Source organism: Lissotriton helveticus, chromosome 1_1 (genome assembly GCF_964261635.1).
Source record: "Lissotriton helveticus chromosome 1_1, aLisHel1.1, whole genome shotgun sequence".
NCBI classification, from domain to species: domain Eukaryota; kingdom Metazoa; phylum Chordata; class Amphibia; order Caudata; family Salamandridae; genus Lissotriton; species Lissotriton helveticus.
In genome coordinates, this window is record NC_136057.1 from 1,149,302,513 (window position 1) to 1,149,590,870 (window position 288,358).

Sequence of the window (288,358 nt, forward strand, 5' to 3'; positions counted from 1 at the left end):
GGCCTGGATCCTGGAAACCGCAGAAACTGATAGAGAAGCTTTACACAAAACCCTTACAGGGCAAAGTCAAACCCAAGAATCCACCATTGGTAAACTGGCCGAGGCACTGGGACAACCCAGAGGTTACACAGCTCCTCCCTCAGTAGTCGTACAAAAATATATTCCAGGAGAGGATCCTGATTTTTTCTTATCCAACTTTGAGAGACTTGCTTGTGCTGCCCTTTGGCCTGAAGATAGGTGGGGCAATACCTGGGACCACTTCTCTTGGGGGATCTCCAGGCCACCAACACCCTTGGAACCACTCATTCAGGCATAAAGAGGTGTATCTTAGAACGTATGGGCATCGATGATGAGACCTATCGGATGCGGCTACGTCAGATAAAAGAGGGCCCCCAAGAAAACCCCAGGGCCTTATGCTATCGTATCAAAGATACCGCTGACCGGTGGCTAAAACCCTTAACTTCCACTAAGGAGAACTTATTAGAAAAAATCTACCTCGAGCAATTCTTGGCTCTTTGCATCCACTCATCCAAAAATGGGTACGTCAGCATACAGATCTAACTTTAGAAAAGGCAGTTGAGGTAGTAGTCGCCTATTTTCGGGCCCAAGAAGTACAAAAAGGAAAAGAAAAAAGTGCCTGGAAACATCCAGTCAGTCATTCCCTTAGGCATCCCAGACCAATACATATCTCCCGAAAGCCCGAGACTATAACAGTAGTCCCCAATCCTGCATCACCGGTGCCTCGCCCTTCCCCTCCTGTAGGACCCCAGTGTTTCCATTGGGGTACCTTTGGCCACATAGCTAGGGTGTGCCCGCAAAAAGAGGAACCTATGGAGATTGGATATGTAAGAACCCTATATTGTCAGACAGAAGGAGACCCCTATTCCTTTCAGAGACAGATAGCTATCAATGGAGAACCCAGAACGGCCCTAATTGATACGGGTAGCAGACAAACCCTAATGAGACCCCAAATAATACCAGGAGGAACCCCTCTGACCACAGGGATTGTGAATATACAATGCATTCATGGAGACTGTAAAACTTATCCCATGACTAACGCAGAGGTACAACATACACCCACCAAAAGTCCAGTGAAAATGAAAGTAGGACTTCTCCCCCATCTTCTGGAACCAGTACTCTTAGGTACAGACTATCCTCCCATTCACAGTTTACTTCCCAACCAAAACACAGAAAAGATAGACTGGAGGGAAGAGGCCCCGCTCTTCCATGAAATAGAGCCCGGGTGGGTACAGGGGAAAGACAGGAGGAGTAGGCAATAAAGGAGGAAGGAAAAAAGGAATGGGAAACCTGTCCTTGCAACCCAATCAGATGTACCTCTATGGGACCGTGACCAAAATTTCCATACAGCCCAGAGGGAAGACAACACCCTACAAGAATCCTGGAGACAAGCAGCCGAACAAGAAGACCCACTACAAGTAGGTCTCCAGTTCTTTACAAAAGAGAGGGTTGTTGTACAGAAAAGGGGGTAGGTCCATGCCTATTGAATTGCTAGTACCTCTTCCTTACCGAGAAAATGTACTGTTTCTAGCTCACAGCCATCTTCTAGGTGGTTATTTCGGGCATGACAAAACAGAGAAGGTTATTTTGGAGAGATTCTATTGGCCAGGAATATACCGATACATCAGGAAATATTGTTGTGTATGCGTGGTCTGCCAAAAAACTAGCCATTATGTTCCACCCAAAGTCCCTTTGCATCCCCTGCCTGTTATAGATGTACCCTTTTCCAGAGTGGGAATGGATATCATAGGTCCCCTCTTACCCTCACGTAGTGGTAGTCGCTACGCTCTAGTTCTAAACGACTACGCTACCAGGTCCCCAGAAGCCATAGCCTTTAGACAACCCAATACGACGAAGATAAATAAAGCCATGATTAACATTTTTTCCCGTGTCGGGTTCCCTGAAGAAATAATGACCGATCAGGGCACCCCTTTCACTTCCAAATTGATGAAACAGGAGTGTCAACAGCTAAATATCAAACAGATCTGTACTACTGCATTTCATCCGCAAACAGACAGATTAGAACGCTATAATGCAACACTAAAAACGACCCGCCGCAAATTGCTAAATCTAGAAGCACGCAAATGGGAGGATATGTTTCCGGTTGCCTTGTTTGCCATACGATGTGGACAGCAAAAGAGTCTAGGGTACTCCCCACTTGAATTGTTATATTGTAGGCCACCGAGTACCCTTTTAGATATGGCCCAAGAAGAGTGGGAAGAAGAGGCTGACACCTCTAAACCCTTATTAGAATATGTCACAAACCTCAAAACAGACCTGAATCAAGTACGCAAAATAGTAAGAACCAAGCACAAAATGCCCAAAAGAAACAGTACGATAAGTCCTCCAAGGTAAGGTCCCTCCAAATAGGAGACCAGGTTCTATTGCTGCACCCCACCTCAGAACACAAACTGTTAAGCCAATGGCAGGGACCCTTTAAAGTGATAGATAAGGTAACACCTGTCACTTATAAATTAGACATGGATCGTTCCGGTAACTCCATTCAAATCTACCATATCAATCTTTTTTAAAAATGGGAAGGTCCCAAACCTGTCTTAATCGCTGAAACACCGTCGTCCTTAGTGGAACAAAGCATAGACACTGAACTAGATAACAACCTCAAACAAGAGTTCAGAGAAGCCTTACAACCTGTACAAGGGGTATTTTCCATATTCCCAGGTAGAACTGATTTCGTAGAACATCAGATCCATACTATACCAGGTAAAACAGTTTGCCTACGTCCATACAGGATCCCAGAGGCCAGAAGAGAAGCCATAGAGCAAGACGTATTGCAAATGTTAAAACTGGACATCATTGAATCCTCCAAAAGCGAGTGGAGCTCGCCTATAATGCTTGTGCCTAAGCCCGATGGGTCTATTCGCTTTTGCATTGACTTTAGGGAGGTAAACAAGGTATCGCAGTTTGATGCTTACCCCATCCCTTGAGTCGATGAAATGATAGAAAGGCTGGGAAAGGTCCAATATATCAGCAACCTGGACCTCTGTAAGGGTTTTTGGCAGGTCCCTCTAAAGCCTCAAGATAGGGAAAAGACAGCCTTTTGTACACCTTCAGGCCTATACCACGTTAAAGTATTACCTTTTGGACTGCATGGGGCCCCTGCAATGTTTCAGAGGCTTATGAATGAGATGTTGCAGAATCATAGCCAATATGCCGCAGCTTACTTGGATGACATAATCATCCATAGTAAGTCATGGGAGGAGGACCTCCAACACCTAACAGCGGTAGTCGAGACCTTGGGAAATGGGGGCATGACCATCAATCCTGCTAAACGCAGGTTAGCCGCCAAGTCAGTGAAATACTTAGGCTTTCTGTTGGGAGAAGGTTGTATAAGACCGCAAGAAGAGAAAGTTACAGCCATCTCCCAGGTTCCCCTCCCAAAAACCAAGAAGGACCTAAGAGCTTTCCTGGGTCTTCTTGGTTATTATAGGAGGTTCATACCCCATTTTTCACAGCTTGCCAGTCCTTTGACAGATCTGCTGAAAAAAGATATACCTACCGAGAGACATCTGAAGAACCCCTCTCCCACAGAACAGGAGTCATTCCAGCAACTAAAACGACTCATCACCTCCCGGCCTCATCTGTGGAATCATAATTTAGAGAAACCCCTTTATTTTGCAAATAGGTGCTTCGGGCCATGGGAAAGGGCAGTACTCTCCCAAACAGATGACCAACAACAGGAGAGGCCCATTCTTTATATCAGCCGTAAACTCTATCCCCGAGAGAACCGATATGCGGTAATCGAAAAAGAAGCACTGGCCATTAAATGGGCGGTAGAAGCACTCCGCTATTATCTTGATGGGAGGCCATTCTTCCTTTATACAGATCACGCTCCTCTTGAATGGCTATCCCAGAACAAAGGACATAACCCTAGAATCTTAGGCTGGTTTCTCGCCCTACAACCTTTCCAGCATACTGTTCACCATAGAAAAGGAAAGGATCAAGCCAATTACTGACTTCCTCTCTAGATACCCTCAGGATCCATTTCTTGTAAACAAGAAAGATATGGTGGCAGGATGTGAGGAAGATCAAGGTCGCAAAGTCTCACCCGATATCACCACCACCCGCTGGACTCCTTACCGTCTCTATGATGATGAAGATGGCACCGAAGGTACAGAATACCCGATAATGAAGGCTCTTTTCCCCGCCCCACAGTACCAAGAACTCAACCCGGAAGTCGTTCCTCCCGGAAACGGTGGGACTACGTGGCCGGACCAATGGGTCCTTGACAACAAAGGTCGAAAGGAGCAGAAAAAGCCGGAAGTGAAGATCATTGGTGCGCCCGCTGAGATGGAGACCATGGAGAGAGGAGCAGACGCCGACGAATCCAAGGATACCACAGCGCAGCGAGGAGACAACGAAGAAACTCCAACCAAAGACCGAGAAGAGCCCGAAACCTGGTCCGAGCAGTGGTGGAGCCCAGAGGACACGCACGAGCCGCCACAACTCAGGAGAGTTGTGGCAGACAGCGGTACGTAGCGCATGCCACTGGAGCATTAAGGGAGTGGGCTGGGATAATCAGAGAGCAGGAGGTAGTGCGTTTATCTCCCTCGTGTTGTAGATACCCCAGCGCTCTACTTTACCCGCTGTTATTCTTCTACCTATAAGGCTGCACCTTAGCAATGCAACTGCCCTAAACTTCTAACTGAATGCCCTGATTCATGCTCCAGTACTTCTTCACCCAGCTTCAAACCCCTTCACATATTCGCCGCCCCACACATCTTGAGAACCCAACCTCACACGTGGTGTGGTGACAGACTTATTTAAGACCTCTACGCCAGATAGGGTCAGTGACCGCTGTTTTCTTGTCTATATTTGAGTGCTTTCTGTACTCCGAGGGAAGCTCTACCCAAAGGAAGTGACAAAGACCACTGGTTCCACCTGAGCTGCTTATATCCGACCACCTGACAAACAACCCCAAGAGAGAATGCTGGAAGATCACCCCAGGAACATTCTGTGACATACCAACAGGACTGTTTCTTTTCTGTAGAACTTCTTTACAAAGTAAACCCTTATAATACTATGGGTTATTGAACACAACCAATAAAAAGCCCTACAATATTCAACCCCTACGGTCACCTCGCTTCTGTTTCCAACCTTCCCTCCGACAATGCTGGTATTAAGGTTGATCGGCCCACGCTCTAGACACAACACACACACAGCTGCAACCAACGGAAATTCTAGTGCCTTTACTATTGTGCTGCATGCATGATTAGGGCACTTGGAGAAAAACCCTTTCCAGTGACAGAGAGCTTTGCTGATCCTGAGATGTGATTCACCTCTGCTGATCTTGGAGATATGGGGCTCCCCATTTAAGCCTAAGAGACCTTCTATTATTATAAAACCTAGTTCCTAGCAGGGGAGGGTGGTTTACAAGGCACTATAGGACCTGTTTCCACTATCATTGTAATATGATTTCTCCCTTTGTGTTTTATGGAATTGTAACAATGCTGATGTATGAGAATAAAAACGAAAGAGTGTTCTCGATTCTCACCATTCCTGAGAGTACCCTAAGTCGCATGTTCCGGGTTGTCTAATCATTGGTAACTTTGCTATAGGATGGAGAGCTAATGAGACTTTGATGCTAGTCGGATAGGGATTCTTGGTACTGAGGTGAGGTTTTTGGTACACCACAATTCACTGAGGTCCTGGTTTCCTGTGCATAGTTCTGTGCATGAGCAGAATCCCCGCAACAATAACTTGCCAGAATTATACTGGATCTCAACTACCTACCATACTACAGTATGAGGGAGCTGAAGGAATTCTGGAAGGAGAGGGTACTGGTTGTGAAGAAGAGGTCCACCAAGCAGGACCTTCTGGCAGCCCTGTATGCTTTTGATGAAGCATGCTGGTTGGATGTTTCAAAATAAAGAGGGTGATGGCCCTAAGAAGGATTTAGGGAGGAGGAGTGAAATGACTTAGCACTGTCTCAAGGGGAGACAGAAGGGCCAACAGAGTTGGAGCCCCCTGCTGGCTGCAAAGTAGTAAGCAGTGTATCCTCCCACACCCTGTGTCCGAAGGAGTTGAAGGACAGACCAGCTGAGGAGGACCTGAAGCTACAGCCAGCCAAAGGAGAGAAGGGCTAAGGCTGAAAAAGCCTTATCGGAGGAGAGAAAAGTTGAGGCAGAGAGAGCCTTGGAGGAGAGAAAGGTATTGCAGACAGAGTCCAGCAGAAATTGTGGCAGTGATAAGGCAGTGTACAAAGAGGATCAAGGAGTCCACATGCCCAAAAACCTAGTGCCCAGCTCTGAGGTGGGGGGGGGGTGTTGATAGGTGGTTTGCAGGCCGTGGGGTAGCCCTTAGAATACATATAGTTTCCGGTGAGTTTTGGGGGTCAGTCTGTTGAGACACATGCCAGCTGGAGGGAGCCTTTCGGCTTTAGAGGTAACAGGCCAGATGCCCTAAACCCCCATGAAAGCATTCCATATCACTAAGTTTAGGCTCACCCCAGTGGGATAACGATTAAGGTTTAGGGACGGTTGCAGGCTGATAGGCCAGTCTTGGGCATTATGGGCTGTATAAACGTAATATTGACAGAGCCATGCTCAGTAACTTTACAAAGAGTTGAACCAACTCATGATTGACTGCAAGCTCACTGACCCCAGGAAGCCTACACTGGAGGCACATCTCTGGGTTAGTAGTGTCTGGGAAGATACTTTCGAGTGATCCCAAGGAAAGTGGCTCCGTTTTCCCCAACAGAATGAGGGGGGTGTACACAGTGACCCTTTTTAAGAATAGGAGAGGAGGTTCTGGTGGATGGAGATCCAGGGTGCCCCCTTTCCAACCCCAGTGCTTTGATTGCTCTCAGTTGGGGTACAAGCAAAGGAACCTGGTCTGTACCAAGAAACCTTCCACTAGAGGGTGCTCCATGGTGTTCAGAGAGTTAGGAGAAGTAGCAGCCCAGGGCACTCTGACAGTTCAGTTTTCTGGGGGCACCATTCCCAAGTGGAGAGTACAGGGGCCCAGAAATTGGATTTTTGGTAGGCTAGGGCATGCACCAAAGCCAGGCAGAAACCACCACTGTAGTCAGGATAAGGGGATTACACTCCTAGAATAAACCCTGCTCATCCCCTTGGTAGCTTGGCATGAGCAGTCAGGCTTATCTTAGAGGCAGTGTGTAACACATTTGAACATAACCACCAGTAATAGAGTGTAAGCACTACAAAAGAACACAACACAGTTTAGAAAAATATCCAATATTTTTCTATACTTAAGACAAGACCAAAAACTATAAAAATCCACAATACAGTACTTTAGAAATCTTCAGTTATCAAAATATGTTTGAAAAACAGTTCCTTGATGTCCATAGCTCCGTCCGTGGCTATCACAGCTTCGTGAACAAACCAATCCAAACAGTTCTGGCTGGCAGCGGCATCGCGGGTCAGCTACGGTGACAGGAAGACCTGCAAACAATACCTTTAGAGAAGCAGGGCGGAAATCTCTTGTTGAGCTTCCAAAAGCACGGCGTCCGCAGGCATCGGTTACGGAGGTCAGTGCTGGAATCGTCGGGCCCTCGAAGTCACATGCGTTGCAGATCGAACTCCTCTCTGTTGAAGTCAGGAGAGCTGGCGTCGGCAGGCTTCAGGTGCTGTGGTGTGAGTGCAGTTCGGGCTGGACTGTTCCCATGAAGCACAGGGTCAGACTGATTTGCATATGCCATGTCTGAACTGTGGTGGTGGAGTGAGCTACATAATGATGATGGATTAAACCAATTTGGTTTAATTGACTTTTTTAAATAAATTTAATAAAAAAGTGGTTATTAAATTAAATCAACTCATGATTGACTGCAAGCTCACTGACCCCAGGAAGCCTGCACTGGAGGTACATCTCTGGGTTAGCAGTATCTGGGAAGATACTTTTGAGTGATCCCAAGGAAAGTGGCTCAGTTTTTCCCAACAGAATGAGGGGGGTGTACACAGTAACCCTTTTTAAGAATAGGAGAGGTGGTGCTGGTGGATGGAGATCCAGGGTGCCCCCTTTCCAACCCCAGTGCTTTGATTGCTCCCAGTTGGGGTACAAGCAAAGGGATTTTTATTTTATTTATTATATAAATATTAAAAATAATAATTTTTTTAATAACCAATTGACTTGGGGTGAGTGTTTGATTTGCTCAAGCGCTCCGTCCATCATCCCCTTAGGTATCGCCGTGGTGCGAAGTGCAGCGGTGCAGTGCAGTGCCCTCAGGTCGCGGTGCCAGCGGCAGCTCGGTAGCGGCATCAGATGGCATCGACAGTGAGACCAGGGTCGCTGTGCAAGGTGAATGTGGTGCTCATCGCGGTGCTGGCAGGACGCGGTGCACGCAGCAGCGTTGTCGTTGCTGAAGTGCTGTCGTCGGCTGACGAACTGGAGTCGATGGTGCCGGCATCGGTAGGCCAAGGCTGCGGTGCGGGATGAGGGCGGTGCATCGGGTAACTTTATGAGGGGTGCCCTCGAACAGACAGATTAGAACGCTATAATGCAACACTAAAAATGACCCGTCGTAAATTGCTAAATCTAGAAGCACGCAAATGAGAGGACATGCTTCCGGTTGCCTTGTTTGCCATACGATGTGGACAGTAAAAGAGTCTTGGGTACTCCCCACTTGAATAGTTAGATGGAAGGCCACCGCGTACCCTTTTAGATATGGCCCAAGAAGAGTGGGAAGAAGAGGCTGACACCTCTAAACCCTTATTAGCATATGTCACAAACCTCAAAACACACCTGAATCAAGTACGCGAAATAGTAAGAACCAATCTAGAACAAGCCCAAAATGCCCAAAAGAAACAGTACGATAAGTCCACCAAGGTAAGGTCCCTCCAAATAGGAGACCAGGTTCTATTGTTGCACCCTACCTCAGAACACAAACTGTTAAGCCAATGGCAGGGACCCTTTAAAGTGATAGATAAGGTAACACCTGTCACTTATAAATTAGACATGGATCCTTCCGGTAACTCCACTCAAATCTACCATATAAATCTTTTTTTAAAATGGGATGGTCCCAAACCTGTCTTAATCGCTGAAACACCGTCGTCCTTAGTGGAACAAAGCATAGACACTGAACTAGATAACAACCTCAAACAAGAGTTAAGAGAAGCCTTACGACCTGTACAAGGGGTATTTTCCATAGTCCCAGGTAGAACTGATTTGGTAGAACATCAGATCCATACTATACCTGGTAAAACAGTTTGCCTACGTCCATACAGGATCCCAGAGGCCAGAAGAGAAGCCATAGAGCAAGAAGTATTGCAAATGTTAAAACTGGACATCATTGAACCTTCCAAAAGCGAGTGGAGCTCGCCTATAATGCTTGTGCCTAAGCCCGATGGGTCTATTCACTTTTGCATTGACTTTAGGGAGGTAAACAAGGTATCGCAGTTTGATGCTTACCCCCTCCCTTGAGTCGATGAAATGATAGAAAGGCTGGGAAAGGTCCAATATATCAGCAACCATCAATCCTGCTAAAAGAAGGTTAGCCGCAAAGTCAGTGAAATACTTAGGCTTTCCTTGGAATACATATAGTTTCCGGTGAGTTTTGAGGGTCAGTCTGTTGAGACACATGCCAGCTCTCCATCCTATAGCAAAGTTACAAATGATTAGACAACCCAGAACATGCAACTTAGGGTACTCTCAGGAATGGTGAGAATCGAGAACACTCTTTCGTTTTTATTCTCATACCATCAGCATTGTTACAATTCCATAAAACACAAAGGGAGAAATCATGTTACAATGATAGTGGAAACAGGTCCTATAGTGCCTTGTAAACCACACTCGCCAGGTAGGAATTAGGTTTTATAATAATAGAAGGTCTCTTAGGCTTAAATGGGGAGCCCCATATCTCCGAGATCAGCAGAGGTGAATCACATCTCAGGATCCGCAAAGCTCTCTGTCACTGGAAAGGGTTTTTCTCCAAGTGCCCTAATCATGCATGCAGCGCAATAGTAAAGGCACTAGAATTTCCGTTGGTTGCATCTGTGTGTGTGTTGTGTCTAGAGCATGGGCCGATCAACCTTAATAACAGCATTGTCGGAGGGAAGGTTGGAAACAGAAGCGAGGTGACCGTAGGGGTTAAATATTGTAGGGCTTTTTATTGGTTGTGTTCAATAACCCATAGTATTATAAGGGTTTACTTTGTAAAGAAGTTCAACAGAAAAGAAACAGTCCTGTTGGTATGTCACAGAATGTTCCTGGGGCGATCTTCCAGCATTCTCTCTTGGGGTTGTTTGTCAGGTGGTCGGATATAAGCAGCTCAGGTGGAACCAGTGGTCTTTGTCACTTCCTTTGGGTAGAGCTTCCCCCGGGGGACAGAAAGCACTCAAATAAAGACAAGAAAACAGCTGTCACTGACCCTATCTGGCGTAGAGGTCTTAAATAAGTCTGTCACCACACCACGTGTGAGGTTGGGTTCTCAAGATGGGAGGGGGGGCGAATACGTGAAGGGGTTTGAAGCTGGGTGCAGAAGTACTGGAGCATGAATCAGGGCATTCAGTTAGAAGTTTAGGGCAGTTGCATAGCTAAGGTGCAGCCTTATAGGTAGAAGAATAACAGCGGGTAAGGTAGAGTGCTGAGGTATCTACAACACAAGGGAGATAAACGCACTACTTCCTCCTCCCTGATTATCCCAGCCCACTCCCTTCATGCTCCCGTGGCATGCGCTACATACCGCTGTCTGCCACAACTCTCCTGAGTTGTGGCAGCTTGTGCGTGTCCTCTGGGCTCCACCACTGCTCGGACCAGGTTTCGGGCTATTCCGGGTCTTTGGTTGGAGTTCCCTTGTTGTCTCCTCGTCGCGCTGTGGTATCCTTGGTTTCGTCGGCGTCTGCTCCTCTCTCCGTGGTCTCCTTCTCAAGGGGCGCAATGATGATCTTCACTTCCGGCTTTTTCTGCTCCTTTCGACCTTTGTTGTCAAGGTCCCATTGGTTTGGCCACGTAGTCCCACCGTTTCCGGGAGGAACGACTTAAGGGTCGAGTTCTTGGTACTGTGGGGCGGGGAAAAGAGCCTTCATTATCGGGTAGTCTGTACCTTCGGTGCCATCTTCATCATCATAGAGATGATAAGGAGTCCAACGGGAGGTGAGGTGGTGATATCGGGTGAGACTTTGCGACCCTGATCTTCCTCACATCCTGCCACCATATCTTTCTTGTTTACAAGAAATGGATCCTGAGGGTATCTAGAGAGGAAGTCAGTAATTGGCTTGATCCTTTCCTTTTCTATGGTGAACAGTATGCTGAAAAGGTTGTAAGACGAGAAACCACCTTAAGATTCTAGGGTTATGTCCTTTGTTCTGGGACAGCCATTAAAGAGGAGCGTGATCTGTATAAAGGAAGAATGCGGAGTGCTTCTACCGCCCATTTAATGGCCAGTGCTTCTTTTTCGATTACCGCATATTGGGTCTCTCGGGGGTAGGGTTTACGGCTGAGATAAAGAATGGGCCTCTCCTGTTGTTGGTCATCTGTTTGGGAGAGTACTGCCCCTATACCATGGTCCGAAGAATCTATTTGCAAAATAAAGGGTTTCTCTAAATTAGGATTCAACAGAAGAGGACGGGAGGTGATGAGTCGTTTTAGTTGCTGGACTGACTCCTGTTCTGTGGGAGAGGGGTTCTTCAGATGTCTCTCGGTAAGTATATCTTTTTTCAGCAGATCTGTCAAAGGACTGGCGAGCTGTGAAAAATGGGGTAGAAACTTCCTATAATAACCAAGAAGACCCAGGAAAGCTCTTAGGTCCTTCTTGGTTTTTGGGAAGGGAACCTGGGAGATGGGTTTAACTATCTCTTCTTGCGGTCTTATATAACCTTCTCCTAACAGAAAGCCTAAGTATTTCACTGACTTGGCGGCTAACCTGCTTTTATCAGGATTGATGGTCATGCCCCCATTTCCCAAGGTCTGGACTACCGCTGTTAGGTGTTGGAGGTGCTCCTCCCATGACTTACTATGGATGATTATGTCATCCAAGTAAGCTGCGGCATATTGGCTAGGATTCTGCAACATCTCATTCATAAGCCTCTGAAACATTGCAGGGGCCCCAAGCAGTCCAAAAGGTAATACTTTAAAGTGGTATAGGCCTGAAGGTGTACAAAAGGCTGTCTTTTCCCTATCTTGAGGCTTTAGAGGGACCTGCCAAAAACCCTTACAGAGGTCCAGGTTGCTGATATATTGGACCTTTCCCAGCCTTTCTATCATTTCATCGACTCAAGGGAGGGGGTAAGCATCAAACTGCGATACCTTATTTACCTCCCTAAAGTCAATGCAAAAGCGAAAAGACCCATCGGGCTTAGGCACAAGCATTATAGGTGAGCTCCACTCGCTTTTTACATATAGTTTCCGGTGAGCTCCACTTGCTTTTTACATATAGTTTCTGGTGAGTTTTGGGGGTCAGTCTGTTGAGACACATGCCAGCTGGAGGGAGGGATACCCTGTTGGCTTTAGAGGTGACAGGCCAGATGCCCTAAACCCGCATGAAAGCATTCCATATCACTAAGTTTATTTTTATTTATTTATTTATTTAGAAGTTTTCTATAGCGCTAACAAGACCCGAAGGTAGCAGAGCGCTTTACAGTAAAAGGCGTGACAGGGTGAACAAAAAGACATTTAACAAGTAGAAGCAGTCCTCGAAAGACAATATTGGGGGAGGGAAAGTTCGTAACAGTGGGACTTTTGGTATAAGGATACATAGATAACACATAGTTCAGTGGGAGATCCTAGTTATCTGGGACCTAGGGAGCGGATGAGGAACAAGGATTTGAGGTGGTTCTTGAATTCCGCATAGTTTAGGCTCACCCCAGAGGGATAACGATTAAGGTTTAGGGACGGTTGCAGGCTGATAGGCCAGTCTTAGGCATTAAGGGCTGTATAAACGTAATATCGACAGAGTCATGCTCAGTAACTTTACAAAGAGTTGAACCAACTCATGATTGACTGCAAGCTCACTGACCCCAGGAAGCCTGCACTGGAGGCACATCTCTGGGTTAGTAGTGTCTGGGAACATACTTTTGAGTGATCCCAAGGAAGGTGGCTCAGTTTTCCCCAACAGAATGAGGGGGTGTACACAGTGACCCTTTCTAAGAATAGGAGAGGAGGTTCTGGTGGATGGAGATCCAGGGGGCCCCATGTCCAACCCCAGTGCTTTGATTGCTCCCTGTTGGGGTACAGGCAAAGGGACCTGGTTTGTACCAAGAAATCTTCCACTAGAGGGTGGTCCATGGTGTCCAGAGAGTTAGGAGAAGTAGCAGCCCAGGGCACCCTGACAGTTCAGTTTTCTGGGGGCACCATTCCCAAGTGGAGAGTACAGGGGCCCAGAAATGGGATTTTTGGTAGGCTAGGGCATGCACCAAAACCAGGCAGAAACCACCACTCTAGTCAGGATAAGGGAATTACGCTCCTAAAATAACCCCTGCTCACCCCCTTGGTAGCTTGGCATGAGCAGTCAGGCTTATCTTAGAGGCAGTGTGTAACGCATTTGAACATAACCACCAGTAATAACTGCACTACAAAAGATCACCACACAGTTTAGAAAAATATCCAATATTTTTATATACTTAAGACAAGACCAAAAACTATAAAAATCCACAATACAGTACTTTAGAAATCTTCAGTTATCAAAATATTTTTGAAAAACAGTTCCTTGATGTCCATAGCTCTGTCCGTGGCTATCACGGCTTCGTGAACAAACCAGTCCAAACAGTTCTGGCTGACCGCGGCATCGCGGGTCAGCTACGGTGACAGGAAGACCTGCAAACAATACCTTTAGAGAAGCTCTCGTTGAGCTTCCGAAAGCACGGCATCCGCAGGCATCGGTTCCGTCGTAGAGTGCTGGAATCGTCGGGGCCTCGAAGTCACACGCGTTGCAGATCGAACTCCTCTCTGTTGAACCCAGGAGAGCTGGCTTCGGCAGGCTTCGGGTGCTGTGGTGCGAGTGCAGTTCGGGCTGGACTGTTCCCATGAGGCACAGGGTCAGACTGATTTGCATATGGCCATATCTGAACTGTGGTGGTGGAGTGAGCTACATAATGATGATGGTTTAAGCCAATATCAGTTGACTTGGGGTGAGTGTTTGATTTGCTCAAGCGCTCCGTCCATCATCCTCTTTGGTATCACCGTGGTGCGAAGTGCAGCGGTGTGGAGCCATCAGGTCGCGGTGCCAGCGGCAGCTCGTTAGCGGCATCAGAGGGCATCGACAGTGAGACCAGGGTCGCGGTGCAAGGTGAATGTGGTGCTCATCGCGGTGCTGGCAGGACGCGGTGCACGCAGCAGCGTTGTCGTTGCTGAAGTGCTGCCGTCGACTGACGAACTGGAGTCGATGGAGCCGGCATCGGTAGGCCAAGGCTGCGGTGCGGGATGACGGCGGTGCATTGGGTAACTTTATGAGCGGTGCCTCCGAACCACGGTGCAAGCAGCTGCCTAGATTTTGGCATGGATCGGCGTCATCGGGGATACCAAGGCGTTGTTATGAGGTGAGGCGGTGTGGTGCCCACAGGTCACGGTGCGAGCAGCGGCTCTTTGGCGACGTAAACAGGCATCATCAGTGAGACCAGGGTCACGGTGCGGGGTTGCGGTGGTGCCCTCTGCGGTGCTGTCAGGACACGGAGTCGGCAGCGTCGTCGACAATGTCGTCGGTTTGCTTTTTCTTCTGTTGCAACACAAAACACACAGTTCCCAGTGCTGAAGGAAAAAGAGCTTGAAGTCTTTGCTGTTCCTGAGACTTCTTGAACAGGGGGCGTGCTCTACCTCACGTCTTTGGAGAAACTCACAAAAGTAGATTGCAGAAAGTTCAGTACAGTCCTTTCACAGCCCAAGACAGAATCAGCCACTGCAGGCCAACACAGCAAACCACACGGCAATGTGGTAGTTCTGCCTCAACGTTTTTCCATCTCTTCTTCTTGGCAGTCTTATTGGTCCAAAAGAGTTCTACAGTTCAGGGGTCTGTGCCCAGCCAAAACCAGTTCTGCCTTCTCTGGTGTGACTTCCTGGCAGGAGGTGGAGAGGGCATTGTCAGAGGCAGACCAGGTCCATTTCAGTGCAAGGAAATCTCCTCCCCCTACCATAAATGCAGTCCAGGTCTATTCAGCCCTTTCCTGACCCACCTAGTCTATCCAGAGCCACTCCTGCCCCCCAGCCTCTGTCATCCAAAACCCAGACAGTCAATCCACAAACCAAGCAGAGGCACACTGGATGGTTAGGCAAGAAAATACCTACTTTCTAAAAGTAGTATTTTCAAACTGAGAATGTAAAAATGACCTTCACTAAAAGATGCGTCTTTAGATTCTGAGTTCTGGCATATTAAACTTAATTTTCCTACCTAGTTACCAGGGCCAGTTATATTTATATGATGTTATAAAGAAACTCTCCATTCTGCCCTATGGAGAACAGCTCGCCTTGCAATAGTGAAAAACAAAATTGGCAGTAATTCACTAGCAGGATATACCACACACACCAGGGCATGTCCTACTTTTCACAAACACTGCACTCTGCCCCCAGGGGTCCCTTGGCCCAACCTTAGGGGTGGCTGATATGTAAGAAAAGAGATGGTTAGGGCCTGGCAAGTGGGTGTACTTGCCAAGTTGACATGGCAGTACCAGACTGATGAACACAGGTTCTGCAATGGCAGGCCAGAGTCACATTTACGGGCTGTTTGTGTGGGTGGCACAATCCAGTGCTGTTGCCCACCAACAGCATATGATTTATAGGCCCTGGCACACCCAGTGCACTTTACTAGGGACTGACACATAAATGAGATAGGCCAATCATGGAAACCCCAATCCATAACACATTTTACAGAGAGCATATGCACTGAGTCCTAAATCCAATACAAACAGGTCAGGAAAAAAAAGGAGGAAGAAGCTAAATGTTTGGGGATAACCCTGCAAAAAGGGCCATTTCCAACAGAGGGTACCACCCTGAGACTGGTGGGAGGTAGAGTGGAAGTAGGGTGCCTAACACATGGGGATGTTGCCCCCCTAGTCTGAGAAACCGCAGAGGTTAAGGAACCCCCCAGGAGCCCATAGGAAACTCCTTGCCATCCCGAAGGCTGGAAGAGAGGCCTTCTCAATGTCCCTGCTTAGAGCTTCTACCTGACTGTGGATTGTTCAGGGTCAGGCTCTTCACACTGGCAGCTGTCATTGGCATCTATGGGCGACTGTATTTATGGGCAGAGTTTTCCTTGGGGTAAGGACAGGAATCTGATTCAAGGGACGGAATGGGCTGCATCACTTTGTTTTCCATGATGATGCTGTCTGCATACTGGGATGCAGCTGTAAGCAAATTAAGGTTAAGTGCTTCACAGATGGAGTCAACAAGTGAGGAGAAGGGTTCCCCATTGGTTTGTTCAGTACCTCAGGAGAGTGTAGACGGAGGGATCCAACAATTCAGAGAGGTGTAAAATTGGCAAGTGCCCCTGCATAACAGGGCTTTCGTCCATGTTCTATCGTCAAAGTAGGGAAGCTCATCAAGGTACTGATTAGTGTAATCTGGCTTTTGGTTGGATGGGGGTTATGCTGGACTTGGCCCTTTCTGTAAGCTCATCCCAATCAGGGTTCTGAACCTGTTTTCATTGGCCTGCGTGTGCTCCCACCTTTAAGCATGGTAAAAATGGCTTACACCCATTTTGCACATTTAATTTAATTTCAAGTCCCAAGTAAAGTGGTACACAGGACCTGTAAATTAAATGCTACCAGTGGACCTGCCACACTGACTGTTCTACCCACATAAGTAGCCTTTTAAACATGTCTCAGGCCTGCCATTGTAGCCTGTGTTTGCAGTTTTAAACTGCCTTTTCGACCTGGTAAAACGAACCTTTTGCCAGGCCTCAACCTTCCTTTAAAAGAAATATAAGTCAATCCTAGAGTAGCCCCTAAATAGCCCATAGGGCAGGTTGTAGTGTATTTAAAATATCAGTCATGTACTTTTAATTTTTACGTGTCCTGGTAGTGAAAAACTCTTACATTTGCTTTTCATTACAGTGAGGCCTACCTCTCCCATAGGATAACATTAGGTTGTCCTATTACATTTAATAAGTGATAACCTTCGTTTGGGAGCATGGAAAAATTTGAAGTTTGGTGCCTAGGGAATTGTAATTTAAAGCCCTCTTGAATGGTAAAGTTGGATTTTAAATCACAATTCTGAAAAAGCCACTTTTAGAATGTTGCCATTGTCTTATCCTAACAGCTTGGTGCCTGCAGCCTGTTCCTTGGTCACATGACTTGGTGTTGTTGACAGTTGTCACAGACATCCACACTATTTCAGGATTGGGGTGGAGCTGGCCATAGCTCCACTTGTATCCGAATATGACCTGCCTTCGCAGAAAGGACTTGTCACCACGGCATTGTTCATGCAGCCAGCTTGGAGCTAAGGCAGGGAAGGAATGAAACTTCAAGGACGTCAAAGGGAATTCCTTAAAAACTTAATTTGCTTCAAAGCTGGCACCAAGTATAAATATTGGACTCCCAGACCCAACTCTTCAGTAGAACTCTGAATTTGTGGATACTATAGAAGAAAGACTGTTCTGCTGCTCTGCTGCTGGAAAGCTGCTAAACTGCTGTAATGCTGCTCTGCTTGCTGAGTAAGAAGACTGAACCTGCACGCTTCATCCCAGGCTGAAGTGACTCCAAGGGTCAGCTGACTATCCTCCTGTCCTGAGCAACAGGGACATAACAAGCTCCAAAGGTTCCCTGCAACTGCCCAGCTGGCCTGCTGCCTTGTCCTGCAATTGGACTGAACTGAGCCCTGCTGGCCTCAGCTGGAATGAGTTCTTGACCCCCAAGAGGTGCCCCGCAGGTCCAGGACCCTTTGTGTAACATCAGTTGAGCTCTCTCCTCAAGAAAAGGAGAAATTCTTTAGTTATGGGCTCCTCACGAACACAAACAGACCCATTTGTGCCAAGATCTTGGTGCCCACCAAAACGAAGTTCTGGTGAACACGACTCTTCGTACCATGAAAACTGCCATTGATGCACCATGAGTGCCTCTACCATGCAGCCCGAACCAAAAACTCATCTTAACCAAGCGTTCCTTTACCACGCGTGCTTTTACCCTGCAATTTCGTTGTAAAGGCATATTTGATAAGGGAATATGCATTGTTAAGATTGTCACTACTCTGACCCCCTCTCCCTGCCCTGAGCCTTTAAATTCTACCCCCTACCATGCTCTACCACCTTGAGGCTTAAAACCTACCTCTTCCTGCCCTTAAAACTACTTCTTCCCCTCCCCCTGACCTGAGGCCTAAAACCCTGACCCCATTAAAAAAACTACATGACCCTGCCCTGCCCCATTAAACTCACCCCCTCCCGCCGCCCTGAGCCCTAAATCCCTGCCCCCTTAAAAAAAATTGCCCTGAACCCCACCGTAGCCTTGACCCCTGAATCCACCCCAACCTTTAAAAAAGTACCTCCCCCAAACCCAGCCCCAGCTCCACTTATCTGTCCAAATCCAGAGCTTCCTGTTTTGATACTTTCTCTTCCTCTACTCACCCATCTGGGCATTGGACCACGCTATCTGCACATGTGTAGGAACAGCACGCGTGGCTCTGCCTGCATTGTTTGGACTGTTTCCCAAGATCTGCACTTCACGCTACAACATCAACAGCTTGCACTGACCTCCAACATGAAGCTTTAGCAACAACGTCTGTGAAGCCCAACAGAATCTTTGCACTAAAGCAACAGCCACCCATGATTCTCAGCCTACTTTTGGCGCTACATCGACGACCATCCGCAACGCTCTCCATGCTCCTCACAGTCCCTTCCCCCATGAACAGTGCTCTTCAAAATGGCCTTTAAAAGGTAGCTCTTACAGCAGGACTAACCTGGTCCTTGTATTCAGCACCCACTCCAGCGTGGTCCACCAGAACATTGGACTTTCATCCAGTCTTGAATGATCAGAAAACTGTCAGTAGTGTTTTGTGCTTTTTGGCGCTATACTCACCAAATCTTTAAAATTGCATATCTCCAGTTCTACTGATTGGACTTTTGTCATCTTGATGTAAAATAATTTATAAAATGTTGCTCTATTCTTCCAAATTGGTGTGTGATACTTCTTGTATCGTGTTTTCACTTTATTACTGCTTGAAGTGCTGCATAAAAATTCACACATTGCCTATAAGTTAAGCCTATTGCACTAGAAAAAGGTTGCAACCAAGTAACCCAGGGACCTGGGCTGGACAATTATTAAACAATAAAGTGGTCCATATGAGGTAAGTGTAGCACTTGACTTCCATGGCAATAGTGTTATACTAGGAATAGAAGAAAACCTCTCAAATCAGTTATGCATTTAGTGGATTTATTTATACATACCTCATGTATGGATATATAAATCAAAATAAGCAGTGTAGCATCATTCTTGTACAAGGTGCTTCTAAAGGGTGACGGCACAGTGAGAATGATATATGGTGAGTAAAAAGTTCATTTGTGCTATGTCCAAAAATGTATACATGTAGGTGATAGGGACAATCGAATGTTTGAACTCATTACCAGTAAAACAAGTGTTGATATCCACCATCAAATTCTTAAAAAAACACAGTCCACAAATGTTATTTGTCAATGTTTCAACCCCTGAGTAAGGTCATCCTCAGTCTATTGTAAATTATCAATCTTTTTGTCACTTAAGAAATGCATGTGTCAGGATATCAGGCGTGCATACATTTCCTCTTTGTTGACATTGTCTTAGAGCCTAGAGTGCTTTGACCACTAGGCAGCTAGTGACCTACCTTGTGGACAATATAACTTTTCGTCTTCAGTCCCATTCTCCTCTGCAGGTTTTAACGTCACTTTACTGCTACTCTGGAGGACAACCCATTTGAGAATACTGAACACTGCAGTATGTCTGAAATCATCTGCAATGAAAATGACAGCAGTAAGCTCAAATATCTCTTTGCATTCACAGGTCAGCAGTAACATGCTGGTACATTAAGGTATTCTGTGTTTAGAAACTATAAATATATTTATTGGAACAATAGTTGTTTACTATGAAACAAGAATGTATGTATACTCCTAATATCGAAGACCTTGAATAGAGAATTTGAAATTCCAGTTGTCTAAAACTATTGGGTCATATTATTGACTGCTGAGACAATCTGGAGCACCAATTATTTATTCGACCAGGACCAGGGCTAGTACCGAAGGTAAGGGCACACAAGGACGCTACGTGATAAAATTACTAATATTTTGTTACAAGGATCAATATTACTACTAGCACATGAATATTTATACACTTTTATCACATCTCATTCCTTCGTATAGCTTCCTGTCAGTTCTCAATCTCCGTTGGTTCCTCTTGTTCCCAACATCACCCCATGTCTGAAAATTGGCTAAGCTTCAATCAAGTAAGGTGTGTGCTCAGAGTCTGATACCAAAGAATTCCATTCCATCCACAGAGAGCGGATTGTTTGTATTATTGGCCCGAGAAACTAAATTGTCTTCAATGGGCATTCTATTCCTCTAACATAAAATTGGTGGTCCTCCGTCCCGCCACTGTCTTTGACAGAGCTCCCAGCATTGATTTTCCCCCGGCTTCCTGCATTTTTTATTCTAGTACCCAATTCATTTTCTGATTAGGCTATTATTTTATTGACAAAACAAAAACTTGCATAAGCATCTTAATGAGCAAGTGGTGTTGCAAGTAATATAGAAGGAAACACTTTTTGATAGTTACCAAAGCCATTTCATATTATGACATCAAGTGCAGAGTTGTGAAAGTTTTCCTTTTGTGAAGAACAATAACAGAAGTACTTTACCTACTAGTAATGAAAATGTTACTTGCTTGTAAAAATGGCTTTGCATAATACAGCAATTCTTTATATGCTGTGCGTAACTGTTAGGATGCTGCACTCATGCATTTATCCGCTTTGTCCCTCCAAGTCCCCACCCTCCCTCGAGTCCAGGCTTGCCCGACTCTGCAGAACGCTCTCCTAAATGGTATAACGGATGACTGCGTGGATAGTTGTACTGGCAGTGGCTATAATGAGTTGTGCAAAACCATTGGGCTGGGTATGCTAGAACCTTTTGTTTGGTGAGTCATGTTTGGGCCATTTTCTTTGGGCTCTGCTAACTGCATGTTTATGGTAGTCCAGTCTTTGCTGTGGACAAGAACACTATTGTGGGATCCATTGAATTGGTCTACTTCCTTGCACCACCCTATCTTATTGACATTGCCACAGGGAAATAGAATCCCAGAGACATCAACATACTCCTCTGGTAGTTAACAGAGAATCTGGCATACTAGCCTAGATACCTAACCTAAGGGGAAAATGGGGTGTGGTTTCGGCGCCGGTCCAAGATGGCGGGACACTGCTGAGCTCTGATGGACTGGGGTGCCTTTCCGCTGCCTGAAACCACTCCATTGCTCGTCGAGGTAAGAGACTTCACAGCGTCTCTCACTCATTTTATGTGGAGAGTCGCTGGACTTTTGTATAACTCCTGCTTCGGTGCTTCTTCTGGCCATAACGGCCACGGGGTATTTCTCCTCATGAATGAGTTTGCGCTCACCATTTTGAATGGCAAGCCCGTTCCTTTTCTTTATGGGGCGGCTTAATTAGACCACGCACATGTATTTAGAGGCAATTTAAACAGCACTATGAATCAAGCCTCATGACTACATATTTTTTCTGTACTTTTGGACATGGCCCCGTGAAAAAGAAGCCATACTCTTTGTGTCTTAGGAGCCGTTTCTACTCAGTAACTTGTATCTGCTGAGTATTTTTCTGCAGTGAATAACTGATACGTCAATGGCATCCAATATATAGATACCAGACACCGTTTTTGAACCCTCATGTTTACTATTTGAGAGGGAGGTCAACCCTGCTTTTTTTAATATATTCCTATGTGCTTCAGTTGGTCAGAGCAATGGTTACTACTCCTCACTGCGTGACTGAAACTGCCTTGCATCATTGAAGGTTCTACTTTTGCTTTGCAATGTATGTAGTGCTCTACATAACCTCCTTTTCTCTTATATGGGGAGATTAAGGAATCCTAAGCTTTCAGTTTCCTCCAAACAAACTACAAACTCAGAATTAGATTCTATTTACAACGACATGGAGGACAACTCTACTCCCAAATCAGAATCTTTACCAGGCGCCATTCCAAAATCGCAGCTCTCCAGCAAGATGCCTGTGTGATCCTCTAAACAACAACAAAAATCACTTGTCTCCAGTGCACTCCTCTTCAGCTTCCATGGATATGATTCTTGATAAAATGTGGCCATTAAAACCATTCATGGAGGAAACTAATAAGACATTGCAATACCCTGATGACAAATGGTCTTCTTTGGAATTACACGTTCTCATTGTGGAACAAAAAACAGAATCCTTTCAGTCTGCATGCTCTCGTATTTCTTTTCTGGAGCCAGAAATAACTCTTCTGAAGAAGCACACTGAGGATTGGAAAATCAAAACCACAGCAATAACCTCTGCATTTACGGACTTCCTGAAAACACAAAATGTTCATGCCCAAGAGTTTATTTTCAAACTTTTTTGCATACATTCTGGATATGTCTACTACTACCCCACTTAGCATACAACGGGCTGACAGACTTGGTCTCAACAAAACCATGTGGTGACATCTTGTTTTTCTTGCCATATACTGATCTGCTACAAGTCATGTTGGCTGTCAAATCAAAAAAACAAATCTATTTGGAGGGTCATCGATTGTTCTTTTCTCAGGATTTAGCTAAGGCCCCTGCAGATCGCCAGAAACAATTTCGTGATTTCACTCCTCAACTAAGAACTATAAATGCCAGGTACAACCTAATTCACCCGTGACTTTTTAAGGTTACTTACAAAGAGATAATAACCACATATGAGAAGCCAGCTGCATTACAGGATTTTCTTCAACAACATGGAGCATATGTCATGGATACTTCGAAGTCTACTTGATTGATATTTTGTTGTTTTCTGGCTGCTTTCCTTTCTGTATAATTCACTGAATGTTTGTTTCACTCTTGTTTAATTTTTAAGTTGCTTTTTCTATTGTCTTTAAAAATATATATATTCATATTGTCTCTCTTTTTTCTGATACAGGTGTATTTCTCACTTCCCGTTTCCCTCATGGTCTCCTCTATATGTTGATGTCCTTATTCAATTCAAGGCTGCCCTGAAGTTTGGTGGAGCTCGAGTGTTGTTGTCGCTATCTTCTGGTGTCGCCGCTACATTTTTGTCTTTGTGTTTTGTAGGTATGTTCTTCAGTCGTCATTTGTATGAGTAGTACTGTCTTTTTGTTTCAATATTACTGTAGGCATATTGAGTGTTCATAATATTATTTTCATCTTACATTCCAGGTTACTACTTGAAATATTAAAGGGTTAGGTAACCCTATTAAAAGGCAGCAATTGATATCTCATTTAGCTAAATTAAAAACTGGTATTGCATTGCTTCAGGAATCGCATCTTTCTGAGCTTGAGGCTTCCAAGCTGAAGAAATGTTGGGTAGGTAATGTGATTACTTCTGCTTTAGGAAAGAAAAATTGGGCCCTGATTCTCTGCCATAAAAAACGGAATATTTCAGTTGTTCATCAGGAATCTGACTCTGACGGAGTTAGGGTTATTGTTAAACACCTTATTTTAGTATGAATGGTCCAGTCTCTGTTGATAAGTTTTTCTGGACAAAAATCACTGACAAACTGCTTTTATATGATGATGATTACATTATATTTGGTGGTGATTGCAATCAAATTCATTATCCCATATTAGACAGGCACTTGACAGTTAAGTTTGTTCATACTTAAATGCACTCACAATTTACTTCCACAATACAGCGTAAATCGTTAATTGATATTTGTCGTCTCTGTCACCCAGACCTCTGGGAGTATCATTTTTATTCAACTCCACAGCACTCACAATCCCGTATTGACTACCTTTTTCTGAGTAAATCTTTAGCTCAACATGTTCTTCATTCTGAAATAGGATCAATTATAATATCAGATCACCCTCCAGTCCATGTTGATCTTGACCTTATACCCTTCTTACTGCACGCAGGTAGATGGCGCTTTAATAATTCCTTACTCTTCCACCCTAAATTTACCAACCAATTCAGTTCCTTTGCTTCAGAATTTTTTGGTATCAACTCAACGCCAGACTCCTCTTTCGCAATGATGTGGGACTCCTTTAAGGCAGCCGCTAAGGGGGTTTATTTTGTTTTGTGAAAGAAAAAAATCTATAGATGCCCAATCTGCTCAACTACTTAATAAAATTAAACTGCTAGAATATACTTATTATCACTCCAATAATGAGTCTTCCTTGAAAAATCTTATTGACGTGAAACTCCCTTTTAACAGAATATTTACATATGCTGCTTCCTCTTATTTACTGAAAAGAAGCACTCCCTATTATTGCGGTCAAAATAAAATGGGGAAATTGTTGGCTAGTTATTTAAAAATAAGAAGGGATGAAACTAGAATAGAATCCTTAAAAGGTCATGCTGGGATTCCTCTTTTTAAAGACAATGATATTTTAAATGTATTCATTTCTTTTTATAAACATGTATATTCTCCAGAAACACAAGCAGTGCAGTTAGATGTATCCACTTATTTCTATTCCATTGCTTCTCCTCCCTCCCATCATATGGATTTTGATTTTGACTCATTGGGAACCCATACTTCCTTAGCGGAAACCACTCATGTAGTCTCAGTGTTACGGTGAGGGAAGGCTCATGGGCCTGATGGTTTTACTGTCAAATTTTAATTTGCAAACCTCCTCCTTCCCAATCTTTTACTTTTATTTATTTCTTTTTATCAAAGGTACATCTCAGGGCACTTTCCAAGAAGTCATGATCTGCTTAATTCCAAAAGATAATAAGGATCTTTCCCTATGTAATAATTACTATCCCATCTCCTTAGTTAATACTGACTACAAGATCTTTGCCAAGATGTTGGCTTTACGCAGTTACACAGTCTTGCCTGATCCTATAGGCCCTGACAATCCGGCTTTGTTAAGGGACGACTAGCCTCTGACAACTCTTGAGTCTTTTATAATGTCCTCAGTAAGGCCTCATCTTTAGATCATCCTATTGCTGCTATTGCTTTGGACTCAGGAAAAGCTTTTGATAGGCTTGGATTGGATTTTATGTTTCATGCATTAAGATGTGTTGGTTTTCCATCTAAATTGATTGCTTTAATTTCCCTATTATGTTTAGGTCCCAAAGCCTCAATTTTTGTTAATTGGAAAATCTTAGATTACTTTCCTTTGCTTAGAGGGGTATGGCAAGGGTGTCCTTTATGACCTCTATTGTTGATCATTGCGTTGGAACCTTTTTTAACTAAAATCAGACAGGATGCTCGTATTCCAGGTTTCCAATATGGTCCTCATCAGGTTAAAATGTCTGTTTACGCTGAAGACATTCACTTATATGGCTCTAACCCTGTAACCTCTCTCCCTCCTTTCCTTCAACAAGTTGCTACATGTTCTCAGTTATCAGGATATCTGCTTAATATCAATAACTGTGAAATTTTACCTTCAAATTTTTTGTGTCATACGCATCTTTCTGTTCAAACAGGTTTTTCATGGCAACCCTCTAAACTAAAGTATCTGGGCTTGTGGTTCTCGCCAACAATCCCTGAGACATTACAATTAGATTTTGATCACATTATCAAAACATTAAATGTTACTATAGCACGCTGGCATCCACTATTGTTCTCTTGATGGGGTCAAATTGATTTGATTAAAATGTTGCTCACCCCCCTGATAATATATATTATTTCCATGGTTCCTGTTGAAATTCCTGGGTACTATTTTAAGAAAATTGATTCTCTCTTAACAAAATTTCTCTGGAAAGACAAACCCCTCGCATAGCTTTGTACTCTTCAAAAAAGGATAAACATAACGGAAGTCTTAGGTTTCCGGATTTCAAAACTAATCTTTCTGCATTTTCCCTAAAACAGGCTGCCCATTGGCCGCCTTTGAGATCCCTGTACATCCTCCATTGTGGATAAAAATAGAGAAATTTCTTATTTCCCCTTTGATTTTCAAGAATCTTGCTTTCACTAATACAATCTCATTATTAAGTTCACCCATCATCTCCCACTCATGTAATCATTTGTTTCTTCTCTTAACATCATCATATCCCTCAATCACTTCCTATCACCAGCAACCCATTTGGCATGATAAATCGCTATAAATTAAGAATCGTACCATATATTGCAAGACTTGGCGATATAAGGGCTTGCGTTGGATATCTCAACTTCTAGCTGCTGCTCAACCTCTATCATTTACTGATCTCCAAACAAAATGTTCATTTCCAGCTACCTTTAGTTCGAAATATGATCTTTTACGTCCCTACCTCAACCAATATCTCCTTGCACTACCAAGCACTTCCAATCTTCTGCAAAGTGCACTACACTTTCTCAATTTTTAGGCACTTTCCCTTCTGCATCCACTATATACAAATCCTTACAATTGCCCTCAAACAGACTCAAATTGAAGACTGAATTGGCCTGGGAAAAAGACTTATTACAATGTTGGCCAACTAGTACATGGATAAGGTAATGCTTAAGCTTCACAAAACCTCATGAGCTGCAAACGCCACACAGACCCTTTATTTTGTTTCTCAGCGTTTGTTATTTTCTCCAGTGGTTTTAGCATCTTTTTCATCCAATATGTCTTCTATATGTTGTTGGTCCTGTTCCTGTTCTGCTGCCAATTTATAACACATGTCATTTGAGTACCCCTATTCACCAGTTTTGGCAGTTGGTTTGGACCCAAATCAAGAAGATTTTCAGAGTTAGTGTTCCTTTTTTTTAATCAATATATTCTTAGGCACTCTGTTACCCCAATGGCATCAGTCACCATCGAATTTGAAGTTGTTATATCTATTGTTAGCGGTTTCTTTTCACTAATAACCTCAAACTGTAAACAAGTAGATAAAGTTACTTTAAGATCCTGGTGGAATTCTGTGTGTTTTCATCTTAGATTAGACTGCAATTAGGTTTCTCCTATATCTTTGGTCATTAAGAGGGATCTCTTATGGCTCCCATTATCTACGTATTTATCTTTGTCTGCCTACTCTGCTGCTAAAGGTATTACTGTATCAAATACCTTGATTTTACCCTGTTGTCTTTGCTTTAGATTATTAGAAGATATTTACTCTTTTATATTTATACTGTTATTTAATTTTTCTTACTTATATACTTACAGTGTTTAATCATGACCCATCTTTTTTACTCGTAATATTATAAAGTAATTGTATATTGTTCCCTACCCCCTACCCCTTTTATTGTTTATATTGTGTATATTTTACTTTGCACACAGCATGATAGTTATAACCTTCATATATTCCTTTTCCCCTACAATCTTTATGTTAAATAGGACATATTCAATGTATTGCTGTTCTTTTTCTTATTGCTCTTAATAAGCTCAAACTTAAAAAAGAAAAAGGGAAAATGGGAAACTAGAGCTATGAATATTTCTATACTGACTCTTTGCTTGTCATTTCCACAGCTTCCCTCATGTCTGAAGTTGCCTGTGTATCTATCACTGTGGGATTGCAGGGTACTTGCTCTCTGTCCACATATGTGGTAGAGAGGCACCTCTTTATGTTGCTTCAGAGGCTATCCTGTCAGCCGCTCTGACTAAGCCTGACAATAACCATTTTCTTGTAGAGAATTATTGTATTTAGATAACAAACGCTTTTGGGCACTAAACACATTCAGAGTCTGTACATAGGAGACAGGATATATAAGCCATTAGCAAGAGAGGCCATGGTCGCCTGAGCTTCTACAACTCAAAAGCAACTACATTTCTATCGGGCAAACACGTTTTCTATCAGGAATCCTTGCACACATGCTGCAAGGCGTTCCTCAGAGGAAATGGTGCTACAATATGCAGCATAGCCTAAATAACATCACAATTAAGAAATAAATAATTTACACATCTCGAACCAAAATAATGACAAGTTATAAAATGAACAAAATTGGTGTAGTTAATAAAAATGTAATGTTTCAATTGATTTGGATATTCTTCTTCAGCCACATGCTGCATAGTTCACATTTGTATCACTTTTCTAAAAAAATAAAGAGCACACTATAGAAAATAATGTACTTTAAAGCAGGTGTAAGCGGGAAATATATCTTCACACTTACATTTCAGATAAACTGCGGCAGCTGGCTTTTACAGCTAGCTTAATTGCATATACTTTTCTTCCCTTTAAACTTGGCTTCAAGTGAGGAAGGGTCCTCCTGTCAGATCACGAAGTTATTAAACCTACCAGGCCCATAATTACGTCCTTAACTTTATAGCCAGTAACACATCAGGTAATCCATGTCAGTAACGTATTCACTGTTTCCATTTCACATATTGTACTTCAACCTATATGTCCTTTGATTATTTGCATTTTCCAGATGTTGTATATAAGTTTTTCATACAACATATAACTCTTGTATATATAGTGCCTACTCAGAACCGAGTATCATCTAGGTGAGCTCAGGTTGTAGATGGGTATTCATAACAAAGCACAAATGAGAGCTTTAGATTTGAGGCCAAAGGCGGCGTGAGTTTCTCCCTTTAACTGCTCCTGGGTCAAAAGGTGTTGAGCCTACACACCCATGCAAACCCTGGCCTCTGCACAGAGCTGCAATCGTAGATGTGCCAATTTAAAACGCATGAGGGAGGTATACACAGGTGTTGAAATATCGACTGTGCCAAAACAAGAAAATACTGTGTTTACAATTGAAAGTAGGTGTATGTTTGTGTCTGTGTGAGAGCGATAGAAGGCATGCTTAGGGGGAGGTGATGTAGGGAAGTCTAAGCTGAATGACGGCGTGAAAGCATAGTAATGAAGAGTAAGGAGAAATATGAGACAGGTGGATGAAGGGTTTAAAAAGTGTCGGGAGAAAAACGGCACAAGATACTTTCGTTTTTGATTGCCCAACAAACATTTTGTAAAGTGTCTGCCTTTTGGGCATTTTTGTAAAGCACGTTTTATGACCATTCAAAGGTTTTGTCATTTTGTGTTATGCACAAAAAATAGTATTGTGTTTATTCTTTTGTTTTTTGGTTTCATACCTTGGTCCAAGAAAGTGACAAAGTTGGTATGGGACCAGGGAAGTGGTTTGTGCGTTGAGTGAGTGTGGTGTGCAACTAGTAATGAATGATGCTCGAGGATGTTTGAATATTTGTGAGTGAGAGTGGCGAGGTGCGCCCAAATTGTGGCTATTTTTCGATGTGAGTTCACTTAAGAGCTATGGTTGTGTTTTTGTAATATTGTACATATTGATTGAAGTGTGATTTATAAAAAAGAAAACGATAGAAATGAAATCATTTTTATAAATTAAAAACTATTGACTAGTTCCGGCTGTCATTGATGAGTGTTCATGCGCCGTGCGATTCTATTTGAAAGGATCATCAGTGTTCACAAGTATTGGCAAATTCAATCAGTTGCGCTTGCTTTAGGAGTATGTTTGCTGTTGTGTAATGTCTGGAGAACATACCAGAAAACTCACAGAGATTCACCCAAATACTGGTCAGTTCTGGTGCTTCCTGTGTGGAGCACAGGATTGTAGGTTACTTATTTTAAGCAATACCCCTTAAGGAAATAATTTATAGTTCTGCCTTTTTTAGGCTACACCCATGTTTGTGACACCCACACCTATTTCACACCACTTAAAGGACTGAGGCTACCGAGTAAGACATTGGGTTTCTGGTTAGCTTGGGTATACACCTAAGCCAGGCAGAACCCACATTCTAGTCAGGGTAGCTCTGGTAGCTTGGCAGAGCAGTCAGGCTTATACCAGAGGCAATGTATAAAGCATTTGAGCAACAAACACATACACCAGTGACACAATAAATATACCACAAAAGAGACTTCACGCCAGGGTATTTATAGAAATATCACTTATATTGTATATAAACACATAAACCACAATCACATAAATCACAATTACTTTGCACACTAGGCAATTGTTTTCACAGTACAAATAGTGCAAATAGGTAAATACTTATAAGTTGTGCACATCATATAAACATCTTCACTGTGCCCACTATGCAGGTCCTAAAATGGTATTCATTATTTTCTCATTGCAAGGTAAAACAACATTTATCACAATATTAACGAATGAAGTGCAGCAGTTAGGTCTCACATAAATCACCAATTTTCACTGTACATGAATCCCCAAATATCACCATGAACCTATAAGGTGCAGCTTCCCTGCGCTACTACAACACTTTATATGGTAATCCCACATGGACCCATAGGGCACCAGAACTCATGCGTGCCTTTAAGGGGGATTAAAACATGTTGTGCTTAGAAATAACTCATGTACTCATATGCGTGCTAATTATGGCCCATCAGGACAGGAAAGGCAGTGACAAGTGCGGACACTTGGCCCCCCCATGGTATATACCTTGGGGGATACACACTGCAGAATCAAGCAGGAGGCCCCATTCGGCCTTTCTGGCGCTAGGGTCAGCCAAGGTCGCTGCCTACATTCGTGCGGTGGAGCCACAGGGCGACACAGTTACATAAATGCCCCAGAACGGGATGTTGGCACACCCACACCGTAAAGTGGGAAGAACTCACTTGGTCTCCCATATATAAGCTGAGCAATGTGCAGCTGCCCACAATCACATGCAGCAGCAGTGGAATCAAGGTGGCCATTTGGATGACTGCAGGCAAGTTTCCAGCCGATTAGGAACCCTCTGGGGCCTCACTGACCGCTGTGAAGTGAGGACAAAGCCCCCCAGAGCCTCAGAGAACTGAACATGTTGTCCCCCTGGGGCTGCGCTCTTCTCTCCTGCCTTCCCCGGCAGCTGGACTCTGCCCCCTTGGTAGCATTGGCATTGCTCGCCAATGCGAAAACTCTGGCCAGGGTTACTTTCGTTGTCCTTTCATCGCCTGGAGCACGGACACACACACCAGCTGCCAGGGAGAGGGAGAGCACTTCTTCCACCTATGAGCTTCCCCCTCCCTCTGCTCAACACACATGGGTGAGTGCAGCTCTCACATGCGCTGTGCTAAACACACACAGGGACCCTTAAACAGCACTATTCACACACTGGGATGCAAAATAAAGCACTCCTCCCACGCATTTACGTTAGAACAAAGGTGAAGAACAGTCAGTCCTTCCCCTGCAGGAGCAGCAACTGCAGGCCAACCCACCCATCACACAGCAGTGGCAGCGCGCCTCACAAAGCTCTTTAGCTCTCCTTTGAGGCAGGTTTACTTTGGGATCCAGCAAGGATCTAGTGAAGTCCTTTAACTCCCTAAGACTTCCAAAAGGAGGCAGTCACACACAAGTCTTTGGAGACCTTCTCATGCAGGCTACCACAGCAGGGCAAAAAGAGTCAATAATGTTCCTCTGCCACAGATAGAAGTAGCAACTGCAGGCCAATGGCCCCCAATACAGAGAAGGCAGTGCTGCTCAGAGAACTCTTCAGCTCTTCATCTTGGCAGGGTCCTCTTGTTTCCAGAAGTGATCTAAAGTCCTGGGGATTAAGGTTTCAGACTTATACCCCATTTTCCCATTGTTCTCTTTGCTTCAGAGTCTCTGAGCTCAGTCCAAAAAAGTTCTGTCCTCCCTGGTTGTGCACACAACATTGTGGAAAGGAGTTACAGCCTATACAGGTGCTAGTGAAAACTCATCCCGCCACTCTAAATGCAGACAAGGTCGATTCAGTCTAGCAATGAGTCACCCAGGCAAGGCATGACACACCTCAAAGCCCCTAGTGACTATCTAGACTGAATGCACATCACCAGCTCCTGTCACTCCAAAATCAGAGGGTGAATACACAAACAGTCAGAGGCACACAGAATGATAAACCAAGAAAATGCCCACTTTCTAAAAATGGAATTTTCAAACACACAATTTAAAAACACCTTTACTAAAATGTGTGTTATTCAATTCCAAAATCAGAGAGCCTGTACTCCTTTTCTCTATTTTGTCCTAATGGAAAGTTACACTTGTAAGATGTTACAAGACAGCACCCATGTTAGCCTATGGGACAGACAGCCCATCAATAGTGAAAAACGAAATATACAGTGTTTCACTATCAGGACAAGTAATACACTCTAGTATATGTCCTACCTTTCACACATATTGCACCCTGCCCATGGGGGTACCTTGTGCCTGCCTAAGGAGAGCCTTATATGTAAGAAAAGGGAAGGTTAGGGCCTGGCAATTGGGTGCACTTGCAAGGTTAATATGGCAGTTACAAACTGTGCACGCAGACACTGCTATGTCAGGTTTGAGACACATTTACAAAGCTACTTATGTGGGTGGCACAACCAGTGCTGCAAGCCCACTAGTAACGTTTGATTTACAGGCCGGCCCTGGCACACTCAAAGCACTTTACTAGGAACTTACCTGTAAATCAAATATGCCAATCATGGATAATGCATCATAATCACAATTTATCAGCAGTGGTAAGGTGCCAAAAGTCCTATAACCAACAGAAATAGGGTCAGAAAAATAGGTGGCAAAAGGCAAAAAGTTTGGAGATAAACCTGCAAAAAGGGCCAGGTCTAACATACAGTATTTTACATGTTTTCTAGAGTAAAATAGGAAAAACATCTTCTGACAACTTTCATCTGAAATTCAAAAACTGGGCACCTGAGTCTACTGCTTGAGCACAACATGGCTGACTTATCAGAGTGTCAAATAAGGCAATGTAGGCACTTTTCACTTTTAGGGCGGACAATCTTCAATTAGAAGCCAATTAGCACGTCCCATCTCTCTACATATCCTACAACGAGGTTGACCTGAAGTCTACAATGTCCCAAATGGGAGATAGGGTTTTCCACTGAGAGTCTTTTAAGTACTTTGTATTCTGAAGTTTCATATAATAGTCAGTCTATGATATGATTATAATATATGCACTTATATTTGGCACCAATGGCAATCATGCTGTTGGACCTAGCTCTCTCTTCAGGGTCAACCCAGATTTTCACCTTCCTTTGCTTTACACGTTTTTATTGCCTCTTATGACTCTGCACACTTTACCCCTTCTAACCAGTGGTAACGTGCTTGTTCTCTCTCTTCTAAACATGGCAAAATTCCATATACAGCTGATTGGTACATTAAATGCATTTAAAAATCCCTAGTATCAGTACTAAATGTACACAGGGCCCGTCAAATTAAACGATACATGTGGGTTGCAGCACTCATTATGCCACCTTCTAAAGTAACACTGTAAACATGTCTCAGGCTTGCCACCGCAGACTGTAATGCAGTTTTAAACTGCCATTTCCACTTGGCAAAATAAATCTTTTAGCACATCTAAATCATAATTTTATAATACTTATAAGTTACCCCAATGTTAAGCCCTAACAGTTCAAGAGTTGGGGTACACATTCTTTAAGAAGTAGGATGTGTTCTTAAATTTTACATGTCCTGACAGTCAAAAATCCCTAAACTCGTTATTCACTGTAGCATGGCTACCGATTCGATATTAGCACTAGGTTACCTTTTTAAATAATATAATATATATATAATATAATATAATATAATCCACATTTGTAAAGCGCACAATCACCCGTAAGGGTCTCTTGGCGCTGGGGGCCGTTGGGAAGAGTAAGCAAGCTATTGCCCAGAGTCACATGGTGCTAGGCTAATCTGCCGCCGGTGCCGGGGATCGAACGTGGTCCCCAGATTTCGGAGTCAGTCACCCTAGCCGCGGTGCCACACCTCTTCCAGTTTGAACTTAAGGAATGATACCATTCGATTGGGAGCACATAGAGAAATACTTCTTCCAATAATTTGAATTGTAATGTAAAATATTTTTTCATGGTAAACTAACTAAGATTTTAAGTTACTATTCTAAAAATGGTACTTTTAAAAAGTTGTGAAGTTAGAAGCATTTTAGGGAGTACAGAAAATGCTAAAAATATTAAATTCTCAAAATATGCAGATATTCCATCTACAAATTAGATTCCCTGACTCATTTAGACACAAGGAATGTAGAGACCAAAGGCAGTGACCCACCAGCAAGTCTACTCTTGCAAAAACAAGACCATTTGTCTTATTTAGGGCACGCCTTCTGAATCCAAGGCCGCAGGCATTGTTTCTCCTGCCATAGACTGCCATGCATCGTATATCTATCCTTGATATGAGAATAACTATTAACGTCGCACACACACTGGGGAAAAAACTCCCAGCACATCAGGGGCATTGACTTTTTGATTTTTGTAGTCTAGCATTGTAGCTAAATTAATCTAACCAATGATAGTCTATTGCATAGACAATTTTTTTCTAATAATTCTTTTAATTAGGCATGTAACAAACACAAAACCAAGACACCATTGTGAACAACAATATAACTGAGTGATTTCTGTTGATTATAAGCATCACATTTAGACAACTCTACTATCATCACAATTAGCACATTCAATACAACATTATTATATATATGTAATGCAGAAGAGCATCTGAAAGCAGCAATCCCATCTAGATGTTTTAGGATATTACACATTTCTGAAATAAAGTAATACTTCTATAATGAGCCCATTCACCCTATATTCAGCTATGTTTTTAGGGACACCCTTTAGCTTCATAGATTGGCATCTCATGTGGGCAGCTCCTGCCCACAATACCTCTCCATCAACCCATTAATAGAGGTTTATATGCTCTCCAGTGTCATACAATGTCTCTCTTGCTGAGGAAAAGTCCCAGTCTTATAAGTTTTTTTTTCTCTGAGAGAAGCCCTCATCGTCCGCGGACCCGACAGACCTTAAGAACTTCAGGATCATCTCCCTGCTCCCCTTCCCAGACAAAGTCATCGAAAAAGCCGTCAACAACCAACTAGCCGACTTCATCTACAAAAACAACATCCTTTACATCTCCCAATCCAGTTTCCGAAACAATCACAGCACCAAGACCGCCCTCCTGGCCGCCAACAACAACATCTGCTACCACCTCAACCGCGGGCCTCATCCTCCTAGACCTCTCGGCAGCATTCAACAGCATCTCCCACCACACCCTAACCACTAGATTCCACGAAGCCGGCATCCACAACAAGACCCTCAACTAGATCCGATCCTTCCTCACAGGCAGAACACAATGGGTCATACTTTCATCATACCACTCGGAACCAACAGAGACAACTGCGAAGTGCACCAGGGCTCCGCTCTCAGCCCCACCCTCTTCAACCTCTAGATGACCCCCCTCACAACCATCGTCCGGAACCATGGACTCAACATTGCCTCCTACGCTGACAACACACAACTGATCCTCTCCCTCACCAATGAGCTCAACGTCACCAGGCACAAATTCCAAGAAGGGATAAAAGTCATTGCCACCTGGATGAAGAACAGTTCCCTACCCCGGCGGACCAGGAACAAAACCTTTGCATCATACTAGAGCCATAGCTCACTATGGACCACCAGATCAACTCAGTATATTCAGCCTGTTTCAATACCCTCCGCCTGCTGAGAAAGACCCTCAGATGGAACCCCACAGAATCCAGAAAGACCATCAGATACACACTCATAAGCAGCAGACTTGGCTAAGGCAAGGCACTCTATGCCAGCATTACCCAGAAAGATCCCCCCAAGCTCCAAAATTTCCAGAACGCCACAGCCAGACTGGTCTGTGATCTCCCCCGGCACACCCACATCACTCAACACCTACACGAACTCCACTGGCTCCCGGCAGACAGAAGAATAACCTTCAAACTCCTGACCCACGCTTACAAGGCCCTCCACAATCACTGTACCAGCATACCTGAACAGCCGCCTCTTCTTCCACGCACCCAAAAGATACCTCGGCTCCGCCCTACGCGCCCTGGCCACCGTCCAAAGGATCTGCAAGACCAGAACCTGAGGAAAGTCCTTCTCCTTCCTCGCTGCCAAGACATGGAACACCCTAATCCTCCACCTCAGACTATCTCCCATGCTAACCCAGTTCAGGAAGGACCTCAAGACCAGGCTCTTAGAAGGATCTGCTCCCCACCTCCCCCCAGCGCCTTGAGACCCTCACGGGTGAGTAGCTGCGCTTTACCAACCCTTGATCGATTGCTTGATTGAGTGATTGATTGACTGTCATTTACAGACAGCACATTTTGCATTGAAATGTGCACAGGCATACAATTTTACTATAGATAGCGCACAAACGAGAATGTGTTGAAATCGGATTTCAGAGAATATTTGTCATTTGTGCATCTCCAAGTAAATTGTTGATTTGTTATGAAAGTTCATTTACTTTCAGATATTTGTATAGTTCATATATGGGCAACGTAATTTTGTTGTATATTAAAAGAAAATTGGCTCTTGAAGGCTTTCCTTGCACACCAGCAAGATTTTCACATAATTCACTTTACAAAACCCTCACACTTTGCAAATGAGGCAAAATAAAAACAAAATTTAAAGAAATCTCTTATGCTGGTTTACCATCAGAACTCGAGCATGGTTATTTAGGGGACCGCTCAGGGATGAAGGTGCTGTTGCAATTGCCCCCTCCAATCTCTCGACCCTGGCGCATTGCACCGGCTGCACCACTGGGAGCAATAGCCCCGATCAGCTGCTATGCATAAAAGGTAGAGCCTAGTTTTTCACTAATTTATCTTGAAATCAGAAAAGTGTCAGAGTCTGTAAGCATCTGAATGATATGTTGGCCCCCCACAGCTTGTTTCTTGAACATGGCCCTATCTGATAAATCAGTAATGTATCCATGTACAACAGCAGAGAGTGGAATGGAGAATACATCAACATTGTCAGTTAAGGTATGAAACATACATTAGTTTCTTGATTGTAGTAATGTAGGGCCAGATGTACGACTGTTTTTGCTTGCGCAAATGGGTATGCGAGCCCGTTTGCGCATGCAAAAAAAGCATGGGCCACGTTCAAAGGATATTTAGCGAGTCATATGAGTAGCCCTAAAATTGTATCTCAGGCTTGCCACCGCAGTGCCTGTGTGCAGTCTGTGAACTGCCATGTCCTTCTGGTCAGTGTCCCCACTGGCCAGGCTTAACCCTTCCCTTTCTGTACACATTGGTGACCCCTATGGAAGGCCCAAGGTACCCCCTTGGGCAGGGTGCAGTGTATGTGAAAGGTAGTGCATGTACTGGTGCAGGTGACATGCTCTGCTAGTGAAAGGCAGCCATTTTCGTTTTTCGCTATTGTAAGGCTACCTTGCCCATAGGCTATCATGGGGAATGCTGGCTGCAGTGGCTACCAGCATATCTTCCCATAGGAGCAAGGTAAGACATAAAAGCCTGGTGTCCCTGAACTCAGAATTTAATAACACATCTTTTAGGGGAGGTGGTTTGTAAATCCTGTGTTTGAGAACAGCACTTTTAGAAAGTTGTTGTTCTCTTGTCTGACCTTCCTGTGTGCCTTGGCCTGTTTGTGAATTGACTGTCTGGTTTGTGAGAGGCAGAGGCTGGGTGGCTCCCAGAGTCTGAGGAGGCCATCCCTGGGCTGAATAGCTCCATCTGCATCCAGAGTGGTCAAGGGGATAGCACCTGGGCCTGAATAGGACTGTGCCCTCCCCCAACAGTGCTGGATCCATCCCCTGTGGTGTGTCTGATGTCTCTGCCCTGCACTGTGAAAGAAGAGAAGGAATCATGTCAACAAAGTGCTCCAGGGCTGTGCTTTCCCTGCACAATGCTGGCTCCACCTCCTGCTGGGGACGGCTGACGACCCTGCCCCTCTCTCTGAAAGAAAAGGAGAAGCCAGGAAAACAGAGTGCTCAAGGAACACCCAGAACTGGTTCAGACCGGGCTTTTAGGGGTATAAGTACAGGACCCCTGACAACAGAAAATTAGATCATCCTGGAATCAAGAAGGAACCTCTGCCAAGGAGAAAGCTGAATCTGAAGAAGGAAGACTGTCCTGCTGTTGCTCTGCTGGACTGACCTGCTGTTGTTTTGCTGCAAAGGAGAGGGGAAGGACTTTGCTTTGTGCTGAGTCCCCTTGCTTGAAGGAATCTCCAAGGGCCTGAGAAGAGCAGGCTCCCTGTTTTTGAAGTCCCATGAACAAAAGGACTTCACCCCCAGCTTCCCTGAACTCTGCTGAGAGAGTTCTGTCCTTCCTACAGTGCTTGGACAGTTGTGGTGCCTCTGGAAGTTGTACCTGTGTTGGGAAGCTGGAAACTAAGATTTGAGAAACTTGCTACAGAAAAGTTATCGCATTACTCGCATCCCCGACAGCGTGAAGAAATTCCCGCCGCTACGGAGGTCGAGATCGTCGCAGCGCCTGTAGCTGCTGCCAGAGACGTTGCACCCTTCGTTTGCGGGATGCACCAGACCGGTACGGAAAGATTACTATCGCTGCGAGTGTCGTCGCAGAGCCTGTCGTCGCTGGGTGAGCTCATCGCACCGCTTGCTTGCGGACCGCATCACGTCGGTGCGAGTGTCGTCGCAGAAGCCATCGCATCGAGGAGCTGCGAGAGAGAGATCACCGCTGGTCCACGCATCGTCGCCCCGGAGATCGTCTCAACTCCAAAGATCATCACATCGTGCCTTTGCAAGAGAAAACTTCCCACGGAACCTTCGCACCAGAATCCATACAAGTCAGCCTTCCTCCCTATACAGACTGGATTCGTCGCAACACGCCCGCTGCTGCAGAGGGGTTGTCGCATTGCCTCCCCAGGGTCTCAGGAGCAACGCATCGCTTGTTTTCCACTGCACCAGCTTCTGCTTTGGAACTTTGTCGCTTTTAAAAGGTACTGTGGGCAAACGTGACGCAACTGTGAACTTTTCACGCAACTGTGGATTCTTTTATCACAACCTTAAGAACTCTTTTGCAACCATATTCTTGAACTGTGTATGTTGGATTTTTGTCGTTTTGGTCTTGTGTAGTTTAGATTAAATACCTTTATTTTTCTAAACTGTTGTGGAGTCAGTTTGTGGTGTTTTCACTGTGTTACTGTGAGTGTTGGTACAAATACTTTACACATTGCTTTTGGATAGGCCTGACTGCTTGTGCCAAGCTACCAAGGGGGTGAGCAGAGGTTATCTAAGGAGTGTTTCCTCTTTACCCTGACTAGAAGCAAGGGTCCCTATTTGGACAGTGGTACCTACCTCTGCCAACTAGAGACCCCCAGTTCGAACAGTTTTCTTTTAAACAAAACCCCTTTCAAGATGGCAGCCATTACGTGTTCAGGTGTCTTTATGCATCCATGAGGATGCCACTATCAACATACATTGGCTAGGCCAATAGCTCAGAATAAAAAAGGCAGGGCTTATTGGCTATGCCAATGCCTGTTTCTTATTCTACATAACGTATTCTAAGCAGAATATCTATGGGCCTGTTTTACTGAGCTGCTCCTCTGTCTTAGGACCCTCTAATGGAAAGTCAGAAAGGCCTTCATTAGAAAGGTTTTTATATTAGGTTTGTCAGGTCTTGAAAGTCTTAAGAGTGCTGTTGGACCTGGCCCTTTTGGCAGGTTCACCCCGAGACTTTTTGCTTTTTCCTAGCCTGTTTCTGTGACCTGGTGTTGGTGATTTTAGGCCTCTGCGCACTTTTTCACTGTGGTACAGTGTAAAGTGCGTGAGCTCTCTGTGTATGTGTGGTGAGTGACCTGCCCTCCCATAGGAATGAATGGGGAATACGTATGCCCATGGTGGAGAAGTGTGGCTCACTGGTTAGAGGAGGCAGACCCTGAAGAAAAGGTCAGACCCGGGACCAGGGTTCAATTCCCGACGCGGCAGGGTCTTGAGCCCAAATATCCACGGACTTGATAATTTTCGCTTCGGTGCCTGCTCGAATCATGGGTTCACACTCTGCAGCTCTGGGCATTAGCCTGCTTAATCTCCACTACGGCCCCCCCCGCGGCGGAATGCCTGGCTTTCACCTTGGGGAAGTCAGGATGGGTTCCCAAGGCAAGCGCCGAGATGCCTACGGGTAATCGAGCGCTATATAAGAACGCATAATAATAATAATAATAATAAATAAAAGTTCCTGATGTGTGGGGAGTGCAGGGTCGAGTTTGGTATGTACGAACTCGTGAGATTGAGTGCTGCGCAATGGTATATGTGGCATGATTGTGTCTAGTGGAGAAGTGCCACTTCTAGAGGTTGGCATATTTGTGTAATTTGTGCCTGGCGTGTGATTGGCTGGTGAGCCTGGCTCCAGGAGTGCCTGGGCCTGCTTGTGGATTGACTGTCTGGTTTGAGGGTGGCAGGGGCTGGGGGAGCCCAGGAGGTTGTCTGAGTCAGCCCGTGGATGAAAGGCTGCATCTGCTGCCAGGGAAATGGGAGGAGATGGCACCTAGGAGTGAATAGGGCTGTGCCTGCCTGCCACAATGCTGGCTCCACCTCCTGCTGGGCGACTGTCGCCTATGCCCCTCACCATGAAAGGAGTTCCCTATAACCAGTTCTAGCTGGTTCTCACACTGCCTGCACCCTTTAGACAAAGGATTTTATAGCATAAAAAGGGGCTGTGTCACCTTCCAAAATGTTCTTGTTTCTGACTTGAAGGACAGGGGGACTTTGCTTTGTCTGGGATCCTTTGGACCTTCTTCCTATCCCCTGAAGGACTTTGCTGGCCATTAGCGCTTGGGAGCGCTGATTTATGGCCCTTCTAGCGCTTTGGAGCACTTTATTTCCCCCTAGCGCTGAGGAACGCTTTAATTTTGGTATCTTTGCCTACGCGCCTGGAAGCGCTTCATTTGCCACTTGCAGCGCTTGGGGTGCTTTTGTTGGTGGCCCGATTGAGTGCCCACCTCGATTTAATATTTTAGAGAAGCCGGTGCCCACCCAGCATTTGCGTCCAATTCACCGCCGCTGCCCGGGGCTTGAAGTCGCCAGAGGAATCCCCACCGGAGCTGCGGAAGTACCGAAGGCGCCGCGCTTTCATTGGCGGGCTGCGGGAGGCTCGTTCTGTATACCCCGCTCTGATTGGGCCACTGTTGGGGGCTCGCACCGTGAGGCCGTGCTGGGATTGGCCCAGCCGGGAGCAGTGCCGTGTCAGAGGGGGCTCGTCTGAGAGACGCGCTCGGATTGGCCAAGCGCTGGTGGAAGCCCCGCGTGATGGAGGAAGAATGATGGCGGCCGGTCGACAGGGCTCCCGTGAGCTGAGGGAGCCCTGCCGAGAGGAGAGGAAGCCGCGAGTGAAGCGGAGCCCCCCGACCAGCCCGGTGAGTGTCGAAGGGCTGGGGTTAGGCGGGGAGCTCCGCGGGTGGCAGTGCCGATCAAGGCAGTGTTCGAGCGGCCCCGTGGCAGCGGGCCACTCCTCCGCGATGCGGTTGAGAGCCCCGAGAGGCTCAAAGAGCACATTATTGATTTAAGAGCCTGCGAGGCTCAGAGGGGCCTTACTTGTCTTTGAGCCTAGTGAAAGGCTCCGGGGGCATTTTTGCTATTTCGAGCCCCCCTGCGAGGGACCCCCACGAGGCCCCAGAGTTACGTGTCGAGCCTAGAGAGGCTCAGGGGGGGCATTTTTATTTGGTTAAAGCCCAGAGAGGCCCCGCAGTGCCACAGTTGATTTACGAGCCCAGCGAGGCTCGAGGTGCCATTGTTTGCAGAGCCTGAGGGCTCCATGGGCCATAATTGTTTAAGAGCCTGTGTGGCTCCAACGTTTGGGGCACGTGACATGCCCAGAGCCTGTGTGGCTCCAGCAGTGGGCGCAGTTTGCGCCTAAGGGTCAGTGAGGGCTTTGTCCCAGTTTTTGATGATTCCCAGCTGCCCAGCAATTAGTGGGCAGCTGCACCGTTTAGGTCTTGGGATTGTTCTCAGGTGCCAAGCAAGTAGTGGGCACCTGCACCGTTTAAGTTTTGCGCCCGTGGCGCACCCCTGACTGGCGCTGCATTGGCAGCACGCCCTGACATTCTGGACACAGGGCTCTTTAGTCCCTTTATTAGATGGGGGCTGGTATGTGATTTTATTTAGGCGCAATGTGATTATCTATGTGATGGTAATTGCCTAATGTGAGTTTTGTGCAATGTGATGTGGTGCTAGGAAATGTAATGCATTTAATATGATTACGCACCTTGATCTTACACCTCTGAATGTTTTTAGGCATCATGTGACTTCCTTGATTTTACACCTCTGAATGTGTTGGTTTATGCATCATGTGTTTTTCCTTCCCTGCACCTCTGAATGTATTTTTGATGCATCATGTGTAATGTGTTCTTGCTTATACCCCTAAATGTAGTTTATTCTTAGGTGGTTGTTCTTTCCAGTACAGGTGGTCCTAGTGAGGTCCTGGTCCCCTGCGTGACATTCTCCTAAGGTGGTTAGGGTTGCGTAGGTGGTACTTACCTACTACCAGTAGTTACTGGTTGTGATTTATAACTGTTATGTTGTGCTATACTTATTCTAAGTTCTAGAAGTGCTATTACTAAAAGTGTTGATTCTGACAGTGGCCCATGTGGCCCTGTCCTGTACATAATCCCTTGTGAATATTGCCCGTGCCAGTTGGCACAATGTACATGTGTGATTTCTATCTGATGTGTTTTGACAATACAAAAGTTATTTTAATATAACCTTGTGTGGAGTTCCTTTTGTGGTGTGCCTAGGATGTTGTTGCTGTTGTATGCTGGCGCAAATGCTTTACACATTGCCTCCGAGTTTAGCCTTACTGCTCGTGCCAAGCTACCAAGGGGGTGAGCAGGGGTTATCTTGGCGTGTGACTCCCTTGCCCTGACTAGAATGGTGGTTTCTGCCTGGCTTTGGCATCAGCCTTAGCCTACCAGAAATAGCCAGTTCTAACATTGTTGGTCAGCGGTGCGGATTTGGACTTGTGTTTGCGCAGTGCCACAGCGACAGCTGGCTACATTACAAAACTCTGCATTTTTCAGATAGTCACATGTCTTGGGATTATTGTTTTTGATTTTGTTTTTCCTCAAGAATGTCATTTTCAGGTGGTGTTCCTGCGCTTTATGTTTAGTGGCAGATGAGAGAAAATGACAGGGCGGGACGCCAGTAGAGGGGGAGGTTCCCATAGATTAGGAATCCCTTGCTGGGTCCAGTGGCCAATCCCTGTTTCTGTTCCTGTGTGGGTAGATGGAAGAGAGGGAGTGTGGAGGGGAAATGGCTTGCTTGGGAGGGTGGTTATCCCCTGAGTGTCGTGTGTGTGTTTGAATTCCCCAGTATGGTAGGATCCAGTGGTGGCAGCTAAAATATGTCCAGTGCGTGAAGTCCCATTCCCAGTTCCCAGAGTATGGTGCCTGGTGCTCAGTAAGAGGGGAACAGGTTGAGAGTCAGGGGCAGTGAGGAACTGTCTCACCAGTCTGGAGGGGGAGTGTGTGGATGAGTGGTGTCTTGAACTGGAGGAGTTGGTGTGAGTTTTTTTTAAGGAGCTTGCACGTGAGGTGTACCTCTGGTGGTGTGCAGGAGGTCCTGCAGAGGCACTGGACAAGAATTTGGATGTCTGGCGGTGTGCTAGATGTCTTGCAGAGGCATTAGGGAGTGATTCTAAAAGTAGTGGCTTGTGTATCTGATGATCCTGTGTAGGTGAAGAGGTTCATGTGTAGCCCAGCTAGGTCCCATTAGGATGGTAGGGGTGTAGGGGCTCACGTCCTGTCTCAGTGGAGGCGGAGTGAGTGTGGGACGGTGTGTCCCACGTTGGCCCGAAACCCTATCTCAGGGCATGGAGGGTTCCCTAAGGGAGCGCCAGGTCAGGGGCCTAGGCTGTACTTACAGGTCATTTGAGGAGGATCTTCCTGTGTCTAGAGGATGGGGAGTGTCTGTAACCAGAACTCCGGCGGTCCTGGTGTTGGGTAGTACCGCTCCTAAGTGGAGAGTGCAGAACTCTGGAAGGGGGTGCAGAGGGACGGTGTACTTCTGACCCCGGTGCAACCTAAGGGTTTAGATCCTAGGTTGGGAGATTAGGAAACTTCCAGGTCAAGAGGAATCTCTACCAAGGTAGATCAGCTGAAGAGACTGAGGGGGCTGCCCTTGCTGTGTGTTCTGGGGCCCACCTGCAGTTTGTTGTTTCCACTGAGGTAGAGGAAAGGGGACTTTGCTGTGTGCTTTGTACCTCAGAAGTGAAATAGTTTCTAGATCCCAGGTGGTAGATCAGTTGATGGAAAGATCAGTGGTAGTTGTAGCTACACTGAGAGGGAGAGTGGAGAATGGCTAGTGTGTGCCAGGGGTTACTGCCCCCACTCTGTGGATTGGTTAGGACCTGTGATATTTGGATGGCCTAGGGCCTGGTCCTGGCTGTGGATGACCAGTGTGTACCAGTGGGGTATCCTAGTTGGGTCAGAGAGTTCTTGTTTGGAGGAAACCATGTAGGTTCAGAGTGGCGAAAAACCGGAGGGTGTCCCTGCCGTGCGGGCCCGTGTCCGTGTTTTGTCACCCAAAGCAGGGAAGCCCATCAGTGGAGTGATTGGTCTACCCTGCGTTTTGGCTGGAAGGGGGTTGTGTTGGACCTGGCCCTTTTGGCAGGTTCACCCCGAGACTTTTTGCTTTTTCCTAGCCTGTTTCTGTGACCTGGTGTTGGTGATTTTAGGCCTCTGCGCACTTTTTCACTGTGGTACAGTGTAAAGTGCGTGTGCTCTCTGTGTATGTGTGGTGAGTGACCTGCCCTCCCATAGGAATGAATGGGGAATATGTATGCCCATTGTAGTTCCTGATGTGTGGGGAGTGCAGGGTCGAGTTTGGTATGTACGAACTCGTGAGATTGAATGCTGCGCAATGGTATATGCGGCATGATTGTGTCTAGTGGAGAAGTGCCACTTGTAGAAGTTGGCATATTTGTGTAATTTGTGCCTGGCGTGTGATTGGCTGGTGAGCCTGGCTCTAGGAGTGCCTGGGCCTGCTTGTGGATTGACTGTCTGGTTTGAGGGTGGCAGGGGCTGGGGAGCCCCAGGAGGTTGTCTGAGTCAGCCCGTGGATGAAAGGCTGCATCTGCTGCCAGGGAAGTGGGAGGAGATGGCACCTAGGAGTGAATAGGGCTGTGCCTGCCTGCCACAATGCTGGCTCCACCTCCTGCTGGGCGACTGTCGCCTATGCCCCTCACCACGAAAGGAGTTCCCTATAACCAGTTCTAGCTGGTTCTCACACTGCCTGCACCCTTTAGACAAAGGATTTTATAGTATAAAAAGGGGCTGTGTCCCCTTCCAAAATGTTCTTGTTTCTGACTTGAATCCTGCCAGGGGCGTGCTGCTGCTTGGGCTCAGGGGAAGGCTTGCCTCCCTGAGCCCTGCCCAGCCCCTGGATACCTGATGGATGCCTGGAGGACTTCTGGGGGACTTTGCTTTGCCTGGGATCCTTTGGACCTTCTTCCTATCCCCTGAAGGACTTTGCTGGCCATTAGCGCTTGGGAGCGCTGATTTATGGCCCTTCTAGTGCTTTGGAGCGCTTTATTTCCCCCTAGCGCTGAGGAGCGCTTTAATTGTGGTATCTTTGCCTACGCGCCTGGAAGCGCTTCATTTGCCACTTGCAACGCTTGGGGGCGCTTTTGTTGGTGGCCCGATCGAGTGCCCACCTCGATTTATTATTTTAGAGAAGCCGGTGCCCACCCAGCATTTGCGTCCAATTCACCGCCGCTGCCCGGGGCTTGAAGTCGCCAGAGGAATCCCCACCAGAGCTGCGGAAGAACCGAAGGCGCCGCTCTGTCATTGGCGGGCTGCGGGAGGCTCGTTCTGTATACCCCGCTCTGATTGGGCCGCTGTTGGGGGCTCGCCCCGTGAGGCCGCGCTGGGATTGGCCCAGCCGGGAGCAGTGCCGTGTCAGAGGGGGCTCGTCTGAGAGACGCGCTGGGATTGGCCGAGCGCTGGTGGAAGCCCCGCGTGATGGTGGAAGAATGATGCAGCCGGTCGACAGGGCTCCCGTGAGCTGAAGGAGCCCTGCCGCGAGAGGAGAGGAAGCTGTGGGTGAAGCGGAGCCCCCCGACCAGCCCGGTGAGTGTCGAAGGGCTGGGGTTAGGCGGGGAGCTCCGCGGGTGGCAGTGCCGATCAAGGCAGTGTTCGAGCGGCCCCGTGGCAGCGGGCCGCTCCTCCGCGATGCGGTTGAGAGCCGCAAGAGGCTCAAAGAGCACATTATTGATTTAAGAGCCTGCGAGGCTCAGAGGGGCCTTACTTGTCTTTGAGCCTAGTGAAAGGCTCCGGGGGCATTTTTGCTAATTCGAGCCCCCCCTGCGATGGACTCCTACGAGGCCCCAGAGTTACGTGTCGAGCCTAGAGAGGCTCAGGGGGCCATTTTTGTTTGGTTAAAGCCCAGAGAGGCTCCGCAGTGCCACAGTTGATTTACGAGCCCAGTGAGGCTCGAGGTGCCATTGTTTGCAGAGCCTGAGGGCTCCATGGGCCATAATTGTTTAAGAGCCTGTGTGGCTCCAACGTTTGGGGCACCTGACATGCCCAGAGCCTGTGTGGCTCCGGCAGTGGGCGCAGTAAGTAAGTTAGTAAGTAAAAGATTTTATTGCACAACACAAAAAAAATGACTGTTTAAGTAAAAAAGAATTCAAATCTGTAAAAATAGGCTGTCGGATTGGTAGGTAGGAAAAAAAGAAGGAAAAACAGGAAAACCAAAGAAATATCACTTAACAGGGCTTAAAATTCAAGCTTAATCGAATGGTTGAGTCCAGGAATTAATTTCTCTACAAGAATGACTGTTTAAATAAAGAAAGAGTTCCAAACTATTAAAAAAAAGCTATAGGATAAATGGGTAGGGAAAAAAGAAGGGAGGGCAGAGAGGCCACAGGAATGTCATTTAGGGAGGATTAAAATTCAAGCTTGATCAGATGGTAGAGTCAAGGAGTTGATTTCTATGATGAATTTTACAAAGCGAGTCGCCATCTGTGGCGAATCCCCCCTCATACAGGCCTCGAGTGCTTCTTGACATGTCCTGACGCCTAGAAGAAGCCAAATTGGTCTCAGCCAGAATATTCTTTGTACTCGAAGGCGATGACAAATACACAAAACGTGGATCAGGCTTTCCTTTCCCTGATTACAGAAACGGCACTGACAAGAAGCTTCTTTCATATATCCTTGGCCAAACTTGTATGCCTTCAGCGGAATTAAGCCGAAACGAAATCTCATTAATTGATGCTTAATATACGGCTTCATTGCTGATGCGAGGTAAGATGGTAAGGTTTTCGGGGCATACAGTTTGGCAGCCCAAGTGCCATGAGAGAGCTGAAGTACACGTTGCGTATCCGATTCATTTGATAGAATTTTAGCTTGCTTAGTTAGAAGCTTTGATTTCATTTCGTTGGACAAAGAAGAGGACCAAATATCCTCCGCTTCGAGGGATTTGAGGCAGAATGTCAGATATTTATTCCATGATGTAGTTGGATTACTGAGCATGAGCCATATGCAGTTCTTTAGCGTATGAGGTTCAGCTTGTTTCGCTTTTAGGCAATATGAGACGTATCTTGCGCCCATAATCCAGTGCATGGAGGATAAAGAAAACTCTTTCCGGATCTGGGCGTGGGAAGTCGAGTTTGGCAATCGAAATACTCTACGATAGCACGATGATTGTGCTCTATCTAGCCAGTTATTCATTTTATCTTTGAAGATGATTGCTCCAAAGGAAATTGTAGGGAGAAATTTTGCGTTGATCAATTTTATCACTGGGACAAAGTCCTGGGAATGCAGAGCGCTCTTCGATCGCATGAAGGCCCCCTCTAGGCTACGAGCCACTGCCTGCATCTCAGTTGTATGCACCGAGCATCTCCCTTTGTGATCAATCCAGACGCCTAGATACTTATATGCTGCGACAGTCTCCAGTGGTTTCCCTTCTATGAACCACGTGATCTTTTTTGTTTTCGCGGATGAGATTGCCATCGCTTTCGTTTTACTAACGTTTATCTCAAGCATATTGTTGTTACAGTACTGGGCAAGGGAATTGAGCAGTCTTTGCAGCCCCACCTGAGTTTGATCTAAAAGAATGGTATCATCTGCGTATTGCAGGATTTGGATTTTTCTTTGACCGATTCCTGGGGAAAAGCTCTGGATCGGCACAACCATTCTGGTAGGTCTGCGTGGTATAGGTTAAACAGTAGTGGTGCAAGAATGCACCCTTGCTTTAGGCCTCTATTTGTATAGATTTTATTGGAGGTAGACCATTTCGATGTTACTCTGACTTTAACCCAGGTGTCCGTGTGTAGGGCTATTAGTGCATTTAGTAGCACCCGTGAAATACCCCATATAGCCAGTTTTTCCCACAATTTTGGCCGGCTGGCGCTGTCGAAGGCTTTACGAAAATCGATGAATCCCATGTACATTGACTTGCCTTTTGCAGCAAGGGTTGTTTCCATCAGGTGGACTATGGAAATCAAGTTGTCCTCGATGTGGCAGCCTTTTTGAAAACCAGTTTGGGTGGAGGGGATTAAGAGAGTTTTCCGCTTCCACCCATTTTATATGTTCTTTTAAAAGTATACTTGCGTAAGCCTTCCCATCCACATCAAGTAGGGCTATCATCCGATAATTATCGGGGTTGGAACGCGAGCCTTTTTTGTGGAAAGGGACAAGGAGGGAACCTTGCCAGGAGGTCGGGATGGAGTGTCCCAGTATTGCATCCTCAAAAAGAGGGGTCAGTATCAAAGCCCATTTTTGTACGCAGGCTTTGAGCACCTGCGTGGCGATACCATTGGGTCCAGGAGCACCACCAGAGCGCATTTTCTTTATGACTCCTACTATTTCTTCTGGTGTTATCTTGATGGTGGAGATTTGGTCATCCTCAGTGGTTAGCTGGTCAAATGTAAGTCGGGAGCTGCTGCTACTATTTAATGTATACGATGCTGTGTAGAGTGTTTTAACATAGTTCTCCCAGGCAGCGGGGGAGATATTAGTTGCGGTAGGTGGTTTAATGGCTTTGGTTGCCTCATTTATCCACTTCCAAAATTTCCTTTGGTCCTTAGTTTTGATTATCTCAAAGACTGACGCCCAACGGCGCTCTTCTTCCTGTCTTTTTAAGGTGAATCTGGCCTTCCTGTAGTCTTTAGCAGTGGGCGCAGTTTGCGCCTAAGGGTCAGTGAGGGCCCTGTCGCAGTTTTTGATGATTCCCAGCTGCCCAGCAATTAGTGGGCAGCTGCACCGTTTAGGTCTTTTGATTGTTCTCAGGTGCCCAGCAAGTAGTGGGCACCTGCACCGTTTAGGTTTTGCACCCGTGGCGCACCCCTGACTGGCGCTGCATTGGCAGCGCGCCCTGACATTCTGGACACAGGGCTCTTTAGTCCCTTTATTAGATGGGGGCTGGTATGTGATTTTATTTAGGCGCAATGTGATTATCTATGTGATGGTAATTGCCTAATGTGAGTTTTGTGCAATGTGACGTGGTGCTAGGAAATGTAATGCATTTAATATGATTACGCACCTTGATCTTACACCTCTGAATGTTTTTAGGCATCATGTGTTTTTGCGCTATTGAGTTATGTTCTGGCACCTCTGAATGTTTTTGTGCATCATGTGACTTCCTTGATTTTACACCTCTGAATGTGTTGGTTTATGCATCATGTGTTTTTCCTTCCCTGCACCTCTGAATGTATTTTTGATGCATCATGTGTAATGTGTTCTTGCTTATACCCCTAAATGTAGTTTATTCTTAGGTGGTTGTTCTTTCCAGTACAGTTGGTCCTAGTGAGGTCCTGGTCCCCTGCGTGACATTCTCCTAAGGTGGTTAGGGTTGCGTAGGTGGTACTTACCTGCTACCAGTAGTTACTGGTTGTGATTTATAACTGTTATTTTGTGCTATACTTATTCTAAGTTCTAGAAGTGCTATTTCTAAAAGTGTTGATTCTGACAGTGGCCCATGTGGCCCTGTCCTGTACATAATCCCTTGTGAATATTGCCTGTGCCAGTTGGCACAATGTACATGTGTGATTTCTATCTGATGTGTTTTGACAATACAAAAGTTATTTTAATATAACCTTGTGTGGAGTTCCTTTTGTGGTGTGCCTAGGATGTTGTTGCTGTTGTGTGCTGGCGCAAATGCTTTACACATTGCCTCCGAGTTTAGCCTTACTGCTCATGCCAAGCTACCAAGGGGGTGAGCAGGGGTTATCTTGGCGTGTGACTCCCTTGCCCTGACTAGAATTGTGGTTTCTGCCTGGCTTTGGCGTCAGCCTTAGCCTACCAGAAATAGCCAGTTCTAACAAGTGCCTTTTCTCTATTATGGGCTATGTATTTGGCCAAGGAATGCCTTAAAGGTAAGATTTTAAAGTTCTCTGTTCAGTATCTCATACTCGAATTTAAGTTTAACAAATGTCACTATAACATCTGTTTCAGAACGTCTACCAATTTGTAAATATTCGAGCGCAGTAAAATATATATAAATAATACAGACCTGCATGAAACTATTTAGACAGTATTTATATTGTATCAACTCACCAATAAAAACAGCTTTCTCATCGTCTGAACAAAGGTTGTAACACCTTGGGAAGAAGGTGTCTGGATTTGCTTCTACGTACCATGGCAGATTTCTCAAATTCAGGCATAATCCAATCTTTAGTTAGAAAAAAATGGTCTCGTCAATAATAAAATAATGTTTCCTGTAAGCAAACATCATTATTTTCAGAGCTGTAGAATTGCATTTATTTTTGTCCTAAACATAAGGTGGTTGACAGATACTTGGCAAGACACATTTCAGACTCCTCAAACTGAGCTGGTGCAAATGTACCGAACATTAATTGAAATAAAACTAGCGTTTTTGCTGACTGACTTTTTGGGGAGAAGGAGGCCTTTGACTGCCCCGTGGAAGATAAAATTAAATCATGGTTAGCACTACAATACAGTAAATAGGCCACATCAATTAAGGTGTTCTGACAGCAACACAAATGTTACAGAGAGGCTAAACTGAGAACATAAAGTGCCTGGAAAAGCAAGAAATAAAAACATATTGAATTAGTATCAAATAGAGAAAAAAAGATTAATTGGCACACGACAAAACCTGCAGCTCTCATTTTGTTAATTTAGATGTACTACTGCCAAAGATAAAGCGTAACGAGAAAACCAGTCCAAGTGGTTCTCTTCTAGGCGCTGGTGTGCACAGTGGCATAGCTAGAGAAACATGGGCCCTAGTGTGAGTCAGGAACTGGACACCCTGTCCGCTGCTTGAACTGTGAAATACAGCAGTGATCACGGTTCACTGGGCCCCTCGGTCCTCTGTGCTCCAGTGTCATGGCAACTGCAGCACCAATGGGAGCTACACCCTGGGGTGTGCAAAAGGTGAGCCCTGACAGGTGTCAGGTGAGCGACAGTGCTGGCATCTGACTTCGTTGTACATCATATTTGTGTGATCCTATACGGATTAACTGGACTCAGAATGTGATCACGTATACAAAAGGTGTGACGTCACGCAACGGCCAAAGCGCTGACTCCAAATCGCGCGCAGGGTTGGGGGGGGCACGTATCGATCTCGGGCAAGAGCTCAGCATCATGTGACTCAGGCTCGCAACGCCCATCGGGCTCAAAGGGATTTAGCCCCCAATCCCCCGTCGTGTGTCAGTCAGGGCTGACTTAAGGCTTCCCGGGCTAACGCACACACAGTTTTTGAGCTTATCCCAGCTGCACCCGAGTACTTCACAGGTCTTTTAGTTTTAAAGACAAATTACGTGTTAACAAGGCTTTGTTGTGAGGCTTTGTTATTTTTTCACCCCTTTATCTCTACTCTGCCTTTTGCTGGAAGAATTTTGGATTCAACGGAAAAGGAAAAGAGCAATCGATCTTCACAGGGATGTTTCGAATCAGTTTTAGTGTCACTCGTCAAATCAAGATTGCTACATTTCAACATTCCTTGACGTACTTCCCCAAAAATCGATAAGAGCACCAACATTTGAAGGGCGGTAGAGTAAGGTAAATCTGTACAACATCGGAACAGTGATCTGTGTTCCTCTGTTCTCAGAAGTAGATATGTGTTAGAAAGTAAATAGATTCCGTGGCCAATGTCTAGATGGGTAGAAGTGCCAGAAGAGGGTAGAAGTGCCAGAAGAGGGCAGGAGTGTCAAAGCACACTCCCACAAGCCAGACAGTAACAGGCTACACACGGCTTCTACTTCTTTGCATCAATCAAGGAGAACCTAGGATAGTCTCTCCACAGCCACCATACTCCAAATTTACAGTGTGGTTTGTGGCCGGGGGCCGCACCGGTGTGAGCGGGGTTAATGGGGGTGTGGGTGGGGCTGGAGCAAAAAAAAAACTGTGACCATGAGTTTGAACACAGGTCCCTGCAGCGGACGCCTTCGTCCACTGAGACCAGACTCGGCAAACACACACATCTATCTTTCTCTCTCTCTCTCTCTCTCTCCCTCTCTCCCCCTCCCTCTCTCCCCCTCCCTCTCCCTCTCTCTCTCTCTCTCTCCCTCCGTCCCTCTCTCTCTGTATCCCTCCCTCTCTCTCTCTCTCCCTCTCTCTCTCCCTCCCTCTCTCCCTCTCCCTGTCTCACTCTGTCTCACTCACTCTGTCTGTCTCCGTTTCTCTTTGTCTCTCTCCCTTTTTCTATCTCGCTCTGTCTCCCTCCCTCTGTCACCGTCTGTCTCCCTCTGTCTGTCTACCTCGCTCTGTCTCCCTCTATCTGTCTCGCTCCCTCTGTCTCTCCCTCTGTCTGTCTCCCTCTGTCTCCGTCCCTCTGTCTCCCTCTCTGTCTCCCTCCCCTGTCTCCCTCTCTGTCTCCCTCTCTCTCTGTCCCCCTCTCTCTCTGTCTCCCTCTCTTTCAGTCCCCCTCTGTCTGTCTTTGTCTCCCTCCCTCTATCTCCCTCCCTGTCTTCCTTCCTCCGTCTCCCTCTGTCTGTATCCCTCTGTCTGTCACCCTCTGTCGCCTCACCCCAGCTTCCCCCGCACACACACAGCTGCACCTGAGTACTTCACAGGTCTTTAAAGTACCAATTACTTGTTAATGAGGCTTTGTTGTGAATCGCCCAGCCCGATAGAGCAGAGTGTCTCGGAGTCCGTGCTGCTGCAGCGGTGTTTGCTGACACTCTAAAACATTTTTTTAAAAACACAGGTACAATGTCCGCAAGGTCCGCGGGCCGCCAAGGAAGGCTTGCCGGGCCGCTTGCGGCCTGCGGGCCTTACTATGAGGACCCATGCTTCAGAGTCTTAAGCACTAATGAGAAAGTGATAGAGAGATTTCCCTCTATAACAGTGATGTGATTGCTACAGTCTCTAAAGCACAGCTCACTACTAGGTGAATAAAATAGGTGCAATGTTGTTGGGTAATTTAAAGCCATGTTATAATGTGCTTCTTTCCCCATGATGCCAGCAGATCCTTTTGTCAGGTCCTGCCATAGGCATTTCCAGTGTTCTTCCCCGCTTCGCTACATGTCATTACTTTTTTATTGACACACAAACAAGTGTACTCTCTGGATGTGCTAAATTGGGCCTTCGGCTTTTGCAAGCTCATACTGACGAAGAGACAGCACATATCCTATGACCTGGTCTGCAGCCACTAAGCTAATGTTGCACGCTCTATTTATAAGGATCAATCAATGGTGACGATCGGGATACGTCTTGTGTCCCTAGGGATGAAAGGTTCTTCATGCAGTACCAGTTCTGGTTTAGATACTGTGTAGTTTATACTTGTTGGGGCGTGCACTCATTCATGGAGCCTCAATTCACTCTGTGACAGACTAAAAGTAATGCTATGTGTGTAGATCAGCATTGAAGAGATCTACAACATAAAACAACATAGTATATTGTGGGCCTCTTCTTTGTGCAACTGGGCAGACAAAAGTGCGCATTAAACGCTAAAAGAGCAAGGAAAGATAGATAAGGATGGATGGGTGAAAAGAAGGAAAGGTGAAAGTAAGGAAGGTTGAAGAAAGGTGATAAAAAGGATGGATGGATGAGTAGGTGAAAGGATGAGTGAATGGATAGCTGGATGGACAGGTGAAAGGATAGCCGAGTGAAGGGAAATCTGAGAGTGCAGATGGATGGATGACTGGATCTTCTAATGATTTGGCAAGTTAAATGATGAATGTATGGAAGGATACATGCATGGATGGATGCATGCATATGATAGATGTGTGATCAGGTGGATGAGTGGAATGGCCAATAGACGGATGGAATGGTGAAAGACGAAATGATGGGTGAAAGAATGAATGGGAGATGGTGAGATTGTGTATATCAAAAGGTGGGGGTAAGGGTAAAAGGATAAATGGAGAGATGCTTGAATGTAAGAGACAATGGATCTCCACTAGGGATGGGTGGGCGCACTTGCTTCTCTTCGTTGGTACCTTCAGAGCTTTGGCTTAAAGTGGAGGGTATTTTAATTTTCTGCTGCTCCTTGTTCTGGAATGAATCTTCTCCTGCCTTTAGAGAAAACAATACTAATCTGGATCTTCAAAAAAGTCACCTAGTTGCTCATACAGACTGAACACCCTATTGTTGGCACTGTCTTTGATCCAAACTAACATTGCAGCCTATGAAAGGATTTGTAGGCAGCCAATGACCTTGCTTCAACTCTACTGGTGAGCAAAACTATCATCTACTATCAAAAAAGATTGTTTTAAGAAGACACAATAAACACAGTGCTGAGACAAGAAACCAAGTGCCGAAAAATGAAGCCTGGGTCACAAAGCTTTTTTTGAGACTTAGCAGTGATAACATTTAGAGTGTCTATGAGCTAGTGACACTATCTCTTGGTAAAATGTGTGGTGACTCAGACTATACGTTTTTGAAGCTGGTTATATCAGAACTGGCAAATACATATTGCACAACAATGTTTCACAACGGGGGTTGTTTTCCATGTAATGCACTGTAAATTATTTTTTATCACTCAATACAGAAAAAAGTTCACATTTATCATATGCATAAAATGAAAATAAAAATAGTGTTCTTACTTTTGTTGTAAAGCAACCCGTTCTTCCATAATGATTCAGCATCTGATCTTTAGTGAGATGATGGTAATCAATGACATCTCTTCTTACTGTCCAAATAAAGTAGGGCATTTCATTTCGCATCAACCTAGACTGACCGAAAATAAAAATGGGCATGTTTGGTAATTACATAAATGAAATCTTTAGATAATATTCAATATCAGTAATTGCTGGATTTGTTTACTTTCCCCGATATTTTAACACGTCATTAAGGTTACCTGCATGAGCTTTAGGTTCTATGTACAATTGTTGTCTTCTCAAAGTAGTTGTTCGTTTGTCCATTAGTCAATGAAGAGACTAGAACGTTAGCCCTTGGTTTTGATCTTTTTATTGATGTATTAAATAGGCAAACACAAGTACATTCTTCAAATGTGCAACACGTGTCTTTTAGTGAGTTATTCCCAAAAAATGTGGGACGTCACTAAATACAGAAGAATCACATCATCCTCTTATTACAAAATTATACAATTATACATCATATTTATATTTTTGCAGCATGTTGTATACCCTATTGACTAATAAACCTCATAAAATGTTTTTGAAGTTTAAAATACAGCAGTGCAGATTGTTTCATTAAACTTTCAAAGCTTAACTATCTTACAAAGTCTAGATATTACTGGATGTTGTAAAATGAAAATTTCCTAGCACATGATCTCTTGATTGCAGTGCTGCTGGACTCACGGATATTATTCAGTGAGGGTTCAAGCACTAACATCATTGTTGCTGAATGAATTACATTACTTGACATTTGCAGGAGGAATTCTAGTGTTCACCACTCCGCAGCTTTGTCCAGTGTTTAATTTGCGAAAGAATAAGTGCCAGTGCCCAAAGCTCTGCTCCAGAAGCCTGCGATTGGCACGTGCGCGCCAAATACCAAAGCTGCATAGTCTGGAATCCACCTCATGTGTAATTATTCGATTACCAGGCACTTCCTGCCCATTTATATCAATCGAGCAGGTTCCTGCCTTCTCCCTTTGTGACGGTTGTTTGTCCTTGTCTTTCTCCTTCTTTCCCCTTTGTGCGTTTTCCCGCTCTCTGAAAATATCTGATGAGGTAAATTAAGTGCTGGTCCCCAAAAATGAGGGGCGGTGGGCCCCGACAACAGACACCGTCCAAATGAAGCACTTGCTTTGTGTCTTACAAGATGAGTAGAACCTTTTCAGAAAAACCTTAAAACCTAAACATGAATCATTTCTTGCAGCCTGGGTGGTTCAGTGGTAGTATCCTGAGATTTCATTGTGCAGTAATTTCTGGTATATGAATTCCAATTTCCTGATTTCTCCCTCGTATTTGTTCATTCTTCATTTGCCGGTCTGAATCTTCCGGCCATGACAAAAAAACTTACAAGCAGGCTCTATGCTGCATTATGCACTGTAAATTATTCCTCACACAGTATATATCATACCGTTACATACCTAAAAAAAACACTGCATTGTCTTTTATACCGTGTGACATTTGAAAGCAACGAGAGGAGGAATGACAACCAATGAAAATAAATTCTCTACAACAGAAGATGCTTATTATCTTCAACAACTGCACAATTAAAGAAATTAGTGAAATAACCTACACACGTGCCTGAGCATGCATGTGTGAGCACACACAAATACACAAACAGACGCAGGGACAAACACAAACACACAGTCAAACAGGTTTTTAAGTTATCAGGCATAAAAACCCTCATTCTCTGTTAAATAACAAAACAGTTCAAACAGGGTTAGGTATTGTTTTTTCTACCATTTGTATTGAGTTGTTAATGCAAGAACAGGTAGAGTGACATCCACTACCCACAAATGGGTGTGTGAGGCATGCCAGTCTAATTACATTAACAACAGTATGATATTAAACCATATTCCAATGACTCTGATTGGCAGCATTTGTACCTCCCTATTTGCATATTATGCATAGAAATACCCATATTTTCCTTAAGGTGGCCCCGTGCTTCCACCCTCTCGTCCCACAACCCACTGGTGGCAATTAGAAGGCTACATCTTCAGCATTTGTCCAGGGACCCCATATTTTCTCCAACCTGCTTGTGCAACCTCGTGACTGATATAACAATATTCTGCTTTCATGCACCAGTCTAGGTTGGATTCCCACACTTGTATAATCGAACTGTGTCCTGCCCTCAGTTTCTAATAACCACAATCAGAGCAATGTTACAAAATAAAAGTATATAACGGTCCAGTGTTTTTATCCCCCATAGGTCCAGGGCTTTCAGCAGCAGGGTAAGTTTGAGTGAAAAGTCTACGACTGTTGATATCCTGCGGCCCACCTTTCCCCAGTCTTGAATCCTGGGGCAAGCCCAGAATGTGTGCACCAAAGAACCACTTTGCTGGCATCCCCTTAAGACAGTAATCAGTGTCAATTCTTCCATGGGAAACCAGGATCTCCTGAAGTGCACCCTGTGGAGCAATTTCAGCTGGATTAGTTGAACTCCCTCCCATATGGCCACCTCCTGTAGGTAGCGGTATGCCGAACCCCAGTTGTCATCTTCTAGTCTGCTGAGTTCCCGTTCCGACTTGACCCTAAGACTATCTAGCGGGGTAGACTATTATGTAGGAGATTGGAATATAATTGAGAAAGGGCGTGGCTGGTTTAGGGGTCTCCTAACACCCTGATTTCTAGAGGTATCTCTATTGAAGCCTCTCCCAGTAGGTCTATGTGTCTTTGCAATAGATATCGTATTTCCCAATACAAGAGGTATTGGCTTCATATCAGCTCACACTGTTCCTGTAGTTCAGAGAAGGTTATTATCATGTTTCCTCACCAAATGTCGCCCATCTTGGATATATACCTATATTTAAGATAGATCACATTTTTTATGTTGCTCTGTGTCATGTAGTCCCTTTAGTATGTCTGAGTCTCACAATGGGGTCTCTATTGTCAGTTTACCTTCCCAGCCCAAGGCCCAAGGCGCTCTGTGCCACATTTTGACTAACAGTGGTAGGGTCAAGAAATGGTGTTATCCCCCCTTTCACAATAGAGTTCATGGACATAACCCTCTGGGTCCACAGCCTTTCTAGCTGCCATCAACGTGCGTTCCTGCTGGGTGTAGAAGGCTCAGTCATTAATTACTTGTAGTTGCAAAGCCCAGTAGTAAGTCTGGGAGGGCTATTCCGCGCTTCATGGGCTTTCTGGTGAGAGATGTCTGGGGAATCCTGTGCATCCTCCTGTCCCACAGCAGGTCTCTTGTCACTTCAGCCACGGATCTAAAAAACCTGTCTGGGACCTCAAATAGAGTATTCTGCAGCACATAGAGGAATTTTGGTAAATAGATTATTTTATAAATGGCAGCCCTGCCCATTAAGGACAATGGAAGTCTCCTCCAGTTCCCCGCATCTACCCTATATGACTGAAGCATTTTGGTAAAGTTTTCCCTAAAGAATAATCTGCAGTCTTTCATTATACAGATCAATTCAGGAGCCACTCTGCATTGCCATCTGATAGTAGAAATGCTACTGAGTTATGCCAGTTTCTACAACTCCCCTAATACAGCGCAAACACATCTAGGATTTCCAGCAATCTGGGAGCGGAGCGCACTGGGAGGAGTGTGTCATCTGTGTACAAGGAAAGTACATCTTCCCACTTCGGGTCCCACTGTGTGCCCCTATTAATGCATCCATTCACATCCAGCTAGCCAGTCTTGCAATTGCTATTGCGAAGAGCAAAGGGGATTGTGAGCAACCCTAGTCCGAATTCCCTTGAGAATACACCATTCTCTTTGACTCTAACTTTTGGGTCTTTGTACCAGCTCTCCAGATCTGATGTGTCTACCTCCCTCTTTGCCTGCTAGAGGTAGGTCAGGTGTGTAGCGAGAGCCTGAGCTATAGTGGAATTTCCTTTACAAAGATCTAACTGCCTGTTTCCAAAGAATCCTGTATAGTTTATATCATAACTCGCCTGATTGTAGTTCTCCGTTGGGACAGAAGATACCAGTGGATCCAGAAGATACTAGTCCATAAGCAGTGAAAACATCCACCTTCCCAATATGCTGCCATGGGTTCTCAGGATACACCGGTTTTCACCAATTACGGACTGGTATTTCCAGATTCACCATAAATATCATGGAGGCCTTGCCTCCCATCACCATTGAGAGGAACCAGGGGCCAGTTGTATGAAAGGGTTTTAACCAATCTGTGTCTATGGGGAAATGTGTTGAAACATATGGCCCTAATACTCCAAAAACAGCTCCATGCTTGGGCCTTCTGATTTTTCAGCGACCACCCAGCCCCACATTATTACGCCGTTTCAAGTGGATACTCATTTTTCTGCATTGAACAAATCTTCTTGTCGCTGTCCAATACTGTAGGTCCTAGCGAGTCACCGCAGATTTGGTTTCCCCAACTATTTCTGCCAATTTATTGTGATCAGCCCACTGGAGCCCCAGGTCTAGGGCCACTGCATCTGTTTTTATACCCAGTGCTGTTTTGGTGTTACGTATAGCTGCCAGGATTGTTGCTGTGTGGAGATGTGATAGTTATAATGATGTGAAGGTGAGTCACGAATTGTAAATCTTAAGGTATAAGTTCAAATTTAAAATTTCTAATGTTTGGGTACTTTAAGATTGGTTTGTATAGAAAGAATAAATAAAGTTTCCCTAACTATAGCGAAGATTTAATATATATATAGGGATATAGGGAGTGAAATAGATAGATAGATATAATATAGATATAGGTAGAAATATATGTATCTAGTCACTAAAAATACTATACAGGCAGATAGATAGATAGATAGATAGATAGATAGATAGATAGATAGATAGATAGACAGACAGACAGACAGACAGACAGACAGACAGACAGACAGACAGACAGACAGACAGACAGACAGACAGACAGACAGACAGACAGACAGATAGATAGATAGATAGATAGATAGATAGATAGATAGATAGATAGATAGATAGATAGATAGATAGATAGATAGATAGATAGATAGATAGATAGATAGATAGATAGATAGATAGATATGGTCCCCTAGGGTAACTAGAACTTGCACTCCTGCAATGCACAGTTTTAACATCAATATTTTAATTGCAAATGTTACAAGTATAATATTGGTGATCTCATAGAAGATGTCACGAGTGATGTAATATATGGGGTAATAAGCAGTGCATGGAGTTACGGTAACCTTCTCGCTGAAATTCTCTCCTAACTATAACATTACTTTAACCTTTGGTTTATTCAGTGAATTTCTATGTTTTTAACGTAAAGTAATACTTTATAACTATAGGTAAAGAAACTACCCTGTGGCCCAACCCCTCCCCCCTCTCACCTCCTCCTTCCTTCTACCCCTCCCGCCCTTACCCCAGCACTCAACCCCTATAAATAAAGCAGATTTATCATCTTTTTCCAAAAATCTCCAATAGTTTTAATGAAATGTATTTTTCAATAAAACACACAATGTTTATTAATATTGATTGCTTAAAATCTTTAATACAGTTTTTGTGAACTACTTGTCTGTGACTCTTTTGCATAGTTTTAATAATACATTGTGTGCATGTAAAATGTGCAAATAAATAGTTAGAGACATATTGTTTTGTTTTTATTATATGCATATATATGTCTCTCAGTTTTCATTTTTACATTTTTCAGTTAAAAAAAATACAATCAGAAAAACAACCACAAGAGACCCTTATACATAAAAGGCAACCATAGTGCCAGTATTAGGCACTATGGTAGGAGGAGCTGCACTCCCAGCTGTAGAAAGCTCTAGCTTCAGGAATGCTTTAAAAAATGGTCCCTGCCTCTCCCCCTCCCACAACAAAAAAAAATGTGGTGGTGCACCTGCCCCTTCTAGGGAAATCACCCCCAAAAAATATATATATGTAAAAGCCCTCACAGGGCATTATGGGGTGCTCCTTGAAGAAGCAGTGAATAATAAATGAGAGGTCATATTTTTGCTTTTCCTCAAAAACAAATTTCTGGGTGTCCTGGTCCCACCAGGGACACCTACAATTTTCTTTTGATAGAGAGTGCCTGGGGACAAAAGACCCCTGCGGCCTCACTGGCTACTTGCAAGAGGCCCCATTTCTCTGGAGCCTGCATTTTGTTTTCATGTAAGTGGTACCCCAGTGCCCACACAGGACTCCTTCATCAATACTGATCTTGGGCCTCATGCCGCAGGTCCATTAGCTTCCCTGTTTGCACCCATGCCATCACTACTCCCAACCTGCGGGAGAACTTATCTTCATGGGGTGGGAGCTATTCACTTTGTTTTCCTGCCAAAGTGGCGGCAAGGAAACGTTTTGTGCTAACTCTTGCTCGGAGAACATTGTACTTTCCTGTCCCAAGCCCCTCAGGCAAGGAAACAGACGATGCCTCTTAGGTTGGGGACCCTGAGACACCTTACATGAGCTTTCTCCAGCGAATGGGGACCTTGGGGCAACTGTATGGCTCAGGGAGGTGGGCAGCACGGGCCCTCTCACCATTTACCAATGTGCTGCTATGGGGATGAGGGCAATGCACCCTCTCCCTTTAAATTGTTTTATGGCCTTGTGGGATGGGATCCTCAGGGCAGTAGCCAATCAGACTTCGGACCTGTCAGCTACTCAGATCCTCCACAGCGTGAAATATACAAAGTCTTTCAGCATTAATTTCTCAAATACTATCAAACAGATTTACCCAAAATTAAAAAAAGTACTCTTTCTAGAACAAGATTTAGCTTTCTGACACTTTAGTATAAATCAATTCAGTTATTTAGGATGTAGCTGTGTCTAAAGTTCCTATAGAAAAATGAATCAGGAAAATGGGTTTTGGGATACCCCTGTTCCTCAGCCCTCCTTTGGCAGAACATCATGAAACTTTCCAAAAGCAAACTCGTCAAAAAGTAACACTTTTTTGGAAGGTTTTGTGGTGATTCATCAAACGATGCCAAAGTTATGAGCAACACAAAAAGGGCATTTCCAATGGAAACACGATCCTAACTATACCAAGCTAGTCATAGTTGTATATATTTATTTGGTGAATATGGAGAAATGAAATAATTTAAATTATTTTGAGAATTCAACCAGTGGAATGTGCTGAATTAATGCACTGATGTACGGACTGCTCTGTAGAGCAAACACATTGGACAATAAAGTTAAATCTTTAAAAACGAATTCAGCTCAGATTGATCCACCTACGAGACTGATATTAATCAATCAATCAATCATATCACTTGTATAGCGCGCTACTCACCCGGAAGGGTCTCAAGGCGCTTGGGGGAAGGGGGCCGCTACTGCTCGAACAGCCAGGTCTTGAGTTGTCTTCTGAAGGCGAGGTGGTCCTGGGTCAGCCGAAGGTGGATGGGGAGGGAGTTCCATGTCTTGGCCGCTAGGTAGGAGAAGGATCCGCCTCCGGCGGTGGCTCTTCGGATGTGTGGTACGGCGGCGAGGGCGAGGCTAGCGGACCGTAGCTGGCGGGTGGGCGTGTGGAAGGTCAGGCGGTCGTTGATGTACTTGGGGCTCAGGTCATGGAGAGACTTGTGTGCGTGGGTGAGGAGCCTGAACGTGATCCGCTTGTTGACAGGGAGCCAGTGCAGGTTCCTCAGGTGGCCGGAGATGTGGCTGCGTCGAGGGATGTCTAGGATGAGTCGGGCGGAGGCGTTCTGGATGCGTTGTAGTCTTTTTTGTAGCTTGGCTGTGGTTCCGGCGTAGAGGGTGTTTCCGTAGTCCAGCCGGCTGGTGACGAGGGCCTGGGTGACCGTCTTCCTGGTTTCTATCGGGATCCATCGGAAGATCTTGCGGAGCATGCGGAGGGTGTGAAAGCATGAAGAGGAGACGGCGTTGACTTGTCTGGTCATGGAGAGGGAGGAGTCCAGGATGAAGCCCAGGTTGCGTGCGTGGTCTGTTGGCTTGGGAGCGGTGCCCAGGGCGGGAGGCCACCAGGAGTCGTTCCAGGCGGAGGGTGATGGTCTTAGGATGAGGACTTCCGTCTTGTCTGAGTTCAATTTCAAGCGGCTGTTCTTCATCCACTCGGCGACGTCTTTCATCCCTTCGTGGAGGCTGGTTCTGGTGTTGTCAGGGTCTCTGGTGAGGAAGAGGATCAGCTGGGTGTCGTCGGCGTAGGAGATGATGTTGAGGTTGTGTCGGCGTGCGATGGCTGCGAGGGGTCTCATGTAGACGTTGAAGAGGGTGGGGCTGAGTGATGATCCTTGCGGGACGCCGCAGATGACTTCGGTGGCCTCGGAACGAAACGGGGGGAGGCGGACTCTCTGTGTTCTTCCAGCTAGGAACAAGATGATCCACTTCAGTGCCTTCTCTTGGATGCCGGTGTTGCTGAGGCGCTGGACTAGGGTGCGGTGGCAGACAGTGTCGAACGCTGCAGAGAGGTCCAGGAGGATGAGTGCAGCTGTTTCCCCGTTGTCGAGAAGGGCTCGGATGTTGTCGGTGGCTGCGATGAGGGCGGTCTCGGTGCTGTGGTTGGCTCTGAAACCGGATTGCGAGGGGTCGAGGGATCCATTCGTCTCGAGGAAGGCGGCCAATCGACGGCGGCCGCCAATCGTCAGCATCAGTCTCTATGTAGGATATTTAAGAAGAATTAGTCACTACCACCAGGATTCCCTTATCTCAAGTATCCCCTACGTGGGAATTCTTGAGGATCAGACAAATTTGCAGTGAAGAAACTGAATGGATGAAACATGGGGCGCAGACAGCGAAACGTTTAACCCCTTCAGGGCTGATGACGAGCTGGGCTCGTCATGGTGCACACCGGTCGTGCGCTGATGACGAGCCCTGCTCGTCATGAGCCCCACCCTCGGGGGAAGCGCTGGCGCTCCCCCCCGAGGGTCTTCGATTTTTGTTTTGTGTTCGGGGATGGCAGCGGAAGAGTTTCCGCTGCCCCCCCCGCCCCTCCCCATGGGAATCCCTGATGACGTCAGCGCGCACAGCGCGCGCTGAAATCATCAGGGATTCCCAGGCGCTCGGGAAGCCATTTGCTTCCCGAGCGCCGAGGGAAAAGGTGAGTTTCTCGTGGCTGGAGGGGTTTGGGGCCGCAAAGAGGCATCAGGGGAGAGGAAAGAGAATTTCCTCTCCCCTGATGTCTCTTTGCAGGGCATGTCTGCCTCACGATCGCGCACAGCGTCGCGATCGTGCGGCGGAAATGCCCACCACTAGCACCAGGGATTTACATTTTGTTTACAGGAAGCGACCCCTTGGGCAAGGGTTGCTTCCAGGCAGCCTGTAATTATCTTTTCGTTTTTCTGCCCCCCCCTGGGGGCAAATCGGCCCGTTTTTCGGTCGTTTTGCCCCCGGGGGGGAGGCAGAAATTCCCCATTAGCACCAGGGTTGTTTTTTGGGGGCAATGTTTTTATTTTGGAAGCGACCCCTTGGGTAAGGGTCGCTTCCTTGCAGCCATAAAATATGTTCTTGATTTTCTGTCCCCCCTGGGGGCAAATCGGCCCATTTTTTTGGCCGGTTTGCCCCCAGGGGGGGCAGGAAATCCCCACTAGCACCAGGGAATTGCAAATTTAGTTTTTAGGAAGCGATCCCTTGGGCAAGGGTCGCTTCCAGGCGGCCTGGGAATATCTTTCTGTTTTTCTGCCCCCCCTGGGGGCAAATAGGCCGGTTTTTTTGGCCGTTTTGCCCCCAGGGGAGGCAGAAATTACCCACTAGCACCAGGGTTTTTTTTGGGCGCAATGTTTTTATTTTGGAAACGACCCCTTGGGTAAGGGTCGCTTCCTGGTGGCCATAATTTATGTTCTTGATTTTCTGTCCCCCTTGGGGGCAAATCGGCCCGTTTTTTTGGCCGTTTTGCCCCCGGGGGGGGGGGGGGCAGAAAATGCCCACTTTCACCAGGGAATTGGAAATTTAGTTTTTAGGAAGCAACCCCTTTGGCAAGGGTCGCTTCCAGGCGGCCTGTGAATATCTTTACGTTTTTCTGCCCCCCCCCTGGCAAATAGGCCCGTTTTTTTGGCCTTTTCAGCCCCCGGGGGGGGGGGGGGGCAGAAAATGCCACTAGGCACCAGTGAATTGTTTTTTTTTGTAATGGCGGCTACCCCTTGGGCAAGGTTTGCTTCTTAGAGGGAACTTGTTTTAGCTTTGTTTTTCTGCTTCACCCCCACCCCCCTTGGGGCGAATTGGCCCTTTTCTTTTCTGTTTTTTGGCCCACTAGGCCCTAGGAATTGAGTTTTGTAGGGTGTGGAAGAGAGCCCTTGGGCAAGGCTTGCTTCCAATGTTGCTTATATTTTTGGTTGTTTTTTACTGGCCGCCTCCCTTGGTGCTAGTTGGTCTTTTTTTGTTCTTACTGCCCCCGTGTGAGGGGTGTACTGTTAGGACCAAAGACCGACTGACACCAAAGGGGTCAGGCAGTAAAAAACTTTCAAAAAATTAACCAGTGTCTTGATGGAAACCCTCACCTAATACCAATTGGTCTAAGCCCTATTTGATTGTAAATTTGGGGGGCAAATTTGTGTGTTGGGTTTTTTAATTGTTATATTGTTTGTGAAATGTGGTAGTAATTTTTTTTTCTTCTCCATTTTTGTCTTGTTCCAGGCTTTTGCTGTTTGGATTCTTGTAGGTTGCGGTTCTGTTACTGCTGGTTTTGCAGCTTGTGTAGTTGCATGTGCTTGGTAAGTGAATGTATTTTGTACTACTTTCCCTAGATGATTGTCTTTTTGAAAACGGTGTACTTATAGCAGTTTGTGTGGCTCTGTGTTTTTTTTATTCTGCATTAGTGCTTGATGTGCACTTTGTTTTCTAATGTGTAATTTTTTTTTCTCTTTCTAGTGGGATATCATTTCTTTTTGCTGTGTCTCAGCAGAGTAGGTGCTGGTGAGTGTTGCTAGATTTTGTAAGAGTGAAATTGTTTTGGATTGTATAGATCTTTGTGTGAAAGCCTTACCTTGTTTACTTCTTACTTTGCACAGTGTAGGTTGTTGTTCACTTGTGTGTGCAGTCTTCTTGCTTTGTAAGGATAATGGCTAGTCGCAGGATTACTGCTCAGCAGGTTCTTGGTTTGCTTTTTGAGTCTTCCTCTGACCATGGTTCAGAGACTGACTCCGATTCGGACCCAGAGGTAGGGGCAGAAGATTCAGGCAGTGAGTTTTCTCTTCGCATGGAATCATCGGATGAGGAATCTTCTTCTAGTGCTGATGAAGTGCCTATGGTAGAGGAGGACATTGATGTGCCGGTAGTGGGCTGCCTAGGGCCGCAAGGTTTCCTTTCTTTTTACGTCGGCAAGAGGCATGTGGGCTGCAGCCTGCGCCCAAAAGGCTTCATATTGTTGTGGTGCGCCAAGAGGCATCTGGTGCTGTTAGTCTTCCTGTTGGTGTAGTGCAGCAAGAGGCATCTGGGGCTGTTAGGCTTCCCATTGGTGTAGAGCGGCAAGAGGCATCTGGGCCTGCTTGGTTTCCCGGTGGTGTAGTGCAGCAAGAAGCATCTCAGGCTGCTAGGCTTCCCGTTGTGTAGTGCAGGAAGAGCCCTCTTGGGCTGCTATGTTTTCTGTTGGTGTTGTGCAGCCAGAAGTATCTGTGGCTGTTAGGCTTCCCGTTGGTGAACAGCAGCAAGAGGCTTCTGGGCTGCAGGCTGGGGTGGCTGCTCCCCCTGTTGATAGGGATGGCCTATGGGTTACCCCTGGCATGGTGCAGCCAGCATTGCCAGAGTTCACTGGTGTTCCTGGGTGTAGAGTGAATACTGAGAATTTTCTGCCAATACATTTTTTTCAATTGTTTTTTGACGATGTGTTTTTGCAAGAGATTGTTGATCAAACTAATTTGTATGCAGGACAGTTTTTGAGGGACAACAGTGCCAGCCTTAAGCCCCATTCTAGTGCTACCCGGTGGACTCCCACAAATGTTGATGAGATGAAGAAGTTTTTGGGATTCACTTTTTTGATGGGCTTGCTAAGGAAGCCATCACTGTCTTCATATTGGTCCACTAGTCCCCTGATGGCAACAGCTATATTTCCAGCAGTCATAAGTCGAGATCGGTATGTGCTTCTTCTTCGGATGATACATTTTGTAGGTAATGGTTTAGCGTTGCCACGCGATCACCCTGATTGTGACCGTTTGTTTAAAATTCGGCCTGTCCTTGATCACTTTGTTCATCGTTTTTCTGAGATCTTTGCCCCTGGTAAAGAAATTGCAGTAGATGAGTCTTTGCTATTGTTCAAGGGCCGCTTGTTTTTAGGCAATACATTCCTAGTAAGAGGGCACGCTATGGAATCAAACTGTATATGCTGTGTGACAGTGAGACTGGATATGTCTACAATTTCAGGGTGTACACTGGTAAGGAGTCCAGCATTAACACTCCTGGTTGTCCTTCTACTTTTGGAGTGACTGAGAAAATTGTGTGGGAACTAGGTAGAGGATTATTTAACAAAGGCCACCATTTATATGTAGATAACTTCTACACTGGTGTGCGGTTGTTCAAGGAGTTAGCCAAAGTGGGCACTGTTGCTTGTGGCACAATGCGCAGTAACCGTAAAGGTTTCCCAAAGGAACTTGTTTGCAAAAGGCTTGTGCGGGGACAGTCTACTGCATTGCGATGTGGGGAGCTTCTAGCTGTGAAGTTTTCAGACAAGAGAGATGTGTACATGCTGACTACTATCCACGATGAAAGTACTGTACCTGTGCCTGTTTGGAGTCAGGGTGCTGAAGTGCGCAAAACTGTGTGCATTTTAGCTTACAATAAGTTCATGGGTGGTGTTGACAGAGTAGATCAGAGGTTGGAACCTTATGCTGCTCTTCGAAAGGCTTACGTTTGGTACAAGAAGTTGGCTATCCATCTGTTCCACTTGGCATCCTTTAATGCTTTTGTTGTGTGCCAGAAGTCTTGTCCTGAGACGAAGATGCCTTTTGTTAAGTTTCAGGAGTCTATAATAGGCAGCCTTATACTTGTGGAGCAGGCAAGTGTTCCTAGATTTGGAGTAGTGGAGGATGTGGCTAGATTGAAAGATCGCCACTTTCCTGAATACATTCCTCCCACTACCGCAAGAGACTTTCCAACTTGAAGATGCAGAGTCTGTTGGCGAAGAGGCGTGCGGAAGGAGTCTCGTATGTACTGCCCTGACTGTCCTTCTAAGCCTGGATTGTGTCTGTCAGCTTGTTTTAAATCGTACCACACGCAAAAGAAGTTTTGGGAGTTTTAATGAGCTGTAAAGTGAATTGCTTGGTCTGCATTCTGTAAAAATGTTTAGTTTGTTTCAAGGATTGGCATTAGTGCAAAGTGTTTAGTTTTAGAATTTGTGTTAGCTGATTTGTAGGTATTTCCATTTGTTTAGTGTTATTTTGAAAAAAGAATTCTAAATGTGTTTGTGGTGTGTGCAGGCTGGTGCTTGGCTGGCGGTGTGTGTGGAGTGGCGCTTGGCTGGATGTTGTGTGTGGAGTGCTACTTGGCTGTCTGTGCACCGAGTGGTGCTTGGCTGGCGGTGTGTGTGGAGTGGCGCTTGGCTGGATGGTGTGTGTGGAGTGGTACTACTACTTGGCTGTCTGGGCACGGAGTGGTGCTTGGCTGGCGGTGTGTGTGGAGTGGCGCTTGGCTGGTGGTGTGCGTGGAGTGTTACTTGGCTGTCTGTGCACGAAGTGGTGCTTGGCTGGTGGTGTGTGTGGAGTGGTGCTTGGCTGGTGGTGAGTGTGGAGTGGCGCTTGGCTGGCGGTGTGTGTGGAGTGGCGCTTGGCTGGATGGTGTGTGTGGAGTGGTACTTGGCTGTATGTGCACGGGGTGGTGCTTGGCTGGCGGTGTGTGTGGAGTGGCGCTTGGCTGGATGGTGTGTGTGGAGTGGTACTTGGCTGTCTGTGCACAGAGTGGTGCTTGGCTGGTGGTGTGTGTGGAGTGGCGCTTGGCTGGTGGTGTGCATGGAGTGGTACTTGGCTGTCTGTGCACGAAGTGGTGCTTGGCTGGTGGTGTGTGTGGAGTGGTGCTTGGCTGGTGGTGTGTGTGGAGTGGCGCTTGGCTGGCGGTGTGTGTGGAGTGGCGCTTGGCTGGATGGTGTGTGTGGAGTGGTACTTGGCTGTCTGTGCACGGAGTGGTGCTTGGCTGGCGGTGTGTGTGGAGTGGCGCTTGGCTGGTGGTGTGTGTGGAGTGGTACTTGGCTGTCTGTGCACGAAGTGGTGCTTGGCTGGCGGTGTGTGTGGAGTGGCGCTTGGCTGGTGGTGTGCGTGGAGTGGTACTTTGCTGTCTGTGCACGGAGTGGTGCTTGGCTGGCGGTGTATGTTGAGTGGCGCTTGGCTGGTGGTGTGTGTGGAGTGGTACTTGGATGTCTGTGCACAGAGTGGTGCTTGGCTGGCGGTGTGTGTGGAGTGGCGCTTGGCTGGTGGTGTGTGTGGAGTGGTACTTTGCTGTCTGTGCACGGAGTGGTGCTTGGCTGGCGGTGTGTGTTGAGTGGCGCTTGGCTGGTGGTGTTCGTGGAGTGGTACTTGGCTGTCTGTGCACGGAGTGGCGCTTGGCTGGCGGTGTGTGTGGAGTGGCGCTTGGCTGGTGGTGTGTGTGGAGTGGTACTTGGCTGTCTGTGCACGGAGTTGTGCTTGGCTGTCGGTGTGCGCTAAGTGGTGTTTGGCTGGCGGTGTGCATGGTCTGGTGCTTGGATGGTGGTGTGGGTGGACTGGCGCTCGGCTGGCGGTGTGTGAGTAGTTACTTTCTGTTGGTCACTACACACACTGCTAGTTGAGTGACACTCCACGCAGTACATCATTTTGTGTAGTTGCAGTGTCAGAAATGTGGACGTGTGAAAGTGATGGGCCCTTGAATGGCGCTGTTTGCTGGTGTGAGTGTTGAAATGTGATGGGTCCGCGGCTGGCGGTGTGAATGTGTTGTATGTGTCACACGTACGAAAGGTGTATGAATGGCCTGTAAAGAGGTTGGTGCCTTGATGTGGCTTTACAGCTCACGAGTTGCGAGTCATTGGTTCGATTTTTATGCATTTATTTATTGACAGAGCATTTAATTTTTTTGAAATATCATGTTAATAAAATTTTATGTACTGAACCATCACTCGCCCTCGTGCCAAATCCAACCTGTATGTGTGTGTCTTTGAGGAATAGATAGCTGTGCTTGAATCTTTGACTTTTGAGTAACTCTGTTATGGTGTATATTATAGCTATAAGTAACTTTCTAAATTTAGATATTATTGTTAAATCATGGTAGTATATGGTCATGTCTTTCTGGTGAATTCTATTGTTGTTTTTTGTCCACAATCTCCTGCAAACTTGAAATTGTCTGTCACAATTTCCATGCGATATTGTCCCCAGAATCGCACGTTCTCCAATTGAAAACTTAATTCATTCAAAACAATTTGGTTTAGCAAGGGGGTTCCCATGAGTATTTGGTCCAGGGCTTGGTGGGCATTTTTGGAAACTACCAAACCCAAACAGTTCTGAAAACTAGACACCCGGGGGAGTCCAGGGAGGTATGGCATGCGTGGGTCCCCCAATGACAATGATAATGTCAAAACCACCAGCTTTTGCAAGAGGGGTTACCTGGGTTTTTGGCCCCGTGCTAGACGGCCATCAAGGGAAACCTACCAAACCCACACATTTCTGAAAAGTAGACACCCGGGTGCTTTCAAGGAGGTATGGCTTGCGTGGATCCTCCAACGTTCCTTTACCCAGAATCCCTTGCAAACCTCAATTTTAGCAGAAAAAATCAGTTTTTTCACACTTTTTTGTATGGGAAAGCGTGGCATCACTGGGCTCACACAAATTTCCTCCCACCCAGCGTTCCCCAAGGTCTCCCGATAAAAATGGTACCTCACTTGCGTGGGTAGGCATAGTGGCTGCAACAGGAAAAGGTCCAAATCATACGGTGGAGGATTTAAAATACCCTATAGCATAACTACCTTGATTTTTTTGGGGGGGGCACCTGAGTTTTTGACCCGGGGCTCGGCGGCCATCTTTGGAAACTACCAAACCCAAACAGTTCTGAAAACTAGACACCCGGGGGAGTCCAGGGAGGTATGGCATGCGTGGGCTCCCCAATGTATTCCTACCCAGAATTCCTTGCAAACCTTAACATTAGTTTAAAAAACACTTTTCCAAACATTTTTGCGTGGGATCTCCGTGCCGGCAAAAACATCCTACCACCCAGCGTTCCCCTTATTATGCCGAGTAAAATGATACCTCACTTGTGTGGGTGCCCCAAAGCAGAACAGGCTAAAAATGAATTTTTAAAAAATTTAGTTTTTAGGTTTGACAAATTAAGCACCTCACCTTAGTCACAGGCCTTTGGCCCACCCACACAAATGAGGTATCATTTTACTCGGAAGATGCAAGGGTTTCTTGGTATCAAAACCTGGTGGTAGGCAGTCGAGTCACCCCATCCTGAATTCCCCTGGGTGTCTAATTTTCAAAAATGTATAGGTTTGCTAGGTTTCCCTAGGTGCTGGCAGAGCTAGGGCTCAAAAACAAAAGGTGGTCTCTTTGTCCAAAAAGGGCAAGATTTCACTGGGAAATTGAGGTGCGACCACGTTGCATTTTGCGCTGTTTCATGTCGCAGCCACTATGCCTACCCACGCAAGTGAGGTACCATTTTTTTGGAAGACCTGGGGGAACGCTGGGTGGGTGGAAATTTGTTGATCCAGGCAGATTCCAGAACTTTCCACCACAGAAATGTGAGGAAAATGTGTTTTTTTGTCAAATTCTTAGCTTTGCAAGGGATTGTGGGTAACAAAACCTGGTATTAGGCAGTCGAGTCCCCCCATCCTGAATTTCCCTTGGTGTCTAGTTTTCAAAATTGTATAGGTTTGCTAGGTTTCCCTAGGTGCTGGCAGAGCTAGGGCTCATAAACTAAAGGTAGTCTCTTTGTCCAAAAAGGGCACGATTTCACTGGGAAATTGAGGTGCGACCACGTTGCGTTTTGCGCTGTTTCATGTCGCAGCCACTATGCCTACCCACGCAAGTGAGGTACCATTATGTTCGGGAGACCTGGGGGAACGCTGGGTGGGTGGACATTTGTTGATCCACGCAGATTCCAGAACTTTCCACCACAGAAATGTGAGGAAAATGTGTTTTTTTGTCAAATTCTTAGCTTTGCAAGGGATTCTGGGTAACAAAACCTGGTATTAGGCAGTCGAGTCACCACATCCTGAATTCCCCTGGGTGTCTAGTTTTCAAAACCGTATAGGTTTGCTAGGTTTCATTAGGTGCTGGCAGAGCTAGGGCTCAAAAACTAAAGGTAGTCTCTTTGTCCAAAAAGGGCAAGATTTCACTGGGAAATTGAGGTGCGACCACGTTGCGTTTTGCACTGTTTCATGTCGCAGCCACTATGCCTACCCACGCAAGTGAGGTACCATTTTTTCCAGGAGACCTGGGGGAACGCTGGGTGGGTGGAAATTTGTTGATCCACGCAGATTCCAGAACTTTCCACCACAGAAATGTGAGGAAAATGTGTTTTTTGTAAAATTCTTAGCTTTGCAAGGGATTCTGGGTAACAACACCTAGTGGTAGGCAGTCGAGTCACCCCATCCTGAATTCCCCTGGGTGTCTAGTTTTCAAAAATGTATAGGTTTGCTAGGTTTCCCTAGGTGCTGGAGGAGGTGTAGCTCAAAAACAAAAGGTGGTCTCTTTGTCCAAAAAGGGCAAGATTTCACTGGGAAATTGAGGTGCGACCATGTTGCGTTTTGCACTGTTTCATGTCGCAGCCACTATGCCGACCCACGCAAGTGAGGTACCATTTTTTTTGGGAGACCTGGGGGAACGCTGGGTGGGTGGAAATTTGTTGATCTACGCAGATTCCAGAACTTTCCACCACAGAAATGTGAGGAAAATGTGTTTTTTTTGTCAAATTCTTAGCTTTGCAAGGGATTCTGGGTAACAAAACCTGGTGGTAGGCAGTCGAGTCACCCCATCCTAAATTCCCCTGGGTGTCTAGTTTTCAAAAATGTATAGGTTTGCTAGGTTTCCCTAGGTGCTGGAGGAGCTAGGGCTCAAAAACAAAAGGTGGTCTCTTTGTCCAAAAAGGGCAAGATTTCACTGGGAAATTGAGGTGCGACCACGTTGCGTTTTGCGCTGTTTCATGTCGCAGCCACTATGCCGACCCACGCAAGTGAGGTACCATTTTTTTCGGGAGACCTAGGGGAAACTGGGTGGGTGGAAATTTGTTGATCCAGGCAGATTCCAGAACTTTCCACCACAGAAATGTGAGGAAAATGTGTTTTTTTTGTCAGGTTTGCACTCCGCAGGATCCGCTTGCAGCAACAATGCTCCACCTCCGGACCCTCCGAACACCCCGAAGTATGTACACAGGGTGTTCAGACGATACGGTGAGGGAAAAAACCCCAAAAGGGGAAAAACCCGAAAGAAAAGAAAAAAGAAGGGAAGGGCAGCAGGGAAAAAGAAACTGGAAAACAAAAATACAATGGTTAATAACAGGTTAACTGCTACACTCAAATAGTTCTCGCTAACACACCACACATAGAGTCACCTGCAGGAAAAGTGAACAGACCCCATACTGCAGGTTCTTCAGCTTTCCATCCGCCCCCTGTTAAGCACAAGAAAATCTCATAAACACTTGTGATTATAAACACCTTCTACCTGTATTCATTATTCTCGCTAACCACATACCCATTAGCCTTATCAAGAGACCTCGGGAGCGTGTCTTCAAATATATACCAAAAGGGAACTGAAAAGAACTGATGCTCTGTGAAGAGTGAAGAGCAACACAATAGTCTTTCCTGATGGAAAAAAGGAAACTCCACAAGACACTGGAGTAATTGACTCCTTACTCCGTGTTCATAGATATGCCAAAGAAAGTACTTCCAAACACGGTGGGGTGTAGCCGAAACTACTACCCTCCGCTAAGGTACTAAACATCCAGTCCAAAGTAAAGGAAAATGAAACAACCAATAACTATTGGTTCATGTCGGCAGTGCGGAGGTCCTCATCCCCCCCTGCACTCCGCCACTTGAAGTCCCCAAAACGATTCAGTACAAACACGCTACTGTTGGGAATCACAGTGCGTGCATCAAAGGAGATCCAAATAGGTCCAGAAACGTTTCCTCACAAACGCGAGGCAAAGCAATCACCTCGGAGCTGCTCCGCTCCGCATACACAGGACAATACTGAAAACAAAACATACGCGCTAGCCAGCGCGCTATACAATGTGAAAGTTGCCGACTCAAACCTCTCGGCGAAAACCACCAGAACCGGCTAGGAAACCAAGGAAATCTGCAGACGTGAAGAGGAGCAGCCGCTCCGCCTCACTACCAAGAATCACGAGCACCGCTCTCAGATCTCCGCCCACGGATATCCTGGTTTGCCGGGAATTCTGGGAGTTGTAGTTACAACCCCAGTATTGCTGGGAAATGTAGTCAGTTGGGCAGGCGCGCTTGTCACAACCTGACATTTTTTGTCAAATTCTTTGCTTTGCAAGGGATTCTGGGTAACAAAACCTGGTATTAGGCAGTCGAGTCTCCCCATCCTGAATTTCCCTTGGTGTCTAGTTTTCAAAACTGTATAGGTTTGCTAGGTTTCCCTAGGTGCTGGCAGAGCTAGGGCTCAAAAACTAAAGGTAGTCTCTTTGTCCAAAAAGGGCAAGATTTCACTGGGAAATTGAGGTGCGACCACGTTGCATTTTGCACTGTTTCATGTCGCAGCCACTATGCCGACCCACGCAAGTGAGGTACCATTTTTTTGGGGAGACCTGGGGGAACGCTGGGTGGGTGGAAATTTGTTGATCTACGCAGATTCCAGAACTTTCCACCACAGAAATGTGAGGAAATGTGTTTTTTTTGTAAAATTCTTAGCTTTGCAAGGGATTCTGGGTAACAAAACCTGGTGGTAGGCAGTCGAGTCACTCCATCCTAAATTCCCCTGGGTGTCTAGTTTTCAAAAATGTATAGGTTTGCTAGGTTTCCCTAGGTGCTGGAGGAGGTAGAGCTCAAAAACAAAAGGTGGTCTCTTTGTCCAAAAAGGGCAAGATTTCACTGGGAAATTGAGGTGCGACCACGTTGCGTTTTGCGCTGTTTCATGTCGCAGCCACTATGCCGACCCACGCAAGTGAGGTACAATTTTTTTGGGGAGACCTGGGGGAACGCTGGGTGGGTGGAAATTTGTTGATCTACACAGATTCCAGAACTTTCCACCACAGAAATGTGAGGAAAATGTGTTTTTTTTGTCAAATTCTTAGCTTTGTAAGGGATTCTGGGTAACAAAACCTGGTGGTAGGCAGTCGAGTCACCACATCCTAAATTCCCCTGGGTGTCTAGTTTTCAAAAATGTATAGGTTTGCTAGGTTTCCCTAGGTGCTGGAGGAGCTAGGGCTCAAAAACAAAAGGTGGTCTCTTTGTCCAAAAAGGGCAAGATTTCACTGGGAAATTGAGGTGCGACCACGTTGCGTTTTGCGCTGTTTCATGTCGCAGCCACTATGCCGACCCACGCAAGTGAGGTACCATTTTTTTCGGGAGACCTAGGGGAAACTGGGTGGGTGGAAATTTGTTGATCCAGGCATCTCCCTGCCAGCCTTCCATGATTGTTTACGAGACACGGCAAGCTGGTTGCACCGGAACTCACTTCAGTTCAACTCCGCGAAAACCGAGGTGATGTACTGCCCTGCGAGTCGTATACCCCGCCCTCTGCCCGATGAGTTTTGGCCCCTGGAGAACTCCAACAACCCTCCACCAGTCACCACAGTTCGTAACCTGGGCGTCATGCTAAACCATCAACTGAGCATGGAAACTCAGGTCTCTAGAACAGTCGCCACTTGCTCTGGTCTTATGCGCTCACTGCGCAAAGTTTTGCCTCTACTCCCTTCCTCCGCCAGAGCCCTAGTAGTCAGGTGTACTATCCTTAGTCGCCTTGACTACTGCAATGCCCTGCTGCTCGAATCTCCTGCGACACTACTGGACAGACTCCAACGAGTCCAGTCGGCAGCAGCCAAATTGGCTCTCGGATGGACCAGGAGATCCTCGGCCACGGCCGCACTGGCCGAGTTGCATTGGCTGCCTTTGAGGCAACGTATTGCCTTCAAGGCCCTCTGCTTGGTCTTCAAAGCACTACATGGAACAGGACCCAGACCTCTTCAACGTCTGTTCACTTGGTATACCCCCACCAGAACACTTAGGTCCACAACTGCCTGCCTTGTGAGAGTGCCCAGATGTAAGAAGGCCAGGATGGGAGGTAGATCATTTAGAGTAGCTGCAGCCAAGCTATGGAACAGCCTGCCTGCCGACATTCGCCATATCCCCAATCTCCTCTCTTTCAGGAAACGTATAAAAACATGGCTCTTTCCTCTACCCCTATAAAAGAATCGGCCAGCCTTAGTTCACCCTCGTCAATAAACCACAAGAGTAGCTACTAGCGCCAGGATACCTGCCAGGTGACAGCCGCGCTTTATAAATATTTTAAATAAATAAATAAATAATAGATTCCAGAACTTTCCACCACAGAAATGTCAGGAAAATGTTTTTTGTTGTCAAATTCTTAGCTTTGCAAGGGATTGTGGGTAACAAAACCTGGTATTAGGCAGTTGAGTCTCCCCATCCTGAATTTCCCTTGGTGTCTAGTTTTCAAAACTGTATAGGTTTGCTAGGTTTCCCTAGGTGCTGGCAGAGCTAGGGCTCATAAACTAAAGGTAGTCTCTTTGTCCAAAAAGGGCAAGATTTCACTGGGAAATTGAGGTGCGACCACGTTGCGTTTTGCACTGTTTCATGTCGCAGCCACTATGCCTACCCACGCAAGTGAGGTACAATTTTTTCCAGGAGACCTGGGGGAACGCTGGGTGGGTGGAAATTTGTTGATCCACGCAGATTCCAGAACTTTCCACCACAGAAATGTGAGGAAAATGTGTTTTTTGTAAAATTCTTAGCTTTGCAAGGGATTCTGGGTAACAACACCTAGTGGTAGGCAGTCGAGTCACCACATCCTGAATTCCCCTGGGTGTCTAGTTTTCAAAACCGTATAGGTTTGCTAGGTTTCATTAGGTGCTGGCAGAGCTAGGGCTCAAAAACTAAAGGTAGTCTCTTTGTCCAAAAAGGGCAAGATTTCACTGGGAAATTGAGGTGCAACCACGTTGCGTTTTGCACTGTTTCATGTCGCAGCCACTATGCCTACCCACGCAAGTGAGGTACCATTTTTTCCAGGAGACCTGGGGGAACGCTGGGTGGGTGGAAATTTGTTGATCCAGGCAGATTCCAGAACTTTCCACCACAGAAATGTGAGGAAAATGTGTTTTTTTTGTCAGGTTTGCACTCCGCAGGATCCGCTTGCAGCAACAATGCTCCACCTCCGGACCCTCCGAACACCCCGAAGTATGTACACAGGGTGTTCAGACGATACGGTGAGGGAAAAAACCCCAAAAGGGGAAAAACCCGAAAGAAAAGAAAAAAGAAGGGAAGGGCAGCAGGGAAAAAGAAACTGGAAAACAAAAATACAATGGTTAATAACAGGTTAACTGCTACACTCAAATAGTTCTCGCTAACACACCACACATAGAGTCACCTGCAGGAAAAGTGAACAGACCCCATACTGCAGGTTCTTCAGCTTTCCATCCGCCCCCTGTTAAGCACAAGAAAATCTCATAAACACTTGTGATTATAAACACCTTCTACCTGTATTCATTATTCTCGCTAACCACATACCCATTAGCCTTATCAAGAGACCTCGGGAGCGTGTCTTCAAATATATACCAAAAGGGAACTGAAAAGAACTGATGCTCTGTGAAGAGTGAAGAGCAACACAATAGTCTTTCCTGATGGAAAAAAGGAAACTCCACAAGACACTGGAGTAATTGACTCCTTACTCCGTGTTCATAGATATGCCAAAGAAAGTACTTCCAAACACGGTGGGGTGTAGCCGAAACTACTACCCTCCGCTAAGGTACTAAACATCCAGTCCAAAGTAAAGGAAAATGAAACAACCAATAACTATTGGTTCATGTCGGCAGTGCGGAGGTCCTCATCCCCCCCTGCACTCCGCCACTTGAAGTCCCCAAAACGATTCAGTACAAACACGCTACTGTTGGGAATCACAGTGCGTGCATCAAAGGAGATCCAAATAGGTCCAGAAACGTTTCCTCACAAACGCGAGGCAAAGCAATCACCTCGGAGCTGCTCCGCTCCGCATACACAGGACAATACTGAAAACAAAACATACGCGCTAGCCAGCGCGCTATACAATGTGAAAGTTGCCGACTCAAACCTCTCGGCGAAAACCACCAGAACCGGCTAGGAAACCAAGGAAATCTGCAGACGTGAAGAGGAGCAGCCGCTCCGCCTCACTACCAAGAATCACGAGCACCGCTCGCAGATCTCCGCCCACGGATATCCTGGTTTGCCGGGAATTCTGGGAGTTGTAGTTACAACCCCAGTATTGCTGGGAAATGTAGTCAGTTGGGCAGGCGCGCTTGTCACAACCTGACATTTTTTGTCAAATTCTTTGCTTTGCAAGGGATTCTGGGTAACAAAACCTGGTATTAGGCAGTCGAGTCTCCCCATCCTGAATTTCCCTTGGTGTCTAGTTTTCAAAACTGTATAGGTTTGCTAGGTTTCCCTAGGTGCTGGCAGAGCTAGGGCTCAAAAACTAAAGGTAGTCTCTTTGTCCAAAAAGGGCAAGATTTCACTGGGAAATTGAGGTGCGACCACGTTGCATTTTGCACTGTTTCATGTCGCAGCCACTATGCCGACCCACGCAAGTGAGGTACCATTTTTTTGGGGAGACCTGGGGGAACGCTGGGTGGGTGGAAATTTGTTGATCTACGCAGATTCCAGAACTTTCCACCACAGAAATGTGAGGAAATGTGTTTTTTTTGTAAAATTCTTAGCTTTGCAAGGGATTCTGGGTAACAAAACCTGGTGGTAGGCAGTCGAGTCACTCCATCCTAAATTCCCCTGGGTGTCTAGTTTTCAAAAATGTATAGGTTTGCTAGGTTTCCCTAGGTGCTGGAGGAGGTAGAGCTCAAAAACAAAAGGTGGTCTCTTTGTCCAAAAAGGGCAAGATTTCACTGGGAAATTGAGGTGCGACCACGTTGCGTTTTGCGCTGTTTCATGTCGCAGCCACTATGCCGACCCACGCAAGTGAGGTACAATTTTTTTGGGGAGACCTGGGGGAACGCTGGGTGGGTGGAAATTTGTTGATCTACACAGATTCCAGAACTTTCCACCACAGAAATGTGAGGAAAATGTGTTTTTTTTGTCAAATTCTTAGCTTTGTAAGGGATTCTGGGTAACAAAACCTGGTGGTAGGCAGTCGAGTCACCACATCCTAAATTCCCCTGGGTGTCTAGTTTTCAAAAATGTATAGGTTTGCTAGGTTTCCCTAGGTGCTGGAGGAGCTAGGGCTCAAAAACAAAAGGTGGTCTCTTTGTCCAAAAAGGGCAAGATTTCACTGGGAAATTGAGGTGCGACCACGTTGCGTTTTGCGCTGTTTCATGTCGCAGCCACTATGCCGACCCACGCAAGTGAGGTACCATTTTTTTCGGGAGACCTAGGGGAAACTGGGTGGGTGGAAATTTGTTGATCCAGGCAGATTCCAGAACTTTCCACCACAGAAATGTGAGGAAAATGTTTTTTGTTGTCAAATTCTTAGCTTTGCAAGGGATTGTGGGTAACAAAACCTGGTATTAGGCAGTTGAGTCTCCCCATCCTGAATTTCCCTTGGTGTCTAGTTTTCAAAACTGTATAGGTTTGCTAGGTTTCCCTAGGTGCTGGCAGAGCTAGGGCTCATAAACTAAAGGTAGTCTCTTTGTCCAAAAAGGGCAAGATTTCACTGGGAAATTGAGGTGCGACCACGTTGCATTTTGCACTGTTTCATGTCGCAGCCACTATGCCTACCCACGCAAGTGAGGTACCATTTTTTTCGGAAGACCTGGGGGAACGCTGGGTGGGTGGAAATTTGTTGATCTACGCAGATTCCAGAACTTTCCACCACAGAAATGTGAGGAAACTGTGTTTTTTGTAAAATTCTTAGCTTTGCAAGGGATTCTGGGTAACAAAACCTAGTGGTAGGCAGTCGAGTCACCCCATCCTGTATTCCCCTGGGTGTCTAGTTTTAAAAAATACATAGGTTTGCTAGGTTTCCCTAGGTGCTGGAGGAGGTAGGGCTCAAAAACAAAAGGTGGTCTCTTTGTCCAAAAAGGGCAAGATTTCACTGGGAAATTGAGGTGCGACCACGTTGCGTTTTGCGCTGTTTCATGTCACAGCCACTATGCTGACCCACGCAAGTGAGGTACCATTTTTTTGGGGAGACCTGGGGGAACGCTGGGTGGGTGGAAATTTGTTGATCTACGCAGATTCCAGAACTTTCCACCACAGAAATGTGAGGAAAATTTGTTTTTTTTGTCAAATTCTTAGCTTTGCAAGGGATTCTGGGTAACAAAACCTGGTGGTAGGCAGTCGAGTCACCCCATCCTAAATTTCCCTGGGTGTCTAGTTTTCAAAAATGTATAGGTTTGCTAGGTTTCCCAAGGTGCTGGAGGAGGTAGAGCTCAAAAACAAAAGGTGGTCTCTTTGTCCAAAAAGGGCAAGATTTCACTGGGAAATTGAGGTGCGACCACGTTGCGTTTTGCGCTGTTTCATGTCGCAGCCACTATGCCGACACACGCAAGTGAGGTACCATTTTTTTTGGGAGACCTGGGAGAACGCTGGGTGGGTGGAAATTTGTTGATCTACGCAGATTCCAGAACTTTCCACCACAGAAATATGAGGAAAATGTTTTTTTTTTGTCAAATTCTTAGCCTTGCAAGGGATTCTGGGTAACAAACCCTGGTGGTAGGCAGTCGAGTCACCCCATCCTAAATTCCCCTGGGTGTCTAGTTTTTAAAACTGTATAGGTTTGCTAGGTTTCCCTAGGTGCTGGCAGAGCTAGGGCTCATAAACTAAAGGTAGTCTCTTTGTCCAAAAAGGGCAAGATTTCACTGGGAAATTGAGGTGCGACCACGTTGCATTTTGCACTGTTTCATGTCGCAGCCACTATGCCTACCCACGCAAGTGAGGTACCATTTTTTTCGGAAGACCTGGGGTAACGCTGGGTGGGTGGAAATTTGTTGATCTACGCAGATTCCAGAACTTTCCACCACAGAAATGTGAGGAAAATTTGTTTTTTTTGTCAAATTCTTAGCTTTGCAAGGGATTCTGGGTAACAAAACCTGGTGGTAGGCAGTCGAGTCACCCCATCCTAAATTTCCCTGGGTGTCTAGTTTTCAAAAATGTATAGGTTTGCTAGGTTTCCCAAGGTGCTGGAGGAGGTAGAGCTCAAAAACAAAAGGTGGTCTCTTTGTCCAAAAAGGGCAAGATTTCACTGGGAAATTGAGGTGCGACCACGTTGCGTTTTGCGCTGTTTCATGTCGCAGCCACTATGCCGACACACGCAAGTGAGGTACCATTTTTTTTGGGAGACCTGGGAGAACGCTGGGTGGGTGGAAATTTGTTGATCTACGCAGATTCCAGAACTTTCCACCACAGAAATGTGAGGAAAATGTGTTTTTTTTGTCAAATTCTTAGCTTTGCAAGGGATTCTGGGTAACAAACCCTGGTGGTAGGCAGTCGAGTCACCCCATCCTAAATTCCCCTGGGTGTCTAGTTTTCAAAAATGTATAGGTTTGCTAGGTTTCCCTAGGTGCTGAATGAGCTAGGGCTCAAAAACAAAAGGTGGTCTCTTTGTCCAAAAAGGGCAAGATTTCACTGGGAAATTGAGGTGCGACCACGTTGCATTTTGCGCTGTTTCATGTCGCAGCCACTATGCCGACCCACGCAAGTGAGGTACCATTTTTTTCGGGAGACCTTGGGGAAACTGGATGGGTGGAAATTTGTTGATCCAGGCAGATTCCAGAACTTTCCACCACAGAAATGTGAGGAAAATGTGTTTTTTTGTCAAATTCTTAGCTTTGCAAGGGATTGTGGGTAATAAAACCTGGTATTAGGCAGTCGAGTCTCCCCATCCTGAATTTCCGTTGGTGTCTAGTTTTCAAAACTGTATAGGTTTGCTAGGTTTCCCTAGGTGCTGGCAGAGCTAGGGCTCATAAAGTAAAGGTAGTCTCTTTGTCCAAAAAGGGCAAGATTTCACTGGGAAATTGAGGTGCGACCACGTTGCATTTTGCACTGTTTCATGTCGCAGCCACTATGCCTACCCACGCAAGTGAGGTACCATTTTTTTCGGGAGACCTGGGAGAAAGCTGGGTGGGTGGAAATTTGTTGATCCACGCAGATTCCAGAACTTTCCACCACAGAAATGTGAGGAAAATGTGTTTTTTGTAAAATTCTTAGCTTTGCAAGGGATTCTGGGTAACAAAACCTAGTGGTAGGCAGTCGAGTCACCCCATCCTGAATTCCCCTGGGTGTCTAGTTTTCAAAAATATATAGGTTTGCTTGGTTTCCCTAGGTGCTGGAGGAGGTAGGGCTCAAAAACAAAAGGTGGTCTCTTTGTCCAAAAAGGGCAAGATTTCACTGGGAAATTGAGGTGCGACCACGTTGCGTTTTGCGCTGTTTCATGTCACAGCCACTATGCTGACCCACGCAAGTGAGGTACCATTTTTTTGGGGAGACCTGGGGGAAACTGGGTGGGGTGAAATTTGTTGATCCACGCTGATTCCAGAACTTTCCACCACAGAAATGTGAGGAAAATGTGTTTATTTTGTCAAATTCTTAGCTTTGCAAGGGATTCTGGGTAACAAACCCTGGTGGTAGGCAGTCGAGTCACCCCATCCTAAATTCCCCTGGGTGTCTAGTTTTCAAAAATGTATAGGTTTGCTAGGTTTCCCTAGGTGCTGGCAGAGCTAGTGCTCAAAAACAAAAGGTGGTCTCTTTGTCCAAAAAGGGCAAGATTTCACTGGGAAATTGAGGTGCGACCACGTTGCGTTTTGCGCTGTTTCATGTCGCAGCCACTATGCCGACCCACGCAAGTGAGGTACCATTTTTTTCGGGAGACCTAGGGGAAACTGGGTGGGTGGAAATTTGTTGATCCAGGCAGATTCCAGAACTTTCCACCACAGAAATGTGAGGAAAATGTGTTTTTTTGTCAAATTCTTAGCTTTGCAAGGGATTGTGGGTAATAAAACCTGGTATTAGGCAGTCGAGTCTCCCCATCCTGAATTTCCCTTGGTGTCTAGTTTTGAAAACTGTATAGGTTTGCTAGGTTTCCCTAGGTGCTGGCAGAGCTAGGGCTCATAAAGTAAAGGTAGTCTCTTTGTCCAAAAAGGGCAAGATTTCACTGGGAAATTGAGGTGCGACCACGTTGCATTTTGCACTGTTTCATGTCGCAGCCACTATGCCTACCCACGCAAGTGAGGTACCATTTTTATCGGGAGACCTGGGGGAACGCTGGGTGCGTGGAAATTTGTTGATCCACGCAGATTCCAGAACTTTCCACCACAGAAATGTGAGGAAAATTTGTTTTTTGTAAAATTCTTAGCTTTGCAAGGGATTCTGGGTAACAAAACCTAGTGGTAGGCAGTCGAGTCACCCCATCCTGAATTACCCTGGGTGTCTAGTTTTCAAAAATATATAGGTTTGCTAGGTTTCCCTAGGTGCTGGAGGAGGTAGGGCTCAAAAACAAAAGGTGGTCTCTTTGTCCAAAAAGGGCAAGATTTCACTGGGAAATTGAGGTGCGACCACGTTGCAATTTGCGCTGTTTCATGTCACAGCCACTATGCTGACCCACGCAAGTGAGGTACCATTTTTTTGGGGAGACCTGGGGGAAACTGGGTGGGTGGAAATTTGTTGATCCACGCAGATTCCAGAACTTTCCACCACAGAAATGTGAGGAAAATGAGTTTTTTTTGTCAATTTCTTAGCTTTGCAAGGGATTCTGGGTAACAAAACCTGGTGGTAGGCAGTCGAGTCACCCCATCTTGAATTCCCCTGGGTGTCTAATTTTCAAAAATGTATAGGTTTGCTAGGTTTCCCTAGGTGCTGGCAGAGCTAGGGCTCATAAAGTAAAGGTAGTCTCTTTGTCCAAAAAGGGCAAGATTTCACTGGGAAATTGAGGTGCGACCACGTTGCATTTTGCACTGTTTCATGTCGCAGCCACTATGCCTACCCACGCAAGTGAGGTACCATTTTTTTCGGGAGACCTGGGAGAAAGCTGGGTGGGTGGAAATTTGTTGATCCACGCAGATTCCAGAACTTTCCACCACAGAAATGTGACAAAAATGTGTTTTTTGTAAAATTCTTAGCTTTGCAAGGGATTCTGGGTAACAAAACCTAGTGGTAGGCAGTCGAGTCACCCCATCCTGAATTCCCCTGGGTGTCTAGTTTTCAAAAATATATAGGTTTGCTAGGTTTCCCTAGGTGCTGGAGGAGGTAGGGCTCAAAAACAAAAGGTGGTCTCTTTGTCCAAAAAGGGCAAGATTTCACTGGGAAATTGAGGTGCGACCACGTTGCAATTTGCGCTGTTTCATGTCACAGCCACTATGCTGACCCACGCAAGTGAGGTACCATTTTTTTGGTGAGACCTGGGGGAAACTGGGTGGGTGGAAATTTGTTGATCCACGCAGATTCCAGAACTTTCCACCACAGAAATGTGAGGAAAATGAGTTTTTTTGTCAACTTCTTAGCTTTGCAAGGGATTCTGGGTAACAAACCCTGGTGGTAGGCAGTCGAGTCACCCCATCTTGAATTCCCCTGGGTGTCTAATTTTCAAAAATGTATAGGTTTGCTAGGTTTCCCTAGGTGCTGGCAGAGCTAGTGCTCAAAAACAAAAGGTGGTCTCTTTGTCCAAAAAGGGCAAGATTTCACTGGGAAATTGAGGTGCGACCACGTTGCGTTTTGCGCTGTTTCATGTCGCAGCCACTATGCCGACCCACGCAAGTGAGGTACCATTTTTTTCGGGAGACCTAGGGGAAACTGGGTGGGTGGAAATTTGTTGATCCAGGCAGATTCCAGAACTTTCCACCACAGAAATGTGAGGAAAATGTGTTTTTTTGTCAAATTCTTAGCTTTGCTAGGGATTGTGGGTAACAAAACCTGGTATTAGGCAGTCGAGTCTCCCCATCCTGAATTTCCCTTGGTGTCTAGTTTTCAAAACTGTATAGGTTTGCTAGGTTTCCCTAGGTGCTGGCAGAGCTAGGGCTCATAAAGTAAAGGTAGTCTCTTTGTCCAAAAAGGGCAAGATTTCACTGGGAAATTGAGGTGCGACCACGTTGCATTTTGCACTGTTTCATGTCGCAGCCACTATGCCTACCCACGCAAGTGAGGTACCATTTTTATCGGGAGACCTGGGGGAACGCTGGGTGCGTGGAAATTTGTTGATCCACGCAGATTCCAGAACTTTCCACCACAGAAATGTGAGGAAAATGTGTTTTTTGTAAAATTCTTAGCTTTGCAAGGGATTCTGGGTAACAAAACCTAGTGGTAGGCAGTCGAGTCACCCCATCCTGAATTCCCCTGGGTGACTAGTTTTCAAAAATATATAGGTTTGCTAGGTTTCCCTAGGTGCTGGAGGAGGTAGGGCTCAAAAACAAAAGGTGGTCTCTTTGTCCAAAAAGGGCAAGATTTCACTGGGAAATTGAGGTGCGACCACGTTGCAATTTGCGCTGTTTCATGTCACAGCCACTATGCTGACCCACGCAAGTGAGGTACCATTTTTTTGGGGAGACCTGGGGGAAACTGGGTGGGTGGAAATTTGTTGATCCACGCAGATTCCAGAACTTTCCACCACAGAAATGTGAGGAAAATGAGTTTTTTTTGTCAACTTCTTAGCTTTGCAAGGGATTCTGGGTAACAAAACCTGGTGGTAGGCAGTCGAGTCACCCCATCTTGAATTCCCCTGGGTGTCTAATTTTCAAAAATGTATAGGTTTGCTAGGTTTCCCTAGGTGCTGGCAGAGCTAGGGCTCAAAAACAAAAGGTGGTCTCTTTGTCCAAAAAGGGCAAGATTTCACTGGGAAATTGAGGTGCGACCACGTTGCATTTTGCGCTGTTTCATGTCGCAGCCACTATGCCTACCCACGCAAGTGAGGTACCATTTTTTTGGAAGACCTGGAGGAACGCTGGGTGGGTGGAAATTTGTTGATCCACGCAGATTCCAGAACTTTCCACCACAGAAATGTGAGGAAAATGTGGTTTTTTTGTCAAATTCTTAGCTTTGCAAGGGATTCTGGGTAACAAAACCTGGTGGTAGGCAGTCGAGTCACCCCATCCTAAATTCCCCTGGGTGTCTAGTTTTCAAAAATGTATAGGTTTGCTAGGTTTCCCTAGGTGCTGAATGAGCTAGGGCTCAAAAACAAAAGGTGGTCTCTTTGTCCAAAAAGGGCAAGATTTCACTGGGAAATTGAGGTGCGACCACGTTGCGTTTTGCGCTGTTTCATGTCGCAGCCACTATGCCGACCCACGCAAGTGAGGTACCATTTTTTTCGGGAGACCTTGGGGAAACTGGATGGGTGGAAATTTGTTGATCCAGGCAGATTCCAGAACTTTCCACCACAGAAATGTGAGGAAAATGTGTTTTTTTGTCAAATTCTTAGCTTTGCAAGGGATTCTGGGTAACAAAACCTGGTGGTAGGCAGTCGAGTCACCCCATCTTGAATTCCCCTGGGTGTCTAATTTTCAAAAATGTATAGGTTTGCTAGGTTTCCCTAGGTGCTGGCAGAGCTAGGGCTCATAAAGTAAAGGTAGTCTCTTTGTCCAAAAAGGGCAAGATTTCACTGGGAAATTGAGGTGCGACCACGTTGCAATTTGCGCTGTTTCATGTCACAGCCACTATGCTGACCCACGCAAGTGAGGTACCATTTTTTTGGGGAGACCTGGGGGAAACTGGGTGGGGTGAAATTTGTTGATCCACGCAGATTCCAGAACTTTCCACCACAGAAATGTGAGGAAAATGAGTTTTTTTGTCAACTTCTTAGCTTTGCAAGGGATTCTGGGTAACAAACCCTGGTGGTAGGCAGTCGAGTCACCCCATCTTGAATTCCCCTGGGTGTCTAATTTTCAAAAATGTATAGGTTTGCTAGGTTTCCCTAGGTGCTGGCAGAGCTAGTGCTCAAAAACAAAAGGTGGTCTCTTTGTCCAAAAAGGGCAAGATTTCACTGGGAAATTGAGGTGCGACCACGTTGCGTTTTGCGCTGTTTCATGTCGCAGCCACTATGCCGACCCACGCAAGTGAGGTACCATTTTTTTCGGGAGACCTAGGGGAAACTGGGTGGGTGGAAATTTGTTGATCCAGGCAGATTCCAGAACTTTCCACCACAGAAATGTGAGGAAAATGTGTTTTTTTGTCAAATTCTTAGCTTTGCTAGGGATTGTGGGTAACAAAACCTGGTATTAGGCAGTCGAGTCTCCCCATCCTGAATTTCCCTTGGTGTCTAGTTTTCAAAACTGTATAGGTTTGCTAGGTTTCCCTAGGTGCTGGCAGAGCTAGGGCTCATAAAGTAAAGGTAGTCTCTTTGTCCAAAAAGGGCAAGATTTCACTGGGAAATTGAGGTGCGACCACGTTGCATTTTGCACTGTTTCATGTCGCAGCCACTATGCCTACCCACGCAAGTGAGGTACCATTTTTATCGGGAGACCTGGGGGAACGCTGGGTGCGTGGAAATTTGTTGATCCACGCAGATTCCAGAACTTTCCACCACAGAAATGTGAGGAAAATGTGTTTTTTGTAAAATTCTTAGCTTTGCAAGGGATTCTGGGTAACAAAACCTAGTGGTAGGCAGTCGAGTCACCCCATCCTGAATTACCCTGGGTGTCTAGTTTTCAAAAATATATAGGTTTGCTAGGTTTCCCTAGGTGCTGGAGGAGGTAGGGCTCAAAAACAAAAGGTGGTCTCTTTGTCCAAAAAGGGCAAGATTTCACTGGGAAATTGAGGTGCGACCACGTTGCAATTTGCGCTGTTTCATGTCACAGCCACTATGCTGACCCACGCAAGTGAGGTACCATTTTTTTGGGGAGACCTGGGGGAAACTGGGTGGGTGGAAATTTGTTGATCCACGCAGATTCCAGAACTTTCCACCACAGAAATGTGAGGAAAATGAGTTTTTTTTGTCAATTTCTTAGCTTTGCAAGGGATTCTGGGTAACAAAACCTGGTGGTAGGCAGTCGAGTCACCCCATCTTGAATTCCCCTGGGTGTCTAATTTTCAAAAATGTATAGGTTTGCTAGGTTTCCCTAGGTGCTGGCAGAGCTAGGGCTCATAAAGTAAAGGTAGTCTCTTTGTCCAAAAAGGGCAAGATTTCACTGGGAAATTGAGGTGCGACCACGTTGCATTTTGCACTGTTTCATGTCGCAGCCACTATGCCTACCCACGCAAGTGAGGTACCATTTTTTTCGGGAGACCTGGGAGAAAGCTGGGTGGGTGGAAATTTGTTGATCCACGCAGATTCCAGAACTTTCCACCACAGAAATGTGACAAAAATGTGTTTTTTGTAAAATTCTTAGCTTTGCAAGGGATTCTGGGTAACAAAACCTAGTGGTAGGCAGTCGAGTCACCCCATCCTGAATTCCCCTGGGTGTCTAGTTTTCAAAAATATATAGGTTTGCTAGGTTTCCCTAGGTGCTGGAGGAGGTAGGGCTCAAAAACAAAAGGTGGTCTCTTTGTCCAAAAAGGGCAAGATTTCACTGGGAAATTGAGGTGCGACCATGTTGCGTTTTGCGCTGTTTCATGTCACAGCCACTATGCTGACCCACGCAAGTGAGGTACCATTTTTTTGGTGAGACCTGGGGGAAACTGGGTGGGTGGAAATTTGTTGATCCACGCAGATTCCAGAACTTTCCACCACAGAAATGTGAGGAAAATGAGTTTTTTTGGCAACTTCTTAGCTTTGCAAGGGATTCTGGGTAACAAACCCTGGTGGTAGGCAGTCGAGTCACCCCATCTTGAATTCCCCTGGGTGTCTAATTTTCAAAAATGTATAGGTTTGCTAGGTTTCCCTAGGTGCTGGCAGAGCTAGTGCTCAAAAACAAAAGGTGGTCTCTTTGTCCAAAAAGGGCAAGATTTCACTGGGAAATTGAGGTGCGACCACGTTGCGTTTTGCGCTGTTTCATGTCGCAGCCACTATGCCGACCCACGCAAGTGAGGTACCATTTTTTTCGGGAGACCTAGGGGAAACTGGGTGGGTGGAAATTTGTTGATCCAGGCAGATTCCAGAACTTTCCACCACAGAAATGTGAGGAAAATGTGTTTTTTTGTCAAATTCTTAGCTTTGCTAGGGATTGTGGGTAACAAAACCTGGTATTAGGCAGTCGAGTCTCCCCATCCTGAATTTCCCTTGGTGTCTAGTTTTCAAAACTGTATAGGTTTGCTAGGTTTCCCTAGGTGCTGGCAGAGCTAGGGCTCATAAAGTAAAGGTAGTCTCTTTGTCCAAAAAGGGCAAGATTTCACTGGGAAATTGAGGTGCGACCACGTTGCATTTTGCGCTGTTTCATGTCGCAGCCACTATGCCTACCCACGCAAGTGAGGTACCATTTTTTTGGAAGACCTGGAGGAACGCTGGGTGGGTGGAAATTTGTTGATCCACGCAGATTCCAGAACTTTCCACCACAGAAATGTGAGGAAAATGTGTTTTTTTTGTCAAATTCTTAGCTTTGCAAGGGATTCTGGGTAACAAAACCTGGTGGTAGGCAGTCGAGTCACCCCATCCTGAATTCCCCTGGGTGTCTAATTTTCAGAAATGTATAGGTTTGCTAGGTTTCCCTAGGTGCTGGCAGAGCTAGTGCTCAAAAACAAAAGGTGGTCTCTTTGTCCAAAAAGGGCAAGATTTCACTGGGAAATTGAGGTGCGACCACGTTGCGTTTTGCGCTGTTTCATGTCGCAGCCACTATGCCTACCCACACAAGTGAGGTACCATTTTTTTTGAGAGACCTGGGGGAACGCTGGGTGGGTGGAAATTTGTTGATCCACGCAGATTTCAGAACTTTCCACCACAGAAATGTGAGGAAAATGTGTTTTTTTGGTCAAATTCTTAGCATTACAAGGGATTCTGGGTAACAAAACCTGGTGGTAGGCAGTCGAGTCACCCCATCCTAAATTCCCCTGGGTATCTAGTTTTCAAAAATGTATAGGTTTGCTAGGTTTCCCTAGGTGCTGGAGGAGCTAGGGCTCAAAAACAAAAGGTGGTCTCTTTGTCCAAAAAGGGCAAGATTTCACTGGGAAATTGAGGTGCGACCACGTTGCATTTTGCGCTGTTTCATGTCGCAACCACTATGCCTACCCACGCAAGTGAGGTACCATTTTTTTGGAAGACCTGGGGGGAACGCTGGGTGGGTGGAAATGTGTTGATCCACGCAGATTCCAGAACTTTCCACCACAGAAATGTGAGGAAAATTTGTTTTTTTGTCAAATTCTTAGCTTTGCAAGGGATTCTGGGTAACAAAACCTAGTAATAGGCAGTCGAGTCACCCCATCCTGAATTCCCCTGGGTGTCTAATTTTCAGAAATGTATAGGTTTGCTAGGTTTCCCTAGGTGCTGGCAGAGCTAGTGCTCAAAAACAAAAGGTGGTCTCTTTGTCCAAAAAGGGCAAGATTTCACTGGGAAATTGAGGTGCGACCACGTTGCGTTTTGCGCTGTTTCATGTCGCAGCCACTATGCCGACCCACGCAAGTGAAGTACCATTTTTTTCGGGAGACCTAGGGGAAACTGGGTGGGTGGAAATTTGTTGATCCAGGCAGATTCCAGAACTTTCCACCACAGAAATGTGAGGAAAATGTGTTTTTTGTAAAATTCTTAGCTTTTCAAGGGATTCTGGGTAACAAAACCTAGTGGTAGGCAGTCGAGTCACCCCATCCTGAATTCCCCTGGGTGTCTAGTTTTCAAAAATATATAGGTTTGCTAGGTTTCCCTAGGTGCTGGAGGAGGTAGGGCTCAAAAACAAAAGGTGGTCTCTTTGTCCAAAAAGGGCAAGATTTCACTGGGAAATTGAGGTGCGACCACGTTGCGTTTTGCGCTGTTTCATGTCACAGCCACTATGCTGACCCACGCAAGTGAGGTACCATTTTTTTGGGGAGACCTGGGGGAAACTGGGTGGGTGGAAATTTGTTGATCCACGCAGATTCCAGAACTTTCCACCACAGAAATGTGAGGAAAATTAGTTTTTTTTGTCAACTTCTTAGCTTTGCAAGAAATTCTGGGTAACAAAACCTGGTGGTAGGCAGTCGAGTCACCCCACCTTGAATTCCCCTGGGTGTCTTCTTTTCAAAAATGTATAGGTTTGCTAGGTTTCCCTAGGTGCTGGCAGAGCTAGGGCTCAAAAACAAAAGGTGGTCTCTTTGTCCAAAAAGGGCAAGATTTCACTGGGAAATTGAGGTGCGACCACGTTGCATTTTGCGCTGTTTCATGTCGCAGCCACTATGCCTACCCACGCAAGTGAGGTACCATTTTTTTGGAAGACCTGGGGGAACGCTGGGTGGGTGGAAATTTGTTGATCCACGCAGATTCCAGAACTTTCCACCACAGAAATGTGAGGAAAATGTGTTTTTTTGGTCAAATTCTTAGCTTTGCAAGGGATTCTGGGTAACAAAACCTGGTGGTAGGCAGTCGAGTCACCCCATCCTGAATTCCCCTCGGTGTCTAATTTTCAGAAATGTATAGGTTTGCTAGGTTTCCCTAGGTGCTGGAGGAGCTAGTGCTCAAAAACAAAAGGTGGTCTCTTTGTCCAAAAAGGGCAAGATTTCACTGGGAAATTGAGGTGCGACCACGTTGCGTTTTGCGCTGTTTCATGTCGCAGCCACTATGCCTATCCACGCAAGTGAGGTACCATTTTTTTTGAGAGACCTGGGGGAACGCTGGGTGGGTGGGAATTTGTTGATCCACGCAGATTTCAGAACTTTCGACCACAGAAATGTGAGGAAAATGTGTTTTTTTTGTCAAATTCTTAGCATTACAAGGGATTCTGGGTAACAAAACCTGGTGGTAGGAAGTCGAGTCACCCCATCCTAAATTCCCCTGGGTGTCTAGTTTTCACAAATGTATAGGTTTGCTAGGTTTCCCTAGGTGCTGGAGGAGCTAGGGCTCAAAAACAAAAGGTGGTCTCTTTGTCCAAAAAGGGCAAGATTTCACTGGGAAATTGAGGTGCGACTACGTTGCGTTTTGCGCTGTTTCATGTCGCAGCCACTATGCCTACCCACGCAAGTGAGGTACCATTTTTTTTGGGAGACCTGGGGGAACGCTGGGTGTGTGGAAATGCGTTGATCCACGCAGATTTCAGAACTTTCCACCACAGAAATGTGAGGAAAATGTGTTTTTTTTGTCAAATTCTTAGCTTTGCAAGGGATTCTGGGTAACAAAACCTGGTGGTAGGCAGTCGAGTCACCCCATCCTGAATTCCCCTGGGTGTCTAGTTGTCAGAAATGTATAGGTTTGCTAGGTTTCCCTAGGTGCTGGCAGAGCTAGGGCTCAAAAACAAAAGGTAGTCTCTTTGTCGAAAAAGGGCAAGAATTTACTGGGAAATTGAGGTGCGACCATGTTGCGTTTTGCGCTGTTTCATGTCGCAGCCACTATGCCTACCCACGCAAGTGAGGTACCATTTTTTGGGGGAGATGTGGGGGAACGCTGGGTGGGTGGAAATTTGTTGATCCACGCAGATTTCAGAACTTTCCACCACAGAAATGTGATGAAAATGTGTTTTTTTTGTCAAATTCTTAGCTTTGCAAGGGATTCTGGGTAACAAAACCTGGTGGTAGGCAGTCGAGTCACCCCATCCTGAATTCCCCTGGTTGTCTAGTTTTCAAAAATGTATAGGTTTGCTAGGTTTCCCTAGGTACTGGCAGAGCTAGGGCTCAAAAACAAAAGGTAGTCTCTTTGTCCAAAAAGGGCAAGATTTCACTGGGAAATTGAGGTGCGACAACGTTGCGTTTTGCGCTGTTTCATGTCACAGCCACTATGCCTACCCATGCAAGTGGGGTACCATTTTTTTCGGGAGACCTGGGAACGCTGGGTGGGGGGAAATTTGTTGATCCATGCAGATTCCAGACCTTTCCACCACAGAAATGTGAGGAAAATGTTTTTTGTTTGTCAAATTCTTAGCTTTGCAAGGGATTCTGGGTAACAAAACCTGGTGGTAGGCAGTCGAGTCACCCCATCCTGAATTCCCCTGGGTGTCTAGTTTTAAAAAATGTATAGGTTTGCTAGATTTCCCTAGGTGCCGGCAGAGCTAGGGTGCAAAAACTACAGGTAGGCACTTTGCCATAAAAGGGTCAATTTTTAACTGCAAAATTGAGGTGTTGCCACGTTGCATTTTACGCCGTTTCCTGTCGCAGGCACAAGGCCGAACCAAACATGTGAGGTACCGTTTTTATTGGGAGACTTAGGGTAATTAAGATTTGTAAATCAACGGTTATTACCAATTGAGTTTTCATGCATTTCTCCCTTCCCGATGAAAGACATTGTGTAAAAAAAAAATCTTTTAAAAAAATGACCAATAATTCTCATGCTAGTATGAGTATTCCCAATTTTGAAAATGTGCAATTATATACTTTTCTAAACTCTATAATTTGTACCCAATTCAGAAATACATAGGTGTCTTTCATACTGATTTTTCCACATGTACATTTTCCAAGAATAAGTGCTCTATACCCAGTAAATAAAAAAAAATCATTGCAAGTTGCTGCTCAGTTTTTGGATCTGGGTTCGTCGGGTTTTTGGAGAAACTACAAGTCCTATATATCCCCACAACCAGGAAGGTCTAACAAATGTAATGGTACATTGCTTTCCAAGAGCCGTCAAAATTACAAGAAGTTATAGGTGAAAAGGCTGTTTTTTTCAACCAATGTTCAATTATTACAATATTTAACTGTTAGTTTCTATAAAGAAACCTTCATGGATTTAGACAAATGACCCCTTTTTAAATTTAGAATTTTGTCTACTTTTCGAAAATGTATAGCTTTCCAGGATCCCTTATTGCTTTCAAACTCATTTCTACCATTAACTGGAAGGAGGTGAAAAGCTCTAAAAATAGCAAAAATAGGCTATGTCCCAGACAAATGCCAAAACTGTGTGAAAAATGTTGGTTCTCTGACAAAAGACTGTCATTCCCTAAAAGCTGAGAAAATGTAGATTTCAGACCCACAAACCCTTTTTTGATACCATATGCAGGGAAAAACCCAGAGGCTTTCATTTGCAGCCAGTTTTTCCCATGTTTCTGAAAAAAAAACATTTCACTATATTTTGGTTAATTTCTGGGACCCCTCCTAGGGAATCCACAAACCCTGGGCACCTTTAGAATCCACATGATGTTGGAAGAAAAGGACGCAAATTTGGCGTGGATACCTTATGTGGTCAAAATGTTACAGGGGCCTAAGCGGGCACTACCCCAAATCGCCCAAAAAAGGCTTAGCACAGGAGGGGAAAAGGCCTAGCAGCGAAGGGGTTAAAAAAAAAAGCAAACAAATAGTGGGGATTCTCTGAAAAAATTGGAAAATACTTCAATTGGACAACACCATAAGACAAGTAGTAGGTAAACACCAAACGGTAACATATAGGGGGGCAAAGAATCTAAAATACCATCTGATTCACTGTCATTTCAAAACCAAGAAGAAGGAAGGAACATGGCTCAATACAAAGGGATTTGTGAAATGTCATATGTGCAAAGTCTGCCAAATTGGCAAACAAACAAAGGAGATCAAAATGAATGATAACAGAGTTTGGGAAATCCGTCAACTGATAACATGCAAGACCCAATATACAGTGGACATAGTGGAATGTCCTTGCCCACTAAAATATGTGGGTAGTACCATCTTTGAACGAAAAAAATAAATATTGGAACACGTAAGAGCCACGATTCACAAGGATCGAGCAAATGCGGTGGCTAAGCACATGGAGCGTTATCACCAGGGAGACTGGAAACAACTAAGGTTTTATGGTATTGATACAATCCCAAAGAAAGAGCGAGGCGGATACTGAGAGAAACAGTTGCGCCAAAAGGAGTCACGCTACATCCTGAAACTAAGAATACTGCATCATTTTGGCCTCAACCAGTCAGAGGAACTTTACATTCATCTGTAACAGAGGAGCTTTGAAATCATGAAAGCAATAAGTTGCGGAAAAATCAAACTCAGAGGAAATAGAAATAATAAAAAATGGTATGAACAAACAGGGGGAGAAATAACAACGTAAGAAAGCCCAAGAAATACAGGCAGGAAAACATTGTTCAATAAAGTAACAACAACATGGGCCTAACTGTGGAAAAGTAAATTTTGCCATGTTATATGTGCCTACGTGTTCCCCATGTTATGTCATATGTGCATGATCGATATGCATGTATTCCCCTCTGATCGATTAAAGACGCAATTACAGTTGTGTCCATCTCTAGTATGCCAGTTTCCAGTGCTCGTGAATACAACGAATATCAGGCCTATGTAATCCTACGTTGCCACATTTTACAGTGTGCACGTTAATTCATTGAATTATCCCCGTTCCTAGGCCTCAAAAGGGCCCGGACTCAGATTCAGCTCCTGTTTCCTGAACCCTCTCCGAGGAGCGATACAGCCCCCACCTGTATCCCTGACCCTTCACTTACTTTCATGCCACGCAGTGCCCGGCTCGGCCTGGCTCTGCCTCCCAGTCTGCCAAGAGTATGTTATGTTTCTAGTTATCAGTCCAGCCCTCCTTCTCTGCATTCCTAAGCTACTGAATCGCATCAATAGTTTCCGTCATGGTCTAGCCTTTATGTCTCCATGTAAGAGAAATACTGTATTAATATTCATAGAATATTCCTCGCACACACACTACATGTAGAATAATGCATGCCCCAGTCTTAATGTCTGTTAGCCTTTGCCCTGATAACTTTTGGATTCTATCAACATGTACTCTAAACAACAGATACTAGATATGCCTGGGTACATGTCGCTCTGACCCTCCAGACTTTCGTCTCCTCTTCTAGTGCAGAAGTCATAGCCCCCCAGTTCTCCCTGGTAACACGTCATTGTCAGTTTGCGCGCACCACTAGGTTAGAGGTCCCAGCTGCTCAGGTAGCCCCCTCCATGTTTCCGCCCCGTTTATGACATATTCTGTTACGTTTGTATCACATGTCTATGTATACGCCCTGTACACACCTCTTGTTACACCCACTTTATGCCTTATCTTTCGCGACTGCTACAAACTCCGCCTACTGCTACGCCTACTGTATTGACTGTAATGTATTTTGTTTAACTATATATATCGTGCACTGTTATTAAAGTTTGCTAGCCATTCCCAGATCCTGCCCCGGCAGCTGCCGGGCCCTGCCATCCCATTCCCGTACAGGCTGTCCTGTTCCAGTCCTTTATGCTTAATTAAAGCCTGTCAACTCCAGCTACCTCGAATCTTGACTCTTATTTATTGAGCTATCTGTTATATTGTATCCAGTCAAAAATAGAACCGGTAATTAATTATTTATTTACCACATAATGGCGCCAGAATAGGGACTTGCCCTTTCCCCACGCGCCGGAGAAGCCACGCAGGCCCCCTGATCCTCTGCAGCCGTGACGGAACCATACCGTGCACGTGCAGATATTTCTGCTTCAAGTATCCCTCAGGCCCACGGAGGAGACGGAGGTTGCGGTCCAGCATCCAGACGAGGCGGTGGAGGAACGCGGCGAGTCCCGACCAGAGCCCAAGCCGAGAGTCCAAGGTCCGAGGTATCCGGAGGCCCACCTGTAACTGAAGTCCGAAGTTCGTCCGTCCGTCATCGTAGCAGTCCAGTCCAGTCCAAGGCCTTCCGTTCTTGCTGCCCGGTGAGTACCGTTGCTGGGGTAGTATCTAGACAGGGTCAATTAATTTGTCTCTGGTCCGTGGGTTTGGGTACACAGATCCAACACGAAGTGTCCACTTAGGTGGATGCGGGTCCTGACGTGTCTCTTTATGGGACCGGTAAGTTTCGTACTGTTTCAGCAGTACATCTAGTAATTCTAGTCAGTTCTGTTCTCGAGAAATTCATGTGTTCTGTTCTCAGTATTTCAGGTAGTATTCTGTCCGAACTGTTATTTTAAATGTTATTCCATGTGTTTTCAATGTCGTGGGATGAATGATTTGTTTTTCTGAAAGTTATTATTGTGTTTATCGTGTATTGTATTGTGTCCAGATTCCAGTCTTAGTTATGCCTTTGTTCTCTAAGTTACGTCAGTTAAAAACTAGAAAAGGTCTGCTCGAGGAAGCAGTTCCTGTCCCGCCTAGGGACAGTCCAGGTCATTTTATGTATCATAAGCATGGCATAAGTGCCATATTATATCTAGACTTATGGGTCGAGTATACTAAAGATCTAGAAGAGAAATATAGATGGCCTGTATCAGGTACATGGGATGCCGAGTGCATCATGCGAGTAGAAGAAGCATTATGGAAAAAGAAATCCAGACAGTCACAGAAAGATGCCATCGAGTTATGGCGCAAAGAATCTCATAAAAGAACAGAGAAAGAAATCAGAAAGTCAGAGTTAAGTAGAGAATCCTCAGAAAGAGCCCAAGAAAGGGAATTAATCGAAATAGGTGAACGAGTAAAAGCCGAACAGTCAGACAGACAGAGAAATGCCCTCATTAAGGGTATGTATCCTCTTCTTGCCGAGGGCTTGCCAAAAGCAACCCCGGAAGCACCATGTAATTTTCCGCCGCCATTAGTTCCGATTAAGCTACGTCACAAACCGACCGCAGCTGATATTTTTCTCTCGTCCTATTTGGACGATACAGTCCCAGAATATGCAAATCCTGTTCCGCCAGCTCCCGTAAATAATGTAATTCCTGTTCCTCCAGCCACCGGGGCACCCGTTGCAGCACCTGTTACGGTACCCCCGGTCCAGCCCATAGTACAAGTTCCCGCTACATCGGTCACTCTGCCAGCACGAAGAGTATCAGTCGACGATTCCAGTTTAGGGGCCGCGGGGGGAGGTCCTCCTGGTACCCCGCCGCCACACAAACGTGTAACATTAGTCGAGTTACATGAACGTGCGTTACAGCGTACGCCCAAATATCAGTCCGTTGCAGATATCAAGCGAGCTCTTACCGAATGCCGTTATGATCCAGTCCCAGGCGATGATAATATGGTTATATATTCATTGCGTGTAAGACGGGTGACCGAGTTTTTGGACACCCTACCGAATATGAAAGAAGATCTAGACAGAATATATCGTTTCATCCGTACAGGAGACGATCCAGAAAGTATTGGCGAAATCATGTCTCTAAGGAAAGCTGAGACCCAACTCATGCTATTAAAATTTCTAATCAATTGTTTAATAAGGGAACAAGATTGTCCGACTAAAGATCCGACCGAAATGAAAGTCCTGACAAGGTGGAGTGATAATATAGCCGAGGGTAGACACAAGACACTCAGTAGTATAGAGAGTATGTACAAGAAAATTCGTAAGGAAATAATAAGGTTACACGACAATCGTAAAGCAGCACAAGTAAGCGAGAAAGAAAACGACTCTTCTACTGAAGAGGTAGACGACGAGAATCCCACCAGAATAGCGTATGTAGGTAGAACTAGACTTCCCGACCAACATTCACGCCTAGAACACAAGAAAGTTTTCTCCCTTCCAGCACCAGAACAAGGTTCTCTTGAACAAGTATTTCAAGCTACCGATCACATTCTGAAATCACGAATCGGTTATAGTGAACTTAGTACCATGCATGAACAAGAACTAGCCCGATCAGCAGTTCGATGGACTACTGATTCTACCACTTTTCCAGATGAAATAGTGGCACAAATGTTTCTGAAACTGCCCCCAGCCGAGCAGCGACTGGTGGGTATGTATATGATCCAGCACCTCATTACACTGTATGAGGGTCAGCATTCTGATCCAGGTCCATTACATGATGTTCTGAACGAGTTACTCCAGTATAGATGGAGAGGTTTAGGTACCGATTTAATTAGTACCATTCTAGAACAGCGCCACAAATATCGAACGTTTCTGAATCCGCATTTTGTTCACGTCTCACCTCCAGACAGTAAACCATTTTACATAGATAGACAGCATCCGTTACGAGAAGTACACCCAGTTAGGACAGCGGGTGGCGATCTAGAACGAGTATTTGTTTACACCCCGATCACAAAGATGGAACTCTTAGAGATGAAAAAATTAATTCCCTGTCACGACAAAGATCCAGCAGGGTTCCACCGTGAATTAAAAGACATGCTCCGTATGGGAGAATATACGTATCCTGATATTATTAAAATGCTAAAGGTCCTGTTGCCCGCAGGCATATACGAAAAACTCAAGGAAAAAGAATGGGAGGTGGGAGAGAAAAAGATTGATTGGACAGCTCTAGAAGCTGAAGATAATGCACGAGTACCAGGTACCGGTCTTGGGGACAAATGTAAAGAATTGCCAGAGTTATTGATTCAGGTTTTGCCAAGGTTATTAGCCACGAAAAAGGAAGATTGGGATGCCATCTCAGCCTGTAAACAGAAACTAGATGAAGATACTAGTGATTTTTATTCTAGATTCGAGAAATGTTTTATAATTAACAGTGGTCTGAAGACAGGTAGCGAGTCATACCCTCATCTTTTTGTTACTAAACTAGTCGAGAATTCAAGTCCACAAGTTAAAAATCGAGTTTTGAAAGTCGAAAGTACTTGGCAAGCTAATACACCGTCCCAAATGCTCCAAATGCTCCAGTATCACCAGAATAGAATCAGGGAAGAGCAAGAACACGAAAAGAGACGTATGAAAGACACGAAAATGAAAGTATTAGTTGCCCAATCTGTTTCCCAAGACAGTCAGAAGAGGGGTCCGAATCAAGCCAGTCATCCTGCAGCTCCCGTTAAAGGGACATGCAATTATTGTAAACAGCCAGGTCATTTTATAAACGAGTGTGCAGTTCTGAAACACAATATAGCAACTGGTAAGACTAAAGAAAGACCACGTCCGCCTAGACAAGAACAAGTTTCACAGACTTCACCGTCATCACAGAATGCACAACAGACAGTTCCAGTACCGCAGCCTATCGCTGCAACACAGCATGTTACACAGCAGATGTACCAGTATGCCCAGACCGAGTATCCAGAGTATCAACCGTATTCATGAAACAGCCTAGAGAGGGAGGTAGGCTTGCCTCTCATCGAGATACCTGTAGATCAAGAGGGTCCCTATGTACATAGTCAAGTATTAGGGAAAGACAGAAAGTTTTTGATTGATACAGGGGCAAGTAGGACTACTATCAGTCATGACGAGGTTCCAGGGGCTCCGCTCTCAGGCTCTAAAAATGTTTCCCTTGGATTTTCAGGAAAGCCTATTATTAACGAAATTTCAAAGCCAGTTTCCCTAGAAGTTGGTCCATTGTCCCGAACTACTGATTTGTTACTTACGAAATCATGTCCAGAAAATTTGTTAGGCATTAAAACATTGAAAGAATTAGGTGCAGTAATTTGCTGTTCCCCAGAAGGAATACGATTGTTCTTAAGGGACTATAAAGGTCATTATGTATTACGTGATTTTGATCCAAGATTACTGAATGTCCCCCAGCATCTATGGGCACAAGGTCCAACTGATGTTGGTTGTATGCAAATCACACCCCATCGTGTGACTCTGAAACAAGGTGTTGTCCTGCCACGAATCAGACAGTACAAATTGCCACCTGAGGCTGTAGCAGCCCTATCCAAAATTATTGACGAGCTCATTGCTCAAGGAGTGGTTGTAGAAACTGACTCCAATGTATGTAATTCTCCTATCATTCCAGTCATGAAACGTACTGATCCAAATGCACCTCCAGTATATCGATTAGTGATTGACCTTCGAGAACTTAATAAATGTATCATACCCCAGTATCCAGTAGTCCCAGATATTTCATCCCTATTGACAGCCATTGATCCCGAAGCTACATTTTTTACTGTAATAGACCTCAAGAATGCATTTTTCAGTGTTCCCATTCATCCAGACAGCCAGTACCTTTTCGGTTTTTGTTTAAATGGAAGGAGCTATAAATTCACACGAGCTCCGCAAGGTTTCACAGAAAGTCCTAGTATTTACAGTCAAGCACTTAAAAGACAACTAGACAATATTCACATGCCAGCTGACACTGCCCTGCTCCAGTATGTCAATGATCTACTGATCACAGCCCGTTCTGAACGTGATTGCGAGCATGCGTCACTTACAGTTCTGTATTTCCTAGCCGAGATGGGGCACAAGGTGTCCCCTTCGAAGCTCCAGTTCTGTGTCCAGCAAGTGATCTACTTAGGCCACTTACTGTCCAAGTGGGGTAGGCAGTTGACACCAGACCGTATCCAGTTAATAGCGAGTCTTCCACAGCCCAAGACACAGAAGGAGGTACGAGCTTTTATCTGCCTCACTTCCTATTGCAGACAATGGATTCCTCAGTATGCATTTCTAGCCAAGCCACTGATACAGTTAACGACACAGGAGGCAGCCGTATCGACTGTCCTCCCTTGGACATCTGAACATACACTTAGTTTTAATGAATTAAAGAAAGCCTTATGCCAAGCACCTGTTCTAGCTACACCGAACTACAGTAAGCCTTTTACACTTTTTGTCACAGAACGTGATGGTACTGCATTATCTGTTCTCACACAAGATCAAGCAGGACAATACAAACCTTGTGCTTATTTTTCGAGCACATTAGATCCAGTAGCCCAGGCTCTGCCTGCGTGCCTCAAGTCAGTTGCAGCCACAGCTCTAGCTATCAGACAAAGTGATTCCATAGTATTAGGACACTCCCTGACAGTACAAGTTCCACATTCCGTGGAAGTTCTTTTAAACCGAACACAGACTCAGCACTTGACCATTGCACGTTTAACAGGTTACGAACTGACACTGTTCCAGCCACACATAGAAATCAGACGCTGCAACGTTTTAAATCCTGCTACACTGTTACCTTCAGTTACTTCAAATCCTACCACGCATGACTGTGTGGAAGTCATTAACACTATGACCAAGCCAAGACAAGACCTGACAGACATTGCATTACCTAACCCCGACCTGACACTTTATGTGGACGGTTCATGTATGAGAACTAGTACAGGAGAACTAGTAGCCGCGTATGCAGTGACTACTGACACCGACGTTATTGAAACACACCGTATTGACATCCTGTCTGCTCAAGCAGCAGAGCTAGTTGCTCTGACCCAAGCCTGCATACGTGCCAAGAACCTGAAAGTAAACATATATACAGATTCACGTTACGCATTCGGAGTTGTACACGACTTCGGAGTGCTCTGGCAGGAAAGAGGTTTCATGACTTCTCATGGAACCAAGATTCAGCATGGTCTCCTCATTCAAGCTCTGTTAGATGCAATTCATTTACCGACAGCTATCGCTATCATGAAGTGCAAGGCACATACGAAAGTTACTGATATCATCTCCCAAGGTAACGATCTAGCAGATCGAACAGCCAAGCTTACAGCTCAGACACCAGACATTCCAGTTAACAAGACACAGACATCCACTCCAGAACAGACTACTTGTATGATAGTTAAGGACCCTACACAAGATGTCATAGACATACAGTTACATGCTACTCCCGAAGAAATCAAGAAATGGTCCGAACAAGGAGGGGTCCAGACAGATCAGGGATGGGTGACGAAGGGAAAAGCCACATGGTTTCTCCCCGACTCTATGGTTCAAGTCATTATCAATACCGCACATAGTCCAGCACATCTAGGAGAAAAAGCCATGTTAGACAGTATTCAGAACCTTTGGTTCAACAAGCACTTACGAGCTGCAGCCAAGCAGAAAGTCCGTACCTGTATGATATGTTGCCAGTTCAATCCAGGTAAAAGTGTCCCGGTGGAACAAGGTGGATTCCAACCTCCTGACCACCCTTTTGAAGTCCTCCAGATGGATTATATTCAGATGGAGCGATGTCGAGGTTTCAAGTACGTTCTTGTAGTTGTATGCGCTTTGTCCAGGTGGACAGAAGCATATCCAGTTCCAGATTACACAGCAGCGACCACTGCCAAGCAGTTGGTTCGTGAATTCTTCCCCCGTTATGGACTCCCTAGGGTCGTGTATTCTGATAACGGCCAGCCATTCTCATCTGAGTTAATGAAGCATGTTTCCCTTCTGTTAGGGTACCAGTGGAAGTTCCATTGTGTACGCCATCCTGAAGCAGCCGGTCTCGTAGAGAGACATAATCAAACCCTGAAAATCCGTATTGCCAAGACATGTCAAGAGAAAGGGGTAGACTGGCTAGTTGCCCTGCCATTTGCTTTATTCTTTATGCGCATGGTCGCACATTCCAGATCAGGTCTGTCCCCTTATGAGGTCGTATTCGGCCGCCCCCCAAACATGTGGGGTACACCTAAACCCCGCAGTATTACAGATGTTTCCAGTAATATGCTGACAGATTACCTAGCTTCCTTGATGTCTGCCCTACACTCTTGTCGTTCACAGGTTGCCGCTGCATTTCCAGATAATACCGAAGTGAAACCGCATGAGGTCATTCCAGGTGACCTAGTACTGGTCAGGAACTTTGATCGTTCAAGTCCGCTGGAGCCTCGCTGGAAGGAGCCGAGACTAGTCCTTCTGACCACCCGTACGGCCGTGAAGTTGGAAGGCCGCAAGGGTTGGGTCCATCTGTCGCATATCAAGAAATTTCATGGAATCAGACAAAAGACTTTTAATGACAATTCCAAAGACTGTTCCATTTTTAAAGACTGCCTGAAACCAGACTCTAAACCAGACATTAATATAAATCCCGAACTGAAAGTTCCTCTGTTAGAGAAAACTCCGCAGCAGGAGTATAAGTTAAAACTCCGGTCTAGTAAAATAAGTCAGCCAGTTTAATTGTCTAAGTCCCCCTCGGGTGAAACGGTTAGACAGGTATCTGACATGTATGAGATAGACCCCCATAGTGAGAGAGTTAGTCAAAACTCTATAAGATGTATCGTTTTTCTAAGTTTTATATTGTTTCTAAGTTTAATGGTTACCTGCACAAGTTATGCATTGCATTTATGTTTTCCAATTTCTCATGTAAATAAGTTTGCTAATGCTACAGTAGAGCACACATTTAGTGACCTGCCTCCTCACGAGTTATCCTATCGTCTTGCTATGAGAAATAACACATTCATCAGAATGTTACACTATTCACACCAGACCAGCAATGCCACTAATTGTTGGGTGTGTGGTCGACTCCCCCCTTTCCAGACACCGAAGGGAGTTCTGCCACTCTTTCCTTATCCGTTTTCACATAATGGTTCGTGTGGAGCATGGTCCATGTTAACGTCATCTTCAAATGATATGTCCTTTCTGAATAGAACATGTTTTCCAGACAAGCAAGGTCTCCCCCATAGAACAGGGTTAGATCTAGAAAATGAAGTTTATAATTTAGGTAATTATTCTTCGAATTTTATGGTCCTGAATGTTCAGTCTGATACTACTCCAGACTTACCTGCTATTTCAGTACTACCAGTCAAAGGCGAATTATGTGTCAGAAATAATGGTTCCGCACATGTAGGACATAGTGATTGTACTACTACTGTCGAGTATAGTGCCAGTGGGAAATCTATTTTCAAAGCCTCACGTCATTCTTATTTTGTTTGTGGTCAGACCGCATATGTTCGTCTGCCCCACGATTGGGATGGAACATGTTACATTGCCTTCCTACTGCCACCAGTTTTTCTAGCCCCATCTGATTACCACAGAAACACACATCTAGTACACGTCAGACCTAGAAGGGAGATTGAGTCCCCAATTGTCGATCAAACTGAAACTACTCTAGAACAATATCAAGACTTTAATAAAGGTTTCTTCTTCTTTATAGGACCTGTCCAGAATAGTAAGTTAATACGTAGACTAACCAGAACCCTTGAAGCAGTAGTGAATGAGACTACTTCTGCTCTAGGTAATTTAACCGAAGAGCAATCTGCTATGAGATTTGTCGTGCTCCAAAATCGTCTCGTTCTTGACGTCATACTGGCCGATAGAGGAGGAGCATGTAGAGTCATCGGATCTAGTTGCTGCATTTTCATTCCTAATAACGCGCCGTCTGTTTATTCAGCTATAACCAGACTTCATAAAATTGCTCATCAGTTACACCAGAATCCAGGCACCTGGACATGGTCCGGTTGGCTCTGGGGTATCATATCTGCCTGGGGATGGAAAGTATTGTCATTCCTAGGTATTGCAGTAATGATCATATTCAGTTGCTGCCTCTGTATACAATGTGGCCCTGCGATTTGCGGCATTTGTGCTACCTCTTGTATTCCTAGTCCTAAGTCCCGTTCCAAGACAATTCGAGACGAGCAAATGATGCTATATGAAATGATAGATGGTATCATGAATATAGATGTTTCCTGATGGAAACGTAGGGCACAAGGAGGGAATGTGGAAAAGTAAATTTTGCCATGTTATATGTGCCTACGTGTTCCCCATGTTATGTCATATGTGCATGATCGATATGCATGTATTCCCCTCTGATCGATTAAAGACGCAATTACAGTTGTGTCCATCTCTAGTATGCCAGTTTCCAGTGCTCGTGAATACAACGAATATCAGGCCTATGTAATCCTACGTTGCCACATTTTACAGTGTGCACGTTAATTCATTGAATTATCCCCGTTCCTAGGCCTCAAAAGGGCCCGGACTCAGATTCAGCTCCTGTTTCCTGAACCCTCTCCGAGGAGCGATACAGCCCCCACCTGTATCCCTGACCCTTCACTTACTTTCATGCCACGCAGTGCCCGGCTCGGCCTGGCTCTGCCTCCCAGTCTGCCAAGAGTATGTTATGTTTCTAGTTATCAGTCCAGCCCTCCTTCTCTGCATTCCTAAGCTACTGAATCGCATCAATAGTTTCCGTCATGGTCTAGCCTTTATGTCTCCATGTAAGAGAAATACTGTATTAATATTCATAGAATATTCCTCGCACACACACTACATGTAGAATAATGCATGCCCCAGTCTTAATGTCTGTTAGCCTTTGCCCTGATAACTTTTGGATTCTATCAACATGTACTCTAAACAACAGATACTAGATATGCCTGGGTACATGTCGCTCTGACCCTCCAGACTTTCATCTCCTCTTCTAGTGCAGAAGTCATAGCCCCCCAGTTCTCCCTGGTAACACGTCATTGTCAGTTTGCGCGCACCACTAGGTTAGAGGTCCCAGCTGCTCAGGTAGCCCCCTCCATGTTTCCGCCCCGTTTATGACATATTCTGTTACGTTTGTATCACATGTCTATGTATACGCCCTGTACACACCTCTTGTTACACCCACTTTATGCCTTATCTTTCGCGACTGCTACAAACTCCGCCTACTGCTACGCCTACTGTATTGACTGTAATGTATTTTGTTTAACTATATATATCGTGCACTGTTATTAAAGTTTGCTAGCCATTCCCAGATCCTGCCCCGGCAGCTGCCGGGCCCTGCCATCCCATTCCCGTACAGGCTGTCCTGTTCCAGTCCTTTATGCTTAATTAAAGCCTGTCAACTCCAGCTACCTCGAATCTTGACTCTTATTTATTGAGCTATCTGTTATATTGTATCCAGTCAAAAATAGAACCGGTAATTAATTATTTATTTACCACATAACAACAAACTAGAAAGAAAACAATACCCACTAGAGGGTTCAATTTGGGTATTATTAAAAAGAGGGATCCCGTGGAACAAGATTAAACTCCAGTATGACCCTGAAAATGACAGGTGAAATCTGTGTAAATCCACTAGAGGAATAAGAGAGAGGAGGAAAGGTTAAATATGAACTGGGAACAGTGTGAAACTTTATTGACAACAACAACTATCTCCCCCTTTGAGAAAAGCCACTGAGTAAAAGTATTTGCTTGAACAAAAGACACTGAAATGTGTACCGCATGTAAAATAATGACACTGTGATTTTTATTTTATTTGTCACCATTTCACTTTTTTGGTTCGTTTTACTTTATTGAAAGGTAGTAAAACTGTAAAAAAAAAATACATCCTCCAGAAGGCTTAGGGCCATTATGACATCAAACAGGAAATGATGTAATCACTAGTTTGAATATATCTAAGTTGTTGCCCTGTAGCCAGATAGATCGTGAACAAGGATAGGTTATCCTGAAACGCGTAGATCTGAGCCTGCCTTCCTAAAATATCCCATAAACTGAAGGATTGAAAAAAAAAGTGCAAAATAAGGAGCACGTGAGTTTGTCCCATTTTTCTCTCTGCAAATGGAGATTTTGGATGCATTGAATAGCAGCGTGGTTCTGCTGCGGTGATTAACGAGCCGGCATTAGAGTGCTGCATTTCCCGGCAAAAGGAACCAAGGGGAAGTGATATATATATACACTGAAGAAGGGAAAACCCCGAAACGCGTCTGTGAAGCGCTAATAAATTGAGCTGAAATATCTGACTCCCGCGAGTACTGCTACCTTATTCTTCCCGGCTGGGAGATGGGAATCTGGGAACGTGATATTTACACGGAGCATCACCGTGTTTGATCTATGAACTAAATTCCCAAGAGGTTTAAGCAGCGGGGAAGAGCTAGCAGTGCATCTAAGAAAATAGCTGAGTATTCCTCGATAGTTGGTTTCTCATCTGCCATGTACTTTTTTCCTGTGGTGAAATACTGTATGAATTCATAGCACGCATATGTGTATCAACACACACGCTGTAGTCACCGCTATTATTTATTCAAATTGTATTTTATTATTTTCTATTTTCTTATCTTATTGATGATTTGTTTCATTCACTTTGGGTTTCGCATAAAGTTGTGATTGCAGCTTTCTAGTTAGGGACATAAGCTGATCCACGGCGTGATTGTGTGTAATATTCAACACTTTTATGATGTTGCACCCCTCCGCATTACATTAACGTGTGTCCTACTATGCCGATTTATGGCTATATAACAATTCTGTTTATGCTTGCATTTGAAAAAATATTAATTGCTAGTGTGCTTTGTGTATCGCACAGTGCACACTCCAATATGGCGCCCATGAATTGTCTAGGGGTATGTGTCCCTTCTCGTTTGCTGCTGTGTAAAGAAACTTTATTAGCGTGTCACATGGTTGGTGTCATGAACACCGTTGAAGGCTTGCAGCCGAAACGCCTTTGTTCGATCAGTAAATAAAGAAGCCTGCTGAAATGCCCCCAGTGAGTGCGGTTATTCTTCTTGGATATGAGGGATTTGAGTGCTACATAGTGCGGCTATCCACGGCCGCAAACCGGCACCCGCCCGAGAGTGCTTCGGACACAAGGTGGAGACGGAGCATTATATACGTTGGGGACCCAGGGGAGCCGATGAACACTTGAATTACGGGGTTTCCCAAAACATTAACCCCCCTCTTTTGTGTGGCACATCGACGTTCATTTGAACTGTAATCCATCCCACCAGTGATACTTACCACAGAGTTGCATGCTGGTCTAAGAAGTCCACAGCTCAGGACTACAAAGTTAACAACCAGGTGGGGCGAGTCCGATTTTCACCAATTGAAAAGCCGCAGAATATCCAAACGAGGGAGGTGGGCCCAACCCTGTGCTGTCGGCATCTGAGGAAGGCAAACTATGCCGAAATGCATCATGCCTAGCTGCTGAAAATAAATTGGTTTCTCCGTAACTCCCCGTTGTGTCCTCTTGATTGCTTGTTCGTGGAGCGGTCTTGTTTGGGATATATTGCGCGTACTGCCGGCAAACGCGCTAAGAGGACCCGTCCAGCAAAGTGGCCTGGGGACATTGTTGGCATTGTGGCAAAAGGCGTCCAAGGTATTGGAAACCGTAGGCCCGCCTCAAGATCGGGTCAGGCAAGCGGCCGCTGCCAGAAGACAGTCCATGATTACATGGGGAATCGTCATCACTGCATCGGCGATTCATGGCCCTGACTGCATCTGAATTTGGGGCTTGGACGTTGGGGACCCAGGGGAGCCGATTAACACTTGAATTACAGAGTTTCCCAAAACATTAACCCCCCTCTTTTGCGTGGCACACCGACGTTCATTTGAACTGTAATCCGTCCCACCAGTGATACTTACCACAGAGTTGCATGCTGGTCTCGGAAGTCCACAGCTCAGGACTACAAAGTTAACAACCAGGTGGGGCGAGTCCAATTTTCACCAATTGAAAAGCCGCAGAATATCCACAAGAGGGAGGTGGGCCTAACCCCGTGCTGTCGGCATCTGAGGAAGGCAAACTATGCCAAAATGCATCATGCCTAGCAGCTGAAAATAAATTGGTTTCTCTGTAACTCCCCGTTGTGTCCTCTTGATTGCTTGTTCGTGGAGCGGTCTTGTTTGGGATATATATATATATATATATATATATATATATATATATATATATATATATATATATATATATATATTCACTGAAAAAACCACAGGTTTCACTCATGTTATAGTTAGCTGGACATTTCTCTCATACAAAACCATTGAAATTCCCCCATTATAGGTAGTTCAGCTAACTATAACTCGTGCGCCCATAATGCACTGCTGATGACGTCACATATTACATCACTCATCACATGGTCAGTGACATCACTGATGACATCTCAAATGACATCACTGATGACATCATCCACTGAATGTGTGTCTTTCTGAAAAATAAATATTTTATATATGTATATCTAAAGGTCGATGGAAGAATAAATGGGTAAATAAGTATCTAAATTTATGGGTTTTTTGTGTAAATTTCATTATATAACTGACTTAATAAGTGTATCTTAGTGAATACATGTATTAGCAAGTAATGTTGAAATATGTAAATATCTGTATCAGTGTCTCACTTTCTGTATAAGTGGCTGCATGGGTTGGTGAGTAGCTACACAAGTGTCTATTTGGGTTACTAGTTGGTTTTTTGAGTATCAGAATGAGTGTCTGTATGGTTTGGTGGCGGGTATTACTTAGGGCATAGATGCATGAATGACTGACTCACTGTTTGTATGTGTTTTGAAGACAGCATGTGTGCAGGACTGTACGGGTGGATGAATGTGTGTATGGGTGTGTTACTAACTGAATGACTGCCTCAATAGTGTCTTTATGAGAAAGTACATATGTTTTAAACTAGTATATGTGAGTATTGATGTATATAAGTAAGGATATATGACAGTGACAGATTGAAAAAGTTCCTGTATAAATAAGTATGTGTTTCTATAACTGATTGTTTAAGAGAGTAAGTATGTGTACGTTTCTGTAAAACTAAGTGTAGTGGTGTGTGTATAGCTGTATATGCAAACAAATGGATGTTTGATAGTTTATTTGCATGTGTGAGTATGTGTGTGAGTAACTGTATGGATGAGTATCGGTGTGAACAGGATGTATAGGTGTATGAGTACATATGATGAGTGAGTACATGTTTAAGTGACTATATAGAACTGTTAGTGGATGATTGGATGTGTATGTAGATGTTGGAATTACTGAATAGGTTGTTGTAACTGGTATTGGTATCTCCATTTTTTTGAAAATGTTAGTATCTATTTTTGAATGTGTGTATTATAGGTTATATTAGGGTGAGAGGAGGTCTGCCACTCTTTCACATGGATGATTTCATCAGTGATGTCATCAGTGATGTGTACTTTATGCACTAGCTTTCTTCCTTAGTTGTTTTACTAGTTTCTCTTGCTCCCACTGCGGAATCCAATACCCTATCTGTGTAATGACCTGGAAATCCAAAGATCCACTTCACTGACAATGCAGTGGGTAGTTTCCGTCTCTCCAACCTTTCTTATTTTTCATGTGTTTCATCTTCCACTCAATCTACACATAATCAACACATACACACATCTAATTTCTGCATTCCTTAGCTGTGATTATCAACTAATCTTCTTTTTTATATTCATATTCAAAGTGCAAGCCCTTTATCGAGCCTTTTTGTTGTAACGACTGTTCCAGGAATTCTGCTCATACACAGAACTGTACATAAAGACTTAGGACCTCAGTGAATTATGGTGTACCAAAACCCACCTTACCACACAAACCCCCTACCAAACTAGCAACCAGTGACTCATTGGTTCTTCGCCCTAGAGCAAAAACACCAATGACTAATCAATCCAGAACATGCGACTTAGATTACATGAAGTAAAGTGGATAACAAAAACACTCTTTCAATACAGTCTTACACCAGTCCAAAACAAGATGTAAATAAAGACACGTGCAACTTTGAAATATTTATTTCTAACACCATAATCTCATGCACAGTACCTTAGAAAATACAACCAAACATATTATCAGAAACAAGGTTGTCAGCATTGTTACTATTCTATGAAATACAAACGGAAAAAGCATACTATTATGCTAAAGGTAAACAAATTTAAAATATACCTACATTTCACCCTCCCTGCCTAGCAGATTAGTTTATAACTACAGAAAGTCTCATAGGATTACATGGGCAGACCCATACCTCTGGTACTCAGCAGTAGTGGATCACATTCAGTGCTCCACAAACTGTCAAGATACGAATGTTCTCCAACTGTGTGTAACTTTGCCTCCACAATGGATTATGAAACGCGCAAGTATCAGAGGTGGCCACAGCTCCATATGTATTATGGCTCGAACGTGCAAGGATCATTCTGAATAACAGACACAGTATTCAAGATAACCTTGATGTTCCATGCTCTCACTATACACACAAAACTAGCGAGGCAGTTTACAAATCTAGCATACCAAATTATTCTCATATAAAGCAAAATATTCAGCCTTCTCTAAACAATATCACAAGTACGTGTTGTGTGCAAAGCAGAGCAGGAAAGCAAAAATAGCGTGTAAGCTTCTAATAAACCCATGCTAACTTAACAGGGTGTGAGTGCAACGCTCAGCCTCACGGCACCCTTTCTTGATCAAAGCACGTGATATAAACGTGGGCGAATTAGGAACGCAGAGTCCAAGCCTAAAAAGCAGAGTCAAGTTCACATTTCCCAAAAAAAGTTATTCACTCTTTGATAGAAAGCAGTAACTAAATAATAAAGAATACGTAGAAAAATCAAAGAGTCTTAATCCAACAGCGTGTAAGCACAGTATGTAGCAACAGCCTACAACAGGAAGTCATTGTTCTCATCTGAAAACATTTCAGTCATCCAATTCAATAGTGGGAATGAACATACATGTTCCTCAACGACCGGAGACTCTATCACCATCGGAGGAAAACTCGGGTCATCTTCAATGTAACTGCGTGCCAAGAACTCAAGCGCCGCTTCAAAAACATTCCAACGTCCCATTATTCCATGTGTTGCTGCTAAGGCCATAATCCCGCCGCCAGAACAGAGCACGTCATGAACCAGTAAGGGGCTCATCAGCTGGTCATAATCCGCATTGGGAGACACCGTACTGCAAAGACACAAATCGAGGGCCCAGTTGAAATCACAGCTCAGGCAATGGAACACAGGTTGAACGCATGTGAAAAAAGAGAATCGAAACGATAATCCATAAGCTGCACTCAACGTTGCAAGAGGCAGCGCTCCATAGTAACTAAACATTCGGTTGCCAAGCAGCAACAGCCGGGACATATTATCGTCTGCTGCAGGATGTGCATCCATATTTATGTAAACAAATTAATAAAAGCACACCGGCAACTAATGCGCGTATGAAGCGGAATCCACCAAAGATGCTGGAAAAAATCGAATGAAAAAATCCCAAAAAGACACCAAACATACTTTCTACAGAATGCACAAGGCCACTGCTTCTAACTTTAAAAAAGTAAAGTAACGCCGTAGTCAAGGACACATTAAAGATACTCTAAATTAACGCCCCAAAATTCAAGAGCACGTCTGTATTTAATAAATCATGCACTTCTGTGCGGGTGTTTGCTACATGAAGGACAAATGTTTCTGTACCAGATATAAGAGCGACCTCTTTTTGAGACAATAGTGCTCTTATACGACTCATTTGGTTGACTCTGCTTTCAAGGTCGAAATCGACAGCCAGATAGAAACATCCAGCTTCCCATGCAGAGGAGTTAACACAACTTTTTTTTAATCAAACCACACGCTCAGTTACCGTAATCATGTAAGCGATGCCTGCTAACATTGCACAACAATCTCTATTATTTCAAAGTAAATAACTCCCGTTTCCAGTAAACTGAATGTTGTTATGATAGCAGGTGTCGGACTCCCTTTTAAAACTCAGTCCAAATTAGGCGCATTTTGTATACAAGAGCCATGCAATTGTATGTGTCTACAAACTAAGGAGTGATCTGGTACTATTGTGCAATCCTCGCCATTCACATAGACTTATTTTCCCTCCCTCAGACATCTATATGTAAATGGTAATAACCAAGCTTCATGCAGATAACCGCTCCCTAAACATCCATATCTGCGTATAGCATAGTATTTCATGCAAACCTCAAACTTAACCAGGTTAAAAAATAACGTGATGATACTTTGGATAAGCCACACACCTGAATTGGATCTCCAATGAGTGACTACTCCTAACCATTCTCATAGCGCGCCCTGTGCTCTGAATTGACAGTGAGAGAGTGATCACACCATAGTTTGTACTGCTAATCATTCTCAGCATACGCTACGAATACCCTTTGACGTTACACATCGCATCAAAGCTTCCGTGTGAATTCATGTACGGCGCCCCGTACAAAAAAGAAGCAAATGTTTTTAATTGTTTAAAATCATATATTCATGTATTTAATTAACATACTAACAGAAGACTTAATCTAGGATAATTATGGAATATTTTTTTTAAGTTTAAAAAATCCTATATTACTTCTATATTGTTTGAGTGCAGCTGCGTGCCCCTCCGCCTGGTACCCTAGACTCCACCACGCCCAGACCCGGTTCATAAGCACGCGTGATCGTCACCACAAACCCATTAGCACGCATATCGCTTTTCCACACATGCTTTTACAACTAGTATGCATTTATCACACATGATAAATGCATAATCTTAATAATGTTTTTTTGTTGACCAACACGTGTTGTAATGCCTGTGCCTTACGTCCTTCAAATTAGTTTCTAGGTATACGTGTGACCAAGTCTGATAAGATCGGAGGCCAAGGACAAACACCGTGGTATCTGTGGCACGAAATCACATCGATCACAGAGAAAATATGCGCAGGGTAAAATGAAAGTAACAGGTATAATAAAAATAACGGAGGAAAACTACTAAAATGGCAGTTGGACGGAGTATGTAATCAACGTTTGGCGCCTCGACACTACATTTCAAATAAATGTACATACAATATGTTTATTAATATATTACAAAAGTATAGCACCGGATGACACACATGATCCGGGAAAAGAAAGCGGCAAATTCAATACATAAAATCAGGAGAGGTTTGCTTGGCAAACTTGCAGAAAGAGAAAAAAAAGTGCACTTGCAAACAAGGCTGCGCATGCGTAGAGAGTACAACTGATGCAGGAAAAAAAACGGAAAGTTTTACATACTGTCATAGAAATATAGCTCTAAAAATTGCCCCCGTAATTTGCCCCCCCCGGGACCTAATGAACAAAACGGACTTCTAGTTTTTTTCACCTTTTCCACCGCGTACAAGTACTGCACAAGTACCACGCCATTTTTTATTTTTTTCTTAAATAAAAATTGAGCCTAAAGATCCATGTACCACCCCCCTGACCAAGACTATGGGGTCAGAATGTTTCTACCCTGCCCCCTTTCCTTATTTCTCAACTTTGTTTTACTGTTTTCTTGTGACTCGGCTCTCGCGACAAGATATCTGCCAACATTTCCTGTTTTGGAGTATTGACAGACAGTTCAGCATGCAGCTCTTGCTCATAATTGTACGTATTTCCATATGCCCGGGTCCCGGGCTTTCACAGACAGTTTTGAATCATTGTGTATCCATCCAGGATTAATTGACGTGACACGGACCACAAGGCCCAGAGAACCTTGCATATCACACAGCTGGGCAGCCCAAAGGAGGGCGAACAGGAATATTTATGGGCGTGTCACGTACACAATCCTCTTGTCGAAGCCTCTGAAGACGAGCCAGTAGCTCAGAAACGCGTCAGGCTTTTTAATGGTTGACAAGAGAACTGTAATCTTATCGGGAGACTTATCCCCACCTTACCTAACAAACGCCAGTGTGCGAGACGCTGAAGAAGTGCGCTTTCGCCAGGGGGCATTCAGGAGCTTTGATGTTTGTGCGGCAGCCCAGCCGTAAAAAGCGCACTACCCCGAGAAGCACGGGGGTCCTGTGGCTCGAAATCCTTTCCAGCTACGTAAAGGAGTCAGCGCCTTGAGGGATGTTGTGTGGGGACATGCTTCCGAGGCCCATCCCGGGCTTTCACAAACAGTTTTGAATCATTGTGTATCCATCCAGGATTAATTGACGTGACACGGACCACAAGGCCCAGAGAACCTTGCGTATCACACAGCTGGGCAGCCCAAAGGAGGGCGAACAGGAATATTTATGGGCGTGTCACGTACACAATCCTCTTGTCGAAGCCTCTGAAGACGAGCCAGTAGCTCAGAAACGCGTCAGGCTTTTTAATGGTCGACAAGAGAACTGTAATCTTATCGGGAGACTTATCCCCACCTTACCTAACAAACGCCAGTGTGCGAGACGCTGAAGAAGTGCGCTTTCGCCAGGGGGCATTCAGGAGCTTTGATATATATATATATATATATATATATATATAATATATATATATATATATATATATATATATATATATATATATATATATATATATATATATATATATATATATATATACACAACTATGCAAGCATCTACGGCGTACCTCTGAGGAAGTTCGAGGAAAGAACGAAACATGTTAGGATTGCCGTTTGTGAATAAATTCAGGATGCAAACCTCGCTGGTGATGTGCGGCTGATTCTTCTCTTTGGAAGTTGTTTTGGCAATCTTTATCGGTGTGGTCCCACCGCAGCGACGCACTGCCAGCAAGCGCGCCGGAGTCTGCCCGACCTAAGGACCTTGTTTGTTGAACACGAGAGTGACAAGGGCAGGCTGGTGACGCCAAAGACAGACTTTGGCATGGTTCTTGGGAAGCCTAAAAATGGTAATTCTCGGGGCCCAGCGAAGTATGTTTCCTGCAGCAATAAGACAATGACCTTGCAACAAAAATACCCATTGGAGGGTTTAAAATAAATATAAAAGTGAACCACAAGTACCAGAAAGCATCACGAGCCATGAGGGGCGGTCCACCGAGGACAGAACTTAAAAATTACGTACAAAAACACGTGGGTTCACGGACAACTATGCAAGCATCTACGGCGTACCTCTGAGGAAGTTCGAGGAAAGAACGAAACATGTTAGGATTGCCGTTTGTGAATAAATTCAGGATGCAAACCTCGCTGGTGATGTGCGGCTGATTCTTCTCTTTGGAAGTTGTTTTGGCAATCTTTATCGGTGTGGTCCCACCGCAGCGACGCACTGCCAGCAAGCGCGCCGGAGTCTGCCCGACCTAAGGACCTTGTTTGTTGAACACGAGAGTGACAAGGGCAGGCTGGTGACGCCAAAGACAGACTTTGGCATGGTTCTTGGGAAGCCTAAAAATGGTAATTCTCGGGGCCCAGCGAAGTATGTTTCCTGCAGCAATAAGACAATGACCTTGCAACAAAAATACCCATTGGAGGGTTTAAAATAAATATAAAAGTGAACCACAAGTACCAGAAAGCATCACGAGCCATGAGGGGCGGTCCACCGAGGACAGAACTTAAAAATTACGTACAAAAACACGTGGGTTCACGGACAACTATGCAAGCATCTACTGCGTACCTCTGAGGAAGTTCGAGGAAAGAACGAAACATGTTAGGATTGCCGTTTGTGAATAAATTCAGGATGCAAACCTCGCTGGTGATGTGCGGCTGATTCTTCTCTTTGGAAGTTGTTTTGGCAATATTTATATATATATATACATATATATATATAATCTACTGGTGGTCGCAGGAAGGTAGTTATAGTTAGGAGTTAGGACCTAGTTTCCTTAGAAAAAGCATTTTTTGACTTGCCTATAACTTTGGGGTTGTTTCCCCAATCTTCATGTAATTTTGCAAAAAGAGTATTAAAATAGGTTATGTGTGTCATAGGAAATTTGGGGATGATCCGTGCTGTGAGGACTGAAAAATCGGGGTGCAAAAAGGCTGTGTTTGTAATATTAATTCCCTTATGAACACGTTGTCGAACCTACAGCCCAAACAGTTGGACAAAATTACACTAAATTTGGGAGAAGGTAGTATTTTTTATGAAGATTGTGCTTTTTGTCCAGGAGTTCTTGAGAAATTTAAGCCACAAATTCTAGATATATCTCTGGCTGCAAATATTTTGCGGTTGTTCTGTGATAATTTGCGGGTACACGCCAACGGGAATGCTCTGATTGTCTGCACTCAACTGATCAGAAGGTGTCGGACACCATAGGTTGCGGATGCCATTTTAAAATTCAGGAACATTTCCCAGGGCTGGACATTGGTGTGAAAGCTAACATAAGGGGTCAAGGTGGAGATACTCTGACCCCATGTTTGAGAAATGGGTGTGTTAGTGATACAAGTTATGTGTCTAAAATATATTTTTTTGATCACACTCGATATTTGCGATGACGTTGCAATCACCACTGCAGGCCCCTATGTACCATTGTGGGGACATCGCGAATATTGGTGAACATATAAAAATATATTTATTTGTACACACTTACCAGTCACTGTCACACAATCATATATTCACTCACAAACTCACTCAGACACTAATACACCCATACACCCATTCACATACTCAATCCCACACATACATCCAGTCACATACCCAGAAAGACACTCATGCACTCACTTACATACCCATTCAAGTACTTATGCACCCACTTACAGACTCACTTGGTGAGTGATGGACCCATGTACAGACCCACTCAGAGACTCATGCACCTACGTAAAGACTCAGCCACAGACTTGTGTACAGTTTCATACCTACATAGAGACTCTTACATCCACTCACAGAACTACCTGGGCACTCATACCACCACTCACAGACCCACTCAGATACTCATGTACACACTTATAGACTCACTCAGAGAGTAAAAGAGTCACACAACCATATACAGACTCACCCAGAGACTCCCGCACCCACTTACAAACCCACTCACATATGTACTCACAGACCAACTCAGGCTCTCATACACCCACTCGTACACCATACAATTCCTCTCACACTCAGTCACATACTCTCTCAGAGACTTATGGACTCAGTCACTCACTGATACACTTAGAAAGTCACACACCCACTCACAAACCTACTCAGATATTTACACACCTACTCAAGGGCCATGCATCCAATCACACAGACACTCTCCCTCCACAGTCACATACCCACTCAGACACTCATGCAGGCACCCATTCACTCACCTTGCCAGAGACTTATGCTCTTACTCACAGACCCATTCAGACACTCATACATCCACTCACAGAGTCACTCAGAAACTCATAAACACACTCACAGACCCACTCAGACACTCAAACACCCATACACTCACTCACACACCCTCTCACAGACCCACTCAGAGATGTATGCACCCAGTCACTCATACACTCAGAGACTTACACATACACTCACAGTTCCACTCTGAGACCCATGGACCCACTCACAGACCAACGCAGACACTCACACTACCAGTCATAGATCCACTGAGACTCATGTACTTAGTCACAGACCCACTCGGACACTAATGCACCCATTCACTGATCCACTCAGACACCCACTTAGACACTCACATATCCACTCACAGATACAGTCAACCAGTTATGTACTTACTTACAAGTGCACAAAGGCACTCATGCACATACTCACAGATTGACTGAGAGTCATGCAATGAACCATAGACCCATTGAGACACTGATGCACCCACTTATAGATGCACTGAGACAGTCACGCAGTTTGCTACAGAAACATTGATAGACTGATGCACTGTGTTAAAGATTCACTGAAATAGTTATACAGTTAATGAGCGACTTCCTTGTTCAGTGATGCATGCAGTTATAGATTGCACTGAAAAGGCTATATGCACTGTATTATAGAGATATTAAGAGGGTAGTACATACTATTATAAGTTATTTAGATAGCAAGGTGTTTAGGCTGTTGGCTATATTCCATTTTGGAGTTATACGTTTGGAATGTAGTGGTGGCTATTAAATATCTGGATTTGTTTTGTCATTTCGTGTTCTATTTGCCTCCGAATAAGCATTTAAAAATCCTTCGAAATTCACTGAAAGAAACAAAGGTTACAAGGACGATATAGTTATGCTGAAATTTCACTTGTACGAAACAAGAGAAATACAGCAGTTATAGTCAGCTAAGCTAACTATAACTTGTGCCCATGCAATGCCCTGCTTGTTACCTTACATATTACATCACTCATGACATGGTCAGTGACATCACTGATGAGATCACTGATGACATCTCAATTACACCACTGATGCCATCACTGATGGCATTAGCCACAGAATCTCTGATGCACCCACTCACACTCCAATATTACCGTACATACACCCATTCCAACTTCCACACTACCATTCTCAAATATATAGACATTTCATATATTTAATATTGCACACAAATCACCCCCGAAGGAACCATAGACACACTCATACTAGTTCTTACACACTAACTCACTGATTCATAGGTCTACACAAACACATCCACTCAGTTACCCATACAGCCACTCGTAAACCAACTCACTCGCTAATACAGCTACTGATATATCCACTCGCATAGCCATACAACCACTCACACACTGTCAGTCACTCATAGAGCTACTTACATACCTACTCACTCACCTATAGAGTCAATCAGACAGCCATTTACTCACCTACATAGTTATACACAAACCCGCTCAGTTATTCATACAGATACTAACACATACTCACTAAGCCATACAGTCACTAAGCAACCCATACAGCCATTAACACAATTCCTCACTCACATATACAGTCACTCATATAGTCCAACGGTCACCTATACTGCCTTTCACATATCCACTTACTCACCATATTCCACTGACACATCTATTCACTCACCAACACAGCCATACAAACACTCAGTCACTTATACAGCCCTTCTCTTACATACTCAATAACCCATACACCCACTAATTCACCCACTCACTCATCCATGCAGGCACTAACACCCTCTCATCTATCCACACAGACACTCATACACCCGTACAGGTACTCAGACAACCAATCAATCACCCATACACCCACTCACCTAACCACCCAACAACCCATACAGCCACGTAGACACCACCTTACTGATAAAGACATTCAGACAACCTAGTGAGTGACTCATACATTCACGGAGACACCTACTCACTCACTTATACAGTCAGTCATGCACTGACCCAATCATCAATACTGGCACTCATACACCCACTGATTCATCAGTACACCTTGGTATATACATTTAGCACTCAAACATTTTAAAAACACTCACAGTCACTGGATGATGTTATCAGTAATTGCATCAATGATGTCATTTGAGATATACTGACCATATCATGAGTGGTGTAATATGTGAGGGGATAAGCAGTGTGTTACAAGGGAATAAGATATAGTTAGCTAAGGTAACTATAACTGCTGAATTTCTCTGGTTTTGTATGAGTGCAATGTCACTCTAACTAAACATCCCTGTAACTTTGATTTTTTCAGTGAATTTATAAGTTCTTTAAAAATTCTATTCCCTATACCATACCTTTAACCTTTAGTTTGTCAGTGAATTTAAATTTTTCAATGTTATTTCCTAACTGCAACCTCCCTGTTACCTTTGTGTTTTTTAGTAAATTTCTACATAAAAAAAATCCTTACTATAACCTGTCACTTTTGAGAGTGGGTGCGCGAGTGGCTGTATAGGTCAGTGAGTGGGTGAGTTAGTGGCTGTATGGGTCTGTGAGTGAGCGTTTGAGTATTTTGGTGGATATGTGAGTGGCTGTATGGGTCAGCGAGTGGGTGTGTGAGGGGCTGTATGGGTCTGTGGGTGGATGTATATCTGTATGGGTATGTGAGTGAGTATATGAGTAGCTGTATGGGTCTGTGACTGGGTGTGTTAGTGACTATGGGTTTGTGAGTATCTTAGTGGGTGTGTGAGTTTGTCTATGGGTCTGTGACTGGGTGTGTGAGTGCCTGTGTTGGTGCGTGGGTATGTGAGTGCCTCTATGGGTCTGTGCATGCCTGTGTAGGTCTATGATTGGGTGTGTGAGTGCCTGTGTTGGTGTGTGAGTGGGTATATGATTGCCTGTGTGGGTCAGCCTGAACCCTCCCGCCCGCGCAACGGACCCCAACAAAGCAGCCCGCACCTTCACACATTGGCTCACCAACTGCGCCGACGACCTCGCTCCACTGAAGAACCCTCCCAGCAGACCCGGCAGCAAGAAAGCCTCCTGATACACCGACAAACTCAAAACATCCAAGAAAAACTGCCGCAACCTCGAAAAAGCCTGGTGCCACGACCAGACCACAGAAAACATGACTGCCCTCAAGAACGCCACCCGCAAACACCACCAGCTGATCCGCACCACCAAAAGGACAATATTCAAAGAACGACTGGACAACAACACCCACAACAGCAAGGAACTCTTCAGCATCGTCAAAGAGTTCTTCAACCCCAACGCCAGAAACAACGACATCACACCCTCGCAAGACCTCTGCGACGCCACCTTCTTCCACCGCAAGATCGCCGACATACACAACAGCTTCAACGCACAGACCACGCACCCAACCACCGAACCAACGCCCCCACCACCACCCTCTGCAACTGGACCCCGGTCTGCACCGAGACACCACCCGCACTATGAACACCATCCACTCCGGATCACCAACCGACCCCTGCCCCCACCACGTCTTCAACAAGGCCGACTCCATCATCGCACCCCAACTCCGGGACATCATCAACATCTCCTTCAACACCGCCACCTTCCCGGAGAGCTGGAAGCACGCCGAGCTCAGCGCCCTCCTGAAGAAACCAACAGCAGATCCCACCGACCTCAAGAACTTTCACCCCATCTCGCTCCTCCCTTTTCCTGCCAAAGTCATCGAGAAGACCGTCAACAGACAGCTCGCCGCCTTCCTCGAGACAAACGGATCCCTTGACCCTTCGCAGTCTGGCTTCCGAGCCAACCACAGCACCGAGACTGCCCTCATCGCAGCCACCGACATCAGATCCCTGCTCGACAACGGTGAAACAGCGGCCCTCATCCTCTTGGACCTATCTGCGGCGTTCGACACTGTCTGCCACCGCACCCTAGTACAGCGCTTCAGCAACATCGGTATCCAAGGGAAGGCTCTGGAGTGGATCATCTCGTTCCTCGCCGGAAGAACCCAGAGAGTCTGCCTCCCCCCGTTCAGATCCGAGGCCACCGAAGTCATCTGCGGCTCACCACAAGGATCCTCACTCAGCCCCACCCTCTTCAACGTCTACATGAGCCCCCTCGCAACCATCGCACGCCAACACAACCTCAACATCATCTCCTACGCCGACGACACCCAGCTGATCCTCTCCCTCTCCAACGACCCCGCCACCGCCAGAGCCAGCCTACACGAAGGGATAAAAGACGTCGCCGAGTGGATGAAGAACAGCCGCCTAAAACTGAACTCAGACAAGACGGAAGTCCTCATCCTGAGATCATCGTCCTCTGCCTGGGACGACTCCTGGTGGCCCCCTGCCCTGGGCACCACCCCCAAGCCAACGGACCACGCACGAAACCTGGGCTTTATCCTGGACTCCTCCCTCACGATGACCAGACAAGTCAACGCCGTGTCGTCATCGTGCTTCAACACCCTGTGCATGCTCCATAAGATCTTCCGATGGATCCCCACCCAAACCAGGAAGACAGTCACCCAGGTACTCGTCACCAGCCGACTGGACTACGGGAACACCCTCTACGCGGGAACCACTGCCAAACTACAGAAAAGACTCCAGCGCATACAGAACGCCTCCGCACGACTCATTCTGGACATCCCTCGCCACAGCCACATCTCGACCCACCTGAGAGACCTGCACTGGCTCCCCGTCAACAAGAGGATCACATTCAGACTCCTCACCCACGCACACAAGGCTCTCCACAACATGGGCCCGAAGTACCTCAACAGCCGCCTCACTTTCTACACACCCACCCGCCAGCTACGATCCGCCAGCCTCGCCCTCGCCACCGTACCACGCATCCGCAGAGCCACCACGGGAGGAAGATCCTTCTTCTACCTGGTGGCCAAGACATGGAACTCCCGCCCCATCCACCTACGGCTGACCCAGGACCACCTCTCCTTCAGGAAACAACTCAAGACCTGGCTTTTCGAGCAGTAACGGACCCCCCCCTAGCGCCTTGAGACCCACTGGGTGAGTAGCGCGCTATACAAATTGTTGATTGATTGATTGATGGTCTGTGAGTTCTTATGTTAGTGTGTGACTGTGTGTGTGTGAGTACTTGTGTTTGTCTGTGAGTGGGTCTGTGAGTACCTGTATAGGTTGGTGACTTCCTGTAAGGGTCTGTGAGTGCCTATGTGAGTCTGTGGGTACTTGTGTGAGGATGTGAATGGGTGCACAAGTGCCTGTGTGGGTCTCTGAGTGATTGTGTTGGTCTGTGAGTGGGTATGTGTGAGTGCCTCTGTATGTCTGCTAGTGGGTATTTGAGTGGTGCTATGGATTTAGGGCATTTGCATAGTTAGGGTATTTAAAAGGGAGAACCACAGACTCTGCTCTCACCAGGAGATGACAAGAAACCACTCGTCAAAGTCACTACACATCAGATTGTGCTCCAATAGATCAACAATGAATTCATCTCCATTGAGGATTTCACATTGCTTTTCAGCGTGGAATGCGAAAGGAAACACACTTGCTTTGACTTTGCAAAGCTCAAGAAATTAGGATCATTTGTACTTTACAGAAGTGAAGCTTCACCTGGGCACCTTCTGTGTTTATATGTGTAAGGGCATCCCTTTGAGGTTTAATTTCGATGAAATGACCATCGAGGCCACAATGGAACCTCCTTTTTACCAAGCTGATTCCACTGTTTTGTGAAAATATCTATGCAACTGGAGTACTTTCTACTGGTTAATTAGTAAGCGTATTCGTCATTACAGCTGCATAAAGGACAACAAGGTAATGTCTCCAGTGACCTTGTGTCCATGTAATTTCAGCAATGTGATTGTTACTGCAGAGTATTCTTCCACAAATCTGTGATAACATAAATTCTCAAGAGAACACAACAAGTCTACAAAGAGGAGAATCTCCACCAAACATAGGTACTTCCTCTTATCCATCAATATTGGAAAAGGCGGGAAGACCTTTGCATACTGCTAAGAAAAATGGGGTGGGGTTGCCCAACAGGCGGAGCTTGCAGATGATTTGGGGCATTTGCATAATCAGGATAATTAAAAAGGAGACCCATGTTCTCTGCTTTCATATTTTTCTAAGCGGGACTATGCACAGCCCCTCGGGTCGATTTTGGCCCCAGAGACTCCATTCTCCAGGGCCGGGCCTCACTATCCTGGGTGCCCGGGTGCCCTGGAGCCCACCTAGGTCAGCCACTGTGCTTTTATGGGAACCCAAAAAGGAGCTTTAATGCCCCGCCAGTCCCTGCTGGGTTGCTGTCTCCAGCGGAAGCCAGCAATGCTCCCACACCTATGGCGCACTATGAGTTGGAGTCTTTTTTTCATCTGATTTCCTTCCCGATTGACAGCGGGAAGGGAAACAGATGAAAACTCTGCTCCCAGCGAGCGAGAGTAGCTTTCTTGCTCCTACCCACTGGGAGCAGAGTTACAGTTTGCACTCGCTTGGCAGGAGGTGCTAGAGCTTCCTTTAAATGAGACCAAGCATCTATGTACTGGTGTGGGCACCCCCAAACATAGGGAGCTTGCCCTCGGGGGTGGCGGTCCCCAGGGCCATTTATGGCTCCTGGAGGGGGCTGTGCTGCCCCCTCCTTTCTTATTCATAGGCCTGCGCCAAGGAGTTGGTGGTCCTTGAGGATGGCTCAGGAGGAAGCCTGCTCAGCACCCATCCTTCCAAACAAATAAGGAACCCCAATGGGAGGTGGTGATTCCCAGAGCCGTACAAGTCCCAGGAGGAGGGCCACGTGGACCGCCATATAAATATATATGTGGCCCCAGGGAGGTGGTGGTCACCGGGGCTCTTAGGTTTAAAGGAGGGGGTTGCCATAGCCCACTCCTTTTTATTAATAAATGCCTAGGTAGTTTGTGGTCCCAGGGGCTCTTAGAGTCTCTTCAAGCCTCAGGAGGAGGGCTGCACGGTCCTCCTCCACTTTTTTTAAAAATTGGTCTGTCACTGCGAAAATTACAAAAAAACGCTTTTTCACCCAGGCAGGGTACCTGGGAGAACCCAGCACCAGGCCTAGGGAGGCATGGGCTCAGGGTTTTTCTACACTCCCCCATCCATGTTTTTTATGTTTTCGTATGGGACTTGGCTGAGTGTGCTAATTATAAACATTTCATCAAGATTCATCAAACGGCACCAAAGTTATTGGCAAAACAAAAATAAAATCCTATACAAAGGAGGCCCTAACTAGAACTACCTGTAGGCGACCGCCAGTAGGTGTTAAAGAAATAAATAAATAAATAAATATATATATATATATATACCTGAGGAGGTACTGGACAATCAATACAGCACCACCAAGAGCCACACTATCCCTCCGCTTTTGCCAGGTATTTCAGTGTGCACCAAGCAATAACTTCGCCAATGCACTTACCACTCTGGTGCATGATGGGAGTTGTGGTCCACAGCACTCTGACTACAGCTGCCTGTGATTTGGCGTGGTCAGCTGACCGCAGGAAGTCAAAAGGAGGGGTTTGGTAGCGTTTCCTGTTTGCTACAGCGTCTGAAGAAGGCTTGGAATGCCGAAATGCATTACGCTTTGCAACATGTTATTAAAGTTTCCTCCAGCAGTTCCCCGCTGTGGCCTCTGATCTCTTCAAATTAAGCGGTCCATTGGAAGCAAATTTATGCGATTGTCGGCAGCGCAAAGAGGCCCCACTCTCCAAGTGTGCTGCGGCTTTTGCTGACACGAGTGGAAACGCTCTCTACAAAATCCCCGAGGTATCGAATGACCGCAGGACAGCCTTCTTACATCAGCGTGGGCAAGTGGCTACTGCCAGGAGCAGCTCATCATTGAGGGAAGGTGGGATCACTAAAATCCACGCTTTCAGCCCTACCCGACATCGGTGTATCTAGGCAGAGTGTTGGGGACCTGAGAAGGTACTGGGCAATCAATACAGCGCAACCAAGAGCCATACTATCCCCCCGCTTTTGCCAGGTATTTCAGTTTGCACCAAGCAATAACTTCGCCCATGCACTTACCACTCTGGTGCATGATGGGAGTTGTGGTCCACAGCACTCTGACTACAGCTGCCTGTGATTTGGTGTGGTCAGCTGACTTTCCCTTGATTAGGGGAGGACCGCAGGAGGACAAAAGGAGGGGTTTGGTAGCGTTTCCTGTTTGCTACAGCGTCTGAAGAAGGCTTGGAATGCCGAAATGCATTACGCTTTGCAACATGTTATTAAAGTATCCTCCAGCAGTTCCCCGCTGTGACCTCTGATCTCTTCAAATTAAGCGGTCCATTGGAAATATATATATATATATATATATATATATATATATATATGTTATATACTTGGCAATAAAGAAAAGATTTTTTGCCGACAAGAGTGGTCTGTTCTCCTTCTTCGCCGGTTTCATTAGAGCTGGAGGTGGCTTGGAGAGTTGTTGGTGATATATATATATATAAAAAAATAAATTTAAAAAAAATGGCACACACCAGCCAGACTATCTGTGAGCAAGGGCATCCGCCCGAAACGCGTCAGACCGTTGTGCTGTGCTGAAATAAAAACATCTTTTGCCTGAAACTTTGGTACTCACCGTGGTTTCTGTTCGCCAGAGTTGGAGGTGCAGGGCCAGTATTTCTGAATACAATTCACAGAAGGTGGTTGCTTCCGTCGCGAGTCCACTCCTCGTAAGCAGTCCGCCATCATCAACCAGCCTGCTCGCTCCTTCGTGGTAACGAAATTTGATGACGGACCCTGCCTGCAGCACGGAACCAGTCGATAGTGACACACCCACATTTTCAGCAAACTCGCTTTGAACAAACGCCGAAAGTGGAGCCGGAAAGTGAAAACGAACCATTGAGCAGTTTGTTAATCTACGGCGAATATCATTGTGGGTGAGTGTTCCACATACTGCATTATCAAGGCGGTGGGGAGGACAACAGGCAACAGGCGGGTGGCCGGAAAGAACTGAACGGCATCCGTGTAAAAAGAACTCTTTACTAATCATTGAGATTCACACAACGCATTCGCCATGTCTGCTGAAACAGTACGAGGTAGGGAGGCGGCCTCTGTAACACTTTTTTCCAATCTACCAAAGGTATCCGATCGAGGGGGGACACCAGCTGCACAAACAAACATTCTATCTAATGAAGGTAAAATTAAAAATCTAATGAAACAGATGGAAAAGTGCATGCGGAGCGAAGCTACGAAATGGTGGGAACACAAATCTTTATCAATGTACCTAGCAGAAGGTCGAGTCCCACGAGGGCTTTGCATACTTTTAGCCCCCAGCTACGAAAAGCCCAATCCAGAAATGCTCAAGGAGTGGGGGCTCAGCAACTTGGAAGCATCAGGGAATTTGGTCAAGATTTTGATCAAATAATCACTACTGAAGGAAATGGAAGAAATCAATGATGAATTGTTAAAATTGGAACCAAACGATTTAATTGCAATATCCAGAAAGGAAATACAAGAGCGCCTAGTGAAACATGAGGACAAAATTAAGGCGCGTAAGGCGTACAAGTTTGCGCGCGACAAGGAGGACTATGAGCAGGGTCGCATTTATACATTTGCACGCAAATATCAAAAGGCCAAAAAAACAAAAATGAATCAGAAAACAATTGCGCCCATCAGTGCTCCCACAAATACTACAAGAATGCCACAACCTGTGCGTACAGATACCAACCCAGAGCAGAGTGATGAAGAAACATCTAATAGTAGTGTCTACTCTGAGGACAGTACAACAACAGGGGCAATCTCTGGAGAACCAACAATGGTGCTAGATTTAGGAGAGGAGGTTGATTTTTTAGTGAATGCTCGCCTCCAATCACTACGCTCAAGAAGTCAGCAGCAACCACAGCCGCAGCCACAAAAAGGGCAAACCTCAACCAACGAAGGAGGGAACGCCGCAAAAAACACAAACAAAAAAAAGAAACAACATTGGCGGAACAGAAATTAAATGACAGGACAATAGTAAACCTCTCCTCCACGACGCTTACAGAGGCAGAAAAACAAGTACTAAGCCTGCGATTGAGTTTTTGCCCAATAAGTGACTTTAACTATTCAAAGACCAGAATAGATGTCTTTCAATATATACGCAAACTCAAACTGCGCAAGTTCTTCAATATCAAGGATGGTCTTAATGAGATGGACCCTACCAATATTGAAGTGAATCCTACCACGCTGTTGGCTCATGACACTAGAGCATTATTCACTTTGCACCAAGAGCTCAGAGATGCCGAAATCAACCAAATAGGAGCAGGCAGCAGTCCATTCAAACCTGCCTCCAATTTCATACCGACCATGCCCCGAGACGCCATTGACTCATTTCATGAGGTGGTGACAGCAGATCTCAAAAAATTACATTACCAAATCAAACATCGCAAAAGACAAAAAAATAATAGGGAAAAACTTTACTGGGCGCTTACGAATAAATTGAAATCTGACTACAAAAACATTGTCTGTAGTTCAGACAAAGGAGGTAACATCGTGATTTGGCCGCAAAAAGATTACATCAACGAGGCGACCAGACAACTCTCAGACATCACATGTTATCAGAAAGCCAATGCAAAAGAGTACGACAAAGCGAGAGATACCTTTAAAAAATGCTTTACAAATTTAAGAGAGAGGGCTTAATCTCCATGCAGGAGTTCAAGTTCCTAGATGTAGAGCATCCAGTCATGCCCAGATTATATCTAATCCCTAAAATCCACAAGGAAACCCAACCAGTTCCAGGAAGACCGATTATATCGGCAATTGACAGTATGGCGGAACATATTGCTATTTACGTGGATTACTTTTTGCAGAGTTTGGTAAAAGATTTGCCCACCTATGTAAAGGATACGGGAGACTTTCTGCGCAAGATAAAGAACACTCCTTGGACATCTGATTCTGTATTCATTGCCCTGGACATAGAGTCCTTATATACTAGTATTGAACATAGCACAGGACTCAGGGCACTTGAATCCTTTCTAGGGACTCAATCCTTAAATTGTTACAATCACAATAGGATGATTTCAGAACTTGTCACATGGAGTTTATACAGTAACTATTTTGTTTTTGGAAAAGAGATTTATTTGCAGAAAAGGGGTGTGGCCATGGGGGCCTGCTTCTCTCCCAACTATGCGTGCTTGCACGTAGGCTGGTGGGAGAAGCAGGTCCTCATGGGAAAACATCATGACACTTACTCAAAACACATAGTACAGTGGATATGTTTCATTGACGATGTTTTTATGATTTGGAGGGGTGATGAAACCAGTGCCATCGGTTTCATTGAACAACTAAACATCAACCAAGTAAATTTGAAATTTACATACAAAATGAGTAAACAAACTGTAGATTTCTTAGATGTCAAAGTTTTTGTTAGAAATGGAAAAATTGCAACCACCCTATTCAGAAAAAAGACGGCGGGAAACTCTGTTCTCCACACCAATAGCGCACACCCACGCCATGTCGTCGACAACATGCCCTATGGGGAGTTGCTCCGACTCAAAAGGATTTGCAGTACAGAGGAAGAATTAGCAGTATGCACTATTCAAGCTCTCCAAAGATTCAAAGACAGGGGATATAGTGACAGGGTGCTTAAAATGGCTACTGAGAAGCTGACGGAAAGATCTAGGGAATCCCTGTTAAGTCCCTTAGAAGTCCCTATTCATAAAAGTATTAATATCAAAGAGGATTCAAGTCTGAGATTTATGACAACATACAACTGTCAGGAACGACGCATCAGAGCCACTCTAACCAAAAGTTGGCCGATATTAATGACCAATGGTGTCCTAGCACCTCAACTAACATGCGGACCCAACATCACCTTTCGGAAGGGCCCATCTATGCGCCAGCATGCATCTAATCCTTTCCCTGAACTCTTGAAACCGGAATCTTGGTTACAACCCCGGCTGGGGTTTACCAAATGCTCTAGTTGTAGAGCGTGCAAATTTGGAATCAATACTTCCAAGTATGCCACTCTGTTTAGTCCAACTCTGTCACCAATCAAGGGCATCTTTAATTGTTAGACGGAGTATGCTGTTTATGTTCTGACGTGCACCTGCGGCCTGAGGTATGTTGGGAGTACCAGGTTTCAGGTGCATGTCAGAATCTTGCAGCATCTCCGAGCCATAGTCAACAACGACAGCTCCTATCCTGTCGCAAGACACTTTAAGATGATGCATAATAACAACCTTGAGTGTCTTAAGTACTATGTATTAGCTGCTGTCCCCAAACCACGTAGGGGGGGCGACAGATGCTTAGACAATTAGAATCCAAAATGATTCTCGAGTTGGACAGTAAAGTGCCTAATGGCCTTAACACAGTGGAAGATCTATATCATTTTTTATAGATTATGCAGCTTCTCTTCCATCCATACCCCATCTTAGTTTGGTTCCTATTAACATTAGTTTAACGATGGCCACCTCCCACGCTCATTTCATGATTTAATGTTTCTTGGCCATTTTTTTAATTGTACATATTTTTCCATTTAGATGCAGAAATTGATTCATAGTTTTTACTGCACCATGGAACTCACTTGGGGTTTTAGTTTTTCTGACAATACACATTTAATTGCCAACATACTCTTTAATATAGTCTTTTTTGATCAAATGAAGGGCTGCCATCTTCATTGATGTCCCTACTGTCTTTTTCTATTCTTAGTAATCAGATATTTATATTTATTGCTGTAGTCTGTTTTAGTATTTATACCATTTTGCGTATTTTGCACAATCATGATGTCTACATTTTTATATGAACTGTTCAATTTTTAAATATGTTATTTAATTTTGATAATTTTTCTATTACTATTTATTGATATTTAACCAAATCGATATAATGTTATCAAAATGCACATATTTGCACAGTCAATATGTTTACATTTGCGATTTATTTTGCACATTTGGTATATGTTTACATTTGCAATTTTTGCACAAATACTATTCAGACTACCTCGTTAATATTCTGCATTTAGGCAGATATATTTCCTTATGAAATTGACAGTAGATACTATTGTTACCTGAATTTATTCGGTATATGAATTGTTTGATGGGTTAGTATTTTCACCTGTTGCCCTTCCGTTACAAACCAGAGAACTACAGACATTTTAGTAGTATGTTGTCTATATCTATGATCACATGGTGTTTACTATTGCATTTAAAAAAAAAATGGCACACACCAGCCAGACTATCTGTGAGCAAGGGCATCCGCCCGAAACGCGTCAGACCGTTGTGCTGTGCTGAAATAAAAACATCTTTTGCCTGAAACTTTGGGACTCGCCGTGGTTTCTGTTCGCCAGAGTAGGAGGTGCAGGGCCAGTATTTCTGTATATATATATATATATATATATATATATATATAAATATATATATATATATATATATATACACATACATATATATATACACATACATGTATATATATATATATCAAAGTCAAAGTATGAAGATATGATATAAAGTGGATAAACACAGCAGTTTATATTGTAAAATACACTAGGATATGAATGATGTGGAAACCATAGTATTTTTACTATATCTATGTTCAGTTCTACATGTCATTTAATTTGCACCATTCACTGGCACTTTATAAGAACGTATCACGATAAGGAACACTGTCATGTGAACAAGGCTCCTCGGAGCCGAAACGTCATGCGGCGAATTTGCACTGAATAAATGAAAACAGCACCTCAACTGGTCCGTGTCTGCGTTTTTCTGTGGTGTGGAGGATTCCAGGTACATGGAAACAGGACGCTGATGCTTTGATATATAGGTCGGGTAGTTTCCGAACCGACCGTTACACGAGACCCTCTTGATCAATTGGTCGACGCCTCAATCGGAACATCTCTGGGATTTGTTTCCTGGATGCCTCAAACCCCGGAAGGAGTAAGGCGTGTCTGACCCCCAACCACCGCGGAAGTTAATCTAAAGTCGTTTGATGTGCACGAGCTTACGAGCCGGATCAACTGAGTTACGAGCAACCGGCAATTCTCGGCTCAACACATCAGTGAGTAACTATAGCGGTTTTTGTTGGGACAAGAGTAAGGTGCAGTGGCGCATTGCCATCCGACCATCCTAATTGGGGCAATTAAGACGTCAAATAACGAACAATAATTGTGCAAACATGTCGGCTGACAGTGTTCGAGACCGGGAAACATTGGCTTTAACAATGTTTTCCGACAGTTCTCCTCTCCCCAGCAACATCGGGCGAAAACAGACAATATTGCCAGCAGCAGCAGCAGCACTACATTACGCGACCTATACAAGATACTGGAAAAGAAATCCCGTAGTGAGCAATCTAAGTGGTGGGAATCTAAATCACTACAAAGATATGTGGAAGTCAACCGCATTCCACGCGGTTTACGTATATTAACAGCGCCCACATACGATGGCCCTAATCTCGACCTAATGAAGGAGTGGGCTGAATGCAACCTGGAAGCATCTCGCCGACAAGTTCAAATCCTGATAAAATATGCAGACATTGACCGAGCCAAGCTACTGATTGAGATCGATGCGCTGAATGAACAAATAGCTGCGTTGGGCGAAACGGATGAAAGTGAACAACTGGCTAAAGCGATGAATACACGCCTAAAGAAGGAGGAGGCAAAAATCATAGAAAGAAAGACTTATAAATTCCAACGTGATCGCAATGATTATGAATTAGGACAAATGTTCAAATTTTCACGAAAATATGAATCATTGCGGAGTGGAATCAACAAACTTCAAACCAAGCCCAAAACCCACAAACCAGCAAAGAACCAAGCGGATGTGACTAATTCCACGTTAAGTTCAGACATCGACTCGGAATCGGAAACTGAACGCCGAAATCGGACACAAGCAGCAGGCATCCCGAAACCTTCACCGGGACAAGAGATTGTTTTTTTATGCCAGGAAAGACAGCAAACATTAAGATCGAGCACACAGCAAAAACATATAAGAAGCGGGCAAACTTCAGAAGGCGCCAGAGGTGCAGGGGGCCCAAGAGGAGGTTATCAAAGACGCAAGAGAGGTCGGGGGCAGGGATCTGCAGCTCAGTTCAGACATCGACTCGGAATCGGAAACTGAACGCCGAAATCGGACACAAGCAGCAGGCATCCCGAAACCTTCACCGGGACAAGAGATTGTTTTTTTATGCCAGGAAAGACAGCAAACATTAAGATCGAGCACACAGCAAAAACATATAAGAAGCGGGCAAACTTCAGAAGGCGCCAGAGGTGCAGGGGGCCCAAGAGGAGGTTATCAAAGACGCAAGAGAGGTCGGGGGCAGGGATCTGCAGCTCAGTTGAAGTAACCAGAGGTAAGAACCAGACCATCATTAATTTAACCCCCTTAAAATTAACAGCTAAAGAGGAAGAAATATTATAACTGGGGTTGTCTTTTGCTCCGCAATGTGATTTCAATTATCCTGCGGCACGGTGTGACATTTATAAAGCAGTGAGAAAACTGAAATTGCGCAAATTGTATGCCATGAAAACCAAACATAAAGATACATTACCTTCAAGTGGAAATGCTGAAAATGTTAATATCTTATCTCAAGGGACTCGAATTATCACTGAACTATGGGAGACTGAGGGAGCTGGATATGAAGGACACACACAGGGAAAAGATAACTCAGGTGATATAGATGATTCTGGTAATCGTTTATCTATAACCACACCATTCAAACCCCCTTCTACTTTTACCCCAATACTCCCTAGGGATGCCATAGACATCTTCCATGAGAATGTGGTAGGAGAGTTAAAAGAACTGAAATACAATGTATCCAAATCGAAATGGAAATTTGATAGACTAACACAAGGATACAAAGCACTAACGACCCGCCTAGCAAAAGAGAGAGAGATAATTGTCAGAGGAAGTGACAAAGGCGGGAACATAGTGCTAATGACTAAATTCAACTATGACAAAGAGGCATTTTCGCAATTAAACAACAGAGAATGTTATGAGCGCATTAAAGCACAATCAGTGACTATTATGAAAACGGAATTTCACCAAAAACTTGCTCGCTGGAAAACACAAAAATTAATCAGCGAAACAGAATACAAATACCTCAAAGTGGATAATCCTATAACACCGATTATGTACTTTATCCCCAAGGTACACAAGGATCCATTGAACCCCCCTGGTAGGCCAATCATTTCGGCCAGGGGTAGCCTACTTGAACGAGCATCTATTTACATAGATTATTTTTTACAGGGCTATGTGCAATCGCTGGATTCTTATGTGCGGGATACCAGTGACTTTCTTTTGAAAATAAGAAACATTGAGTGGGTACCGGGGACTGGTTGGTAGCGTTAGATGTCACCTCGCTATACACCAGTATTACACATGAACATGGATTAACAGCTGTCAAGCATTATTTGTCTAGACGTTCATCTATATTTGATGCACACAATTTGATGATATTAAACATGTTGGAATTTTGTTTACAAAATAACATTTTCATGTATAGCAATATCTTATATCGACAACTACAAGGAGTGGCGATGGGAGCCAGCTTCTCCCCGAGCTTCGCTTGCTTACACATGGGTGCTTGGGAGGAGCTGGTTCTCAGAACCTCATATCAACAAGTCCTTGACAATAATGTGATTGCCTGGTATCGTTTTATTGATGATTTGTTTATTGTTTGGAGGGGCAGCAAAGAATCTGTTTTAACTTTCATTGATAACATCAACTTCAATGAACTCAATCTCAAGTTCACTGCAACGATTAGTCAAAACTCAGTCACTTTTTTGGACACAGAGGTGTACATAGAGAATAATCAAGTAGAATCCAAAATCTTTCGCAAGTCTACGGCAGGAAATAGTAGTCTACATGCGGCTAGCGTACACCCTAGGCACCTTGTAACAAGTATCCCGTATGGAGAGATGCTCAGGATGAGGCGTGTGTGCAGTAACACAGTTGAACTGAAAAAAGCCCAAGATGAGAGTAAGGAGTGCTTTCTTGAGAGAGGGTACTCAGGTTTGACAATTGAAAAAGCCATTACCAAATCCATGGTGTTAGAACTGGCTATTTCTGGTAGGCTAAGGCTGACGCAAAGCCAGGCAGAAACCACCATTCTAGTCAGGGCAAGGGAGTCACACGCCAAGATAACCCCTGCTCACCCCCTTGGTAGCTTAGCACGAGCAGTAAGGCTAAACTCGGAGGGAATGTGTAAAGCATTTGCGCCAGCACACAACAGCAACAACATCCTAGGCACACCACAAAAGGAACTCCACACAAGGTTATATTAAAATAACTTTTGCATTGTCAAAACAGATCAGATAGAAATCACACATGTAAATTGTGCCAACTGGCACGGGCAATATTCATAAGGGATTATTTACAAGACAGGGCCACATGGGCCACTGTCAGAATCAACACATTTAGAAATAGTATTTTGTAGATCATAGAAAATAAGATATAAAACAAAATAAGTTATAAATCACATCCAGTAACAAAGTACCACCTACGCAACCCTAACCACCTTAGGAGAATGTCACGCAGGGGACCAGGACCTCACTAGGACCACCTGTATTAGAAAGAACAACCACCTAAGAATAAAATACATTTAGGGGTATAAACAAGAACACATTACCCATGATGCATGACACACATTCAGAGGAGTAGTACAGGAAAACACATGATGTCTAAAAACATTCAGAGGTGTACGGACAACCACCTAAGTATCACACAGCGTTTAGGGGTCTAGAAAAGAACACATTACCCATGATGCATAAATATACATTCAGAGGACTGGTAAAGGAAAACACATGATGCATAAACCTACACATTCAGCGGTGTTCAGAACAAAGCACATGATGGATCAAAAACACATTCAGCGGTGCAGGGAAGAAAACACAACTCAATAGCGCAAAGACACATGATGCCTAAACATTCAGAGGTGCAAGGAAAAAACACACAATTGCGCCAAAACCTACATAAGCCACCACCTATGGCAGTCCCTAGGCCAACTGGCCTTGTTGGGGCTAGGACGCCCTGTGTCTCAATGTCAGGGGCCTAAACGTGGCAGATGCCCACTACTTGCTGGGCAGCTGGGAAATAAAAACTGCGACAGGGCCCTCACTGACCCTTAGGCGCAACCTGCACCCACTGCTGGAGCCACACAGGCTCTGGGCATGTCACGTGCCCCAAACGTTGGAGCCACACAGGCTCGGGACATCACACATGTCCTAAACATTGGAGTCCCTCCTGGGGGACTCAAAATGAACCAAATGCCAGGCAAGAGCCTCTCATGGCTCGCTAAAACAAATGTGCTGCGTGGGGCTTCTCAGGGCTCCACCTGAAGCCATGCCCCTGAGCCTCTCGGGGCTCTCAAAGCAAATATGCCCCCGAAACCTCGGGGGTTCTCAGACACTAAAATGCCCTCGCTGAGCCTCGTGGGCTCGGTATCAATGAAAATGCGGGCGGGAGCCTCTCAGGGCTCTACACACGTTGGGGCGACCCACTGCCAACCGGGGCCGCCCTTGAAGCCCTCGTGGCTTCACACTGACGATAAGCACGAGCTCGTGCTACTGGGGGGGGGGGCGGACACCGACAATGTGTCCCGGCTCCCCTCCCTTTCGTCTGCCCCACTCACTGGTTTGCTGGCGATCGGCGGCTCTCCTCACTCGGGGCTCCCTCAGCACACGGGAGCCCCGCAACCGCCCATCCTTCCGCTTCCGGTCTCCCTCGCTCGAGGCTGCATTCCCGGTCTCCCTCTCCACACGGGAGACCGGCCACGAAGCAGGAACAACAGGCTTCCTTGGTGTGGACCAATGAGGTCGCGGCTCCACGGACGAGCCCCTCCTGACGTCACAGCTTCTGCGGGCAATGCGGCCAATCGGAGCGCGGCTCTCGGGGACAAGCCTACTGCAACGGCCAATCAGAGCGCGGCTCCTGTCGGCGAGGGACCAATCAGGTTGCGGCCCCTTCGTTTCTCTCTCCTCGGCTTCTAGTCAATTTCAGGACCCCAGGCCGCGGCGGTGAGGACACGGGGCAATGTCGGGTGGGCACCGGCTTTAAATAATTACTCACATCGAGGTGGGCACTCGATAGGCTCCTCAATCCTGGGCAAATGCCGGGTGGGCACCGGCCACAGCTCTCCCCAGCGCTAGAACCACATAAGGCGCTATGGGCAAGGATAAAGCGCACCTAAGCACTAGGGACAGCATACCAGCGCTTCCAGGCACCAGAACAGCAAAATAAGGCGCTACCAGCACTAAAGGCAGAGATTAAGCGCCACCAGGCGCTAGGGGTGAAAGCAAAGCACTCCCAGCGCTACAGGGGTACAAATAAAGCGCTTCCTGCGCTAGATGCAACCAATAAAGCAACAAAAAGTCCTTTCAGGAGTCCAGGACCTCAGCAATCCAGGACATAAGATGGAGCACAGCAGCTCCCAGTAAAGGGAAAGTCCAACAGGGGTCCAGGGGCTGGGCAGGGCCCAGGGATTCCCCTGGGCCCAAGCAGCAGCACGCCCCTGGCAGATTCAAGTCCAAAAACAAGAACATTTTGGAAGGGGACACAGCCCCTTCTTATACACAGAAAAGTCTTTGAAGTCTTTGTGCAGGCAGTGTGAGAACCAGCTAGAGCTGGTTATAGGGAAGTCCTTTCAGTATCAGGGACAGAGGTGACAGTCGCCCACCGGGGAGGTGGAGCCAGCATTGTGGCTGGCAGGAACAGCCTCATTCACTCCCCGGTGCTATCTCCTCCCACTTCCTTGGCAGCAGATGCTGCCTTTCATCCACGGGCTGACTCAGACAACCGCCTGGGGCTCTGCAGCCCCTGTCATCCTCAAACCAGACAGTCAATCCACAAGCAGGCCCAGGCACTCTGGGCCAGGCTCACCAGCCAATCACACGCCAGCCACAGACTACACAAATATGCCAACTTTTAAAAGTGGCACTTCTAGAGTAGACACAACCATGCTGCATACACGATTACGCAGCATTCAATCTCACGAGTTCGCACATATCAAACTCGACCCTGCACTCCCCACACATCAGGAACTACCCTACATATTCCCCATTCATTCCTATGGGAGGGCAGGTCACGCACCACACATACACAGAGAGCTCACGCACTTTACACTGTACCACAGTGAAAAAGTGCGCCAAGACCTAAAATCACTAACACCAGGTTCCAGAAACAGGCTAGGAAAAAGCAAAAAGTCTCGGGTGAACCGGCCAAAAGGGCCAGGTCCAACACATGGCAAAGACTAGGAATGAACTCCTGGAGGGGGATCCCAACAGTAGTAAACCGATTAGTAGTGGCAATAATGAGTCAGCTAAATTCTGAATCATTACTGGTTTCAGCAGACAGCATCGTGATATCTATAGGATTGTCAACAAACACTGGTGCCTAATCAGAAGTGACCCCATCATTGGAATGGGGTTACCAAAGCGAGTCTCTTTAACGTATAGCAGAGCTCCATCCCTGAACCCATTAACAAAAGTACTTGGTGGCAAACAAACAAAGGTTTCTATAAATGCAAGACATGCAAAGCTTGTAACCATGGAGTTAACACCAAAACATACATGGACGGATTCAGTGGAACGCATCATCTAATTTCTCAGGTGTTGACTTGTAAAACTGAATACGCCATATATGTATTACAATGTCCATGTTCCCTCAAATACGTTGGGAGTACAAAACTCCCAGTACACCAACGTATTTTACAACATTTGAGGGCCATAACGAATGGAGACAACACGTACCCTGTAGCCAGGCATTTTCGTGATCATCACCAAAGCAATAACAACTTACTCACTTATTATGTGATTGACACGATTACTGCAAATAGACGGGGTGGTGATAGGGAGTCCAGACTAAGAAAGTTGGAAACTAAATATATCCTTCTGTTGGACACTAAGGCTCCAACTGGATTAAATGTCACGGAGGACATGTACACTTGTCTACCTTGATTCAATGGATTCTTTAATATTATCCCATGGCCGTTTAACCTATAGACCTGATATTATACCCGGCTGGGATATATCAGTGCAATGGGCCAATGGAAGTGTATGTACATAGGTTGATGTTCTGTTATGACTACTGCTGTCTGATTTGATAAGATGTTTTTAAAGGATAACGACATATGGTATTGTGTTAAACCTTATGGGTCCTAATACCCTAATGGTTGAACTTTTTTTAACATAAAATTATCATCTATGATGAGTTTTATGCACTAAAAAATATATATTTTTTGCACTATCACAAAATCTATGGTCTCTCCACAAAATGCAATATAACTACAATAACTGCTTGATAAGGATAAGTTTTAATTGAAGTAAACTCGTATAGAGGAAAGTAATTAAGATGGAAGTGTATGATTATCATCTTTGAAGAGCAAATGTCTTAAATATTTGTGATGTGATATTTCATTATAATATATTTATATACATGCGATGCTTTGCACTAAATTTGCAATTTGCACAAATGCGATATTTGCACGTTGTATTTAACATAAAGCACTTTAGGCACTTGCACTTTGGTTGTAAATAATATGAAAATGATTTTTAAATATATATTTATTAATTATATTTATAGGTATTTAATTATATCACATCCAAAGATGGACATTTGTGGGCTCAATCTAAAATTATTGACCTATATTAAGTGTGATAAATACGTCCAATAGGTATTTGACCATGATTTTTTCCTTGATTTCAGGTATTTTACTTCAATGAACTTGTGAAAGTATGAAGATATGATATAAAGTGGATAAACACAGCATTTTATATTGTAAAATACACAAGGATATGAATGATGTGGAAACCATAGTATTTTTACTATATCTATGTTCAGTTCTACATGTCATTTAATTTGCACCAATCACTGGCACTTTATAAGAACGTATCACGATAAGGAACACTGTCATGTGAACAAGGCTCCTCGGAGCCGAAACGTCATGCGGCGAATTTGCACTGAATAAATGAAAACAGCACCTCAACTGGTCCGTGTCTGCGTTTTTCTGTGGTGTGGAGGAGTCCAGGTACATGGAAACAGGACGCTGATGCTTTGATATATATATATATATATATAAATATATATATATATATATATATATATATATATATATATATATATATATATATATATATAACGCTCGACTCTCCCAAAGTCCAAAAGAAAGAGGCAGCACTCGCGGATCAAAGTCAAAGCTAGGGTTTAATCAGAGGGAAAAAGAAAAGCACAGACGCGTTTTCGCTTCGGTTCTTCTCCCATTCACCAGGAAAAGAGAAACAGCACCCACGGGATACTTTGCACAGCAGTGTTCTTTATTAAATCGACAGACGCGTTTCGGTAATTCCCTTCTTCTGTGTCTAAGCGTCACACACATCGCGGCGCCATTTGTAACTCTTTGATCATGGAAACAAACATAGGACAGAACGTGACCCACAAAATAGCGCACGCCATCTTGGAACATTGTGCAAGCCTTGATGGCCCTGGGGACCGCCATCCCCCAGGGTTAGCTCCTGCAGTGTCCCGGGGTGTCCACCCCAGGACACTGCCGTTTGCAATGACAGGGCGGGAGCCTCGTGGCTCCCACCCTGCCATTGCAAACTGCTTTGCTATGTGGAAGAGAGAGCAGGAAACCTGCTCTCTCTTCCAAATAGCAAAGCAGATTGCTTTTCCTCATGGGGAGCAGCATGTTAGCTGCTCCCCATGTGGAAAAGCAATGCCGGTTCCCGCAGGATATGGTGAGCCCCCCACAGTCCCCAACGAAGTGGGCCAGCCCTGGGGTATGGGGTCCCCGGGGCCCTCCTCCCCAAAATGATTTTTTTTAAATAAAAAAATAAATAAAAAAGGGTCGGCCCCGGGGAATGGGGTCCCCAGGGCCATAAGTGGCCAGAGGAGGGGGGCAAGGCAGCCCCCTCCAAATAAAAAAAAATGGCCTATGCCCCGGGGGATGGGGTCCCCGGGGCAGATTATGGCCTCAGGAGTGGGGCCACACAGCCACCTTCCCAATGTCTTTTTTTATAAAAAAATAAAAAGAATTGGGGGCAGGCCCTGGGGGATGGGCTCCCCAGGGCCACAAAATTATAAAAAGAAGGGGGGCTACACAGCCCCCTTCTTAAAAAAAAAAGAAAAAAACAGGATCGCGGACGGAGTCCATGCCCCCTCATTGCACCACTCTGCAACCGCGCCCCCTGGCGCGTTTGCAGAGGGGGAACAAATTCCCCATGAATACTGGGGGTCCCTGAGTTAATCCCCCAACTTAAAACGTTCCACGGGGCGCGTTTGAACAGTGGTGAAGGGAGGGGGTGGGGCCTGAATTCACATGTGTGCAAACACGCCCTGTGGCGCGGTTTAAGTTGGGGAATTAATTCCTGAGGGTCCCTGGGGCCCAACTAGCCCACCAAGTACCTCCAATAAGCGCCACAGAGCTGCCTTGCAGAGTGTTGTAAAAAGGGCGTGGCCTCTGAACACCTCTCTGCAACACAGCCTCCTGACACATACTGGAAGTACATGGTGGGCTAGTTGGCCCCCAGGGACCCACAGGATTGAGGAGGAAATAATTCTCTAACTTAAAACGCGCCACAGGGTGTGTTTGCAGACATACCACCTCAGGCCACGACCCCTTCCTTCACCACTGTGCAAGCAAGCCCTATGGCGCGTTTTAAGTTGCGTTGCAGACAGGTGTTCAGAGGCCATGCCCCTTTTTACACCTCTCTGCAACGCAGCTCTGTGGCGCTTACTGGAGGTACCTAGTGGGCTAGTTTGACCCCAGGGACCCTTAGGTTTGAAGGGGACTTAATATCTCAACTTAGAACGGTGACAAGAAGCGTTTACACAATGGTGAAGGGAGGGGACGGGGCCTACGTGATGTGTGTAAACGCGCCCTGTGGCGCGTTTTAATTTGGGGAAAAAATTCCACTTCAAACCTGATGGACCATGGGAGCCAAGTAGCCCACCAGGTGCTTCCAGGAAGCGCCACTGCGCTGCGTTGTAGAGAGGTGGTGCAGGCCATGCCCCTTTTTATATCTCTCTGCTACGCAACTCCGTGGCGCTTACTGGATGTACTACGAATTCCGATTTACTCACCTGTTATCAGGATAGACCTCAGTGCTGCATCTCTGAGCCCAGTACTGATCCTGAAAAGTAATTTTAACCATACTTACCTGTAACTTGAATTTCTTTCCATAGGCTAACACTGACTTGTTTCACTTGGAAATTGTTCTAAGTGAGAAATTTTGGAAGTTTTAAATATTCACCTAAAATCATCCGAACAACGAATTCCGATTTACTCACCTGTTAACAGGAGAGAACCCAGTTTTGCATCTTTTAGCCCAGCACTGACCCTGAAAAGTAATTCTGACCCCATCCCCCGGGGCATAGGCCATTTTTTTTTAGTTGGAGGGGGGCTGCCTCTGGCTCTCGGTCACTCAGCCATACGGAGACACGGAGATCTGCTGCATACCGTCATCCTTTTGTCCCGCGGCTGGTTCCTGGTGGGCGCGCACTAAAGCAGCAGTGGAGTGGCGGCCGCTTTGAGCCCCTGGTCAGCACGTTGGAGTGGCGCTCATGCTGAGCTTGCTTTCGTCGACTGCCTCGCTACTCCCCACGCTTATGTGTCCACCTGGTGCAGTCCAGAATCTAAAGCCTACTGCGGGAACACGGACAGAATCTAAAGCCTACAGCGGGAACACGGACAGCACGAACAGGTGGAAAAGACGACCAAGCCCACACCCCATCTCGAACATAAGCGCAGAGTACCTGTCTGCTGCTGCCTGCTGCTGGACAACCAGGGGGAGGAAAAATCATTGGGGGCTATCAGAAGGCAGGGTAAAGGGGAGATCATTCTCCTGAGACTTCTTTGGCTTTGGTTGCTGAGACTTTTTGAGGGGAAAAAAAAAAGAGGAAAAATAAACGCTAAAATCATAAAGGAAGGTGCATTATAAAAGGGGGCGGTCTTCTGCAACAGAAAAACTCACCGGGGGAATTGATGTACTGGGTGTACAGGGCGCAGTCGGCGCAATCATCTTTACTGGCAGCTGGTCCCCCCCGCCGCCGTGACCGGAGCTACACGCGGCCGCAGAGCGGGGGGACCACAACCCCCACAAACCTCTGCTTACTTTGCCCCGCCCACAGACGTACCCGGAAGGCGCAGAAATAGACTGAGCCCCTTCCGCGTCGCAAGCCCGGGTCAAGGGCGTGACCATCTAAGGCCATCACAGGCCAGAGGAGGCCGGACCGGGGCCCCCCCTCTTGGTTCTGAACCAAGATTGGAAGTATATTGACTAGAGGTGCGGATATCCACTGACAACCCTGGGTTCATTCTACAGGTCCTTCCTAAGGGTCACCATAGCTCGGTAGTCGATACTGACTTAGTTACTATTGTTACAAGCCGTTATACTATGTCTTGCAAGGGGGGCATTAGAAAACTTTCCTCCCAGGGTGATTTGCTTAGGGGAACAATGGACTATTATATTAAGAGTGCTATACTGCCCATTGCTAACGAACTAGAGAGAATAGAACGATCCCCAGTCATCGTTAGTTCGCTCAGAATGGGTTCTCCTCCACAGACTGCTGACACAGCCCCAGCTATATCATTACTGGAAGAACTAAATCAACTGTGTAAATCCTCGTACGCCCCTGTGGAATTAGTAAATGTACAAACTACCGTTCCAATTTCCCCTATAGATACGACTAGTCCTGTGTCCAGTAGTCCTTCCCAACTAACTCAAATTCTACAGGTTACGCCCCTCATAATACAACCAACAGCAAATTCTGTACCCGAAGTCTCTACCCAGGTGCTCTCTGCCAAAAGGAAGAGAGATGAGGCTAAACAAACGTGCAGTCAGGCCAAGCAACAAACATTAAACTCAAATCCTTCACTACCCAATACCCCTCGTACTGTTACATCGAAAGCATCTACACAGGCTTCTCTACTGTCTGCGCTTGAAAATATGATGAAGTCAATTATATCTCCGTTGATCGACAAAATGACTAGCTTAGGAGACAGGCTCACAGGTGTCGAGGAAGCAATAAAGGCTAACTCGCTACGTACAAAAACTATGGGAGGATCCGTACAAACACAGCGTTCAGCCCCCATAGAAACGCCTAATTCCACTATACAAAGCAAGACCACTCATAACCAATTAGCCGCCCCACATATGAAAACCTTAAATATCTCGAAAGCCACTATAACATCACAGAGTTCTTACCCTAGGGCTGGTCTGAACAAAGAAATGTCTTCTCAAAAAAGAATAGCGGCCAGTTATGACACTATACCACACAAAACTATCCATCTACATTTGCCACCAGAGGCAGCTCCGATCGTGTGTGTCCTCTCAGGAATACCAGAACTCCCAAAGGGGAAACACGAAAGACAGCAGGATTTAAGGAATAAGGTAGTGTTCTGGCTAACCAAAAATAGACCTCTGCCCCCCAATTTAGATGGCACTATATTAAGTGTTAGAAGGGTGGGCTGGTTAGGACCTCTTCCAAAAAACATTGTGGGCGATTTGGTACTCGTGAAATTTAGTAATACATATGTCGTCCCATACCTCCAATCTTGGCAACCACAAATAAGTGATGGTCCTATATCTATTTTGAGTCTAAGTGCATTCTACCCCAGAACATTATATGCCCCGCCGCTATGCCAAGCAACACAGAGTAATTTCCGGACGGCTAGAAGTGGTCTTGTACTGAGTGGCCACTTCACCCCCGCTTTTAATTAATCTGTTCACTCTCCCTGCCGCTCATTGATTAGCTGATGTATTCTTATTGATTTAATCTCTTTTTAACAGACGTTAATTTTTATGAAATGAAATGTATTGATGTATTGGTGTATATTTATGTACTGTTGTTGCTTTTATGATTTTTATACTGAAATCGAATAAAGCTAATGAATGAATGAATTCTGACCGTACTTACCAGTAACTTGTATTTCCTTCCATAGGAATCGAATGTCTGGTCTTCACCTCAAAAGTTTCTAAGTGTATATTTTCACAAACTAAAAATATTCCTAAAAAATCACCTGTATGACTTAAATGCATTCTTTCAACTGTTTACAGGAGATGCACCAGTGCTGGATCCAGGATTCACCACTGAGCATGAAAAAGTAACGATAACACTACTTACCTGCTAAGTGAAGTTCCTTCCATAGGGTAACATTGACTGGTTTAACTTGGAAATTCTTTTAAGTGTGGAGTTTTGGAACTTTAAAATATTCCTATAAAATCAGTAGAACTACGAATTCCTATTTACTCACCTGTTATCAGGTGAGACCTCAGTGCTGCATCTTTGAGCCCAGTACTAATCATGAAAAGTAATTCTAACCATACTTACCAGTAACTTGAATTTCCTTCGATAGGCTAACATGGACTGGTTTCACTTGGAAAATCTTCTAAGTGTGGAGTTTTGGAACTTTAAAATATTCACTTAAAATCATCCGAACAACGAATTCCGATTTTCTCACCTGTTATCAGGAGAGAACCCAGTGCTGCATCTTTTAACCCAAAATAATTTCAAAAAGGGGGTGGTGATGGACAGATACTCTGTCCATCACCACCCCCTTTTTGAATCGTTTTGGCCACCACAAGTGTGGAAGGGTATGCTCAGATGTGAGTCCCTTGCTCACTGCACCATCAGGATTCAAGCAAGCCGGGCCGAAGACGGCTGTAATGCCAGAAACCGGTCCCCGAAAGCTTGTTTCCTTTCCAGTAAAGAATTGACTTGGTAGTTTGGTCTGCCCTGTTCCCATGATGCACTGGGCCAGGGACAGACTAATTTGCATGTAGCCAGGTTCTGAACTGGGATGGTGCAGTGAGCTAAAAAACGGTGATGGATCAAGCCCTGATCTTTTGACTGGGTAGGAGTGTTCTCCTTAATTCAGATACTCTGTCCATCACCACCCCCTTTTTTGAATCGTTTTGGCCACCACAAGTGTGGAAGGGTATGTTCAGATGTGAGTCCCTTGCACACTGCACCATCAGGATTCAAGCAAGCCGGGCCGAAGACGGCTGTAATGCCAGAAACGGGTCCCCGGAAGCTTGTTTCCTTTCCAGTAAAGAATTGGCTTGGTAGTTTGGTCTGCCCTGTTTCCATGATGCACTGGGCCAGGGACAGACTAATTTGCATGTAGCCAGGTTCTGAACTGGGATGGTGCAGTGAGCTAAAAAAACGGTGATGGATCAAGCCCTGATCTTTTGACTGGGTAGGAGTTTTCTATTCAGATACTCTGTCCATCACCACCCCCCTTTTTGAATCGTTTTGGCCACCACAAGTGTGGAAGGGTATGCTCAGATGTGAGTCCCTTGCTCACTGCACCATCAGGATTCAAGCAAGCCGGGCCGAAGACGGCTGTAATGCCAGAAACCGGTCCCCGGAAGCTTGTTTCCTTTCCAGTAAAGAATTGGCTTGGTAGTTTGGTCTGCCCTGTTCCCATGATGCACTGGGCCGGGGACAGACTAATTTGCATGTAGCGAGGTTCTGAACTGGGATGGTGCAGTGAGCTAAAAAACGGTGATGGATCAAGCCCTGATCTTTTGACTGGGTAGGAGTGTTCTGCTTAATTCAGATACTCTGTCCATCACCACCCCCCTTTTTGAATCGTTTTGGCCACCACAAGTGTGGAAGGGTATGCTCAGATGTGAGTCCCTTGCTCACTGCACCATCAGGATTCAAGTAAGCCGGGCCGAAGACGGCTGTAATGCCAGAAACCGGTCCCCGGAAGCTTGTTTCCTTTCCAGTAAAGAATTGGCTTGGTAGTTTGGTCTGCCCTGTTCCCATGATGCACTGGGCCAGGGACAGACTAATTTGCATGTAGCCAGGTTCTGAACTGGGATGGATCAAGCCCTGATCTTTTGACTGGGTAGGAGTGTTCTGCTTAATTCAGATACTCTGTCCATCACCACCCCCCTTTTGAATCATTTTGGCCACCACAAGTGTGGAAGGGTATGCTCAGATGTGAGTCCCTTGCTCACTGCACCATCAGGATTCAAGCAAGCCGGGCCGAAGACGGCTGTAATGCCAGAAACCGGTCCCCGGAAGCTTGTTTCCTTTCCAGTAAAGAATTGGCTTGGTAGTTTGGTCTGCCCTGTTCCCATGATGCACTGGGCCAGGGACAGGCTAATTTGCATGTGGCCAGGTTCTGAACTGGGATGGTGCAGTGAGCTAAAAAACGGTGATGGATCAAGCCCTGATCTTTTGACTGGGTAGGAGTGTTCTGCTTAATTCAGATACTCTGTCCATCACCACCCCCCTTTTTGAATCGTTTTGGCCACCACAAGTGTGGAAGGGTATGCTCAGATGTGAGTCCCTTGCTCACTGCACCATCAGGATTCAAGCAAGCCGGGCCGAAGACGGCTGTAATGCCAGAAACCGGTCCCCGGAAGCTTGTTTCCTTTCCAGTAAAGAATTGGCTTGGTAGTTTGGTCTGCCCTGTTCCCATGATGCACTGGGCCAGGGACAGGCTAATTTGCATGTAGCCAGGTTCTGAACTGGGATGGTGCAGTGAGCTAAAAAACGGTGATGGATCAAGCCCTGATCTTTTGACTGGGTAGGAGTGTTCTGCTTAATTCAGATACTCTGTCCATCACCACCCCCCTTTTTGAATCGTTTTGGCCACCACAAGTGTGGAAGGGTATGCTCAGATGTGAGTCCCTTGCTCACTGCACCATCAGGATTCAAGCAAGCCGGGCCGAAGACGGCTGTAATGCCAGAAACCGGTCCCCGGAAGCTTGTTTCCTTTCCAGTAAAGAATTGGCTTGGTAGTTTGGTCTGCCCTGTTCCCATGATGCACTGGGCCAGGGACAGACTAATTTGCATGTAGCCAGGTTCTGAACTGGGATGGTGCAGTGAGCTAAAAAAAACGGTGATGGATCAAGCCCTGATCTTTTGACTGGGTAGGAGTGTTCTGCTTAATTCAGATACTCTGTCCATCACCACCCCCCTTTTTGAATCTATTTGGCCACCACAAGTGTGGAAGGGTATGCTCAGATGTGAGTCCCTTGCTCACTGCACCATCAGGATTCAAGCAAGCCGGGCCGAAGACGGCTGTAATGCCAGAAACCGGTCTCCGGAAGCTTGTTTCCTTTCCAGTAACGAATTGGCTTGGTAGTTTGGTCTGCCCTGTTCCCATGATGCACTGGGCCAGGGACAGACTAATTTGCATGTAGCCAGGTTCTGAACTAGGATGGTGCAGTGAGCTAAAAAACGGTGATGGATCAAGCCCTGATCTTTTGACTGGGTAGGAGAGTTCTGCTTAATTCAGATACTCTGTCCATCACCACCCCCCTTTTTGAATCGTTTTGGCCACCACAAGTGTGGAAGGGTATGCTCAGATGTGAGTCCCTTGCTCACTGCACCATCAGGATTCAAGCAAGCCGGGCCGAAGACGGCTGTAATGCCAGAAACCGGTCCCCGGAAGCTTGTTTCCTTTCCAGTAAAGAATTGGCTTGGTAGTTTGGTCTGCCCTGTTCCCATGATGCACTGGGCCAGGGACAGACTAATTTGCATGTAGCCAGGTTCTGAACTGGGATGGTGCAGTGAGCTAAAAAACGGTGATGGATCAAGCCCTGATCTTTTGACTGGGTAGGAGTGTTCTGCTTAATTCAGATACTCTGTCCATCACCACCCCCCTTTTTGAATCATTTTGGCCACCACTAGTGTGGAAGGGTATGCTCAGATGTGAGTCCCTTGCTCACTGCACCATCAGGATTCAAGCAAGCCGGGCCGAAGACGGCTGTAATGCCAGAAACCGGTCCCCGGAAGCTTGTTTCCTTTCCAGTAAAGAATTGGCTTGGTAGTTTGGTCTGCCCTGTTCCCATGATGCACTGGGCCAGGGACAGACTAATTTGCATGTAGCCAGGTTCTGAACTGGGATGGTGCAGTGAGCTAAAAAACGGTGATGGATCAAGCCCTGATCTTTTGACTGGGTAGGAGTTTTCTATTCAGATACTCTGTCCATCACCACCCCCCTTTTTGAATCGTTTTGGCCACCACAAGTGTGGAAGGGTATGCTCAGATGTGAGTCCCTTGCTCACTGCACCATCAGGATTCAAGCAAGCCGGGCCGAAGACGGCTGTAATGCCAGAAACCGGTCTCCGGAAGCTTGTTTCCTTTCCAGTAAAGAATTGGCTTGGTAGTTTGGTCTGCCCTGTTCCCATGATGCACTGGGCCAGGGACAGACTAATTTGCATGTAGCCAGGTTCTGAACTGGGATGGTGCAGTGAGCTAAAAAACGGTGATGGATCAAGCCCTGATCTTTTGACTGGGTAGGAGAGTTCTGCTTAATTCAGATACTCTGTCCATCACCACCACCCTTTTTGAATCGTTTTGGCCACCACAAGTGTGGAAGGGTATGCTCAGATGTGAGTCCCTTGCTCACTGCACCATCAGGATTCAAGCAAGCCGGGCCGAAGACGGCTGTAATGCCAGAAACCGGTCCCCGGAAGCTTGTTTCCTTTCCAGTAAAGAATTGGCTTGGTAGTTTGGTCTGCCCTGTTCCCATGATGCACTGGGCCAGGGACAGACTAATTTGCATGTAGCCAGGTTCTGAACTGGGATGGTGCAGTGAGCTAAAAAACGGTGATGGATCAAGCCCTGATCTTTTGACTGGGTAGGAGTGTTCTGCTTAATTCAGATACTCTGTCCATCACCACCCCCCTTTTTGAATTGTTTTGGCCACCACAAGTGTGGAAGGGTATGCTCAGATGTGAGTCCCTTGCTCACTGCACCATCAGGATTCAAGCAAGCCGGGCCGAAGACGGCTGTAATGCCAGAAACCGGTCCCCGGAAGCTTGTTTCCTTTCCAGTAAAGAATTGGCTTGGTAGTTTGGTCTGCCCTGTTCCCATGATGCACTGGGCCAGGGACAGACTAATTTGCATGTAGCCAGGTTCTGAACTGGGATGGTGCAGTGAGCTAAAAAACGGTGATGGATCAAGCCCTGATCTTTTGACTGGGTAGGAGTGTTCTGCTTAATTCAGATACTCTGTCCATCACCACCCCCCTTTTTGAATTGTTTTGGCCACCACAAGTGTGGAAGGGTATGCTCAGATGTGAGTCCCTTGCTCACTGCACCATCAGGATTCAAGCAAGCCGGGCCGAAGACGGCTGTAATGCCAGAAACCGGTCCCCGGAAGCTTGTTTCCTTTCCAGTAAAGAATTGGCTTGGTAGTTTGGTCTGCCCTGTTCCCATGATGCACTGGGCCAGGGACAGACTAATTTGCATGTAGCCAGGTTCTGAACTGGGATGGTGCAGTGAGCTAAAAAACGGTGATGGATCAAGCCCTGATCTTTTGACTGGGTAGGAGTTTTCTATTCAGATACTCTGTCCATCACCACCCCCCTTTTTGAATCGTTTTGGCCACCACAAGTGTGGAAGGGTATGCTCAGATGTGAGTCCCTTGCTCACTGCACCATCAGGATTCAAGCAAGCCGGGCCGAAGACGGCTGTAATGCCAGAAACCGGTCCCCGGAAGCTTGTTTCCTTTCCAGTAAAGAATTGGCTTGGTAGTTTGGTCTGCCCTGTTCCCCTGATGCACTGGGCCAGGGACAGACTAATTTGCATGTAGCCAGGTTCTGAACTGGGATGGTGCAGTGAGCTAAAAAACGGTGATGGATCAAGCGCTGATCTTTTGACTGGGTAGGAGTGTTCTGCTTAATTCAGATACTCTGTCCATCACCACCACCCTTTTTGAATCGTTTTGGCCACCACAAGTGTGGAAGGGTATGCTCAGATGTGAGTCCCTTGCTCACTGCACCATCAGGATTCAAGCAAGCCGGGCCGAAGACGGCTGTAATGCCAGAAACCGGTCCCCGGAAGCTTGTTTCCTTTCCAGTAAAGAATTGGCTTGGTAGTTTGGTCTGCCCTGTTCCCATGATGCACTGGGCCAGGGACAGACTAATTTGCATGTAGCCAGGTTCTGAACTGGGATGGTGCAGTGAGCTAAAAAACGGTGATGGATCAAGCCCTGATCTTTTGACTGGGTAGGAGTGTTCTGCTTAATTCAGATACTCTGTCCATCACCACCCCTCTTTTTGAATCGTTTTGGCCACCACAAGTGTGGAAGGGTATGCTCAGATGTGAGTCCCTTGCTCACTGCACCATCAGGATTCAAGCAAGCCGGGCCGAAGACGGCTGTAATGCCAGAAACCGGTCCCCGGAAGCTTGTTTCCTTTCCAGTAAAGAATTGGCTTGGTAGTTTGGTCTGCCCTGTTCCCATGATGCACTGGGCCAGGGACAGACTAATTTGCATGTAGCCAGGTTCTGAACTGGGATGGTGCAGTGAGCTAAAAAACGGTGATGGATCAAGCCCTGATTTTTTGACTGGGTAGGAGTTTTCTATTCAGATACTCTGTCCATCACCACCCCCCTTTTTGAATCGTTTTGGCCACCACAAGTGTGGAAGGGTATGCTCAGATGTGAGTCCCTTGCTCACTGCACCATCAGGATTCAAGCAAGCCGGGCCGAAGACGGCTGTAATGCCAGAAACCGGTCCCCGGAAGCTTGTTTCCTTTCCAGTAAAGAATTGGCTTGGTAGTTTGGTCTGCCCTGTTCCCCTGATGCACTGGGCCAGGGACAGACTAATTTGCATGTAGCCAGGTTCTGAACTGGGATGGTGCAGTGAGCTAAAAAACAGTGATGGATCAAGCCCTGATCTTTTGACTGGGTAGGAGTGTTCTGCTTAATTCAGATACTCTGTCCATCACCACCACCCTTTTTGAATCGTTTTGGCCACCACAAGTGTGGAAGGGTATGCTCAGATGTGAGTCCCTTGCTCACTGCACCATCAGGATTCAAGCAAGCCGGGCCGAAGACGGCTGTAATGCCAGAAACCGGTCCCCGGAAGCTTGTTTCCTTTCCAGTAAAGAATTGGCTTGGTAGTTTGGTCTGCCCTGTTCCCATGATGCACTGGGCCAGGGACAGACTAATTTGCATGTAGCCAGGTTCTGAACTGGGATGGTGCAGTGAGCTAAAAAACGGTGATGGATCAAGCCCTGATCTTTTGACTGGGTAGGAGTGTTCTGCTTAATTCAGATACTCTGTCCATCACCACCCCTCTTTTTGAATCGTTTTGGCCACCACAAGTGTGGAAGGGTATGCTCAGATGTGAGTCCCTTGCTCACTGCACCATCAGGATTCAAGCAAGCCGGGCCGAAGACAGCTGTAATGCCAGAAACCGGTCCCCGGAAGCTTGTTTCCTTTCCAGTAAAGAATTGGCTTGGTAGTTTGGTCTGCCCTGTTCCCATGATGCACTGGGCCAGGGACAGACTAATTTGCATGTAGCCAGGTTCTGAACTGGGATGGTGCAGTGAGCTAAAAAACGGTGATGGATCAAGCCCTGATTTTTTGACTGGGTAGGAGTTTTCTATTCAGATACTCTGTCCATCACCACCCCCCTTTTTGAATCGTTTTGGCCACCACAAGTGTGGAAGGGTATGCTCAGATGTGAGTCCCTTGCTCACTGCACCATCAGGATTCAAGCAAGCCGGGCCGAAGACGGCTGTAATGCCAGAAACCGGTCCCCGGAAGCTTGTTTCCTTTCCAGTAAAGAATTGGCTTGGTAGTTTGGTCTGCCCTGTTCCCCTGATGCACTGGGCCAGGGACAGACTAATTTGCATGTAGCCAGGTTCTGAACTGGGATGGTGCAGTGAGCTAAAAAACGGTGATGGATCAAGCCCTGATCTTTTGACTGGGTAGGAGTGTTCTGCTTAATTCAGATACTCTGTCCATCACCACCACCCTTTTTGAATCGTTTTGGCCACCACAAGTGTGGAAGGGTATGCTCAGATGTGAGTCCCTTGCTCACTGCACCATCAGGATTCAAGCAAGCCGGGCCGAAGACGGCTGTAATGCCAGAAACCGGTCCCCGGAAGCTTGTTTCCTTTCCAGTAAAGAATTGGCTTGGTAGTTTGGTCTGCCCTGTTCCCATGATGCACTGGGCCAGGGACAGACTAATTTGCATGTAGCCAGGTTCTGAACTGGGATGGTGCAGTGAGCTAAAAAACGGTGATGGATCAAGCCCTGATCTTTTGACGGGGTAGGAGTGTTCTGCTTAATTCAGATACTCTGTCCATCACCACCCCTCTTTTTGAATCGTTTTGGCCACCACAAGTGTGGAAGGGTATGCTCAGATGTGAGTCCCTTGCTCACTGCACCATCAGGATTCAAGCAAGCCGGGCCGAAGACGGCTGTAATGCCAGAAACCGGTCCCCGGAAGCTTGTTTCCTTTCCAGTAAAGAATTGGCTTGGTAGTTTGGTCTGCCCTGTTCCCATGATGCACTGGGCCAGGGACAGACTAATTTGCATGTAGCCAGGTTCTGAACTGGGATGGTGCAGTGAGCTAAAAAACGGTGATGGATCAAGCCCTGATTTTTTGACTGGGTAGGAGTGTTCTGCCTAATTCAGATACTCTGTCCATCACCACCCCCCTTTTTGAATCATCTTTTAACCCAGCACTGACCCTGAAAACTAATTCTAAGCATACTTATCAGTAACTTGTATTTCCTTCCATAGGAATCCATTGTCTGGTTTTCACCAGAAAAGTTTCTAAGTGTCTATTTTCACAAACTAAAAATATTCCTAAAAAATTGCCTGTATGACTTAAACGCATTCTTTCAACTGTTTACAGGAGCTGCACCAGTGCTGGATCCAGGATCCATCACTGAGTAAGAAAAAGTGACAATAGCACTACTTACCTGCTAAGTGAATTTCCTCCCATAGGATAACATAGGTGATTCTATGTGAAAAAGTTTCAGTCAACTTTTAAAATAGAATAATATTCCTTAAAAATAACTACTGTAACCAAAATGCGTTTACTCAATCGTTTACAGGAGATGTCACAGGACTGAATCTAGGATCCAGTCCTGTGGTTAGAAAAGTAATCCATAAAGTAACTAATTGCATTTAACTAGAAATCCCCTTTAAGCTCAATGTTGCATTGTTTTTGAAATTGTATTGCCCATTGAAATTACTGTAACTACTGTACTTAAAAGTCTATTGCCTATTTGCAAAGTATTTCAACTAAAGTAATTCATTCTGAGAAAGTATATTTTGTAATGTAATGTATAATGTGATTATAATGTAATTTAAAAAATAAAATATCTAAAAATAAATAGTTAAAAAAATGTAGTAAATCTGTATAAAAAAAATCAGTATAACAATGAATACATAAAAAATTGTCATTTACAAAACCTTTGAAATTAACTGACTAAAACATAGTTTTGAGACATGTTATAGTTAGGAATTAGCATTTTAAAAAACCTTTGAAATTCACCGAAAAAAACCATAGGTTTCAGGCCTGATATAGTTAGGAATTAGCAATTAAAAAACCTTTGAAATTCACTGAAAAAAACCATAGGTTTCAGTCTTGATATATTTAGGAATTAGAATTTAAAAACTTCTGAAATTCAATGAAAAAAACATAGGTTTCAGGCCTGATATAGTTAGGAATTAGCATTTAAAAAACCTTAGAAATTCACTGAAAGAACCATAGGTTTTAGGGGTGTAATAGTTAGTTGGACATTTCACTCATACAAAATCATTGAATTTCCTCAGATATAGTTAGTTGTACTAACTACATCTTGCACGCCCGCAATCCACTGCTGAGGATGTCACATATTACATCATTCATGACATAGTCAGTGACATCACTGATGACATCTCAAATGACATCACTGATGACATAAAGTGTTGTGTCTTAGAGTGTCATGGTGTAAAGTGTTGAGTGGAGTGGCATAAAGTGGGTGGCATGTCGTAGAGTAGATTGGAGTTGTGTGTATAGAGTGGTGTCTCCTAGAGAGTCTGAGAGTGGAAGGCATAGAGTGGAGTAGCATGTTGTAGAGTAGAGTGGCGTATCACAGAGTGGAGGGGCATGTCACAGAGCGGAGTTTCGTAGAGTGGAGTGTCGTAGTGTGGACTAGTTTGTCATAGAGAGGAGTGGCATGTTGTAGAGTGCAGTGGAGTGCAATGGTTTGTCGTGGAGTGGGGTAGAGTGGAGTAGAGTAGGGTAGAGTGGAGGGGCATATAGTGGAGGGGAGTAGAGTGCCATGTTGCTCAATAAAGTGGTGTGTCACAGAGTGGCATGTAGTAGAGTATCTTAAAGTGGATAGGCATTAAGTGGAGAGGTGTCAAGGGGAGTGGCGTGCCCTAAAGTAGATTGTCCTGTTGGGAGTGTCAAAGAGTGGAGGGACATAAAGTGGAGTAGAGTGAGGATGCAGAGTGGAGTAGAGTGTTGTAAAGTGGAGTGGCATAGAGTGCAGAAGAGTGAAGGGGCATAGAGTGGAGTAGAGTGGAGTTTCAAAGAGTGGAGTGGTGTAGAGTGCAGTATCATGGAGTATTGTGTCAAACTTTGGTGGTGTAGAGAGTAGTGGCATAGAGTGAAGTAGCATTGAGTGAAAGACGTAGACTGGTATAGCGTAGGTCGGAATGGCATAGCGTGGAGTGGCATAGACTGGAGTTGCATCAAGTAGAATGGTCTAGACAATATGGCTGCCTTTTCCTTTTGCAGGGGCTTTGATTAACCAATAATATTGTGTTTTGGCATCACCATGTACCATGGTATGCCGCAAAGATACAGTAGTATACCTCTGTTGTGAAGCATTTTAGAATCAAGCGTAATTTACAGATTCATGCCCTTATATAGCTATAATTCACATTGCCCTTATATAGGCATAGAAATCATGCCCATATTTAGACATAACCCATCTAATCCAAATACAGGCATGGCTACTTCCACTAGTTCCAAAAAGCCACAACGATTTCTTGGAAAACTCGGCTTCAGCAGTCAGGGACATCCCCTCACTTGAATATTGATTTGTCCTAGTAATCATGGCGTTTTCAAAGAACTACCATTCCCTTAGGGTTCTTTGATGACGTTATTATGTCTGACTTTACGTCAAACTAGGCACCTTCAAGGTATAAATATGCCTACACTTGCCCTAGCAAACACATGGTGGTTCGACTATCTACTTGCCCGACGCAGCTCGCTACAGCAAGTGCCAAGGAAGCCGACCCTCCAGCTGAGGCACTGACAGAGAGGCTGCCTTTCTCTCGCGGAGCATCCAGCTCCAGTGTTTCCAAGCTCCCCTCGTGGGGTGTTGGGAAATCGAGTCCCGAGACAGAGATACCAGACCTCCTTCATTCTAAAACCAATGTACGGAGCTGATTAGACCCTAAGAGAAATCTTGGTTAGATTCTTGTCAAAGACAAATTAAACCTATGCTACACCTCACTTACTTCTTCCCTCGTACTGGACTTAGGTTAGGTACATTGGGGTAGGTGTATTTTAGAAGCACCAGTTGAGTACTTTTAACCTTTATTATTTATGTATGTATTTATCTATGGTCTAGTAACCATGCAATGCTTTTACAGTATTATTTTATGATACTCTTCTTACTGTACGCATTATACTTTGCAACCAGTATTACAATTGTAGCAGTTCATTTCTTTTGCATGAGAAAGAAGGCTGTTCAATAAATCCTTTTATTGAACATGCCCGTATCTCTATTTCTCTGCCACTCTGATGAAATGAAGCATGCACCATTGACTGAGTAAAATATCTATTTATTGTTTCCACGACTCTGAAGATCAGTTTTATTCTTGGGGAAACAAAGTTGTCATGTTTATGCGGTTGTCAGAAACTAATCCCTTCTTGTGTATTCGAGAAAGTTTCTAGTGATCTCTGAGCTAGCTGGCGTTAAGTCAAATATATTCAATAGAGACCTAGTCGACCTAAGTTCTACGTCAAATTTATAGGATATATTATTCCAATGCGCAGAGCCTATTGGGAATATAGCAACTACACCACACCTCTGACCAATATATCACTAGTTGTTTGTCCCTTTTTAGATTAAAAACTACTGAGCCAATTCACATCAAATACAAAAGGACCCTCTCCACACCATAATCTATATTCATGCCAAATTTCCTGTAAATCTGTCCAACATTTTGTCACTACAACTGTTTTTGAAAACACACTGGTGAAAGAACGTGTTTTGGGACCCACCTTTAATCTTTGCACTCCCTTACCTACCCACCACAAATTTTGCATCATCAGTCAATGTAGAAAAAAGAATAGGTCTGCTAAGTTTGGTGGAGAGTGATCCAACAGTGACAAGGATATTAGCAAGCAAAAAACCTAAGGAATTCTTATATCTCGGAATCCTAACTATAACTACACAGAGTGGATACCGCCAATGTAGTGTGTCTAGTAAGACGACCCTGCCCTGCTGCAAGAGGAGGTAGAATAGGTGGGGCCAAGAATTCTAGAGGAGGAACAAGAGGTGACAACACAGTAAACGCAGATACATGAGTTATAGTCATTTTAGGTTAGGTTTTAATTATAACTTTAGGTTATAAGTATTACGTTTATAACATAAGTATAACTTTTGAATTTTTAAAAATAAAATGTTCCTAACTATGAAATAAACATTTATATATAGTGTATCACACAATTATACATATATATATATATATATATATATATATATATATATATATATATATATATATATATATGTACATATATATCTGTGCCTCAAGTAAATATCGTTTTTAGAACTATGCCACTACACTATATTCGTATGCCTATTTACATATATATCAGTATACATAAATATATTAAATTCTGCAGAGTGGAGTGGCGTGTCGTACGCTAAAGTGGAGTGGCGTGTTGTACAATGGAGGGGCATTGTATGTTTAATAATATATTTATATATTATGTTCTCTTTCAAATGTACCGTAAACATTTTTTATTACTTTATTTTAGTGTTAAATTCAAATTAAGTTTACATTTTTCGGAAATACATTTTTAAATGTGTTATTGTTAATTTCTAAATTGATAAATATTACCTTTCACTTAATTTGAGTTAATTTTAACAATCACATTTCTGAAACTGATCTCTTATTCATATTTCTGAACACATATATGTACATGTAAGTATATTTGTTTAGATACATTTAAAAATGTACTTATTCACTAACCCGAGAAGTAAAAGATTCATATTGTAAAGTCATTAAATCTTGCCATGCAATTTAGTTGCTCCTGATGTAAAAAACGTTATTTAATTACTCAAGTTGTAATCACTGTGAAGTAATAGTAGTACACCAAGGCTGTATCTGAGACTTTGTGTCTGTTCTTGGTACAACGTAGGGCAAACAAGGTTTTCCCTGGGGGTAAAGGCAACAGCTAAACACAAAACATGTGAGGTTGCAACTCTTGTATGTTTCTCAGCATATTACAATGTAGCTAGCATTTGATGGTTCGATATCTGCAGATGGCCTGCAACTGAGCATATGAGATTGTATTGCCGCACATGGTGGCTGCATCGGATCACACAAGACATACTACGGTACTCCTTGAGCACATGATAGTTTAACCTAGAAAATGTTTGGTTGTACATTCTAAATGAGATCACTGACAGAATATCGACAGTCAAAATATCGACTTGTCAAAATATCGAAGTAAAAATATAGAATGCCAGAATATCCACTTCCTATCTACAAACAGGTAAGTACAAAAATATCGACTCCAAAATATCGATAGGAAAAAATATAGACAGTCAAAATATCGATTTTTTTTAAATATCTTAAAAGTAATTTTAAAGTAATAAAATAAGAAATATAATTAATTTAAACATACTTAAAATACTTAAATAAACTTTAAATTAATAAATAATAATGTAACTTAAAAAAAATATAATTATATATATATACATATTATTAACAAAATATACACAATATTGTTTCCATAGGATAGCGAGAGGTTTAAATTTACTATTCACACTCCAAAGAGTGCAACAGTAGGGAAAGCGTTGGATAGCGTAGGGATAAAAATTACTATTCCCACTCCAGAGAGCGCAACAGTAGGGAAAGCGTTGGATAGCGTAAGGTTAAAAATTACTATTCCCACTCCAGTGAGCGCAACAGTAGGGAAAGCGTTGGATAGCGTAGGGGTAAAAATTACTATTCCCACTCCAGTGAGTGCAACAGTAGGGAAAACGTTGGATAGCGTAGGGGTAAACATTACTATTCCAACTCCAGAGAGTGCAACAGTAGGGAAAGCGTTGGATAGTGAGATAGTAAAAATTACTATTACCACTCCAGAGAGAGCAACAGTAGGGAAAGCATTGGATAGCGTAGGAGTAAAAATTACTATTCCCACTCCAGTGAGTGCAACAGTAGAGAAAGCGTTGGATAGCGTAGGGATACAAATTACTATTCCTACTCCAGAGAGTGCAACAGTAGGGAAAGTGTTGGATAGCGTAAGGATAAAAGTTACTATTCCCACTCCAGTGAGTGCAACAGTAGGGAAAATGTTGGATAGCGTAGGGGTAAAAATTACTATTCCCACTCCAGAGAGCGCAACAGTAGGGAAAGCATTGGATAGCGTAGATGTAAAAATAACTATTCCCACTCCAGAGAGTGCAACAGTAGGGAAAGCGTTGGATAGCGTAGGAGTAAAAATTACTATTCCCACTCCAGTGAGTGCAACAGTAGGGAAAGCGTTGGATAGCGTAGGGATAAAAATTACTATTCCTACTCCAAAGAATGCAACAGTAGGGAAAGCGTTGGATAGCGTAGAGATAAAAATTACTATTCCCACTCCAGTGAGTGCAACAGTAGGGAAAGCGTAGGATAGCGTAGGGGTAAAAATTACTATTCCAACTCCAGAGAGTGCAACAGTAGGGAAAGCGTTGGATAGCGTAGGGGTAAAAATTACTATTCCCACTCCAGTGAGTGCAACAGTAGGGAAAGCGTTGGATAGCGTGGGGGTAAAAATTACTATACCAACTCCAGAGAGTGCAACAGTAGGGAAAGCATTGGATAGCGTAGGGGTAAAAATTACTATTCCCACTCCAGTGAGTGCAACAGCAGGGAAAGCGTTGGATAGCGTAGGGGTAAAATTTACTATTCCAAATCCAGAGAGTGCAACAGTAGGGAAAGCGTTGGATAGCGTAGGGGTAAAAATAACTATTCCAACTCCAGAGAGTGCAACAGTAGGGAAAACGTTGGATAGCGTAGGGGTAAAAATTACTATTCCCACTCCAGTGAGTCCAATAGTAGGGAAAGTAAATAATTCATATATAAATATAAATAACATAAATATTAATACCAATTACAAAATAATTAAAATAAATTTAAATTTTAAAAAATATATTAATTCATCAATTAAAATTACAAATAAAAATTAACTAGGAATACAAATTACCTACTAATACTAATTATTTACCAATAAATTAATTTACAATATAAAAATAAATAAAAATTAGACACAAAAAAATATTTAAAAAATATAATTACTTACAATTAAATTACTTCCCAAGCTATTCCCCTATAAACCCACAACCCGCTACAGAAAATAAATTACTATAATTAACATATTTATCAATTAATCATTTAAAATTAATTACCAATTATATTTTAATTAATTACCAATTAATAATTAATTAACAATTACATTTAAATTAATTACCAATTAATTCTAAATAAATATCAATAAATAAAATCACAAATTTTATTAATTATAATTAAATTACTTCCCACCCTATTCCCCTATAAACCCACAAATCGCTACAGAAAATAAATTACTAAAATTAACATATTTATGAATTAATCAATTAAAATGAATTAACAATTGCATTTTAATTAATTACCAATTAATAATTAATTACCAATTAATTCTAAATAAATATCAATAAATAAAATAACATATTTAACCCGCTACAGAATTATATTACACAAAAAATTTAAATGAATATTAACTTACCTTAAATTCGATATTTTTGTTGTCTATATTATGTCTAGTCGATATTATGTCCATTCTATATTTTCGATTCGATATTATGTCCATTCTATATTTTTGATTCGATATTATGTCCATCCTATTCAATATTAAAATTTTATAGTCGATATTTTGGTAGTCTATATTATGTCTAGTCGATATTATTTCCATTCTATATTTTTTACTCGATATTATGTCTAGTCGATATTAAAAACTCGATATTTTGACTCTACACCTTCTAAATGTAATGTGCAACTGGTATGTATTGGCTGCGCTTGGGGATGTAAGATACTGCACTGTACCTGAGTATCTAAAAGAGGGCCTGGCTTTAGAGGTGGGTACATGATGTGCCTGGATGGCTACTCAAGAATATGAGGTTTCCTTAGAAATGCAAACTGGGCTTATATGGCTGTATTCGGGATATAAAGTCTGTATCTGGACTATGACTGCTTAGCAGGATCTATAAGGTATTGGAACATTGGAACGTTGGAAGCTCCATTGAAAACAATGGAGTGCTCCGGGCTTATAATGGCTGGTATAAGCCCGGAGCTCCAACATTCCAATGTTTCTTTGTTCACAGCTCTGGCTGTGCACAAAGGCTTCAGGGAGCCCGAGTGATTTCAATCCCCTTATGCTCCCTGAAAGCTTTGTTTTATTTGTTAGAACATTCTGCCCTCTAGTGGCAGAATGTTCTAATAGCCTTATAGCCCTTCGTAGCAGGGCTATACCGGCTTTTAAAGTCCCTCGCCTTCGGCTTGGGCCTTTAATGCTGCAGCGGGCCTTTAATGGCAGGTATAGCCTGCTACAGCAGGCTATTAGACTATAGTAAATAGTTATGTAAGGCTTTATGTGTGCCTTTAAGGGAGATCATGGGGTACTTTTGCTCTATGCAATGTCTAAAAGAATGTTGCGCCTGTTTGCTGTTCATCCAGGAAAGTAGATGCTGACATTGCTAGTGATATTCTGAAAAGTCTTGTCCAATGCAGGTTTTCATACTGTCCCAAATAGACATGTTTTTCATCCATAGCAGTGTAATAAAACAAGGGGTCATGGCTATGCAGATGGGGGTTTGCTGACAGAATTTCTTAAAGCTAGAGGTACAAGACAGAGTGGTATTATTCCTTGAAGGATTGCAAATGGTAGGTTGGCCACTGCTGTGTTTTTAGTTACATGTAAGGAGAGATGGGGCACTTTCTATTTAAAAAGACAACACATTTCCAATGTTCCTTTGGAGTACAATGTGTATTTTAAGTTTGTTGAATATTATAGGGACTTTTGAAAGAGACATTTTAGGTAGTCCAAGGGCTGACACTGTTTTTTTAGAATCCAATTAGCATCTGGATGTGCCCCTAGTAAGTGTGTTACATCTGGAAGTAGGTGGTGATTCTTGTTCCAGTGTTTCTGTTACGGAATAAGTAAGTAAGTAAGTAAGTAATAGTTTATTGTCCGCTCAATTAAAACATTTACAATTTCTCTTTAAAAGAAAGTGGCAAAAATTACAGCAGCAAGGTTCATGATTTAAAACTTCTCAATAGTGTCAATTCATAAAACATCTGTGCATTGTATTTACATCTTTAGTACAAATGTCCGCAGTTGTGTCAGTTACAGTACATTGATAAGAGATGTAAACATTCTGTTTCTTGGCGGATTTTCAGATTCTAAGCATTTTTATGAGAGAAATAAGACTAAAAGATTAAAATTTATAATAAAACACATCCACAGTTCGATTAGAGGAGTGGTTATATGATATACCAATTGCCTGCTGCCTGTGGTAGAAGTAATTTGCAATTAACAGTCATGCTGGAGCATCTGTTGTCCGGAAGAGGGGCAATCTGAGTGTATCTTGTTTGTTGAGAAAGCAAAACTGAAGAATGATGCAGTAGTGGGTGATACTAGTGATTTATTGGCCGAGTTTCACCCTAGCTGCTTCCATGAATTGTACCAAGCAACACGCCAGCTGGACGTTCCCTCCTCTGAGGCATGCCATTACCGTTTTTCTCACCTCGTTTATGAAGTGCAGCTTCAGAAAATATTGTCGTCTGCTTGTAATTCTCTGCAGATGCCCAAAAGGTGTATTATGCTTTCGTTAGCTTCCGTGAATAAACGGCATGTTGTCTGGCCTGATGGTCTTTTCCAAGGGGGAAGGTGCTGCAATGTTGGTAAAATGCCCATTCGGAGACGAAGATATTTTCTTTGTTCCTCCAGTTAAAGCCTACACCTAGATAGTATTGCGGGGAGGGCGTTATGTAGCTTTGCACAACGAACCATCCATGGGTTCTTTCTGTGAGTGCCGCCTTGTCTTCTAGTAATGATAGTTTTTTCACTGTCTTATTTACAATCTGTTTAAAACAATGATAGGACCCTGATGCTGCCCAAAGTTCCTCCAGTCCTAGACGGTCTTTTGATGCGATCAGACAGCTCATGGCTGCACAGTCCTTCTTTTGTTGTATTTTGGTCCGTAGGTAAGAATTCAATGTTCCTGCTTTCGCTCTTTTGATTTTGTACCAACTCTTGGCTTAGGCTCCTTTCCAGGGTAAATCTTGGCTTTGCAGGCCGAATTCCAGCCTTATTTGTGCCTGTGAAATGTACTTAGGTAGGCTGAAAATCATTCTGGCCGCTCTTGAGACAATATCATCTAATGTGGCTGCGTCTCTTCCCCTCATGCACTTGCCCCCATAAGTGATTGCCGGAATGATCTTTGCTCGCCAAACTTGTATGAGTGGAGTAAGGTTTGGACCAGTTATTGTATGCTTGATGGATTTTATTGCAGCAGAGATAGAGTTGCCTCTTCTTTTGATGACATCTTTTTGTGCGTTGAATGTGCCTTTATTATCTAAAATCACTCCTAAGTATTTGTATTGGTCTACCACAGCGATTGTCAAAATGGCCAGATGCTGCGGAACTCGGAGGAGTCCTTTCTTGGATGAATCCTCATTACCTGTGTTTTATCATAGTTGATAGATAGACCATTCTTTGCTGAATAACTGCTGGTTGTATCTAATAGATGTTGGAGGCCAATGGGAGTCCGGCCGAGCAGCACTAGGTCGTCTGCATGCAGGAGATTGGAAAGTGGCAGCCCGCCTATTTTTGGCGCATGCAAATTACATGTGTCTAGTTCCGACGTTAAATTGGACAAGTACAGGTTAAAAAGTGTTGGTGCCAGTACGCACCCCTGTTTGAGCCCCATAGTCGTTGGTATTTTCCGGGACACAAACCTGCCATCTCCTAGTTTGACTTGAACCCACGTTTTTGTGCGGAGGAGTATTAGCTGGTTTAGGAGAGCAGATGGTATTATTTTCCCCATTAGCTTATGCCAGAGATTACTCCTGTCAATTTTGTCGATTGCTGACGAATAATCGATGAAACATATGAATAGAGGTTGTTTTGCTAATTTCATCCTATCTATCAATAGGGACAGAGCTAGAATGTTTGTGCTTGTGCCCATACCCTTACAAAAGCCTGTTTGATTGATAAGAATGATGGATTTATCCTCTGTCCAGGCAGTAAGGTCTTCCAGAATTAGTCCAGCGTAATATTTCGCTTCAATATCGGTTAGAGCCACCAGCCTGTAGCTGTTTGCTGAGTTCTTATCCCCTTTCTTATATATTGAGGATATGATTGACCCCCTCCAGGAGTCCGGGATGGTTTCCTCCTGAGATATGTGCAAACAGCGGTGACATTTTAAAAGCCCAGTACTCCGGATCTTTTTTAAAAAGACTTGGCAGAATCCCATTGGGACCCGGTGAGCCCTCCTATTTGCCTTTGGCTGTCCTGGCCTTTACCTGGTCGATTGTAAACGAAGAACGCTTGTTTCCTGGGATAACTGTGAGATTGATAGGATTTCCCTCTGAAGATTGGCCTGTGCCCTGATTCTGATCAGAGTTAAAGAGTTGAAGCAAATAGGTGGCCCAAGCATCCTCTGTTACATGCAAGTTGATTCTTAATGCGTTCAGGTTAGCTAGACTGTTTATTGTGCGCCAGAATCTCATGCTGTTGTTTGATTTTGAGTCATGTAACAGTCTAGCCCACAGGTTTTCATCCGAAACCCTTTTTGCCTGCCAGATTATTTTTTTCTTTTTTTTTGTTTTGAGTTTCGCTAACTCCCTCTGTAAACTTTGGTCGTGACCCGTGCGCTTAATCTCCCACAAAGATTTGTTTGTTGCTATTTTTAAGGTTCCACAGTTGTGGAGTTGTTATCGTGTATAGGTGTTTGTCTTGATGGTCTGAGGTCCTGTTTGTCATTGGAGCTGGAGGAGCATAAGCCTCGTGCTTTGCTCCAGGTGTTTTGGCAAATTCTTCCCAGTGCATTATCTCATCTCTGGTGGCCTCCTCCCTTTGTTCCCATATTAACTTCGCTGAGGCCAGTAGATCCTCCAGTTGGTTAGTTTTGAACTTGATTCTTCTAAAATTGTCCATATAAATAGACTTGGGGTCCTCAGTAGGTTGGTCATGTAGTGAACCAGTTATCCTTGTGGAAATGTCTTGCGGTAGGTGGTCGCTTTGATCTTGGATCCCTACCTGGAAGCCTGTGATCCAGCTAAAAAATTATAGGGATAAAAAAGTGTAATCTATTAGCATGCTTGAGGTTGGGGTGTGGAATGTTACCGCCGGGGTTTAATTTCTCGTGGAAAACACCCATTTAGGGCCACAAAGCCTAGATGCTTCAGGTCTTTTACGAAGTTCCTGGCGAGAGCTGATTGTTGCCTCTTGGTGCTCGGCTCCTGGTAAGGGATATTCCAGGCTGAGTGTTGTTCCTCGAGTAGGTCGTCCCTGGACTGTGGCCCCATTGGGTGCATGTTGAAATCACCTGTCAGCAGTAGCTTTGGAGTTGTTTCTTCCAAGAGGAGCCTGATCATTTCTGTCTCCACCATTTTGGAACCTTTTGTTATGTCGCGGGGATGTATATAGGAGTTTAAGAGTGTTATTTGTTGTATGGTGTTCCAATCCTGTATGCTCACTTTAGTGCTTTAGTTGCATTGGTGGAAGAAGTGAAGGTATCGACGTCTTCAGTCGCAGTTTCTGTTTTTATTGATGTGTAGATAGTTAGACCTCCCTTTGGATGTCCAAATTTTGAGCCTTTCACTGCTGGAGTTTGGTGGGTTCTGAAGCCAAACAGATGAAAGGGTTCCTCTAACCAAGTTTCTTGAAGTAGGATAAGATCAAAGCCTTGAAAATATTCTAGGAGGTCTTTATCCAATGTTTTGTTGGCCAAGCCGTTTATATTCCAAGAACAAATTCATAGGAGATGGTTGCTTGTGGGTGTTTTTTTGATCTTGCGTCAAGTGCTCGCCTCTTGACGGTTTATTGTCCTCGCTAGCCATGACCAATCTTCCGATCTGATGGCTCGACACTGATCTTTCCTTCCTGGTGTCAGAGCGTCAATGCTTCGTGCTCCTTTAAGGACCGAGTGTGGTTGCAAACCTGCTGATTAGGTGGCTGAATTTTTGTCTTTACTTTTGTTTAGAGTCAGTGGCTCTGGGAAGCCGGGCCTTTGATAGAGACGTATTTTTATTCCCCATACTTTTAGTTGGGTTCCTCATCCAGGATTCTCTTCACAATTTCTTCTGAAGACCAGATGGTCTTTGTTATTTCTCCATCAGGGGTTTATTTGATGCTTTTGAATGCGATTCTTTCCCGATCGTGTGTTCTTATGCCCTCCAAGGTTCTAATTGCTTGAATTGAATGTAGAATATTCCCTCTGTTGAGGATGTCACCACAACCTCTGGTTTTATATTCAGTAATGAATAGAATCGAGTTGTTTTTAAGTTGGGATTGACTAGCAGTTGGAAGTTTTGCCAGTTTCAGCAGTTCCTCTTTGATTAGAGGGTTCGAGAGATCCATTCGAAGTCTGCGATTTTCACTGGTGGTGGGGATTACTGTCCTTGAGATGCTTTTGGGTTGTGATTTGCTGGCAGTTGGAGGTTTTGCCAGTTTTAGCAGTTCCTCTTTGAGTGGAGGGTTCGAGAGCTCCATTCGAAGTCTGCAATTTTCACTGGTGGTGGTAATTACATTCCTTGAGGTAGTTGGCTCTCCAGGATTTTTCTTGATGGATCCTTCTGGAGCCCTCGTATTTTTTTGTTTGCTAGTTTGATCAGATCTGGTTGTGGATGGCTCTATTGAGTCGTCCTCATTGTTGACCAGTTTAATATTTGAATCCTCTAGTGATGAAGTGATTGAAGGGCTTGGTTCTTTGTCTCCTTCTGTTCTCCCAGAGGTGTCTGCCTCTGCAGATCTTTTTTTCTTGGAAAATGCGGAAGCACTGCTGACTAGGTTTTTTTTGCTTCTGTCTATTGCTTTGTTCAATGGCCTTGATGGTTCGCCCTCTGTCGTATCCTGCTTTGTTTCTGAGTCCCCTAATTCTGAAGTGTTCACGTGGCTCGATTTGTTATCTCTTTCTTGGGGCAATCGTTCCAATAATTTGCTAGTGTCTTGTCCTTTCGTCCCAGATTGAGTACTACCTGATTGGAAGTAATCCACTATGTTCTTTTTCTTCTTTCCACCCTTCCTTTTTTGCTTGTGGATGTGTACTTGGTCCCCTTTACCCCGGCCGGGGGCTTTCCTGAAGTTTCTATTTCGCACTTTGTTTGTGTTGGGTCTGCCAGATGAAAGTCGTGGCTATGTTCTGGGACCCATAAGAGTGCTGGTCTATTGGAATAGTCGAGCTCCTTGTTTCTTTCCTTAGCTGGCTCTACGGATGTACTGAGTGATTTGACGCTTGGGTCCTGAGCTGAACTTGTCTACTTGCTGGTGTCCTTTGGAGAGCCATTTGCCCCTTCGATTTTTGAGGTAGTGTCCTGTCTTCAGGATGGGCCTATTGAGGGCCATATTGTTGGGGCCCTTTTCCAGTAGTGTGCTGTTTTTATTTGGCATTGTCCTGATTTCTGCCAGGATATCCCCCATTGCCTCTGGGAGGGTGGATAATTTGTCAACTATGGAAAAGCAGGTGCAGTGTGTTGGAAGTAACTGCATGTTTGCCTGGGCCCTTTTTATCAAGTTGGTAATGTTGACTAATCTGCTATCGATGTTTGAGATGTGGATGGCTACTGAATTGCGGATCGATAGTTGGATGTCCATCTTGTCCGAGTGATATTGCATTGACTTCACTGAAAGCTACATAGTGTCTAGTAAGAATTCCCATAGCTTGTTTGTGTCCTGTTGGTTGAGTCCTTTGTTGTTAATTTGCTAGAGAGTGGTGGCGTGTGCCTGCCCATCTGGGGAGTAATGGAATATCTCTTGCTCATCTTGGTTGTAAGTTGTTTGGGCTGTATTGCCATCTGTTGTACTTTTTCTGGCCTGTGTGATCCTAGGTTCCCTGTCCCTAAATTGTTCGTCCGAATTACTAAAAGGATTGTTAAGTTGGAAGTTAAACTGGGTGTTGAGCTGGGAGTTGCTGTCAGTACTGCTGCAGTTGGTGACAAATGAGTTGTCCCCTGTTGATGTTCCTTTGCCCTTTCTCCCTGAACTTGTTACTCCGCTGGGGCTGGCCTTGGTGTGCCTTACTTCCCTGCCTATCTTTGGGCGCATATGATTCAAGTCCTTGGGCCCTAGGGGTTTCTGCCGCTGTGGCACTGGAGAGTTAGTGTGGGTGTCTCGATGTTCTTGAGATCGATTTGTGTTGGCATGGAACCACAGGCCGTGCTTTCTATGAACTCTTTAGGTGCCTCATTGTAGGATGAGGCTAATGGGGATTACTTTGGGGCAAATATTGGTGCTATTTCAGTATTTTTTGAGTACTGTCCTCAAAATTTGTTCTCCCCGAGAAGATTTGAATAGTTGGTTCTAGGGGCATGCCCGTACCGGGCTTGATTCCAGCAGAAAGTGATATTGTTCTTGTTGCCTGGTTTGCCTCAAATGACTTTTCAATTATTTGTGGTTGGCCAGATCCTATGCGTTTCCTCTTTGTGGGGACGCTGGTTATTTGAGGGGACGCTAACTCCCCTTGCTGTTCATTCCTATATAGGGTGCTTGTGACAGTGGAGTTCCCCCTTTTCTCTTTTGTACCTTTGCTGCCTTGGTCAGGAGTGGTTGCCTTAGGACATTGATGGTCCATTTTCTCCGGGTACAGGGGTGGGGGAGGCCGTGAGAGCTTTCGTTATTCATGCAGAGGGCGGCCCCCGGGTCTCTCAAAAATAAGAATTTGGTGTACATTTTTGGCTGATAACTTTTTGTTGTTGTGGATTTTCTATTTAGTTCGGAACCTGCAATGTCTACCAGGATCTGGCTAGAGGTTTCCTTCACTAATGAGTTCTTGTTGCTGGATGAGTCAGTTGTTCCTTTATTCTTTTTTTCCGTTTATTCTGTGTGGATGTGGCAGTTCGCTCCCTGCCTGATCTCATCCCATCTGAAACCCTTGAGCCCGTGTTGGTCCCGTAATTTTGTGGTTTCTGTTATTCCATTTTTCCTTGGATCCTCAAAGCTCTTTTTGATAACTCCTCCAAATCTCGAGTTTTTGCTTTTTGCGTTTTGATCCGTTTTTTAAGGTTTTTATTTTTTTTACTGACCTTTCCTGACCTTTTATATCCTTTTCTGATCTTTTTGGAGGTTGGTGTTTAGACTCCCCCCTTTTTTGTTGTGCTTTTTGGTTTGGCAGTTGGTTAATGTTTGCTTGGGTTGTTTTTTGTTGTTGTTGTTTGGTGGTTGTTGTTTGTTGTTTTTTTATTTGCTTTGCTTGTTATATTGTTTGTTATTGTTTGTAATTGGTTGCATTCCCGATGCTCCGGAGGTCTGGGGTTCAGAAGCAGGTTTGGGTGCAATATTTTCAGACACTGAATACAGAAATAGGAGCAGAAGCAAAAACTGGACCCCTGAACCACTGCGTCTCTCTGCGCTGAGGGCCAGGGGGTGGGGGCAGGGCAGGGGCAGGTTTGGGCCCAGAGCACGCACGCAGGGCAGGCAGCAAGGCAGGTCAGGGCGGCAGGCTGGGTAATGGTAGCAAGAGGCTGGAGGCTGGAGCCGGGGCCAGAATTGATGTTGAGTGAAGGAATCGTGCTGCTGAAGCAACTGAGGACGCTTACCCTCTGCCTTCCTCTGGACTCCTCTCTCGTTGCCTTGTGCCATTTGCTGATTACCTCTGCTTCTATGCCTCTGCTTCTCTCCCGCTTCTCTCCCGTAATTCACTGCAGACGCACTGTCCCACTGCCCTTTGCCAATGCTTGTTCACTCGCCTGTGCAACAATGCCCGCTCCCCGCCACCGCCTTCTTTACCTTCTTTACCGGTAAAAAGCGGGGGGAAGCGGGGGGAAAGAGCGGGGGGAAAGAGTTTTAGTTTCAGCGTCCCACGACTGCGGCCACAGCAATCTCTGTAATCCTCTGTCAGTCCTTTGTCAGTTGCTCTGATCTGCTCCTTAGATTCTGTTACGGAATAATGTTTTCCTACATCTAAATTGCTGTTTTGTATTATAGCCTTATAGCCCGCCGTAGAGGGCTATACCGGCTATTAAAGGCCCTCTCCAGCGTTCGGCTCAGGCCTTTAACAAGGGAGAGGGACTTTAATAACCGGTATAGCCCAGCTACGAAGGGCTATAAAGCTGTTAGAACATTCTGCCACTAGAGGGCAGAATGTTCTAACAAAAAAACCAAAGCCTTATGGGAGCGTGAGGGTATTGGAATCCCCTCAGGCTCCCTGAAGCCTTTGTTAACAGCCAGAGCAGTGAACAAAGAAACATTGGAATGTTGGAGCTCCAGGTCTATACCAGCCATTATAAGCCCGGAGCACCCCATTGTTTTCAATGGAGCTTCCAAAGTCCAATGTTCTAATATACCATACATGTCAGTGTTCTGTATGAATTGAGTGTTCTCCTTGATATCTGGTGCCTTTTTCTGAAATCCAGGGCACAGTGGAACCAATGCACCTACGTTGCTCAGTGTGGAGGGGCAGCATAATAATTTCACAACTAGTTCCTCCTCTGCTATCATCCACATAGAAACAGTGAGTTGAGCAACCATTATAGCTAGTTCTGCGTTGCACATCTTAATAACTGCTGTCTGCCAAATGAGAATCATTGGTTGTTTCTGGCTTTCTCTACATATAGGAGAGCACATGTGCCACAGTATACATTTTAATATAGATTCTTGACAAACTAGGAATGGAAGCACTGGAGTTAAGTAGAAAATCTCTTTCTAGCATACTGATACTTAACTTTACTAAATAGTAAATTAAGTCTCATTTTGATTAAGATACTGGACATTCCTCACCTTGTGAGATTACAGCATGGTTGACTGAGCCCTGAGAATTTCATTAAATTCACCCCAGAAAAGTAAACTACAACAATAACACATCAAAATTATTGTATCAGAAATCACTGAACCCTTTAGGCAACACCTTAGTAAAAACAGAGTGTCACAGTTCAGTATAACTAAAGGTCACCAACAGATTAAATTGAGAGACTCAAGGCCGGAAGAAATGCATCAACTTGGCAGTTTGCCAGCTAGCGATAAAGGAAGAGCTGAGATGATATCACCCATCAGGAATACACAATATATGCTTCGATGCTTTCCTTTCCAACCTGCACAGAGATTGTAAAGGCATCAACTTAACAGAAAAACATATAGGGGCCGCTTCCGATCCTGGAAAAAAAACGTCTGTACAATTTGTATCCGGAGCCCTCTTCGTACGAATCGTACCCGTCCGTCGGAGTCGCGTAGCACGATCCGTATTTCGTGAATCCGTCCGAATCATCGCGATCCGTACGTATTGCAAGGCTGAAACCGTGGACCGTATGACACGTACACATGCCCTACGACCCAACGAGTACGATCCGGACCAGGGTATGAGGACGCGATTCGTACCGTCCACGTCAGGTAAGGGCGATTCGTACGGAAAAAGCGTCGTACGGTGCGTACCCCACACAAATCGTACTTGCCGGGTCGGAAAAAGGGTCCTTACGCCAATTCGGAGCGGTTAATGATTGGATTTTCCCCTCTGAGGTGGCATCTCTGTGTAAACAACCTTTTACATAGTAAATGCAGGAGCAGCAACCCAGTACAGTGAATATTGATCCTTTAGGGTGAAAAACCAATCATCTCAGAATACTGCTGTGAAATTAGGAGACTCCACATGGGGCTATTAGCAGGAATAACAATAAGATGACAATCCCTTCACATGGGACTAGTAAAAGGTCTTAATGGCGTAAGTCTTCTTAGCTAAATTGAGATATCAACATAATAAACAGACACTGCATTATTAACGACTTTTAAGCCTTACATTTCATAATGGCAATGATTATGAAGTGCAATATGGCCCTGAATAGGATGTATAACTGTAAGTCTGATGCAACTTTTATGATTTAACATACATTTGAGGTCAAGGTTCCCTTTGTTGTTTTCTTCATAAACTACACTAATATGATACTAAAAGAGCTAGCATACAAATCCCCTGCTGCAGGAGGGGAATTTAGGATAAAAGGAAAATAGGCTTTAGCAGAATTCTTAAGTGGTAGGTGGGTGTCAAAACAAACTTAGAACATGTGCAAACTCATGATGACATAGGTGGCTAAAAATTGGATAGAAGTATTATTTGCATTAACCAGTCAGTGTTTGTGGTTTTCCAAACCAAGATGTCTGTCTTTCAAAGGTAATTCAAATTATTATAATATAGGTGGAGGGGTCAAATAGAGTGGATCCGGACACATCAATCTAATGTATGTTTTGTTTGAGAAAAAAACATCCACACTTTGGTTTTCTGGTAGACAGGGTAAATGAAACATTCACCCAGAACTCAAGAGGATGACATGTAAGGAATGTAGCATGATTGACTCGGAAAGGAACTCAGCCATATATGAAGGAGAAGGGTTCAAAAACATTTAAACAATGGAAATTGGATTAAAGACTGAGCTTTTCAGCTACTACATGTTTTTAGCTATAAAAGTTATTAATATTACGTTATTTTGAGTTCATTCATATTGCAAATCTAGTTACAAAATATGTGTCAGGTGAGGCTACATTAATTAGTGTTGTTCAATTAAGTTGTCCAGCCATAGCCCGCTTCATTTATATTCTAAAGCCTGGGACCAATCACTAAAAGCCTTCTTTCTCGGTTGGATGGATTACGGGATCTCAGATTTTACGTGATTAGATATTTATATATTTATCCTCTCTAGTACACTAATGCTAGGCAAGGCAGGTATTTAGATGTCAAGCAGAGTTTTCGAAAATTCACACTTTTGGACCAAGGAAACCAATGTAGAAAATTAGATTCATTCAGAAATATACTCAAATGTATTGCTCTTTAAAATTTGCAGCCACATTCAGGATATGTTGGAGGCTAGATGTACTTAGGTAGTTACCCAAAGATGGTACAATAAAGGTCAAATTCGCCACCTGGCACTTTGGCACTTTGGGCCCCTGCAAATGAGGTGAAAAATCCATTGTGCTGGACAATGAAAGCTGATTAAGAAAGGCAGTTATGAGTGTCAATATTCATACTTGGTAAATGGATGTGTGAAAGGACATTTATGTCTTATGAAATGGTCCCTATATGGAAGTTGCTAATTAAATTTGCTCTAGGCGGTGCCTAAATCCACTCAGAATTAAAAGGTTCTCAGATATGGATCCGCTAGGGCAGAGGTCTTCAAACGTTTTTACTCTGAGGCCCCCCTAAGCAAAATATTTTGAGCTCTGGCCCCCCCTCTAACACTTTATGGCAAGGATTGGAGAGCAGGAGGGACATGGCTGCGTGTAGGGAGCGGGGCTTATGAGATTATTTCAGGAATACGTTTTCTATAGCTTATGAACTGCGCTAAACATGAGACTTAGAAAACAGCAAATGCATCAAACAAAAACAGATATTATCCCAAATAAACTTCTCCCCATAATTGGGATGTTATGAGCCCCTCACACTCTTTGACCCCAATGCAACTACACCTGCTGCACTAATGATAACTGCAGTCCTGAGTAGCAGGCTATATCATCTGCATCTTTTACCTCTTCCCCACCATGACAGATCCTCACCTCGATCCTAATGCTTGAGAGGAAAATAAGCTCCGATGCCGATTTTCTAAAGGTAGACAGTCATAACTGTGATGCAGTGGGCCCCTCAAATCCCTGGGGCCCAGTCCTGCTGCATCTGCCTCCTTACTGATAACCAGGAGTGGTCACTTACACACTTAGAAGCAGTGTGTAAGTGCTTCACTAATAAATGTCCCTTTGAGAAAAAACATTTATATTGTCCCATTCTTTGGGGTATCTCTCTGAAGAAGCTGTCTATGGCCATTTGTAATCATAAAAATGAGTCCCCATTCAGTGCTCCCTATTCTGGTCTTCTTTCTGATAAAATATCTATGAATCTCGCTCCTTCCCTCTGTCTCCTAGACCATTACTGTGAGGCCCCAGGAATTGAGAGGATTAGGGTTCCGCATCTGAATGCAACCCAGCTGGCCTTCTACCTGCCACCCCATGAACTCAGCTTTCACAAAAAGCTGCCCCTGAATGGTTAATACTGACTTAGATGGGCCTGTGTGTTACATTTGCATTTTCTCACTTTGTTATCATCATTTCCCTTTAATGTTCATGCTTTTTATAATGCACATTCTAATTCATTTTAGAACCTTTGTTGGCTGCTAGGCACTCAGGTCAGTTGCACCTGTTCCTGTTTGCCGAGTGGCTGCACTTTGTTGCTGTGCTGAATCCTATTGAATAAAATACATTAAATCTACTGGATTACTTTATTTATTACAATTTGGCAAAGAGGTAAGGAGAGGAACGCCCACCAACATATCTAGCAGCACAGGAGTACCGTTTGGATTGTTTCACCAACTTCATATGCAAATCAAGTCTGCTGTAAACTGCACAAAAGCTCCGCCGAAAACCAGAAGTTCAAAGGATCAACCCTTGTGAATCTGTGATTTTTCCACATTGTCATCTGTTTCTAGGGTTTTGGAGCTAAAAGAACACAATTATTAATTTCAAAGCAGATGAAAACGGCAGAAAACCTCCATTGGAAACGAAAGTGATCAGCCTCTTTGGATTTGTGTGCTTTTCACAGTTTTTTTAACTTTCATAATTTTGGAGCCAGGACGGCTTCAACACTACGCACCAATAGTGACTTATTTGAAAGTAAACACTCACCTGTTTTCTTTCGCAAAGCAGGTGAGCCCGACCAGTGGCACAGAGAAGTCTGATGCAGATTTCAGACTTCTCCTTCACGCTCTCTGGTTACTGTACCTAAGGAGGCAGGTCATCGAATTACGCATGATGTAACACGCTGTGTGGCGGTCATTTTTGTTTTACTTTGTGTTCCCGACGCATTTGTCGCTGGAAGAAACACTAATTTCAAGTCAGTTTATTCTTTTTTAACGCGCACTTTCTCAGCACTGATGGCAATGTTTGTAACAATGTAGTTTAGGTGTTTTAACCCCTTTACTGCTAGGCCTTCCCCTCCCCCTGTGCTAAGCCTTTTTTGGCTATTTGGGGTAGTTCACGCTTAGGCCCCTGTAACTTTTTGACCACATAAGGTATCCACGCCAAATTTGAGCTCTTTTGTCCTATATCAAGGGGAATCTAAAGGTACCCAGGGTTTGTGGATTTCCCTGGAGGGGACCCAGAAATTAGCCAAAATACAGTTACATTTTGTTTTTATGGGAAAAACGCAAAAAAGTGCTACAGATGAAAGCTTCTGTGTTTTTCCCTGCCAATGGCATCAAAAAAGGGGTTGTGGGGCTGAAATCACCATCTTCCCAGCTTTCAGGGACAAGCAGAGTGTTGTCAGAAAACCACATTTTTTTACACAGTTTTTGCATTTTTGTGGGACATTGACTATTTTTGCTATTTTTTGTGCTTTCAACCTCCTTCCAGTTAATGGTAGCAATGGGTATGAAAACAATAATGGATCCAGGAAAGTTATACATTTTGAAAAAGTAGACACAATTCTGAATTCAGTAAGGGGTCATTTGTGTAGATCCTTCAAGGTTTCCTCATTGAAACTAACAGTTAAATACAGGAAAATTGAAAATTAGTTTAAAAAAACAGCCTTTAGTGTCTACGTTTTCACATGTAACTTCTTCTAATTATGACAATATAGAACTTGTAGGTTCACCAAGAACTCAACGAACCCAGAGCCAAAAACTGAGCAGCAACTTGCAATGTTTTTTTTAATATGTACCGGGTATGTAGCAATTATTCTGGGAAAATGTATACATGGAAAAATCGATATGAAAAACACCTATGTATTTCTGAAATGGGAACAAAATATAGAGTTTAGCAAAAGTAGATATTTGCACATTTCCAAAATTGGGAATACTCATACTAGCATGAAAATTATCGATCATTTTTCAAAATGACTTTAACACATTGTCTTTCATTTGGAAGGCAGAAATACATCGAAAGTCAATAGGTAATAACAGTTGCTTTACAAATCTGAATTACTTCAAGTCTCCCAATGAAAATGGTACCTCACTTGTGTGTGTAGGCTTAGTGCCCACGACAGAAAATGGCTTGCAACGCAACGTGAACACAACACATTTTCATAATGAAAAATTACCCTTTTTTTGCAAAGTGCCTAGCTGTAGTTTTTTAACCCTAGCTCCGCCGGCACCTAGAGAAAACTAGAAAACCTATACATTTTTTAAAACTAGACACCCAGGGGAATCCAGAATGGGGTGACTTGACTGCCTCTTACCAGGTTCTGTTACCCAGAATATCTTGCAAACCTAAAAACCGACAAAAAAACAAATTTTCCTCACATTTCTGTGGTGGAAAGTTCTGGAATCTGTGTGGATCCACAAAGTTTCCACTCACCCCTTCGTTTCCCAAGATCTTACGAGAAAAACAGTACTTCACTTGTGTGGGTAGGCTTAGTGCCCGCAACAGGAAACGGTGCAAATCGCAACGTGGACACACCACAATTTCACAGTGAAAAATTACCCTTTTTTGGCAAAGTGCCTAGCTGTAGTTTTTTAAACCTAGCTCTGCGGGCACCTGGAAAACTCAGCAAATCTATACATTTTTGAAAACTAGACACCCAGGGGAATACAGGATGGGGTGACTTGACTGCCTCGCACCAGGTTCTGTTACCCAGAATCCCTTACAAACCTAAAACATTGTCCAAAAACCCTAATTTTCCTCACATTTATGTGGTGAAAAGTTCTGGAATCTGCGTGGATCCACACATTTCCTCCCACCCAGAGTTCCCCAAGGTCTCCCAATAAAAATGATACCTCACTCACGTGGGTGGGCCAAGTACCCACGACAGGCAAGGGCCCAAAGCCTATTGAGGCGACATCAAAATTACCTATCACAAAACAACCTGGTTTTGCAAGGGGGTCCCTTGAGTTTTTGGCCCCAGGCTCGGTGGCCATCCAGGGACACCTACCAAACCCACACATTTCTGAAAACTAGACACCCAGGGGTGGCAGAAAGGCTGAAATTGTTGCGGGTGGGAGGTGGGGGAATTAACATGCCCGTTTTGGGCAGTCCCCACCCTAATTAAAATTTGCCCAAAAAAATCCCTGCCCGAAGGGGCAGTTTGGGGGCTACTGCCCCATCTGCCCCCCGGGAGAGGTAGGAAGGCTGTACGTTTTGCGGGGAGGGGGTGGGGGCATGGGAATGCCCATTTCAGGCAGCCCCTACCCCAATTCCAATTTGCCCCAAAAAAATCCCTGGCTTCCAGTGGACCTTTTGCCACCCAGCGGGGCAGATTGGGGGCTAATGCCCCCATCACAGAAAGTCCACTAGATGACAGGGAGTTTTTTGGGCAAATTTTAATTAGGGTGGGTGCTGCCCAAAACAGGCATGCCAATGCCCCCACCCTAATTGAAATTTTCCAAAAAAAATCCCAGGCATCTAGTGGACTTTTTGCCCCTCGTGGGGGGGGGGGGCAGATTGGGGCCTACTAGAGGGGGTAGGGGCATGGCAATGCCCGTTTTGGGCAGACCCCACCCTAATTCAAATTTGCCCCAAAAAAAATCCATGGCATCCAGTGGGCTTTGTTGCCCCCCCTCCGGAGGGGCAGATTGTGGGCTAATCCCCCATCTTCCCCCCGGGGGGGGGGGAAGAAAGCCTACTAGACGCCAGGGATTTTTTTGGACAAATTTTAATTAGGGTGGGGGCTGCCCAAAACGGGCATGCCAATGCCCATCCCTAATTAAAATTTGCCCATAAAAAATCCCTGGCATCTAGTGGGAATTTTGCCCCCCCCCAGAGGAGCAGATTGAGGGCTACTGCCCCATATGCCCCCCATGGGGGCAGGAAGGCTGTTATTTTTGCGAGGGAGGGGGTGGGGCCATGTGCATGCCCGTTTTGGGAGCCCCCACCCTAATTCGAATTTGCCCCAAAAATATCCCTGGCGTCTAGTGGGCATTTTGCCCCCCCGGCGGGGCAGATTGGGGGCTAATGTCTCCATGGGGCAGAAAGTCCACTAGACGCCAGGGAGTTTTTTGGGCACATTTTAATTAGGGTGGGGGTATGGGCATGCCCGTTTTGGAAGCCCCCACCCTAATTCAAATTTGCTCCCCAAAAATCCCTAGCGTCTAGTGGGCTTTTTGCTCCCCCCTGGCGAGGCAGATTGAGGGCTAATGCCTCCATCTGCCCCCCAGGAGTGGCAGAAAGTCCACTAGACGCCAGAGAGTTTTTTGGGAACATTTTAATTAGGGTGGGGGCTGCCCAAAACGGGCATGCCAAAGCTTTGAGGACTTTATGTTTTCACTGCAATTTTGGCGAAATGTGCGATGAAAAGATCAGAGATCAAATAATAGTACATGTCAAGTATAAAAAGACTCAAGAACGTTAATGGGAGTTAGGAGATCCAAAATTAGTAGAAGCAATATCCATTGCCAAGGCCATGGGACAATCTCAGAAATGGATGTTCACTATCAAGAACACTAGTGACAACAAATTGTAACCAAGTGATGAAGTTTGTATTGTTAAACACTCAGAACCACAAAGAAATTATAATATTCCTGCAGGATTGAATTTCCCTCATGTCAGCAACTATGCCAGTCAAGAAAAATTTGTTCGGAATGAAAGGACTGGTAGTTGTTACAAGTGTGGTAGTAAGACACACATAGCTTCGTATGGAGGGTGTCCAGCCATTATTAAAGAATGTAAGAAAGGTGGTAGGATAGGGCATTTTGCTTTAGCTTGTAGACACTTGAGTAGAAATAATACTACCACATGTGGTAAAGTTTCCTGCACGTCTGATAATTCTACTGTGCACAAATGTGAATGTAGTGGATGTGTTGAAAATAACAAACGTTTTGTAGTTTGCCTCTCTGAATGAATTTCTAGTGTAAATGATCCTCACTTTGAGCACATGAAGAGACCTCCCATGTGTGTAGTGGAAATCGCTGGGGTGAGTCTTGACCTCATGGCTGATTCAGGCTCTCCATGGACCATCATTTCGGAAGAATACTTTGAAAGCAAATTAAGCAAAATGTTAGATGTTACAAAAATGTTGCTGTCTGCCATTATTGCGCAAAGCTATGACGGATCCAGAATTGATGTTAGTGGGTATTTTGATGTGATTCTACAATTTAAAACTAGGAGTACATGTATCAAATTGTATATTGCTGTTAAACGAGTGAATGTATTAGGATGGAGAGACCAGTGGAAATTGGGATTCGTCCTCAATCCTCGATCTAAAGAGCCTGTTATGTTGGATAAAAGTTTGTATATGGAAAGTGTTGCTCTTGTTGTTCCAAATGACAAAGAGAATTTTATAGAGAAAAAATTCAAAGATGTGTTTTCAGATGTTTTAGGTAAGCTAGGAAACTATTCACACAAACTCAAACTTAAAAGTGGTGTCATACCGGTTAAGCAAAAGTTAAGGGGTGTGACCATGAATGTCAGGGAAGAACTTAAAAACATGTTGAATGTTTTGGTTTCTGAGGGGATTATTGAGCCCAATGATTCAGCTGAATGGGTTTCTCCCATTGTTTTAGTGAGAAAACCTGATACAAATTTAAGAGTCTGTGTTGATCTCAGAGCACTTAATGCTAGTATCATCGTAGACTGTCATCCCCTACCCAACATTAATGAAGTTGTGTCAATATTGGAAGGTGCCAAAGTGTTCTCACATTAGACCTCAGGTCAGCTTATCACCAAATTCCCCTTACTGATGAGTCCAAAAATCTGACAGCTTTTATCACACCATAGAGGTTGTATCAATATACTAGAATGCCGTTTGGTTTGGCCTCTGCGGCCTCAGTTTTTCAAAGGGTGATGTTCAATATATTCAGGGATGCTAACAAATATGTTAAGTGTTTTCAGGACGACATTTTAATATTTTCTACCAACGGGGAGGAGCATGTAGGTCATTTAATAGAAGTGTGTAATAGGTTAAGGAAAAGTGGTCTCACACTAAAGGCCAGTAAACGTAAAATGTTTAAAACTTCTGTGGAATATTTAGGCCACACCTTATCTGGAGACTGTGAGTGCCTAAAAAAATCTAATGTTGATGGCATCACTAATGCCCCTTCCCCTTCGAACAGAGAACAATTACTTTCATTCACAGGCATGTGTGAATACTACAGTAAATTAATGAACAACGTTGCATCAAAAATGGAACCTCTTAGGAAGCTATTGAGGCATAATGCTGTTTTTGAATGGGAACAAGAACAACAGCGAGGGTCTGAGTCAATTAAAAGTGATATTCTTATGGCACCCACACTTAAACCCTTTTGTATAAACAAGGAATGTGTTATCACTGTAGATGTAAGTTTATATGGCATTGGAGGTGTGTTGTCTCAGAGATGCGGGAAAGGTGAATGGAATGTGTGCTTTGCTTTCCGCACTCTGAATGATACTGAACGCAGGTACGCTCTAATTGAGAAAGAGCTGCTGGCCTGTGTGTGGGCGATTGAGCACTATCGTAACTACTTTTGGGGCAGTACATTTATTTTAAGGACAGACCACAAACCTCTTGTAAACATTCTTTCCCTAGGTGGTGGGTGGAATTCCACGGCCCGTATTGCCAGGTTGACCTCCAGATTGCAGGAGTATTGTTTTAAACCAGAGTTTCTCCCAGGTAATGAAAATGTCATGGCTGATTTTTTGCCACGTATTACTTGTAAGGTTAATGGTGGTGACAGTTCTGAGGATTCAAACGTTGTCACCACGGTCCAAGATGTAGTGACAGGGACATTTAAAGATATCGCTGAAGAGTCTTGGAAACTCTCGGAAGAACAAGGGGGCATATTATCAAGGACTGGTGTTAAAAGTATCGCCGTTTTATCGGCAGGAAACTGCCGATAAAAGTTCAATAATGGGCTTGATAATACTCTTGTTAATTCCCATAGAAGCTCATGTTAACATCAGAACATGGGCTTCTATGGGAATTAACAAGGGCGTATTATCAAGCTCTTTATCACCGTTTTATCGTCGGTTTCCTGCCGATAAAACGGCAATAATTTTAACACCGGTCCTTGATAATATGCCCCAAGATCTTCCTTGGCAAGCCATCAAAAAATACATCTTAGAGGGTTGGCCAGATAAAAAAAAATTAGCAGAGGCATTTATGCCAATGTTCAAAGTGTCTGAAGAATTAGAATTAGAAGGGGATTTAATTTACAAAGCTGGAAAATGTGTTCCACCTTTTGGTATCCAGAAGCTCATTTTGGAGTTGGCACACTGATCTCATCCTGGTATGCCAGCCATGAAACGTCCGGTCAGAAACTACTTTTGGTGGCCAGGTTTAGATCGCATGGTTGATTGGACAGTTAGAGAATGCAAAATTTGCATGAATAGTGAGAAAATTATGAAGTTAAATGTACCCCCTTTAAAGACTTCTGAATGGCCCCTTGAACCATGAAAAAGGGTAGCTTGTGACATTTCTAGCCCTTTCATGTGTCTACCTCATGATTCACGCTACACTCTGGTCCTGGTGGACTATCACTCAAAGTGGCCAGAGGTTAAATTTACTTTACCTCTACTAATACAGTTATTGAATTTTTCAAGGAAGTTTTTTCCAGAGAAGGTTGTCCATCAGTCCTAGTCACCGACAATGGGGTACAACTCACCTCTATTGAAATGGAACATTTTCTAAAAGGTCAGATATTAAACACTATACTGTGTCTGTTTATTAACCACACGAAAATGGTCTTGACAAGCGTTTTAATAGGGTCCTGAAAGGTTATGTATCTGAAGTGGTTGAACTGGAGGGAAGTTGGAGAAATTCTTTGAAGGAAAAACTTTGGTCATATCGTATTACTCCCCATACCACTACGAAAGTCAGTCCTTTCCGTCTCCTAAAGGGGCGACATCCTGCATCAAAAATTTGCCCTTGGTGGTTCATAGAAAAATTTTAGAATTGGTGTTTCTCCAATGAAATGGTAAGTGATGTTGCCCAAAGAGTGGAATCTAAACAAGTAAAAACCAAAAAGTGGTATGATTGTAAATGGAATACCAAAACTCAAAATTTTAGTATTGGAGATTAGGTCAGAATTAAGAAACCTGGTTTCATCACTAAATGTTCTGACAAATTTAGTAAACCCATAAAAGTTGTGAAAGTTTTTGACAATAGTGTCATCACACAAGATGGCAGATTATGGAATGTCAAACTTGTCTCCAAGTGTCCTTTTGTACCTAACTCATGTAGAGATGGTCTTCCCAAATCCCTCAATGTTCCTGAAGACACAGTGTCTTCTAGGGTCAAGACTTCTCTTAGATCAAGGAACCCCCCTAAGAAGTTGTCTGATTACAATACATAACTTAACCTGTTATTTTGTGAAAAAAGGAGGTATGCATTTTCTCACTGTGTTATCATCTTTTCCCTTTAATGTTCATGCATTTTATAATGCACATTCTAATTCCTTTTCGAACCTTTGTTGGCTGCTAGGCACTCAGGTCAGTTGCACCTGTTCCTGTTTGCTGACCGGCTGCACTTTGTTGCAGTGCTGCATCCTATTGAATAAACTACATTAAATCTACTGGATTACTGGATTTATTACACTCTGTGTGGTGGTAGTGCAGAAAGTTAAAAAAGAAACCAGCCTTTTTATCAGCCATTAACCGCTTAACTGCGGGGCAATTCCACCGCAGTGCGGCGGTTTAGCGCTGTGGGCAGGGCTGCATTGGCCAATGGCCGCTCGCAGCACTACGGAGGTAGTGCTCGCGTCGGCCGTTGGCCGATAAACACATGGAAGGGGTTAATTGATTGAGTCACTTAAAGCCAGGGCCACTGGAATTATCAGTTTCTGCAGCAGCAGCATTTTTCACATAATTATCAGTGTACTGCAGTTGCTAAATAATCTTCCTGGATCTCTTTTATCACCTCATTTTAATATTCACCATGTTTTCTACTCGTTCTGGGCATTTGCGCCCCACATGCACTAACCACATCATTTCACTCATCAATTTGGATACTGCTCTTGTTCACATGGATTTCTTTTTTTGTACTCCTCTGGAAAATATGTCTTAATATTCATTTACGTATATAACTTTCCCTTAATGCGATGTGCCTCTCTGAATTAAGTATTTCATTTACTCAGTATACAGACACATGCCAAATAATGTCACATCAAAAGTGATGGGTGGTTATGTAGCTGAAGCAACAAGGACCCAACTTTACCCCTGGCCAGACATTTGCATCTGATATTGTGGGGAAACAATTAACAAAACAAATCTTCAATGTTTTCATGAAATGAAATCATACTCCATTTTTGGTATCATAATATTAATAGAAAAAAATTAAAGTCCACATTAGCGACACACTTATTAGCTCATTTAGAATGATAAATATTCTATATTTAGATCCCAGTAATTACCAGACTCAATGTCTCTCCTGCCTCACAACACTGATCTCACTTCAAGGGCTTCGGTGTAAATGAAGACAGCCTGGAAATTCAGCAAATAAACATCGCCGCACTTCCAGGTCATCTTCATTTACATGTCCTTGCAGAGGCATTTGTGGCCCCCTGGGAACCCATCCACGCGCCTCACAGTTTGAAGACCTCTGCTGTAGGGGATGCATTTATTGAAGAACCTATGTCCACAGTCTTTTAAACAGTCAAAAATATTACAAGTTGAACAAAGGTACTTTATTGAATCCAAGCAAATGTGGGGGGCTCAATGTCACATGCCCACTGTCCACAGTGCTGGGAGCTTTGGTTCACAAAATTCTCCCAAAATATTTCAAGCATGTGTGTTTTAACTGCAGAAATAGTGTTGACGGCTGAAACTGCCCTTAATGTTCTACAGTGTAAGAAATATACTTGAAAATATATAGTTATTTCACAAAACTCTGCCCCCCTCCCAAAGATCTTCCTCCATACTTGGAGTTGCTTGCAAAAAGTCTTGTAGCCAAGAAGAGCATTCACAGTTGTGATATGTAAGCATGCCTCAAAGTGACGGGGGATTTGCCTTCATTTGTTTTTAAGTGCAGAGAAAAATAAAATCAAAAGTAAAAAATGGCAGAGATTCTCAATAATGTTTGGTCAACAAAATAAATACATATCAATAGACAAACGTCATCCTACCATTATATCATGAACATTTTCTGACTGTTGAAGACCCTCTGAATATTCTTGTTCCTCTTCCATAAAGTCGCCATTTTCTTTAAAAAAAAAAAGGATTGTCTTAGGATTTTAATAACATAATTGTGCTTCTATTGTTTGGTAATATACTTTATTTTTACATTTCTAGTTTTGGTATTCTCTTTATTCTTGTCATATAATTCATATTTCAATCTCACATTAAATCTTAATTTAGTACATTCAATTATGGATTAATTAAACTATACATGCCAAGGAGCAAAATTCTAGAACAATCTCTGAAAAGACCTTAGGCTTGAGAACAACCTCCTCTTCTTTAAACCTAACCTAAAACAGAATAAGTTGCACAATGTATTCAGTTGGCTTCCTCTAACTCATCAAGATGAATTCTCCTGCAGCCTACACCAAGCAGTTTACTTTTCTTATTCTTTCCTTGGACGGAATTCAGTCTTGTGCCAATAGTTTCAAGTGATCATTGAATTCTCATTTATTTTCTTCTATGTTATAATTGTGGTCTTACTAAATATACAGCTTGTATGTTAAATGGTTTGCTGTGCCTAGAAGCTGAAGACCTTGCATTTGTTTGCACTTTGCAAATAGTAAACCTAAACATACATTAGAGTATTGTTCATGCCTACAATCAAGGAAGTTTTAATTGCCATACAGAGCTGATTTAGGTTGTAGAATATCAACAAAAGTGGTCTAGCAAAGAGACCGTTCATCAATAGTCCATTGGGGCAATACTCACTGTAGCTGATCAATGCTTTTGTAGGAGCCCTTTCCTCACCAGAATTACCACCCCATATGCGCCTGCTATCCCATTATTAGGAACACCACGAGGGAACATTCATACCACATCAGTCGAGCTATGTTACTGGTCTGCAGAGGGCATCCAAGACCTGAGAGATCTTTTTCTAGATGGCTCACTTATCACATATCAGGAACTCATAGCAGAGGAAAACACACACCGGAACAGTTTTTATCACACCAAGCACTAATAGTCTGGCTGTCTTCTGAGTGGGGTACCTTTGCTCAGGAACCGCCTACCCACCACACACTACAATATCTTCATGTGATAGGAACCGGAAGACACTTGACACGATGGTTCGCATCCCCCTTTGTCTCCACGTGAAGGCTGCCCTAACCCCTCTGAGGCAACACTGGGAAAGGGCCCTGGGGAGGGCATTCACGGACAAGGAATAGATTGATGTCTGGGCCAGTCAGACATACATCCCGCGTAATCAGCGGTTTTCTGTGGCTGCTTCTGATTCAACAACGTAGGAAAAGGATACCCCTTAACATTTTATTTTAATACTTTCCATTCTATATCATAGGCCACCTTAATAAATCTTTTTAAAAATCGCAAAGCTAATCAATTGCAATGCTATTACTAATTTAAGCAAACGCAAGTTCACAATCAGCTTCCACACTTAATAATATACTCTTTGCATACAATGTTGATAAACTAAGAGTATGGTTTTCTCCAAATTACAACATGTAGAGCAAGGCTGTCTATCCATGTGTACCACAGAATTACATAGGGGTGACAATTACATTGAATACTGTTGTTATATGCCTACTATGTAGCTGCAGTTTATGAGGCATGTTTGGCAACATTTCCTCTGCTACTCTTTGTTATCAGAGGCTTATTCTCAATGTCAATGATAAAGATATGTACATGGAATGTACGTGGAATACACACACCCTCACGCAGGTAGCAAATCTTTTCATATCTCAAACAGCACCATGTCCATATAGCCCTCTTACAGGAAACACACCTGAATGGCGCAGAAGTGCAGAAACTGCGTCGCAGATGGTGCGGTCAACTCTATGCTACTGAGTATTCGTCCTATGCTTGTGGGGCGCTACTGTGAGTGAGGCCCGGGACACCTTTTGCGATCTCACATTCCCGCATAGACGCAGAGGGCAGATATGTAATTGTCCAGGGTAAACTAGATGGTCAATCAGTGGTCCTGGCTTCGTTATATGCCCCTAATACAGATCAGGGAGGTTTCCTTGCGCAGCTGTCCACGGCGTTGGCGCCTTGGCATGGGGTGCCTTGGGTGCTCGGGGGTGACTATAATTGCATACTTGATATCTCTTTGGACCGCTCCCTCCCGCCCCTATCTGGCACTCCAGTGCACGGGGCTATGAAAGCATTAAAAAGTTGGGCCTTACAGTGGGATCTACATGACACCTGGCGGAGTCGCAACCCAGGCACGAAGATATATTCTTATTACTCAGGCGCACACGCACTACATGTCAGGCTAGACAGGTACATGCTATCAGGCGGGCTGCTCCCATATGTCACTGACACCTACTATATGTAATATGGAACGCAGGGAGACCGCGCGTGACGCTGAAGAAGCTCTACGCACCCCCTGACGCTGGAGGCCTAGCAGTCCCCAATCAGGAGCTGTACTACCTAGCCGCGCAGCTGCAATGGGTAGCCGGATGGCTAAGCAGGAAGAACTTGTGTGATACCACCACGCACGCCACGGTATGGACCCACACACAAATTCACACACTGTTTCACCCTCTGACCAAAGTTTCTTGCCCGAAACAATTACATCTGGCAGTAGCTCTCAAATGGTTTATGAGAAGCCTAAAGCTCACTTGTGCTGTGACACCGTATGCCCCGGTGCTTCCGCTGCTGGGCACACCCAGGGACGGAGGCGTAGTAACAGAAGCAGCACTAGAACGCTGGACACAGGCCGGAGTAGACACGGTGGGAGACCTATATACTGAAGGCGCTTTGGTTCCATTCGAGACGCTAGCAGCAGACACGGGTCTTCCAGCCGGGCAGTTTCTCCTACACGCAACACTTTTGCGCATGTTTTCGTGGCGCTGGACCTTTCGGAGGAACTGCGACACACTCACTAGTACAATACCTACATGTCATGGGACATAGCTCTCACGTGGTTCACTGGCTGGTGCAAGCTCTCCTGACCCACACGCAGTGCTCCACCCAAACCCTGCGAGTCAAATGGGCAGAAGACAGGGGAAGGGCATGGACGGAAAAGGAATGGGCGGCGGTGCTGGCCGGCACCACCAACATCCCGCGCAACTCCCGATTCAAACGTATCCAATTCTACATAATACATCGCGCATTCCTGTCACCTGACAAAATCAATAGGTATTTTGAAATCACAACGTCGGCGTGCCCGGTATGCTCACTTATAGGTGCAGATCTCCTCCATATGTTGTGGTCATGTCCCACACTACAGACATACTGGCACACTGTGCCGGACATACTGACGAAGGGTGCAGGAGAAGAACTGCGACACACATGGGAGACATGCATACTCGGCCTGTACAAGAGAACGAAACTCAATAAAGTCCCTTCTAGATACTGGGACCTTGGGCTTATCACAGCGAAGAGACTAATCACCAAACATTGGAAACGCAGTGAACCCCCGCAGGCAATACATTGGCGCAGCTCTTTCGATAATTGGGCAAGGGCGGAGAGCGTAACCCTTCATAGAGAAGAAACTGCGGGACTGCGAAAGTACCCCATTGCACAAAGCTGGGATGACACCCTGAAGTCTTTTCATCGGGCATGTCTCAGTAGAGGAGCCGATTGGGTATAGCCTTCTCTAGCCCTACCAAGACAGCAGGCGAGATAGGGGGGCAGGACTCCTACACGATAGCTTTATACCTGGTACCTGTATACAGCACATCTCAGCCGCGCCATTTAACTGCGCTGCTAACCCACTCATTGAGAACTCTAACCCCACGAGACCATGAACCTGATGCACTTATAACACAAAGACTTAACTTTTCCCTTTCTGGGGGATCCCGATTGTAACGGGCTTTCTGACCTTCCGGCTCCTGTACTGGCCTTTCCCCAGAATCGAAGACACACATTTATAACACCAAATAGACGAAATCCTTGCACACCTATTTTGTTTTTCCTTCTCCCTTCTTTTGATATTATATTTTAGTATTTTATCATTTCTTTTAACATTGTTCTAGTTGTTAAGATGCTTTGAATATCGAAAAAGAGGGTTGGATGGCTGGGTGATAGTCTGCGCTGGGTGGTGAGAAAGAAGTCCCTAATTATACAATCAAGCAAGCTCTCAGGATAAGGAGATGGGCATCCACCATCAACCAACAAACCTGTATTGAAAACCAATACCGTTTTTATAACAATTCACAACATATCCTGAGCTAAAACACAAGAAAATAAATACAATCATATAAGATGATTTTGAAGTTCTTTGTTTCATCTTTTATTCACAAATGTGTAGTCTTCCAAAGCACAGTCTAGCCGCCAACACGTGTTTCGTCTGTTGTGGTTTTTGCCACAGACTTCTTCAGGGCTATAGCTAGGCTACCGTTATGTCAGCTTCTTGAGTATGTTTGCCAATTAAATGGAGTCACTCTTCTTTCCGATTTACAATAGTGTTCGAGTTTAGACTCCAAACTTGAACTTCTCGATTTCTTCACTGAATTCCAATATCATGGAATTATACAAAATGACCTCTACCCGAGTACGGACCAAACAACGTATGCACGAGAAACCGGCGTTACACGCAGGTTTCTCGTGCATACGTTGTTTGGTCCGTAGTCCCATGCAACACCCATGGCTTCTGCCAAGTTTCCAGATTTACGAGAAATCGGAAACTTGGAAATGCATCAAAATGCTACACCTCCCCAGGAGAGACGTAGGGAGCTGCAGCAAGGTGAAATGTATTAATTTCTCCAGGTTTTTTTTCTCTTTCTAAGTGTGCTGCATGTTGCAGCACACATAGAATGAGGAAAGCACCTCTTGTGATTGTTTATGAGCAGGAAGGTGTCCCTTCGTACACATAAACAATCATTTAAAAAAATGACGTGCTGCATTAGGACACGTAGAAGTTTGTTTATGTACGGGAAGGGACACCTTTCTGCACACAGTCATCCCCGTGACACAGGCATCCTTGCCCCATGGTGCTAATTGTGCGCCGGAGCAGGACAGAACAAAGGGATCTGTCATATCGTTGCAGATATGACGCGTCCAGTGGCTTCAGAATTAATGCAGCGCGGCACAGCCAAATGGCTAACGCCACTGTGCTGCGTTAATTCTTAGTAAATAAGGCCCGTTGTGTAGATGGTAGAGAACAATTACAATATATTGATACCTAATCATACTTTGAGCTAGAACTGTTGCATTGCAAAACAACATGGCATTGCCTCTTTGTTCCCCTTCCAGATTAGAGTTTAACTTCAGGAACGTGACCCCATGTCTGGAAAACAGACCAACATGTTACCAGTTTAATACACATTTGTATCCTCCCTGTGGAAATCTATGTGCTCTTGCTCACTGAGAAATTAATGTTGGTAGGCTCACCATTAGAAAGATATCTATGCTAGGATGATGCTGCTCCTACGCCTAGTTAAGCCTATTTTTTTTTTTATTTGACAAGTATAAGCAAGGTTTGATTTGTAAGGAACCTTGAAAAGGGTCAGCCTAGGACAGGTTTTTCTTTCTTGGCCAGAATCTGAGATAATTTTGTTCTTTTCTACATGGGCCCTCATAAAGAGTGCCCAGGTAATCTTGCAGGGGCTGATAATGAGGATTACCCTTGGGCACTTGAAGCAGGACCATCACTGTCCTTTTATTTGCCTTTAGGTTTTAACTTGCTAGCAGTGCTAGTGCCCGTAGATAAGTGTATTGCAATGGAAAAGAGTCATTTATAGTGTAGTAAGCTGACTTCAATACTGGAGCATGGGCATTCCCTTGGTAAGTTGACTGGAGCATTTATGTGAATGGCCCACCAATCCGATGGCGATAAACTGGCTTAGGCTTTAGCTAGCAGTCTGTGGTCAAAGCAGAACATTCTCTCCACATTCCAAGCTTTAGGATTAATACCCCTGAAGACTTGGTGGAGGGGATGTAACTTGATCCATGATTTGGGGGAGCTGCCATGTCAAACAATTCCCAAGCTATGATTTTGAAAGTCAGGCTGCAGCACTCCTGTCTTAGGAGCTGTGACTTTGGTGGGCAGGTTACATCGCATATTCTTCTAAGGATTTAGAAAGACATGAGTAATGCAAAATGTCCTCTCAGAAGTTCAATTACTCCAATTTCTGGTGCATATACATATTCCCTCCAAGCTCCTAATGCGGGCCTTCTCCCCACAAATTCTGTCAATATCTGCCTACCTTTCAGTTCACCTTCTTCTACCGTATCACATTCTGTCAGCTGCTTCGTAGTCCAGTCCCTCCCATCATTAGTTTGCAGTTTTCCTGCAAAAATCAGAAATGCATAAATAGTTTTGTCGGCCCAAATTGCTGCTGCATGCAAAAGCACATTTATGATGTTCATAGAATCGGATTTATTCATTAAAACTATGCAATGGGTAACGCACGCCACACATTTGCGTGGTTTACAACTATGTTGGTATTCTGAACACTGTCTTGCGACTGTGTGACCCTTTCTCATGCCTACCTTGAAAAAACGGAAATGCATGTTGCACTTTTCCACACGTACTGCACTATTTAGACGTAATCAATTTTGGTTTAAAGGATATGTTTAATTCCACACTTTTACAAATACCCACAAATTTCTTTATCCAAGGATGTTCACCAATTTGCACTGCATTTCCCTGCTACTCACTGAACACACCTTGGGTATGTGCTTTCAGCAAAACGTGCATGTGCGTCTCTGCCCTCATGTTGCACAGGGAAGTCTTGCTCAATGATGTACATTACACGCCTGCTCCATTTTGATTATCGTATATTGTACATATGAGGTAGTCCATTTACTTGCGGGTTATCCCCTATGTAGATTACCGAATTCTTGTTAAATATGCCCTGGTAAACAGGGTTCAGGCCCATATTCTATGTACCTTATTCCATTTAAGCGGTATACTTTTTTATTAGTATTAAACAACACATGGCAGAAATTATCTAGATTCTTGACGACTACAGGCACAAAAAATACAAAACTGAAAGTGCATGAACAATGGACAAAATATAAATACATAGTGGATATGGCAGGTATCAGTGGGGAAGAAAGGAAATACATTTTGCAGAAAATAAACATGTAGCCTAAGAATGCCGGGAGGAATTATTGATACACTAAGCAAATTACATGGGGAGGTGTATATACCTACAAGAGAAGCAGTCAATAATGCATTCAATACATTTTTTCTAAGTAGGTCTTGAAACTGCTTGGCAACAGGGTGTTCCAAAAGGAGTTGGGTAGCACATTCCAGAGAGCAAGTCCTGCTATTTTAAGGCACTTCCCCAAAGTCTGTGGCATTGCTACTTGGTGGTGTCCAGTGTGGAATTTAAGCAAGAAAGAAGCGTTTTCTGTTTTTTAGCAAACTGAATACCTTTTTATTACACTTTGAATCTAGATCATATCTTCCATGTAGCACTTAGCATATTTAGCTTAATCCGGGCTTCACAGTGAACAATCAAAAACCGCATGTGCACTGGCGATATTGTTTCAACCCCTAAGGACAAATATTCAGACTCAGTTGTCTTGCGCAGTTTTATGGGCTAAATTCAAGTACAAACATTTTTTTAAATGGGCAGAGTTCAAGTACATCACTAAGCAATAGACATACCCAGAGGACACAACTCATTGAGTCACTATGATTCAATGAAAGGTCCTTAGCATGGTGCAATTTTTAGATGGAAGTAGGTGCTATTCGTTGCAGGTAAAGTTGTGAATGAAATATTGCCCTCGGATTCCACCTGTTTTTTTTTATAGATGAGGATGCGGGAAAACTGCTGGGGAGGCACAAAAGACCCACCGCCAAATTAGGATGGTGGTGGGTCTCAAATTCGGTCCGCAGCTTTTCCGCCGCGGTCGCCTTCCAACCGCGGCGGAAAAGCTCTAACATGGCTGGCGGGGTCTATCAGCCATATTAGGATGGCGGAAAACAGATGCCTTTCCGCGGCGGATTCTCCGCCGTGGAAAGGCATACGGTGAATTCTTTGGGGGCCCGTTGCGGGCCCCCAGGGTGAGTGGGGGTGTGGGGGGTGCACATGGGGGGTACCTATGGTACCCCCCTGCATTTCCATGCACGAAGCGGCAGGCACCGCGCGGTGCCTGTCGCTTTGTGCATGCAAATGCTAAGCATGCATATTTAACCTTGCGGCGGGTGCTGCTTCTAGCAGCACCCGCCGCAATGTTAAATATTGAGGCTGGCGGTCACATCCTAATTGCACTGGAGGGACCGCCGCTGCCCCTGCGGACGGTCCCTCCTCCTCTAGGGTGGCGGACGGACGCAGGTCCGTCCGCCATCCTAATGAGCCCCTAAGTTCTGTGGTTAATGTCAGTTCTAGAAAATGAAATGTTATTTCTAAAAGTCCCAGAAGTTCCGCGTTTAGATTTCAGCTCCCTTGGGGGCAAAAGATGAGAGGGGACTCACCTAATATGACTGACAAGTTCACAGTCAACTCATGTGAAAACACACTGCCATCAGCTGAAATGTAAGAGTGGTCTAATCATTTCAACACCCCACTCAAAACTAGATGGCCACTGCCTGTGCAGTGTTTGTGTATTATTTAAGGCATATTCCTTATTTCATTCTTCCATTCAGGCCCCATTACCTCGCGTGCCCTTTTTGTCAAGGCAGGGAGAAGTGGATGGTGATAAAAATTATAGTAGAGTAGCTGTGAGTATGGTGAGGTATCCAGACATGTTGTCTGCCCGTTGCGGGGCATAGTATATCTGTCTATCACCTGGGGCTGCCAATAGAGCTTTTGTGCCTGATTCACAAAAGCTATTTCGGAATATGTCAAACAGTACTCCAGTAGTACTACTTGACATAATACACAATGCAAGTCACTAATTTACAGCTGGAGATCTCCACTTCTGCTTCTTCAATCCTTTCTGTACTTTGATCACCCCAATGATGAAGATCTCTCAACACGTACGCATAAAATTCAGTATAGGATGTGGGAGGGACAAGAGGGAGTGTAGACAAAATGGGTGATAATTATTACAAAATGAATGTGGGTAAGGGAAAATTAAGTAGGGATTTAGAGAGTGATATGCTAATGCACAACACATACTCACCGTCGTAATGGGTGAATACTTATGTCAATGAATGTCATGAAGTGCAGGCCAGACAACATAGACACAAGTTCTAGGAACTATCTTTGTACAACAGACCAGGCCATGAGATTGCAGCTTAGTTGCTCAAAACATGTTGATCATGGAAGAATGCCACTATTTATGCCCTTTATACATTTAAAATCCACCTTTGATTTGGTCAGCTGAGAAAAATTATAGTTTGCCTTCTATTCTCAAGGACACGACAAATGTTATAAATCTGAACCAAAGGGCTTTATACCAACACATTTGCCAGAGTATGATATGGGCTTCATGGAAAATATACAGATGATTTTCCAGTTTCAGCAGTGGCACAGCAAGGCTGTGTTTATGCCCTTCTTGTGTTTAGTCTATTCCTGAATAATGCTGTTACCCACTTTAATTGCTGAATATTGAGCTGTCTAAGACTTGTATTAATAAAATATCCTATTTGAATTTCTGATGATGCTGTACTACTCTTGTTAACTGAGGTCAATGCATCACTTGATTTGAGTTTTCAATAGTTACCGTAAGAAGAAACAACGGACTATCAAATGTAACTAATACAAAGTTTATGATAGTGAACATGACCAATCCTCTCAAAAAGACATTTTGGGGGCGTGGCTTCAACACGAATGGAGTGAGAAGTGCCTTGCCGAGTCTCCACTCCGTTGTGTCCTGCAACCGCTTGTAATCCAGGCCACCGGGCCTGATCACCGGGGCGGAATGCTTGGCTTACCGTGGTGATGCAGAGGTGGAAGCAGAGGTGGAAGCTTTTCCAGCGGAAGGCTGCATCGAGGGTCATGCAGGATCAAGCTTCCCGATCAGCTGTGACGCAGCTCCCTTTGGATGCCATCTTGGGCAGAGGCCGGCTGGACGACTGTTGGCTCTGCCTTTGTGAGCAAAGAGGGACCGACCTACACAGGAGAGCCCCGGGCGCAGCTGCCGACACCTGGCCGGTCCGTGCCCCGGAACGCTGTTTCGGGGGGATTATCGAACCTTCCCCCCCCCTTCCTGACTGCCCGGCCCTGACATCGGCCAAAGAGTCAATTACCTGGGAGCCTGTTACTCCCGGAAGACAGGTATTGGGGGCGAGGCGAGCACACATGTCGACAGCTGGGTGGACCCCATTAGATCCAGCCCTGCGCCTGATCACCTCAGCTCAGATTGCAGCCTATGGTGCTCCCGCTCTTGCCACAGTGACGGTGCCCGTGCTCTCGGATCACGGCTCCGGGATCCATCCTGAGTGGAAGCCCTCGCTGCGAGTGCCCGCATTGTCCAGCCTGCCTTTACTGGTCCCTCCACCCTACATTGTCTGGGAGACCTCCCGAGGGGACCTTGGTGCATCTGATCCTCCAGAGGGACTGGGGTGCATGGGGCATTACCACTCAGTTTATGGGGGCCCCAGAGAAGGCCCAGAGACTACCTCTGCTCCTCAGCTCTACAGTATCCTCTCCTCTGCTGAACTGTTGTGCTTGGCTCCTGGCTAGGGGCCCCCCTGGTGTACCCAGAATCTAGCGACTACCCGTGGGGGAACCCCATCTACTGGGGGGTGCAGCAAACCTCCTCCACCACAGTCTGGGAAGCTGCCTCTCGCCTGGGGCGTGTGGTCTTCTGTGACCCCCCTCCCATCTCTGTCTTCACAAGCTCCTTGGTCCCCGGAGTCTGCCCTTCATTCTACACGGAGCATCTTTAGTCAACAGTGTGCAGTGTGGGTCTCCTGCCTTTCGTCACATTGCTGCCGCCCCCCAGGGTCCAATCCCTGCCTTCCTGTTTTTCCTTTTCTGCTGCTGTTATGCATCCCAAGCACAGGGTCACTAAGGACATGGACTTTGTAGCCGACCACAAGAACCCAGTTACTTCTCTCTGGTCCAAGACAATCTTGCATACACAGAAGGATTCGAACGCTTCCTTAGCGCCCTCTGGGTTGCCCACCTCAGACGTACCAATCACTCAGGCATCCATTTCATCCTTTCTACAAGAAATTAAGGATGTGATTGGCTCCCTCCAATAGGATTTCATGGCTGGACTCCAAGACATCCGCAGAGAGGTTACAGAGAAAGGCAACAGAGTTGATGGTCTCAAGCGCACGATGAATACCAGGACGTAAGACCTTGAAAATCTCTGGAAGAAGGTGACTGAACTTGAGGACCAAAATATTACCCTACAATTGAAGCAGGAGGATTTGGAAAACTGCAGTCAGCGGAATAACTTTTGCATCAAAGGGGTTCCCATGGGGACGAAGGGGAAAGATATCCTGACGTACAAGGTGCTTGGTGCATGGTGCTTCTCCGCCTATGCTTGACAGAGCACATCGAGTACCTGGCCCTCGCAATCGCCCTGACTTTGTCCTAGATATTATCACGTGAATTCACTTTTTTGCAGGCAAAGAGGCCATCCTAAGAACGGTGCAAGGGATCAAGTCGGTCTCCTACAATGGACTGTCAATACAAATCTTTCAAGACCTGGCACCCTCCACACTCCATTGGAGGAAGGAATTAAAACATTTAACAGACAAATAGAGAGACCTTGATGTTAAATATCAGTGGGGCCATCCTTTTGCCCTGATGTTCACCTGGGAGGGCGGAAGGTGAGTTCTTTGGTCCCTGTGGGAGGAGCATCGGCTCCTTCATCTTCCTGTAGACCCTGATGACGATGAACTTCTATCTTCTTGAGCGCGAAGATCTGGCGCTCTTCCACCGGAATGGTGCACTGTTCCTCCTCCTAGCTCTAGATGCCAATCGCAGGGGCTCGAATCATCGCAAACCCAACAGGACATCATTAGCCACATCCGCTCTTTGAGTGGCTCTCCATCTCTTATGACCTAGCCACCTCTATTTGCACGACTCTCTGTAGCATGGCCTCACCCTTGACCTACGCCTGGCGGTTCTTACAGAAAAGGCCCAGTGGCATGACTGAACTTTGCTTAGTCCTCTACTTCACGGGATGCAGACGGCAGAGATCTTTGACTTCCTGTGTGTCTGCCACCTGCCCACATCGGAGTCCAACAGAACAGTGACTTCTCCGGAATGGCCCGCCTGCGAGATCCCGGGCTGTCCCATTTAGACTCAGTAATTACCTGGCCCAGTTGGTCATTTGTTTATATTTTCTCTCTATTCTCTTTCTCTTCTTTGTGTGTGTGTACTGTTTTCCCTTGGATGAGCCTCTGATGGGGGCTGTGATGTTGCAATCCTCTGGGGGTGCACTGTGGGGTCTCTCTTGGACTTGTGGGCTCAGTTGGTTCTCTGTTTATGTCTTATTCTCATTTACTTTGATATCTCTCTTGATTGTATGCCTTCTTTCCTTAGATGCGTGATTTTGGGGGCTGTCCTCTCACTTCTTGCGGGTTATCTTTCTGAGATCTGCTGGGGTGTGCCTTACCAGTTTTGGGGGCTGGGCTGTTCTTCACGCTGTTTCGCTGAAGTGGGTGGTGATTGGGGGAACCAGAGGGGCTTAGAACCCGGCTGGGTGGAAGGGGAGCAATGTATTCACCTTTTTGTATTATGACGGATCCTGCTTAACTCCCCTAACAAGCGTCCCCAGATATGGCGCTATTTGCTCCAGCATGATCCCGATGTGGTTTTCCTTCAGGAGACCCACCTGCTCTCCACTGACACCCGCCTCATGCCTCACTCCAGGTACCCCATCCAATATTGAGCATGCTCTTCTTCCAAGACTAGCGGAGTGGCCATTTTGTTTAAGTCAGGCTGGCGAGAAGGGAACCTCAGGTGTACAGCTGATGATGGAGGGAGGTTTCTCAAGGTTCAGATGGTCTGGGGTCGGGGTACTTGCACTTTTGTTAACATATATGCACCTAACCAGAATCAAGAGGCATTTCTACGTTTGCACCTGGGGGCCCTCCTCTACCTCTGTTGTCCTTGGACGCGATTTTAATTTGGTCTGGAACCCTGATTGAGATCGCACTGCGTATGCGCATCATGCTGCTGGGGCGATGTCAGCAACGCTGCGGGATCCCAACACGACTTCGGTCTAGTCGACGCTTGGAGACACATACACCCGGACTCTTGAGATTACTCCTTTTTCTCTCACGTGCACCGCTCATATTCACATATTGACTATTTCTTCCTTTCTCTCCTTTTGGTCCACATGCTGTGCAGCGTAGAAATCTGCGATATATTTATCTCGGACCACGCACATGTCTTGCTCACACTCCAACCCCGAGATGCTCTTAGAGAACCGCTTCCTCGGTGGAGACTGCCCCCAAGGCCTCCGAGACCCTGTGGATGTGGCAGGCATTCGTAAGGAGATTGATGCCTTCTTTATCGCCAATTCCCTTTCTGATACCCCTGAAGACGTCTGTTGAGACCCCTTCAAAGCCACTATTCGGGGGGTCATCACATCAATATCCATCGCCCGGTCTAGGGAGGCGTGTCTGGTTGACTCTACCCTTTCTAGGGATAATAAAGCTTTAGAACGCAAGGAGCACGTGAATACGTCCCTTTGAAACAAGGGGCTCCTCGCTGACCTTCGCAGCCAACAACGCTTAGAGCATACCAATAAGGTGGAGCGTCTTTAAGTCAATCTCAAACAAAAAATCTACAATCTCTTCCCACCCCCATACTATAAGCGGACATCCTGGTTCTGCAGCGAGATTTTACCAAATGTATACAGGGGAAATCTCACCCTCGCTTCTCTCACAAGATTCTAATGCTCCGTAGATCCCGGGGGTCCTGCCTGTCCCAACTTGTTGGAATACTACTGGGCCTGCCATCTCTGGTTTATATCTGAATGGATTGTTCCCGAAAGCGAGAAACATTGCTTGCACTTGGACCGGACGGCAGACTGTAGACCGCTGTGATAGCCTGGCTCTCGTTTAGGGCCCGTCCCCACAGTGCTTACTTAGCTAATCCAATGAGAATGGTCCTGGGTATCGGGGATAGACTGGCAGTACCCCGGGGCCTAACAACGTTTCCTTCCCCAACACACCTCTAATGCGTAACCCCCTGTTTCCCCTTCCTTACAACCTCAGACTTTTGATGGCTGGACTGAGGAGGTCCGGCGAGTTATCTGGGATTTTTTTCAGGGCACTGCCCTCTGTACCTTTGAACAGTGCAAACAAACTTTTCTCCTCTTGAAAAGCGCGTGCATGTAATATTATCAGTTGAGGCATTGGCTTAGCTCCCCGACATATGTACAGGAAGTGACTCAACAGCTCCCCCCCTTTGAATCCTAGGTTTGTAGGTTTAATGGGTCAAGGAGCCTGATATCCAAAACTTACTCGGTCCTACAGCACTCTCAACAACTCACGCCTGATAGCTAACAGACGCGTTGGGCCTCTGACCCGGTCACTGACATCTCCCCGGAGGAGTGGGCCCACTTGTGAAGGGACATCCCTAAGGTCTACCGCAGTACACTTCAACGTGAATCAGCATACAAACTAATGACACAATGGTACTATACCCCCACTCGCCTTCATCAGATGTTTCCGGACACCTCTTTGCGTTGCTGGAGGTGCCAGAGTGATAGAGGGGACTTCCTGCACATCTGGTGGTTTTGCCCTGGTCACACGTTGTTTTGGAAGGAGGTCCTCAGTCACATTAAAGCGTTGGTTGGTTTCCCGGTTCCCTCTACCCTGTCATTAACAATTTTGGGCATTAAACCCGGCACACTGAAAGCCATGACTACTACGGAATGGCATCTGATCCTTCACCTGCTGGGAGCGGCGAGACAGTCCATTGCCTCCTGTTGGAAAAGACCCCATCCTCCTCCCATTGCTGCTTGGTTCCTTCGGTTGTGTAAGGTCCTGGCCTTAGAATTACTCACAGCACGGCCTAATCACACCGACACACGATTCAAGCGCATTTTGCAGCCACTTTACCAAGAGTAAGAACTCCCGCCTGATGCCCCCCAGGCTGCGTGCCCTGCAGCTGTTTGAAGACTCTCTGGAGTCCTTCTCTCGGAGTCGGAAACCAGAATCCCAAAACGGTCCACTTGAACTAGCACCCTGGGCCTCGACTCCTCATAGAGCATCCAGCTTTGACCCCCACCCCGATCGCCCCTGGGAGGGAAGCTCCGTTTGCTGGCTTATCCCCTCTCTCTCTGTCTTTTCATCTCTTCAGATTTCTTTTTCTTTATTTATTTGGTTGTGTGTTTTTGTTCTTATTAAATATGGCAGAGGTTGTTTAGTATTTTCGTATCGCACGGTATTTCCTCTTTGTGAGGTGTAGGCTTCATAGTTGCTTGGGCTCAGCCTACTAAGACTCCCTACTGTATCCCCAGCTGTGGTGCTATGCCATTCTTCCAATGGAAGATCGGACACTGGACTGGCTTTTGTACTCTCGTTCCTCCCATATGCTTCTCTTTGGCCCCGTTGTTTGTGATTTGGGAGGGTCCCACAGTTTATATCGCACTTGTTTACCATATTTTGTGGGGAGGGGGTTGCCCTGATGGGTCGTTTTTGCACTGATATCTCAATGTACAAGCTTAAACTATTATGCCTTTTCACAGTTGTTCTTACTGCGACATGTGCCTTCTATTTGCTTGCTTTCAATAAATAGACATTAAACAAAAAAGACATTTTGTATTAATGAACAATCCAGGGAACAAATGACAAATTTTGATTATTCAGGAATCCAGTTTGATGCTAGAATATCATGAAAGGGCCATAGAGAAAAGGCAAATTCTGAGGCAATATGCCAAAGCTCTATGTAGATGTAAAAGCGAGATTGGGAACCCAGCCTTTTAGTACTATAGACTAAATTTATAAAATGAAGGCAGCGGTGGCAGAAGTCGATAGAGTAGAACTATAGGGCCATTTGAATATCAGATCTATAGAAAAAGCCATGAATAGTTCTCTTAGAGCTCTGTTCAAATTGGGCCAAGGCATTCCATTAACACCCCTGCACTTCAAGTTCGAGGTAAACTTGATAGCCAATGTAGTGAGAGAGGGGAAACAGCTATAGCATTGCATGCGTTACATCGCATGTTTAGAACACGGTCGTTACAACAACCGCATTGTTACAACTCGAGCCATTACATTGCAAGTCGTTTCAACGACTTGCTGTAGAGGGCACACTGGTGTTGGATTTTCAATCAAACACCTTCCCTGCTGTTGCACAAACTGGAGTAGGAATAGTAAATTATACTATTCCTAAGTCCAGCGCGCCCCCTACAGTAAGTCGTTGAAACGACTTGCGATGTAATGGCTCGCCTTGTAACAACGCTGTCGTTGTGACGACCGTGTTGTAAAAGCATGCGATATAACGCATGCGATGCAAAGGTATATATTCTCAGAGAGTTTGGAATCACATTATCTTTCCCACTATGAAAGAGGAAGTCAGATTGGTGGCTGAAAATAGTAAGCAATCAATAGGACACTCACTAACCATGGATTATAAACTCAAACAACATGCACACTTTATTCAACTTGTTGTATGTACTATAATTTAGAAAACACATTATTTACCTTACATTTAGATGAACCAGACTTTAAGAATTGGACAGTACAACATATACAGTCAATATAATTAGAAACAGACAACGAATGCATGTATCAATTACACCTATGAACAATGGACAACATATATAAAGTGCTATCAATAACAACAGTGTATTCTGGACTTGTGAAATTCAACAGGAACAGAGCATAGCACAAACATTTTCATGTGATATGCATTAAATGTCATTGAGCACCGTATGTTGTGGTAATTGAGTAATCTAGCTATGACTGAACGTGGGTTGTACCAGGCAGAGGTCTAGGTTCCTGTGACCTATGGTTGCACTCCACAGTAAAGCACATGAGAACTGATCCCTGCCAAATATTTCAATCAGGAGAGACTCTACAAAGGTGTGTACTCTGCCAGTAGAGGAAGATTCTGGTATCTCCAGTAGGTGAATTTTATTGCAACATGAATGTGCTTCAGGGTCTTTGTTCTTGGTCTTGATTGTCTCTCACTTCGCTGAGGCCACCTTCTAGTTCAGAGATTCTGTGCTCAGTCTAGTGTCTAGTCTATTAGCATTATTATCAATGCATTCCTTCTTGTGATCTAGCTGTATTCGCAGGGTATCACTTTTCAAATGTATAGTCTGTAAACTATTCCAGGAGGTTATTTTTTATGTCATCTTGAAACACCTTGTGGAGCATATTGAAGCTGTTCATGGCCTCCTATTTCAGATCCACTTCATAGGTGGGCTTCATTTGTCTTCTGCATTCACAGTTTAGTTTACTTTGTATTTGGTTGGAATTGCCATTTTGCAGTTGTGGTGAAAGCAGTTAGCAGACCGTTCCACCGGTGTTGCATGTGTCTGGAAGTGGGCAGCTTTCTGGCTATCCTGAAGTAAAGTTTAATGAATTGCCAGTAAGCAGATGTAGTTATAGTGAAAGGTTCCCCAAGAGGAGCTAACTCAGTAACATAATGTGGTGAAGAAAGACGAGAGGAGGCTCCTCCAAGTCTACAGTATAGTTAAGCAGGTGCAGAGTGGTTTAATAAGCATGAAGAGGAGAGACATACGTTTGTAGCTGTCTTTGCAAACAATTCTCTATAATAAACTTATCACCTGGGAGTGCCAAAACTGTAGACAGCTTGGGGTTCATATCTCCAGACCCCAGTAAGGATGCAAAGGTTCTTCTATACATGGAGTCGGAATAGTATAGTAGACTGGTATCTCCAGCGAGCACGGAGGGCCCAGAAGTCTGCATTGAAACTCACTTTTGCAATAATGCAGACTATTTTTATTTAAGTGCCTCAACCAACAGGGGTGCTCGACATTTCTCTAGCTGGTTTCCAAAGACCACTCACAAAATCAGGAGAGCACCTAGGGGCCCATTAGGATGTCAGGCGGATTGCCCCCGCCAGGCTGGCCGTAGCCACCACCGGCCTGGCGGGGGCAATCCGCCGACATCCGCAAGTGAATTCCCCCCCGCCATATTAGTATGGCGGGGGGACCGCGGCGAATGGAAAGACTGTCTGCCGCTTTTCCGCCCGGTCGTCTTGCGGCCGGGGCGGAAAAGGATTAATATGGTGGCGTGTCTAATAGACACCGCCAGCCATATTACAATGAGCCAATTCAGATATCTTTCCGTGGCGGCGATACCGCCTCGGAAAGGCATGCGGTCTTCACTCTGGGGGCCCCCTAGTGGGCCCCAAGAGTGAAGAAGGGGTGGGGGGTGCACACGGGGGTACCCCCCAACATTTGCATACACGAAGCAGCAGGCACCGCGCGGTGCCTGCCGCTTCGTGTATGCAAATGCATGCATGCATGCTTTTCTGACATTGTGGTGGGCGGTGTAGTGAGCACCGCCTGCCACAATGTTAGAAATGAGGGATGCGCTCGCCACTGTGGCGGGCGCATCCTAATGCTGACGTTGGGACCCCCGCCCTTAAGGCGGATGGTCCCGTTTTCCGCAAGGGTGGCGGGCGGGCAAAGTCCGCCTACCATCCTAATGGGGGCCCTAGTGGGCACGAAGCAGTGCCCAGGCAATGGTATTGAAGCGTGCTTTCAGAGGGTGGTTGGAGAGAGAGCCAGCCCCCCGGCTTGACTCACCTGGTTCGAGTCTGACGATGCACGATTAGGTGCCCACTGATCCCAAGTGTTATGTGATTACCTCAGACCCTGTGGCCACAGATTTTTACCAGGTCAACAGGGATCTCTGCAGAGGCAAAAGAAATCAGCGATACAACTCACCCCATAATAGCCATTATCGCAGAACCCAGGCAGTGTTTGCCTCAATGCTGTATCTTTGTGCTGATGGGCAGCTGCAGGGGACCTCTCAATGTCCAGTGGGGCATTCAGAAGTACATGTCGGAGGTGTCACAAGTGCCTGCCTAGAAGCTGCTTTCGGCCAAGGCAGTGCAAGACCCAGAATGATTGTAACCATTTCCCAGACTTTCAGAAAATGTATGGGTATTCCAGGGCCTAAGGCAGGAAGTCACACTTCAGGCAGCAGGCAATCATCTTTCATGTACAGACGAAAAAGCAATTCCGCGTGTTCGCTGAATTTTTTCACGCTCGCTGAGATTTTTAACCGTTTTGCAGAGCTTTGCGTGGCGCGACAACGCAAATTCCACCTACCCCTACTTTCATGTTCTATAGGTTGGGTTAAAAACAATGGCAGAGAGGAGACGCGCGAGCGTGCGATACAAAATGGCCGCCCCTTGAAGAGATTCGGCGCATCGGACCCGTTTTTATCTATTTAACGCCAAATTTGTGACGGAAAATCGGCGAAATTGAGGTCGCTTATGTTTTAAAGGCCCTACCTGTTGGATTTGATGATTTTGGACAACTTTTATGAGATTTGCAGTGTTTTTTCTTGCCTGTGCTTCTGCTCCCAGCTCTGCTCTCCAGCTCAGCCAGGTCAGTCCGTCAGGGGGCGGAGTAACTCTCCAGGAAAGGGCCAGGCTTGGGCCTAGCCACTCCCACAGCCTAGTATAGCTGCTGCACCAGCTTTACCACAGATTTCTTCCTGCTGCATTCTATCTCTGCTCCTATTTTTCGTTTTTCACTTAAATTATTGACTTTTATATCATATTTCAAATGGAAAATAAAAATCCTATTCATTCCAAAAGAAGGCACAGAGTTTCTCCTCCACCAATTAAATCAAAGGCGGTTGAATCAGCAGAACCTTCATTATCACTGATTTTAGAGGAAATTCAAGCTCTTCGCATTACTACTGACTCTTTTGCGTCAGAAATTAAAAATGTTTGTAAAGAAATGGCGAGTTTATCAATGAAAATCTCTGATAAAGCCATTAAAATTCAGGATAATAAAACTAAGCTTGACACTTTTAACCCTCTTGTTTCAAAAATATTGCCAATATCTACTCAACTTTTAGACTTGGAAAATCGTAACAGGCAAAACAACTGTGCATTTTTAATTTGCCAGAAGAAGTGGAGGGTAATAACTGTAGGATGTATTTAGAGAATTTGCTTCCGAGCCTTCTACAAATCAAATTTCCAGAAAAATTTGAGATTGATAAGGCTCATAGGAATCCTTCACATCTCAATCCTAAGCATTCTAAACCGTGTCAAATGATTTTCAAAGTTCTTCGACATCACCACTTAGTCCTGATTCATAAAGCTGCAAGGGAGATTCCTTCCTTGATGGTTAATGGGAATAACATTTTCATTCACCAAGATTTTGCAAAAGAGACTGTGGCAATACGCAAGGAGTTTTCGGCGCTGTGTCCTCAACTGAGAAGTCTTGGGTTCAAATATGGCCTTTTTGACCCGTCTACTAGTCTACTATGCGTATTTGGAAAGACAATTTCTCAAAATCCTTTCACCGTCCAGATGATTTACGTCACTTTTTAGATCAACAATTGCACCATTCCATGGATACTCATGAGTCTAATACTTGACTTCAATGAAAAAAGTTCCTATATTCTGACGCGATAATTGCTTTTATATACTGTGGGCTCCAACGGTTCTGGTCATACTTGTAGAACGCATGTGCATTTCTTTCCTGATATTAATGTACTTTGTTTGTCCCTTTCTCCCTGTTATTGTTTCTTCCTGTTCCTTTTTCACAGTTAGTTACTGTTTTCTTCTATTTACTATCTCTGTTCTCTTCACCTCTTCTTACTTCCTTACTTTCATTCCTTTTTTTCATCTCTTCATTATGGTTAATGTTCATAATATTAAAGTTGTTTCTCTAAATGTTGAAGGTTTACGCCATCCTGTTAAACGTACCAACATTTTAGATTACTTAGGTAGTTGTAAGGCTGATATTTGTTTCATTCAAGAGACGCATATTGATGATGAAATATTAAATTATATGAACAAAAAGTGGGTAGATACTATTGTTTCATCCTCTGCTAATGGTAAAAAAAATGGTGTTGCTATTTTTTTTGCAAAAAAATTACATTGTCAGGTTTTAAGGAAAACCTCAGATTCGGAAGGTAGATAGGTTATAGTTAAAATTAAACTTCATAATTCCGTTTTATTTTTACTTTATATTTATGGTCCTACAGCTGACTAACCTATTTTTTGGTCTAATATTACCACAGAAGTCTTAAAGTTGGGCAATGTTCCGTTAATTGTTGGAGGGGATTTTAATGTTATTGCTGACCCACTCTTAGATAGGTTATCTAGTAATACATTTCGTCCTCCTAGGGTGTTTCATGCTTTTAAATCGTTTCTCCACACCACCAAATTGACAGACATTTGGCGTTTGCATTTTCCTACTGACAAATGTTTTACATTTTTCTCCAATCCCCACAGTTCACATTCTAGGATTAATTTTTTTCTAATTTCTAAGCAACTCATTCAATCTACTACGAATCCTAAGATTGGTAATATTGATATCTCCGATCATGCCTTGATTTCGTTGGTTTTAAATCTGTTCTCCACATTTGCAAAACAATCTTGATGGCGTATGAATACTAACATTGTCCTTAATGAGCATAATAAACCAAAAATCTTACAGGTCATTCAAGATTATTTTTTGTTTAATCCTGAAGATTCCACTTCTATGGTCAATAGATGGGACGCCTTTAAAGTATATATCAGGGGTGTTACTATTTCTATCATGGCCTATGAGAATAAAACTTGTAATGCTCATATTAAACATTTGGAAAAGCAAATAGCGAAATTTGAAAGATTATTTATTATGTCCAATGATGCTCAAATTCGGCTTACGCTGCAAAACCTTAGCTATGAATTTAATTCGATCCTTAGTAAAAGAGCTGAGGTCCAAATTTCCAAATCCATTGCTAAATTTTGTTTTAATGCCAATAGATCTGGGAAGCTCCTAGTGAATTATCTACGTATTAAGAAAGATAAAACGCAGATTACTTCTATTCAAGGTTCTAATGGTAAAGTTGCATTATCTCACAATGATATTGGTAATTAATTTTTTGACTTTTATTCTAATTTATATAATAAGCCAGATTGTCTTGATACCTCATTAATTGATTCCTTTTTACATACTTATGATTTGCCCAAAATCTCACAATCAGATAAGATTGGTTTAGATTTACCCATTACTGCTGAGGAAATTTTAATAGTCATAAAATCTCTCCCAAAAAATAAATCCCCTGGCCCTGGTGGTATTCCAGCTGAATTTTATAAAGAATTCCAATCCCAACTCCTACCTTACTTATTCCAACTCCTTACTTTTTTTGGTTCTTATGGTACCATTTCAGGCACGTTTACGGATGCTTTAATTGTTGTACTTCCCAAACCTGATAAAGACCCTACCCTAGTATCCAATTATCTGCCTATTTCTTTAATTAATCAAGATTGTAAGTTATATGCTAAAATCCTTGCTTCTCGATTAGCCCCTATTCTTGATTCTATTATTCACCTGGATCAATCAGGTTTTATGAAGAATAAATATTCTGCAAATAATACAAGAGCTTTACTGCATGTAATTGAACAAAGTCATACTTTAATTGCTCCTTCAGGAATTATGGCTTTTGGATGCAGAAAAAGCCTTTGATAAAATCCATTGGCAATTTTTATTTCGGACTTTATTGTCATTTAATTTTGGTCCCTTATTTATTCGTATGATTTCCGCCTTATATTCTGCTCCCACTGCTAGGCTTTTTATCAATGGCCAAATATCAGCTCAATTCTCCCTTTTTAGAGGCACACGGCAAGGTTGCCCTCTTTCACCGTTTTTATTTTTACTTGGATTTGAACCTTTCCTTCACCATATTAGAAACTGTGATAATATTAAAGGCATTATGTTGAAGAATGTTACTATCAAAAACTTAGCCTATGCTGATGATGTACTATTATTTATTAGTGACCCTATCTCTTCGATCCCTTTCTTATTAGAAATCATTACAAAATATTACACAGTTTCTGGTTACAAACTTAATATAAATAAAACAGAATTTTTCCCCATAAATGTTTTTTGCACTTCTGATATGTTACCTATGAGTGATATTATTTGGCAAACAAATACATTGAAATATCTTGGTATTTTATTTTCATCTTCCATTAAAGCGACACTAACATTGAATAGTGATTTTATCCTAAAGTATATTAAAGACAAAACTTCTAAATGGTCCTCACTTCATCTCTCTTGGTGGGGTAGAATGGATTCTATTAAAATGAATATTGGTCCTAAAAACTTTTATACCCTTGCTATGATTCCTACTCAGTTTCCATTACAATTTTAAATTGATGTTGATAAGATTTTATCCAAATTTCTATGGAATAATAAATCACCTCGAATTGGTTATAAAAAACTAAAGCTACCTAAATGTAATGCTGGTTTTGGCCTACCTGACTTTTTTTTGTATCATAAAGCATTTATATTGAAACAAAGTTCTATATGGCTTTGCTCTTACTCTATAATTAAACCTCCTATTTGGTTTAATATAGAGAAATCTCTTGTTAATCCTTTTCCATTCCCCACCATGCTTACCATGTCCAATAAATCCACAATCCTGCATCACTCAGTTATTATTAGATCCTCGAAATTAATTTTTAATGATTTTGAATCAATTTTCTCTTCTCCTATTGGCCATTCTGTGGATTTATCATTATGGCATAGCAATGCTATTAAATTGAATAGAAATGTGAATTTTTGGAATTCATGGATTAAAGCTGGTAAGTTCTACCTTAAAGACATATACAGTAATAATGCCTTTATTCCATTTGATACTTTACAATAGAAATTTAAGTTACCTAAATCTGATTTTATTAAATATGAGTCTTTATGTAATTCAATTTTGGATTCTTTCCCTCATGGTATTCTATCTACTATTTCAACAGATTTAATAATTTATTTACAAGCTGTATCTTCGTCGTCATATACAATCTCTCTTTTGTATAAAAAACTGGCTACCTCATTATGCAATAGCCTTAATATATTTTCAACATTTTGGAATAATGAACTTTCCATTTCTTTATCTAGTGACACTTCGAAAACTATTTGGCTTAATAGTATTTCTGGATGGCTACCTGTTTTGCTTTTCCAAACTAACTCTTATATCTTATTCAATTGTTTATGGACCCCAACACGTTTATTTCGTGCTAAATTACTACAATCTGAAATATGTTGGCATTGTAAATTACATGTTGGATCCTTACAACATACGATCTTTGGATGCCCTTTAATTTCAAAATTCTGGTCTGATGTTTGGAATATTATACTAAAGATTTTACCTGTTCAAGATGTTCTTTCTTATAAATTAGTAATTTGTAAATCTGTGGGTCTTGTACATAGTTTGGTATTCCATCTAACCATTGGCTTTTGTATGGTCAAATTGTACGTACCCTAAAGGCACTAAGGCCAAAGCTGCCACCTTCGGTGGATTTACCTTTGCTGGATTCATTAGTTAAAGGGTGTAAGAAGATAAAAGTAGTTTATAATCTTCTTTTGATGGGAATCCAAGATGATAGGGAGAAGACCGAATGCGCTTGGGCAATTAAATTGGGCAATCCCAATGTAGATTTGGATCTTGCCCTAAGCTTGAATAAGAAAGTATTTTGGTCTTCAAACCTGAGAGCCCAGCACTATAAAACGTTGTTTAACCTCTACTATACGCCAGCAAAGGTATTTGCTTGGGGGGTCAGGGAGGACGATAGCTGCCCTAGATGTAACGCTGGAGTTACATATGTGTTTCCACTGTGGTCTGCTAGTTCCAATTAGGAATGAGATAGGAACATTTTGGGAGGGGCTGCTAGGTCATAAGATCGATCTATCCCCTACCCTGATGCTATTGGGTATCGACGATAAGTTGAAACTGGGAAAAGATGAGGAAGCTTTGGTCTTTATCTCAGTAGCGGTACTTCGAATCTTAATTTCGTCGGGGTGGAAAGATACCATTGCTCCCTCATTCCAAATGTGGCTTTCCAGAATATTGGGCATACATAATATAGAGTCCTGCTTATATGAACAGAAGGGTAAAAAAAAACGGGAGCTGGGAAGATGCATATGGGTCCCACTCATGAAATGGAGGGAGGCAAGATTGTAATCTCGGGGTACAGTATACCTTGTCTAAATATGTTTTACTTGTAGGAACCCCCCCTTTTTTAGGCTGGGATCTAGGGTCGCGATTCTAAAATGCTTTCATCATCAGCTCTGTGTTTATTCTTTGTCTAATTCTGTAACTGTCCTGAATATGCAGCTATTTGGTTGATTTAATTGTTGGGCTCAGCCTTGCTTAATCTGTTCTGGAATAATGAATTGTATGTGTCTATATTTTAATGCACCGAAAAATCCCAATAAAATATATTTTTTTAATAAAGGGTCTTGTACATATACCTACTGATTTAGAAGGAAAACTGTTTCATTTCCTAATGTCGGCTGCTTTAAAGTCAATTACTTTTTGTTGGAAAGATATTTCAAGTTTATCAGTTCATGCTTGGTGGTCTTGGGTCATTTTTACAAGAAGAGGTGCGCAATTATCTTTAGCTGGGATTAATCATAACTCCCCTTATTATCAAACTTTATGGTCACATATTGATAAATATTTGTTATCATAATTCTATTTTTCTGCATATTATATTTTCTCTTGTATCATATTCCTATATTGTTTGTATGTTATCAGTAACTCTTTTATATTATGATGCTATAATGATGTACCCATATTCCCTTTCCCTCCTTTTCCTTTCCCCTTTTGTTACTCCCCTTTTTTTTCCTCATATTGAGTATAAGAAATGTAGATACCTTTTACATTTACTGGATGTTTTTATATTTTTTCTTAGTTTGCTGAGGTATTATTGCTTAAGTAATATTCTCTGTATTGTCCATTTTTGTTATTTATTCTGAAAAAATTTAATAAAATTATTTTGAACATTAAAAAAACAAAAAAACAAAAACAATGTCAGCGCAGAGAGAGCTTTGAAAACAAGCACGCATTTTGGGCGGCAGCTTAGCTGCACCTCCCACCTCGAGGTTGGATCATGTTTAAATAAGGTTCACAGCCTACGTTATGCCTAAGACTAAGATACTGAAGTGCCAGTAGTCCATAATTGGACACTTGGGAGTAGTTTCACATTTATACTGTGTAAATACTTCACCTTAATCATTTTGGTTGTGTATGGAGTGGCAATAGAAATATTATTCTGAAGCTACTCTATCTACACTATCTAGGCCTAGTATACTCAAATGGATGGAGACATGCTAAAACCACAACCTTTTGGCTGCACCTGGTAGAGATGCAACTCAAACATTGAGTTACTATATACTTCTTGTTCCTTGTTCCTGTACAATCTCAGCCAGTATAAAACTGGGTACAGGGCGAGTGAATTAGCTATCAAGTGTACCTCAAGCTCAAAGCGCAGGCGCATTCATATAATTTTCTGGCCCACTTTCTTCCCTTGAAAGAAACATTGATAAAATGGTATATTATTTATGTTTTCCATGAAGTTTGGATGATCTCTAATATTTCGGATCAAGAAAAATAGAGAATTTAGAGCTTTGGGCTGACCCCAGCAATTTTCCTTTTCAGAAGTTATTAGCAGTGGAAATGATGATGAGACAAACCTGTCCTGATCTAAGTGGCCTAACTGACTGGTATCTTCTTTTTAATAGGGTCATTTTTTTTAGACTACTTTGTTGGTGAGGCAGGTTGTCTTGAAATAGGTGCATGTTGAAACCAAGCCCTAGCAAAAGACATTAATAGATAGATGGATGTGCTTCCCTGGTTTCAAGTTGAAGATGAGCCTGGCAACCTCTCCCTGAACCACTTTATGCTGTGTGTTTGGTAGGGGGGAGGGAGTAATTTCTAAGACAGTGAACATAATAATTCTAAGTCTTGAGATTTTTTGGGCTCCTGATGACGATTTGTTATTGAAAAAAAAGTCTTGATTTTTGAGAGTTGTAGAAAGGTGGGGTGTTTCCAAAGTAAAATATCATAAGAAAGAGAAGGACCCCACACCCACGATTCAGGCTGATTACCCATTAAAGCTAGCAACCTGTGCTAGCAACCAATAGGGACCCTTGGGAAGTCACTTAGGGCCATGTGCAACACAATGTTCTTTTACGAGTCTCAAATAGCGATTTTTTGTGAATCGCTATTTGAGAATCACAAAATGCTATGTATGTAGGATTTACAAATAATTTTGCGAATCATACATATTCCTTAATTGCAAATTGCAGCTTGCGATTTGCAATTAAGGAATACCTTCCCATTCTTCCTAGAGGCCCATAGGAATGAATAGGAAGACATTCTCAATTTGCGATTCTCAATTAGAGAATCGCAAATTGAGAATGCAATTTCATGAGTGCCAGGGTGTCAAAAGGGCACCCTGTTGCACCCCTGAAATGTGCATGTGTGCACATGTGGCGCTCATACATGCCCACAGGGCATGTATGTGTGCCACATGGCACTTTGAGAAATGCAAAAAAGTGAATTTTTCAAAGAAATCGCAAATTAGCTCCAACTTGAAGTTTTTGTGATTCCTTAAGGCCAAATTGCACTTTTTCTGTGCCTCTTATATTGCACTTATGGAATCGCAATTTGCGATTCCTTAAATGCAATCGCAAAATAGGGAATCGCAAATGTTGCGATTCCTTATTTTGCGAGGCAGTTTTTCTTTAATACATACCGTTAAGCCCAATTATGATCGCGAACGCTTGCGATTGCAATTTGGAATTATACATATGGCCCATAGTTACTTAAAGACAGAGATATATTTTAGTGACAGGACATCAGATGTCTTTGTTCAATGTTTCTAGAAAATGTTTTCCAATATAAAGAAGAAGAATTTCTGTCCTTTGTTCTGGGCAGATTCTCAATTGATTGCGGTCGAGCAGATTGAGAGAGTCAATGCGAATTTTGAGGTCGGAGTACACAAGTCAATTGCGTCGTTTGGATGAAGATGGGGCAGTTGGAAATAGTTCTGAATGTGTAGGGTTCACCCAGCGAAAGATTTACCCTTGACAAGCAGGGGATATGCGTTTCAAACATTGGGGACTAATCCTTCTGTAAAGAATAAGCTGACCTTGGCTCCCAAGGGAAGACAATGTGGTTGTATATGGCCCAGCATCATGAAGTTGGTAATGGCGATTGTGACTATATTTTTTTATGTGTCTCCAGTATGATCTGAGGAAATTGATGTTGTTTGTGCTTTAATTAAGCACTGACCAATCATAGCCCCATGAAATGAGGCCTGCTTACTGAACTATGAATGAATGATGCCTAGAGACTAAAATGTGAAGATAAATGACCTTTTGACCAAAGTAGAAGCTAAAAGATATTTTTAATTTAAGATATGGAAAATCTGAAAGATTCTTACTCCTCTGACAGATGGCCCAAGTAAATAGAACCTGAGAAAATTGGTTATTGGAGATTCATGCGTTGTTCACTGTGACAGACATGAACGGCCAGGCAGAACTTCTCCTGCCTTTATTGGTGACACACAGAAGCATGGTTAGTAATAAACACTGTTTCTCACCATCGGCTGTGCTGATATTGTCAGGAGCTAGCTGTTCAGCCTTTAAAAGTTCATTTTGCATCACGGGAAATTTCCTTTCTGCCCATCCCCTTCTTCTTAAACTGGTGCGGATTATTGGATAGTGCCCATAAATGGTAAAGATCTTTTTTTCCTAAAATTGAAAATGAACATAACATAACTTGCAAAGATGGATGAAATACCTTTGTGAAATAAACTATAAACAATTAACATTTTGTAAGTTGGAAATTGTATTTGTTATACAGTATAGCCACACAGGTTCTGGAGGGCTGATCACGTTTTGTCTGTACCTGACATGACATCAAAAATGATATCCAAAAAGGACATTAAATGCAATCTCAATAATACCATCGATGGTATCAATGACATCAAGAAAACCTTAGTTAAAGAAAATAAGCAAACAATGGAAACCTCTTAATGAAAATAAAAGGATTAATCAGCTCTAAATCCTGGATGGCCACACACATTGTTCATATCACAAATGTGTACTTAATATGATAAGGTATTGTCCAGTCCAGTACCATGAAAATAAAAGATTAAATCAGCTCCACATCTGTAAAGCCAGAGTCCTCGTATTTTTGACATCATAAATATGTACTAAATAAGATTCAGCGGCAGAGGTTTTAGATTATTATTGATATATCCAGATGGTGCACCTAGTGCAGCAGCTGAAGGCTCAAGTGCATTCTTCCCATATCCTACAAAGTTGCTTTATTTTCTGTAGCATCCAATTTATTTTCACATGTTTTTGTCAGTGGCCAACATAGGATGGTAAAACAAAACCAGAACAGAGTAGAGTACAGGAACGAAGAAGAATATGTATCCCCAAGAATACAATAAGGAGGACCAAGTGAAGGCCATTAGAACCTGGACGGGATGTGGTGAAATAATAACTAACAGAAGTTCGCTTGGGCATGGGCATTAGGATGACCTAACTACAGCATGGCCACTCAAGAGGGCAAACCAATAAGGTGGCCAATTAAGTGTTAAGATTCGCACTTGAGCCCTAACAAAAACCTGAAAAAACATCTACAACAGTAACAAAAACTATCTGATTTCCATATAAAAAACATCTATAAAATAGAGAATTCAAAACCAGATGTGCGTGTACATTCAGATGTCGCAAACTCTGTCATTCAATAAATAACAGGATGTGTGACTGCTAAATTGCTTTTTAGTAGTACTAACCCCATTTTGCGATTTGGCAAGTGCTCACCGAATCCATGGGCATAGGTAGTGTGAGGGACGCAGGGGACATGTCCCCCCAGATTTTGGAGTGGGGGGACTCAGGGGACAAGGGTGAAGTGGAGTGAGAAGACAAAATAAATTCTTGTCTCCCTTCTTTAATTCACAGGGCCTTTAGCACGCAAAAGCGCTACCTTTCATGGCCTACAGGCAGAGACAGCCTTGGCTAAGATAACGCCCTGGGCGAGAGACACTTGCGACCTTGCTGATGGTAGTGCATTGAAAGAGGCAGCAGGGGGGGATCAATTTGTATTTGCTAGTCAGTACCTGGTTGAGCAGGAACTCGCCCCTGAACACAAACATCTCGGACCTCCCGGAGCTCACCTAAATCACATTTAGCTCAGCTGCCCAAGAAAATGATGGGTTTGATGATGTGTGCCAGCAGGGGTCAGAGGGTGATGGGAGGGTAAGGATGGGGGCTAAAGGGATGTTACAAACATCACCTGCCATATGATAATGAAGGACTAAAACCACTTTAAATTGGCAAATCAGACACAAACAAACAGGCTGGAGCAATGTGAGAAGGGCACTGATATTGGCATAACCATAATGACACAGCTCCATGTGACCCTTAGAAAATTGATGCCCAGGGCCTGGGCCCAGCTCGAAAGGTCGTCCCTGACTGCACATGACCTGTTACCAGCCTCCAGGCACATGTGACCAATATGACAGTCACAGAGGCCACCCACCCCCCACACTTTTGTTGCACTGCAACCCTCCAGGAATTGTTTATAATCTCAGCCACAGCTGCCTACAGTCTGAGAACAAAGGGAGAGAAGTCCTTTGTTGATTGCTGTCTGATACTGTCCCTCCTCAGCCCTACCCTACCTGCCACCTTGAAGTCCCAGGCCTGTAGGCAGCAGTAAGATTTGAAAAAGTAAAGTAAGGAGAATCGGGGAAAATACAGGTGCTTCATCACTCTTGCAGCGAGCATACTCAAAACACACACACATGCATGACCCCCACACACACACGTACACACACCCACACACACGCACACACACACACACGCGCCCAAGGTTGTTCATGTCCCCCCCAGAAACTTTGTGTCTCCTATGCCACTGACCGAATTATAAAATGTGCCAAACTAACATACTGAATTGCAATTTGGAAGGGTAGCGTTTACGATTCCAAATTGCGATTCGAAATGCAATATATGAATGGTTTGCATCTGCCATTTTAATCCCAAGCCATTGATAGGTTACCAACTTTCTCAAAGGAGGGGGTAACCTATTTGCATTTCTGAATGTAAAACAAAAATGTACTTGGGAGTAGGCAGATGTACAGGGCACCAATGCCATGTCATAAATAAACCTTTTAAATGTGCTGCATTAAAAAAAACAGATGCAAAGCGATCACACACATAGGAGTTGGCTGACTTCAGCAGCCTACCATCGCTATAATGGTCACCACATGGAGTGAGTCACTATTTGCAAACTACCCCATGAAAAGTAATGACATAAATTGGATTGCGACCCACTCAGAATGGTGATTTTACGAACCGACCAATGAGTGCATTAGCCGGTTTGCAAAATCTCACTGGATTTGTAAAAATTTGGTAAGCAATTTGCAACTACTTTTTGCTAATTCAATTTCTGTACATCTGGTCATAAATGTGGTATGGTGGAGCGGGCCTTTCTTTTCCAAAACAGTCCTCTATCCATCAACATTGAGGCAGAGAGCCACATTCGAACAGCCAATAGAAAATAGTGAGACTAAAATACTACTATGGGCAGATCCAAGATGGTGCACAAGAAGCCAATAGCTGAAGAAGGAAGACCCATTGCTCCTTTCTGTATGCACATAGTGTGTACGGAACATGCTATGTTATCCTTGAATGGGGAGCGTTCCAATACACATTTAGCCAACAGAGTGATGGGTGGAATGCTTGAAAATAATCACAGTCAGAAAAACTTTAATATTTACTCCAGTCTGCCCTGCAGTGCATTGTTTTTTCTTGATCACTGCCACTCCAGACAGAGAGCAACCACCTGTAAATCAGCTTCCATAATGTTCCAGTTTGGATTTGCTTATGCTCCCATTCAGAAAGGACGTGGCCTATCAATTTGGACTTAACTGTTCCTACTGGAGTGGGACAAAGGATGCTGGTTTGCAATGTATAAGTGTTTACTTGACTGCCGACTGCTGTGTAACATTATGTTTGAGGTTCATGAACTTCAAAAAGCCTCTTAATTTCTTGGATCGGTACTTTAATTGTGTTTATGGAATGATCATTTATGATCATTAATTCTTCTCATTTTATTTTTATTTCGGTCATCATTTACTTTCTTGTGTATTACTCATAGGGAATAAACCCCAGCTGTTCTCTTTGATTTCAGGTGATTTAACTCTTTTTTTAATGAAAGTTCCACCTCTAATGGGTATAAATCATAAAACTCTCATATGCCGACGACACTCAGCTGGCGGTTACTCTCAGCGGGGATGCGGAAATTGAGGCCCCCAGGTTTCAGTCCGGACTGAAGGCGGTGGCTAGCTGGCTGACAGGCAATTGCCTTCAGCTAAACGCCACTAAAACAGAGGTGATGGTCGTCGGGAAGGGAGTGGAGTTGTGGGGTGACCACTGGTGGCCCTCAGAGTTGGGACCTACTCCGATCCCGGTATCGGAAGTGAAAAATCTGGGGGTATGGCTGGACGCGGGCCTCTCCTTTATAGGCCATAATAAAAGAACCGCGGCCTGTTGTTTTGGTCTCCTGAGGGGCTTGAGACCTGTTCTCAAGTTCTTTGATGCCCCGACCAGGCAGCTGGTGATCCAGGCTACTATCATCTCCCGCCTGGATTACGCCAGCTCTCTCCTGGCTGGGGCTAACCAGGCTGAACTAACCCGTTTACAACGGGTTCAGAATGCTGCGGCGAGGGCGATTGTTGGTTTGCCCAGATTCTGCTCAGTGACAGGTGTCATTCGCTCCCTACACTGGCTTCCGGTTAGGAAGCGCATCCTCTTCAAGGTCTTGTGCCTTGCTTTTAAAATCTTGAGAGGTACAGGCCCGGAAATTCTGTCGAGTTGTCTGTCTTTTTATGTCCCTGCCCGTAGCCTCCGCTCTCAAGGTCTGGCCCTTGCGGTGGTTCCCAGATTCAGGCTCAGCCGCATGGGAGGCCGCTCGTTTAGGGTAATGGCTGCGTCAGCATGGAACTCCCTGCCTGTTGAAATCCGCCTGCTGGAGGACCTTCTGACCTTTCGGAGGGCTATAAAAACCTTCTTGTTTTAGTTGTTTCTTAGTTTCTGTTCTTAGTCTCTCGTTGTGTTACGGGCTACCTTGTCTCTGCGCCAGGACGCTCCTTGGCTGGAGTATCTGTGCGCACAATAAATAGACGTAACATAACATAACATAACAAACTTATTAATCAATTTTCTTTAAAGGAATTTACAAAGTTAAGGGTGAGGTTCTGTAATTCTCGAGTCTGACTCCATTTTGTTCTGTGCCACCATTTTGTGTTGCCCTCACGTAGGCCTGTAAAGGTAACCTGGCGAACGAAGTGGCCTGGCCTTCTTAGTTCATGTATACATTAACTAGGTTTCTCTTTGACTCTGAAATGAACTGTAAGAAACTGACCTCTTCACCTGAAACTGACCTCGCAAAGCCAATTTCCCTGATCGATCTTTTATCTGTGAATGCCAATCAATGTTCAGGACATCGTTAACTTTTTAGTTTCCATGCATGTGCTTATCTTGTTCAGTATCTGTTACTGTTTCTTTTTTTTATGTTTCTTCATTACATGGGTTATGCTTTCAATTATAGGTTTGTCCGGCTTGGGGAGATTGAATTTGGGACATTCCTAATAATTAACTTTTGGGTTGGGAAACTGTAAATTGAGTTTTTGCTATGTGATACTTTGTTTGAAAATGTATCTTATTGGCTAGAATTTTGTGCAGTAGGTGTACATTTATAATGTGAATATTGGGTATAAAAGGAGACTTCTCGCCTTAGTAAGTAAAATGAGCAGTCTCCTGAGAATTTACACCGTGATGTATTTCTAGGATTACTGTTACTAGCTGCAGCTAATAAACTTGGTCTCTGACGCCATCCAGAAGTATTCCGTGACTTTGAATACCAAGACAGGTGAACTCAAAGATTTTAGGCGTGCCCCTGACGCCGCTGGGTTAAACCCCGGTTCTTCAACTGGCGCCCAACGTGGGGCGACTTCAGCGGTACTGGTCCAAGCCCGAAGATTGTGAGGAGCCCCGTGAGGAAATTCTGGAGGACGGCCGCCACTTCAATGACACCTGCATGTCTACGTGGACCGAAGGTTTTTTCTGCGAGGCTTCCTCTTTCCAACGGCTGCGAAGGACTGCTGCCCTGACTGTCGCCCTGTCTTGGACCCTCTTGTGATGATTTGTAAGTTGAGACGTTAGACGGTCTTCTGGTGGCGTGATAGACATTTTGGTTAAGTATAAGTGGGTCGCTTCCACGACTGTTTTGTTTCTTGGTTTTGATTCGGCCATTGCAATAGTCGAAGCCGAGGGGCTCGTATATTTACGAGTGTATCATTTTTGATAACCCCTTGAAGTTTGAAGCAAGACTAGCGAGCTAAAGATGCCTGGTTTTGGCAAAATTAGGAAATGGTTTTGTTGTAGTTGTAATAAGGATTCCCGATTGGAGGACTCGTGTCCGATACCTCCGGTTGGAACTCCAACCTATGAGCTCTATTCAAAGCATGGTGTGGGTCCCATTACCTATAATTAAGTATGGGTCCGTTATACAAGGAAAGATGGTGTTTTACGATGGCCCCAACATGGTAGTTTTGAATCAGATGTTTTAGATAACCTAGAAGTTGCGCTATTTAAGAAGAAAGCCCGGCCAGCGATGTTTGACTCTTTCCGCCTTTGGCGTAAGGAAGTCAAACAGCGAGAAATTAAGCAAGCTAAGAGAGATAGGAAGGAAAGGAATATGTCGGTAATGCAAGCTGCTAGGCAGTTTAAGGAAGATGAAGAAGATCGTGCGATTGAAGTGCCAGATTGACAACATTGCATGGCCATTGACAAATGTTACCCAGCTTTGCCACCTCCCCTTTCAAATGTGACTGAAGACCCTGAAATTATTTATTTATTTATTTAGCGATTTATAAAGCGCCTGGTGACCCGGAGGCATCCCTGCGCTAATGATACAAGTGGAGACCAGAGGAAGAAGGGGAGCTTATTTGGGGAAAAGCAGAGTTTTCAATTTTTTACGGAAGAGGAGGTGGCAGGGTTCCAGTCGCAGGCAGCGGGGGAGTGAGTTCCATCCTGCAGATGCTTTTACTGCGAACCGTCTACCGCCAGTGCGTGCCTTCCTGAATCTCGGGACGATGGCCAAGCGTTCGTTGTCGGAGCGTAGGAGTCTAGGGGCCTTGTAGGGGGTGACCATGTCTCTCAGGATAGAAGGGCCAAGACCATTGAGGAGTTTGTGGGCAGTGCACATCGCCTTGAATTCTACCCTCTGCCGCACTGGAAGCCAATGTAGGGCCTTCAGCGCTGGTCTGGCAGAGGTTCTGGAAGGGAGGCCCATAAGGAGCCGGGCTGCCGCGTTTTGAGTTCGCTGGAGTTTGGCCAGGGTAGATTCAGGGGCTCCCAGATAGACAGCATTGCTATAGTCTAGCCGGGCAAGGATCAAACCTTGAATCAAGAGTTTCCTAGATAAGGGCGGGAGTAGTGGGAGGATTTTACGGATGGAACGCATAAGTCCGAAGCAGGAGCCTGCTGTTTTGGCTGCCTGGGTCTTCATGGACAGCTCCGGTTCAAGCCAGACTCCCAAGGTCTTGATTTCTGGTTTCGGGGAGGGCACCTCACCGAAAGCGTCTGGCCAGACCGAAGGTGGGATGGTGGACCATTTCTTGCCCATGAGCATGACTTCGGTTTTCGATCCGTTGAGCTTCAATGATGACTCGCACATCCAGTGGTGGATTTCCTGGAGGCAGTTCAACAGATTATCCGGGTGATTGTCAAGATGAGAGAGTGAGACGACCAGTTGCGTGTCGTCCGCATAGCTCACTATCTTGATTCCGAAAGGGGAGACGACATCCTCAAGGGGGGCCATATAAGCGTTGAACAAAGTAGGGCTTAATGACGACCCCTGGGGAACTCCACTAGTGAGGGGGAAAGGGGCTGAGCGGGAATTGCCGTCCCATACCTGGAAAGAGCGGCCTGATAGGAGAGATTCTATCCACGCAAGCGCCGTGTCCGTGAGTCCCGCCACGGCCAGCCGGTGGAGTAGGATACGGTGATTCACCGTGTCAAAGGCTGCACTGAGGTCCAGGAGGATCACTGCCACTGACCCTCCTGAATCCAGAATGCACCTAGCCTCCTCGATGACAGCGAGGAGGGCGGTGTCTGTACCGTGGCCCGGGCGGAACCCAGTTTGGGACCGACGTAGAAGGTTGTTTGATTCAAGGAACTGGGACAGTTGGACGTTTACCAGTTTCTCGGCTATTTTGCTGATACTGGGGAGGAGCGAGATTGGCCGATAATTGGCCAAGTCGCAGGGGTCTAGTTGGGGCTTTTTGAGAAGAGCCTTAACTACAGCGCTCTTCCAGCTCGGTGGAACAGAGCCCTGGGATAGCGAGATGTTGATCAGTTCCGTGATGGTGGGGAGAATGGTGGGAACGACTGCTTTCAGGAATCTGATAGGTACGGGGTCAAGGGGGGAGCCGCTTTTCAGTTTGGCCAGGGCTGATCCTACTTCGTCCAATGATACTGCCCTAAAGGCAGTGAGTTGTGGGGGCAGTATATTTCCTGTCTGATTGGTGAGTGCGTCAAAGTCCATGTGATTAGGTAGACTAGGAGGCGGGAGGGAGACTAGGATATGGGTGATTTTAGAGTCGAAGTAGGTTGCCAGTTCATTGCTTCTGTCCGGCGAAGATGAGTTGTAAGAAGGGGGCGCCGGTATTTTCAGCAGTTCTTTGGCGATGAGGTAAGATTCTCTCGCTGAGTTGGTGGCATTACTTATTCTGGTGTCGTAATATGCGGCTTTGGTGAGCCTCAAGGTGGCTTTGTTATATCTCACCGACCTACGGTAGGCGTCCTTGTTAGTATGGAGCCAGTCCCTTCTCCATAGTCGCTCCGTTTTTTTACACTCTGTGCGGAGAGTTCTTAGTTCCGGGCTGTACCATGGAGCTGACCCAGTTTTCCCGTTTTTATCCTCACGGGTTTTTATGGGGAGGATGGCGTCGAGGGAGGTGGAGATCCACTCCCTGAACTTTCTGTCCGCGGTGGCTGGGTCCTCCGATGGACTAGGGGTTGCCTGGTCCAGGGCTTTGGCCCAATCCTCAGCCGAGAGTCTGGACCATGCTCTATCCCTAGTATAGGTGGCGGGTTTATGGGGTTTCCTGAAATCCCCTGGTAAGCGGAAGGGGACCAAAAAATGGTCCGTCCACGGGAGGGGGAGGGACTCTTTGGTTTGTAAGGTGTGGAGATTAGTAAACACAGGGTCTAGTAGATAACCCTTAGTGTGTGTGGCTCCGGAGTTGGTAAGTATGAGGCCATAGGCCGCCAGGTCAGTGATCAAATCGGCTGCCCCAGTGTCAAGGGGGTCGTCGAAATAGATGTTTAGGTCTCCTAGTATAGTGAAATTGGAGGTGGAATGAGCCAAAGATGCTATTGATTCTAGGAGAGCGCTAGCAAACGGGCCATAGTGGCCAGGGGGGCGATGAACTAGGAGGCCTGACAGCGTGCTAGTCAGTGCTAGCTGGATGGTGAAATGAAGGCTTTCAGAGTCCAAGATGTGGGCATCGTAGGTTCTACAGGAAAAATGATTCCTGTAGAGGATGAAATTATTTACAACAAGGGGTGGTGATGGACAGAGTCTCTGAATTAAGCAGAGTACTCTCACCCAGTCAAGAGATCAGGGCTAGATCCAACACCGTTTTTTAGCTCATTGCACCATCCCAGTTTCAGAACCTGGCTGTATGCAAATTAGTCTGTCCCTGGCCCAGTGCATCATGGGAACAGGGCAGACCAGACTACAAAAGCCAATTCTTACACTGGGAAGGAAACAAGCTTCCGGGGACCGGTTTCTGCCATTTCAGGCGTCTTCGGCCCGGCTTGCTTGAATCCTGATGGTGCAATGAGCAAGGGACTCACATCTGAGTATACCCTTCCACGCTTAGGGTGGACAAAATTATTTACAACAAGGGGTGGTGATGGACAGAGTCTCTGAATTAAGCAGAGTACTCTCACCCAGTCAAGAGATCAGGGCTAGATCCAACACCGTTTTTTAGCTCATTGCACCATCCCAGTTTCAGAACCTGGCTGTATGCAAATTAGTCTGTCCCTGGCCCAGTGCATCATGGGAACAGGGCAGACCAGACTACAAAAGCCAATTCTTACACTGGGAAAGAAACAAGCTTCCGGGGACCGGTTTCTGCCATTTCAGGCGTCTTCGGCCCGGCTTGCTTGAATCCTGATGGTGCAATGAGCAAGGGACTCACATCTGAGTATACCCTTCCACGCTTAGGGTGGACAAAATTATTTACAACAAGGGGTGGTGATGGACAGAGTCTCTGAATTAAGCAGAGTACTCTCACCCAGTCAAGAGATCAGGGCTAGATCCAACACCGTTTTTTAGCTCATTGCACCATCCCAGTTTCAGAACCTGGCTGTATGCAAATTAGTCTGTCCCTGGCCCAGTGCATCATGGGAACAGGGCAGACCAGACTACAAAAGCCAATTCTTACACTGGGAAGGAAACAAGCTTCCGGGGACCGGTTTCTGCCATTTCAGGCGTCTTCGGCCCGGCTTGCTTGAATCCTGAGGTGCAATGAGCAAGGGACTCACATCTGAGTATACCCTTCCACGCTTAGGGTGGACAAAATTATTTACAACAAGGGGTGGTGATGGACAGAGTCTCTGAATTAAGCAGAGTACTCTCACCCAGTCAAGAGATCAGGGCTAGATCCAACACCGTTTTTTAGCTCATTGCACCATCCCAGTTTCAGAACCTGGCTGTATGCAAATTAGTCTGTCCCTGGCCCAGTGCATCATGGGAACAGGGCAGACCAGACTACAAAAGCCAATTCTTACACTGGGAAGGAAACAAGCTTCCGGGGACCGGTTTCTGCCATTTCAGGCGTCTTCGGCCCGGCTTGCTTGAATCCTGATGGTGCAATGAGCAAGGGACTCACATCTGAGTATACCCTTCCACGCTTAGGGTGGACAAAATTATTTACAACAAGGGGTGGTGATGGACAGAGTCTCTGAATTAAGCAGAGTACTCTCACCCAGTCAAGAGATCAGGGCTAGATCCAACACCGTTTTTTAGCTCATTGCACCATCCCAGTTTCAGAACCTGGCTGTATGCAAATTAGTCTGTCCCTGGCCCAGTGCATCATGGGAACAGGGCAGACCAGACTACAAAAGCCAATTCTTACACTGGGAAGGAAACAAGCTTCTGGGGACCGGTTTCTGCCATTTCAGGCGTCTTCGGCCCGGCTTGCTTGAATCCTGATGGTGCAATGAGCAAGGGACTCACATCTGAGTATACCCTTCCACGCTTAGGGTGGACAAAATTATTTACAACAAGGGGTGGTGATGGACAGAGTCTCTGAATTAAGCAGAGTACTCTCACCCAGTCAAGAGATCAGGGCTAGATCCAACACCGTTTTTTAGCTCATTGCACCATCCCAGTTTCAGAACCTGGCTGTATGCAAATTAGTCTGTCCCTGGCCCAGTGCATCATGGGAACAGGGCAGACCAGACTACAAAAGCCAATTCTTACACTGGGAAGGAAACAAGCTTCCGGGGACCGGTCTCTGCCATTTCAGGCGTCTTCGGCCCGGCTTGCTTGAATCCTGATGGTGCAATGAGCAAGGGACTCACATCTGAGTATACCCTTCCACGCTTAGGGTGGACAAAATTATTTACAACAAGGGGTGGTGATGGACAGAGTCTCTGAATTAAGCAGAGTACTCTCACCCAGTCAAGAGATCAGGGCTAGATCCAACACCGTTTTTTAGCTCATTGCACCATCCCAGTTTCAGAACCTGGCTGTATGCAAATTAGTCTGTCCCTGGCCCAGTGCATCATGGGAACAGGGCAGACCAGACTACAAAAGCCAATTCTTACACTGGGAAGGAAACAAGCTTCCGGGGACCGGTTTCTGCCATTTCAGGCGTCTTCGGCCCGGCTTGCTTGAATCCTGATGGTGCAATGAGCAAGGGACTCACATCTGAGTATACCCTTCCACGCTTAGGGTGGACAAAATTATTTACAACAAGGGGTGGTGATGGACAGAGTCTCTGAATTAAGCAGAGTACTCTCACCCAGTCAAGAGATCAGGGCTAGATCCAACACCGTTTTTTAGCTCATTGCACCATCCCAGTTTCAGAACCTGGCTGTATGCAAATTAGTCTGTCCCTGGCCCAGTGCATCATGGGAACAGGGCAGACCAGACTACAAAAGCCAATTCTTACACTGGGAAGGAAACAAGCTTCCGGGGACCGGTTTCTGCCATTTCAGGCGTCTTCGGCCCGGCTTGCTTGAATCCTGATGGTGCAATGAGCAAGGGACTCACATCTGAGTATACCCTTCCACGCTTAGGGTGGACAAAATTATTTACAACAAGGGGTGGTGATGGACAGAGTCTCTGAATTAAGCAGAGTACTCTCACCCAGTCAAGAGATCAGGGCTAGATCCAACACCGTTTTTTAGCTCATTGCACCATCCCAGTTTCAGAACCTGGCTGTATGCAAATTAGTCTGTCCCTGGCCCAGTGCATCATGGGAACAGGGCAGACCAGACTACAAAAGCCAATTCTTACACTGGGAAGGAAACAAGCTTCCGGGGACCGGTTTCTGCCATTTCAGGCGTCTTCGGCCCGGCTTGCTTGAATCCTGATGGTGCAATGAGCAAGGGACTCACATCTGAGTATACCCTTCCACGCTTAGGGTGGACAAAATTATTTACAACAAGGGGTGGTGATGGACAGAGTCTCTGAATTAAGCAGAGTACTCTCACCCAGTCAAGGGATCAGGGCTAGATCCAACACCGTTTTTTAGCTCATTGCACCATCCCAGTTTCAGAACCTGGCTGTATGCAAATTAGTCTGTCCCTGGCCCAGTGCATCATGGGAACAGGGCAGACCAGACTACAAAAGCCAATTCTTACACTGGGAAGGAAACAAGCTTCCGGGGACCGGTTTCTGCCATTTCAGGCGTCTTCGGCCCGGCTTGCTTGAATCCTGATGGTGCAATGAGCAAGGGACTCACATCTGAGTATACCCTTCCACGCTTAGGGTGGACAAAATTATTTACAACAAGGGGTGGTGATGGACAGAGTCTCTGAATTAAGCAGAGTACTCTCACCCAGTCAAGAGATCAGGGCTAGATCCAACACCGTTTTTTAGCTCATTGCACCATCCCAGTTTCAGAACCTGGCTGTATGCAAATTAGTCTGTCCCTGGCCCAGTGCATCATGGGAACAGGGCAGACCAGACTACAAAAGCCAATTCTTACACTGGGAAGGAAACAAGCTTCCGGGGACCGGTTTCTGCCATTTCAGGCGTCTTCGGCCCGGCTTGCTTGAATCCTGATGGTGCAATGAGCAAGGGACTCACATCTGAGTATACCCTTCCACGCTTAGGGTGGACAAAATTATTTACAACAAGGGGTGGTGATGGACAGAGTCCCTGAATTAAGCAGAGTACTCTCACCCAGTCAAGAGATCAGGGCTAGATCCAACACCGTTTTTTATCTCATTGCACCATCCCAGTTTCAGAACCTGGCTGTATGCAAATTAGTCTGTCCCTGGCCCAGTGCATCATGGGAACAGGGCAGACCAGACTACAAAAGCCAATTCTTACACTGGGAAGGAAACAAGCTTCCGGGGACCGGTTTCTGCCATTTCAGGCGTCTTCGGCCCGGCTTGCTTGAATCCTGATGGTGCAATGAGCAAGGGACTCACATCTGAGTATACCCTTCCACGCTTAGGGTGGACAAAATTATTTACAACAAGGGGTGGTGATGGACAGAGTCTCTGAATTAAGCAGAGTACTCTCACCCAGTCAAGAGATCAGGGCTAGATCCAACACCGTTTTTTAGCTCATTGCACCATCCCAGTTTCAGAACCTGGCTGTATGCAAATTAGTCTGTCCCTGGCCCAGTGCATCATGGGAACAGGGCAGACCAGACTACAAAAGCCAATTCGTACACTGGGAAGGAAACAAGCTTTCGGGGACCGGTTTCTGCCATTTCAGGCGTCTTCGGCCCGGCTTGCTTGAATCCTGATGGTGCAATGAGCAAGGGACTCACATCTGAGTATACCCTTCCACGCTTAGGGTGGACAAAATTATTTACAACAAGGGGTGGTGATGGACAGAGTCTCTGAATTAAGCAGAGTACTCTCACCCAGTCAAGAGATCAGGGCTAGATCCAACACCGTTTTTTAGCTCATTGCACCATCCCAGTTTCAGAACCTGGCTGTATGCAAATTAGTCTGTCCCTGGCCCAGTGCATCATGGGAACAGGGCAGACCAGACTACAAAAGCCAATTCTTACACTGGGAAGGAAACAAGCTTCCGGGGACCGGTTTCTGCCATTTCAGGCGTCTTCGGCCCGGCTTGCTTGAATCCTGATGGTGCAATGAGCAAGGGACTCACATCTGAGTATACCCTTCCACGCTTAGGGTGGACAAAATTATTTACAACAAGGGGTGGTGATGGACAGAGTCTCTGAATTAAGCAGAGTACTCTCACCCAGTCAAGAGATCAGGGCTAGATCCAACAGCGTTTTTTAGCTCATTGCACCATCCCAGTTTCAGAACCTGGCTGTATGCAAATTAGTCTGTCCCTGGCTCAGTGCATCATGGGAACAGGGCAGACCAGACTACAAAAGCCAATTCTTACACTGGGAAGGAAACAAGCTTCCGGGGACCGGTTTCTGCCATTTCAGGCGTCTTCGGCCCGGCTTGCTTGAATCCTGATGGTGCAATGAGCAAGGGACTCACATCTGAGTATACCCTTCCACGCTTAGGGTGGACAAAATTATTTACAACAAGGGGTGGTGATGGACAGAGTCTCTGAATTAAGCAGAGTACTCTCACCCAGTCAAGAGATCAGGGCTAGATCCAACACCGTTTTTTAGCTCATTGCACCATCCCAGTTTCAGAACCTGGCTGTATGCAAATTAGTCTGTCCCTGGCCCAGTGCATCATGGGAACAGGGCAGACCAGACTACAAAAGCCAATTCTTACACTGGGAAGGAAACAAGCTTCCGGGGACCGGTTTCTGCCATTTCAGGCGTCTTCAGCCCGGCTTGCTTGAATCCTGATGGTGCAATGAGCAAGGGACTCACATCTGAGTATACCCTTCCACGCTTAGGGTGGACAAAATTATTTACAACAAGGGGTGGTGATGGACAGAGTCTCTGAATTAAGCAGAGTACTCTCACCCAGTCAAGAGATCAGGGCTAGATCCAACACCGTTTTTTAGCTCATTGCACCATCCCAGTTTCAGAACCTGGCTGTATGCAAATTAGTCTGTCCCTGGCCCAGTGCATCATGGGAACAGGGCAGACCAGACTACAAAAGCCAATTCTTACACTGGGAAGGAAACAAGCTTCCGGGGACCGGTTTCTGCCATTTCAGGCGTCTTCGGCCCGGCTTGCTTGAATCCTGATGGTGCAATGAGCAAGGGACTCACATCTGAGTATACCCTTCCACGCTTAGGGTGGACAAAATTATTTACAACAAGGGGTGGTGATGGACAGAGTCTCTGAATTAAGCAGAGTACTCTCACCCAGTCAAGAGATCAGGGCTAGATCCAACACCGTTTTTTAGCTCATTGCACCATCCCAGTTTCAGAACCTGGCTGTATGCAAATTAGTCTGTCCCTGGCCCAGTGCATCATGGGAACAGGGCAGACCAGACTACAAAAGCCAATTCTTACACTGGGAAGGAAACAAGCTTCCGGGGACCGGTTTCTGCCATTTCAGGCGTCTTCGGCCCGGCTTGCTTGAATCCTGATGGTGCAATGAGCAAGGGACTCACATCTGAGTATACCCTGCCACGCTTAGGGTGGACAAAATTATTTACAACAAGGGGTGGTGATGGACAGAGTCTCTGAATTAAGCAGAGTACTCTCACCCAGTCAAGAGATCAGGGCTAGATCCAACACCGTTTTTTAGCTCATTGCACCATCCCAGTTTCAGAACCTGGCTGTATGCAAATTAGTCTGTCCCTGGCCCAGTGCATCATGGGAACAGGGCAGACCAGACTACAAAAGCCAATTCTTACACTGGGAAGGAAACAAGCTTCCGGGGACCGGTTTCTGCCATTTCAGGCGTCTTCGGCCCGGCTTGCTTGAATCCTGATGGTGCAATGAGCAAGGGACTCACATCTGAGTATACCCTTCCACGCTTAGGGTGGACAAAATTATTTACAACAAGGGGTGGTGATGGACAGAGTCTCTGAATTAAGCAGAGTACTCTCACCCAGTCAAGAGATCAGGGCTAGATCCAACACCGTTTTTTAGCTCATTGCACCATCCCAGTTTCAGAACCTGGCTGTATGCAAATTAGTCTGTCCCTGGCCCAGTGCATCATGGGAACAGGGCAGACCAGACTACAAAAGCCAATTCTTACACTGGGAAGGAAACAAGCTTCCGGGGACCGGTTTCTGCCATTTCAGGCGTCTTCGGCCCGGCTTGCTTGAATCCTGATGGTGCAATGAGCAAGGGACTCACATCTGAGTATACCCTTCCACGCTTAGGGTGGACAAAATTATTTACAACAAGGGGTGGTGATGGACAGAGTCTCTGAATTAAGCAGAGTACTCTCACCCAGTCAAGAGATCAGGGCTAGATCCAACACCGTTTTTTAGCTCATTGCACCATCCCAGTTTCAGAACCTGGCTGTATGCAAATTAGTCTGTCCCTGGCCCAGTGCATCATGGGAACAGGGCAGACCAGACTACAAAAGCCAATTCTTACACTGGGAAGGAAACAAGCTTCCGGGGACCGGTTTCTGCCATTTCAGGCGTCTTCGGCCCGGCTTGCTTGAATCCTGATGGTGCAATGAGCAAGGGACTCACATCTGAGTATACCCTTCCACGCTTAGGGTGGACAAAATTATTTACAACAAGGGGTGGTGATGGACAGAGTCTCTGAATTAAGCAGAGTACTCTCACCCAGTCAAGAGATCAGGGCTAGATCCAACACCGTTTTTTAGCTCATTGCACCATCCCAGTTTCAGAACCTGGCTGTATGCAAATTAGTCTGTCCCTGGCCCAGTGCATCATGGGAACAGGGCAGACCAGACTACAAAAGCCAATTCTTACACTGGGAAGGAAACAAGCTTCCGGGGACCGGTTTCTGCCATTTCAGGCGTCTTCGGCCCGGCTTGCTTGAATCCTGATGGTGCAATGAGCAAGGGACTCACATCTGAGTATACCCTTCCACGCTTAGGGTGGACAAAATTATTTACAACAAGGGGTGGTGATGGACAGAGTCTCTGAATTAAGCAGAGTACTCTCACACAGTCAAGAGATCAGGGCTAGATCCAACACCGTTTTTTAGCTCATTGCACCATCCCAGTTTCAGAACCTGGCTGTATGCAAATTAGTCTGTCCCTGGCCCAGTGCATCATGGGAACAGGGCAGACCAGACTACAAAAGCCAATTCTTACACTGGGAAGGAAACAAGCTTCCGGGGACCGGTTTCTGCCATTTCAGGCGTCTTCGGCCCGGCTTGCTTGAATCCTGATGGTGCAATGAGCAAGGGACTCACATCTGAGTATACCCTTCCACGCTTAGGGTGGACAAAATTATTTACAACAAGGGGTGGTGATGGACAGAGTCTCTGAATTAAGCAGAGTACTCTCACCCAGTCAAGAGATCAGGGCTAGATCCAACACCGTTTTTTAGCTCATTGCACCATCCCAGTTTCAGAACCTGGCTGTATGCAAATTAGTCTGTCCCTGGCCCAGTGCATCATGGGAACAGGGCAGACCAGACTACAAAAGCCAATTCTTACACTGGGAAGGAAACAAGCTTCCGGGGACCGGTTTCTGCCATTTCAGGCGTCTTCGGCCCGGCTTGCTTGAATCCTGATGGTGCAATGAGCAAGGGACTCACATCTGAGTATACCCTTCCACGCTTAGGGTGGACAAAATTATTTACAACAAGGGGTGGTGATGGACAGAGTCTCTGAATTAAGCAGAGTACTCTCACCCAGTCAAGAGATCAGGGCTAGATCCAACACCGTTTTTTAGCTCATTGCACCATCCCAGTTTCAGAACCTGGCTGTATGCAAATTAGTCTGTCCCTGGCCCAGTGCATCATGGGAACAGGGCAGACCAGACTACAAAAGCCAATTCTTACACTGGGAAGGAAACAAGCTTCCGGGGACCGGTTTCTGCCATTTCAGGCGTCTTCGGCCCGGCTTGCTTGAATCCTGATGGTGCAATGAGCAAGGGACTCACATCTGAGTATACCCTTCCACGCTTAGGGTGGACAAAATTATTTACAACAAGGGGTGGTGATGGACAGAGTCTCTGAATTAAGCAGAGTACTCTCACCCAGTCAAGAGATCAGGGCTAGATCCAACACCGTTTTTTAGCTCATTGCACCATCCCAGTTTCAGAACCTGGCTGTATGCAAATTAGTCTGTCCCTGGCCCAGTGCATCATGGGAACAGGGCAGACCAGACTACAAAAGCCAATTCTTACACTGGGAAGGAAACAAGCTTCCGGGGACCGGTTTCTGCCATTTCAGGCGTCTTCGGCCCGGCTTGCTTGAATCCTGATGGTGCAATGAGCAAGGGACTCACATCTGAGTATACCCTGCCACGCTTAGGGTGGACAAAATTATTTACAACAAGGGGTGGTGATGGACAGAGTCTCTGAATTAAGCAGAGTACTCTCACCCAGTCAAGAGATCAGGGCTAGATCCAACACCGTTTTTTAGCTCATTGCACCATCCCAGTTTCAGAACCTGGCTGTATGCAAATTAGTCTGTCCCTGGCCCAGTGCATCATGGGAACAGGGCAGACCAGACTACAAAAGCCAATTCTTACACTGGGAAGGAAACAAGCTTCCGGGGACCGGTTTCTGCCATTTCAGGCGTCTTCGGCCCGGCTTGCTTGAATCCTGATGGTGCAATGAGCAAGGGACTCACATCTGAGTATACCCTTCCACGCTTAGGGTGGACAAAATTATTTACAACAAGGGGTGGTGATGGACAGAGTCTCTGAATTAAGCAGAGTACTCTCACCCAGTCAAGAGATCAGGGCTAGATCCAACACCGTTTTTTAGCTCATTGCACCATCCCAGTTTCAGAACCTGGCTGTATGCAAATTAGTCTGTCCCTGGCCCAGTGCATCATGGGAACAGGGCAGACCAGACTACAAAAGCCAATTCTTACACTGGGAAGGAAACAAGCTTCCGGGGACCGGTTTCTGCCATTTCAGGCGTCTTCGGCCCGGCTTGCTTGAATCCTGATGGTGCAATGAGCAAGGGACTCACATCTGAGTATACCCTTCCACGCTTAGGGTGGACAAAATTATTTACAACAAGGGGTGGTGATGGACAGAGTCTCTGAATTAAGCAGAGTACTCTCACCCAGTCAAGAGATCAGGGCTAGATCCAACACCGTTTTTTAGCTCATTGCACCATCCCAGTTTCAGAACCTGGCTGTATGCAAATTAGTCTGTCCCTGGCCCAGTGCATCATGGGAACAGGGCAGACCAGACTACAAAAGCCAATTCTTACACTGGGAAGGAAACAAGCTTCCGGGGACCGGTTTCTGCCATTTCAGGCGTCTTCGGCCCGGCTTGCTTGAATCCTGATGGTGCAATGAGCAAGGGACTCACATCTGAGTATACCCTTCCACGCTTAGGGTGGACAAAATTATTTACAACAAGGGGTGGTGATGGACAGAGTCTCTGAATTAAGCAGAGTACTCTCACCCAGTCAAGAGATCAGGGCTAGATCCAACACCGTTTTTTAGCTCATTGCACCATCCCAGTTTCAGAACCTGGCTGTATGCAAATTAGTCTGTCCCTGGCCCAGTGCATCATGGGAACAGGGCAGACCAGACTACAAAAGCCAATTCTTACACTGGGAAGGAAACAAGCTTCCGGGGACCGGTTTCTGCCATTTCAGGCGTCTTCGGCCCGGCTTGCTTGAATCCTGATGGTGCAATGAGCAAGGGACTCACATCTGAGTATACCCTTCCACGCTTAGGGTGGACAAAATTATTTACAACAAGGGGTGGTGATGGACAGAGTCTCTGAATTAAGCAGAGTACTCTCACACAGTCAAGAGATCAGGGCTAGATCCAACACCGTTTTTTAGCTCATTGCACCATCCCAGTTTCAGAACCTGGCTGTATGCAAATTAGTCTGTCCCTGGCCCAGTGCATCATGGGAACAGGGCAGACCAGACTACAAAAGCCAATTCTTACACTGGGAAGGAAACAAGCTTCCGGGGACCGGTTTCTGCCATTTCAGGCGTCTTCGGCCCGGCTTGCTTGAATCCTGATGGTGCAATGAGCAAGGGACTCACATCTGAGTATACCCTTCCACGCTTAGGGTGGACAAAATTATTTACAACAAGGGGTGGTGATGGACAGAGTCTCTGAATTAAGCAGAGTACTCTCACCCAGTCAAGAGATCAGGGCTAGATCCAACACCGTTTTTTAGCTCATTGCACCATCCCAGTTTCAGAACCTGGCTGTATGCAAATTAGTCTGTCCCTGGCCCAGTGCATCATGGGAACAGGGCAGACCAGACTACAAAAGCCAATTCTTACACTGGGAAGGAAACAAGCTTCCGGGGACCGGTTTCTGCCATTTCAGGCGTCTTCGGCCCGGCTTGCTTGAATCCTGATGGTGCAATGAGCAAGGGACTCACATCTGAGTATACCCTTCCACGCTTAGGGTGGACAAAATTATTTACAACAAGGGGTGGTGATGGACAGAGTCTCTGAATTAAGCAGAGTACTCTCACCCAGTCAAGAGGTCAGGGCTAGATCCAACACCGTTTTTTAGCTCATTGCACCATCCCAGTTTCAGAACCTGGCTGTATGCAAATTAGTCTGTCCCTGGCCCAGTGCATCATGGGAACAGGGCAGACCAGACTACAAAAGCCAATTCTTACACTGGGAAGGAAACAAGCTTCCGGGGACCGGTTTCTGCCATTTCAGGCGTCTTCGGCCCGGCTTGCTTGAATCCTGATGGTGCAATGAGCAAGGGACTCACATCTGAGTATACCCTTCCACGCTTAGGGTGGACAAAATTATTTACAACAAGGGGTGGTGATGGACAGAGTCTCTGAATTAAGCAGAGTACTCTCACCCAGTCAAGAGATCAGGGCTAGATCCAACACCGTTTTTTAGCTCATTGCACCATCCCAGTTTCAGAACCTGGCTGTATGCAAATTAGTCTGTCCCTGGCCCAGTGCATCATGGGAACAGGGCAGACCAGACTACAAAAGCCAATTCTTACACTGGGAAGGAAACAAGCTTCCGGGGACCGGTTTCTGCCATTTCAGGCGTCTTCGGCCCGGCTTGCTTGAATCCTGATGGTGCAATGAGCAAGGGACTCACATCTGAGTATACCCTTCCACGCTTAGGGTGGACAAAATTATTTACAACAAGGGGTGGTGATGGACAGAGTCTCTGAATTAAGCAGAGTACTCTCACCCAGTCAAGAGATCAGGGCTAGATCCAACACCGTTTTTTAGCTCATTGCACCATCCCAGTTTCAGAACCTGGCTGTATGCAAATTAGTCTGTCCCTGGCCCAGTGCATCATGGGAACAGGGCAGACCAGACTACAAAAGCCAATTCTTACACTGGGAAGGAAACAAGCTTCCGGGGACCGGTTTCTGCCATTTCAGGCGTCTTCGGCCCGGCTTGCTTGAATCCTGATGGTGCAATGAGCAAGGGACTCACATCTGAGTATACCCTTCCACGCTTAGGGTGGACAAAATTATTTACAACAAGGGGTGGTGATGGACAGAGTCTCTGAATTAAGCAGAGTACTCTCACCCAGTCAAGAGATCAGGGCTAGATCCAACACCGTTTTTTAGCTCATTGCACCATCCCAGTTTCAGAACCTGGCTGTATGCAAATTAGTCTGTCCCTGGCCCAGTGCATCATGGGAAGAGGGCAGACCAGACTACAAAAGCCAATTCTTACACTGGGAAGGAAACAAGCTTCCGGGGACCGGTTTCTGCCATTTCAGGCGTCTTCGGCCCGGCTTGCTTGAATCCTGATGGTGCAATGAGCAAGGGACTCACATCTGAGTATACCCTTCCACGCTTAGGGTGGACAAAATTATTTACAACAAGGGGTGGTGATGGACAGAGTCTCTGAATTAAGCAGAGTACTCTCACCCAGTCAAGAGATCAGGGCTAGATCCAACACCGTTTTTTAGCTCATTGCACCATCCCAGTTTCAGAACCTGGCTGTATGCAAATTAGTCTGTTCCTGGCCCAGTGCATCATGGGAACAGGGCAGACCAGACTACAAAAGCCAATTCTTACACTGGAAAGGAAACAAGCTTCCGGGGACCGGTTTCTGCCATTTCAGGCGTCTTCGGCCCGGCTTGCTTGAATCCTGATGGTGCAATGAGCAAGGGACTCACATCTGAGTATACCCTTCCACGCTTAGGGTGGACAAAATTATGTACAACAAGGGGTGGTGATGGACAGAGTCTCTGAATTAAGCAGAGTACTCTCACCCAGTCAAGAGATCAGGGCTAGATCCAACACCGTTTTTTAGCTCATTGCACCATCCCAGTTTCAGAACCTGGCTGTATGCAAATTAGTCTGTCCCTGGCCCAGTGCATCATGGGAACAGGGCAGACCAGACTACAAAAGCCAATTCTTACACTGGGAAGGAAACAAGCTTCCGGGGACCGGTTTCTGCCATTTCAGGCGTCTTCGGCCCGGCTTGCTTGAATCCTGATGGTGCAATGAGCAAGGGACTCACATCTGAGTATACCCTTCCACGCTTAGGGTGGACAAAATTATTTACAACAAGGGGTGGTGATGGACAGAGTCTCTGAATTAAGCAGAGTACTCTCACCCAGTCAAGAGATCAGGGCTAGATCCAACACCGTTTTTTAGCTCATTGCACCATCCCAGTTTCAGAACCAGGCTGTATGCAAATTAGTCTGTCCCTGGCCCAGTGCATCATGGGAACAGGGCAGACCAGACTACAAAAGCCAATTCTTACACTGGGAAGGAAACAAGCTTCCGGGGACCGGTTTCTGCCATTTCAGGCGTCTTCGGCCCGGCTTGCTTGAATCCTGATGGTGCAATGAGCAAGGGACTCACATCTGAGTATACCCTTCCACGCTTAGGGTGGACAAAATTATTTACAACAAGGGGTGGTGATGGACAGAGTCTCTGAATTAAGCAGAGTACTCTCACCCAGTCAAGAGATCAGGGCTAGATCCAACACCGTTTTTTAGCTCATTGCACCATCCCAGTTTCAGAACCTGGCTGTATGCAAATTAGTCTGTCCCTGGCCCAGTGCATCATGGGAACAGGGCAGACCAGACTACAAAAGCCAATTCTTACACTGGGAAGGAAACAAGCTTCCGGGGACCGGTTTCTGCCATTTCAGGCGTCTTCGGCCCGGCTTGCTTGAATCCTGATGAAATGCCAGAAACCGGTCCCCGGTAGCTTGTCTCCTTTCTGGTGAAGAATTGGCTTGGTAGTTTGGTCTGCCCTGTTCCCATGATGCACTGGGCCAGGGACAGACTAATTTGCATATAGCCAGGTTCTGAGCTGGGATGGGGCAGTGAGATAAATAACGGTGATGGATCAAGCCCTGATCTTTTGACTGGGTAAGAGTGGTCTGCTTAATTCAGACACTCTGTTCATCACCACCCCCTTTTCTGTATCGTTTTTGGCCACTATAGGTGTGGCAGGGTATACTCAGACATGAGTCCCTTTCTCACTGCTCCATCAGGATTCAAGCAAGCCGGGCCGAAGAGGCTGAAATGCCAGAAACCGGTCCCCGGTAGCTTGTCTCCTTTCTGGTGAAGAATTGGCTTGGTAGTTTGGTCTGCCCTGTTCCCATGATGCACTGGGCCAGGGACAGACTAATTTGCATATAGCCAGGTTCTGAGCTGGGATGGGGCAGTGAGATAAATAACGGTGATGGATCAAGCCCTGATCTTTGGACTGGGTAAGAGTGGTCTGCTTAATTCAGACACTCTGTTCATCACCACCCCCTTTTCTGTATCGTTTTTGGCCACTATAGGTGTGGCAGGGTATACTCAGACATGAGTCCCTTTCTCACTGCTCCATCAGGATTCAAGCAAGCCGGGCTGAAGAGGCTGAAATGCCAGAAACCGGTCCCCGGTAGCTTGTCTCCTTTCTGGTGAAGAATTGGCTTGGTAGTTTGGTCTGCCCTGTTCCCATGATGCACTGGGCCAGGGACAGACTAATTTGCATATAGCCAGGTTCTGAGCTGGGATGGGGCAGTGAGATAAATAACGGTGATGGATCAAGCCCTGATCTTTGGACTGGGTAAGAGTGGTCTGCTTAATTCAGACACTCTGTTCATCACCACTTCCTTTTCTGTATCGTTTTTGGCCACTATAGGTGTGGCAGGGTATACTCAGACATGAGTCCCTTTCTCACTGCTCCATCAGGATTCAAGCAAGCCGGGCCGAAGAGGCTGAAATGCCAGAAACCGGTCCCCGGTAGCTTGTCTCCTTTCTGGTGAAGAATTGGCTTGGTAGTTTGGTCTGCCCTGTTCCCATGATGCACTGGGCCAGGGACAGACTAATTTGCATATAGCCAGGTTCTGAGCTGGGATGGGGCAGTGAGATAAATAACAGTGATGGATCAAGCCCTGATCTTTGGACTGGGTAAGAGTGGTCTGCTTAATTCAGACACTCTGTTCATCACCACCCCCTTTTCTGTATCGTTTTTGGCCACTATAGGTGTGGCAGGGTATACTCAGACATGAGTCCCTTTCTCACTGCTCCATCAGGATTCAAGCAAGCCGGGCCGAAGAGGCTGAAATGCCAGAAACCGGTCCCCGGTAGCTTGTCTCCTTTCTGGTGAAGAATTGGCTTGGTAGTTTGGTCTGCCATGTTCCCATGATGCACTGGGCCAGGGACAGACTAATTTGCATATAGCCAGGTTCTGAGCTGGGATGGGGCAGTGAGATAAATAACGGTGATGGATCAAGCCCTGATCTTTGGACTGGGTAAGAGTGGTCTGCTTAATTCAGACACTCTGTTCATCACCACCCCCTTTTCTGTATCGTTTTTGGCCACTATAGGTGTGGCAGGGTATACTCAGACATGAGTCCCTTTCTCACTGCTCCATCAGGATTCAAGCAAGCCGGGCCGAAGAGGCTGAAATGCCAGAAACCGGTCCCCGGTAGCTTGTCTCCTTTCTGGTGAAGAATTGGCTTGGTAGTTTGGTCTGCCCTGTTCCCATGATGCACTGGGCCAGGGACAGACTAATTTGCATATAGCCAGGTTCTGAGCTGGGATGGGGCAGTGAGATAAATAACGGTGATGGATCAAGCCCTGATCTTTGGACTGGGTAAGAGTGGTCGGCTTAATTCAGACACTCTGTTCATCACCACCCCCTTTTCTGTATCGTTTTTGGCCACTATAGGTGTGGCAGGGTATACTCAGACATGAGTCCCTTTCTCACTGCTCCATCAGGATTCAAGCAAGCCGGGCCGAAGAGGCTGAAATGCCAGAAACCGGTCCCCGGTAGCTTGTCTCCTTTCTGGTGAAGAATTGGCTTGGTAGTTTGGTCTGCCCTGTTCCCATGATGCACTGGGCCAGGGACAGACTAATTTGCATATAGCCAGGTTCTGAGCTGGGATGGGGCACTGAGATAAATAACGGTGATGGATCAAGCCCTGATCTTTGGACTGGGTAAGAGTGGTCTGCTTAATTCAGACACTCTGTTCATCACCACCCCCTTTTCTGTATCGTTTTTGGCCACTATAGGTGTGGCAGGGTATACTCAGACATGAGTCCCTTTCTCACTGCTCCATCAGGATTCAAGCAAGCCGGGCCGAAGAGGCTGAAATGCCAGAAACCGGTCCCCGGTAGCTTGTCTCCTTTCTGGTGAAGAATTGGCTTGGTAGTTTGGTCTGCCCTGTTCCCATGATGCACTGGGCCAGGGACAGACTAATTTGCATATAGCCAGGTTCTGAGCTGGGATGGGGCAGTGAGATAAATAACGGTGATGGATCAAGCCCTGATCTTTGGACTGGGTAAGAGTGGTCTGCTTAACTCAGACACTCTGTTCATCACCACCCCCTTTTCTGTATCGTTTTTGGCCACTATAGGTGTGGCAGGGTATACTCAGACATGAGTCCCTTTCTCACTGCTCCATCAGGATTCAAGCAAGCCGGGCCGAAGAGGCTGAAATGCCAGAAACCGGTCCCCGGTAGCTTGTCTCCTTTCTGGTGAAGAATTGGCTTGGTAGTTTGGTCTGCCCTGTTCCCATGATGCACTGGGCCAGGGACAGACTAATTTGCATATAGCCAGGTTCTGAGCTGGGTTGGGGCAGTGAGATAAATAACGGTGATGGATCAAGCCCTGATCTTTGGACTGGGTAAGAGTGGTCTGCTTAATTCAGACACTCTGTTCATCACCACCCCCTTTTCTGTATCGTTTTTGGCCACTATAGGTGTGGCAGGGTATACTCAGACATGAGTCCCTTTCTCACTGCTCCATCAGGATTCAAGCAAGCCGGGCCGAAGAGGCTGAAATGCCAGAAACCGGTCCCCGGTAGCTTGTCTCCTTTCTGGTGAAGAATTGGCTTGGTAGTTTGGTCTGCCCTGTTCCCATGATGCACTGGGCCAGGGACAGACTAATTTGCATATAGCCAGGTTCTGAGCTGGGATGGGGCAGTGAGATAAATAACGGTGATGGATCAAGCCCTGATCTTTGGACTGGGTAAGAGTGGTCTGCTTAATTCAGACACTCTGTTCATCACCACCCCCTTTTCTGTATCGTTTTTGGCCACTATAGGTGTGGCAGGGTATACTCAGACATGAGTCCCTTTCTCACTGCTCCATCAGGATTCAAGCAAGCCGGGCCGAAGAGGCTGAAATGCCAGAAACCGGTCCCCGGTAGCTTGTCTCCTTTCTGGTGAAGAATTGGCTTGGTAGTTTGGTCTGCCCTGTTCCCATGATGCACTGGGCCAGGGACAGACTAATTTGCATATAGCCAGGTTCTGAGCTGGGATGGGGCAGTGAGATAAATAACGGTGATGGATCAAGCCCTGATCTTTGGACTGGGTAAGAGTGGTCTGCTTAATTCAGACACTCTGTTCATCACCACCCCCTTTTCTGTATCGTTTTGGCCACTATAGGTGTGGCAGGGTATACTCAGACATGAGTCCCTTTCTCACTGCTCCATCAGGATTCAAGCAAGCCGGGCCGAAGAGGCTGAAATGCCAGAAACCGGTCCCCGGTAGCTTGTCTCCTTTCTGGTGAAGAATTGGCTTGGTAGTTTGGTCTGCCCTGTTCCCATGATGCACTGGGCCAGGGACAGACTAATTTGCATATAGCCAGGTTCTGAGCTGGGATGGGGCAGTGAGATAAATAACGGTGATGGATCAAGCCCTGATCTTTGGACTGGGTAAGAGTGGTCTGCTTAATTCAGACACTCTGTTCATCACCACCCCCTTTTCTGTATCGTTTTTGGCCACTATAGGTGTGGCAGGGTATACTCAGACATGAGTCCCTTTCTCACTGCTCCATCAGGATTCAAGCAAGCCGGGCCGAAGAGGCTGAAATGCCAGAAACCGGTCCCCGGTAGCTTGTCTCCTTTCTGGTGAAGAATTGGCTTGGTAGTTTGGTCTGCCCTGTTCCCATGATGCACTGGGCCAGGGACAGACTAATTTGCATATAGCCAGGTTCTGAGCTGGGATGGGGCAGTGAGATAAATAACGGTGATGGATCAAGCCCTGATCTTTGGACTGGGTAAGAGTGGTCGGCTTAATTCAGACACTCTGTTCATCACCACCCCCTTTTCTGTATCGTTTTTGGCCACTATAGGTGTGGCAGGGTATACTCAGACATGAGTCCCTTTCTCACTGCTCCATCAGGATTCAAGCAAGCCGGGCCGAAGAGGCTGAAATGCCAGAAACCGGTCCCCGGTAGCTTGTCTCCTTTCTGGTGAAGAATTGGCTTGGTAGTTTGGTCTGCCCTGTTCCCATGATGCACTGGGCCAGGGACAGACTAATTTGCATATAGCCAGGTTCTGAGCTGGGATGGGGCAGTGAGATAAATAACGGTGATGGATCAAGCCCTGATCTTTGGACTGGGTAAGAGTGGTCTGCTTAATTCAGACACTCTGTTCATCACCACCCCCTTTTCTGTATCGTTTTTGGCCACTATAGGTGTGGCAGGGTATACTCAGACATGAGTCCCTTTCTCACTGCTCCATCAGGATTCAAGCAAGCCGGGCCGAAGAGGCTGAAATGCCAGAAACCGGTCCCCGGTAGCTTGTCTCCTTTCTGGTGAAGAATTGGCTTGGTAGTTTGGTCTGCCCTGTTCCCATGATGCACTGGGCCAGGGACAGACTAATTTGCATATAGCCAGGTTCTGAGCTGGGATGGGGCAGTGAGATAAATAACGGTGATGGATCAAGCCCTGATCTTTGGACTGGGTAAGGAGTGGTCTGCTTAATCTCAGACACTCTGTTCATCACCACCCCCTTTTCTGTATCGTTTTTGGCCACTATAGGTGTGGCAGGGTATACTCAGACATGAGTCCCTTTCTCACTGCTCCATCAGGATTCAAGCAAGCCGGGCCGAAGAGGCTGAAATGCCAGAAACCGGTCCCCGGTAGCTTGTCTCCTTTCTGGTGAAGAATTGGCTTGGTAGTTTGGTCTGCCCTGTTCCCATGATGCACTGGGCCAGGGACAGACTAATTTGCATATAGCCAGGTTCTGAGCTGGGTTGGGGCAGTGAGATAAATAACGGTGATGGATCAAGCCCTGATCTTTGGACTGGGTAAGAGTGGTCTGCTTAATTCAGACACTCTGTTCATCACCACCCCCTTTTCTGTATCGTTTTTGGCCACTATAGGTGTGGCAGGTATACTCAGACATGAGTCCCTTTCTCACTGCTCCATCAGGATTCAAGCAAGCCGGGCCGAAGAGGCTGAAATGCCAGAAACCGGTCCCCGGTAGCTTGTCTCCTTTCTGGTGAAGAATTGGCTTGGTAGTTTGGTCTGCCCTGTTCCCATGATGCACTGGGCCAGGACAGACTAATTTGCATATAGCCAGGTTCTGAGCTGGGATGGGGCAGTGAGATAAATAACGGTGATGGATCAAGCCCTGATCTTTGGACTGGGTAAGAGTGGTCTGCTTAATTCAGACACTCTGTTCATCACCACCCCCTTTTCTGTATCGTTTTTGGCCACTATAGGTGTGGCAGGGTATACTCAGACATGAGTCCCTTTCTCACTGCTCCATCAGGATTCAAGCAAGCCGGGCCGAAGAGGCTGAAATGCCAGAAACCGGTCCCCGGTAGCTTGTCTCCTTTCTGGTGAAGAATTGGCTTGGTAGTTTGGTCTGCCCTGTTCCCATGATGCACTGGGCCAGGGACAGACTAATTTGCATATAGCCAGGTTCTGAGCTGGGATGGGGCAGTGAGATAAATAACGGTGATGGATCAAGCCCTGATCTTTGGACTGGGTAAGAGTGGTCTGCTTAATTCAGACACTCTGTTCATCACCACCCCCTTTTCTGTATCGTTTTTGGCCACTATAGGTGTGGCAGGGTATACTCAGACATGAGTCCCTTTTCACTGCTCCATCAGGATTCAAGCAAGCCGGGCCGAAGAGGCTGAAATGCCAGAAACCGGTCCCCGGTAGCTTGTCTCCTTTCTGGTGAAGAATTGGCTTGGTAGTTTGGTCTGCCCTGTTCCCATGATGCACTGGGCCAGGGACAGACTAATTTGCATATAGCCAGGTTCTGAGCTGGGATGGGGCACTGAGATAAATAACGGTGATGGATCAAGCCCTGATCTTTGGACTGGGTAAGAGTGGTCTGCTTAATTCAGACACTCTGTTCATCACCACCCCCTTTTCTGTATCGTTTTTGGCCACTATAGGTGTGGCAGGGTATACTCAGACATGAGTCCCTTTCTCACTGCTCCATCAGGATTCAAGCAAGCCGGGCCGAAGAGGCTGAAATGCCAGAAACCGGTCCCCGGTAGCTTGTCTCCTTTCTGGTGAAGAATTGGCTTGGTAGTTTGGTCTGCCCTGTTCCCATGATGCACTGGGCCAGGGACAGACTAATTTGCATATAGCCAGGTTCTGAGCTGGGATGGGGCAGTGAGATAAATAACGGTGATGGATCAAGCCCTGATCTTTGGACTGGGTAAGAGTGGTCTGCTTAATTCAGACACTCTGTTCATCACCACCCCCTTTTCTGTATCGTTTTTGGCCACTATAGGTGTGGCAGGGTATACTCAGACATGAGTCCCTTTCTCACTGCTCCATCAGGATTCAAGCAAGCCGGGCCGAAGAGGCTGAAATGCCAGAAACCGGTCCCCGGTAGCTTGTCTCCTTTCTGGTGAAGAATTGGCTTGGTAGTTTGGTCTGCCCTGTTCCCATGATGCACTGGGCCAGGGACAGACTAATTTGCATATAGCCAGGTTCTGAGCTGGGATGGGGCAGTGAGATAAATAACGGTGATGGATCAAGCCCTGATCTTTGGACTGGGTAAGAGTGGTCTGCTTAATTCAGACACTCTGTTCATCACCACCCCCTTTTCTGTATCGTTTTTGGCCACTATAGGTGTGGCAGGGTATACTCAGACATGAGTCCCTTTCTCACTGCTCCATCAGGATTCAAGCAAGCCGGGCCGAAGAGGCTGAAATGGCAGAAACCGGTCCCCGGTAGCTTGTCTCCTTTCTGGTGAAGAATTGGCTTGGTAGTTTGGTCTGCCCTGTTCCCATGATGCACTGGGCCAGGGACAGACTAATTTGCATATAGCCAGGTTCTGAGCTGGGATGGGGCAGTGAGATAAATAACGGTGATGGATCAAGCCCTGATCTTTGGACTGGGTAAGAGTGGTCTGCTTAATTCAGACACTCTGTTCATCACCACCCCCTTTTCTGTATCGTTTTTGGCCACTATAGGTGTGGCAGGGTATACTCAGACATGAGTCCCTTTTTCACTGCTCCATCAGGATTCAAGCAAGCCGGGCCGAAGAGGCTGAAATGCCAGAAACCGGTCCCCGGTAGCTTGTCTCCTTTCTGGTGAAGAATTGGCTTGGTAGTTTGGTCTGCCCTGTTCCCATGATGCACTGGGCCAGGGACAGACTAATTTGCATATAGCCAGGTTCTGAGCTGGGATGGGGCAGTGAGATAAATAACGGTGATGGATCAAGCCCTGATCTTTGGACTGGGTAAGAGTGGTCTGCTTAATTCAGACACTCTGTTCATCACCACCCCCTTTTCTGTATCGTTTTTGGCCACTATAGGTGTGGCAGGGTATACTCAGACATGAGTCCCTTTCTCACTGCTCCATCAGGATTCAAGCAAGCCGGGCCGAAGAGGCTGAAATGCCAGAAACCGGTCCCCGGTAGCTTGTCTCCTTTCTGGTGAAGAATTGGCTTGGTAGTTTGGTCTGCCCTGTTCCCATGATGCACTGGGCCAGGGACAGACTAATTTGCATATAGCCAGGTTCTGAGCTGGGATGGGGCAGTGAGATAAATAACGGTGATGGATCAAGCCCTGATCTTTGGACTGGGTAAGAGTGGTCTGCTTAATTCAGACACTCTGTTCATCACCACCCCCTTTTCTGTATCGTTTTTGGCCACTATAGGTGTGGCAGGGTATACTCAGACATGAGTCCCTTTCTCACTGCTCCATCAGGATTCAAGCAAGCCGGGCCGAAGAGGCTGAAATGCCAGAAACCGGTCCCCGGTAGCTTGTCTCCTTTCTGGTGAAGAATTGGCTTGGTAGTTTGGTCTGCCCTGTTCCCATGATGCACTGGGCCAGGGACAGACTAATTTGCATATAGCCAGGTTCTGAGCTGGGATGGGGCAGTGAGATAAATAACGGTGATGGATCAAGCCCTGATCTTTGGACTGGGTAAGAGTGGTCTGCTTAATTCAGACACTCTGTTCATCACCACCCCCTTTTCTGTATCGTTTTTGGCCACTATAGGTGTGGCAGGGTATACTCAGACATGAGTCCCTTTCTCACTGCTCCATCAGGATTCAAGCAAGCCGGGCTGAAGAGGCTGAAATGCCAGAAACCGGTCCCCGGTAGCTTGTCTCCTTTCTGGTGAAGAATTGGCTTGGTAGTTTGGTCTGCCCTGTTCCCATGATGCACTGGGCCAGGGACAGACTAATTTGCATATAGCCAGGTTCTGAGCTGGGATGGGGCAGTGAGATAAATAACGGTGATGGATCAAGCCCTGATCTTTGGACTGGGTAAGAGTGGTCTGCTTAATTCAGACACTCTGTTCATCACCACTTCCTTTTCTGTATCGTTTTTGGCCACTATAGGTGTGGCAGGGTATACTCAGACATGAGTCCCTTTTTCACTGCTCCATCAGGATTCAAGCAAGCCGGGCCGAAGAGGCTGAAATGCCAGAAACCGGTCCCCGGTAGCTTGTCTCCTTTCTGGTGAAGAATTGGCTTGGTAGTTTGGTCTGCCCTGTTCCCATGATGCACTGGGCCAGGGACAGACTAATTTGCATATAGCCAGGTTCTGAGCTGGGATGGGGCAGTGAGATAAATAACGGTGATGGATCAAGCCCTGATCTTTGGACTGGGTAAGAGTGGTCTGCTTAATTCAGACACTCTGTTCATCACCACCCCCTTTTCTGTATCGTTTTTGGCCACTATAGGTGTGGCAGGGTATACTCAGACATGAGTCCCTTTCTCACTGCTCCATCAGGATTCAAGCAAGCCGGGCCGAAGAGGCTGAAATGCCAGAAACCGGTCCCCGGTAGCTTGTCTCCTTTCTGGTGAAGAATTGGCTTGGTAGTTTGGTCTGCCCTGTTCCCATGATGCACTGGGCCAGGGACAGACTAATTTGCATATAGCCAGGTTCTGAGCTGGGATGGGGCAGTGAGATAAATAACGGTGATGGATCAAGCCCTGATCTTTGGACTGGGTAAGAGTGGTCTGCTTAATTCAGACACTCTGTTCATCACCACCCCCTTTTCTGTATCGTTTTTGGCCACTATAGGTGTGGCAGGGTATACTCAGACATGAGTCCCTTTCTCACTGCTCCATCAGGATTCAAGCAAGCCGGGCCGAAGAGGCTGAAATGCCAGAAACCGGTCCCCGGTAGCTTGTCTCCTTTCTGGTGAAGAATTGGCTTGGTAGTTTGGTCTGCCCTGTTCCCATGATGCACTGGGCCAGGGACAGACTAATTTGCATATAGTCAGGTTCTGAGCTGGGATGGGGCAGTGAGATAAATAACGGTGATGGATCAAGCCCTGATCTTTGGACTGGGTAAGAGTGGTCTGCTTAATTTAGACACTCCGTTCATCACCACCCCCTTTTCTGTATCGTTTTTGGCCACTATAGGTGTGGCAGGGTATACTCAGACATGAGTCCCTTTCTCACTGCTCCATCAGGATTCAAGCAAGCCGGGCCGAAGAGGCTGAAATGCCAGAAACCGGTCCCCGGTAGCTTGTCTCCTTTCTGGTGAAGAATTGGCTTGGTAGTTTGGTCTGCCCTGTTCCCATGATGCACTGGGCCAGGGACAGACTAATTTGCATATAGCCAGGTTCTGAGCTGGGATGGGGCAGTGAGATAAATAACGGTGATGGATCAAGCCCTGATCTTTGGACTGGGTAAGAGTGGTCTGCTTAATTCAGACACTCTGTTCATCACCACCCCCTTTTCTGTATCGTTTTTGGCCACTATAGGTGTGGCAGGGTATACTCAGACATGAGTCCCTTTCTCACTGCTCCATCAGGATTCAAGCAAGCCGGGCCGAAGAGGCTGAAATGCCAGAAACCGGTCCCCGGTAGCTTGTCTCCTTTCTGGTGAAGAATTGGCTTGGTAGTTTGGTCTGCCCTGTTCCCATGATGCACTGGGCCAGGGACAGACTAATTTGCATATAGCCAGGTTCTGAGCTGGGATGGGGCAGTGAGATAAATAACGGTGATGGATCAAGCCCTGATCTTTGGACTGGGTAAGAGTGGTCTGCTTAATTCAGACACTCTGTTCATCACCACCCCCTTTTCTGTATCGTTTTTGGCCACTATAGGTGTGGCAGGGTATACCCAGACATGAGTCCCTTTCTCACTGCTCCATCAGGATTCAAGCAAGCCGGGCCGAAGAGGCTGAAATGCCAGAAACCGGTCCCCGGTAGCTTGTCTCCTTTCTGGTGAAGAATTGGCTTGGTAGTTTGGTCTGCCCTGTTCCCATGATGCACTGGGCCAGGGACAGACTAATTTGCATATAGCCAGGTTCTGAGCTGGGATGGGGCAGTGAGATAAATAACGGTGATGGATCAAGCCCTGATCTTTGGACTGGGTAAGAGTGGTCTGCTTAATTCAGACACTCTGTTCATCACCACCCCCTTTTCTGTATCGTTTTTGGCCACTATAGGTGTGGCAGGGTATACTCAGACATGAGTCCCTTTCTCACTGCTCCATCAGGATTCAAGCAAGCCGGGCCGAAGAGGCTGAAATGCCAGAAACCGGTCCCCGGTAGCTTGTCTCCTTTCTGGTGAAGAATTGGCTTGGTAGTTTGGTCTGCCCTGTTCCCATGATGCACTGGGCCAGGGACAGACTAATTTGCATATAGCCAGGTTCTGAGCTGGGATGGGGCAGTGAGATAAATAACGGTGATGGATCAAGCCCTGATCTTTGGACTGGGTAAGAGTGGTCTGCTTAATTCAGACACTCTGTTCATCACCACCCCCTTTTCTGTATCATTTTTGGCCACTATAGGTGTGGCAGGGTATACTCAGACATGAGTCCCTTTCTCACTGCTCCATCAGGATTCAAGCAAGCCGGGCCGAAGAGGCTGAAATGCCAGAAACCGGTCCCCGGTAGCTTGTCTCCTTTCTGGTGAAGAATTGGCTTGGTAGTTTGGTCTGCCCTGTTCCCATGATGCACTGGGCCAGGGACAGACTAATTTGCATATAGCCAGGTTCTGAGCTGGGATGGGGCAGTGAGATAAATAACGGTGATGGATCAAGCCCTGATCTTTGGACTGGGTAAGAGTGGTCTGCTTAATTCAGACACTCTGTTCATCACCACTCCCTTTTCTGTATCGTTTTTGGCCACTATAGGTGTGGCAGGGTATACTCAGACATGAGTCCCTTTCTCACTGCTCCATCAGGATTCAAGCAAGCCGGGCCGAAGAGGCTGAAATGCCAGAAACCGGTCCCCGGTAGCTTGTCTCCTTTCTGGTGAAGAATTGGCTTGGTAGTTTGGTCTGCCCTGTTCCCATGATGCACTGGGCCAGGGACAGACTAATTTGCATATAGCCAGGTTCTGAGCTGGGATGGGGCAGTGAGATAAATAACGGTGATGGATCAAGCCCTGATCTTTGGACTGGGTAAGAGTGGTCTGCTTAATTCAGACACTCTGTTTATCACCACTCCCTTTTCTGTATCGTTTTTGGCCACTATAGGTGTGGCAGGGTATACTCAGACATGAGTCCCTTTCTCACTGCTCCATCAGGATTCAAGCAAGCCGGGCCGAAGAGGCTGAAATGCCAGAAACCGGTCCCCGGTAGCTTGTCTCCTTTCTGGTGAAGAATTGGCTTGGTAGTTTGGTCTGCCCTGTTCCCATGATGCACTGGGCCAGGGACAGACTAATTTGCATATAGCCAGGTTCTGAGCTGGGATGGGGCAGTGAGATAAATAACAGTGATGGATCAAGCCCTGATCTTTGGACTGGGTAAGAGTGGTCTGCTTAATTCAGACACTCTGTTCATCACCACCCCCTTTTCTGTATCGTTTTTGGCCACTATAGGTGTGGCAGGGTATACTCAGACATGAGTCCCTTTCTCACTGCTCCATCAGGATTCAAGCAAGCCGGGCCGAAGAGGCTGAAATGCCAGAAACCGGTCCCCGGTAGCTTGTCTCCTTTCTGGTGAAGAATTGGCTTGGTAGTTTGGTCTGCCCTGTTCCCATGATGCACTGGGCCAGGGACAGACTAATTTGCATATAGCCAGGTTCTGAGCTGGGATGGGGCAGTGAGATAAATAACGGTGATGGATCAAGCCCTGATCTTTGGACTGGGTAAGAGTGGTCTGCTTAATTCAGACACTCTGTTCATCACCACCCCCTTTTCTGTATCGTTTTTGGCCACTATAGGTGTGGCAGGGTATACTCAGACATCAGTCCCTTTCTCACTGCTCCATCAGGATTCAAGCAAGCCGGGCCGAAGAGGCTGAAATGCCAGAAACCGGTCACCGGTAGCTTGTCTCCTTTCTGGTGAAGAATTGGCTTGGTAGTTTGGTCTGCCCTGTTCCCATGATGCACTGGGCCAGGGACACACTAATTTGCATATAGCCAGGTTCTGAGCTGGGATGGGGCAGTGAGATAAATAACGGTGATGGATCAAGCCCTGATCTTTGGACTGGGTAAGAGTGGTCTGCTTAATTCAGACACTCTGTTCATCACCACCCCCTTTTCTGTATCGTTTTTGGCCACTATAGGTGTGGCAGGGTATACTCAGACATGAGTCCCTTTCTCACTGCTCCATCAGGATTCAAGCAAGCCGGGCCGAAGAGGCTGAAATGCCAGAAACCGGTCCCCGGTAGCTTGTCTCCTTTCTGGTGAAGAATTGGCTTGGTAGTTTGGTCTGCCCTGTTCCCATGATGCACTGGGCCAGGGACAGACTAATTTGCATATAGCCAGGTTCTGAGCTGGGATGGGGCAGTGAGATAAATAACGGTGATGGATCAACCCCTGATCTTTGGACTGGGTAAGAGTGGTCTGCTTAATTCAGACACTCTGTTCATCACCACCCCCTTTTCTGTATCGTTTTTGGCCACTATAGGTGTGGCAGGGTATACTCAGACATGAGTCCCTTTCTCACTGCTCCATCAGGATTCAAGCAAGCCGGGCCGAAGAGGCTGAAATGCCAGAAACCGGTACCCGGTAGCTTGTCTCCTTTCTGGTGAAGAATTGGCTTGGTAGTTTGGTCTGCCCTGTTCCCATGATGCACTGGGCCAGGGACAGACTAATTTGCATATAGCCAGGTTCTGAGCTGGGATGGGGCAGTGAGATAAATAACGGTGATGGATCAAGCCCTGATCTTTGGACTGGGTAAGAGTGGTCTGCTTAATTCAGACACTCTGTTCATCACCACCCCCTTTTCTGTATCGTTTTTGGCCACTATAGGTGTGGCAGGGTATACTCAGACATGAGTCCCTTTCTCACTGCTCCATCAGGATTCAAGCAAGCCGGGCCGAAGAGGCTGAAATGCCAGAAACCGGTCCCCGGTAGCTTGTCTCCTTTCTGGTGAAGAATTGGCTTGGTAGTTTGGTCTGCCCTGTTCCCATGATGCACTGGGCCAGGGACAGACTAATTTGCATATAGCCAGGTTCTGAGCTGGGATGGGGCAGTGAGATAAATAACGGTGATGGATCAAGCCCTGATCTTTGGACTGGGTAAGAGTGGTCTGCTTAATTCAGACACTCTGTTCATCACCACTCCCTTTTCTGTATCGTTTTTGGCCACTATAGGTGTGGCAGGGTATACTCAGACATGAGTCCCTTTCTCACTGCTCCATCAGGATTCAAGCAAGCCGGGCCGAAGAGGCTGAAATGCCAGAAACCGGTCCCCGGTAGCTTGTCTCCTTTCTGGTGAAGAATTGGCTTGGTAGTTTGGTCTGCCCTGTTCCCATGATGCACTGGGCCAGGGACAGACTAATTTGCATATAGCCAGGTTCTGAGCTGGGATGGGGCAGTGAGATAAATAACAGTGATGGATCAAGCCCTGATCTTTGGACTGGGTAAGAGTGGTCTGCTTAATTCAGACACTCTGTTCATCACCACCCCCTTTTCTGTATCGTTTTTGGCCACTATAGGTGTGGCAGGGTATACTCAGACATGAGTCCCTTTCTCACTGCTCCATCAGGATTCAAGCAAGCCGGGCCGAAGAGGCTGAAATGCCAGAAACCGGTCCCCGGTAGCTTGTCTCCTTTCTGGTGAAGAATTGGCTTGGTAGTTTGGTCTGCCCTGTTCCCATGATGCACTGGGCCAGGGACAGACTAATTTGCATATAGCCAGGTTCTGAGCTGGGATGGGGCAGTGAGATAAATAACGGTGATGGATCAAGCCCTGATCTTTGGACTGGGTAAGAGTGGTCTGCTTAATTCAGACACTCTGTTCATCACCACCCCCTTTTCTGTATCGTTTTTGGCCACTATAGGTGTGGCAGGGTATACTCAGACATGAGTCCCTTTCTCACTGCTCCATCAGGATTCAAGCAAGCCGGGCCGAAGAGGCTGAAATGCCAGAAACCGGTCCCCGGTAGCTTGTCTCCTTTCTGGTGAAGAATTGGCTTGGTAGTTTGGTCTGCCCTGTTCCCATGATGCACTGGGCCAGGGACAGACTAATTTGCATATAGCCAGGTTCTGAGCTGGGATGGGGCAGTGAGATAAATAACGGTGATGGATCAAGCCCTGATCTTTGGACTGGGTAAGAGTGGTCTGCTTAATTCAGACACTCTGTTCATCACCACCCCCTTTTCTGTATCGTTTTTGGCCACTATAGGTGTGGCAGGGTATACTCAGACATGAGTCCCTTTCTCACTGCTCCATCAGGATTCAAGCAAGCCGGGCCGAAGAGGCTGAAATGCCAGAAACCGGTCCCCGGTAGCTTGTCTCCTTTCTGGTGAAGAATTGGCTTGGTAGTTTGGTCTGCCCTGTTCCCATGATGCACTGGGCCAGGGACAGACTAATTTGCATATAGCCAGGTTCTGAGCTGGGATGGGGCAGTGAGATAAATAACGGTGATGGATCAAGCCCTGATCTTTGGACTGGGTAAGAGTGGTCTGCTTAATTCAGACACTCTGTTCATCACCACCCCCTTTTCTGTATCGTTTTTGGCCACTATAGGTGTGGCAGGGTATACTCAGACATGAGTCCCTTTCTCACTGCTCCATCAGGATTCAAGCAAGCCGGGCCGAAGAGGCTGAAATGCCAGAAACCGGTCCCCGGTAGCTTGTCTCCTTTCTGGTGAAGAATTGGCTTGGTAGTTTGGTCTGCCCTGTTCCCATGATGCACTGGGCCAGGGACAGACTAATTTGCATATAGCCAGGTTCTGAGCTGGGATGGGGCAGTGAGATAAATAACGGTGATGGATCAAGCCCTGATCTTTGGACTGGGTAAGAGTGGTCTGCTTAATTCAGACACTCTGTTCATCACCACCCCCTTTTCTGTATCGTTTTTGGCCACTATAGGTGTGGCAGGGTATACTCAGACATGAGTCCCTTTCTCACTGCTCCATCAGGATTCAAGCAAGCCGGGCCGAAGAGGCTGAAATGCCAGAAACCGGTCCCCGGTAGCTTGTCTCCTTTCTGGTGAAGAATTGGCTTGGTAGTTTGGTCTGCCCTGTTCCCATGATGCACTGGGCCAGGGACAGACTAATTTGCATATAGCCAGGTTCTGAGCTGGGATGGGGCAGTGAGATAAATAACGGTGATGGATCAAGCCCTGATCTTTGGACTGGGTAAGAGTGGTCTGCTTAATTCAGACACTCTGTTCATCACCACCCCCTTTTCTGTATCGTTTTTGGCCACTATAGGTGTGGCAGGGTATACTCAGACATGAGTCCCTTTCTCACTGCTCCATCAGGATTCAAGCAAGCCGGGCCGAAGAGGCTGAAATGCCAGAAACCGGTCCCCGGTAGCTTGTCTCCTTTCTGGTGAAGAATTGGCTTGGTAGTTTGGTCTGCCCTGTTCCCATGATGCACTGGGCCAGGGACAGACTAATTTGCATATAGCCAGGTTCTGAGCTGGGATGGGGCAGTGAGATAAATAACGGTGATGGATCAAGCCCTGATCTTTGGACTGGGTAAGAGTGGTCTGCTTAATTCAGACACTCTGTTCATCACCACCCCCTTTTCTGTATCGTTTTTGGCCACTATAGGTGTGGCAGGGTATACTCAGACATGAGTCCCTTTCTCACTGCTCCATCAGGATTCAAGCAAGCCGGGCCGAAGAGGCTGAAATGCCAGAAACCGGTCCCCGGTAGCTTGTCTCCTTTCTGGTGAAGAATTGGCTTGGTAGTTTGGTCTGCCCTGTTCCCATGATGCACTGGGCCAGGGACAGACTAATTTGCATATAGCCAGGTTCTGAGCTGGGATGGGGCAGTGAGATAAATAACGGTGATGGATCAAGCCCTGATCTTTGGACTGGGTAAGAGTGGTCTGCTTAATTCAGACACTCTGTTCATCACCACCCCCTTTTCTGTATCGTTTTTGGCCACTATAGGTGTGGCAGGGTATACTCAGACATGAGTCCCTTTTTCACTGCTCCATCAGGATTCAAGCAAGCCGGGCCGAAGAGGCTGAAATGCCAGAAACCGGTCCCCGGTAGCTTGTCTCCTTTCTGGTGAAGAATTGGCTTGGTAGTTTGGTCTGCCCTGTTCCCATGATGCACTGGGCCAGGGACAGACTAATTTGCATATAGCCAGGTTCTGAGCTGGGATGGGGCAGTGAGATAAATAACGGTGATGGATCAAGCCCTGATCTTTGGACTGGGTAAGAGTGGTCTGCTTAATTCAGACACTCTGTTCATCACCACCCCCTTTTCTGTATCGTTTTTGGCCACTATAGGTGTGGCAGGGTATACTCAGACATGAGTCCCTTTCTCACTGCTCCATCAGGATTCAAGCAAGCCGGGCCGAAGAGGCTGAAATGCCAGAAACCGGTCCCCGGTAGCTTGTCTCCTTTCTGGTGAAGAATTGGCTTGGTAGTTTGGTCTGCCCTGTTCCCATGATGCACTGGGCCAGGGACAGACTAATTTGCATATAGCCAGGTTCTGAGCTGGGATGGGGCAGTGAGATAAATAACGGTGATGGATCAAGCCCTGATCTTTGGACTGGGTAAGAGTGGTCTGCTTAATTCAGACACTCTGTTCATCACCACCCCCTTTTCTGTATCGTTTTTGGCCACTATAGGTGTGGCAGGGTATACTCAGACATGAGTCCCTTTCTCACTGCTCCATCAGGATTCAAGCAAGCCGGGCCGAAGAGGCTGAAATGCCAGAAACCGGTCCCCGGTAGCTTGTCTCCTTTCTGGTGAAGAATTGGCTTGGTAGTTTGGTCTGCCCTGTTCCCATGATGCACTGGGCCAGGGACAGACTAATTTGCATATAGCCAGGTTCTGAGCTGGGATGGGGCAGTGAGATAAATAACGGTGATGGATCAAGCCCTGATCTTTGGACTGGGTAAGAGTGGTCTGCTTAATTCAGACACTCTGTTCATCACCACCCCCTTTTCTGTATCGTTTTTGGCCACTATAGGTGTGGCAGGGTATACTCAGACATGAGTCCCTTTCTCACTGCTCCATCAGGATTCAAGCAAGCCGGGCCGAAGAGGCTGAAATGCCAGAAACCGGTCCCCGGTAGCTTGTCTCCTTTCTGGTGAAGAATTGGCTTGGTAGTTTGGTCTGCCCTGTTCCCATGATGCACTGGGCCAGGGACAGACTAATTTGCATATAGCCAGGTTCTGAGCTGGGATGGGGCAGTGAGATAAATAACGGTGATGGATCAAGCCCTGATCTTTGGACTGGGTAAGAGTGGTCTGCTTAATTCAGACACTCTGTTCATCACCACCCCCTTTTCTGTATCGTTTTTGGCCACTATAGGTGTGGCAGGGTATACTCAGACATGAGTCCCTTTCTCACTGCTCCATCAGGATTCAAGGCCGTGTCTCCTTTCTGTGAAGAATTGGCTTGGTTGTTTGGTCTGCCCTGTTCCCATGATGCACTGGGCCAGGGACAGACTAATTTGCATATAGCCAGGTTCTGAGCTGGGATGGGGCAGTGAGATAAATAACGGTGATGGATCAAGCCCTGATCTTTGGACTGGGTAAGAGTGGTCTGCTTAATTCAGACACTCTGTTCATCACCACCCCCTTTTCTGTATCGTCCTGTAGAGGATGGCCAGTCCGCCTCCTCTGCCAGATGGACGTTGTTGGGACCGGATATTATAGTCCGGGGGAAGGGCTAAGACCACGTCCGAGTCCCAGTGGTCGGTGATCCATGTTTCCGTGAGGAATAGAATGTCTAGTTCGTGGTCTTCAATTAGGTGGTTAATGAGCAGGGCATGCATGGGGAGTGACCTGCAGTTCAATGAGGCAAGTTTAAGACCCGGGTGAGGGACGCGTGGAATGGATAGTTGTAGCTGGGCTGGGTGGCAAATTGTGCAGCTAGTGAATTGACCGTCTAGGTCATGAACATAGTTGCAGGTGCTGTTGTTGGTGGGTCTGAGACTGAGAAGGCCTCGGCGCGAGTATATTACCCTAGTGGGAGCTGGTTCCGGCAGGGATTCTAGCCCTGAGCCCGTTCGAGCGCGGACGGGCGCAGACGGGCTTGCCTTAAGCGCGCCTTCGGCGCGCAAACGGCGCTCTCGCTGCGCTCGTCCGCTGCGCTTGCGTGGCTGGCACATTTGAAGGGAGGGAAGAGGGCGTGGTCTCACGTGTGGGCGTGTCTCCGCCTTCGAGCTGCGATGGCGGTAGAGGGAAATCCCTGGTGCAGCGATAGGATCCGCTGTGTCAGGGGGTATGCGGGAGATTGCTCGGCGCGGTGGAGAGTGCTCGTGAGAATAAGTATTTTGTTTTTAAAAAGACAGGAAATACAATTTTAAAAAGACAGGAAATACAATTTTATAAAGGAACAAGTCCTCCGGCTTCCGCCTCAGAGGTCAACACACATTCAAATGGCGCGCTCGTAGTCAGCGCTTAAGAATGCCTGCGGGTGGGCGTGGTCTCACGTGTGGGCGTGTCTCCGCCTTCGAGCCGCGATGGAGGTAGAGGGAAATCCCTGGTGCAGCGATAGGATCCGCTGTGTAAGGGGGTATGCGGGAGATTGCTCGGCGCGGTGGAGAGTGCTCGTGAGAATAAGTATTTTGTTTTTAAAAAGACAGGAAATACAATTTTAAAAAGACAGGAAATACAATTTTAAAAAGGAACAAGTCCTCCGGCTTCCGCCTCAGAGGTCAACACACAGGATCCTTTGATGTCACATTTACTGAGATTACCACCCCCTTATGTGCAGGTTGCTACGGCACCTCCTTACCTCCAGTTGTTGCACCCCTTGTTGTCATTCAACCCCCTGTTGTTGTTCCGCCACCTGTTGCTTCACAGGTGGTTCTTCCTTCCAACAAGTACCTAGGGGTAGGGGACGTGGTACGTTTCCCCAGAATGAACATTCCATTTCCCCTCAGAATTCTATAAATTATTTTGACCAACAGAATGTTCCGACCGTTCAGTCCGCTCAGTACTATACTGATGATTATTATGTTGAAAGTGAGAGTGCTGGTTTTAATGATAGTTAGGACAGCCATGGACAAAGGGAGGGAGTAGTGTCAGTTCCAGTAGACCAGAGTGGACCTTATGTTGAAGTGATTACATCAGGTGTGGCAGAACCTTTTATTTTGGATACTGGTGCAGCAAAGAGTTCTATCATGCACTCTAAACTCCCTGGCGCACCCTTGTCTGGCTTGACTAATGTTTCGGTAGGATTTTCTGGCGCCCCAGTTCGTAACCCTGTTTCTTGTCCTTTGCCCCTTTCTATTGGTCCTTGTGAGTTGGAGGCTCCCCTTATTCTAACGACTGGCTGTGGCGAGAATTTGTTGGGTTTGGACTTATTGAAAAGGTTGCATGCGACATTACATTGTTCTCCTTTGGGAGTACATCTTACAGTGGGTAAGAAAGTGATTTCCCCGATGTATCTGTCTAAGGATCACCTTCCACTGGAACTGCGTCCTCTCCCTGATACACTTTGGGCTACAGCTCCAAATGATGTTGGTCTCTCGCAGATTCCACCTTACGTTGTTACCCTTAAGTCGAATGCTAAATTACCTCGCATTCCTCAGTACAAAATTTCCAGTGATGGCGAAAGAGCTCTTTTAGCGATCATCTATGATTTGGTTGAGAAAGGTGTGGCTGAAGAAACGAGAGGCAATGTGTGTAATTGTCCTGTTCTGCCTGTCCTTAAGCATACTGACTCTTCTCAGCCACCTGTGTATCGGTTTGTGGTTGACCTTCGAGAGGTCAATAAGATTGTTGTGCCACAGTTTCCTGTTGTCCCAGACATTACTGACATATATTTACTATGATCCCTGCCTCAGCTGCTGGGTTTTCTGTTATTGATCTGAAGAACGCTTTCTTCAGTATTCCGATTGCTGAGGAAAGTAGGGATATTTTTGGCTTCTCTTTAGGAGGTCGCAGTTTCTGGTTTAAACGCGCTCCTCAAGGTTATTGTGAAAGTCCCTCCATTTATAGTCAGGCTTTGAAAACTCAGCTTGATACTTTTGCATTGCCTTCTGGTGCTACTCTTATCCAGTATGTTGATGATCTGTTGGTTGCTGCTGATGATGAAGAGATTTGTAAAGAGGTTACTCTTTCTTTGTTGCGACACCTGTCTGACCTTCATCATAAAGTGTCACCTTCGAAGTTGCAGTTTTGCCGACAAGAAGTGACCTACTTAGGTCATCTCTTGTCGAAGGAGGGAAGACGATTGACCCCAGAGCGTATTCAAGCGATTGCCCAAATGACTGTGCTATGCACACAGAGAGAGGTGCGTGCCTTCTTAGGTATCACCTCGTATTGTAGACAGTGGATTCCGAATTTTTCTTTGTTAGCGAAACCTTTGTTGGCACTTACTCTTAAGGACACACCACACCCTCTTCCTTGGTCTGAAGAATGTCAGAAGAGTTTTTCTGAATTGCGTGATGCATTGTGTTCTGCTCTGGTGTTGGGTACCCCCGACTATAGTAAACCTTTTACACTTTATGTGCACGAGAGAGAAGGTTGTGCGTTGTCAGTGTTGACGCAACAATTTGGAGACAAGTAGCGCCCATGTGCGTATTTTTCAGCCACTCTAGATCCGGTAGCTAGGGCATTGCCTAGTTGTCTAAGAGCAACAGCGGCTGCGGCTGTTTCTGTTCGACAGTCTGCTGGTTTGGTATTGGATAATACATTGATTGTGATGGTTCCACATGCAGTTGAACAGAACAAAGACTCAACACCTTACCAGTGCACGTTTGTCAGGTTATGATTTGACGCTTTTGGCTAGTCATGTGCATATCAAGCGGTGCAACACATTGAATCCAGCTACATTGTTGCCAAATTTTGAAGAGACAGATGCTCAGGAACAGCATGACTGTTGTCTCCGGACAGAGGAGGAAACGAAGGGTAGAGTTGACCTGAAAGATACTCCTCTTTCGAATCCTGATGGGACCCTATGGGTAGATGGTTCATGCTTTAAGCTTCTGCATGGAGAGACGACTGCAGCATATGCTGTCACAACTTTGTATACGATTGTTGAAACAGCACGTATTGCACAGAATTCAGCACAGGCAGCGAAGTTGGTAGCATTGACTAGAGCGTGTGTGTTGTCAAAAGGAAAGAGTGTGAATGTTTTTACTGATAGCCAATATGCATTTGGCGTGGCTCACAGTTTTGGTCGTTTGTGGAAAAAGAGAGGATTTCTTACTTCCCATGGTACGAAAATTCAGCATGGACAATTAGTGAGTGAACTTCTTGAATCACTTACTTTGCCGACCCAAATTGCGATAGTTAAGTGTAGTGCGAATAAAAAGGTTACGGATGATGTGGGTCGAGGGAATGCATTTGCAGATGAAGTAGCGAGAGAAACAGCGAAAGATGTGACGAGTCGGATGTATGTTGCAGGTCCTGCCAGATGGGTTGTGGAAGGAGGTATGTGTGAAGATACAATAGAAAGTGTAAAGATGATTCAGGCGGAAGCTACCGAGAAAGAATTGAGTATGTGGAGAGAGAGTACGGGAATGTTGGATTCAACAGGCTGTTGGGTTGAGTTGTCAGAGCACCGGCGATGGTTGTTGCCAGATGCATATGTGCTCCCGGTGGTTACTATGGCTCATGGGATGGCTCACATTAGTTCAAAAGGGATATGTAAGTTGTTGGCTTCGGTATGGCAGAATGGTGGAATTCCTAAGTGTGTTGAGAATTTGGTTAACACTGCATGATTTGCTTGATGCATAATCCTGGAAAGGGAACCCCAACTCCAGCGGGTCATTTTGCTCCTCCAGCGTATCCGTTCGAGGTGCTGCAGATAGACTACATTCATATGGAAAGATGCAATAACTTGAAGTATGTCCTTGTGGTTGTTTGTGCCTTTTCCAGATGGATAGAGGCCTACCCCCTAAAGGATAATACTGCCTTGTCTACAGCCAAGATTTTGCTCAAAGAATTTTTTCACAGGTATGGCTTGCCGAGGATGGTATGGAGTGATAATGGAAGTGAATTTGTGGGTCAGATTATGAGGAAAGTATGTGCTGGTCTGGGTATTAAACAGAAATTTCACGCTGCAAATCACCCCCAGTCAGCAGGTCTGGTCGAGTGCTATAATGGCACTCTGAATCTGAATTTGGCCAAGGTGCAAGCGAGCTCTGGTCTTACATGGCCCGATGCCTTACCATTGGCACTTTTGTCCACGAGAACGACAGTACATTCTCGCGTGGGACTTAGCCCATACAAGATTGTTTTTGGATGCCCGGCGAATGTCTGGGGTGTGCCGAGGCCTAAGAAGTACAGTTATATCGAGTACCCTATGTTGGTTGACTACTTACATGATTTGACTGCTAAACTGCGTGCTCTTCACCAACAGGTCCATGACACTTTGCCTTCAGTTTCTGTAGAAGCAGGCCACACAATTCAACCTGGCGACTGGATTCTAACCAGGAATTTTCAGAGCTCAAAGAACTTGGAACCAAGATGGATCGGTCCATACCAAGTCCTGTTATCAACTCGGAATGCTATTAAGGTGTTCGGCAAGAAAAACTGGGTACATGGTACCCATTGCAAGAATATACCTTTGCCCTTACCGTACAATAAGTGGGTCCGGGAAGGTGTTGCCGATTCCGGGAGTGAAAGGGTTCCAAGATTTGTACCTTTTAGCGATGCACATCTGGAATGGACTCAGTCAGAACGTGCGGATAATGAAGTCTTGCAAGAAGCTGTGCCGCCGTGTTTGAGACTTGATACTACACATCCAGAGACACTCTTTCAGGATCAAACTGTGCCTGGTAAAGAACGATACAACTTAAGGTCTAAAAAGGACAAATAAAATTTGAATTTTTTTGTGAATTACACTCTTTCAGACAAGAGATTATTTTTCTTTTTCTTTTTTGAGCCACCATCCGGGTTCAGCTGCAGGGTCGCGGTATAAGACTTAAGGGGTGGCCCGCGTATTGACGAAAGGTCTGTGGTTCTAGGGACGTCTAGGACGCCTGGACGCACACTTGAGTGAAGAAGGAAAATTGCAGCGAGCAGCACATTAGAGGATGGAGTCTGTTGTAACTGAAAGAGATGTTAAGAGAATAGATCTTAAGATAAGATTTTGTACATTGATATGTAGCAAATGTTTTATAATATTGTGCTTTTTGATGTTTTTAAGTATCACATTAGCTTGTGTGGGTTGGATTGTCTATGTTACACAACAGACCTCTGCACCCACCTCCCGACCTATGCTTTCTTTCACTACTGTTTCCTTGCATCAGTTTTATACGTTGCCTGAACATGAGCAAACACGGAGAACAGAATTTGTCAACAACTCGTTTATACAGTTGTTGCATCAGCATCAGTTAGTAGTAAATACCACGAATTGTTGGGTTTGTGGTCTCATGCCTCATACGACAGATAAAGGTATGCCATATTTGGTTTTGCCTTTTTCTTTTAATGGGTCTGTGCGGGCTTTACAGACCATGTTTATTTATGCAAATGAGGTACGCCCCTTACGTTCCCTTAAAGATAACTCCAGCAATAATGCCTTGATAAGGAAAATAGTAGCTATGATCCGAGATATTGATGCATATAATGCTATCCCTAAGGATGAGGTGCAGGCTTATGTTGGTTGGAACTTGACTGGAGATTGTACTAGCTTGACAGAGAAGGAAAGACGAATAAGGTCTCCCCCTATTTGGATTGTACCCCACCGAGGCCATTTCTGTTTGCAAGGTACTGGTCGGAATCCGAAAGCTCAGCTAGGTAAGAGTGTGTGTGCTCAAACCTATGTCTATTCATCCCGGACTTCTCCACCGTTTGTGCCAGTTAAAGGCACATATTTTGTTTGTCATGACAGAGCCTACACATGGTTGCCACCTGATTTTTCAGGAACATGTTATGTGGCGTTTTTGCTTCCCCCTACATACACTACTGCTTCAGACTATCATAGAACGAGATATGGTAGAGGTGTCTTCAATCAGGAAGATACTGCAGCACATGAAGTAGGAGATTTCTTCAGGGGCTTCCTGCCCTTTTGGGGTCCTATGATCAATAGTAGGCATATTCGACAGCTTGTCCGCGTTGTTGAAGCTACTATTAATGAGACAGCAGGTGCTCTTAGTAACGTTGCAGCTGAGCTTCAAGCGGACCGCCTTATGACTTTGCAGAATCTTATGGTATTAGACATCATACTTGCAGATCGAGGAGGAGTATGTAAATTGATTGGATCCAGTTGTTGTGTTTACATACCAGATAATGCCCCTACAGTATACCAAGCCATCTCTAGGTTGCATAAGATCTCTGAGTCTATCCATGTAGACGAAGGAGACTGGTCATTGACGGGATGGTTTTGGGGACTGCTGTCTAAGTGGGGATGGAAGATTCTGACATTCCTTGGTACGGTTTTAGCCATCCTTTTCTCTTGTTGTCTTTGCATCCAGTGTGGTCCCGCCATTTGTAGTCTTTGTGCTACTATGTGTGTTGGGAGATCTGTTCCGAGAGAAGTAGAGAATAATAAAATGATGCTACAGCAACACTTTGATGACCTAATGAATATTGATATAGACCTAGATTCAGATTAACATGAGTCTTAGGTTATTGCCTACGTAATGGCAAAAGGAGGGTCTGAGGTTCTGTAATTCTCGAGTCTGACTCCATTTTGTTCTGTGCCACCATTTTGTGTTGCCCTCACGTAGGCCTGTAAAGGTAACCTGGCGAATGAAGTGGCCTGGCCTTCTTAGTTCATGTATACATTAACTAGGTTTCTCTTTGACTCTGAAATGAACTGTAAGAAACTGACCTCTTCACCTGAAACTGACCTCGCAAAGCCAATTTCCCTGATCGATCTTTTATCTGAGATTGTCAATCAATGTTCAGGACATCGTTAACTTTTTAGTTTCCTTGCACGTGCTTATCTTGTTCAGTATCTGTTACTGTTTCTTTTTTTTATGTTTCTTCATTACATGGGTTATGCTTTCAATTATAGGTTTGTCCGGCTTGTGGAGGTTGAATTTGGGACATTCCCAATAATTAACTTTTGGGTTGGGAAACTGTAAGTTTTTGCTATGTGATACTTTGTTTGAAAATTTATCTTATTGGCTAGAATTTTGTGCAGTAGGTGTACATTTATAATGTGAATATTGGGTATAAAAGGAGATGTTTCGCCTTAGTAAAATGAGCAGTCTCCTGAGAATTTACACCGTGATATATTTCTAGGATTACTGTTACTAGCTGCAGCTAATAAACTTGGTCTCTGACGCCATCCAGAAGTATTCCGTGTCTTTGAATACCAAGACAGGTGAACTCGAAGATTTTAGGCGTGCCCCTGACGCCGCTGGGTTAAACCCCGGTTCTTCAAGGGTAAAGCACACATAAAGCTATGTAGTCTATAACACGTAGGTAGATCAAAGTGTTGAAGGATCACCAACTTACCAACCCTCCCTGCCCTCTCCTTACAATCACATATCACAGAGTTTTGTAGGATGAATTTTCTCTTGAAATTCTTATTACAATGTAATCAATTGACATTCTGGAGATGTCTGTTTCTCTAATCTGTTGTCATGTTCAGTCAGTCATGTTGTCAGTTGATGCTTTCCGCTGGAGGTTATTCACAGATGAGGGTTGTAGAATGTGCATTACTTTCAGATAGCTGGAGCAGATGAAAATTCCTTATATGTGAGTTAATGACATTATTTGCTTTTCCCTGCCCATTAGGTCCCATAAACAGCATAGCTGTTCTCTGTGTGATCATGTGTATCAAAATAGTTTGATGTGCAGCGCATAGTGCTAGTGCCGTCTGCCTGCCTTGTGAAGCGTGTAAGTCAGTTTGTTTAGGAGGCCCAACATGGTGTATGCTAGGAAGAGCTGAATTTCTAGGCAAGTGATTGTCTGCAGTTCATTGAGGAATTCACACCAGTATTGCGTCACTGTAGGACAATGCCAGAAAAGATGGCTGAGCGTGCCTGTGTTCCCACAGTTTTTTCCAGTAAAGATACGATATTCTGGAGGACAATTTATGTATTCCATTCGGGCTGTAATACCAATATGAGAGTGTCTTTGTCCTTGTTTGCATACTAGTCACAGAGTGTGAAGTCTGGAGAGCTCTGATAAATTCCCCTTCCACCTTTTCTGACTAGTAACTTTGGTTCGGGGAGGGGGGGGGGGGTGCCTACAGCAGAGAATATAGCCCTGAGTGCATATGTTTGTCATTTATTTTAGCTAATAGCCATCCCTCTTTAGTGCTAGATGCCCACTTGCCGCCTCTTTTAGCACCTTGTTGGATAGCCAGTGTTTGTTTTGGGTGTAATGCACTCGCTCAATCTCCCAGACGGCTCAGTCTGTTTTGAGTTGCTCAAATGTGTTCACCCACTCCCCACCTACCAGGTCCCTAATGCGTTTGCATCCTGCTTGTTGTCTCACACGTAATTAGTTTCTCATCACTGCTGATGTGAAATCTCGGATGCTAATGACCACTGTGAGTGGGAAGGGGAAGGCAGGGAAGCCCTTTTTTGTTACCACCAAGTTTCACACCAGCATTGTAGCCCTAGTAACTGGGGAGGTGTAGAGGCACCATGGACTGTGTCACATCAATAACCACTGGGGCTTCTAAATGTGCACCCCTGCAGTTTGCTGGTCCATGATGTCTAACTATATTCTTGCCTTGTTTCTGCTCATCTAGCATTTGTGCTTCAAGCGGACTAATGCATATTCTGCTCTGGCTTGAGTTAGCAGTCTCAATTGTGAACAGGCAGCAGTAAGGGATTGCCAGATCCTAGGATACCTGTGTGTAAATATGTTCTAATTCTATGATTCATAGCTCAAATTTGGAACACTTGTACCTCCTCCCCTAATTTTCATTGGTGGCTATGGCAATCAAAAGCCCTCTGAGCACTAATTTCGGAGTGTCCCAAAGTATGTCATTTTGTGACCTAAAGCATGTGATTGCTATTTGAATCCCTGTCCTGTTATTATAATTTGGGATAATAGCATCCCTCAGCCTCCAGGGACCCAGAGTCATGTTAGGTTTCTGAAAATATTGGGTCTATGGAGATATGTGTGTGATTGAAGAGTGCTATGGGGCATATTGCAGTTTCTACTTTCTGTAAGTAGTGCCAGACTCACCAAAAAGTAGTCAAGATGGGTGCACGTCTTGTAAGATGCCAAGCAATAGGTGCAGCCTGAAAATGGTGGTATGAATCCAGGTTGCCAAATTCACTCGGGACCGGCCACGGCGAGAGATTCACTCCCGCCCGCACCGCGCACTCTTGGATCGCCGTCCCCACCTGACGGATTACTCCCGCAGGTCCCCTCCAAAACGGGCCATCGATTCTCGTTCTAATGTGCCCCAGCCTCGAGGCTTAATCGTTGTTGAGCGAATCAAATCAGACGAATGCACCGCCTATTGAACTGCCTTCCTTTGAAGTTTACCTCAACAGGATTCCCTACCGCTTGATTCTTCGTCTTGAGCACTGTCCATCTATCAACCCAGTCCTGATGAAGATCCTGAATTACATGGATCGAAACGCCGTCGACCATACAGCGCAATTGAAGGCGCGAACATGCAATGTGGTTCACCTATGACTATTGCCAGCCTCCAAGTGGACCATAATACAGCTGGAACCACATTATTGTCATAACTCACTGTATATATTTATGCACTAGTCACCTTGCTCCTTCTATCTTGCTGTTTATATTGTCACTTGCGTCGCCACCGTGCACATCACTTGCACCCTTTGAGCACCAAGTACAATTAGGGTTGTACCAATTTGTTCCTTTACAGTGCTGTTACAACTGTAATTTGTTTTTCCTTTGTTTTGGATATATATGATGCCACAGGCACATCTATGACTAACTCTCCAAGTCTCCTTTGTCCTTTCTTACAATGTTTTTTTAACATGTACAATGTTAATTGTCTTTAACTAATACCAGTTGGGATACCATATATTTTTATACAACTTTGTCCAACAGTGTCAGGGCAGGCTGCGCATGCAGCAAAAGCAAAGTGCGCCAAACTCGCCTAAACGTGGCAGCTGCCCACTAATTGCTGGCCAGCTGTGAAGGCGAAAAATGCAGGCTCTTGCTGGAACAAGGGCGCTGGGCTCAGGACCCTGATCTGGGGCCCCTCACTGAATGTAGCCCGCTTGGCACCACTGTGCCCTTGTGAGGCCCCACTCCGGGACTTCTCAACATAAATGCCCCCAAAAGAAATGTTGCAGCTGCCCACCGTCGTGCGGGGCAGCTGGAAGCAACCAACGATCACTGGCACCTTATCTGCCTCTGAAGGGAGTCCCCAGGGGGGAGGCACCAACAATGTGCCCCAACCTTACCCCCCCGAGATACACAACACAGCCCCACTCACCAGGACCTTTTCTGAGAGCACTCCACTCCTCCTTGGGCTCTCCTTCGGTCTCACGGCGGCGGCTGTTGTGCTGCATATGGGGCTCTCCTCCAAGTTACCGAAGCACGGGGTAGACTTCGGTCTGCTTCCTTGCTGTGCCTTCTCCTGTGGAGCCTCCGAGGCTCCAGGTAATTAGGCGGCACGCGGGGTAGGTATGCGGTGGGGGCAGGCACCGACAATGTGCCTCAAGCCCCCTCCGCTTCACTGGTGGTTAGTGCGGCACTTGCGGGACTCTCAGTACTTAGGGGAGTCCCGTGCTACAGTAATCCTCACTCCACCCGGTCCCTCTCCTCGGGACCAGGACTTCGTTATGGCGCCCGCGAGGCTTTGGGTCACTTTCGCTTTGTCCTGCGGCAGCACCAGGTGAGACTCCTTCAGTTTACAGGAGCACAGGGTGGGCTCCCGTCTGCTTCCTGTTTCCTGGTGCCGGAGCGTGGGGTGGGTTCCCGTCGGCTTCCAGATTTGCTTGTGGCTCGCCCACGTCCCAACACAGGTTGCCTGACTTCCTGTTCAAGCCGGGCCGCGGCGGTGATTCTTCGACACGGCGGTAATGAGGGGTGGGCTCCCTCTTCTTTGAGCACAAAGTCCCTGGCGGGGTGGACACCCGTTAGGGGTAATAAAAACGGCATAAAGTCCCAGGAGGGGTGGGCACCCGCTAGGGGTATAAAAAAGCAGCACAAAGTCCCTGGCGGGGTGGGCATCCACTAGGCGTATAAAAACGGCAGATATGCAGGAAGGCACCCGCTATGGAGGTACCGATGCGGGGTGGGCTCCCACTCGGTTTTCAAGCAGTACTCAGCGGGGTGGGCTCCTGCTCGAGATGGCACAACTGCAGGGGGATACCCACACCGGGGGTGCCCTGTTTAAAATGGTCACAGCTCCATGCTGCAGTCCAAAAATTGAAGCACTGCTCCTTTAAAGAAAGACACCACCATAAAGCACTTCTCTAGGCAATAAAGATATAGCCCTCCCCAGGCGCTGTAGTACACAGTCCAGGGAAAGTCTTGTGGAATGAAGGGGGGCAAAGGCTGGGCCCAGGCAGGCCAGCTTACAGGGCCCTCCAGCAGGCAGGTAGTCCCTTGTGGCGGTTACTCCTGGCGCCCAGCAGCAGCAGCATGCCCCCCTCAAGTTAGGAACGCCAGAGAACAACTTTCATGGGGTCACAACCCCTTCTCTTATACACAGATTTCCTTTGTCACAAAGGTGCAGGACAAGGGGAAAACCAGATGCAACTGGTTTGGGGGAGATTTGGAGCACTTTGTTGTGCTCAGCTCCTCTCTCAATTGTCAGGTGGGGGCTAGGTGCTCAGACGCACCACAGGGGGCGGAGCCAGCATTGTGGAGGGAAGTCACAGCCCTATTCAGGTCCCAGGTGCAACTCCTCCCTCCCATCTACATGCAGATCTCCCTAATCACCCCCGGGCAGACCCATCCTGGCTCCTGGAGCCAAGCACACCATCCAGCCCCTGTCAATCACAAGCCAGTCCTGCATTCCACATCAGGCAGGCAGACACACAGCACACAGAAGTGCCAACTTCTAAAAGTGGCACTTCTCCACCAGTCACAATAAATCTGCGCACACCATTGCGCAGCATTTATTCTCACGAGTACGCACATGCCAAACTCGCCCCTGCACTCCTCTCACACTAGGAATTACCATGGACACATATCTCCCCCAAGCATTCCTATGGGAGGGCAAGCCAATCTCACCACACGCACTCAGAGTGCGCACGCATTTTACACTGGGACACAGTGCTTAAGTGTGCAGAGGCCAAAAACAACTAACATTAGGAGGTCACATTAAAAGGTATAAAGTTAAGGGGTGAACCTGCCAAAAGGGCTAAGTCCACCACTCTGTATTAGAACCTACAAGTAAGTATTTTGTTACATGAAGGTTACCACCTCTAACAAACCTCAGCGGTCGAAGATTTCCACTGTAATAGCCTTTGCAGGTATGTCTTCAAAAGGTCTGACAGGCCTAGCTGTTTGTCCGGAATCTTTTAACAATAAATCACTAAGTAATGCATAGACAATCATATATATATATCAAGGCGGATGATCAAGGGCATCCGCCCGAAACGCGTCATACTGCCGTTTGCCGTTCTGAAACTGGTGCAATAAATCATCTTGCCTTACTTATGGATTCGCTGGTCTTTGTTCGCCACTGGCTGGAGGTTCAAGATCGTGTGTTTGGATCTATATATATATATATTCACTGAAAAAACCATAGGTTATAGACCATATATAGTTAGGAATTAGCATTTAAAAAAACTTTTTTTACTCACACAAAACCATTGAAATTCCATATATAGTTAGTTGTACTAACTATATATCGCGCACCCGCAATCCACTGCTGATCATGTCACATATTACATCATTCATGACATGGTCAGTGACATCACTGATGACATCACTGATGACATCTCAAATGACATCACTGATGACATCACTGATGACATCTCAAATGACATCACTGATGACATCACTGATGACAACATCCAGTGACTGTATTTTTCTGTAAAGTTAAAATATGTCTTGAGTGGATGTATAAGTGTCTGGATGAAGGATTTAGTAGGTGCATGACTGACTGTATGAGTGAGTGATTAAATGTGTCTCACTGAGTGCATGGGTTAGTGACTAAACTGTCTTAATTTGTGCATCATTATGTCTGTTGTTCTGTAAACTGCTGCATGTGTTGATCAGTAGCTATATGAGTAACTATATGGGTTATTGATTGGTTGCCCAAGTATTTGTATGGGAGACTGAGTGTGTGTGTGGGTGGCTGGGAGGTGTATGACTCTGTGCATAGATGTGTGAGCAGTTGATTCACTAGATGTATGGGTTCAAAAGTGCATGTGGAAACAGCTGTATGGGCGGTTGACTGTATGCATGAGTGTATTGGTGAGTGAATGGATATCTCAGTGTTACATGTCAAAGTAAGTACATATGTAAAACACAGTACATGTGAGAGTTGACATATATAAATAACTGTGCATAAGAGCCAGTGAATGTGTGAGTGGCTGTATGGATCATTGTGAACTTGTATCAGGGATTGTATAAGAGAGTAAATATGTTTTAGTATATGTTTGAATAAGTAAGGTGTGTATAACTGTATAGTTGAGAAAATGGAGGTATGATTGATTTTTGCATGACTGACTAGGTGTGTGAGTAACTCCATGGATGAGTGACAGTCTGTGAGTGTCTGTTTACACTGAGTGTATCTAAGGTTATATTAGAGTCTGAAGAGGTTAATTGTATTATCACATGAATGATGCCATCAGTGATGTGATCAGTAATGTCAAATGAGATGTCATCAGTGATGTCATTTGAGATGTTATCAGTGATGTCATTTGAGATGTCATCAGTGATGTCATCAGTGATGTCATTTGAGATGTCATCAGTGATGTCATCAGTGATGTCATTTGAGATGTCATCAGTGATGTCATCAGTGATGTCACTGACCATGTCATGAATGATGTAATATGTGACATGATCAGCAGTGGATTGCGGGTGCGCGATATATAGTTAGTACAACTAACTATATATGGAATTTCAATGGTTTTGTGTGAGTAAAAAAAGTTTTTTTAAATGCTAATTCCTAACTATATATGGTCTATAACCTATGGTTTTTTCAGTGAATTTTCAAGGTTTTGTAAATGCTAATTCCTAACTATATATGGTCTATAACCTATGGTTTTTTCAGTGAATATCATTGGTTTTTTAAAAGCTAATATCTATAGCTGTAAAATGTATTCTTCTTTAAATCCAAAAAGATATTTTATATATTTATTAATAATTTTTTTTAAATATTTTTTTTGTTTCGCTCCCGGTCCGCGAACCGGGAAGCTTTCCGTTAGCTCAAATTGATGCCGCGACCCGGTCCGCGAACCGGTAAGATATCAACATAGTGACGGTATCGCGTTGCCGCGTAATGCGTCTTATGATGTACTGCGTTAGCGCACCCGGAAGTGCCCCGGGGCGCGGACCGAGGCGCGAAACGCAGCTCCCCGGAAGCGATCCGCGGCGCGTCGCGAAAGCGCGATGTATCGCGTTGCCGCGTAATGCGTCTTGTGACGTACCGCGTTAGCGCACCCGGAAGTGCCCCGGGGCGCGGACCGAGGCGCGAAGCGCAGCGACCCGGAAGCTATCCGGGGCGCGGACCGGAGCGCGTAACGTAAGCATAACAGGTCATGTAACTTGTTAATAACACTTTTCATTGGTTCATTTCACTTTTGGTTTCATAATGATGTAAGGCTAGGTCAGGTGACCTAAAAATAACACTTTTCATTGGTTGAGAAGTATTGTTTTTCCCAAATGATGAAAACCCCTCCTTCTTTCCTCACTCTGACTTTCATCATTGTGAGAGGAAGACCTTTACTACTATATGAGAAATGGCTTCATTGGTAGCTTCAGCTGGTGCACCCCCACCACCACCTCCACCTCCTCATGGGAAGAGAGGACCACCTCCCCAGGTCATTACCAACACTGAGGAGGAAGATGAAGAAATGGATGAGGAGGGAGAAGAACCACAGTTCTTAGAAGAGGTGCCCTGGGTTTCCAGAAAGAAAGCCAGTTTCATCTGGCAGTTTTATTCGATCCCTCGTGGCCAAAAAAAAGTCAATGCGAGGTATGTCACCTGCCGCATATGCAAAGAACAATTATCAAGAGGGACGGACAAGAAATATAGTTATGGAAATCACACAATGCACAGGCACATGACAAGGAAGCATCCACTAAATTACAGCCGGGCGGAAATAAGGGATATGCAGGACAATCCAAGATCAACTCCTGTGGCCAGACCAAGAATACCAATTTCATTAACACCAGAAGAGGCACGGGAAACTGTGCCAAATATACAAGAAAATTTTGGCCACATGATACACTCTTGTATGCACTGTCGTGCGTTGTTAGCGTGTGGCAACATGAGCATCAATGCACTCAACCTGGCGTATGAACACCATGATTGCCCTAACCGCCCCCAGTAATTTTTTTTTTGCTCCTGTTGAGCCCTTTTCAACGCCTGTTTTTTGTTGTTTCCCCCCCCCCAAAAAAACCCAAAAAAAATATAAAATCGTTCAAAAAATACAAAAAAAACAAAAAATAAAAAAAAATTAAAAAAAAATATAAAACAACAAAAATATAAAAAAAAAGTTCTTTTCAGAACTACCTTCCCTTTCAAAAAAAATTGCTAGAATGTTTAGCACTCTGGCAAGCTCTATTTCTTTTGGTTCGCTCCCGGGTTAGCTTCCCGGTACGCGGACCGGGAGCTTTAAAAAGAGTAAGTATAAGGAAAGTAAACAGAGAGTGATGTTAAAAGAAAGACAGCTATAGGGAGTAAAGAAGAGATACTGTTTAATAGATCTATTTACCGAAGAAAAGACGGAAGAGGGTATAATTGTGAAAAACAAAATAGATAACGAAGTGAAAGAAAAAAAAAGAGAGTATAACATTAACAAAGAAGAGTTTCTTGGAGAATGTGAGTGAATGTTCAAAATAAGATTAAAACATGAGGAATAACAGAGAGAAAAAATAGAAAACAGAAAACAAAAAATAACAGAAAAAGATTAATTGAAACAGCAAAGAAATGTAAGTAACATAGAGCCATATCATCAACATAGGCAATAAAAGTTTTGCAGCTTTTATTGGCAGAAATGTGTCGCTAAAGCTGCTTTTGCGGCAGAAAACTGCCGCTAAAACCACTTTTGCACCAGTTTTCTGCCAATAAAAAGAGCAATAATTTTATTGGCTGTATTCATAATATGCCCCTTAGTGTGCTTCAACTACACAGAGAAAGCATTATGAACAAGTAGTGATAGAGTGATCAGTCAAAGACACTAAGAGTAATAGAGACGGAGTGAGTGAACAAGAGTGAGGAACTATGAGAAGAGAGGGACTGAGAAAAAGAGTGGAAGGAGTTGAGTAAGTAGGTAATAGAGAAAGGAATGAGGGAAGTAGCAAAGGCAGGAAACTGAGGGTTAAAGAAATGAAGCAGTGGAACTAATAGTAGGTGAATGTGATAGAAATGTAACGAAAAGAGTACAAAGCATTTACCTTATAATTGTCGTTAAATTACTCACTTTTTGTTTTTATACTTTCAATCTGTGAAAGAGAGAACAAACATTTCAAAAATATTAAAACATGTATTTAAAAATTACAAAACACAAGGGAAAAGATTGAAGGACAAACAGTTTTTCAACAACTTTGACACTTACAGAAGCTTCTGCTTCTCCAGGCCCCCTACACAGTCCTAAAGATATACATTTTAAACTAACAGTATCTTGATGCAGATGAAGTGAGGCCTATCTTAAAACATGGTGCATCTTTTGCATTGCTGTTGTCTCAGAAAAGTGTCGCAAGACACTAAAATTTTAAATAATTGCTTCAGGATGCCAATAAGATGTGTCCTATCCAGAGGTTTGTTTGAGGTGAGGCCTACTCAGGGTTGCAGATGAAATTTCGAGTTGTTGAAGAGAATAGAGGACATAATACATGTGAAGGTCTACCAATGAAGTGAGTCATGTCCACTGCACTCTTGAACAAAGTCCAAACCTCCTATGTTTCCCTGGACAGACCTAAACTTGATCTGCACAATGTGATTCGTAATGATAGGAAACACAGGTGATGTAATTGAAATACGTGCAATTTATTTTGCTCATTTCACAATCACATCACTTGTGTTTCCTTTGCTTAGGTATCTCATTGTGCAGATGTAGTCTAGCATATGAAAGAATACGCAGAAGTGCAGCACTGCATGCAACAACTTTGACACTTACAGAAGCCTCACCTTCTCCATGCCTCCTACACAGTTCTACATATACATCATAAATGCAAACAGTACAGAATTAATTATACATGTTAAATGGTTTATTTTTGCTGTTCTCAGAATGTATCAAAATTCACTAAAAACAGTGACTTGAAGGTATTCATCATATAACAGCGGGGAAAAAAAAACACAATCAAAATGATTGTGTTTAAAAAACCCATACAACATAAGAAATCAGAATTCAGAACTCCTTAAAGTTAACTTACTTTCCATGACGTCAAAGGATGTCCTATGAACAGCTTACACTCTTTTGTGCTGTTATTACTTTCAGCCCGCCACTTTCTGAAAGAAAATCTCCATCGTTTTTAAAAACATGTTACATGCAAAAAATGACTTCTTGCTCTCTACCACAAGTTTCCACAAGGCCAAATCTTGTCAGACCCATTTATAACTCTTGGATTTCTTGTAAGCCAATCCCGTCATTTGGCATTTCCGCAACTTTCAGAATTAAAATGTTGAAGATCATTTTCACAATCCTGGAATAGTAATATCTTCCCCTTCTTGCTCAGTCATGTTCTACATTTCCTATGACACTGATACTGCTTACTATGAAGCAGACTTACACTAACTCTATGACTACTACAATTATTTAATTCTCTACATCACTTTCAATCACAAAGCAATGTAAAACAGTAGACAGCGTTGCAGACTTACATTCCCTCTACTCTATGTTTTGATTGGCTGCTTCAATTAGCTTATAAAAAGAAATAGTTTTTCTGAACTCATTTAAAGTGCACTTATTTCTCCATGACGTCCAGTCTTATGGTTAGAACTTATGTCTCTGAACTACACTTATCCTCAAGGCCAAATTGTGTAGGAGCCATTAGAACTTCTTGAAATTCCACAGAGCACATCCCAAGATTATTTCCCTAAAATTTTGGTTTTAAAAACACCAGGTAAGAGTTTTTAAGGTCATACGGCAATTTTTTTTTGAAAATTAAAACAGAATCGTTGCAGAATGACCAGCCATTTCTAGACTTTAAATAAGCTGTGTAATGTCCTGATGTTATTGAAGGGCCGTCATGATATATAATTGCTGCAGTTACAAAAGTCCTTCCTGATATTGACAACTGCGAAGCTACAAAATTTTTAATTAAAGTTGTCAATTTTGTTCCATCAGGCCTACATCGTTGGAACATTAAAATGACATACTGGCCATATGTTCGTATAAATAATGTGGACATCATTTCAGATTTACATTGGCTACACTCCATGTTGTGATCAGCTGCTTTTACTAGCTTATTAAAGGAGACTGATTTACTGTCTGGCAAAGTTAAATATATAAATCTTTCTGAGTCTACACTAGTAGTACTTGATACCATACAGTTCTCGCAGTCATGCTGCCATTGATAAGAAAGCCCAAACAGCTGATCTACATCTACACCTTCAGCATGCAATACATCAAGCATATACATTAAAAACTCCTGACAATCTTGCTGAATATTTTGAGAGAATTGTGTTTGGCCTGAACATCTGTCTAACAGATTTCGAATTTCAGACACACTTTCTATGTTTCTTCTATCAGTGCTACATTTCTCTAACACAGAATTTAACAAACTGCAAAATCTTTGATCAGAATTGACCACAATCTCTTCTTTTACATTTTCTAGAGAAAACAAAACATTAACCACTACATTAGCATAGCAGTTGACACCAGAACTGTTTTCAAATTGAAAACCAACAACATCTTCAACAGAATCCTTTTTGTTTCTGCTTGTAATTTTAGGTTCATCGACTTTTCGTCTTTTTGCTACAACCTCCCCAGTATTGTTCACATTTCTTCGTTTCCGGCCTACCACACGTTTCTCAAACAAAGGATACTGAGGCAAATGTGACGCATACTCTCTTCTTAACCTATTGTATTCCTTAACACAATCTAGATCCGCACAAATGTTTGTGACATCACACTCAATCAAGTACAATCCCGATAAAGTTCTAACTCGTGACAATGCCACATATGCCATACCCTCCTTGAAGACAGAACTGCCAATATTCACCAATGCACAGTCTACACTTAAACCTTGCGATTTATGGATTGTCACCGCATATGCCAAGCAAACAGGAAACTGCTTACGGAGAACATATAAGTCTTTTACAAGCAAAAATCTAGCAGAGCAACGACCAATTAGCTGTACTTCCTCAATGCCATCAAATTTAATTTTTAAAAATTCAATTCCATCTCTATTTCTGTATTTTACAAAATCAACAACATTAACCATTGATCCATTTACCAGACCTCTTTCAACATGTAAATTCCTTCTTAAAATTATACGGCAGTTCAAGCACACATTCAGAGTCTTTTCAAAACCTGCAGTTTTAGATATACTCTTCTCTAATGAATCCAATTTTGTTTTCAGATGCTCAGACAAAATAATTGTTGATCCCATATGCTCTACTCTGTCAATAGCTTCCAGTTTCACAATCTCTTGCTTTTCTAAATGCAACATTTTGTTGTTGAATTTGGCACATTCTGCAAGAGTTGGCATCAAACATATTCCAGATTTCTTATCAGTAATTTTCTGAAAAATATTCTCAGGCACAACATCTTGTTCTGGATATAAATTTGATAGTAATCGTGCATGTAAAGCTTCTTTCCCATGCTCGGTCACTTTTCCAATTCTAACATCTTGTAGAATAGTCTTGTAAACTTCATCCTTCGCCTGACGCATATTTTCATGCAGTTCAGCATAATTGAAGTTTAACCATATATTGACGTTGCCAATGCTGCCTAGGCACTTCCTGGTATCTTCATGCGTGAGCATTTTGAACACAGGTTGCCCTTTCACTGGTGTCAGCTGCAGAAGATCTCCGAAAACAATGATGTGTTTGCCACCAAATAACACATCATACTCTGTTTTGAGAACTTCTTGCATTCTCAAATGCACAAAGGCAAGCATGACATTGGAAACCATGCTTACTTCGTCAATGATAAGAAGTTTCATTTTCCTCAAGATTCTTGAAACTTCAAAACAAGCATCTCCAGATAGCTTGTGATATTGTAATTTGTTGTCATGCTCCACTGGCAGCATCAGTAAACGATGTAAAGTAATCCCTTTAATGTTATGTACTGCCAGTCCAGTTGGAGCGGTGACAACACAAGACAGCGATGACTCTGTCCTTTCCTGCAAATAGCATGAAATTGCTTTAATGAGGAAACTTTTTCCAGTTCCCGCTTCTCCACTCACGTACAGTCGGACAGGCTTCAACGACGTACATGAGCACTCTTTCTTGTCATGACTTAATCCATGATCAATTTGCATGGTAACTCCGTCATATATTTTCCTCTGCTCAACGTTGAGTTGTCTTTCCAACTCTTCTAAGTTAACCGCATCCTCCTGAGCATGTGCCATGGCTCTTTCCACTTCATTCATGGCAGTGGCAGCTTCATTTTCGATAACAGGTCCTCCTAGTGGATCCTGACTCAATGAAGCAGAACTCGGACTGTCCTGAGAACTGTCTCTGGCAATCTCGGCTGCAATCGTTGCTTCCTGCTCAATTTCCGCATTCAACATTTCTACATATTTGGGAAAAGCAGGACATTCTATGGTCTCCTTGGCGGCATTGAAAGAGTCTTCGTAACAGAGGAAATCTCCAAGCAGTTCCTCTTCTGCACGCCAAGGCTTGAAAAGTTGCAAAAGTGCTAAATAGAAAAACTCCTTTTTTTCAGGAGATTCGCCACTCAATTTTCGATGGTTTACCAAGTGGCATTTTCTTTGCTTGACCAGACATCCCTCACTTCCTATTACAGCATACACTCCTTTCTCAGTATCTTCTTTGATATTCCTCTTGAATATGTAATTTTGAAGAACCTCATACAGACAAACATTGTCGAGGTGACTGCTTCTATTTGGATAATATGTATCCAACATGTTGGTCTTCAAAATGTCGGTACTGTTTGGCTCCTTTTCCGCCAAATACTCAATTTCCCGCACAGGTTTCAGAACTCGATTACGTGTTGCAGCAAGACCAAGACTCGCCCAAACGATACTCCTGGACTTGGCATAGAGACTTGCTGAAGACAACCGGTCAGAGCATTCGTAAGCTCCAATTTCTCGATGCGACAACATCTTCAGACTGAAACTGTACAACTTCTTGCTGAGGCTCTTTTCATGGGAAATGTCCTCCCACATATCCTTCAATTCTGTCTTCTCTTTTTTGGTGATGTAAGACGTCACATACCGAGCCACAGCCATACAGTTATCAGCCACAAACTGTATATCCATGTTAGCATTCCACATGGACAAAATCACCAGGTTGTAGTCGTTGATGTACTTGGACTCTTCGTTCCTCTTCAAATTGTATGTGTTTTTAGGTGATTTCTTCATTACATTATGTCGCAGCGAAGACATCAAACTGTTTACTCTTCCTTTAGAAATCACCGGTCGTGGAAAGCCGAAACGACATTTGGTGTAGAACTTGTCCTTGTTTCGTAATTTACGACGGCAGTACTTTCCACATCGATGGCTTTGGAAACGCAGAACTTTTTCTCTTAGGCTTTTCTTCTCCTTTGCGTTTGGAACAGCACACGTAGAATACTGTTGGATGAAACTCATCACTGAGTCTTCTGGATCCGTTCCAAATTTAGGTGCATCCTTGATCCACAGCAACATATGTATATGAGGAGCACCTCTTGCTTGGTACTCCTTTCTCCAGAAGAAATCCAACACCTCTCCAAGAGGTGGATTCTTCTTATTCATGATGAAAGACATCATAGCTTCAAATCTATGATTGAAGTACCTACATACATTGACTGGATCCAAAGAGCACAGTTCTCCGGGTGTCTTGAATTCGATGTTATCTACGTTAGCATTTGCCTCTCGTAGAAATTCAAGTAAGTCTTCCCAGCCATACTCGGCACAGCTCAGAGTGAGGAACCATGTGGGAGTACCTAAGTTCCTCAGCATACATTTTAAATCACCATGACGACGGTACCAGTACTCATTAGTACCACGCTGACACGCCATGAGATTAATCAGGTGAGAATCCAAAATACTGTCTTGGACATTGACTTTATCCATAAAGTCACTTGCCGAGATGTTTTGCATGTGTATACCACTTTTCAAGATGTGGTTCACTGCATATGACAGTCCAGACAGATCGCTTTCAAACAGGAGATGAAACAAATAGGGAATGCATTGTCGAAACCTAGCATCTCCTGCATACAATCGCAAAGTCCGGTATTCAGAAGCAGGAATTTGATGAGGTCGCTCATCATATCTTCCTCCCTGACCTGTTGGAAAAAGCTGTGGGAAACACCGAGCTTCCAAACTTTCCTCCCAAACACTAATGGGACTCCCTTTGGCTTGTTTCATTTGAAACAACTCAATAGCATTCCCCATGACTTCCTTGGAATGCAAAGGATGAACACTATAATGTTCATATATTTCTTCACTAGTAGAGGGTTCTACTTTCTCAATTTGACCAGCACACAAATCGCTATCCTCTTCCTCACTTACTTCCTCTTCTGCAACATATACATTCTTATAGTATTTATTATTTTTTTTCAAATACAATGTTGCCTTTTTAACTTTCCTAACATCTACTAAATCTTGCCATATTTTCTTATTCTTTGTCGGAACCCCATTAACTAAGATAACCAGAGGTTCCTCTTCCACTTTTTCTACTCCAATTGTGTTAATGTTTTTCTTCAAATCTAGAGGCAAATAAACAACTCTTCCCTTTAATCCTCTCTGTAAATCTGATGGAGGCAATTTCCCTGTCTTTGGCTCCATTCTTACAATAGCCTGAAAGGGATGGATACTTTGAATCAAAATAGATTCATAAGTATTTAAATCCTTCAATTCAGAAGGAATCTCAACCAATTCCAGATTATTATGAACTGCTCTAGCAGGCATCTGGTTTTGATTTAATTTGCAACAACAATAAGTACACACACGTTGATCGAATCCCAAATCAAAACAATTTTCTACCATCAAGTATGTTGCAAAATCCTTCCATTCACTATTATTTTCCCTTTCACTTTTTGCATATAAATCCACTAACTTAGTCTGATTCTTATAATAAGTGCGTCGACAACACACACAAGTGAAATTAGGCCTCTCACTTGATTTCACATGAAACGTCGCAATTTCCCTCTGGAAATTATCTGTACTGGAAACCTGTACACTATCTTCCACATTACCCTCTTCTTCTGGGTCAATTTCAACATTCTCCTCTTTACTTCCAAAGTAACAAAACTCAATTTCTTCACATATGTTCTTCACATCTATTTCAGAACCATGCAAAAGAGCAGCGCATAATTGTTTAAGCATAATTGCTGGACTCTTAGCATAATACAACATTCTAACTAATTTCCTCACTTTATTATGATGCACTGCTAGCATCCTGAAATGATGAAAAACACTCTGGCATACTCTCCTGGAAAGACAAGCCAGTGAATGACCATGCAAACCTGTCACTTCTCTCACTCTGCAAGGATCTAATTCTTGCAACAACCTTATTTTCTGCTTCAAACTTTTCTTATTAAATGACCGTACAAAATCACAAAGCAAATTGATGGAATCCTGTCGCACACTACAAATACTACTACACTTCCAGGTGTACACAGGACCCTTAGCACGTCTTCCTAAAACCTCATTACCTAACACCTCTTCTGTCTCTGTTGTCACAAGTTTTTCTTTTTCAACTGGACAACCATCTTTCACTTCATAAGCACGACCACTGGTGTCAACTGCATGCACCAAATCATTATCCTGGAAATAACTCTCCTCATTAAAAAATGCCTCACAGCTTGAACTATGCATCCATTCTCCAGAAAAAACTTCACAAAAATTACTACGATTAACTATTCTCTTCCATCTACTATTTCTTTTGAAATCATAAATTGCCTTGTTTAGCTTCCTAATTCTATTGATTATCAAAATAAATAACTTACGTTTAATTTCAAATGCCTGATCAATAACATTCTCAACTTTTTTTTTCTCTTATAAAAAACCAGTTTCTGTTGACCTTTCTTAATATTTTTTAACAAATTGCCAATTATCCTGTTGCGGAACATTCGTTTACGAATGTCCCTAAACTGTTGTTTCCTTCTACTATCATGCACAGAGTTATCTCTTGCTCTAGCAGTAACATTTTTGATTGGCCTTTCCTTTCCATTTGATTTGCTTCTCTTTTTATGGACTGAAACATTTTCTGTAGTAATATTTTTTTTACTACACATATTTCTTATGAAATATTTTGTGCTCTTACCCGGTGCTTTCTTCGTGACTTGACAAATCTTTTTGTTAGAGGACTGCTGCTTATTTTGTTTCACCTGCTGTCTTTGACGTTTTGCAGCCTTTCTCTGTCTTTCTATTGTTGGCATGGTGAAATCTTGAAATGATCTGCAGTTGAATCTGTGGTAAAATATAATAAAAAATGTTATTAACCATTATTACCAAACAGTAAATCAATAACAGTGATCAAAAACTTAACACACTACTTGACATTTTAAATAGAAGATTTTTTAGTCCTTGGCAAATTTACAATACAGAAATAGCAGAAAAGAAATGACATTTATATTTATGTTACCTGTGCTATTTTATATGTGAATCTGATCTAATTTTATGAGCATATTTTAATATTTTATTGAAGACACTACACATAACCTGTTTTTGAAGGTGTCTTTATTTTTAAATTAAACGGTTTACATTTTTACTTTTTATTAATTATACATTTTAAAAATAAATGTTTATATTTCCATAGGCTCAAGCAGGTCAGCTTCCCACCCTATGTCATATAATTCGGACAAATCTGCATCCTCATCACGCTCTTCTTCATCCTCAGGATTTAAATCATCCAATGGATCAACATCCACTGATGTTTCAATTACAAGTTCAATGATGAGGTCAAAATCAACTGATTGCAGATTGTCACTCATGTTGATGTTGTCTTTATCTTTAAAGAAAGATAACAACAATGAGATGTTGCAGAGTAAGAGACAAATCTCAGAGATTATTATAGTAAAATTGTTTAACAAGAGTAATATTTTGCAGCTATTATTTAGCCATGTCCAGCAATGCTGATCAGGTGAAGACTATGTCTAATTTTTCAGTGAACAGGACTCATCTCTTCTTAACCTTGGATAAGCCTCACCGACTCTGTGTGTCCTGCACATACTTAAATGTAAAGGGGCAGATTTATGTTAAATGGCACATCCCCAGGCATGCACCAGTTAACGTGCACCACTGCTCTGCCACCCATGGTGTGCCGTATTTACAATCAGATAGGAGAAAGCTGCGTCAAAACCCTGCGCCTGCTTTAAGCAGGCATAGGTCTTGACGCAACATTGTGGAGATGGGGCACCCCTGAGCCTTGCTTGAGCTGCATCGCACTTGCGATACAACTCCAGCAATCACTACCTTTACAGCACAGATACATCACGCATCTGTGCCATTTTTGCCCCATGATGCCCCGCATTGTAAATGCAGCACACCATGGGTGGCGGAACAGCGGCGCAGGATGACTGACACATCCCTGGTGATGCACCAGTCATCATAAATCTATCCCTAAGCTTCTTATCTTGTTACAGATGAACCGCCATATTTACCATCAAACTATTTTGCATTTCCTAAATAGCGAATTTTAAGGAATAAATAGCAATTCTTTACCATTCCTAATTTGCAATGAGCAAATTGCTAATTGCAAGTTACCCATTCATTTCCATGGGCTAGGAGCCTCATAGGAATGAAGGTTTAATTTGCGATTAGCAATTTGCTCATCACAAATTAGGAATTTTTCCAAGGGTGCAGGGGTGTCTCAAGAACACCCTGCTGCACCCCTGAAAAAGAAATTTGGGGGCATATGGCACACATACATGCCCTAAGGGCATGTGTTGGCGTCATATGGGACCTTTTGTTTTTTTTAAAAAAAGCTTTTTGAAAAGAATTCACAAATTACCACCAATTTACCACAATAGTTTCCAAATCCTTAATGTCATTTTTTACATATTTTTTGTTTGATACATTGCATTTAAGTAATCGTAAAATTTGCAAATCCTTCAGTGCAATCGCAAAATAAGGAATAGCAAATTTTGCTACTCCTTATTTTGCATCAAACTTGTTTGATACATACCATTTGTCTAATTAACATTCGCAAAGGCCGAAATTCGCAGAATTTTGATCTTTGCGAATGCTAATTAGCTTGATACATATGGCCCCAAGTGAGGCCTGTCTTGCAACATGGTGCATCTTTTGCATCACTGCTGCATCGGTTTCATGTAGTACGTTTTTTTTACACCATGACATATCTGCCTAAATGCATCAATTTGTAATTTTGTCGCCTCATAGCAAATGTTTTGCACCGCCGCTGCATCATAAAAGTGACGCAAAAGAGGCATACACCTATCATAAATCTGTCCCTAGCATTTTAAATGATTAATCCAGGATGACGATAAGGTGTGGCCTATCCAGAGGTTTGTTTAAGGTGAGGCCTACTCAGGATTGCAGATTAAAGTTACGCTTGATGAAGAATACAGAAGAGATAATACATGTAAAGGCCTACCAATGAAGTAAGTAATGTCCACTTTATTGCGCCAGTCATCATAAATGTATCCCTAAGCTTCTTATCTTGTTACAGATGAACCGCCATATGTATCATCAAACTATTTTGCATTCCCTAAATAGCGAATTTTAAGGAATAAATAGCAATTCTTTACCATTCCTAATTTGCAATGAGCAAATTGCTAATTGCAAATTACCCATTCATTTCCATGGGCTAGGAGGCTCATAGGAATGAAGGTTGCAATTTGCGATTAGCAATTACCTCATCACAAAATAGGAATTTTTTCAAGGGTGCAGGGGTATCTCAAGAACACCCTGCTGCACCCCTGAAAAAGAAAATTGGGGGCATATGGCACACATACATGCCCTAAGGACATGTATTGGCGTCATATGGCACCTTTTGTTTTTTGGAAAAAAATGCTTTTTGAAAAGAATTCGCAAATTACCACAAACTAGAAGTTGGTGGTAGTTTCCAAATCCTTAATGTCATTTTTTACATATTTTTTGTTTGATACATTGCATTTAAGGAATCGCAAAATTTGCAAATCCTTCAGTGCAATCGCAAAATAAGGAATAGCAAATTTTGAATTAAGGACATTTTAAGTCATTTCCACATGTGCAGTGTTTTCAAATTATGATTTGAAAATCGTTTTTGGGGAAAAGTAATGGTTTGCAAATTTATGACAAGGACATAATGGTGTATGCTTCTCTATAAGGCATTTCAGTGTCTCTGATGTCATTTTTCCCATATTACATTATAAGACCTTTCCCCATGGAGCACATTCCTTGTAAATATGCTCCCACCTGTGCATGGTTAATTTAGATTTTGACTGTTTGAGTCACATAGCCATGTTAAAAGTGACCCAAAAAAATTGCAAACGCTTTAAAAAAACACATTCATGTGTCTTAAGGACATTTTAAGTCATTTCCCCATGGACAGTGTTTTGTAAGTGGCGCAAAAGAGGCATACACCTATCATAATGCTGTCCCTAGCATTTTAAATGATTAATTCAGGATGACGATAAGATGTGGCCTATCCAGAGGTTTGTTTAAGGTGAGGCCTACTCAGGATTGCAGATTAAAGTTACGCTTGATGAAGAATACAGAGGACATAATACATGTAAAGCTCTACCAATGAAGTAAGTGATGTCCACTTCATTGCGCCAGTCATCATAAATGTATCCCTAAGCTTCTTATCTTGTTAGACATCAACCGCCATATGTATCATATAACTATTTTGCATTTCCAAAATAGCGAATTTTAAGGAATAAATAGCGATTCTTTACCATTCCAAATTTGCGATGAGCAAATTGCTAATTGCAAATTACCCATTCATTTCCATGCGCCAGGATGCCCATATGAAAGAAGGTGCAATTTGCGATTAGCAATTAGCTCATCGCAAATTAGGAATTTTTCCAAAGGTGCAGGGGTGTCTCAATAACACCCTGCTGCACCCCTGAAAAAGAAATTTGGGGGCATATGGCGCACATAAATTTTAACAACATTCCTTTACCTCAAAAACGATTTTCAATTCATAATTTGAAAACACTGCCCACAGGGAAATTACTTAAAATGTCCTTAAGACACATGAAAGTGTTTTTTTATTGCCTTTCCAGCATGGTTGGGTCACTTTTAACATGGCTATGTAACACAAACATTTAAAATCTAAATTTGCCATGCACAGGTGGGAGCATATTTACAAGCAATTTGCGCCACAGAGAAAGGTCTTACATTAAAATGGGAAAAATAACATCAGGGACAGTCAATTGCCTTATAAAGAAGCATACACCATTATGTCCTTGTCATAAATTTATTTTTTTTTTTTTTTTTTTTGAAACAAGACTTTATTAGCAGTTTGCGGTAAGATTACAGTCAATTGCCGCCATGTGGGACGGTCAGAAGCATCAATCATCACTTAAAGGAAAACATACATGAGTTGTAGACCGTCCAAGCCAATGGCTGCATTCAGTGTACGGTGCTTGATAGACTTACCGAAAGCATTTTCGTCATACATAATATACGCTTGCATTTTGTATTTTATAAAACAACAAAACAGTGAACTAGACATATGGCTCAACATGGATCGACACAGTCAATATCGCAGGGAACTACGCATTTGGCAACTGGCAGTATGGAACACTATGCTCATCACCTCCCGCCACCCTCCATGGAGTCCATCCCACAACGGCTGCCCCTAACACAATACAACTAAGCGGGTCTCCCGCATGTTACAGGAGGCACTCTTACACCTTCAGTCACTGTCAGTGTCCTCATCCGAGCTCTCACCATCATTCTCAGGCAACGGTTCACAGATGTCACCTCTGTAGGAGTTCCATTGTAGCCAAACCCCATTCCACTTTCGGGGATTGTCCCTCACCTTATACACTGCCCTCTCCGTTAACATGAGCGTGTCCATGTTCCTTAACCACTGCGCCAGTGTGGGGAGCTCAGCCGCACCCCACTTTTGTGCAATGTCGCGTTTGGCCACCATACAACCTATCGTGACCCACAGTTTACCATAGTATGTCAGATCAGTAGGGCCCCAAACATTCAATAGGCACACCCTGGGATCCTGGGGCACAGAGACATTCAACGTTTGTGCCATGGTTCGGAGCACCCGCTGCCAGTAGCTCAATATGTGGGTGCAGCTCCAGAGTGTATGCAAGAGTGTGCCCTCCCTCCCACAGCCCCGCAGACATAGCGGGTCATCCGCCCTCCGGAGTTTGTGTAACGCCACTCGAGTGTAATAGATTCTATGGAGGACCTTCAATTGTATGAGGCGGAACCTAGCCGAGATGCCGGCTTCACGCGGGGATGCCAAAGCTGCATTCCAGTCGGATTCATCGAAGTCCCCAAGGTCTTCCACCCATTTATCCTTAAGTTTACCCAGTGGCTCCGGTAAGTTATTAAGCAGTTTTTGGTAAGCTAGAGAAGTCGCACCCTCCTGCACACAGTCCGTGAGCAGGCGGTCTTCTAACGGGGAGGATTCCGGAGGTGTGGTGTTCGGTGGGATTGCTGCTAGGAGGGCATGTCTGATTTGCATATACCTGAATTGTTCCGTGTCGCGCAGGTCGTATTGTTGTTGGAGGGAAGTGAACGGGACTACCCCCTCCCTGGACCACATGTCTCCCACAGTAGAGATTCCAATGGCATCCCACTGCTCGAACCCCTTAGTACGTCTCAGATGGCCCAACGCTTTTGTGTCCCACAATGGTGTTAGTTTTGTAATTACTCCCGCCCAGTGTAGTTTCGATTGTGCTTTATACCATAGTTGTACTGTGTGTTTGGTGGGCCCTATCAGTTTCGACGCAACACCCTTGTGATATAGAGGCGCCAACATGCTGTTGGCGCCCAGCTGGGCACGGTCCGCCATGAAGGCTGGGTCATCCTGAGGTGCGTGTATCCATTTATTAAGGATTTTGAGTTGAGCCGCCCAATAGTACAACTGCATATTAGGCAGGGCAATCCCACCGTCGTACCAGCTCCTATTAAGCTTCGCATGCGCAATTCGTGCCGGCCGATTACCCCACAGTAGGCCCGACAGCAGTGCTGTCACCTTTTTGAAGTAGCTGGGAGGGATAAGGGACGGGGCGTTCTCGAGGACGTATAAAAAGCGAGGTAGTGCCATCATTTTGAACAGAGCTGCTCTACCCAGTAACGTCAGCGGGAGCGTCTGCCAGTGTTGTACATCAGTCCGTAATCGGAGGAGAGGAGGTTGTAGATCGCGAACAGAGAATTCTGCCGCATCCCGGGTGATATGTATTCCCAGGTATTTGAAGGAGGTGAGAGCTACTCCTAACGTGCATGTGTCCGGCAACGCCGGGAGAGGACCCTTAAGAGTATAAAGGATGGATTTTGACCAATTGATAGTATAGCCCGACACTCGACCATGGGAGGTGCAGATGGCCAGAAGGTTAGGGATGCTGTTATTGAGGTCAGTAAGATAAATGAGCATGTCATCAGCATATAGCGACACCCTATCTTCCCAACTCGAATCCCACTTAATGCCCCTCAGGAGCGGCGTAGTCCGCACAGTAATCGCGAGAGGCTCCAGAACCAACGCGAACAGGATGGGAGAGAGAGGGCATCCCTGCCGGGTACCCCGTCCCAGTTGTATATCTCGTGATATGTGGCCATTCGCCACCACACGTGCAATCGGATCCCTGTATAACAGCCGGACCCAAGCAATGAAGTTGGGACCGAACCCCATAGAGGAGAGGACCGCGAAGAGGTAACTCCACTCCACCATATCGAATGCCATCTTAGCGTCCAAGGACAGGATGGCCGCCGGTTCCGTTAGGAGTGGAATTCTCGCCATGACACCCTGCACCCTACGAAGGCTCAGGGCCGTACTTCTACGCGGCATGAACCCAGATTGATCCGGGTGGATCAGCTGGCCTAAGTGGGGCATGAGTCTGGTCGCCAGCAGTTTTGCCAGAATCTTAGCTTCGGGGTTCAACAGTGAGATAGGTCTATAGGATGTGCATTCGTTAAGCGGTTTACCCGGTTTCGGTATGGCCACAATAGTTGCCATCCGTTGGTCCAGTGGCAGTGCGCCTCGCTCCCTACTGTCTTCGTACATCCGCAAGAGGGGCGGACCCAGAGAATCAGACATAGTTTTAAACCACTCGATGGGTATCCCGTTGGGGCCCAGAGCCTTGCCTGGATGGAGAGCGCCAATGGCCAGTTGAATTTCATCTACTGTTATACCGGAATCCAATTCCCTCATGGCATCGTCAGTCAAGGTGGGCATCGCCACGCGGCCTAGGGCCTCTCGGGCCTCGCCCTCCGTAACAACCACCGTCGGCGTATACACCGCACTGAAGTGATCGGCCAGAACCTCCACTATGTTCCCCGGTCGAGTGTGGACCCTCCCGAGTGCATCAGTAAGTTGCAATATATTCCTGCCGCTGCCCTGTTTTTTATCCAGCCAAGCTAGAAGTTTACTGGCCTTGTCCCCGATGTCGTACACCCTGTGCTTGGTGGCCGCAATGTCCGCCTTAGTCAGGTGTCGCATATGATCCACGTGGAGCCGTTGACGTAGCTGTAGGGAGTGGAGGGTAGTACTGGAGGGATCCGCCATATGGGCAGCGTTGGCCTCGTCGAGCTGCTGTTCCAGCTCAGACGTCACCAGTCCCTGCCGTTGTTTGTGATGTGAGATCGCAGCTATCGCCTGCCCCCTAAAGACCGCCTTGTAGGCCTCCCAGAGTATTGAGGGCGAACTCACTGAGGCGTGATTCTCTTCAAAGTAGTGTTTGGTGGCGTTCTGTAAGTCATTGCGAATTGCCGGGACCTTGAAGTAGCCCGGATAGATCGGGTATAACCTTCTACGGGTGGTTGAACGGCTGGAGAGCGTTAGTGTGATAGGCGAGTGATCAGAAACCCCCCTTGGCATGATTTGTGTGTCCTCGATGGTGAGACAGCCTGACCCCAACGTGAGAAAGTGGTCAATTCTAGACAGACTGTTGTGCGTTGCAGAGTAATAAGTGTACTGAGAGCGTTGCGGGTGCAATGTGCGCCAAACATCCACCAGGCCCTGTGCCTCCAGAAACCCGCCAAATTTGTTGGTGCCAGAAGAGTGTGAGCGTCCGGGGAATCTATCATGAGTGTCGTGAAGTACAGCGTTGAAGTCCCCCCCTATAATCAAGTCCCCTTCCGGGAGTTCTAAGAGGAACCTACCAAGGTCGGGGAGTGCCACCGCGTGAAGTGCCGGGGGAATGTAAACAGAGACCACGGACAAGGCCCTGCCCTCCCACTGGCCAGATACCGCCGCGAAGCGGCCCTGATCGTCCGTTTTGGTGGAGGTGATGATGTACCGGGACGATTTGTACATTAGTATGCCTGTGCCACGTGAACCCGGAGTGAATTCTGCATGTGCAACCATGCGGTAGCCCCGTCTGTCCATGGCCCGTGTAGTAGTGCCCACCATGTGTGTCTCCTGTAGCAGAACTAGTGCAGGGCCCAACCGCTTAAGTCCTTGAAGAACCAGGCCTCGTTTGATCTTATCTCCCAAACCTCGGACGTTCCATGACATAATATGTAGAGGGGCCGCCTGAACGGGATCATCTAGTCCGGCCATGGCAGTGAGGTGTGTTTGTGCCCCATAAGTACTTTCGGGTGGCTGACGGACCGCTTCCTGCCAGTGTAGGTACCCCTTCGGGTCGTGCCGTGTCGTGCATTGTCCATGTTGTGATGTGATGTATAGTGTTGAGTCAAGTCAAAAACCTGTAAAACCAAACCAGTCACAGAGGTAAATTCCCCCCCTCTCCCAACTACCCCCCTCCCTGCTTCCCTGCTGTTCGGACATGAACCTGCCCGCCTCCCCAACTTAGCAGAGTGCATCACCCCAAACCCAATCAAAGTACTTGCGCGCTGGGGTGAAGGAGTCTCCGAGATCAGCGGCCTCTCAATCTTCTCCCCGGAGGCCCCTCGCCCAGTGTCCAATAGCGCGCCTCAGGTGCAGAGCACAGTAAGTCCAAACAACTGTTATCAGGCCGGCAATTATTGTTCCCCATTGTGTTCCTCGGCCACAGCCTCGCCGTGAGGTGAGTCTTCGCTCAGTCCACTACTTCTCGGAGTTTGGGAAGCCGGGACGCTGTCGGCCTTACGATCCTTCTGCTGCCGATGGGGTCGGCGAGGGTGGGCGTTCGTTCTCCAGCCGTCTAGCCAATCCCTTGCGGATTCGGGGTTGTCGAAGAACCAGGTCTTGTTCTCGGCGACCACTCGTAGTCGTGCGGGGAAGAGCATGGAGTACGGGATCCCTCTCGCCCGGAGCTCTTTCTTAACCTCGAGGAACGTCCGGCGTCTGCGAGCCACCTCTGCCGTGTAGTCAGGGAAGAAGGCCACCGTAGAGTTCTGGATCTTTATCGGAGGGGACGTTCGGGCAGCCTGTAGAGTGACATCCCTGTCTCTGAAATTGAACAGCCGGGCCACAATGGGTCTCGGAGGCGCTCCAGGTTTGGGCTGGCCGCCCGGCACGCGGTGCGCCCTCTCCACCGAGAAGAAGGCGGACAGCCCCTTGGGTCGCAGTTCATTGGTGATCAGGTCCTCTACGTACAGATCCATGGCTCTCACCCCTTCCGTCTCCGGCACGCCGAGTATGCGGACGTTGTTCCGCCTGGAGCGCCCCTCCTGGTCGTCGAGCTTCTCACGTAGCACCTTATTGTCCGTGGCCAGCTTTTCGACCGCCGATTGGAGCTCGGAGACGTCCTCCACCAAGGACTTCGTCACTACTTCCATGGCATTGACCTTTTCCGTCATCTTGTGGAAGTCAGCTCTGATCAGCGTAATGTCTGTGGAAATCGTGCCCACTGTCGTTTGCAGATGTGCCAGGGCCTGCATCACGTCGTCCAGCGTCGCTTTCTTTGGCCCCTGCGCTTCCACGGATCTACCAGCCGTCTCCTTCCCGGCCGTCGGGGACACCGCAGGCCTGTCGCAAGCATAACGGTCTATTCGGGTCTGCGTAGGCCCACTTTTCAAGCCCCTTCCCGACATGTCGCCAGAATCCACGGTCCCTGGGCAGGCCAGCGGCGGGGGACCGCGTTTACCCCTCCTGCGGCGTATGGTGTCTGCCGGTGTGGTGGGTTAAGTTCGTGGCAGGCAGGGCGTGGTAGCTGGCCCAGGGGGTCTGCTGCTGGGAGGGGGGGCCGTTGCACGATGTCCAGCCGGGAGTGCGTGCGTAGAGGAGAATGACCCAGGCCCCACTCCTCTGGGGGCTGCTGTCTCCGCACTGTTCCCTCCTCAACAGGGGGGGGGGCGAGAGCCGGTGTTCAGGGGTCCGCCCGGCGCAGGCGGGGAGTGATGGGACGTAGGCGAGGGACGCGCCTGTACCCCGCGGAGCGCCGAGCCAGGCAGCGCCGGGCTCTTCAGGATCAGTCGCCCGAACCCTGGGCAGGCAGCAGGAAAAGGCCCCTCAGTCTTTGCGGGCAATGAGGCGGAGGTCGCCGCCCACAGTGCGGCAGAGAAAGGCAGGAGTGTGGCCGGGTTCGGCAAAGTCGCGCCGGCGCACCACAATATGACGGCCCTCCGCTGTGTTACACTGTCGGGCTGCTGCCCACCGGTCGGGCTCGGGGAGGGGGGCGCACCCACCCGACTTCGTGTCAGTGCTGCTGGTCC